The sequence below is a fragment of the Lampris incognitus genome, chromosome 13 (assembly GCF_029633865.1).
Source record: "Lampris incognitus isolate fLamInc1 chromosome 13, fLamInc1.hap2, whole genome shotgun sequence".
NCBI classification, from domain to species: Eukaryota; Metazoa; Chordata; class Actinopteri; order Lampriformes; family Lampridae; genus Lampris; species Lampris incognitus.
Window position 1 is genome coordinate 26,119,102 of NC_079223.1, and position 264,421 is coordinate 26,383,522.

The 264,421-nt window shown below is 43.8% G+C and overlaps 5 protein-coding genes across 7 annotated transcripts; 3 read left to right on the forward strand and 2 right to left on the reverse strand.

Annotated features, from left to right (window-relative positions):
• Positions 1–19,174: 19,174 nt before the first annotated feature.
• Positions 19,175–25,143, reverse strand: gins1 (GINS complex subunit 1 (Psf1 homolog)). Its single transcript, XM_056292152.1, has 7 exons — positions 24,981–25,143; positions 22,526–22,590; positions 22,285–22,383; positions 21,794–21,884; positions 21,380–21,496; positions 20,395–20,469; positions 19,175–20,258 (listed from the first exon to the last, which is right to left on the reverse strand). The coding sequence occupies exons 1-7, from the start codon at positions 25,053–25,055 to the stop codon at positions 20,190–20,192; spliced, it is 591 nt and encodes a 196-aa protein (XP_056148127.1). The 5' UTR covers positions 25,056–25,143; the 3' UTR covers positions 19,175–20,189.
• Positions 25,144–25,238: 95 nt separating this feature from the next.
• abhd12 (abhydrolase domain containing 12, lysophospholipase) lies at positions 25,239–107,716 on the forward strand. The gene is made up of 14 exons (XM_056291893.1): positions 25,239–25,337; positions 26,828–26,978; positions 61,892–62,013; positions 71,666–71,771; positions 72,118–72,237; positions 72,440–72,470; positions 88,463–88,508; positions 88,678–88,807; positions 88,905–88,942; positions 89,072–89,151; positions 95,695–95,777; positions 97,280–97,358; positions 100,041–100,168; positions 106,639–107,716. Exons 2-14 carry the CDS (start codon positions 26,830–26,832, stop codon positions 106,688–106,690), a joined length of 1,164 nt encoding a protein of 387 aa, XP_056147868.1. The 5' UTR covers positions 25,239–25,337; positions 26,828–26,829; the 3' UTR covers positions 106,691–107,716.
• Positions 107,717–126,943: 19,227 nt separating this feature from the next.
• LOC130122599 (barrier-to-autointegration factor-like) lies at positions 126,944–129,717 on the forward strand. 3 transcript variants are annotated; one of them, XM_056291528.1, is made up of 4 exons: positions 126,952–126,966; positions 127,148–127,203; positions 127,645–127,772; positions 128,724–129,690. In XM_056291528.1, exons 3-4 carry the CDS (start codon positions 127,647–127,649, stop codon positions 128,868–128,870), a joined length of 273 nt encoding a protein of 90 aa, XP_056147503.1. In that variant the 5' UTR covers positions 126,952–126,966; positions 127,148–127,203; positions 127,645–127,646; the 3' UTR covers positions 128,871–129,690. The 3 variants fall into 3 exon arrangements, with proteins under 3 accessions (XP_056147502.1, XP_056147503.1, XP_056147501.1); XM_056291527.1 differs by having other exon boundaries at positions 126,944–127,203; positions 128,724–129,689; XM_056291526.1 differs by lacking the exon at positions 126,952–126,966 and having other exon boundaries at positions 127,197–127,330; positions 128,724–129,717.
• Positions 129,718–130,226: 509 nt separating this feature from the next.
• entpd6 (ectonucleoside triphosphate diphosphohydrolase 6) lies at positions 130,227–165,805 on the reverse strand. The gene is made up of 14 exons (XM_056291524.1): positions 165,756–165,805; positions 163,411–163,747; positions 162,163–162,239; positions 161,618–161,761; positions 155,986–156,061; positions 153,564–153,599; positions 152,693–152,781; positions 150,905–150,984; positions 147,824–147,888; positions 147,152–147,253; positions 145,803–145,943; positions 144,689–144,745; positions 140,649–140,761; positions 130,227–130,676 (listed from the first exon to the last, which is right to left on the reverse strand). Exons 2-14 carry the CDS (start codon positions 163,676–163,678, stop codon positions 130,488–130,490), a joined length of 1,437 nt encoding a protein of 478 aa, XP_056147499.1. The 5' UTR covers positions 163,679–163,747; positions 165,756–165,805; the 3' UTR covers positions 130,227–130,487.
• An 80,256-nt stretch (positions 165,806–246,061) lies between these two features.
• On the forward strand, positions 246,062–249,308 carry vsx1 (visual system homeobox 1 homolog, chx10-like). The gene is made up of 5 exons (XM_056291421.1): positions 246,062–246,443; positions 246,612–246,687; positions 247,339–247,462; positions 248,402–248,582; positions 249,052–249,308. The coding sequence occupies exons 1-5, from the start codon at positions 246,062–246,064 to the stop codon at positions 249,306–249,308; spliced, it is 1,020 nt and encodes a 339-aa protein (XP_056147396.1).
• Positions 249,309–264,421: the final 15,113 nt, after the last annotated feature.

Genomic DNA, 264,421 nt, shown 5'->3' on the forward strand with positions numbered 1-264,421 from the left:
AAGTTAATGACTGATGCCAAACAATGAAATGGTAAAATAGAGAATTGTGTCTTTTTTTTCATTTGATGAGCGCTACCTTACATCCTTTGATGTTCTTCTTTAATAATAATAATGATAATAGTAATAGTAATAATATCAATAATAATAATAATAAATAATAATAACAACAGCCTAATAATAATAATAATAGTGATAATAATAGTGATAATAATAATAATAATAATAGTAGCCTAATTATAAAAGAGGCCTAATAACAAATAACGTTTACAGGCATAATACTATCAATAGTAACACTGATAATAGGCTATTAATAACAAAATGCTTCTAGTAAAAGCTTGGCTGAAAAAGGGTTGGTCTATGGCAGAAGCCCCCCAGAAAAGGCATGGTCTAAAACAAAAATCTCCAAGGCCTAACTAGCCTAACGTTAAAGCTTTTTTCTTCTTCAAAAAAGCAAAATGAGTAGTCCTAGTCCATTAGGCTACTCAACAAAGAGGGGCTAAAACCTCTACTCAGCCTATCTGAAAATGTGGTGGCGAAGTTCTCATGTACCAACACTTTGCCCCCTCGATCACCATCCATAACTATCGCCATTGTTTGTCTTCTTGTAGGCTAGTAAGCACATGACAGTGAGTCCACGAGTTATCACCGATAACAACCGATTGTTGCAAATTGTTGCAAGTTGGCGGGCGGTTTAGACGTTGGTGAATTTTGATCATGTGGTTTAGAACGCCAGGAAACTTGCGTGCAGATGACCACACATCCACGACAAGTTTTAAATATTTCCAAACTCGAAATCATGTGTGCATTTGGCTATTTATAAATTATTTTTCGAGCAATATGTGTTTTGTGATTCAGCTTTAGCGTTGTTGATTAGCCTTTCATTCATATTTTGTCAAATAGGCGTATTCATTAGCCTAGGCCTATGTCCCGTTATTTCTGTAGTGTAACGGGGGCAGTCCTATGCTGTTCTATGCTGGTCAGCCTGCTGCATGCCCGTCACTCTCATCAGTAGCTCTGCGTTGTGTTCTAGTTGTGTGGGGCCCCAGGTGTTGTGGGGGGCCCTCAGTCTCTCATCATCATCATCATGATCAAGGAAGGAGCGGGGACACACAGGACTCTATTTGGCCCACCTTGCCATTTATTTTGGATTCAAACCCTTCGACAACCGTCCAGTCCTCCAGCGGGAGCGGTGTTTCTTACGGACGTGGGGGTCGAAGTTCAACCACTGCCCGGACTCCACTCGTGTGCGTTGGAAGGAGAAACCGTCCACGGGACTCCGATGTGAGAAAGGATAAACAAGTATTTTATCCCACAGCTTGCAGTATCTTCTTACAGGGATACTCAAGGTTACGTTCTCCTCAACCAGCAAAACTGTCCCACGGTAAGAAACACGTGTGGCTCGGCTCGATTGCTGCTTGAGACTCCTCCCACAAAACAAAAATGGCCTCTCCCGCGTTCCGTCTTCCGTGTACCCATAAGACCTCTCTCTTAAAGCGACAGTACACGTATATGACGGTCGTTGTAAAACACATAAAGGTAAATAATGACATAAAATAAAATGTAGTAAACACAAATAACAGCACACAGACAGGATTTGGTGATATTTCATACTCAAACAAAATAAAATAAAAACATTAATTTTAACCTGGTTACATTCACCCCTCCTGAAATTCACCAACATCCTGACAGCAGGATAAAAAGAGAAAGAGGAAAGGAAAAGCCCATCACTGACTACTGGCACAAGTGAAAAGAAGGACCTAGTCCTCCAGTCAACTTAGGAGCTACCTCGGTTACGAGGTCCAGAAAATAATGAGGTTGATCAAGTCTCAGAATTCCCTTAGATCAATGTGACGCCTGATACGCCACACCATGCACTTGGCCCAAAACAACCCTGTCTGATAGACACCTAATAACTCACATTAAACTAGTTTGAATGACTCCAACCTCCATCAAAGTTCAAACCCTCACACTCCGTAGAAATGGCATCTGAGCCATAGATTCTATTAACCTGTTCACTGACCTCACCACCCTCCCTGTGCGTGTCCTAACCCGACCATCGCTCTCTACTTGTGTGCGTGAGACAGTGCGAGCTGCAACATCTGTATCGAGTGAGGGTGGTGCCCCTGTGTGCGAATCAGTGTGAGATATAACACCTACATCGAGTGAGTGTGATGCCTCTATGTGTGGTGCATGTGTGTTGTGTGGTGCGTGTGTGTTGGGTGGAGTCTGAGCAGTGGCCCCCACAGGACTGACTACCAGACTAGACGGAATGAACTCTTCCGCTTCTGCCCACTCAGATCTAGGTGAGTCTCCGCGTGATGAGACTGCTAGCCCCACTGCATCCCCTGAGACCGTCAGGCCATCTGCACTGTCCTCCTCATTGGACCCTGCGCAGTCAAGCAACTGACTGGTTGTACTGGACTCCTCACCCTGATCTAACTCAGGAAGGGGCAAGAAGTTGACCTCCAACAAACGGTTCCTGTGCACCACCCTGGTGTGCCCCTCTGCATCCTGAATCTTGTAGACGTGGATATTGGGGTTGACACCGACAACCGTGTACACTCCGTTCTCCCATTTGTCAGCCAACTTTCTCTTCCCTCGCTCACTCTGGTTCGCAACCAAAACACGATCCCCGACAGACAGGACAGTGCCCTTGGCATGTCTGTTGTACTGTCGCGCCTGATGCTGCTGCTCAGCCGTGGAGTGCTTCTGAGCGATCTCCATTGCACTCCTTAGACAGGAAAGCAGAGACTGAGCATAAGAGTCATAATCAACAACGTGAGGGTCATGCAAAACCTGCCTGAACATAACATCCACCGGCAGTCTTGGGACACGCCCATACATCAGGAAGAAAGGCGCGTAACCCGTGGTCTCGTGAACAGTGGCATTGTACGCGAGCGTCAGAGAATGGATCTGCTGAGGCCACTGTTGCTTCTGCTGAAGCGGAAGGGAACGGAGCATATTCCCCATCGTGCGATTAAACCGCTCTGTCCCGCCATTACCCATAGGATGGTAGGCCGTCGTGTGGGACTTCGCTACACCCGCCAACCTGAGAAGCTCTGCAATCAGGTTGCTCTCAAAGTTTGTGCCCTGGTCAGAATGTATTCTCTCCGGAAACCCGTAAACACAGAATACATGATCCCAGAGTTCCTTGGCGACCTGCTTCGCTGTCTGATTGGCGCAGGGGAACGCGTGAGCAAGCTTAGTGAAGTGGTCAGTAACCACTAGGACATCGACCGACCGCTGCTTACTGTCCTCAGCGGACCAGAAATCCATACACACAAGCTGCATCGGTGCGGAGGTTTTAATGCTCTCCAGGGGCGCGCAAGCAGCTGGCTCTGGGGTCTTCCCAAACACACATCTCCGACAGCATCTGACATATGCTCTGATATCCCTCTCCATGTCAGGCCAATAAAAACGCTGCCTTGCAAGAGAGAGAGTACGGTCCTGGCCCTGATGACCAGCGTGATCGTGGATGCCAGACAGTGCCTTGTCTTTCAGACTCAGAGGTAAAACATACTGAGACCTCCTCTGCTTGGACACTGGGTCCTTTGTCACCCTGTACAAGACACCATCATTGACTTCCAACTTCTCCCACTGTTTCAGCAGCCTGAGGACCTTCTGGTCAGCACCATGCCTCTCACGTCTCGATGGCCGCTTCCGAACAGCGACAAAGGGCAACACCTTGGAGATGCAGGGGTCCTGCTCCTGACTCAACCTGAGCTCCTCGGTGGATAACATTGGCAGTGTATCCTGACCACCCGACAGATGCTGAACGTGCTGGACCAAACTGAGTGCTGTGAATACTGATGCATCAGGCCAGTCACATTTGGCTTGACAAAAAGCCCTGACCTCAGCTGCATCACAAGCAAACCCAGATCGCGCACTACTCACTGTTTGGGACTGGCAACTGAGTCTGAAAACATCCTGCACAGAGTCCCTCTCAACCCCGTCGGCTTCCTGAACAAGGGCCGGGTAGGGCTCCCTAAGTAGCCTCTGACTGACGGGCTTGGAAAAAGGGTCGCGACTCAAGGCATCCGCCACCACGTTTTTCTTCCCTGGCAGGTGTTTGAGATCGAAAGTGTAAGACGCCAACTTAGACACCCAGCGGATCTCACACGCGTCAAGCTTCGGCTTCGTTAGGAGATAAGTCAGCGGATTATTATCTGTCCAAACGGTGAAGCTTTGACCCTTCAGCCAGTGGCTGAACTTTTAACAAACACTCCACTTCAGCGCCATGAACTCCAGTCTATGAGCTGGATACTTCCACTGTGAGGCACTGAGGGACTTGCTTGCAAAACCAACAGGTCTGGCCTTGGACTCTCCTCGGGGCACTTGAGACAGCACCGCGCCGAGTCCGTCCAAAGACGCATCGACCGACAAAATGAAAGGCACCTCAAAGTCTGGATGGGCAAGCACCTCACACTCCAGTAACATCGTCTTCAACAGATCAAATGCTTCCCCACATTCCACCGTCCAGTCTGCGGAGGTAAGCTTACGGAAGCTGCCATGGGGCTTCTTATCCTTAGCTGACCTCCCCCTCCTCTTTTGTCCAGCTGTAAGGGCGAACAGGGGCTTAGCCACGGAGGAGCAGTTCGGGAGGAAATGCTGGTAGTAAAATACCATACCAAGGAAAGATTTGATCCTACGAACAGAAGGCGTGCACCCATCACCTTCCATGAGATCCTGCACTGTCATGTTGGAGATGACCTCTACTTTGGAGGGATCGACAGACACACCTCCGCCATCAACCACGTGGCCCAAAAACCGCACCCGCTTCTGCAGCAGATGACACTTTTTCGGAGCCAGTTTCAAGTTGTTCTCCCTCAACCTCTGAAACACAGTGCGGAGCCTCGACAGAGCCTCAACCTCTGACGGCGCGAAGACAAGAAGATCATCAAGATAGCACAAAAGCTTCGTGAAGTTCAGATCCCCAAAGATCCCAATCATCATTCTCATGAAGGCTGCAGGGCTATTACAAAGGCCCTGTGGCATGCGATTGTATTCATGCAACCCGAGTCGTGAAAGCAGTGTACTTCTTGTCATCTTCATGCATTGGGATGTTGAAGAAGCCAGAGGTGAGGTCCATCGTACTAAAGAGGCAGTTACCACCCAGCGCGGCAAGACAGTCCGACTGGTGTGGCAAGGGATGAGCGTCTTTCAAGGTCCGAGCATTCAGCCATCTGAAATCAGTGCAGATCCGAAGCCCGCCATCCTTCTTCCACACCATAACCAGCGGTGAAGCGTATGCACTCGAGGACTTCCGGATAATCCCTTTCTCCTCCATATCAGTGAGAACCTGTCTCAACTTCTGATAGTGGGCTGGGGGAACCCTCCTGTAGGGCAAGCGAAAGGGGTGCTCATCCACCAGATGGATGCGATGTGTGTATCCTTTGACCTCGCCACAGTCCAGAGAGTCCCTGGAGAAGATGTCATGGTACTCGGTGAGCAGCTGAGTGAGCTGGGACTTGCATGCCTCACTAACCTGACAGGAGCTGAGGTCAATGTCACTGAGTCCGAGCTCTGACAAACTCCTAGCCGGCTGGACAGGGGGACAGGCACTATCTGTGGCGTTGGACTCATGCCTCCCTGCAACTGATTGCAGTCCCTGGAAAACATTAAAGTCCTCAATCGCCAAGCATGGAAACACATCAGCCAACTTGCAGTTCCTTTTCAGTGTGATGGCTTTGTCAGATGGATTGACAACAGTCATGGGTACCCACCTATCACCCCAGAGCGGTGTGACAAGTCGACCTACGAGGACACTGCGTGGCATGGCCTTGGAGTCTGTCGGCTCCACAACAACAGTGCTTCCAGCTGACATAGGCACCTTAGCAGGAAGTCTGCCCCAGACTAAGTGCTCGTGCCTCGGTAAGAGTGTCACGGCCTGGGTGAGCTTAACAGTACCTATCTTCTCAGGAACTGCACCACCCCTCCAGCCTTCTACATTCGTGAACATGGACAAGAACTGTTCAACGTCAGGACTAGACGGATGTTCCTGTCTGGACGCGATGTCCCAGTACTCAGTACCACTCTTGAGTACATGGGCCACATGTTTAATGACGTTTGTGCCGACTATCAGATCATCATGCTGACCGGGCACGACCAGAGTGGGTATGACAAAGGAAACACCATAAAGCTGCATGTTGAGGTCATAAAAACCATCAGGCCTAGTCTCCAGACCACCGCAGCCAATCAAGACAATGTTCTCTTCAGGCTGCTGCTTCTCAGGTAAAACACCCCCAGAGCGGAGCTTCTCTACTGCATTTTCACTGATACTGCATGACATAGAGCCAGTATCCAACATGCCATTAAGCTGCACACTCTGGTTGACAAGAACAGGAGCATAGAACAAGTCACTGAAAGCCTGAATCCTCTGTGTCGCCTGAATGACCATACGCGAACCCTGAGGTGCTTTGGCACACTTGTCTTCATACAAGTGAGCCAGGTCGGAGACATCAGTGAGGGATACATCTACATTACCCACACCATCCCTCTCTAGGTGTGGGTTTAGTAGTTTAACGGACGAGACTGATGACCAGCTCTTCCACCAGGCTGAGAACGGAGCTGGTTGGGCGGCTGAGGGTGAGGACAGTCCCTCTTCCAATGACCAGGAGACAAACAGTTTATACATCGGTTCTCCCGGCTGCAGTGGGAAAATGTGGAGTGATCCGGAGACTTACAAATCCTGCACAACCTCTGTGGTGTGTCTGGCACCCGCCCTACGGCGTTAGCTGGCGGTTGAGTCAGCGTCGGTGTCCGGACTGCAGCGCTAACTGGAACCTGAGTCTGCATTGTGACCAAACGGTCTAGCAAGCTCACCAAACTCCTCATATAGTCATCACCGCCAGAGACAGGTGCGGGAGACGGTGCGGGAGACGGTGTAGGAGACCTTGCACAAAATGGTATAGGAGATGACGCATGAGCCGGGACGGGAGATGGCACCACCGACACGGTCGTGTTCAAGTCGGGAGCCATGTCGACTACAGGGACATGAACCTGTGAATGGAACCTACGCTCTACCGCGCCTGCTTCACGTTGTCCACCTGCAGCAACACGGGACTTCCTCTCCAGCATGTGCTCATCAAGCCTCTCCTGGATCTCGCTAGCAGACCATTTCCCTGCGGACTTGAACTTAAAAACATTGGCAAGAGACTGATCTGGACAGTGTTTGATAAACATCATGCTTACCTCGTGGCTTGGCTCTTCAATACTACGGCCCTGCCACTTCAAGCATTCGTCAGCCACCTCCACTGTCTTATTAAGCCTAATCCAATACTCCATAGCGTCCTCACCTGGCTTGGGCAGCGTACTGTAAAAGTCCGCCAGGGGCATACTCGAGTATGTGAAGTCACTAAAGTGTTGCTTCAGTACATCAAAAATAATGTGGGGGTTCGTTATGTGGTCGACAGATGTGTTGCGCAGCTTTATCCTCACCACGTCCCCTGCTTTCCCCATAAGCTTAGCTAGAATCTCATGTGACTGCTCACTAACTGGAATGGCTCGCTTCCTCAAATACAAAGTCATAAGGCTCTCCCACTCATGAACTGTAAACTTATCAGAGCTATCGCCCCTGAAAATAGGAGGCTCCCTAGCGTCTGTTTGCATTACTACTCTAACACTAGGAGCTGTCTCCAAACGCTGTTCAGCAGACCTAGCACTGTCTGTGTGTGTGTTTCTAAGCACTTGTGTTTCCTGCAGCTTAGCAGTGATTGACTCTCCTATCTTCTCTGCTAACCGAGTAATGAGCATGGCTAACTCGCCCACTGGCTGCTCGCTGTTACCTAGCACAGCCCCTTCGCTGATACCTGGCCTGGCCCGTTCTACGTAGCGTGTGGAGGTGAACTGAGGAGTGCCAAATGTGGTCGGGTCTCTAGGTCCTGGTGCTCTGGTGTCTGGTTCCCCGCCCTCTAAGAGCTGCCCGAAACTCCTACCTACACCTAGCCGTAAACCCCCACCCACATCTAACTGGTACCCCCTCTCCATAGCACACTGGCGATCCAAAAGATCCTGATCAGCAATGTTACCCCCACCTACGTACGAACCACCCTCTGCCATGTTCCTACCTCTAACACTCAGATAAAATAAAAAATAAAATAAAAAAGTGAAAAGCTCAATTCATTTGAATAATTGAATCTAGAAATCACTAAGAGATTGAAACAATCACACACAATCAACAAATTCACCAATAGATTATTCACATATGCACATATCCAGTAGTTTAGATCAATAGAGTCCTTCAATCACATCAACATTAACCTTTTTTCCTTTTTTTTTCGTGTGTTTTTCTTCCTTCAGTATATACAAATGTCCTGTTCACAAGCCCAGTCCATGGTAACCACAGCTATGACTGTCCAGTGTCCACACAGCTCAACTCCAGTCCACTGTAACATGAGTGTACAGTCTGTAGAAATACCTGAGGACGTCTGGGGCTTGATGACGACAGCAGCCTCCCGCGGCGAGCAACTGATGTCACTCTCAGGATCCAGGAGGGTCACGGCACCAATGTAACGGGGGCAGTCCTATGCTGTTCTATGCTGGTCAGCCTGCTGCATGCCCGTCACTCTCATCAGTAGCTCTGCGTTGTGTTCTAGTTGTGTGGGGCCCCAGGTGTTGTGGGGGGCCCTCAGTCTCTCATCATCATCATCATGATCAAGGAAGGAGCGGGGACACACAGGACTCTATTTGGCCCACCTTGCCATTTATTTTGGATTCAAACCCTTCGACAACCGTCCAGTCCTCCAGCGGGAGCGGTGTTTCTTACGGACGTGGGGGTCGAAGTTCAACCACTGCCCGGACTCCACTCGTGTGCGTTGGAAGGAGAAACCGTCCACGGGACTCCGATGTGAGAAAGGATAAACAAGTATTTTATCCCACAGCTTGCAGTATCTTCTTACAGGGATACTCAAGGTTACGTTCTCCTCAACCAGCAAAACTGTCCCACGGTAAGAAACACGTGTGGCTCGGCTCGATTGCTGCTTGAGACTCCTCCCACAAAACAAAAATGGCCTCTCCCGCGTTCCGTCTTCCGTGTACCCATAAGACCTCTCTCTTAAAGCGACAGTACACGTATATGACGGTCGTTGTAAAACACATAAAGGTAAATAATGACATAAAATAAAATGTAGTAAACACAAATAACAGCACACAGACAGGATTTGGTGATATTTCATACTCAAACAAAATAAAATAAAAACATTAATTTTAACCTGGTTACAGTAGCATACAGCATCTTAGAATCTTAAGAGACCAGGCAGATATTGTTATTATTTTATTGTTATTACCATGCTATATTAGCCTACTTTATAATTATAAATATTTCAATTATCCAATTTTTAGCATTTCTAATATAAGGCTATATATTGTTATTATTATCATCATCATCATCATCATCATCATTGTTATTAGGCTATTATTATTATCATTATTATTGTCATTATTATTATTATTATCATTACAATTATTATGCTTAAAGGGCCTTACTGAGCAGATGGTTTCTATCTAGTAGATGTCAGATGCTTTTCCCAATAAGCTGGTGTGGTTATGATGGGAACGACGGCTTTCTAGGGAACATAGAAGAAGTGGGTCGGAATCGGCCTATTGTCGGTATCAGCCAGCTTACGCAGGAGTCTATCCCTGGTACAATGCGCTAGACCTCTGGGAGATGGACTGCTGAGGACGGAACACAACACCTACCCTCAGCTCCCAGCACTTCTCGCACAATGTGCTACTCATACGCTGAGTTGGCGGCACCCGGGATCGAACTCACGACCTTGCGATCCATAGGCGAGAGCTCTACCGACTGAGCTATGTGGTGTATTGGATCGAGCACTCGGTGCTCGATTGTGTTGGACTGTCACCACTACTGAGTTCTGTAATACACTGGTCGAGCCTAGTAGTGTGTGACGTCTCCGTCAGTCAGACTTGTGCCGCATCCTCGTCTCCGTGTACTTATATATAATAGTGATTAAGTTAGTAACCCACGAATAGTAACACTACAATAGTGTGCATAAGAGAAGTCACAACATGGTGTCAGAAGACGGAGTTACGGTATAATTCGAGGGCGGTACTTCAACGAGTTCGCTGGTAGCTGAGGCAGCTAGCTAACACGTGCTAGCCTGAGCACAAATATGGAACAGTTCAAGCCGCCACCACCGCTGATACTTACCGGGAATGTCGCAGAAAACTGGAGAAGATGGGAGCAGCGTTTCCAGCAGTACATGACCGCTTCAGGTGCGTTGGATAAGGAAGAGACGGTTAAAATAGCCATTCTGCTTCACACCATCGGCGAGGAGGCGCTGGAAGTGTATAACACACTCACCGTCATCCCAGAAGGAGACGACGAATCGATGGAGGACGTTCTGAAAGCCTTCAAGGACTACTGCAGCCCTCGGAAGAACGTCGTGTTCGAACGCCATCAATTCTGGTCGCACACGATGTCAGCAGGAATATCGGTGGACAGATTCATCACAGAGCTGCGCCAGAAGAGCAAAGACTGTGAGTTTGGCAGACATGAAGATGACATGATAAGGGATAAATTAGTGTTCAGCATAAATGATGCCCGTTTGAAAGAAAGACTGTTACGTGATAATGAGCTTACTTTGCGCAGGGCCGTAGAGATATGTAGATCAGCCGAGCTCGCTAAGTCACAAATACAAGCGATGCAGACGTCACATGTTGTCCAAGACGCCTCAGTGGAGGCATTGAAGAAAGCAACAGGGCAAACGCGCACGGGCAGCTGGAACAAGAACAAAACGAGCAGCAAGAGGCATGTAGCAACAACTCTCTGCCACAAGTGTGGAAATAAACAAAAGCCCCGTCAATGCCCAGCTTATGGTGCAGTGTGCCACAAATGTGGTAAGAACAATCATTTTTCCAAGGTGTGTAAATCAAGCACTGAAAAAAGCGGCAATTACAAGACAAAGACAGTGCATAATCTAGAAAGTGAAATTGATTCCTTATGTATAGGCATGATTGGAAAATACAAAAACAAAGCAGCCCACCAAGCTAAAGGCACTGTATGGCGTGAAACAGCCACGGTCAGAGGCGTAGCAATTAACTTCAAGTTGGACACAGGCGCCGATGCAAATGTGCTTCCTATGCACGTATTCCGGCAGCTACCAGGTCCCGTTCAGTTACGGCCCACAAAGACTGTGCTGATTGCTTTTTGTGGTGCACGACTACCCTCAGATGGTGTTGCATCTCTAGATTGCTGCACATCTAAGCATACGGCTATATTGGACTTCCATGTGTCTAGCCGAGCTGACAAGCCAATCCTGGGTGGAGATGCATGTGAAGAGCTGCAGCTGGTGAGAAGAGTCGAGGTGCTTGCAGTGGAGTCCCCACAACCAGCAAAACCTCCGGCCACCAAAGAGGAGCTGCTGCAGAGGTATGCGGAGGTCTTCACAGGATTAGGCGAATTTCCTGGAGTTCATCACATACACATTGACCCCAGCGTCACGCCTGTGATTCACGCGTGCAGGAACGTACCACTCTCCATCATGGACTCACTAAGAGAGACACTCACAGACTTGCAGAACAGGAAAGTCATAACTCCTGTCAATGAACCTACAGAATGGGTGAACAGTCTTGTTGCCACAAAGAAAAAAAATGGTGCGCTAAGGGTATGTTTGGATCCTTGCAACCTGAATGAGGCAGTCAAGCGTCAACACTACTCCATTCCTACACCGGAAGACGTGCGCAGCAGGCTAACAGGAAAATCCATCTTCTCCATCCTAGATGAAAAGGATGGATACTGGCAGATCAAGCTAGATGAGCCGTCGTCTAAGCTATGCACCTTCAACACGCCGTGGGGCCGGTTCCGCTTCCTCAGACTCCCATTCGGGATCAAATCGGCCAGCGAAGTGTTTCAACAAAAGAACTGTGTGACCTTCGGCGATATCCCAGGTGTGTACATTATAGCAGACGACATGATCATCGCAGCGTCATCAGAGCGGGAACACGATGAAATCCTGCAGAAAGTAATGGAGAGAGCCAAGACCGCACATGTGAAATTTAACAGGGACAAGATCCAGTTTAAAGTTGATACTGTAAAGTACATGGGACACGTCATCACGGCAGCAGGACAGAGAGCTGACGACACACAGATCAAAGTGATTGTCGACATGCCAACCCCGGAAGACAAACAAAGTCTCCAACGTCTGCTGGGAATGACAAAATTCCTAATGCAATACATACCAAACGAAGCCTCACTCACGGCACCCCTCAGACAGCTGCTCAAGAAGGATGTAGCGTGGCAATGGTGCCCGCACCACAGCTCAGCGCTAAAGGCACTAAAGACCATCCTCACACAAGCCCCTGTGCTGAGATACTACGATCACAAGCAGCCTCTCACTCTACAAGCAGACTCCTCAAAGGATGGACTGGGAGCCTGTCTGATGCAGGACGACCGCCCAGTGTGCTATGCCTCACGAGTGCTCACCGACACAGAAAAGAGGTACGCACAGATAGAGAAAGAGTTGCTCGCTATAGTGTTTGCTGCTAAGAGATTCCACCAGTATGTCTACGGCAGACCAGTAACTGTCCAGTCCAATCATAAGCCTCTGGAGGTCATCATGCGCAAGCCGCTGAGCAAAGCACCTGCGCGGCTGCAAGGTATGCTTTTACAACTGCAGAGGTATGATCTGAGTGTAACATACACACCAGGCAAGCACATGTACATTGCCGACACACTCTCACGCGCTACAGCTAGCAGAGAAGGTGACCATATTGATGAAAACCCTTGTGATGAGAGAGTTGTGTATGCCTTGAATGCCACAGATGCCTTGAGCGAGGAAACACTCAGCCAATTAAAGAAAGCAACGGCAGCAGATAGCGTGCTGCAAGCTGTGTGTGAGAAACACAAGAAAGGCTGGCCCATGAAAAAGAAAAGTTTGGACAGAAAACTACACGCCTACTGGGCAGTAAAGGACATTATAAGCATGGAAGATGACATTGTCTTGGTCGGAGACAAAATCATCATACCCCAGAGCTTCAGGAGCACGATTTTGGAGAAGCTGCATCTTGCACACCAAGGAGTGCAGCGCACAAAAGCCAGAGCAAGAAAGTCTCTCTACTGGCCTGGCATGGCACGAGATATAGAGGCAATGGTGGAAAAGTGCGTGCAATGCCAGCAGCTACAGCCCAAACAGCAGGCTGAGCCACTTATGCCGCATCAGGTCCCAGAACTGCCACGGATGAAAGTCGGAGCTGACATCTTCGAGCTACACGGTCAGTCATACCTGTTAGTTGATTACCTAACCAAATATCCTGAAGTGCTCAACATATCTGACAAAACAGCATACACAGTAATCCAGAAGATGAAGTCTGTGTTTGCCAGACACGGGATTCCTAGGGAGATAGTGAGTGACCATGTCCCATTTGCCAGCTATGAGATGAAGTCATTTGCAGCTTCATGGGAGTTCAAGCTCACACACTCCAGCCCAGGTTTTCCCTCTTCAAATGGCATGGCTGAGAGAGCCATAAAGACAGTGAAACATGCGCTGAAGAAGGCAATGCAGACCGGCACTGACCCACATCTGGTGCTGCTGTCACTGAGGAACACACCGGTGACAGGACTGGATGTATCACCTGCACAAATGTTGATGGGGAGAGTTCTACGAAGCACACTTCTGTGCTCCAGTGCTGTGCTGACACAATCAGTCCCACAGCACATTCACAGCAAGATCTAGAACCTGCAGTAACGCCAAAAACAACGTTACGACCAGTGTGCAAAGCCCCTGCCAGTGTTGACCCCAGGAGACACCGTACACATGCAAACGCGGCGCGGCTGGGAGCCTGCCGTTGTCATCCGACAGCGAGATGAACCACGGTCCTACACTGTGCAGACACCGGCTGGGAGGATGCAGAGAAGGAACAGGCGACATCTGAGGAAGATACATCCGAGCCTATTCAGAGACACGGACAGTGAGGAACATTTTGACTCAGAGGTACAACCCTCACCCTCACAAGCGCCTGTGCCAGTCGACTCACCACCACATGACCTGCCACCACACGACCCTCCTCCGGTGACTACAGGCAGTACACCCACATGCTACACAAAGTGCGGCAGAGCAGTTAGGCGCCCTGCCAGATACAATGACTAACCTCAGGGTTCTTTTGTGTGATCATTCAAGTGTTTATTAAGAAAAAAAAAGAAAAAAAGAAGGTGAAACAAAGAGTACAAGGTGTGTTTAACCTGAAATGTTGCAAGATTGCTGAATGTTCAAAATGTTTACATGCTAACCACCAGAATGTGAAAAGGAAATGGTTTATGTTGTTTAATGAGAGTCATCTGTCATTTAAAAAAATGCTGTATTAATAATTGAAGTATGCAAGTAGAAAAGACTTGTTCAGTGTTAATGCCATAGTGTTAATGGTTCGGTAAAGGGTCTACTGTTGAAGCAACTGATGAGTAGGCCACATCTCATTTGGAAAAGAGGGATGTGGTGTATTGGATCGAGCACTCGGTGCTCGATTGTGTTGGACTGTCACCACTACTGAGTTCTGTAATACACTGGTCGAGCCTAGTAGTGTGTGACGTCTCCGTCAGTAAAGATCAGACTTGTGCCGCATCCTCGTCTCCGTGTACTTATATATAATAGTGATTAAGTTAGTAACCCACGAATAGTAACACTACAATAGTGTGCATAAGAGAAGTCACAACAAGCTATGCCCGGGTACAATTGCCCAAGGAGCATAGGCTTACTATATTACATTCAGACACAGACGAGCCGGCTCACCTACTCGGTGAGGCGCATTTTCCTCGATAAGTGACACATTTCACACATAAATATCAGAGAACTACCGGGGTGGGTTATGCGCCCAAATATAGGCTATAGCCTAATAAGTTGAAATTGGTTTAGTGTCGAAAGTTTCCACATACTTTAGCCAACCTGGACTTTGTGAATTCGTTTTTGTGATATAAAAATAGAAATCGTATGATTAATTGTCTTCTTAATAATCTGCCCTAAATAATGCATTATTGAAAATGCACTTTTTGCGCCAAACAGCGTCAAACCTGCTGACCGGGGAGCATAAGACCTTTCTTTATAAATAGGGTCCTATGTTCCCCGGGTGCCCTAGGGCAGTGTTTCTCAACCGGGGGTCCGCGGACCCCTAGTGGTCAGTGGTGTAATTGCAAGGGGTCCGTGAAAATAAAATATCTTTAAAAAAAAGATCCTATGACATTTATAGAAATAGGATTATTTTACTCAAATGTGACTGAGACCTTTATCTACCTAAACTATAAAGGGTAACAGGACTTTTTTTCTCTAATTACATCTGTTTCACAAGTGTAATTTATTGTATTTTAATAAGAGATCTCGCTCCCGTTTGCATTGTTAAAAGTTACTGCATAAAAATTCTGTTGTTACATATATCTGAAAGTTACTGAATACATATTCTGTTTTGTTACATATATCTGAAAGTTACTGCATAAGAATTCTGTTTTGTTAACTATATCTAAGTTACAACTGAAAGCTCTTATTTTTGCCCCAAAGAGTGAATAAATGCTATAATGCAATTTAAAATGCAATTTCTACTGTTTCTATCAAATTGCAACCCCCCTCCCCCAAGATCAGGTGGAGGGGTCCTCAGGGTAGATCAAAAATACGCAGGGGGTCCAGGACCCCAAAAAGGTTGAGAACCACTGCCCTAGGGGAACATAGGACCCTTTTTATAAAGAAAGGTCCCATGTTTCCCTGCACATACAAAACGGGGAACATAGGACCCTTTTGGGGAAAAGTGGGGAATATAGGGCCCTCTGTATACAAAAAGGTCCGATATTCCCCGGTCTCATACAAAGCGGGGAACATAGGACCCGGGGACTATAGGGAGGACCCCAAATGATCCTATTCAGGGAAGGTTGAAGAAAGCATTAACGAGGTTTATGCTCTCAGAAGTTGGACACCTGGAGACTTTGTTTTGCTTTGGGAAAAAGCCCCCCCCCCCCCGTTCTCCCTCCACTGAATGCACCAGCTGTGCCACACACTCAGCCACAAAATCACAGAGCTTGACAAAAGAATATCTATGCTCGACCGAATGCATGTAAGTAACCTGCTAACATCTATTTCAGCATCTCTGATATATTCTCTGCACCACTGCACTTTATCACCTCTTATTTCGCCTGTATAAGTCAATCCTTGTGTGTGTGTGTGTGTGTGTGTGTGTGTGTGTGTGTGTGTGTGTGTGTGTGTGTGTGTGTGTGTGTGTGTGTGTGTGTGTGTGTGTGTGTGTGTGTGTGTGTGTGTATACGCGTATGAAGGTTGTAGTGTTATTCTATGTTAAGTACACAGAGAGCCACGAAACCAGAGTCAAATTCCATGTATGTGCAAACCTACACAGCCACTAAACTTGATTCTGATTCCATTAGCTTAAAGTACGATCTGACGAAGAGCTTGCATTATGGTTAACAGCCAGTGGGAAGCGCTTGAGAGGTGGCTCCAACCATTTGGTGCCGCAGTGAGCGCCACTGTTCCAAGCTTTCGCCATTTGGAGACAATGAGTCTTACTGTAGTTCGCTGGAGTCCATAAGCCTCAGAAATGGCTTTGTAACCCTCTCCAGACAGATATATCTCAACAACTTTTGTTCTCATCTCTTCTTGATTTCTTTTGATGGTGGCATGTTGTGCTGCTTGTAGCCTATATATCACATTGATGGTAAGGTTCTGTAAGTCATGTTTAGATTCAACAGGGCTAGCAGTAATCAAGATTGGGTGTGTCTGCTCCAATTGAATCCAATGATCAATTAAAATTGGTTAATTGAGTAACTAAGGGGGCAATTTCTTTTTCACACAGGGTCAGTTGGTGTTGAATAATTCAACCTGTGGTCGGCCTGCCTCAGCGGAGGGTGGGCCTGCCTCAGCAGAGGGTGTCTTGTGATAAAAGGCCAAAACACCCCGTGATGCTGAGGTACACAACTGACGATGTGTCCTGGAGGTGGCAATGTCACCTTGGCAGCCATCTCCAGTTTATTTCCCACCGACACTGTTGCAGTGCAAATACTAGGGATTTTAACAACCAGTCCTTTATTGAATCTTGTTCCTTAAATAAATAAAATTACTTAAAAACTGAATTTTGTTTTTACCGTCATCTTACTACATTTTGTATGAAGATCTGAAACAATTAAGTGTGACAAATATGTAAAAACAGAGGAAATCATTAAGGGGGCAAATACTTTTGCACAGCACTGTAAAAGTTAAGCAGGTCATAATAGTCACCATTCAAATGAAAGCCAAGGTAAACATTGCACTAAACTAGTTAACATAAGGTCTGAGCTTAACCAGAGCTAGACCAGTCGCCTGACTCAACCATAATGGAGAAACACTGAACCCCACCAGAACAGAACTGGACCATAACGAGTTAAATGCCTTTAAAATGCTTCTATACAAATCCTTAATGACAACCTGAGTGTTATAACACAGTAAGTACTAATATAGTACATTTGTTTGTTTTTACTTTAAAGGTTGTAGAGGTGAAGTTTTTGTTTGTAGAAGAGTCTTAAGTGAACTGTATCTGAACCAGTGTAGCATGACAGATTTTCTAGGTTATATTTGGTTCATGTCCAGTGAGTTTTGGTTCAACTAAACTACAGCAAGACCCCCAAACACATACCGAAGAAGGTTGAATCAGTTCATCTGGACACAACGTTTATTGAAAGATACGTTTCATCACTCATCTAAGTGACCTCTTCAGGCTCAACTGACTGCAGGTATCCCCACCCTTACAAACAATACAGTTGCATAACGACCGAAACCAACGACCAGTTTCATATGCCGATATGGGCGTGACCATTAACGACAGTTTCAATGGCCATGTGTACGATTCAGAGGATTTGGGAATGTTTGCAATCACAGCATTGTAAGATGATGACCGATGACCCCCCCCCTCCCCGTTCAGGGATGGTCGTTCCTTCTTCACATAGATGACCTCTTTGACTCCCCGTTCAAACCAGTGTTCCTCCCTATCAAGGATGTACACATCCTCATCCTTTCAAGAGTGGCCACTGGCCCGTAGACGGGTGTAGACTGCGGAGTCCTGGCCTGATGCATTTGCTCTCCTGTGTTGTGCCGTTCTCTTGGCCAGTGTCTGTTTAGTTTCCTCAATGTACAAGTCACAGCAATCCGCCTGGCACTTAACAGCGTACTTAAGAGCGTATTACTCTGTGCTGGGGGACCCGATCCTTGGGGTGGACCAACTTCTGGTGCAGCATGTTTTGGGGTTTGAAAGCAATGAGATGCAGTGTTTGGAAAATACACATCTCACACTTAGGCAGCTGTTGTCCTTCTCCTCTCTTCGATCAGCTGATGCACTGTTTGGGCATCTCCCTGGCTTTGAAACATGTACAATTAGGATAATCAGTGATTATCCTAAGTGTAATTATTAATCACACTAAACCAAGGCCTGCTTAATGCGGGATTTCTCCCCTTCCCCAGCCACTGTGTCGGTGGGGACGTTGTCAGCTTGGTACAGTGTCCTGATGACTCCCAGTTTGGGCTCCAGTGGATGATGAGAGTCAAACCTTCAGTACTGATCAGTATATGTTGGTTTATGGTAAACATCAACAATCAAATGTCCCCCATCACCAATTGCAATTTCAGTCTGAAGGCTAACCTGTCATTTTTCAGATCCTCCCTGGTGAACTTGATGTGGTTGTCGACAGAGTTAATGTGGTTGGTGAAATCTGGTATGTCCTGAGATTTAATTTTAACCCAGGTGTTGTCCACAAATCTGGACCAATGGCTAGGTGGTGTCCCTGGACAGGACATCAGAGCCCTCTTTCCCACTTCCTCCATATACAAGTTGGCTACTACAGGTGAGACTGAGGAACCTATAGCACACCCATGCCTCTGCCAATGTACTGTCCCCTGTATGTGAAGTATGTGGCCAACTCAATAAAAGTTGTATCCAGATGATCTGATTCAATCTTCTTTGATTTTCTTACCTGGATTATTGAGCATGCATAAAGAGACCACCAAACACATTTCCAGCCCCGCTGCCATTACATCATCTCGTGAATGATCTACCAGCAAAATGTCAATGGACACCAAAGGGTACCACAATAGTCCAGTATGGGAACAGCATGGTACTGTATGATATACACACAGGTCCAGTATGGGTTCACATGGTATTGATGCATATAGCCACAGAATGAGTCAATGAGCATGTTGTTTTTTTAATCAGGTTTTTCATTAAGATGTAAACCAGAAGCACAGTATTAATAAGAACAAATGTAACGTCTTGATACATTCATTCTGTAATGCACTGCTGTTAAGTCTTCTGTCTTTGTCTAAATGACTGGAATAATGAAGGACTTGATGATGTTGGTTATCATGCGAGTTTCTGATTGTACTTTGTTGTAAAAGGCAGTGAGCTGTAGATTTGTGCTGGACTCTACAAACACACCATGTCTGTGGATGTGAAAGTGAATTAACAAACAATTAACGTTCTGGAAACACAACGGTAGTCTTCTTTCAAATAAAAATGACACCATAATGAAGATGAAGCTGAGCAGGGAGTTTAGTTAAACTACTGGTTCTGATTTGAATCCCTGCAGTTTTAGTCTGTTTTCTCTGATATCTTTGTCTTTGTCTCACTGGTGAAAACATCCCCCGGTAGGACTGGAACAAGTTGAGCGAGCTTCTTTTACAGATTTGTAAGATGCTAATGTATGTTTCTAGAGAACTCTTAAAAAAGCCAAACTCTTCAGATTTTCTTTTGTGGTTTCAAAAAGTCAACGATTATTTTATCAGGGTTTTTTCAGGCTAACATTTCACCCAAATCACTCTTAATCCCTTCAGGTATGAAGAAACTGATCAAAGAAAAGCCGTTTTAAACACTTGACGGCCATGACGCCATGAGGTGAGTTTGGTTCACCCGAATAGATGGTGGATGTGTTTTAACCTTTGACAGGCTGGAGGATAGATGAGGAGGAGATGCTGACATCACAGTCTGGACTTCTTTAAATCTTGAAAAAAGGTTTCTGAAAATGTACTTTTTAAAAACTTGAGCTTTAAATTAGATTTAATTTCTTGACTAGTAGTTCTGAAAATGTAAGTTTGCCACTTTTTCCAGGAGCTGAAAAGTTGAATGTTTCTTGCATTCATTCCCAGATGCCCAGACGTGTGAAGCAATGCCAATGACATCACAGTCTCATCCTTGTCTCAGTTCATCATGGAGGTCAGTTATACTCAAGTAACAATGTGCTCCAAGATGCCCTGACGAATCAGCTGCTCACATTTCCATCTTGGCAGGAAGTGCTGGAGAGAGAGAGGGGGGGAGATTGAGTTGTGACAGAAGTTGACCGCAGAGCAAGGTGTTTTTCAGGAAGACACTAGATTAAATGACTGAGTGGTTTATTGAGTGAACAGACAGTAGATGTGACTGTAGTGATACCTGACTGTTTTTCTTCAGAAGGATGATGGTTCCGTCATCAATTTCCAGCTCGCCGTGGTCTTTTAAACACCTCACCTGGAACATAAAATAATCAGATCAACTGACAATCAGATTTTTTGTGTCTGTTTTCACAGTTTTTAGCATTATTGTGAATGACTTGAGTTAGCAACTGAAAAACCTAAATGGTGTCTTGTGAGCATGTGCAGACATTTTTACAGTAAGAAATGTGCTGTCTGGTTTGGTTTTAAACAGATATGGAAGTGTTGACTTCTGTTTTTCCATTGACTTTCATCCAATTCTGTTCAGACCACTGAGCTTTGCATTAAACTGTTCAACAGTGTGCTATGAGGACAGAGACCAGTGTCATGGAGAAAAAACGCAAAACCCATATTAATTTAGATTTTACCATTCAGACTCAAGTGACATATCAAGGACAAAGAGGAGGTTTATGGATGTGGTGAGGGAGAACATGTAGGTGGCTGGTGTGACAGAGGAAGATGCAGAAGACAGGAAGAAATTGAAACGGATGATCCACTGTGGTGACCCCTAACGGGAGCAGCCGAAAGCAGTAGTACTAGTAGACTCAAGTCACATATCAGACATGGGTCTGATCCAGGATATGAAAGCATCTCCAGTCAGATTTGAAAAGATGTGTTTCCATGTAGCTTTCTGTTTTGTCATCAACATCTGAGTGTGTCACATTTGAGGAGAGTCAAGTCAATTTTATTTGTATAGCCCAATATCACAAATGTCCAATTAATGGAGTGTGAGTGTGTGTGTGTGTGTCCGTGAGTGTGTGTCTTGCCCCACGCTCTTACCCAGAACAATTTCCAAACAACCTCAGGACTCAGAGCCACATCATCATGAACAAATATTCTCTCAAATGAGATTTGGTAGTTATAGTTTTATGTAAACCCAACATAGAAGATGTTAAAAAGTTTCTTCTTTTATATAAATGACAAAGAGAATAATTTTTTTTTCTCACCTGTATGAAGAGACTTTTAGGAGGTTTCATGTCCTGCGTGATGTCCAGTCCTTCCTCTCCTCCCAGTGACCTCATGAAGGTCGCCAGAGACTTCTTGTACAGGTGAAACCAATCCAGCTGTACAGAAGAGGAACAGACTCACATCCAAACCCAGAGGCTTAGTTTAGTGCTGATACTAGTTCAGCTAGTTTAGTAAATGATGCTGGTTTGGCTAATTTAGTATTGATACTGGTTTAGATAGTTTAGCAAACAATTCTGGTTTAGGTGGCTAATATGTCCTCTATGTTAAACAATGGGTGGGGATATGGATTAATACATTAGTTTATCTGAGTTGCTCTACAGAGTGAATGTTGTCTCTGGAGTCTGGAAGAGGAAACGTGACATCACATCTTGTGGAGAGAGAACATGGCTCACCTCCTCTGCACACATGTGGAAGCGGATGTTTGGGGGCAGGACACTGCCGTATGCCCACCTCAAAGCCCGGATACGAAGAAGTCTGTCGTAGCTGAGGAGAAAAACCAGGACCAGTCAACCCTCATTTAATTAAAGCTAGCTATCTGTTAATCTAAAAACTGATGGTTATATCAGACTATTAGTTTTTTAATACATCACTATACTCATCATTATTATATTTATGCAATTCTACTTAGCTTAGCCAATTTATTTACACATTCAATAAGAAAACACAGTGTATATGATGAATTTTTTTGTTCTTTTCTTGCATAGTGGAGTTTATTTTATGAAGGAGAAATATAGTCAATGATGTCCATCAATTTTTCATGACAGAATCAAACTCGCCTCTGGAAAGAAAAACCAGGAGACAGACAGTTAATGACAGGTTTAGTTACAGATAATCTGACAGACAGACAGACAGACAAGACAGACGGTTCATAACATTTACTGACAGATAAGCAGTGACACAGCGCTGGTTTCGGAGGAGGCAGCAGTGACGAAACTTGATGGATGGAATCAGTTCGGTTCGCCCTTCTGATTTGGCATCGTTCCTTTAAGAGAAATAAAAAAATATCACAACTGTTTCAGCTGCTCGCATATCGAACAGATTCATCAATGATTACAATGCACCAGCTACAACAACAGACATGTTGAGCACCAGATTGAGGTGAATAATGCTGATTTCTTACTCACACATCACTTTGATTCTGTTCATACAGCGACTTCATCTCCTCCAGCACCTGACGAACTCCATCTTCCTGTTAAAGCAATGGAGGAGAAGGTGAAAAAGATGTTTTAATTAGAGAGAGTGTGTGTGAAGAAGATGACTAGCATCCCTGGTTAAGATGACGGCCAAGTGCATGTGTGTATGTTTATGTGTGAGCGTTGGATAAGAGATAACATCTCCTTACACAGATCCAGTTCAAATAATGCTAACCATGTGTTTCATGGTGGTTTAAAAGAAGACACAGCTGGTGAATTAGGTAGTGAAGGCTCCTGATGGAGAAAATTTCACCTCAGAACAACCAGAAAATCTCCATCAAAAGATCTCTGGCAGGTTGAAAGCTAGGAGTAATAATCACATAAAGCAGAATCAGTTCATCTGGACACGTTTATTGAGAGAAACATTTCATCACTCATCTAAGTGACCTCTTCAGTCTCAACTGACTGCAGGTATCCCCACCCTTATATAAAATACAGTGGCATAACGACCGAAACCAACAATCAGTTTCATATGCAAATAGGCATGGCCATTAACTAGAGTTACGATGGCCATGTGTAATTGATTGTCACGGCAATTAACTGATTCAGTGAACTGATTCAACGTTCTGGGACTTCCTTGCCTGGATTATTGAGCATGTATCAAGAGATTAAAGAGGCAATAATACACAACAATATATTCAGTATTTGTTTAGTTGTAGTAGATATTCTATTTCCTATATATTTATCTTTTTTTCTCTTTTTCATCTACTGTTTTACTGCCTTATATTGTGTTTAATTATTTCTTATTATGTCTTTAACAAGTAAACAAGCAAACACCAAGCTGAATTCCTTGTATGTGCAAATATACTTGGCCAATAAAGGGATTCTGATTCTAAAGAGATTTAATTTGGTTCTACTTCAGAAGAGAAATATTTAAATCAGTCCTCTGCTGCCAGGTGGTTACTGAGGTACAGTTAAAGACTGATTCGTGTGATGTCTCTCTGTGGGCTCTCCTGGAGTCTTTCTGAACAATCTGTAAAATGGCTTTACTCATCTGACTGAGACAAGTGTACTGAGAGGAACAATCATTCAAAATCAAATGAAAGCAAGCACCACGCTCAGGATTATCATAAAACAGATATGGACATGCAAGAGGCGACATGCAGATTTTGGATTTAAGAATGAATGGAAAGATCTCTTCAAATTAACTTCAAATTTCATCCCTCTGTGAGAATGAAACAGTACTTCACACCCATAAAGGAAATCATGTAAGACGTAAAAGTAATAAGTCATGAAAGCTGGCTGAATGTTTCAAACCTGTTTACACTCATCCACTATACTATCGATAGTATACTAATAACAATATACTAACAGCAGTACATAATATCTGCATCGAGTATGACAGACAGTTACAGTATAATAACAGCTACACTTGTAAAAGTATACCTCTAACAGTATAAAAGTAGTAGTAAACAGTTTAATAGTTAGTGTACCAGTAAGCGTTTATAATTCAAGTAAAATCGTTACAGTATGCAAAAACAGTATGCTAGTAGCAGTACTAGGTACACTATTATACAACAGGTAGTTCCGACCAAGCAATCTGATTGGTCAACTAGACATTTAGAACTAAATTCAGCAGGACAGCACACCTAGCCGTGGTCAAATGACAAATGTTTCGTCACTATACATTTACTCCGCCATCGGCACTACTAGTTTAAAAATACATGTGAACTTTGCGGAAGTAGTAGCTAAATCTGTCCATGGAAAAATATTTTCGGCAGCATGACGTCAAGTGACGTGGCTGGTTGTTTTCCAGGTATTAGTCAGGCCCCATCTACTTCTAGGGATACGGAGATAACACTAGCAAAACGTTTTTTATTTTGAGAACAAATTGCCACCTTTTATTTTGTTGGCAACCGTCGTATAATCGCAATATTACTCCTGACCGCATGCATCGCTGTCGTGCCAATGACGGTAAAGCTCTCCCTCTCGTGTGATATGCATATGTAGCAGTACACAGCACGCTGGTAATTAGCCAGCAGTGTATTGCTCCACTCTCCACAGCAAAACAGTTACGCTAAACCCGTTTTCGATGTCTCTCGAGGAATAAAGTCGGAATTCATAAATCAGATATCTTAGACGTCCCTTCATGTTAGCTTTGTAATTAGGGGGGAACAGGAGAGTTTGCACTTCGCTCAGTACGCCCGACTAAACGTATAGTAGTAGTAGATGTATATACATGCATGTAAGTATGTATTGTAGTAAAAATACGTTTTAAAACTTTTTTCCTTTACGCGTCTTAATCGTAAAACTATCATGTCACCATAAATTTCGACTTTTTCTTCTCGACAGACAAGTCTAAGACGTTTTTCTTCTCGACAGACAATTCTAAGATATCCCTGACTGTCCACGGTGGGATTCGATCCTGCGCTTATTTGAGTCTCACATTGAAAGCGGGCAGCTGTCCGTCACCCATCCGCTGCAGCTCTCTGATCAGCTCCATCGCTTTCTCACAGAACATCTTGGGTTTCTGCTCCAGATTCAACCAAACATGAATTCTAGTTTAACCATCAGATACGAGGAGTCGATTTGATCCGTTTCGCGGGAAATATCAGAAGGTGTTCCGGTTGGTTTGTTGTGACATGTGACCGGAAACTACGGAAACTCGCCGACAACAAAAAAGGCCAACTAAACGCGTTATTACCGCCACCTCCTCTTTCTCCTACTACACCACCACCTACTACTCCAATGTGGAATAAACGATGAGTTATGTGGACAAAGCAAAACAAAAACGTAAACTAAGGTAAGTGCACACTTTCACTATGATAACATCAACTCGTTAAGTCCAATGAATGAATCAGAAACCCGCTGAAGCTGCATTTTTAACCGCTCACTCCGATTTCCTTATCAGAAACTGGTTTTACTGCCGAGTGACAAATCCATCCGCGCTATAAAACGGCAAAAATGTATCTGACAGACTTAATTCACTGTGAACAAGTTAACTAAGATGCTTTTACTAAGCTTATTGAGTAATTGAAAGCAACATTTAACAGGGAAGGAGGGTCATAACTACATACATTATATATATAAACTACTTTTATATTACTGCTTATATAAAACGAATATAAGGTAAACAACTAAAGCTATTTTCTTTCTCTTAAAGAATCCATTATCCAAGCCGCTTAACCTAATTAGGGTCGCGGGATGCTGGAGCCTATCCCAGCTGTCATTGGGCGGCAGACGGGGAGACACCCTGGACAGGCCGCCAGTCCATCACAGGGCTGACAAATTCAAACCTAGGAACAATTTAGTATGGACAGTTCACCTGACCCACATGTCTTTGTACTGTGGGAGGAGCACCTGGAAGAAACCCACGCAGACACGGGGAGAACATTCAAACTCCACACAGAGGACGCCCTGGGGATGACCCCCAAGGTTGGACAGTCCCGGGGTACGAACCCAGGACCTTCTTATGTGAGGCGACCGCGCTAACCACTGTGCCACCCCAACACAAAAACAATCACAAGTAGGTCAGGTGAATCGGCCGTACTAAATTGTCTCTAGATGCGTGTGTGTGTGTGTGGGGGGGGGGGGTCGGGGGGGGTCGGCCCTGTGGTAGCTGCTGGGATAGGCTCCAGCAGCAGGGATGGATGGAAAAGCATTTCAAAAGTTCTTTAGAATCAGTCAAGAACAGGAAATGGAAATCAAAAACAAAGTTCTGCATATGAAAGAAGCCACTACTGGTAAGTAGAACCATGCTACAAACAGTATATTTTAATCACAGGGACAGAGTGCCTTGGCCCTCTACCGATAACCTCTTTACCAATGAGCTCTTTTCTATCATTTGATTTTCTGGGCACGCTTCCTTTTCTTTTTTCCGTTGAAAGTAAAATTCTCCATATATTTAAGTCGTATATAAATAGCTATAATCTAACTAAGGCTACTATTTTAATTGACCTTCCATTCACAGTCGGCACATCTTCACTCTCCTCTGATTGGCTGAAATGGGAGACCAATGGAAAAAGTTGCTACCGTGACTTTCCTCTGATTGGCGGGAACAAGGGACCAATGGGAAAGGTCGATTCAACCAGCTGGTCTCTGCAGATCTCGGACTTCTGCAAATAAACAGAGGCAACATTTCCGTCTCTGTCTCTGCCGGCATCTATTCGGTAAACCGGTTTCTACCGACTGAGCCGCGGCCTCTGTCCACTGCAGAGCATCGACCAGCAGGACAGGCCGATTCTGTCGTGTGTCGTTACTCGGTAACGGGAGACGTTTTCTTTTATATTTCAGTGATGCGAAATCGGAATAAGTGTGTGACGGCAGACTGTGATGACAGCGAGCCGGATCTGAAGTTTTGTCCCCAGACCGGAGCAGGAGAGCCGGACAGCTCCGCCTCGTTCGGTTCGGAGTCGGAAGAGAAAATGGGCCGACTGTTTGGAAGGTAAGACGGAACCGTAATCTTATTAAACCATTGTTCATACTCCAGTGTCCCAGCAGCGCGGGAGAGAAGGGAGCCGCGTTGGCCCAAAACAGTGAGCCTGCAGCCTGGATGTCTTTTTATCCACTGTCACTGCTGCGGCATCAAAACGTTATAAAGATGCTGTATCGTGACAAAAAATAGCTCTTAGTCTATTTATCTTAATCCGAGAGGGAGAATTGAGAAATTAAGACTTGTAGTTTAGTGTCAGAGGTGAGAAGAGCTCTGCTGAGATTTGCTTATGTAAACCTGAAGAATTAAATTGGTTTTACTTGCGAGACTTGACAGGAAAACCGGAGTGACCTGTCCTCCCTTCGTTCGCTCAGTTACAAATACCCCGACTGGCCCCACTGGTTCTCCTGTACACCGCCTGGTTTCACTGGAGAAGGGAGCAGGGTTTTTTTTCCAAGAGGGGAGGTTGGGAAGTGTGTGTGTGTGTGTGTGTGTGTGTGTGTGTGTGTGTGTGTGTGTGCGCGCGCGCGCGCGTTTTTCAAATAGGAGATTTGTTTTGACTTTGAATAATAATGAGAGTACGTAGCTTGCAGATGAATATAGTTTTTATTGTGTATTTTTTTTTCATTTTTGAGTTGAAACAGTGCAAAGACACAACATAAAGGTATACAAACTGAATAAAATATGTAAAATTAGATAAGAAAATATATTTCAAATACTGTGGAATGTAAATTGTTAATATTGCATAAAATTTTTCCTCCAAAATGGTAAAAGAATGGCTCTTACAGCGAGAAATGTTGGCTTATAGCAAATTAAAAACAGAAGCTTAAAGGGGCAATATGTAATTATTGTAGTTTAAAAGATTAAAAAATTAACTACAATGATCAACAATTTGGAAAAAAACAAGTTATGACATTATGTCAAAGACGTCCATATTGTGGCGAGCCGGCGTGGAAGAACGAGAGATAGAAATCTCTTTATCTCAACTCTTGTGTCCCATGCACCGCATGACCCCGAGAGTGCTCCTTTATTCTGCTCCTCCCCAATGTTTGCCGAACAATGGCTTCCCGTAACAAGGTCATTATAAAACATACAAGTTTTAATCACAGCCCTTCAGTCAGTAAAGTGGTCTTCTACCCAGTCCGAGTCGAACATACAAACAGCAATGCAATAATCAGACCATGACCACAACATTAATAAAACAATGATCTTAACGTGATCGTAACAGTCCCATAATCCCTTGCGCTTCCCCAGTGTGTAGCCGTTAGCCCAGTCTCCTCCGGTCGCTACAATATATTGTGATACTAACTACTGAAGTTAGCAAGCTGACCAGCTAGCCCCAGCCCGGCCCATCTTGTAATACGACGTTGTACTTCAAGAAGCAATTGTGAGTCACTGTAGTGTCCAGTCTGCCCTCAGTCCAACATGAGGATGACTGGGGATGCGCGCGCAGCTTGGCTGCAGGAAGCACATTACCCGACCGTTGATCACCGTCTCGGCTTGGTATGAAGACGGCTAGCGAACTTCCGATACGTTACAACGGCTTGATTTTAGTTTGAAAATGTTTTCCGCCTACTACAACAGCTTGTCACCTAGTGATAAGACCAGTTATGCTTCGAAATTAACCTTGGTGAATGGGATACGTCTTGGAGACCCATATGCTTTAGGCGCAGGTCAGTGGATTAATGACGAGACAAAATGGCCCAGTCTTCAGTGGTCAAATATTCACGAAGAGTGAATAGTTGGCCATTTAGTGGACTTTGCAAGAACCATTTCCACAACGAATGTGCAAAAATCAAAAGAAAGTTTGTGGATTGGTATTGTGAACAGTGCAAAAAAAATGAAGTCAAAAAGATGTACTGTGAAACAAGTCATTTAATGCAGTAATAAATTGGCATTACCTGTAGTGGTATCTTATGTCAAAACAATTGAATGTTGAATTAATCTCAATCATAATTTTTTTTTTACAATAAGTGTGCATCTTGTAAAAAAAAAGATTATTACCTCATGTCACTGGCACATAAACGTATGACTAATAAAAACCTTGAACCTTGAAATTTATCTTTGACTCTCCATAATGGAAAATGTTGATTATAATTTCATGGATCATTTATCAAAACATTGACAAGTTATTTTCAAGGGACTATACATTTACAAAGGTTTGTTAATGCTGCACACACAATTCCCCCTGTACACGACATCCCTGGGTTCTCTTATTCGCTCGCATGACTTCTCTTACCATTGTTATGCTGATGACACCCAGCTGATCTTGTCCTTCCCTCCTTCTGACACACAAGTAGAGACACGCATTGCTGCGTGCTTGACTGGCATCTCGGAGAAGCTCAATCTGGACAAGACAGAGCTGATGTTCCTCCGGAGAAAGGTTGCCCGCACCGAGACCTGGCCATCACCATTGACAACACTGTGGTGATGCCAACTTGGACTGCGAGGAATCTGGGTGTGATCCTGGACGACCAACTGTCGTTTGCTGCAAACGTTGCATCGGTTGCTTGCTCCTGCAGATTTCTCCTCTATAACATCAGGATGATTCGCCCATTCCTCACCGACGAGACGACACAGGGGCTCATCTAGGCTCTGGTCATCTCCCGGCTGGAATACGGCAACTCCCTCCTTGCTGGCGCCCTGGTGTTGGCCATCAGATCTCTGGAGCTTGTTCAGAAAGCTGCAGCTCATCTGGTGTTCAACCACCCTAAGTTCTCCCACACAACTCCCATTCTCATGTCCCTATACTGGCTCACAGTAGCTGCTCGCATCCAGTTTAAGACTCTGGTGCTAGCCTACAGGGCGGTGAAAGGAACAGCTCCTTCCTATCTCCAGGCCATGGTCAAGCCCTACACCCCCGCCCAACCACTTCGCTCTGATGCCTCGGGACGCCTGGTTGCCCCGTCACTCAGAGACCCCTGCTGCCGATTGACCTGGTCACGGCTCTTTTCTGTCCTGGCCCCACAGTGGTGGAATGAACTCCCCACTGATGTCAGGACAGCGGAGTCGCTGCCCATCTTTTGGCGCAAGTTGAAAACTCACCTCTTCAAGAACTACTACCCTGTTACTTGCTCTTGTATTAACTCATTTAAAAAAAAAATCTCTTTCTTGCACTTTTACTTTAGCACTGGTTTTGTTCTTAGATGCTTGTTTAGATGCACTTCTGGCCTCTGATGACTAGTAGTTACCCTGATGTCCTACGTTAAATGCGCTTATTGTAAGTCACTTTGGATAAAAGCGTCGACTAAATGACTGTAATGTAATGTAATCACCATGTCATCTAAGAGGTCTACCTGTGTGAGTGGAATAACAGTTGTCAGAATTTTTAAACTCTTCCATCTACCTATTACTCTTTCAATGTGTATTTTCACGTTAGACAAACGCCTTGATGTTTCCACGTCTTGAGCAGAGAGCTGCTTTTTACCTTTGGTAAAGTGAGGGATTCTAAGGGTGGTACTGCGTACAGCAAGCTCATCTCTGATGGTAAAACCATGATCTGCTAGTATCTCATCATTTACTTCTAGGTCATAAAGTCCAGACTCAGCTGTAAGTTGTTTATCAGAAACACGCCCACCCCAACCTGTGGACAGAAAAGTAATGGCTCCTGCAGGTGACATGCCAACCAAATACTTAACTGTGGTGTGGCTCATATAATTCGAAGAAATTTGGGCTCTGGAGGTTAGATTCATGGATTTGTTAATAAAAATTTCAGTGCAGTCAATAATGCATCTGCAGCGTGTGTATTTAGCTTTAAAACATTTTGGCATATTCCTTAACATTGCATGCTTGCTTGGCCACTTGAGAGGTTTCAAAACCTGAGACATAACAGGGAGCCAACTTCTCATAATTTTAGAGATGTCACATTCGGTAACATTAAATCTGAATGTAATATCCTTGTTGCTGAGCCCTAATCAGAGTTTCATTAGGATAGCCAATAGATGGTCCTCCAGGGTCAGAGAGTCACGCACAACCTCTACACTGTCTTTAACTGTTTGGAGCAACCACTCAAAAATGACACTGGTCAGACCTGTGAAAAACAGAACCTGTGCTGCTTTGCATTTGATAGAGCTAAAGGAAAACTGTGTATTCCTGAGTGTTGCTTTTAGTTGTTCATTCTCGGCTTTGAGTTTGTTGATGTCCACACGCAGGTTGTCACATTCGGTAGAAAGTTGGCTGTTTGTGGTCATCACGGAGAGCCTTCGGGACCGTGGCTTCTGAAAAAGAGATTAGATATAAAGATAAATAGAAATTTCACAGTCCTATTTTTCATATCTGGGAAACGGCTACACTCTGGGTGATCATTCAGACTGTGCCAAACAGAATCATGGCCAAATACTTTATCACAACAAATATAGTAGTGACTGTCCTACTGTACAATAGTTAAGATGTTAGAAGTTCTTACCAGTGCAAGGACCAGCACCAGGCTCCATTCCGCAATCATTTGGGGGAAGGGAAGCGTGTGTGGATTCTGATGCAGCCTCATCAACAACTTCTGTGGACTGATGTCCATTGTCTGGCCATCTGTGGGGGGTTTCATCCCTTCTTCTTTTTCGCTCATATCTAATACACACAGAAGAGAGCAAGCAGTTAGTACAAAACAGTTACTTTACTCATTTGACCACAGGTTTATCACATCCTCAATTCAAGTCAGCGGAAATCACATAGCATGCCTCAAAGGGCTTCATGAGAAAATGTAGACATAACAGAAACTAACTGGCCTAACAGATAATCCTGACAAAAATATAGCTACATTAAATTACTCACCATTTCTTCTCTGCACTTCGAGTCATGCTATGTCGAGTCATGCTGGGTGATCACAGTGAACAACAAATCACAAGGAAGTGACCATATTTACTTCTCATGTTGTGCATCGCCTTTGCTGGACTGGATTGAGTAGGAGAAGACAAATGGGACAAAGTCAGGACTGTCGAAGTCCTCAGATGCCTCTCCTGTACAAAGAAAGTGTATCCCAGTGACTTACAGTAACGTTAACACACCAAAACAGGTCATTGGCCTACCATTACTACGTTAACAGTTACTAGCAACACAACTTTAGCAAAACTGAACTAAGGTACATTAGCTTCTGAGCTAGTTCAACTCAAACTTGAACATAATTACTCTGTTGCTTTCAAACATTGTTAGTTATATATGCATAGGACTCAATTATTACATTATTTAACGTTTGTTGTTCTAAATTAAAACGAGCGAACAGCTCCTTCCTATCTCCAGGCCACGATCAAGCCCTACACCCCCACCCGACCACTTCGCTCTGCTGCCTCGGGACGCCTGGTTGCCTCGTCGCTCAGAGACCCCTGCTGCCGATCGACCCGGTCACGGCTCTTTTCTGTCCTGGCCCCACAGTGGTGGAATGAACTCCCCACTGATGTCAGGACAGCGGAGTCGCTGCCCATCTTTTGGCGCAGGTTGAAAACTCACCTCTTCAAGAAGTACTACCCTGTTACTTGCTCTTAGCATTTATTGTATTCACTCATTTAAAAAAAAAATCTCTTTCTTGCACTTTTACTTTAGCACTGGTTTTGCTCTTAGATGCTTGTTTAGATGCACTTATGGCCTCTGATGACTAGTAGTTCTGATTTCCTATGTTAAATGCACTTATTGTAAGTTGCGTTGGATAAAAGCATCGGCTAAATGACTGTAATGTAATGTAATTCTTCTTACTCGACCACTGAAGGATTATGTAACTCAATGGAAAGTTTACATGACATACTGGTCAGTAGACAACAGAATCACTGCGACTTTTAGAAAACAGCTTGACTGAATGGAGATGAGTGTCAGAATCACTCTATTCACCAAGGACAATAAAACCGCAGAGATATGGTTTTATCAGCAACAACATTAACAACATTTACACTAATATGTACTGACATACAGACAACAGTACCTCTAACCGACTAAGATAGTACCATAGTACATACTGATACACATGGTATACAGACAACAGTACCTCTAACAGACTAACATAGTACCACAGTATATACTGATACACATGGTACACAGACAGTAGTACTTTTAACAGACAATGTTGGGAAGGTTACTTTTGAAATGTAATGTGTTACATATTACTAGTTACCTTGTTAAAAATGTAAGTAATGTAACAATTTAATTACTTAATCAAAGTAATGTAACTTTTGTGCATTATATTACTTTTTGGTTACTTTTGGCGCCAGTGTGCGGCGAGCCGTCTGTCAGGTCTGTTTGGCGTATGTTTGCTATTGTTCTGTTTTACCCCATATGCTGTCATGATGTCTTTACTCGTATATGATCGTCAAGCACCTCTTAATATCTGAGCATCTCATGAGTTGCTGTTAAAGCATGATTTAGGAGATCCATTCTCAAACCTTCCTCCATTGCTGTTGGCTATACCGGCATACCTGTGCCGCCCACCTTGTGTCATTCCCTGTAGGAAGCACCCTGGAAGACGGGGAAAGTGGGGTGGTGTTCGGGTGAGAATCAAGGCTTACCTAACGTCCTCCGGTGGAAATGATCCTCGCCTCCTTTGCAGTGAATGTCACTTTTTTTCTGATTTGGTGGATCCTGGCATTGCTGTGGGCCAACTTCCCCTCCTCTTCCCAGGCGGACGCGGGCCTGCAGAGGTGGTGTGGATTACAAGAACCTTCGCCCGCTGGATCACGCATCAGCATCAGACAAAGAGGAGCTTACTGTCTGTCTGGCTCTCATTAACGCTAGATCGCTAGCTAATACAACATTCCTGCTTAATGACTTCTTTACTTCTCGGGAATTGGATTTTATGGATGGATGGATGGATGAAGACATGGCTTCAAGTCAAAGTCCAAGTATCTTTATTGTCCCTTGCAGGGAAATTAGTTTGCAGCCAGTATAAAAACTCTCACACAAAGACAAAACATACAAACACCAAGGAGGAATTGACAACAGGACATAGTGGGCAAGAAGAACCAAAGTAGTTCAAATATAAAATATAAAATATACAGACCAAGGAAACAAGCGAACTGCAGACAGTAGATGCATACTATTTAACAATTGGATGGCAGTGGTCGGGACAAAGGAAGCCCTGTATCTCTTAGTCCTAATACAGGGCATCTTCAACTGATGACCTGAAGGTAACAGCTCAAACTCTGGCTGAAGGGGGTGACCTTGGCACTCCAGAAGGGAAGTAGCCTTTCTGAACACCCTCCTATTATAAAGGTAAATGAGCTGGGCTTGGCTTCTCCCTGAAATCTTACTAGCCCATTTGATAAGTCTATCAAGCCGTTTTTTATTGGCCGGAGTCAAGTTACCAAACCAAGCCACAATACAATACATTAAAACTGTTTCAATAAACTTCTATAAAAGAGAGTCATCATCTGGGAGGAGACATTAAATGTACGCATTTTCCTCAGGAAAAAAGTCTTTGTTGGACCTTTGATGTGGAAGCAATGTGAGTTTCAAAGCATACTTTTTTTGTCAAGAACAACCCTCAGATATTTGTAGCGTCCACAAGCTCAATGTCAGCACCTTTAATGCTGGTTAGTACAGGACTAGGAGGAGTCTTTCTAAAACGGATTATCATATCTGTAGTTTTAGACACATTTAAGTGGAGAAAGGACTCATCACACCAAGATACAAAATCCTGGACCACAGGTCCGTGTTGTTCCTCCTCCCCTTCAAGAAGACTTACAATCTCTGAATCATCCGCAAATTTGAATGTGTCTATTGGTGTGGTTGCTGCGACAGTCATTAGTGTACAAGATGTAGAGTAACGGGGAGAGGCAACAGCCCTGAGGGCTGAACTTCTTCCCCCTGACTGTTCATTCATCAGCTTGACTCGGACCACTGGCAAAGGCGGAGGTCTAGCTTCTATCTTTAAATCCAGCTACCACTGCTAACAGACTCCATCTGACAGCTTCTCCAGCTTCGAGCTGCAACTTTTTGAAATAAAGTGTAATTGTCCTGTGCTGTGCGCAGTGGTCTACTGTGCACCAAAATTCAATAAGGACTTCATTCAAGAACTCATAGACTTTGTGGTGGGGACTATAGTGAACTACGACAGTTTCTTAATTGTTGGTGATTTTAATATCCATGTCTGTTGTGAATCTAGACCTCTGGTCAAAGACTTTTTGAATCTTATTGACTCTTTTAATTTCACTTAATTGGTGACTTGCCTGACGCATGAGAAGAGTCACACACTGGACCTTGTGTGGGCCTTTGGTTTAAGTGTATGCATCAGTGAAATATGTGATACACATATATCAGACCATTTGCCTGTGTTATTTACTGTGATGCTGCGTTTTCAGGTTAAATCGTGTGCACAAGCACACTGCCTGTGCATGATTAACCCTTTGACGGTGTCTCAGTTTTCTGTTGCTTTTAAAGACTCTATGTTTCACACCATGGATGACGCTTGTAATCTCAGTGCTGATGACATTACCACTCTTTTTAACTCTACCTGCACTGACATACTGGACTTGGTTGCTGCTGTCGCAACCAAACGCCCTAAACCAGTGACAGAGCCATGCGCTGAGAGAAAGTGGAAGAAAGACAAACTTTATGTCTCCTTAGGAATTCTAAGAGACTGCTTATCAGAGTACCAGAGAGCTGTTAAATCTGCAAAAACACAGTTTCTATCAAACCTTGTGTCCAACAATTGTCATAGGCCTCAGATTCTTTTTAATACTATTAACTCTCTTATAAAACCGTGTGATTCTCTTTGCATTGTGCCAACACCCATGCTCTGTGTAGAATTTCTTAAAGTTTTTCCAGATAAGGTCTCTGCTATTAGGGCCTTACTATCTTCTTTGGCCTCAGATCCTGCTATTTATTCTATGTGCCCAGCTGTCTTAGAGCAGTTTGAGCCCATGTCCCTCTCCTTTATATCTGAGGTAGTTAACCATTTGAGGCCTTCACATTGCCCCCTTGACAGTATTCCACCCAGACTGTTAAAGGATGAAAAGACATTAATATGTCTTTTCATTGTTTTGCTGATGATTTGCAAATCTATCTGCCTATAAAAACAAACAGCAGAGATTCTATACAGGCTTTGCTGAGTTGTTTAAAGGATGTAAAAACATGCATGGAATTAAACTTCATGAAACTAAATCAAAATAAGACTGAAATAATTGTATATGTACAACCTGATCTTCTGGATGGTTATGATAGCGCTCTTGGCCCTTTAGCTTCCTACAGTTGCTCTTCTGTTGGGAGTCCTGGTGTGATTTTTTTTTTTGACAGCTCTTTTAACTTTGATAAACAAATAAGCTGTCATCAAAACAAGTTTTTTTCAATTACGACTTCTTGGAAAAGTAAAGGCCTAGCTCCCTCCAAATTATATTGAAAAGGTAATTCCTGCATTTAGTACCTCTCATTTGGATTATTGTAATTTGTTGTATGTTGGTGAAGCTCAGTCATTGCTTCGTCGCCTGCAGCTTGTACAAAATGCAGCTGCTTGCCTTCTAACAGGAAAGAAACAACATGATCACATAATGCCCCTACTGGCCTCCCTTCATTGGCTTCCTGTCTGTTTTAGGATCCAGTTTAAGATTTTATGACTTGTTTTTAAGTCTTTAAATGGGCTGGCACCCCCTTAGTTATCTGAGATAATACATCATCATACACCAGTCAGAGCACTCAGGTCGACAAACCAGATGCTCTTACATGTTCCGAGATCCAGGCTTAAGAATAGGGGTGACAGAGCCTTTGCATTGGCTGCCCCTGATCTCTGGAACAATCTACCAGTACACATAAAATCTGCTCAGACTTAGCAGTCTAAGCATCGGCTTGGTGTCGATGCAGTTGCCCACTGGGGACTGGGGTTCGCGCCCCGGTCTCGTCAGATCCGACTATGGCCGGACTCGATGAAGCAGCAATCATTGGCAACGCTGTCTTCGGGAGGGGGGCGGAGTCGGCTTGTGTTCGTCATGTGAATGCGTCTCTGTGTGTGTCGGAAAAACAGTGGTTCGGCTTGGATTCGCCTTGTCACGAAAGTGGGGAGGCGTCTCCTTCGAGACTGCCGGCCGGAGAGATGCAGTTGGCGAACGCATGCAATACGAGGGTGGGTGTTTGAATTAAAATAGGGATCAATTGGCCACTAAATTGGGAGAAAAAAGGGAAAAATCAGAAATAAATTTAAAAAAAAAAATCCGCTCAGACCCTAGAGACTTTTAAATCTTTATTAAAGACCTACCTTTTCTCGTTGGGATTCAATTCAAGTTGAGCTTGACACCATTATTTTATTGTGTAAATATACTTTTACTCTTAAGTTTTATGTTCTTTATTTTATTGTTTATTGTTTTAAAGCACACCATCAAAACAAATAAGAGTTTTAATGGAAAAGAACATATTCGGATGTAAATCCGTAAATCCTTTGTTTACTACTACTACTTTCGGCTGCTCCCATTAGGGATCGCCACAGCGGATCATCCCATTTCTTCCTGTCTTCTGCATCTTCCCGTCACACCAGCCACCTGCATGTCTTCCCTCACCACATCCATAAACATCTTCTTTGGCCTTCCTCTTTTCCCCTTCCCTGGCAGCTCCATATTCAGCATCCTTCTCCCAATATACCCAGCATCTCTCCTCCACACATGTCCAAGCCATCTTAATCTTGCTTCTCTTGCTTTGTCTCCAAACCATCCAACCTGAGCTGTCCCTCTAATATACTCGTTCCTAATCCTGTCCTTCTTCGTCACTCCCAATGAAAATCTTAGCATCTTCAACTCTGCCACCTCCAGCTCCGCCTCCTGTCTTTTCGTCAGTGCCACTGTCTCCAAACCATCTAACATAGCTGGTCTCACAACCATCTTGTAAACCTTCACTTTAACTCTTGCTGGTACCCTTCTGTCACAAATCACTCCTGACACTCTTCTCCACCCTGCCTGCACTCTCTTCTTCACCTCTCTTCTGCACTCCCCGTTACTTTGGACAGTTGACCCCAAGTATTTAAACTCGTATGCCTTCGTCACCTCTACTCGCATCCTCACCATTCCGCTGTCCTCCTTCTCATTCACATGTAGGTATTGTGTCTTGCTCCTACTGACTTTCATTCCTTTTCTTTCCAGTGCATACCTCCACCTCTCCAGGCTCTCCTCAACCTGCACCCTACTCTCGCTACAGATCACAATGTCATCCGCAAACCTCATAGTCCACAGAGACTCCTGCCTGATCTCGTCCGTCAACCTGTCCATCACCATTGCAAACAAGAAAGGGCTCAGAGCTGATGCTTGATGTAATCCCACCTCCACCTTGAACCCATCTGTCATTCCAACCGCACACCTCACCATTGTCACACTTCCCTCATACATATCCTGCACTACTACATACTTCTCTGCAGCTCCCGATTTCCTCATACAATATCACACCTCCTCTCTCGGCACCCTGTCATATGCTTTCTCTAAATCTACAAAGACACAATGTAACTCCTTCTGGTCGTCTCTATACTTCTTGATCAACATTCTCAAAGCAAACATCGCATCTGTGGTGCTCTTTCGTGACATGAAACCATACTATTGCTCGCTAATCATCGCCTCTCCTCTTAACCTAGCTTCTATTACTCTTTCCCATATCTTCATGCTGTGGCTGGTCAACTTTATACCTCTGTAGTTGCTACAGTTCTCTACTTCGCCCTTGTTCTTGAAAATTGGTACCAGTATGCTTCTTCTCCACTCCTCAGGTATCCTCTCCCTTTCCAAAATTGTGTTAAACAATCTAGTTAAAAACCCCACTGCCATCTCTCTTAAACATCTCCTGCCTCCACAGGTATGTCATCAGGACCAACTGCCTTTCCACTCTTCATCCTCTTCATAGCTTCCCTCACTTCCTCCTTGCTAATCCACTGTACTTCCTGATTCACTATCCCCACATCATCCAACCTTCTCTCTCTCATTTTCTTCATTCAGCAGCCCCCAAAGTACTCCGTCCACCTTCTCAGCACACTCTCCTTGCTTGTCAGCACATTTCCATCTCTATCCTTGATCGCCCTAACTTGCTGAACATCTTTCCTAGCTCGGTCCCTCTGTTTAGCCAATCGGTACAAGTCCTTTTCTCCTTCCTTAGTGTCTAACCTGTCATACAACTCACCATACACCTTTTCCTTGGCCTTTCCCACCTCTCTCTTCACTTTACGCTGCATCTCCTTGTACTCCTGTCTACTTTCTTCATCTCTCTGACTAGCCCACTTCTTCTTTGCCAACCTCTTCCTCTGTATAATTTGTTGTACTTCCTTATTCCACCACCAAGTCTCCTTGTCTTCCTTCCTCTGTCCTGATGACACACCAAGTACCTTCCTAGCTTACTCCCTCACTATTTCTGCAGTGCCTGCCCAGCCATAAGGCAATTCTTCATTACCACCCAGCACCTGCTTTAACTCCTCCCTGAACTCCACACAACAGTCTTCCTTCTTCAACTTCCACCATTTGATCTTCGGCTCTGCCTTCACTAGCTTCCTCTTCTTGGTCTCCAAAGTCGTCCTAAAGACCACCATCCAATGCTGCCTAGCTACATTCTCCCCTGTCACCACCTTGCAGTCTTCAATCCCTTTTAGATCACACCTTCTACATAAGATATAGTCCACCTGTGTGCACTTTCCTCCACTCTTGTACGTCACCATGTGTACCTCCCTCTTCTTGAAATATGTATTAACCACAGCCATTTCCATCCTTTTTGCAAAATCCACCACCATCTCTCCTTCCACAATTCTCTCCTTGACACCATACCTACCCATCACCTCCTCATCACCTCTGTTCCCTTCACCAACATGTCCATCGAAATGTGCTCCAATCGCCACTCTCTCCTCCTTGGGTACACTCTCCACCACGTCATCTAACTCACTCCAGAATTCTTCTTTCTCTTCCATCTCACACCCAACTTGCGGGGCATATGCGCTGATTACATTCAGCAATACACCTTCGATTTCCAGCTTCATACTCATCACTCTGTCTGACTCGCTCTTCACCTCCAGCACACTCTTGACATACGCTTCTTTCAGAATTACCCCTACCCCATTTTTCCTCCCATTCGCACCGTGGTAGAAAAGGTTGAACCCACCTCTGATACTCTTGGCCTTACTCCCCTTCCACCTTGTCTCCTGCACACACAGTATGCCTACCTTTCCTCTTTCCATCATATTAGCCAGCACTCTCCCTCTACCAGTCATAGTGCCAACATTCAAAGTTCTGACTCTCACCTCCACACTCCTATCCTTCCTCCTGTCTCGCTGCCTCTGGACATGCCTTCTGCCTCTCCTTCTCCTTTGCCCAACAGTAGTGTAGGTTCCACCAGCACCCTGCTGGTTAACAGTGCCGGTGGCGGTCATTGGTAACCTGGGCCTCGACCGATCCGGTATGTAAATCTTATTTATGATCCGCATATTTGATTTGGCAAAGATTTTACGCCGGATGCCCTTCCTGACACAACCCTCCCCATTTATCCGGGCTTGGGACCGGCACTGGCTTGTGCATCCTCAGTGGCAGGGTTAAATCCGTAAATCCTTTGTAATCACCAAAACTTTGATTAGTAACTGTAATTTGATATTTCTTCTCTTTAACTTTAAGGGATTACAATGACATTTATTTTGTAATTTAATTACATAATGCTGTTACATATAACTAGTTACTCCCCAACACTGCTAACAGACTAACATAGTACCACAGCATATACTCATACACGTGGTACACAGACAACAGTACCTCTAACATAGTACCCCACAAATCTTGGCATTTTAATAGACTCATATCTCACGTTCACCAGCCATATCAAAGCAATCCCTAAAACAGCCTTCTATCATCTTAAAAATATAGCCAGAATCCCAAAATGACCAAGCGAAGTTCATCCATGCTTTTATTTCCAGTAGAATTGATTACTGTAATGGCATCTTAAGTGGTCTTCCCAAAAAGACCATTAAACAGCTGCAGCTTATTCAGAATGCTGCTGCTAGAGTTTTTAACCTGGACCAAGGGAACAGAGCACATTACTCCAGTCCTGAAATCTTTTCACTGGCTTCCAGTTAGTTACAAAATAGATTTTAAAGTGCTGCTACTTGTCTACAAATCACTGAATGGTGTAGGCCCAGAATACATCACTGACATGCTTGAAGAGTATAAACTGGGTAGGGCTCTAAGATCCATGGACTCAGGTCAGTTAGTTCAGCCCAGAGTCCAAACCAAACATGGTGAGGCAGCATTTAGCTGTAATGCTGCATGCAACTGGAACAAACTACCAGAAGATTTTAGATGTACCCCAAATATAGCAATTTTTAAATCTAGGTTAAAAACATTTTTTCTTGTGCCTATGATTGAGCATTAAACCTTGCACCTTATTCCTACTGCACTTTAATTCTGGAAGTAGATCTTTAGTCACTCCCGGTGGGGAAGTGACAATGTATTTATCCTAGTTTTTTTTTCTTCGTTGTATTTTCTTTTTATAGTACCTGCCTTTTAATTATATTACTTTTTTAATTACTATTTCAAAGTACATTTTATGTACTTTGTACTCTTTTATTTATATTTTATATATGATCCTTTTTGTTTTTATTTACTGTCTTTTAATTATATTTTTTATGGTTGTTCCTTTTCTGTTTTTATTTGTGTAAAGCACACTGAATTGCCCTGTGTATGAAATGTGCTATATAGATAAACTTGCTTGCTTGCACAGCCCACAGTACATACTGGATTGTACACAGACAACAGGACCTCTCACAGACTAACATAGTACCACAGTACATACTGATACACATGGTACACAGACAACAGTACCTCTAACATAGTACCACAGTACCTACTGATATGATACACATGGTACACAGACAACAGGATATTAATTACAGTGCAACTGGATTGTCAGAGGCATACAATTAGACCATTCATATCAGATAGTAGGCTATACACTTGTACACTGTAGTCTACAGCTCAGGTCAACTACTTACTTATGTTCTTTATAACTCCTTTGGTCCCGTCTGAAAACTGCCATACCTACTTTACGCAGCGTTTCTGTTCTCCATTTCTTCAAATGGTTTCTGTCATTTTCTCACATGTCTCCTGACTAGCCTTTGTAAAGAGCTCCGTCCTCATCAAGGTCAAATTCCTCCTCTGTGCTGAAGGAATATTCATCTGAAACTTGGTTTAGGCTATAATTTGTGAATTACATAACAGAATATAGTTCAGTAATGCACAACAGGTAGCTCAGACAGAAATGTTTGGGATTTTCTCTACTGTGTAATGCTGATTAAAATGATCTAACCCTTTTATCAGGCTCTGTTTGGGATATAATGAGTTATACATTGGGTTGTCTTGGCATTCAGTATTAAGCCAACAATAACATCAATATAATATTTTGTTTTTACAATATGAAATCTTGTGTCACTACCTCATGGTAACGTTTGCTGATCGGAATGAATAAATTAATGCACACCACAGCACGGCTCACTATTCAGAAACAGTATGGAGACTTGGTGTCTCTTTCCAGCCGCCTGGTGTTTTACTGCTGGTATCAAAATACAACCTGACCTCGGATCAGTTCCAGTCTCAAAGTTCTAGACATTTTCAGACTGCGATTCATTATACAACATGATGGAGGAGCACTTGGAATATACTATAAGGCAGTGGTTCCCAACCTGGGGCCTGCCCACCTCTTGGGGGGGAGGGGGTCGCCTGAGAGTCCAAGAAGTGCGCAAGGCTTTGTTTATGTTTATATTTATGTTTATTTATCGGGATCCCCATTAGCTGTGCCCTAAAGCACCGCTAGTCTTACTGGGGTCCACATAAAAACAATACATTTAATACATACATACATTTAATACATACATTTAAAAACAAGACAGAGACAAACAAAAATAGCAAAAACCTACATTAAACTTTACAGTACACAAAAGTCATCATCCAACAGCAAAGAGACATACATAAATGTTTGTTATGTTTAAAAAAGACATACATAAAAGCTTTGTCTGCTCTGGTGGGGGGGGGGTTAGGGTTAGGGTTAGATCACAGGGAGGCTTTTCTGCCAAAGATCACAGCGAGGCTTTTCTGCTCTGGGGTTGTCAAAGTGCACATGTTAAATAAAAGTATAATAACTCACTGGATATTATATTAAAAAGATACATTTTTGCCCCCCCCCCCCTGCTAAAATGTAGTTGGGCTACACCTAGTAACCACACCTCAGTGACCCGTCAATCTGCGCTATCAAACTGAGCGGGCAGTGTTGTCAGGTAGCTACTCAGCTAGCAGCTAATGTTAGCTCATCTTGGTTTTTTCCTGCAGTCAGCAGCAGCACTTTATGAATGAAACAACATGGCTGAGAAACGTAAAAGTGTGGATGACTCGGTGTCAAGGAAGAAAGTAAGGCTTTAGTTCGAGAGCTACCCTAACTTTGGTTTTATGGAAGGACAGGGCAAGTCTCGGCCAGAATATGTCATGTGTGCTTAGAAACTAGCTGATGACAGCATGAAGCCAAGCAAAATGAAATGACACCAAGAGACAAAACATCGAGACTATTGGTGAAAGTCAGGAATTTTTTAGAGGAGAAAGCAGGTGGCGCTATCAAGAAGATCCGCCGACATCAGAAAAGCATTTGAACGAGCAGGCAGTGATTTGCAGAGCCACGGAGGCGTCATTTGAGTTTTTGCTATTAATTGCCAAGGCCAAAAAGCCACACTACTGGAGAGCAGCTTATCAAACCCGCCTGTCTGAACACTCTAGAGAGGCTGTGTGGCCCACATGCGGTTGATAATGTGAAAACCGTCTCACTGTCTGGCAACACTGTCAAGAACAGAATTGATAAAATGGCTGCAGCCTCAGAACCAGCTGCACAAGAAGCTTAGGAATGTTCCCTTTGCCATTCAGTTGGATGAAATGACAACAGTGTCAGACGAGTCCGTGCTCATCGTTTATGTTCAATATGTTGACGGTGATGACTTCAAACAAGACATTCTTATGTCTACCAATCTAATCACAACAACAACAGGCCAGGATATTTTTATGGCTATGGACTCCTATCTCTCATCCAACAATCTGCTCTACGAGAACCTTGTTGCATGCTGCACAGATGGGACTGCAGCTATAATGAGCTTGCTGACCTTCAAGCCGACTTGGTGTCAAAAGAAATATTTCCAGGAGAACGGATACAAAAAGTTTTAGATAGTCAAAGGACACGCTGTTGTACCCAGACTGGCCAAACATGCAGTTACAATGGTTATTCTCCTATTCACCACTACATACCTGTCTGAGACAGCCTTCAGTGCCGTTGTAACAATAAAAACAAAAGCCCGATACAGACTCGATGTACACCAGGACTTTAGGCTGGCTGTCACAAGCACCGCACCTGACATTCCATCCCTGCTGAAAGGCATGCGAGCCCAAGGTGGCCATTACTTTCTGAATGAACTGGATGGCACAGACAAAATGTAAGGAAGAAGTTACTGTTATTGTGTGTGCCAAAATAACACACACTGCCTATCAAAAAACAAACAAACAGTGTTATTAGTTTATGAATGAACAGAGTGGTACAGACTCAGTAAAAAATGTAAAGAAAAAGTTATTGTTATTGTGACTGTGAGCCAAATAACACATACTGCCTAACAAAAAACAAAAACAGTTATTAGTTTATGAATGAACAGGATGGTACAGACTCTGTAAAAATGTTACTGTTAGAGCCAAAATAACACATAGGCCTACTGTCTGTCAAAAAACAGTGTTCACAACTTTACATGATGTGCATGTGGATGTCAGATGTCAGATTACAACAGTACTAATATGTTGTTGTTTCAATGAGCCTGAGTCAGATGATAACAGTACAGATATGATGTTTCAATAAGCCTGAGTCAGATGTCAACAGGCCTACTCTGTTGGGTTGTTAAAAGAAAAAAATGTTAAGCTTATACAAGACAAGAGACATTTAAACACAGCTGTTCTGTGGTTGGAAACGAGACATTTATTGAAGATAAAGGTGGAAAAAACTAATTTTTAATTTTTGCAAATAAATATTTGGAATGAATAAATTTTCTCTTGGTGTGTGTGCGGGGGGGGGGGGGGGGGCTCAACTTTTCTTAGAAACAAGGGGGGGGGGGGCTCCAAGGAAAAAAGGTTAGGAACCAATGCTATAAGAAATACCAACAGCCCCCCTCTTGAGGTAACAGGTCAATTAATTGACAAGGTTCTGGTGTAATTTGATAACAAAATATTGTAAATTACCATCTGCTTGAGCCAATATCAATATTACATGAGTATCATGACATTCAAATGGATATAGTCGGGGTTTTGGGATTTGTAATATCGCGATATATTTTTAAGCCATTGTAGGTAATTTGCTGACTAATCATTATTTCTCAGATTTTCTAGTGTGTAAATATCTTGAAAACGCACAAATAATCGCCGCCAAAACAGCCTCACATATCGAGGTATTCAGTCACAATTGTAGTAATATTTGATTTTGTCATTATCGTGCAGCTCTAGTTACACTTCGATTTTGGATAAGCTTCCAGTTTGCAAGTTTTGAATTTCTTATAATTAAAGATATTCTGTAAAACACTTAATATTCTGGAGGAAAAATATTTAGCTTCCATGTAGCAGTAATAGTTTTAATTTTCTTTACTCCTGAATATTTAAAATATTTTCTTACCTAATTTTACAGTGTGTTTCATCCACTTCATATACCTTTATTTATTTTGTGTCTTTGTGCCATTTCACCTTACAAATTAATAAAAAAGGTTCACAATAAAAATAATTTTCATCGTCATTGTTGAGGTGTTTTTCTTCAGCGGATTATACTTTGCGTACTTACAAATAAACAGACTTGTTTTCAACAACGACGGTGAATTTATATTCTTTCTTCACAATGTATTTGTATTCACTTTTATACAGAGTTCACATTAGATGTGACCACCGCGCATTTTTGTTTTTGATCTCATGCACACACTGTACAAATGCACACGCCGGACTGCGTGATTACATCACCGCTGAACCTACGGTGGCTCATAAGGTACGAACAGTACAATATACAAAACACCCGTAAGGGAAATTCGCACCACAGAGTACACAGTTTTTATACATGTTAACACCCCCACTCGAATTTGGCTTACTGGGGTTCACCTGGAAATAAACAACAAAAATAAGGTCCCTTCTTTACCTTAATAATGTAAACAAAAACACCGTGCTCTGTGCACTAACCGCACTCTAAGTGCCAAATATGTCCTGACTAAACTTTCTCAGTTTCAGCTTGGTTGCTGGTTTAGTCATCAGATCTGCCACCATCAGCTCTGTGGGGCAGTACTCCAAAATCACTCTACCACTGTTCACAATTTCTCTGATGAAGTGGTATTTAATATCGATATGTTTACACTTTTGTCAATGTAGAGGGTTTTTAGCGATTGCTATAGTGCCGATTGTCTTCGTAGATTTTGATCTGACCATATTTGTAGTTGTCCAGGTTCTCTAGTAACTGCTCCAAATAAAGGCACTCCTGCATCGCAGCTGCTAGAGACATATATTCCGCTTCGCAAGTGGACAGAGCTACTGTTTGTTGTTTTCTGGTTTTCCATTAAATTAAACCACCTCCCTCACTTAGATTGACACAAAACCCTGTAGTGCTGCGTCTGTCGGAGGCATCTGATGCCCAGTCAGCATCAGTGAACACTCTTAGTCTTAAGACTATTTTTGTCATCCCTTTTAAAGGTCAGTTCCTGATTGGTTGTACTTTTAAGATATCTGAAAACATGTCTTACAGTTTTCCAATGTTCTTCAGTAGGTTCTGCGAAACGTCTAGATAGGCTACTGACAACATAGCTCAGGTCAGGCCTGGTGCACGTGGATAAGTAAAGCAAACTACCCACAGCTTCTCTGTATTCTTTTGGATTTTGCATCTTTTCAGAATTTTCTGAAAATTCAAGTTTTGGTTCGCAAGGAGTTTCTCTGACTCTACACTCCTGCATTCCAAACCTCTCCAAAATTTTGTTGGCATATCTCTTTTGAGACATTTTGACTTGCCCTTCTGTCTGGGTGAACTCTATGCCCAAGAAATGCTTTAATTTACCCAGATCCTTCATTTCAAGCCTCTCTGTGAGCATTTTCTTTACATTTTGCAATATGGCCTCATTGCTAGCTGCTATAATGAGGTCATCAACCCAGATCATTAAGATCACTTTTTCATTTTGGCTCACTTTTGAATACACACAGTGATCTGTGGGATTTTGTTTGAAACCATTGTCACATAGACAAGCATGTAATAGTACATTCCAGTTTCTACCAGATTGCTTAAGACCATAAAGTGACTTGTTAAGTTTGCATACAAGTGTTTCACCTGAGGTCGACTTTTTCACAAACCCTTCGCCTTCGGCTGCTCTATATGCAATTCACAATCAATCGGCGCGTGTAAATACGCTGTTTTTACATCCATTTGCTGCAAAATTAAACTTTCTTGTGCAGCCTTCTGCATAATGACCCTTACACTGGACATATCAGCAGTTGGTGAGAATGTTTCATCATAATCAGTCCCTTGTTTTTGACTGTAGCCTTTAGCTACGTACCTCGCTTTGTATTTTTCAGAACCATCAATGTCCCTTTTCAAAGCAAAAACCCATTTTCCCCCCACTGCACTTTTACTTGGGGGCAATGCTGTGAGGCTGTACGTTTCATTTGCCTCCAGTGATTTCATTTCCTCCCTCATTGTGTTTTTCCATCGTTTGGATTTTGTGGACGCAATGGAATCCTGGTAGGACTGAGGGGTATTGCATACCGCTCTGTAACAAGAGTCAATGCAAATGTTCAAACTTTCCTCAGCGTCCTCCATTTCGAATTCCTGGAAATGAGCAGGTTTCCTCCTGTCTCTAGGTGGGTACCTTTTGTTAACAGTTTCATCAACAGTCTGTTCAGGTAACGATTCAGTACCACCACAATTCATATCAGTTACATTTTCATCATTGACATCGCGGTCACCAGTTGTAACCTCTGGTACCCCTACTGGTACCAGCACACTGTAGTCAACTCCTGTGTGTGACTCTGATGTCTGAGTTCCCTTCTCTCTATCTGCTTTGTTTGAGAACTTCGCTAGTCTGTGTTTTTGGACCTTTTCCGTTTTAGGGTAATAGACCTGGTAGGCTGGACTATTTTTGTCGTAGCCGATGGAAAATTCCCTGTTCACATCGGAACTCAAATTTTCCCTTTTCCTGTTTATATCGAAAACACACAGATCCAAACTTTTGTAACTTTGATACATTTGGTACTTTTCCAGTGAACATTTCATATGGCATTTTCTTAGTTCTCCTATTGTAACACCTGTTTCTTATGTATGCTGCCTTCTGCATAGCATAATTCCATAAGTAATTTGGCAAACCACTTTCAATAAGTAGGCATCTGCTCATATCACCTAGGGTTCTCCACCCTCGCTCTGCTGTGCCGTTCTGGTGAGGGGAGTACGGCGCGGATGTTTCGTGCCTGATCTTATTTTTGGTCATTAACCCTCTGAATTCCTTACTGGTAAATTCATTCAATACATTTAATTTCACCGTAAGGTGCTATATCAACCAGAAACCGTTCTGTAGCTTGTACAGTGTCACATTTTGACTTCAGAAAGTACACCATCATTGTACCAGAATAATTATCAGTAAAAGATTGGGCATATTTAAATCCTTCAATGCTTGGTGTTTGCATTGGGCCAGTTAGGTCAGTATGAACCAATTCTAATGGCTTTTTAGCTCTAGTGTCAGGTTCCCGATTTCTTGTCTGCACAAATTTTCCTTTTATGCATACTTCGCACACCTGTTTTGGCCCTGCAGTACCACCCTTTATCTCCATACCTTTTACCACACTTTGCAATTTTTGCACATCGTCATGATTACAATGACCCAATATCTCAGGCCATGTTTGTACATCATAACATGCTTTACAATGGTCTGCATTTTCATCAAAGGTAGGTAAGTAGTACAGGTTACCATTTTCATATATGTTGAAAGTGTTACCGTTTTTGGTGACCATGTAGCTGTCCCCCTTTTTGAATGTGATCGTCGCTCCTCCATTTGTAGCCCTGGCGACAGAAAAGATGTCAGAGGGGTAATGCTACGTTCAGACCAAAGGCGGCGAGAATTTTTTGGGCGGCGCGAATGCATTCAAAGTCAATGGAAGGAGGCGAATGGGCGGAATAATTCGCGGCGAAATTACGGGCGGCGCGAATTGGGCGAATCGAGCGACGAACGCGCCTTCGCGGGAGTTCAAAAATGTCCAACTCGGGCGAAGATTCGCCAGGCGATAGCCAATCACCTTCAAGTAGGGTTAGAACCCGCCTTCATGTTGGGAAACCGGGCGCCGTCCAAAAACAACTCCCGAACGAGCCGGTGAAATTTGCCAAGCTGGGCACGTCTCCGGTTTATGCTATGAACCCAAACCGATCGCTGACGCCGGTTTCGGCGGCGCAAGTTGATATAAAGCAGAGCCACTGTTACGGGTCTAGATAGATCGATGCCATCGGCTATCCACTAGTTTACCTTAGATACACATGACCCGCGCTCAGGAACATGTTACATCACTTTGAATATACTTGGCTGCACTGAGCAACTCGTGTGTGTGTCATTCTTTATAAGATAGCCTACTGAAACATGGTGCCAGAAGTCGGAGAACTTATTTCTTATTTTACTAGCTCGCATGTTTAAGTTTGTAGGCCTGAGTAGGTCACATGTCGGAGGATTCCGATTCAGAGCAAAGTACTTCTGCTGAAGACGTTGTCACAGAGGAGCTAACGCTAGCATTACCGGCGCCGATAGCATCACATACAATGGCAGCTAACGTGAATATTCCACCACCGTCCCCGATGAGCTTCACAGGCGATTGGAGTGTCAATTGGGACATTTTTCGGGCCGAATATGAAGACTACGTCCTCGTCACGGGCATACTTGGCAAGGACAAGAAAATACAAGCGGCTACTCTAAGAAGTGTGATGGGAAGTGAATGCAGGCATATTTACCGCCACAATCTGAACCTCTCAGAAGATGATCAAGGGGATCCTGACGCCATACTGAGAGAGTTGGGGAAATACTTCAAGCCAGCAAAAAACACAATATACGAGAGGTACATTTTCGGGAGTTGCAAGCAGGAGGAAGGAGAATCGTTTGATACCTTTGTGACGAGACTGAGAGAGAGGGCAGCAACCTGTGAGTATGGACAGCTGAAAGATGAAATGATCCGTGATAAGATAGTCCTGGGAGTTGCAAGCGAGGCCGTTAGGCGCAGGCTGTTGAGAGAGAAGGATTTGAACATGGTCACAGCTATTGACATGTGTCGCGCAGCAGAGCAAACTGACATCCGTATGAGAGCAATGGAGTTTGCAACAACACCGCAGCCGGAGGCAGTGCATGCCGTTGCTAGGCAACCCAGACAAAACCAATGGAAACAGAGCAATCCACCCAGAACAGCAGGAGATGCAGGCAATTGCAAATATTGTGGCAGCTCGCATTCAAGGGGCAGAGAGCATTGCCCGGCCTTCGGGAAACAATGTAGGTCATGTGGGACACTTAATCACTTTTCTAAAGTGTGCTTAAAGAGCAAAAAGGGGCATGCTGAGGGCAAGGTAAACTGTGTGGAATACACAGAAGAACCCCCAGAGCATAGTAATGATGGAGATGATCTGTACATGTTTGAGTCAATCGGCGCAGTGCACACCAAAGGAAAGAAGTGGTTTGTGACTCTGAAACTCCACGACAAGCCACAACAATGTCAGCTGGACTCTGGAGCCACCTGCAATGTAATGGGCTTTCAAGACAAGAAAAGGCTGGCCCCAAACACACCTCTCCGCCCGAGTGACACCAGACTGAAGCTGTATTCGGGGGAAACACTGAGCTCTATGGGCACCTTTGAGACTGACTGTACTGTGAGAGGCCAAACACACAAGCTCTCATTCGAAATAGTGAGGACCAGCCAACATCCTCTTCTGTCAGGCTCCACCTGTGAACGCTTAGGGCTCATGCATTTCACAATTCCAGAGGGTGTGCTCAAAATGGAACACACACAACCAGGAGTCCTAACTAAAGAACAGCTTATCAACAGATACAGTGACGTGTTCAACTCCCCTGTGGAATCCGTGCCTGGGGAGGTTCATTTTGACCTTGATCCTAGTGTTGCTGCAGTACAGAGTGCCCCTCGCAATGTCCCAATCGCAATGAAAGCAGCAGTCAAAGCCCAGCTGGACAAGTACGAGGCTGACGGCCACCTTGCGCCTGTCACAGATCCTACAGATTGGATCAGCAACATGGTGATTGTTAAAAAACCGGAGAAGCTGAGAATATGCATTGACCCTAAACCATTGAACAAAGCCCTAAAGCGCTCTCACTACATCATGCCTACCTTGGAGGACATTTTGTATAAATTGCCCAAGGCCAGAGTCTTCACGTTAGTGGACGCTCGGGATGCATTCCTGCAATGCAAACTGGACTATGAGAGTAGCCTCATGACCACGTTCTGGACCCCCTGGGGGAGGAAGCGGTGGCTCAAGCTACCATTTGGAGTATCGGTGGCGCCCGAGGTATATCAGCGCAAGCAGCATGAGCTCCTCGCCGGTCTGAAGGGCGTTGAGCCCATTGCAGACGATATCCTGGTCGTCGGCTGCGGGGACACAGACAAGGAGGCTGGGGACGACCACGACGTCAAGCTTGCGGCGTTGATGGAACGCTGCCGCGAGGTCAAGCTTCGCCTCGGCCTGAAGAAGTTGCAGTTCATCTGCTGGACTGAAGCCCGATCCAGAGAAGGTGAGAGCCATTATTGACATGCCGAACCCAACAGATGCCAAGGGCGTGCAGCGTCTCATTGGCTTCGCTAACTATTTAGCCAAGTTCATGCCTCATCTATCTACTGTCTGCAAGCCGTTGCGACGCCTGTTGGACAAGGACACACCCTGGCACTGGCTGCCTAAGCACGAGGCGGCGGTTCATGAGCTTAAGGCGCTGGCGACAGCCATGCCCGTCCTGCGCTACTATGATGTAACTAAGCCAATCGCAATCCAGAGCGACGCCAGCCAGAGCGGTCTCGGTTGTTGTCTCATGCAGGAAGGTCAGCCCATCGCATTTGCCTCGAGGGCTCTTACCCCCACCGAAAAAAACTATGCACAAATTGAGAAGGAGTGTCTCAGTATCGTCTTCGCCTGTCAGAGGTTTCACCATTACCTATATGGCCGCGACCCAATCACAGCAGAGACGGACCATAAGCCTCTGATCTCTATTTTCAGCAAGCCACTTCTCAATGCGCCCAAGAGACTCCAGAGCATGCTCATGACTCTGCAGAACTACGACCTGAGGGTAATCTACAAACCAGGCCCAGAGATGTTCATAAGCGACACGCTCAGCAGAGCTACGGCTGGATGCTCCGGCAGAGGGACTGCATATCAGCGACACGCTATCTGCTCTCTGCAACAAGAGCAGGAAGACATAAAGCACGTGAACCAGGCAGAGTACCTGAATGTGACTAACCAGCGGCTGGAACAGATCAGACGACACACCGACAGAGATGAATGCTTACAGGCACTGAAGAACACTGTTCTCGTGGGCTGGCCAGATGTAAAGGAGGAAGCGCCCCTCATCGCTAGGGAGTACTGGCCCTTCAGGGATGAAATCAGTGTGCAGAACGGAGTTCTGTTCCGGGGGCAAAAAGTCATCATCCCAAAGTCACTCCGCCCAGAAATGTTGACGCGCATACATTCAAGTCACATAGGGGGTGATGCATGCTACCGACACGCTCAAGAGACATTGTACTGGCCCAACATGCAGTCAGAGATAAAGGACTTTGTAAGCAGCTGCTCGACCTGCAATGTGTATGCCCACAATCAGCAAAAGGAGACCATGCTCTCTCACGAAGTACCAACCAGGCCATGGCAGGTCTTGAGCATGGACCTATTCAGCTTCAGACAGAAAGACTATCTCCTAATAGTCGACCACTATTCCGATTTTTGGGAGATTGAGCTTCTACCCGACATGTCTGTAGAGACAGTCATCAAGCGATGTAAGGCACAGTTCGCCTGACATGGTCAGCCAGAGAAGGTTATTACAGACAACGGCCCTCAGTTCACAGCTCAGTTCACACGGTTCGCTTCTGAGTGGGAATTTGAGCACGTGACCTCCTCTCCCAGACACCCGAAAGCGAATGGCAAGGCCGAGTCGGCCGTGAAGATTGTAAAAAATCTTCTGCGTAAGGCCGCGCATGATGGTGAAGACCCCTGGAAAGCCGTGCTTCACTGGAGGAATACACCTACGGAAAACATGGGCAGCAGCCCAGCACAACGCCTCATGTCCCGCCGGTTGAAGACGTCCATCCCGGCGGCAAGCAAGCTCCTGGAACCAGCTGTTGTCGTGGGCGTCACTGAAAAGCTGCGCCACAGGAAGCAACTCGCCAAATCCTTCTATGACAGATCTGCCCGTGAATTGCCGGCACTTGAAATTGGGGAAGTCGTACGGATGAAGCCCCTGCCAGGTGATAACACTGGCCGCTGGAGAGTCGGAACTTGTCTCCGCAGGGTTGCGCCGAGGTCTTATCTTGTGGACATTGATGGCTCCCTGTACCGTCGTAACAGGATCGATCTCAGAGTGGCTGAGCCAGCTGCACGAGCCGCGCACGATCCTGTTGAACCCGCTGCGGCACACACACCGGACGGGGATCCAGCTACAGAAACTGTCATTGAGACCCCTCAGGCTGTGTTCGAGCCGAGCCCCATCAGGTCCATGCCCAAGGCGCCATCTACTCCTGTTGGCGCTCCGCGTTCGGATGGACACACTTACACAAGGGTTGGACGGCTGTCTAAACCTCCACTGAAACTCACTATGTAATCTGAATAATGTTGATGGTTGCTATGTGGGAGAGAGGGGGAAAAGAGGAGAAATGTTATCATACGCTACTGTGGTTATTACACTGGTATGGGATATGAAGAGCTTTACTGCTGTTGCACTGTTATTGGTTGTTCGTATATGAAAGTAATTTTATTTTGCACTAACTTCATGTGTATGTGTTTATACTTGGAAAAGGAGGATGTTGCGGGTCTAGATAGATCGATGCCATCGGCTATCCACTAGTTTACCTTAGATACACATGACCCGCGCTCAGGAACATGTTACATCACTTTGAATATACTTGGCTGCACTGAGCAACTCGTGTGTGTGTCATTCTTTATAAGATAGCCTACTGAAACAGCCACCGCAACTGATCTCTGTCGCTCATCCATGATGATCACAAGTAAACACAAACTGCTCGTGTGTGTGTTGTGTGCGGTCTAGCAAACTTGCTAGCAGCGTCGGTGTAACTAGACTGCTTGTTGTGACGTCAGCACAGCGAATTCGCGTTCTGTTCGAACACACCTGGCGGCCAAACAAAGCAGCGCCAACTCTCTCGCCGCCTTTGGTCTGAACGTAGCATAAGACGGCATGTACAGAGCGTCTCGCAGCTGCGCTGTGTTGTTTCCCCTCGCTGCCTCGTAGGTAGATCAACGCCGTTCCTCTGCGTTGGGCCATCCCGCTGCATTTCGTTCTATCAGCTAACTCGGCCGAATGGCTGCCCGGCTTGAATGAGCTGTCGAAGCTGATGAACTTCTTTGTCGTTAATAATGTGCGACGTTGCGCCGCCGTCCACCATGATGCCTTTCATCTTCACCTTGTTCGGGGGCTTCCGTTGTGGGATGTCGTTTCTCTCCTCTTTGCGATGCTTTGCTTTAAAGACGTGGTCCTGGTCGTCGACCTCCTCATCCTCGTCGAACACTTTTTTGGCATCGTCTTGTCCTTTTCTTCTGCACATGGACTCGGCGTGGTTGTCCCTCTTGCAGTAATTGCACCAAACTTTTGCTTTGCAGCCCTTCGCTTTGTGTCCTTTTCTTCCGCATCTGTAACATGTGACGCTCGCTGTTTCTTCCCTTTTGTTAGTACCTGGACCTTTGGTAGAAGGCCGGCATTGTCGTGTCGCCGTCTTCATCACGTTGTCCGTGCTGTCAGCTGCGCTCCTTCTTTCAGCCTCTTCGTAGTTTCTCAGCCTTCTCTTGAAATCTGTGAAGGTTACGCTGTCTTCATTCTGCGTGACATGAACTACAAGCGGCTTGAAAAAGTCAGGGAGCCCCTCTAGGATCATGGCTATGCACAGTCCCTCACTCATGGCTTCTCCCGCGTCCCTTAAAGCTGAAATAGCGTCCTCTGCCCTTATAAGGTAATCGGTAACCGTTTCGTTGTCACCCATGCGGAGTCTCGACAGCGTAGCATACAAGCTAATTATCCGCGGTTTGCTTCTACCCGAATAATGTTCTTTTAATATTTTTAAGGCTTTTCTGCCATCATCTGGCGCGTCACGACGGATCAGGGAAAGGCTTTATCATCTATGCATCTCACTAATTCAGCATAGCAGTCCTCATTCCTTTTTAAATCTTCAGCTAACTTAACTGCGTCTCCCTCTGCGCCAGGCTCATGTAAGATATTGTCTTTTAATTTTAACGAATGCAAATAACTAAGTAATCTTATTTCCCAAATGTCATACTTATCTTCCTTTCCACCGAAGATGAGTTGCGATGACACGCTTTGAGATGCTCTGTTAGCCATCTTGCTAGCGTGTCGTCTCCACCGTTAGTCACCGCCGGTAGCCCGCTTGCTGCATGCACTTGTTAGCCGACCTTTTTCCTGCTAAACTAGGTGCCGTACTGTATGGTGTCGAGGATTCGTTTGCTATCCCCTCATCCGAGTCCGTTAATGTGAAAAAAAGACAGTCGAGACGTTTCTGGAGATAATTCCGCAGTTTATTATTTTGACAGATATCTGGAGACACAAACAGCCAATCCTCCCTATGTGTCTGTCTTTCTTTGTGTGTGAGATTCTTTATATGCTAAACCTCCCTTGTTCATGCGTCACAGACGACCTTGAGTTTTCTTACCGACTTGTTTTACTTCTCTACACTATCCCTTCTGTCTGAATAACCTCCCCTCTCTGTTAGCTATCCCCCGTTTGGGTAGGGAGGGTTCATATTGTTTTGACTTGTCGTGCCTGCCTCAAGGGTCTCTCTGGTCCAGACTTCTAACCTCCTCTCGCTGGCCTTGGTTACACAAGCATTACTATCTACATGTAGCAAGTAATATAATTCACATAATGACATTTAGTTAACCCACCATCGTTTGATATATATGGTTTATGGTTCCAATAATATTTTAAGTATTACAATGGCTATTAGCTGAATTTTCCCCGCTAATATAGCCACCGTGCTATTTTGCGAACCCGTGTACTTTTCCGGAAATGACGCTAGCCTTTTAGCACCGTCCATTCATTTAAGCTACGCGGTAAACTTCTTCCGAATTTAGTCTGCTTACTTGAAATCCCTGGGCCCATAACCGGTTGAGGTGTTTTTCTTCAGCGGATTACACTTTGCGTACTTACAAATAAACAGACTTGTTTTCAAGAACGATGGTGAATTTATATTCTTTCTTCACAATGTATTTGCATTCACTTTTATACAGAACTCACATTAGATGTGACCACCGCGCATTTTTTTTGGATCTCATGCGCACACTGTACAAGTGCACACGCCAGACTGCGTGATTACATCGCCGCTGAACCTACGGTGGCTCATAAGGTACAAACAGTACAATATACAAAACACCCGTAAGGGAAATTCGCGCCACAGAGTACACAGTTTTTATACATGTTAATACTCATATTATGTACTTTCTGGTTATTTAAGATTAAAATATCTTTTGTCATTTATTATTTTAAAAAGGCACATAAAATGTAGCTCAGAAGTCTACATTGAGCAAAATATCGTAACGCTAATTTCAGTTGATATCGGCCATCTCTACTGTCCACTAATCTCCAGCAACTGTCCTCATGTTGAACCTGCAGTGCGGACGATTTGTCTCTCCCTTCTGGCAGTGAGAGTCATTACTTCTCTTCTTTCAGCGCGCTCCGAGGAAAAGCTACGCCGATGGTTATCCGTGTTTGTCCTCGCCATCCATCCCTTTTTTTTTCTTTTTACTTTAATCCTACCTCTGAACGCCGGGTTTCTTTTTTCTCTGGAGCATCAGAAACTTTTCTTGGGCGCTACTTATGTTCTTCTACCACAGTTTCCAAACCCGGAGCCTTCTGGCACAAAGCCCTGAAGTCAAGCCAATCAGGCATGCGAACGCTTTCATCACACAGAATGTCACCTCTGTCTGGCAAAGAACTCATTGCTGGTTGGTGGAAAACGCATCACCACACCGCTTCCGGTGTGCCAGCGCGGGAATGTAGCGCTGGAATGTCGCCCCAGACACCAAATTTAAATCTCCAGTATACTGCGAAATAGAGATTTACCTGGCGGTGATAGGCTTAATCATCACTGTGTGAACTCATTTTGCAAGGACTTGAATGTCATGGACATTCATATGTAAGAGTCACATTCTAGCTATAACTATACCCAGATTCTGAAAGAGTTGAATTTACTCTCTGAAGGTCAACTTTTTATAACATATTCACCTCATTCAGCTATTTTTAGCCATTATTTTATTCAGCCATTATACTCAATATTTGTCAAAATTAGCCAATATTTGGTGCTTGACTTCAATGTCAACAAAACTATTACACCCCTGGCTATCATATGCTTGTGATATGGATCTGATGTCCGATAGCGGGCACTATAATACCATTACTGAAAGGATTTTTAATGCTGAAATTGCAGTCAGAACAAACCAAATAGAATTTATTTTTATTTTAGCAGTTCTATTTAATTCCATATCCTTGAGACTGTATCTGAGTGTTTGACTTCTAACCTTCATCCTGTCTGCTTACGTGCAGTGACCCAGTAAATGAAGATACAAACCATTAGGGAATGAAAGAAGTTGGCTGTATGGTGTTGTACCAGTATGAAATGTATCAACTTTATCAAGACAACAGTAGTACACATAATATAGAGTGGGGATTAGATTAAGACTCACTGAGAGAGAGAGAGACTTTGAGTTTTATTGCACAATAGTATTTTAAGCAGTAAAAGTTTATCAGAAGAAGACATTTGATGTCACTCCTTTTTATGCTTTTAAGTTAGTTTAACCATTTTTAGGGATGGCAGTGTCTCAGGAAGTAGAGCAGGTTGTCTGGTATCTGAAGGGTTGCTGGTTCAATCCTCAGCTCCTTGCACAAATATGGCTGTGTCCTTGAGCAAGATATCTAAACCCTAATTGTAACTGCTCCAGACAAGCTGGTTGTTACTGTGCATGGTTGACACCGCCATCAGTGTGTCAGTGTGTGTGTGGGTGGTAAGGTTGCCAACCGTTCCTTAAAAAAACATATATATATATATGTGTGTGTGTGTGTGTGTGTGTGTGTGTGTGTGTGTGTGTGTGTGTGTGTGTATGTGTATAGTGTAAGGCACATTATGTTTGTTATGCCCGCACTGCCCCGTCCATCCAACCCCCGTCCCTGTTCCTTATTTCCATTTCAAGGAGTTGGCAACCCTAGTGGGTGGGTAAATGTGCAGCATTGATTAATTGTATAGCCCTTTCATTGGTTGTTACAGCTAGAAAAGTGCTATATAAAATGAAGTCCATTTACGATTTTAGCTTCATGCTAAGCGAACTGTCCACTGACTTTGAGCCAGCCCAAACAGAGAGAGACCAGAGAGAAACTATTTGGTTGGTTAGAGTTTAATAAGCCTTGTGGTGAGGGAAGACATGCAGGTGGCTGGTGTGACAGAGGAAGACGCAGAAGACAGGAAGAAATGGAAACGGATGATCCGCTGTGGCGACCCCTAACGGGAGCAGCCGAAAGTAGTAGTAGAGAGTTTAATAAGCCTAAATTCACTGATGGATTACCATTGCAAATGACAATGACTTGTGTTTTATGAATGGTTTTGAAAAATAAAACTGAAAAGTTGGTAAACACCCAACAAAGAGCTTCTTCTTGGATGACTGTAGCTCTTACCCTTGACCTTTTCCTGTTGGTTGCTTGTAATGTTGGTGGTTCCTCACTCACTGTAAGTCACTATGGATCTGAATAAGTCTTGTTTATCAGTGTGGCAGGATGCCTGGCTCAGGTCTCTTGTGTGTTAATGCAGACTGGGTTTAATTTACAGATATTGTTTTCTACTGTTGGGGCCAATGGCTCTTTACTGCTGCACTGCAGAACTGGCTTGGACTTGATGGACTGGCATCCTCTGCATCTGTAAAGAAATATAAGACTAGCTGCTGTTGGCTGTGCCCCAAGTAGCGTCCTTCATCATATTCATGTGTATATAGACCTAGGTGTCAGGGTTAGGGGCTCTGTTCCCAATGACATACAGTTGCATACTGTTCAGGAGACAATGTCACTGACCACTGAGGTAGCATAATCTGTAGAAAAGACCAGAGGATTGTAAAGTGGATTTAATCAAATCAGATTAGATCAGATTAAACTATCAGATTAGATTAGATAAGGCTAGATTGGATCAGATGTTGGTGATGGGTTTGATAAACAGAATCATGAAGGATGCTGTGTTTCTTTGAACTCTGATGATGGTGATGATGATGACCGCAGAGCTGAGTTTAGGTCAAATCTTTCAGATGTCAGACAATCACTAAAACTAAGGCTCTATGAAATCCATTTAATTTCTCCCCCAAATTCCATTATTATTTTTAATTATTTTTCCCAATTTCAGTGTTTCTTTTATTTATAGAGTTTTGTCTTTTTACCTATTTTTACTGTAAGAAAGTCTGTTTAGTTAACTAGAATAATAAAAACATGGCAGTGTTTCTTCGTTTTTTGACGTTGTATTCCATGTGATGCTAGTCACTTCGATATTCTTTTCTTTCTCATAAGAAACTCGTGTGTTTACTGACACATGCATGCTCACATGCACAAAGACACAGAACCATGAAAGGGTTTCTATGAAGGAGAGGGATGATCATAGTCAACTTTATTGGCCAAGTGTGTCTATGCACATGAGGAATTTTGACTCCAGTTCACAGCAGCTTCTAGCATTTAACATGTATATCACTCACACGAAAAAAGAAAACTAAACAAAAAAATAAATAAATAAATGGAACAACAAACAGGACATTGGAGGCAAGCATGTATGCACAACAAGTATGTCACCGCTATAATGTCAGAATCAGGTAATCATTGCCATGTGAGGACAAATATCTTCACACATGATAACCTCCTCCAAATCCCAAATTCTGTTTGCTTCTGTGTTAATCTCTGAAATCCATTTTTTTTGTTAACAATTTGTGATTCCCTCCATGTTTTCCTCATGATGGTAAAGCTATGGTCCTATCCAAAGCTCCTACACCAGACATCAACCCTGTCTCTTCTCTGTCTGTCTTCTATCATGTTGTTAAGTCTCTGGTGGAGCAGCAGTCAAACCTTAGTAGGTTGTCACTTCCCATCATCCTCTGCTGTAATCTGAGGCCTAACATCTAATCTTAGCTCCTCACACAAAGTTCAGACTGAAAATAAAGAAGCTCAGAAAGACAAAAGGGCACCAAAGGAGGCAGAGGACAATGTTAATAATGGAAAAGGGATTACAGACACCAGCGTTGAACCTCATTATGAATGGAGACCAGCTCCAGACTGGCCACTGTCCTGCTCCCAGTTTGGCTGGTTGTTGAATGGAAGTTTATTTAGCTGATAACTTGGCTTGAAACAGAAACTATTGTTTCATTACAGTTTGCGGTTCTGAGGGCCAAGTATCAGCCATCTTTTCTCCTCTGTATAGTATTTAAAAAAAAAAAAAACTACATTACCCAGCCTGCTCTGACTCTGTTCACTCATCTTCTTACTCATCAGCTACCTGGGAGGCAGGCTTCATTACCTGTGCAGACCAGTGTCACCGAGTGGTGATGGTGTTGGTGTTGGTTTAGTTTTTTTAACAGGAACTTAAAGCGACTTATGCTGATGTACGCGACTCCACACGAGTGTCAGTGTCCCAAAACAAAACTGTTGTTTTCCCAGGTCTTAACGGGCTAAACTGACTTCTTTTTTTTTTGGACCATATCAAATGGAGGTAAATTTCAAGAGTTTGAGTTATAGATGAAAAATAATCATTATGTATCTCTCTCAATGGAGGGTAATTGAAAATATACAATACAAACATTTTGATGTAGTGGTCAAAAAATTGATACTATATAGTGTATTGTACCGCCGTACACAGCCATCGACTGAACTGGTAGAAAATGTCTGTCTGTTGCTTTAAAGAGGAAGTAGAAAAGAAAGGCTGCAGATCAGGATGGAGATGTTGAAGTGTTTACATACAGTTAGTAAGTCACAGTTCAAAGGTCTGAGTCTAGACAAGCGTTTCTGTGAATGGAGGTCTTGATCAAGACACTTCTCTTCCATTTACCCTATCAGACGTTAGTGTAAGAAAACAGAGTTTCAAAAATGAGGGCCATAGTTCTTGGAATTGCATCACAGGATGTTATTTAGCAAGTAAGACTCCTGGGAGCTGAGTCAGCAGGAAGATGCGTGTCAAAGATCAGACAGCAAAATGGGGTCATTCAGTCTCTCCCAGGCATTTACTTCAATGTAATGGCCATTGATTGTACAGATTATTGATTTTACTTTAGTGTCCATTAAACATTCTGTGCTGCTCCACAAAGCTCTTTGAGACCAGGTTATTTTGTGAAAGTCACTGACTTTGTTTAGACTGCACAAACATTTTTCTTGAATTAAGCTTCTGTGGTCCATCACTGCCCAGGTGCCCTTCACCAAGGCAGCAATCCCCAAAAAACATCCCAGAATGCTACACTGCAGGCGATCCTGCACTCTGACTTGCTTGAAATGGTGTGTGTGTGTGTGTGTGTGTGTGTGTGTGTGTGTGTGTGTGTGTGTGTGTGTGTGTGTGTGTGTGTGTGTGTGTGTGAGTGAGTGAGCTGGCCTTCTGGTACAATGTCTACATTATTCATCCAAAGCTGTCTATGAGGAAACGCACACCTAAGCTGCTGTGTGTGTGTGTGTGTGTGTGTGTGTGTGTGTGTGTGTGTGTGTGTGTGTGTGTGTGTGTGTGTGTGTGTGTGTGTGTGTCTTGCAGGATGAGCCTGGTCAGCCGGATGAAGAAGGTTTTGCTGTGGCTCTTTTTCGTCTACATCACCATCCCTTTGCTGATCAAACTGTGTCCCTCCATTCAGGCCAAGCTAGTTTTCTTAAACTTCGGTGAGTTCTTTTTTTAAGTGCTAGTCACCCTCCTTCATATTGCTCCCAAACTCCTCAAGAAGTTGTACATTATTAAAACTACAACCCTGAAGATCATGGTTTTTACCATATTGGGGATGGTTGAACATAGAAAAAACCTGGTTGAACCTGAGTTTTACTTATTGATGTTGTACCAGCTTGTTCTCTCATATCTGCTTGTTAGACACAACAACTTCACTTCTTGCTCAAACTCAACACTACCTGCCTTCTTCTTCCTCATTTGGCTGCTATGATGAAGATGGAAAACACTACGCACCCTATAATTTTTCCTGGCAAAGTCCTACCAGACACCAACCATTCACATCACATACTACTAAAGTCTGCAGGGTTTGTTATTAATATGAGATCTTCTTAGTTTTATGTTGGCTTAATGTTGAACATCTCAGTTCACTTACGGTTGAAGTCAAAGTTTACATACACTTGTAAAGGACATGTATGTTAATAGTCTTGAGATTTCAGTGATTTCTACAACTGTTTTTTTTCTGTGACAGAATGATTAGCGCACATACTTGTTTGTCATAAAATACATTCCCTAATTTTGGTTGTTTTAGAAATGTATTGTGGGTTTTCTGCAAGTATGACAAAATCTGCAGGGTGAAACATATACATATAGCAACTTAGATTATTAATTTGGTGATGTAGAGAGTTCTATAATGCCACCCTAACTTTGTGGCATGGCCTGTTCGCTTCTTGTTAGTGATTATGACTGACTACAGCTGGTGACTTCTCTGTGCCTGTACAGTTATGGCTAGTTTGACTGTACCTGTTAGACTGAGCTACAGCCATTACAACTGGAAAGGTTTTTTGTTTGTTTGTTTGTTTTGGGTTTTTTTTTATTTCCCCCCCATGTTTCTCCCAATTATACTTGGCCAATTACCCCACTCTTCCGAGCTGTCCCGGTCTCTGCTCCACCCCCTCTGCTGATCCGGGGAGGGCTTGAAGACTACCACATGCCTCCTCCGATACATGTGAAGTCGCCAGCCACTTCTTTTTACCTGACAGTGAGGAGTTTTGCCAGGGGGATGTAACGCGTAGAAGGATCATGCTATTCTCCCCAGCCCCCCTCCCCCCCCCGAACAGGTGCCCCAACCAACCAGAGGAGGCGCTAGTGCAGCGACCAGGACACTTACCCACATCTGGCTTCCCACCCGCAGACACAGTCAATTGTGTCCGTTGGGACGCCCGACCAATCCGGAGGTAACACGGGGATTCGAACCGAGGATCCTCGTGTTGGTAGGCAACGGAATAGACTGCTACGCTACCCGGATGGCCCGACAATGGGAAAGTTTAAGGAGCTATGTACAGATCTGCAAAAGCAGATCATAGAGTCACATAAGACAGGAATATCATTTGGAGCCATTTTAAAGCAACTTCAGGTCTCCAGATCATCTGTACAAACAACTGTTCACAAGTACAAAGTACTGGTCTCTTTGCAAAGGTCACCTTCTGCTGAGAGAAAACTGATCCAGATGGTCAGATGTCATCCAAAAATCAGGTTTGCCATGAACTGGATGCTGCTGGAACACAGGTGTCATAGTCCACAGTCTCAAGCATGTTTTACATCACTATGGGCTGAGAGGCTGCCATGCAAGAAAGAAGCCCCTGTTCCAACACTGGCATCTTCGAGCTCGACTGAACTTTGCAGCTAATCACATGGACAAAGAAAAGGCCTCCTGGAACAAAGTTTTGTGGTCAGATGAAACAAAGATTGAGCTTTTTGGCCACAATGACCAGAAATATGTTTGAAGGAGAAAAGGTGAGGCATTCAACCCCATAAACACTGTACCCACTGCTAAGCATGGTGGTGGTAGCATCAGGCTCTGAGGCTGTTTTGCTGCCAGTTGAGCTGGTGCATTGCAGAAGGTGGATCGAACAGTGAAGAAGGAAGATTACCTCAGAATTCTTCTGCACAACCTCAATCTATCAGCCAGAAGGTTGAAGCTTGGACATTATTGGGTGTTTCAACGGGACAATGACCTCAAACACATGCCAAAAATTGTTTTGGAATGGCTAAATCAAGCTAAAATTAAGGGTTTAGAATGGCCTTCCCTAAGTCCTGGCCTCAACTCTATTGAGAATATGTGGAATATACTGAAAAGACAAGTCTGTGCCAGAAAGCTAACGAATTTAGTTCAACTACACTAATTCTTCCAAGAAGAGTGGTCAAATATTCAACCAGAGTTTTTGTTTGTGGCTATCAAGAGCGGCTGATCAAGGTGAAAATGGCCACCAAATGTTAGGTATGCTGTACGTATACTTTTGACCCAGCAGATTTTGCCTCATTTTCAGAAAACCTACAATAAATTTATAAAATAACTAAATAAGTGAATGCTTTTTTGTCTTCCACAGAAAAAGAACATTTGTAGAAATCACTGAAATTCCAAGGCTGCCATGACATACATGTCCTTTTAAAGGTATATGTTAACTTTTGACTTCAGCTGTATAAACCTGTCGACAAGTCACTCTGAAATGACTCACATATATGTAACCACATTACTCTGGTCAGGGAACATCCAGGGTTTGTAGTGATGAAACAGAAAAAGGAGAACTGAGGTTGAAGCAACTGATGTGGTGTAGACAGTTTAGTTTCAGTTGCCTCTTTCATTACCTTGCCTCAGAACTTTAATTCACAAAGAGTTTTAATTTCTTTATTTTTTCTTTTCTTTGTTTCTTTCTTTTTTTTTTTGTCTGGCCATTTATGAACTTCCATCGTGGCTTTTGTAAGACAAATGAACATGTTGGTTGGTCTTTATCAAACCCCTGTTAAAAGTAAAGGAATTTTATTTATTGATGGACTTTTTTTTTTATTCCCCCCCCCCTTTTTTTTTTTCCTCCCCAATCGTACTTGCACAATTACCTTATTTTCCAAGCCATCCTGGTCGCTGCTCCACCCCCTCTGCTGATCCGGGGAGGTGCAGACTACCACATGCCTCCTCCGATACATGTGGAGTCACCAGCTGCTTCTTTTCACCTGACAGTGAGGAGTTTCGCCAGGGGGACGTAGCGCATGGGAGGATAACGCTTTCCCCCCCAGTTCCCCCTCCCCCCTGAACAGTTGCCGCGACCGACCAGAGGAGGCGCTAGTGCAGCGATCAAGAGACATACCCACATCTGGCTTCCCACCCGCAGACACGGCCAATTGTGTCTGTAGGGGCACCCGACCAAGCCGGAGGTAACATGGGGATTCGAACCAGCGATCCCCGTGTTGGTAGGCAACAGAATAGACCGCTATACTACCTGGACACAACAGACTTATTTTTACTGTTGGGGAGAAAAAAATCATAAACAATTATTCTTCATCACAGTTTTCAACAGGAAATTAATACTGGCTTCATCCTACCATCTCTCCCAGGTCAGGGACATTGATTCAGGTGCTCTGGTTCTCTCTAAACACACACACACACACACACACAAAATGGGACTGTGTCTCTGGTTGTGACTTGTATCTGGAAGCGAGTCAACGTCCCATCTGAAATATAGATGAGTTAGTATTACTGGAGGAGGATGGAGGTGATGGAGTATCATGTAATTTATTTTATCTCAGCGGATGCAGGGTTATGTTTCCATTTCAGGCTGTTTTAATGTCTGAGTCAATGAATGAAGCGCACCTAAAGTAATTTGTAGAGCTGACAGTGTATATAAAATACAATTCTTCCGCAGCCTTTGGACAGATAAGGATTAGATTCATATCTTAACCAGTTAACCAGAATTTGGTGAAGAATTACTACTCAAAATTCACATTTCTAGGGGCAGCTTTGAAAGTACACTGTTTAGGATTAACACTTGTTCACACAGAAGAAATCTTAATCAAACCAGAGTCCAAACAGAGTCCATCTACCCCCCCCTTCTATCAAAAACACACTTTAATTACACTACATGTATATAAAGTGGTTACTTCGTTAGCGACATTATTCATGTACTTACTTGCCTGTATACTTTTTGTCTGACTGTCACGTTTGTATTATCAAAGCTACTTTAGCCTAAATGAAAGGTATGGCACTCTAAAAATGGCCATTAGGGGAACTTGTAGCGGAGTAAGTGTAAAATGATTGGGGGGCAATGGGTGCATTTCACAAAATCACAAACCATCACAATTTTAGGGAATTATCTTTCTATATTTATCACATTATATTAATTTACTATACATTATATTTATATAGCTATATCTTCTTCTCTATTTACTGTATTTTATAATTATCTTTCTATATTTACACAATCTTGGAAAGGGAGAGGATGCCTGAGGAGTGGCGAAGAAGCATACTAGTACTGATTTTCAAGAATAAGGGTGATGTGCAGAGCTGTAGTAACTACAGAGGTATAAAGTTGATCAGCCACAGCATTAAGATATGGGAAAGAGTAGTGGAAGCTGCGATAAGAGGAGAGGTGATGATTAGCGAGCAGCAGTATGGTTTTCTGCCACGAAAGGGCACTAGAGATGCAATGTTTGCTTTGAGAATGTTGATGGAGAAGTATAGAGAAAGTCAGAGGGAATTACATTGTGTCTTTGTGGATTTGGAGAAAGCATATGACGGTGCTGAGAGAGGAGGTGTGGTATTGTATGAGGAAGTTGGGAGTGGCAGAGAAGTATGTAAGAGCTTTGCAGGATATGTATGAGAGCAGTGTGACAGTGGTGAGGTATGTGGTAGAAATGACAGATGGGTTCAAGGTGGAAGTGGGATTACATCAAGGTTCAGCTCTGAGCCCTTTTTTGTTTGCAAAGGTGATGGACAGGTTGACGAATGAGATCAAGCAGGAGTAGATGACTCCAGCTGGAAGGCAATGGCCCTGGACAGACAGAGATGGCGCTCCACAGTAAGGCAATCGAGAATAGTTGTTGAACAAAAGAGACAAGAAGCCTATAAGGCTTACCATGCAAGACATAACAGACCAGCTCAAACAACATTCGTCTGACAAATGTGGATGATATTGTCACTCTAATGCGGGCCTGATGGCCCACAGTCATCATCGTTTCAATGGACTGCCGAAGAAGATGTTTGCAGCTGACCTTGTGATCTGTAGGGAGAGTAGGGAGCAAGTTGAGGAGAGCCCGGAGAAGTGAAGGTATGCACTGGAGAGAAGAGGAATGAAAGTCAGTAGAAGCAAGACGGAATACATACTATGCGTGAATGAGAGGGAGGACAGCGGAATGATGAGGATGCAAGGAGTAGAGATGACGAACGTGAATGAGTTTAAATACTTGGATTCAACTGTTCAAAGTAATGTGGGGTGTGGAAGAGAGATGAGGAAGGGAGTGCAGGCTGGGTGGAGGAGAGTGTCAGGAGTGACTTAAGACAAAAGGGTACCAGCAAGAGTGAAAGGGAAGGTTTACAAAATGGTAGTGAGACCAGCTGTGTAGTATGGTTTGGAGACCGTGGCACTGACGAAAAGACAGACAGTGCTGGAGGTGACAGATTTGAAGATGCTGAGATTTTCATTAGGAGTGACAAAGAAGGACAGGATTAGGCACGAGTATATATATATAGCTCAGGTTGGACTGTTTGGAGACAAAGCAAGAGAGGCAAGATTGTGATGGTTTGGGCATGTATGGAGGAGAGATGCTGGGTATTGGGAGAAGGATGCTGAATATGGAGCTGCCAGGGAAGGAGAAAATAGGAAGGCCAAAGAGGAGGTTTATGGATGTGGTGAGGGAGGACATGCAGGTGTCTTGCGTGACAGAGGACGATGCAGAGGACAGGAAGAGATGCAAACGGATGATCCGCTGTGGTGACCCCTAAAGGGAGCAGCAAGAAGAAGAAGAAGAAAAAGGTTTCTTTTTTTAAGTCAAGTCAAGTCAATTTTATTTGTATAGCCCAATATCACAAATTACGAATTTGCCTCAGTGGGCTTTCTATAAGGACTGTCCATATTAGATATAAACGTATAAAATACAACTGACATATGAGCTATATTTTTAGAAAATGGAACTTTGTTTTCTTATTCTATGAGTGACGTCATTGCATCACACATGTACGTGTTGAAAGGTTGATTTTGATCGTGTCCTGTTCAACCATCATGGCAAATCAGCAGTGTTTAGCATCATGGCTACATTAGCTAGCTTTTAAAAAATGCCTATGGTTGAGACTCGAATGTCTTTATTGATTAATGGAATTTGAGAGTATTCGGACATAACACCTTCCAGAAGCTAATGTACAGAAGCAGACTGACGGTTGTAGAAGCAAATTGACTGTTGTAGAGTCACATAAAGTTCACTTTTAGCCATGTAGCCATGTCTCAGACCTATCTCACCCATTCAGTTTAGAGGTTTATTTACTCTTACTAGTGTTAGAGGATGCACACAAATGAAGAAACAATGGATGACATAGTCATGGATTTCATTTGGGTAAACCATTATTTATATTCTGTCACTGGATATAAACTGCATAGTTGAGGTGGCAGAGTTGAAGATGCTAGATTTTCACTGGGAGTGATGAAGAAGGACAGGATTAGGAACGAGTATATTAGAGGGACAGCTCAGGTTGGATGGTTTGGAGACAAAGCAAGAGAGACAAGGTTGAGATGGTTTGGATGTATGGGGGAGGATGCTGGGTATATTGGGAGAAGGATGCTGAATATGGAGCTGCCAGGTAAGAGGAAAAGAGGAAGGCCAAAGAGGAGGTTTATGGATGTGGTGAGAGAAGACATGCAGGTGGCTGGTGTGACAGAAGAAGAGGCAGAGGACAGGAAGAGATGGAAATGGATGATCGGCTGTGGTGACCCCTAAAGGGAACAGCCAAAAGTAGTAGTAGTAGTAGTAGTAGTAGTCGCTGGATATAAACTAGTGGTTGCTGTCTGTATACTGCCCCCATGGTGTATGTGGTCATTGCACTTTTCTGACGCGTAATGTTAATTTTTGAGCATGTGCTCAAACAATTCTCTGAACAACCACAGGATAGCTGTGACGGCCATTTTGCCTATGTGTAATTAAAGTAAAATTGTTATTGGCCTTTCCCTCTTTAAACAGTTCTGTGTACACACTTCTCAGTAAGTCAATCAGAATGTGCCTGAATAAAAACTAGAGGCAGAAAAGGTAAAGGAGAAAGCCACTTTATTTTTGTCATTGTACAGGTTACAATGAAATTTGTTCTCTGCATTTAACTCATCCTGTATAAGACCATTGGGCAGCTGCAGCACCTGGGGGCCAACCCCACTTCTTCTGTCCATTGCCTCGGTCAGGGGCACAGGTGGGAGTATTAACCCTAACATGCATGTCTTTTTGATAGTGGGAGGAAACTGGAGCACCTGGAAGAAACCCACATAGACATGGGGAGAACATTCAAACTCTGTAAACACACTGTTATTACGCAGAGAGAGAGAAATTAAAAAACCTAAACTGAAAGTACTTTGACTTTGGAGGAGGTGGGTCTTGACTATATTGATTACTGTATTGATTACAGACAGTATAATTAGATATCTGATGTTCATAGCAGGCAGCAGCAGCAGACTTTGACAGGTTAACAGCTTATAAGTAGTTAGCTAGCAGTGAACTGGTAATTACATGTTGGTCGTAGACAAAAGAGAAATCCTTATTTCTGCCTCTCCTAGTCTTGTCCCTAAGAAAAGGGATGTCTTCCTCTCTTGCCTTGTCAGTTAAATCCTACATAAGACATCTCAGTGTCACTATGGATCAGGCTCTGACTCTGGACCAACATGTCGTGTCTGATTCGCTCTTGTTTTTTCCAAACATTGCAAAGCTCAGGCTCATTGTGTCTCGAGTGGAGATGGAAATGTTAAATCACGCTTTTATATAATCCCATTTTGACTACTGCAACTCCCTTTTCACCTGCCTCAGCAAAACATCCCTGGATTGTTTACAAGTGGTCCAAAATGCTGCTGCTAAACTCTTGACCAGGTCCTCCAAAAGGTCTCATATGACACCGATTCTGATTGCTCTTCACTGGCTCCCCATCAAATTCTGAATCCAATTCAAAGTTCTTGTGATCGCCTATAGAGCTCTGCATGGTCAGGCTCCTAACTACATTAGAGATCTACTGCAGCCCTATGTCATCAGCAGGGCTCAAAGGTCCTCTGATCAGGATTTGCTGGTTGTTCCTTGATCTAGGCTTAAAACTAAAGGAGACTGTGCTTTTGAGTTTGTAGCTCTTGACTAAACTTTGGAACTCTCCCTTTGAACTTAAGATCTGTGGACACCTTTAGAAAGCAGCTGGAGACCCATTTGTTTAAACTTGTCTTTATGTAATTTTTTGAATTTGTGACGTGTCTGCTTTTGAAAGGTGCTATATAAATAAAGTTACTTACTTCTCTTTGGTCTCAACTCACTCTCTTTCGCTCAACACGGTGAGCCTGAACTTGAGGAGAGCAGGTCGGACTTGAGGAGAGCAGCTCATTTACAGTCTGATATTCCAGACGAGAGCCTAATACAGACCATAATAACAAACCACAAACACACAACGACACCCACCCACTCAGATATACTAGATTGAGGTGAAAGTCCTACTTCTTTAATAGGTGAAAACGGAGTAGAGTACGGTCCAACACACTGCAGAAGAGGAGGTCTGCGGGAGCCAGAGGTTTATCACAGTAACACAGCTGGCCATCATGACTGACCCATGAACTCCAGTGACCTCTGACCTCTTCCTCAGTAAGACTCTCAGAGGAAATGTAATCGCAGATGTGTGAGAGAACAGGAAGTGAGAGGAGACTACGAAAGAGACTGATGAGGGTTTTTTTTCATGTGAGATCAGAAGAGAGAAGCTCTATGTCTGAACAGCTAAATTACTAAACTGATTGGACTGAGCAGAGCTAGCTGTCTTTCTGTCTCTATCTTTCTAGCTGTATCTGTCTGCCTCTGTCTCTCTCTTCACCTGTCTGCATCTCTCTCTCTCTGATTCTTATGTTAGACTGCTTTATTTTCTGTTCACAGGTTACTATCAACTCTCCCCTACACTCATCTGACCCACACATTTTCTCAGGAAATTCACTTTTATTTTTTGCCCCTTTTCTCCCAGTTGTATCTGACCAATTACTCCACTCTTTCGAGCCATCCCGGTCGCTGCTCCACCCAATCCGCCGATCCGGGGAGGGCTGCAGACTACCACATGTCTCCCCCAATACATGTGGAGTTGCCAGCTGCTTCTTTTCACCTGACAGTGAGGAGTTTCGCCAGGGGGAATAGCGCGTGGGAGGATCACACTATTCCCCCCAGTTCCCCCTCCCCCTCAAACAGGTCTCCCGACCAACCAGAGGAGGCACTAGTGCAGCGACCAGGACACATACCCACGTCCGGCTTCCCACCCGCAGAGACGGCCAATTGTATCTGTAGGAATTCCTGATCAAGCCGGAGACAACACGGAGATTCAAACCGGGATCCCCATGTTGGTGGACAACAGAATAGACTGCTTCGCTACCTGGACGCCCCAGGAAATTCACTTTTTAATTTCATTCTTTTTTCCAATGTGAAGTTTGTTGTTGTTTTAAAATAACTTCAAACCACACACAAACATCAGCAGCAGGACTCATTTTCATCTCTATTTTTAGTGTCTGCTGGAGATGACTCATGTTAAACTAGCAGTTTTTCAACATGAACCATTGGAGTTTAATTCTTTACAGTACCGGCATGTTTATCCAGACATTCCCATCTGTCTGTCTGTCTCAGTGAGGATGCCCTACTTCATAGACCTCAAGAGACCTCAGGACCAGGGCCTCAATCACACCCTCAACTTCTACCTGGAGCCTGAGAGCGGCTTTAAAATAGGAGTGTGGTGAGACACACACACACACACGCACACATGCACACAAAGACATAGACACGCACACAAACATACACTTAGACACAATCATACACACGCACACAAAGATACCTAATATGCATCAGGTACTGATCAAGCAAGTAAAGAGTTAATTCTGTCTGTCTGTCTGTCTCTTGGGTCTATGGGGACAAACAGCAGTGAAGCAGGTTTACTATTACACACTACACTTGACCCTGTGTGTGTGTGTTCAGGTGTATTCAGTTACATGGTTCTGTGTGTATGTGTGTGTGTGTGTGTGTGTGTGTGTGTGTGTGTGTGTGTGTGTGTGTGTGTGTGTGTGTGTGTGTGTGTGTGTCAGGCATACAGTCCCAGCTCAGATGTGGCAGGAGGCTCAGGGGAAAGACAGAACATGGTACGAGATGACACTCCGTTCCACACATCCTGTTATACTCTATCTCCATGGCAATGCAGGGACCAGGTACACACACACACACACACAGTACATATAACACTGATCTATATCCTTATTGAAACTGTAATAGTAGCTTGACCTTTGAACTATCTAAAATGACATATTATGAGATTTCTGTGTTCCTAGAGGAAATAGGTGTTTTTATGAATGTGTCCTCATTTTTTACCTTTGACCGATGTGATGGTGATGATTATTTTATTCTTTCCAGAGGAGGAGACCACAGAGTTCAGCTCTACAAGGTACACCACACACACACACACACACACACACACACACACACACACACACAACCACCATTTTGTAAAATATTTAATGGAACACAGTTGCATAGTTTTTGAAATGATGAAATAGGTCTTCCACCATCCACCAGACCTGATCCTGTTTAAAACCAAATACTGAAGGTCTGTCTGTACTAATACTGCCATGGTTGCTGGCCAGGTTGTCCATTCTTTTCTAAGCTGTTAGCCTCACAAATCTAACCCATAAATGTATCTTCTCTCATTGTAGTTCAAGGTTCAAAAGACCTTTTTCAAATACATGGCTGACATACTTCAGCTTTGTCGTAGCAGGGTAAAGATCGGTTCTTCCTGCTGCCCGCAATGTTAAAAAGCCAACTTTCTATCACCTTCGATTTGGTCTCTGATGACGAAACTGCCACACCATGCATTTTGCACATTGTGCGATTATGATTTTGACATTAGCCACCAAGGTGCTTCAGGTAATAATGTAGCTAAACCTCTAGTTACAAAGGCCTACATTCCCAGATAATTTTTCACTTAAATAGGCTACATTTTTTTCATTGGGCCTATATGATGTGTGCCTATATAAGCTGATTCAGTTATTTAATTGTCAAATAAAATGGAAATCCCGAACAGAAACCTGGGTTTTATTCATAATTGACTGTTTTACATTGCAACATATTTTTTTCTACATTACAACATATGTTTTTGTAAATACTTGAAAATGAAAACATGTTACAATATTGTAACGTGCATGGATAAGAAGACACGCTGGCCGCTGGCTGGCGGGTCTGACCCTTTAGTCGAGCGGTTAGTGATGTCTCCTGCGGTACGGGTGATAGGGGTTCGCTTCCCGGCCGCGGCAGTTCCTGTGGTTGCATTGTCCCCCGAATTCGCTACAATATACAAGATAAATTATTTCCAGTTTTATTAAATAACTGAATGCATTTCACTTATGGTTATCAGTTTGTATAAGCACACATACAATGAAATACTAATCATGAAAAAAAATGGTTTTAAGCAGGTGCACTCAAACTTTTGACTTTTGCTATATGTCATAATACAGCCCAGTGTAGTGCAAGTGATATTTTAGAATCAGGACAAATTATACAATTTTGCCTGATCACTTCAACACTCAAAACCAGAATTATGAAGGAAGACGTGTGTGTGTGTGTGTGTGTGTGTGTGTGTGTGTGTGTGTGTGTGTGCGTGCGTGCGTGCGTGCGTGCGTGCGTGCGTGCGTGCGTGCGTGCGTGCGTGTGTGTGTGTGTTGCAGACTGTCGATTCCACATGGAGGGGGGAAAAATCATTTAAAAACTATGGCTGTTACAGATTCAGTCCCTCGAATGAACTCATTCTTCTTACAAGCACATGATTTGATACCAATTTCGGGCAGAAACCTTTTTCACTACATACATTGTAGAACACAACTTTGCTGTTAGCTGCTGCAGACCATGCTGGACCAGTATTTAGGAAGATGTTCCCCAATAGTGAGCTAGCCAAACAGTAAGGCTGTGCCAGAACCAAGACGGCCTCCATAGTAAAAACTCTGACCAGGAAGGATGATGAGTGCATTACAGAGCAATGAAGTGATCTCCCTTCAACCTTGCCACAGATGGGACCACAGATATGGAGGACATAAAAATGTACTCCATTGTGGTTAGGTTTTTTGATGCCAGTCTTGGGAGGGTAGTTGTGATATTGTTCAAGATTTGTGAATCAAGAGAGTCTACTGGAAGAGCAATATTTGACTTGCTTCATGGTGAACTGAAGAAGAGGCATACCACAGTCAAATTGTGTCAGCTTTTCAGCTGATAATGCGGCAGTTATGCAAGGTTTAGGGAAAGGCGTAGCAGCTTTTTTGAAGGCACAAAATCCACACATCTACCTAGTTGGTTGTGCCTGCCACCTGATACACTTAGCTGCTGAGAAGGCATCCAGGCAGCTTAGTGTGAACATTGAGGACTTCCTTATCACCATTTATTAATATCTGGACAAAACCAGCAAGAGGAAGTCAAGTCTACATGACATACAGATCATGTGTGATGCAGAGGTGAGGAAGATCCTCAAGCTGGTCTCCACAAGATGTCAGTCTTTGGGGCAGTGTGTGAATTATCTGCTGCAACAGTGGGATCCTCTTACTGTTTTTTTTTTTTTTGTTTTAAATGAGGTGGCTGCAGGAAAGAAAAAGAAGACAGAACCCAGGTTCCTCCAAGTTGCCAAAGCCTCCATCTGGCCCTTCCCAAAAGCCTAAAGCCACACCCTCCACCAACATATCATCTACAGGTGCATCTCAAACAATTAGAATATTGTGGAAAAGTTCATTATTTTCCATAATTTAATTTTGAATTAAATTATGGAAAATAATGAACTTGAATGAAAAGTTCATTATTTTCCATAATTTAATTTTGAATTAAATTATGGAAAATAATGAACTTTTCTACAATATTCTAATTGTTTGAGATGCACCTGTACAATGCAGCCTAAGCTCCCTTCCTCTGTGCCACAAAAGCTGCCCACACCTCCATCTGGTCCTACCCAGAAACATAAAGCCACACCACTTACCAGTACACCTGAAGTTAAAGCTCCTGTACACCTTGCTGCAGAGTTTGACTTAACCAGATTCCTCTTCTAGCAAAATGAAATTCGAAGGAGAGCTGCAAAAGAAAAACAAAAAAAACAAAACCCGAAAGAACCAAGAAAGAAGAGAAAAAGGATCTGACAAAACCCGAGAAGGTACTTCAGTTCCTCACCAACCCCATGTCAAAGTTGTATTCACACTTTCTGAAGAGAGCCATATTTATTTTTGACGTCAGCAACCAAATACTTCAAGAAGAGAAGCCACGCATATATATCCCGCTTTCAACTTGGGAGCTGCAACCGCAAAAGTATTGCTTTCTTTCTGTAAGCTTGAGTATGTGATTACTATGATGAATGAAATTAGTAAAGGTATCAAGCCAACAAGCACAAGGTAAAATCAGCTACCTGATGAGGGACTCACAGTTGGCCAGGACACCCAAACCTTTATTCAAAGCCTGGGTAACCTAGAGCTAGAGCCATTCTACAGAGATGCGAGGAAGTTCTTTTCATCTACAGCTGACTACATGGTTTTCAAATTTCCATTTGGGGATGAGCTGCTCATGCATGCTGTTGTGGCACTCAGCGCATGAGGCAATCTGTGAAATTCTATTCTCTCCGGTTCTTTATAAACCACTTTCCTTGTATTCTGCCTGAAAAGGTCACTGTGAATCAAGTGGAAGATGAGTTCTGGATGTATCAGATCACCAGCTTTGAGGACAGCATCCTCAGCACCGCACTGATGAGGCCTGGCAAGACATTGGCCTGTTGAAGAGGGGAGGCAAGGAGATCTTCTCCAGCCTTTCAGCAGTCATGCTGTCATGGAATATTAGTTGTTTTCCATAGCAATGCTGATTGCGAGAGGGTTTTCAGTCTCGTTACCAAAAACAAGACCCAATACAGAGCCAGCCTGAGCATTGACATGAGAAGCGCCTTGGTGACAAGAACAGTGATCATGGCAGCAAAGGGGACTTTCTGTCACATGGAAGGCTTCAGTGATGCTCTGCTCAGAAAGGCCAAGTCAGCAAGCTATTAGGCAAAGTGGTCAAAGCAGTCAAGTAAAAATGCTTTCTGCAAGTCAAAACCCAGGGCTTCAGCCTGCTCTGAACTGACTATATAAAAAGAGTTAACTTACTTGGTTATTCATTTATACAACACTTTTACATGTTCAGCTCTGTATGTTCTGCTGAATGGCTTTCACTGGTACAGCCAGATACATGTGCTTAAAGGGGACATAATGTGCCTTTTTGTAATTTTCTGTTATTTATATACAGTTATTATCAGAGGTGCACATAACTGGTGTGCATGCATGGTCAAAATAAACGACGCACGGCAGATAATATGAAATGAGGCGCTTTTGCATACCAACATTTTTGGGACACAATTACTAAAACAACAGGATTTTCTCCATATATCACTGGTAAGAAAGTCATTATAACAAATGTGTCAATTTTAATAATCAGTTGTTAAATGTACAACTTTTAGCCTTCGTTCTTGATGAAGTGGATGCATATTTTTTCCAAGTTAGCAAGGTTAACTGTTAAACCTTGAGCTCCAGCTAATAGTTAGCTTATGTTACAACTAGTGTAAAGTTACATTTTTTTCTCTGGTTTTAGGATTTTCGTCCATTCATCAAAATGTTCAAGAAGCAAGCTACATTAAGTAATTACTTTGGTGTTTCACCACCTCCAAAAAAATGCCAGACTGAACCTGTATGTAAAAAATGTGTATTCGCAGAAAAGTGGCTGCAGGAAGTAGCCTGGCTCCAAACAGATGATGACCGCACAGAGATGTGGTGCAAAATATGCTGTGAAAATCTCAATCTTGGGGATAAAAGCAGTGCCTTTTATATAGGGACAAAAAAATTCAGTCATCCAGCTTTGAAAGTAAAAGAAGAAAGAGCACAAGAACATAGTGCAAACTATTGATAACAGGTGCAGCCGGGATCTGAAATCCACTCGCCTTCTTGACACGTGGCAGGGCAAACTGCAAGAGGAACAGCGTCAAGCGCTGTGTAATATTTTTCTGTTGGCCTTTAACAAAGCAAAACATGCACATCCGATACGTTCATATGAGGAGGATATTGCACTTTTCAAGAGGCTTGGAGTTAATGTCGGAAGTGCATACCACTCACAAGAAGGAGGGACCTGCATCACGCAGAGCATCGCACAGACATTCAGTTTAGAATTGAGTGAAAAATTTAAGGCAGCTGAATTTTGGGGTGTGCTCTTTGGTGGATCAAAACATAACACAAGTGGAGCAGGAAATTGTGTACATTGTGTCTGTGTCTAGCTACAGAGAGTTTACCTCAGATTTCCTTGGATTAATTAATTTGGGTGTGAACCGAGCAGCACAGGACGTAGTGAACAGACTGGAGCAGCTCTTCCATACTTGTGGTTTAGGGGATCAGTGGAAGACAAAGTTGGTCTCGGTGTGTACAGACAGAGCAGCAGTCAACGTTGGAGTTTACAGGGAGGTCGTTCCCAAATTGCATCAGATGGTGGCGATTAGGGATTCCCTTGTGCATTCTGTGTACCGCCCACAACCTCGAGAACTGCACAAAGTCGGCTGATCACATGGTATGATACTGTGAAACATTTAATTGCTGCGTTCCCAAGTTGCTGAGCTTTTATTTACAGAGAGTAGGCGCAGAAAGGAACAGAACAACTAAAGAAGATGTGTGATGAGAATGGCATTGCCTTTGTGAAACTAGGAAAGTTTCACAATATCAGATGGTCTGCATGGAGGCAAAAGACTGTTGAAAATATGGAGGCTATTACCTGCCATTCAAATTCAAGTGGCTACAAGTGATGACAGTGACCCAAAAACATATCTGCACAGAGTGTTTTCAGTGTTTCCTAGCCAACATGCTTGACACTGGAAACATTTTGCAGTTCACCTCCCTCAGGTTCCAGCAAGATAAATTGACTACTGGTAAATGCAAAGATGAGCTCATGGTAGCTGCTGACACTATTGCTTGACAGTGAAGGCAAGTACAGGAAAGAGTGTTTCAAATGCTGCTGCTGACAGGGACAAGGCTGATGTACCGAGAGGTCTAATTCATGAGTTTGAAAGTAGATATGAATCCCTTAAGTCATGTAATCAATTTTTGATCCTTCAACTTGGCCTCAAGAAATGTAACACCTCCACAGTTTTGGCAACACAGCACTTACTAACATCCTCCAGAAATGAGGCCAGCTTGTCTGTTGACAGAGACTCCACTGTAAGAGAATGGATGCATTCAAAGGAAGCAGGAAAACGTTTGGCAGCCTCCTCTCTATGACTTGGTCAACACAGTGAAGATAAGTAATCCAGATAGTTACTCCAACATTCATAAAGTCCTTCTCTTGTCCCTTACACTGCCCTTGAGCACTGTTGCATGTGAGAGGGGATTTTCACATCTCAATATAATAAAAAGCAAGTACAGATCCCACCTGTCAGACTCTCTCCTCTCATCCCTGATGCACATCCACTTATCTAAGATTACAACAGAGACTTTTGACCCAAAGCCAGCTGTTGACTTATGGATGTAAACAGCTAATTGCAGACTCAACCAGGGAGAAAAAAAGTAGGCCTACATCTTCATCTGCCATGTTTGAAAGAGAGGAAGACAGCGAGGAGAGCAGTCAGGAGGGTAGTGATGACGACAGTGTGTAGGATAACCGTGCCGCGTAAAGACTTAGTACCAAGCAACATCTCTAGGTGCTCCCTTGAGAACCAGAGCAAAAAAGTTATGTGCACCCCTGGTTATTATGTTGGATGTCTATGTTAAAACTTGGACAAAGTTCCAAAACTTGAGGTGAGCATATGTAAAAATGCTCCCTGCAAGTCAAAACCCAAGAGTTCACCCTGCTCTTAACTGACATCAGATTGGTCACACATCCCCACAAATGGCCGTCTATTCCAAAATGTAAATATCTGTCTTTTCATTAAAGGAATTCTTCTCAAGAATATATGATTGTATTGTTTTCTTCATAGCCAATGTATCTGTTGAATATTTTGATGATATGGCAGTGAGTGGGGAAATGACCGTGTGCAAAGCGAAGTGGTGCGAAAGCATGTGAACTAAGCATTACACTATTGTAGTACTCAAAATATTTCCCAAGGTTGGCAGGTCTGCCATTCTTTTTTTTCCTTTTTTTTTAATTTAATTTAATTTTTTTATTTTTTTGGCGGGGGGGTGCATTTTCTGCCTTTATTTGATAGTGATAGTAGAGAGAGACAGGAAAGGCAAGGGACGGGGGGGGGGGTGACAGAGGGGATGATACTGAATCCAGGGCACTGCGGTAAGGACTCAGCCTTAAGTGATACACGCTCTACCAGATGAGCCACCGGGGGCGCCCTGTCTGTACACCATTCTTACTGTCTTTATAAATGTCTTTGATAAAACTAATTTTATGGCAGCGGCTCTGAGCCCTTTCTTGTTTGCAAAGGTGATGGACAGGTTGACGGACGAGATCAGGCAGGAGTCTCATTGGACTATGATGTTCACAGATGACATTGTGATCTATAGCGAAAGTAGGGTGCAGGTTGAGGAGAGCCTGGAGAGGTGGAGGTATGCACTGGAGAGAAGAGCAATGAAAGTTAGTAGAAGCAAGATGGAAGACACATGCATGAACGAGAGGGAAGACAGCAGAACGGTGAGGATGCAAGGAGTAGAGGTGATGAAGGCATATGAGTTTAAATACTTGGAGTCAACTATTCAAGGTAATGGGGAGTGTGCAAGAGAGGTGAAGAAGAGAGTGCAGGCAGGGTGGAGTGGTTGGAGAAGAGTCAGGAATGATTTGCGACAGAAGGGTACCAGCAAGAGTTAAAGGGAAGGTTTACAAGATGATTGTGAGACCAGCCATGTTATATGGTTTGGAGACCGTGGCACTGATGAAAAGACGGGATGTGGAGCCGGAGGGGGCAGAGTTGAAGCTGCTAAGATTTTCACTGGGAGTGACTTAAGAAGGACAGGATTAGGAATGAGTACCTTAGAGGGACAGCTCAGGTTGGACGGTTTGGAGAAAAAGCACGAGAGGCAAGATTGAGATGGTTTGAACATGTGTGGAGGAGAGCTAGATGCTGGGTATATTGGGAGAAGGATGCTGAATATGGAGCTGCCAGGGTAGAGGAAAAAAGGAAGGCCAAAGAGGAGATTTATGGATGGATTATTACTGCTTTTTTATTTTTATTGATATTGTTGCTGTAATGTTGAGGAGCCGAAACACAAAGATTTTACCCTTATACTTGTATATGGGATGTAACAACAAAGGATCTTGAATCTTGAAATCTTGATTTTCTAAAACATAAATGAATAGATCACAAAAAGTTGAATCAGTTCATCTGGATACAACGTTTATTGAGAGAAACGTCTCATCACTCATCTAAGTGACCTCTTCAGTCTCAACTGACTGCAGGTATCCCTACCCTTATAAACAATACAGTGGTATAACAACCAAAAACGATTGGTTTCATATGCAAATTGGCATGACCATTGACTAGAGTTATGATGGCCATGTTTACTATTCACAAAGGGTTGGGAAATAGTAGCAATCACAGAATTGTAAGATGGCAACAGATCTGAATCAGTATCATGTTTATTGGCCATGTAGTTTGCACGTACATGGAATTTGACTCCGGTTTCGTGGCTCTCTCAGTGTACTTAACATAGAATAACAACACTGCAACACAACAATCTTCAGGTATATATAGACAAAGATTGACTTATACAGGCTTATGAAGGCATCTTTATTCAGAAACGTCAGTCTCAGCCCAAATACAATGGCAGAACGGATCAGCGAGTTGTCAGGTGACATTTACAGACAGTTGTGCACTAAAGCAAACAATGTCACGCACTATCCTTTGGCACTTGATGAAAGCACAGATGTAGACAATGCCCATTTCGTTATATTTGTAAGGGGTATCAATGACTGTTTTGAGTTAACAGAAGAACTGCTAACTTTATGTCCAATGTAGGGAAAGACTACAGCCAAAGATGTAGTATTTCAGGTGCTGTGCAATGCAGTTGAGGGTGTTGGTCTACCCTGGGATAAATTGACTGGAATCATCACTGATGGTGCCCCATCAATGATGGGAGGAAAAATGGGCTTGTAGGGGTGTCCGGGTGGCGTAGCAGTCTATGCTGTTGCTTACCAACACGGGGATCGCCGGTTCGAATACACGTGTTACCTCCAGCTTTGTCGGGCATCCGTACAGGCACAATTGGCCATGTCTGCGGGTGGGAAGCCGGATGTGGGTATGTGTCCTGGTCCCTGCACTAGCGCCTCCTCTGGTTGGTCGGGGTGCCTGTTCGTGGGGGAGGGGGAACGGGGGGGAATAGCGTGATCCTCCCACACGCTGCGTCCCCCTGGCGAAACTCCCCACTGTCAGGTGAAAAGAAGCGGCTGGCGACTCCACATGTATCGGAGGAGGCATGTGGTAGTCTGCAGCCCTCCCCGGATCGGCAGAGAGGGTGGAGCAGTGACCAGGACAGCTCAGAAGAGGTGGGTAATTGGCCAGATACAATGGGGAGAAAAAAAATGGGCTTGTAGCACTGATTCAAAGAAAGCTGCAGGAAAAGAATGTAGATCCCACGATGGCATTGCACTGCATCATTCACCAGCAGGCACTCTGCAGCAAATGCTTGAAATTTGACAGTATTATGACTGTTGTGTAGAAATGCATTAATTACATCACATCAGATCAAGAGGTTTACAATACAATCAGTTCTGTGAATTTCTGGAGGAAACGGATGCAACATATGGAGATGTGTTGTACTTGTCAGAAGTGTACAGGTTGAGCAGGGGCAGTGTCCTGAAAAGGTTTTTTGAATGGAGGGAGGCAAACAGAGAGTAGAAAACAGAGAATTCATGAAAGAAGCCTTTCATGATCCCAAATGGCTCATAAATTTAGCTCTCTTAGTTGCTGTCACACATGCACTTAACACTCTTAATTTAAAATTGCAGAGGCCAGACCAACTTTTGTCACTGTAGCATTTGATAGTGTGAAAGCCTTCTCTGAAACTCAGATTATGGAAAATACAGCTCACAGAGAAAAGATTTGTCCACCTCCCAACATGCCAGTCAATTATTGATGATGGTGCCAGAGTTGATGCTGATGGGTATGTGACTGCCATTGACAATCTGCAGCAGGAGTTTGAGCATCACTTTTCTGAATTTAAGACTCACACCTTCAGCTCCAGTTATTTGCAGACCCCTTCTCTTTTGACGTGGACAGTGCTCAAAGCACATTTCAAATGGTGCTCAGACTTGCAGTGCAACACTGAGCTCAAGGCGAAGCTCAGAGAGGCACAAGGAAAGCAGGAGATGCTTGGACAGTTTCTCAGAGAGCTTCCCAAAACATTCCCACAGTTGTCCAAACTGTTCAGACAGGTCATGTGTCTTTTCGGCAGCACTTATCTGTGTGAGAAACTTTTCTCAACTATGCAAAGGAGTTGAATCAAGTGCAACTGGACTTGGTATATATCCGTGAAGACGTTTCGCCTCTCATCCAAGAGGCTTCCTCAATTCGAAACTAACACCCCCAACGACGTCGCTGCTAAACAAATGCAAATCAATAGCTCTGATGGCGACAGGCGCAGCTGGACATCGGAGCAAAGGAGAGCCACGCATATCAATAGCTCCGATAACGACGGGCGAGGCCAAACATCGGTACACAAAAGAGCCACTCATCTCTATGGCTCTGTTAGCGACAGGCGTTGGTAAACATCGGGACACAAAGAGCCACGCATATCTATAGCTCTGACAACGACTCCTAGAGGATAAATTCTGAGTCTCATCACCAGCCAGTCAGACTAGCTTGGTCTAGTCAGAAAGGCACGAACTGAGAAAGCCTCTTGGATGAGAGGTGAAACGTCTTCACGGATATATACCAAGTCCAGTTGCACTTGATTCAACTCCTTTGGATAACCATGACCTGGATGAATGAGAACATTCACAGACACTTTTCTCAACTATGAACTTTGATAAATCAAAGCACAGGTCCAGACTGACCAATGAATGAACATCTCCAGGCTGTCCTCAGGGTGCCCATTGCCCAGTCTTTGAAAGCAAATGTGCCTCACCTGTGTCAGCAGATGAAGTGCCAGGTTACAGTAGGCTAAATATGTAGGCTTAAGCCAGGCTTCACTATGTATATAGTTACCTATTCATGTGAAAATTTGAAATAATAATAAAAAATGATGTGAAGGTTAGTAAAAAAAATGTCTTCATCCCTATTGCACCGGCCCTCTCCATAAGAACACCTGTCAAGTGGCGCCCAGGTAATTTGAGTTTGAGACCCCTGGTGTAGAGAGAGAAGAGTAGAGAGGAGAGTACACATTCCTGGGGGGTGCCAGTGCTGATTATCTGGGTGCTGATTGTGATTTTTCCCCAGCCTCACCAGCTGCCTCCTGTCTGTCAGGAAGATTTTAAACCACTGGGAGATGGGGGCTGGTACAGTGAGCCGGGTGAGTTTTGAGTGGAGGATATCTGGGACGATGGTGTTGAACACTGAGCTGAAGTCCACAAACAGGACCCTTGCGTATGTTTCTGGGGAGTCGAGGTGTTGGAAGATGTAGTGCAATCACATGTTGACTACATCATCCACTGACCTATTTGCTCGGTAGGTAATCTGCAGGGGGTCAAGCATGGGGCCTGTGATTTCCTTCAGGTGGGCCAACACCAGTCTCTCGAAGGATTTCATGACCACAGACTTTAGGCAATGGGCCTGTAGTCATTTAATCCTGTGATACGGGGTTTCTTGGGGACCAGGATGATAGTGAAGCTCTTGAAGCAGGAGTTGACTTCACACAGCTCCAGTGATCTATTGAAGATCAGTGTGAAAATGGGGGCCAGCTAGTCAGTACAGACTTTAAGACAGGAGGGTGACACGCCATCTGGGCCCAGTGCCTTCCCAGTCTTCTGTCTCTGGAAGAGCTGGCACACATCCTCATCATAGATCCTGAGTGTGGGTAGAGGTTCAGTGGGGAGGGGAGAGTGGCTGGCAGGGAATGCAGTTGGTTGTGTATTGTGGCTGGAGAGGGTGAGGGGTGTGAACGTTTGCTTTTCAAACCTGCAGTAAAACCCATTTAGGTCATCAGCCAGTTGGTGGTCTCCTGTACTTGGTAATGTCTTTCAAACCACTCCAGACTGATGAGGGGTCGTTGAATGAAAACCTGTTTTTCAACTTTTCAGAGTAGCATCTTTTTGCCACTCTGATCTCCTTTGTGAGAGTATTTCTGGCTTTGTTATACCAGATCCTATCTCCACTCCCATAGGCTTCCTCTTTGGTCTAGCGAAGTTGCCTGAATTTAGCTGAAAACCAGGGCTTATTTGTTGTTAAGGTACAGAAGGTTTTGGTGGGCACACACATGTCCTCACAAAAGCCGATGTAAGATATCACAGTGTCAGTAAGTTTGTCCACGTCTTGTTTTTGTCTCTGGTGGGACATTTAACACACTGTCTTTATTTTGGCAGTTCGTGGCTGAGGTTTGCTTTGTTAAAAATCCCCAAGGATACTGAGTAGAGAGTCTGGATATTTGCACTCAATGTTTGTAATTTGATCAGCCAGGTGTTTTAACGCCTCTTTAACACAGGCCTTGGGTAGGATATAGACACCAACCAGAATAAATGATGAAAATTCCTGCAGTGAATAGAATGGTTTACAATCAAGGAAAAAGTCTTTAAGTGAGGGCTGCATGATTTCTTCAGTACTGCAGAACAGGCTTATAAAAACTCTTTGTTCCAATCAGATTATAATAACATTCTTAAATTAAAACATGAACACAATTCCATTCTAATGGAACAAATTGGTAACATACTACTTAAAGAGACACTTTGAGCTTGGTGACAAACCACAGAAGTTATTGATAAGGCATTTAAAAGGAGAACAAGCAAAACAAGCCATTTACAAGATAAAATCCAAATCTGGCCTGATGATTATGGACTTGAAGGATATTAACATTAGGATATTAGGATTTAGTGAGTTCTATTCAGAAATGTACACCTCCAAATCAACAGCTGCACAGGAAGATTTTGATCAGTTTTTTGATTCACTTCACGTCCCACAACTGGATGCAGCTTTCAGAGAAAAATATGACTTTGGTTTTTCACTGTCTGAACTACAGGAAGTCATCAAGGTATTTCCCACCAGAGACCTGGACCAGATGGTTTCGGGCCAGAGTTCTATAAAGCCTTCCGAGAGGTCCTTGCACCTACATTGCTGAGAATGATTTGAGATACCTTTAAAAACAAGAAGCTCCCATCCTCTCTTAGCGAAGCAAATATCTGTGTTTTATTAATAAAAGGTGAAGACGAAATGGATCCTGGCAGTTACAGGTCCATTGCTCTTCTAATCTATGATTTGAAAATAACTAAAAATCGGCCTGGCAAGCATATAGCAAATATCACCCACCTGGACCAAATGGGATTTATCCTGGGCAGGTACTCCTTCTGTAATGTCCGCAAAATTCTCAAAACTTGGGTCCGCGGTGGTGTAGCGGTCTAAGCGTCGGCTTTGTGTCGACGCAATTGCCCAGTGGGGACCGGGGTTCGCGCCCCGGTCTCGTCAGATCCGACTATGGCCGGACTCGACGAAGCAGCAGTAATTGGCAGCGCTGTCTTCGGGAGGGGGGCGGAGTCGGCTTGTGTTCGTCACATGAATGCGTCTCTGTGTGTGTCGGAATAGCAGTTGTTCAACCTGGAGTCGCCTTGTCACGAAAGTGGGGAGGCGTCTCCTTCGAGACTGCCGGCTGGAGATGCAGTTGACGAACGCATGCAGTACGAGGGTGGGTGTTTGAATTAAAATAGGGACCGATTGGCCACTAAATTGGGAGAAAAAAGGGAAAAATCAGAAATAAATTTGTAAAAAAAAAAAATTCTCAAAACTTTGTATGCCAACAATGGCAAAGATGACATAGCTGCTATATTGTCTTTATATGCTTATAAGTCATTAGACGTGATAGAGTGGCCCTATCTAATTACGACACTCAAGAAGTTTAGATTCAGCGACACATTCATAGAACGGGTCAGTTCTCACAAATAGGGATAAATCCAGTCTGTTCTCCTTCCAATGTGGCATTTGCCAAGGGGACCCATTGTCCCCCCTGCTGTTTAACATTGCACTGGGGCCCCCGGCAATTGGCATTAGGGGGCATCCAGATATTAAAGGTATCAAGCTGGGCAGTATTGAGACTCGCATGGCTTTGTACATTGACGACTTCCTTGTCTGACTTGCTGACCCAGCAGTCTCTATTCTCATCCTACAAGAATATCTAAATTTCTTTGGGAGTATTTCTGACTAGGTGGCACGGTGGCGCAGTGGTTAGCACGGTCGCCTCACAGCAAGAAGGTCCTGGGGTTGAGCCCCGGGGTAGTCCAACCTTGGTGGGTCATCCCGGGTCGTCCTCTGTGTGGAGTTTGCATGTTCTCCCTGTGTCTGCATGGATTTCTTCCGGGGGCTCCGGTTTCCTCCCACCATCCAAAGACATGTAAGTCGGGTGAATTGGCCGTACTAAATTGTCCCTAGGAATGAATGTGTGTGTGAATGTGTGTATATCGGCCCCGTGATGGCCTGGCGGCCTGTCCAGGGTGTCTCCCCACCTGCCGCCCAATGGCTGCTGGAATAGGCTCCCGCGATCCTGAGAGCAGGATAAGCGGTTAAGATAATGGATGGATATTTCTGACCATACCATAAATTGGAGGAAGAGCGAATTAGTTTACTGAAGACTTCCTGTAAAAATAGCCTTTTAGAGTAATGAAGGACTGTTTCACCTATCTGGGGCTTAAATTGACCAAGAACCCAAAGCATCTTTTCAGAATTAACTTTACAGAATCAGAAAAAACGTAGAGCTAATATTGAGTCCTGGAAGATACTGCCCTTATCCATGATTGGATGGGTAAATGCAATCAAAATGGTTAGTCTACCCAGGTTACTATATATTTTTCAAAACCTGCCCATATGCTTAAATGCATCCTTTTTTTAAGAAGCTTGATTCAATTGTATTGCGCTTTATATGGTTAAGAATCACACAGGATATTCAAGGCTCACCCACTCCAGCCCTTGAAGGGTGGTCTTAGTCTGATGATTTTTAAACACTACTACTGGGCAGCTAATTCCATGGCTCTTACCTACTGGAAATGCAGAGGTGCAGAGAGGTACAGATAAAAGTGCCCCGCCAAACTCCTAGTGTTTCCATACACGCTCCCATATGCCAAAATCCCTCATTCAAGCCAGGACAGTTAGATGGGGTGTTTACAGTCTGGAGAGAAGGGTATCAGAACTTTTTTTTTAGATCTGTATATTGATGGCCAATTTGCGTTATTTATTCAATTAAGTACTAAGTCCAGTATTCTCAATTCACATTTTTTTATATCATAAGTCAGACACTATGTTAAGGAAAAGTGCTCACATTCTGAGTCCACCCCCACCACCTATCCTTTTCTGGAAAACCTCTTGCTTCCTCCAGATTCCAAGCAGCTAGTATCAGAATTTGTGAATTGCTTTACTACTTGGGTTTCTTCAGATTTTATAAGCGAAGCCTGGGCCAGGGATTTGAACTCAGAGATATCAGCAGAGTTCTGGGAAGATTCATTGTCCCAGGTCCATCATTCTATTAACTCACACTATAGGTTAATCCAGTACAAGGTGATGCATAGGTTGCGTTACTCAAAAACAAAACTGAACCGCATCTTCCCATCAGTGTCTCCTAAATGCAACAAGTCTTGCTCTGCTGAAGGATCACTAGCACATCTTCTCTGTTTTTGCCCTACACTGTACAACTTTTGGACTGAAATTTTGAGTGGCTCTCAAAAACCTATACCAGAGACATTCAGCCCACCTGGCCATCTTTGGATACTCTGCAGAGACTTTTGAGGGGCTGTACAACATGCAGATTGCTGCATCTAGGAATGGTGGTTGCTAAGAAACTTATTCTCCTGACCTGGAAGTCTACCACTCCACTCAGAACAGCGCATTGGCTCAAGGAGATGTCTGTTATACAAAAGGAAAGACTGCGTCTGCACAAACCCAATACACAATAGATTTGAGAGAATATGGGGGCCGTTTTTGGTCATATTACCCCGCATCCATAGGGACTTTGACCTAGCTGGCTTCAAGAGTGGGGTATGGTGTTTAACTTGATTCATATTCATGTTACTTTACCTTGCCCCCAAGATGTTACTATTATGATAGTATTTTTGAAAGACTATTTATGTATTGTTGTAAACTGTCTGGCAGCCTTTTTTTTCTGCTTGTGTTCCACTTGGTGTTGTATTTTCTTTGCATTGTCTTGAATGTCTTTTCAATATATTTTATCATTGTAAAATTGAAAACTGTAAATAAAGTACATTTACTTTAACACACTGCTTAAACAGAGACAAATCCACTTGTTTGAATATAAACTTAATGAATCTCTCCCTGTTCCCTCTCAGGTCCTCAGTTCTTTAGGCTACCATGTAGTCACGTTTGATTATAGAGGTGAGTGGGCACAGGACTGTATCGCACTGGTTACCCTGTGTGTGTGTGTGTGTGTGTGTGTGTGTGTGTGTGTGTGTGTGTGTGTGTGAGTGACGATGAAAACTTTTTTGTAAAGGATGTCATACACAACAAATATATAATAATTCAGTGTGTGTGTGTGTGTGTGTAGGTTGGGGGGACTCTGATGGCAGTCCGTCAGAGAGGGTGATGACTTCAGATGCTCTCTTCTTGTATTCCTGGATGAAGGATCAAGTGCGAGACAAACCTCTCTATGTCTGGGGTCACTCTCTGGGAACAGGGTACAGATGCACTGACACTTTTCTTTGTTATTCTGGGTTTGAAAATAGATTTTAATTTGATTCTTTATCTGAAGATTATTTTATCTTTATTTTTTAGTGTGGCCACAAACCTGGTCAGAGTTCTATGTGACAGAGGTACTGACACACACACACACACACACACACACAAATTAATTGACAGTCATATTGTGATATTAGTTATGAAATAATGTTCAGTTATAGAGTGATATGGTCTAGTTGAGTCATATTGTGTTTGTGTTTCAGGTTCACCTCCTGATGCCTTGATCTTAGAGTCGCCTTTCACCAACATCAGGGATGAGGCCAGGAGCCATCCATTCTCTATGGTACACACACACACACACACACACACACACACAACTATCATGTGTATGGTACACAGACCGCTATAATAAGCTTGTATGAAAACTGTAATACACTCATATACAAACACGGGGCCGTTTTTGAACATTTCGGGGCCCTAAGCAACATCTTAGCCCCCCCCCCCCCAAAAAAAACAAACCACTGTCATTTTAATATCCCTGAATGAAAATGAATGACTAGGCATACTTTATTATCAATAAAGCTTTTAATTAACAAATAAACCACAGGGCGTCCAGGTAGCGTATCGGTCTGTTCCGTTGCCCGCCAACATGGGGATCGCCGGTTCGAATCCCCGTGTTACCTCCGGCTTGGTCGGGCGTCCTTACAGAGACAATTGGCCGTGTCTGCGGGTGGGAAGCCGGATGTGGGTATGTGTCCTGGTCACTTCACTAGTGCCTCCTCTGGTCGGTCGGGGCGCCTGTTCAGGGGGTAGGGGGAACTGGGGGGAATAGCATGATCCTCCCACGTGCTACGTCCCCCTGGCAAAAGTCCTCACTGTCGGTTGAAAAGAAGCAACTGTTGACTCCACATGTATCGGAGGAGACATGTGGTAGTCTGCAGCCCTCCCGGCTCGGCAGAGGGGGTGGAGGAGCGACCGGGACAGCTCAGAAGAGCGGGGTAATTGGCCAAGTAGATTTGGGGAGAAAAATGGAAAAATAGAAAAAATAAAGCACAATGTGAAAGCGCTAAATAACTATGTACAATAATTTTTTTAGACAGTGAAATTGTATATAGCGTGGCGTCTTTGTGGAAGTGATGAACGGTGTCACTACAATATTAATGTTAATATTGGCGGCATCCATCCATTATCCAAACTGCTTATCCTACTGTCAGGGTCATGGGGATGCTGGAGCCTATCCCAGCAGTCATTGTGCGGCAGGCAGAGAGACACCCTGGTCACAGGGCAGTAACAACAAAATAACAACAACAACACTAGTTATCATCATCAAACTTGTCACTCATTGTAACATGATAATGGGCAACAGTGCTCACTTAATTCAAACATGACTTGAAAGAACCTATCCCATTATAGCAGAGGTGGGGGACTCAAGTCAGATGACTTGACTCGAGTCAGACTTGAGTCGCAAATTTGAAGACTTGAGACTTGCTTGACTAACATTGATATAAGACTCAACTTGACTTTGACTTGGTATTCATGACTTGAGTCTTGACTTAGACTTGACAGATGACTCAAAAGGACTTGACTTTTTTAGCAAATATTTGGAATTTTCTAGATATTGAGAAGTTATGTTTTGTTTTTGAAACATGATTGGGGGATTTCTAGTACTACCACTACTACTACTTTCAGCTGCTCCCGTTAGGGGTCACTACAGCGGATCATCCATTTCCATCTCTTCCTGTTTTCTGCGTCTTCCTCTGTCACACCCACCACCTGCATGTCCTCTCTCACCACATCCATAAACCTCCTCTTTGGCCTTCCTCTTTTCCTCTTCCCTGGCAGCTCCATATTCGGCATCCTTCTCCCAATATACCCAGCATCTCTCCTCCACACATGTTGCCTCTTTTGCTTTGTCTCCAAACCATCCAATCTGAGCTGTCCCTCTAATATACTCGTCCCTAATCCTGTCCTTCTTAGTCACTCCCAATGAAAATCTTAGCAGCTTCAACTCAGCCACCTCCAGCTCCGCCTCCTGTCTTTTCATCAGTGCCACTGTCTCCAAACCATATAACATAGCTGGTTTCACAACCATTTTGTAAACCTTCCCTTTAACTCTTGTTGGTACTAGCTCTTGGTACTTCCCTTTAACTCTTGCTGGATTAGGCCCCTTAGTTCCAGTGAAGGGAAATCTTAATGCTTCAGCATACCAAGACATTTTGGACAATTCTATGCTTCCAGCTTTGTGGGAACCGTTTGGGGAGGGCCCTTTTCTGTTCCAGCATGACTGTGCCCCAGTGCAGAAAGCACGGTCCATTAAAACATGGTTGGGTGAGTTTGGTGTGGAAGAACTTGACCGGCCCGCACAGAGCCCTGACCTCAACCCCATCAAACATCTTTGGGATGAACTAGAACGGAGATTGCGAGCCAGGTCTTCTCGTCCAACATCAGTGCCTGACCTCATAAATGCTCTTCTGGATGAATGGGTAAAAATTCCCACAGACACTCCAAAATCTTGTGGAAAGCCTTCCCAGAAGAGTGGAAGCTGTTATATCTGTAAAGGGGGGACCAACTCCATATTGATGCCTATGGATGTCATAAAAGCTCCTGTAGGTGTAATGGCCAGGTGCCCCAATACTTTTGTCCATATAGTGTATATATGCTATCGTTTGAGATCATATCATCCATTTTTAGATTTCAGGAGACAATTAGCTTACATTAAACAAGGTAGACTAAGCAAATAAGAAAAAGTAAAAGTGAGTGTCAAAGGTTCAACATGAATTACAACTAATTGCTCAGGCATATGAGTCAAAATTCAGCTGATGCTGTTAGATATTGCATTGTGGAGAATTGTAGCAGTAAATAATAGGGCTGAACGATTTGGAAAAATAATCCAATTGCAATTTTTAGACCAATATCGCGATTGCAATTTAGTATGCAATTTTTTTCAAGCGTCATTATCTTCTGTTATCCACTAAACAGCAGTAAATCATTCTATAGTATGACCAAAACAACGGTCAACCTACGTGTTATGATGAAATGAGATGAACTGATGGATGAATTGATATGAATAACATATTTTTATTTAACTACTGAACTGTAAAAAGAAAAACCTTCAATCACAGAATACTGACTGATTTTACTTCAAGCCTTGTAAACAGGCAATATAATTATCATGACTTTTTAATAAAATCTGAAAGAACAACAAAACACTGTACACAGGCCTGGTGTGAACATTAATATGAAAAATAAATACGAATCTTGCTGATCTCCAGTCAGTAAGAGTAACAAATCACACAAACTAAAGTGCATAAACATAAGAAAATAGCCTGGGATAAAGTAATTTCAAGGTTTATATGGCAAAGTCAAAGGCCAAGAGTGAAATCTGAAACATTACAGATTAGGAAACATAAAGGGGGTATGGCGTTGCCGAACTTTAGAGAGTATTTCCACGCTGTGCAAATTAGACCAGTAATTTATTGGTTTGCTAAGGACTATGAAGCCAAATGGAAAAATCTAGCGATTACAAGGAAAAGAAATTCAAAGCTTCATTGGAGACAGAGAAGTAGCAAAGGATTTACTCGAACAGGTAGATGCTGTCACCCAATTTACATTAGAATTGTGGTTTATTCTTGTATGAACACAGATTAGAGAAAGAACTCAGACTACTTAGATGGATAGCCTATGACTGACATTTTATTCCAGGCACTCTTGACCAGAGGTTCAAACAATGGATTTCAAGTGGTATAACAGCATTATATAAAGGATGGGAATGTTATGAGTTTCCAGGAGCTGAAACAAAACTATATATTAAACAACCAAGACTTCTTCAGATATTTACAATTAAGGGACGTTTATGACAGAGAAATAAAGCTCAATGTAAATTTAGATAAAAATGGAATAATTATTCAGATTCAGACTTAGACAACTTTATTTATCCCAGAAGGGCAATTCAGTTTTATTTATAACCATATTTCATTAATATTTTTAATTAGAACCATAATCAGTGTTTACAATTCAAAGAAATGTGGAATAATATCTACATTATATCAACACCTAATGGAGAGAAGAGGGAACACAACATTATATGTAAAGCTGAAATGGGAAAAAGAACTAGATGTGAATATCACAGAAGATGAATGGTTACATATTTCGAGGACACAACGGTCTGCAACATCCTCTCGTGCCTAGAGAGAACTTTGTTGGAAGAATGTAATTAGATTCTTTATTACACCTAAAATTAAGATAAATACTTGTGTATAACACAACAATATGCTTCTACATAAACAATGGTTGGTGTACGGATGTCACAGTGTTGAAGAAGTCAAGCAGCCCTCACTTAAAGACCTTTTTCATTGACTGGAAACCATTCTATTCACCACAGGAATTTTCACCATTTGTTCTGGTCGGTGTCTATATTACACCCTAGGCCTGTGTTAAGAGGCGTAAAAACACCTGGCTGATCAAATTATAAACATGGAGCACAAATACTCAGACTCCCTACTCATTGTCCTTGGGGGATTTTAACAGAGCAAACCTCAGCCACGAACTGCCAAAATACAGTGAGCATGTTAAATGTCTCACCAGAGACAAAAACACTCTGGATCATTGCTATCCAATATTAAAGGACACCTATCACTCTGTCCCCCATGCAGCCCTGGGCCTCTCTGATCACTGTCTGATTCATCGTATCCCAGCCTACAGGCAGAAACTAAAATCTGCAAAGCCTGTGGTTAAAACTGTGAGGAAATGGACCAATGAGTCAAAACTGGAGCTCCAGGCCTGTCTCGACTGCACTGACTGACGTGTTTTTGAGGCTGCATCTGCAGACCTGGACGATCTTACTGACACTGATATCTTACATCAGCTTTTGAGGACGTGTGTACCCACCAAAACCTTCGGAACTTTTAACAACAATAAGCCCTGATTTTCAGCTAAACTCTGGCGGCTTCGTCAGCCCAAAGAGGAAGCCGATGGGAGTGGAGATAGGATCTGGTATAACAAAGCCAGAAATACACACACAAAAGAGTTCAGAGTGGCAAAAAGGTGCTACTCTGAAAAGTTGAAAAACAGGTTGTCTGGCAACGACCCAGCATCAGTCTGGAGCGGTTTGAAAGACATTACCAAGTACAGGAGACCATTCCCCCACACTGTGGGGAACCATCAATTGGCTGACGACCTAAATGGGTTTTACTGCAGGTTTGAAAAGTAAGCTTTCACACCCCTCACCCTTTCCAGCCACAATACACAACCAAACTGCACACCCTGCCAGCCACTCTCCGCTCCCCACCGAATCCCCACCCGCACTCAGGATCTGTGTTGAGGACGTGTGCCAGCTCTTCCAGACACAGAAGACCAGAAAGGAATCGGGCCCAGATGAAGTGTCACCCTCCTGTCTTAAAATCTGTGCTGACCAACTTTTCCCCATTTTCACACTGATCTTCAGCAGATCACTGGAGCTGTGTGAAGTCCACTCCTGCTTCAAGAGCGCCACTATGATCTTGGTCCCCATGAAACCCCATATCACAGGATTAAATTACTACAGGCCCATTGCGCTAACATCTGTGGTCATGAAATCCTTCGAGAGACTGGTGTTGGCCCACCTGAAGGAAATCACAGGCTCCCTGCTCGACTCTCTGCAGTTTGTCAGCTGAGCAAACAGGTCAGTCAGTGGATGATGCAGTCAACATGTGCTTGCACTACATCTTCCAACACCTCTACTCCCCAGGGACATATGCAAGGGTTCTGTTTGTGGACTCAGCATTCAACACCATCGTACCAGATATCCTCCACTCCAAACTCACCCAGCTCACTGTACCAGCCCCCATTTGCTAGTGGAATAAAAACGTCCCGACAGACAGGAGGCAGCTGGTGAGGCTGGGGAAAATCACAATCAGCACCTGGACAATCAGCACTGGCGCCCCCCAGGGATGTGTGTTCTCCCCTCTACTCTTCTTCCTCTGCATAAATGACTGCACCTCAGCTGACCCGTGTGTTAAACTCCTGAAGTTTGCGGATGACACAGTTATCATTGGCCTTATCCGGGATGGTGACGAATCTGCATATAGACAGGAGGTTGATCAGCTGGCTCTCTGGTGCGGTCATAACAACCTGGAACTGAACATGCTCAAAACAGTGGAAATGACAGTGGACTTCAGGTGGAGCCCCCCCCAACACTGCCTACCCAACAGCATGGTGTCTATGATGAAAACCTACAGATTTCTGGGTTCCACAATATCCCAGGACCTAAGGTGGGGATCCAACATAGACACAATCATCAAAAAGGCCAAGCAGAGGATATAGTTTCTCCTCCAGCTCAAGAAATTCAACCTGCCTCAGTAACTGTTGATTCAGTTCTACACTGAAATAATCCAGTCTGTCCTCTGCACATCCATTACTGTCTGGTTTGGTTCGGCCACCAAACAGGACAGGGACAGACTACAATAGACAGTTAGGTCTGCAGAGAAAGTAATTGGTGCCAACCTGCCCTCCATTCAGGGCATATACACCTCCAGACTCAGGAAATGGGCAGGCAACACCTCAAGTGCATGTATCAAAGTGTCTGTATGGTAGCTCGCCATTATCGGTGTGTACGTGTGTGCGTTAATGGGTGAATGAACAGCAAAAACCTTGTAAGACACATTGGATTAAAATGCTATATAAAACATAGACATTTAGCCATTTAAGTGGGCTTCCTGTCTGTGGAAAAAGAAAAAAAAACATCTCAAGGGGCCCATTGCGGTTGCTTATAATGCAAATAGGTGAAAACAGCTCTACATACACACATCTCATCGTCACTCATCCCTGCTCTTTCTCTCTCTCTCTCTCCCTCTCTCTCTCTCTGGTAGAGAGACAGAGGTCTAACCTGGTGTTTGTTGTGTTTTTATAGATTTACAGATACCTGCCGGGGTTTGATTGGTTCTTTCTGGACGCCATCACAGTCAATGACATTCACTTCCCCAGTGATGAGAAGTATGTTCTCTCTCTTTTTCTATATCCCACCATGTCACTATCCCAGAGAGTTGAATCAGTTCATAACGTTTAGTGGGAGAAATATAAATAAACTCAATCATCTAAGTAACTTGATCAGTCTCAGCTGACTGCAAGTATCCCCAACTTTAAACGGCACAGTTGCATATTGACCGAAACCAACAACTGGTTTCGGTCACTGTGATCACAATGCTGTGATCATTAATGAAAGTTACAATGGCCCCTAAACATTACAAAACTGGGATTGCAGCTATTCCCAAATGGTCTGTGAATAGTACACTTGGCCATTGTAACTCTAATTAATGGTCATGGCATTTGCACAAGAAACCGATCACCGGTTTTGGCCTTTACGCAACTGTGCTGTTTATAAGGGTGGGAATACCTGCAGTCAGCTGAGACTTGACCAAGTTACTTAGATGAGTAATGAAACATTTCTCCCACTAAACTTTGTATCCAGATGAACTCATTCAACTCTCGGATTTCCTTACCTAGATTATTGAACATACATCAAGACATGTCGGCATCAGGGGGCGTCCTGGTAGCGTAGTGGTCTATTCCGTTGCCCACCAACATGGGGCTCGCTGGATCGCATCCCTGTGTTGCCTCCGGCTTGGTCAGGCGTCCCTACAGACATAATTGCCTGTGTCTGCGAGTGGGAAGCCGGATGTGGGTATGTGTCCTGGTCGCTGCACTAATGCCTCCTCTGGTTGGTCAGGGCACCTGTTCGGGGTGGGGTGGGGGGACTGGGGGGAATAGCATGATCCTCCCACACGCTATGTCCCCCTGGCGAAACTCCTCGCTGTCAGGTGGAAAGATGCGGCTGGTGATGCCACATGTACCGGAGGAAGCATGTGGTAGTCTGCAGCCCTCCCTGGATCAGAGGGGGTGGAGCAACGACCGATACAGCTCGGACGAGTGGGGTAATTGGCCGGATACATTTGGGAGAAAAAGAGAGACGGAAAAAAAAGACACGTCGCTATCTCTCTCCTTCTCTATATCTTTATATAGCTCTGATGATGATGATGATGATGATGAATTAATTGTCCCCTAGGGTAATTTTCTTTTAGCATATGGCTATCAGATAATGCTTGACACAGCAGACCAAAATCCTATCCCATCAAACAGCCAACATGACACCAACCCTCAGCCCAATTTGGAGACGTCGATCCATCAGAGCGTTCTCTTAAGTAAAAAGTGGCTGAAGTGCCATATTGGTCCAACATGTTGGTAATCCTACTAGACAGCAGTAGTTAATATCTGCTGTTTAAAGGATTTGTTAAAATCCAGCAAACGAATCCAAAGACTTGTCATCACCACAGAACGCCATGGAATCAAGATAGAGCCCAGCAGTCTTCCTGTTAATGACGACCATTTTATTTTGATTCTGTTATAGCATGAAACACTACAACACTGTTTTCCAATGGTTATTTAATAGAACATAAAATATGAGTCATCTGTCTGTCTGCCTGTCTGTCTGTCTCCAGTGTAAACCATATCTCCTGTCCCATGTTGATCCTCCATGCTGAAGATGATGGTGTTGTTCCTTTTCCTCTAGGGAAGAAGGTGAGCACACTTGTTTTTTTTTTCATATAAAACTTCCAGGTTCTACTTCTTTAGGTCAAAAATAGTCAAATTGTGGACATTAATGTTGTAAATATTTTACAAACTGGAGTATTTATTCGGCTGTATGACCTCTGGACACCCCCCCTCCCCCCATTGGTTGTCTTTAATGCTGGTGTTTTTGGAACTGAATCTTCTTCCTCTTTTGAAGTCATTGTCTAGTTAAGACTTCAGATCAGCGACTGACATTGGACCAGTCTGATTTGATAAAACAGATTAATCGGTTTGAATTGAACTTGTTAATTTGTCGTAGGGTGAACAGAGCTCCATTTGTTCCAACAGACACTGGTTTATGTCTTTTCTATCAGGTCAGATAGATATATAACGGTATTGTTGTCAGCAGAAAATATCAGAATTTATATAACAGTTCATACTGGATGTAAATACTGAAATTACAACTACTCAGATGATAAAGAGGTTGGAGTCAAACAAACATGTATGTGATGGAATTTGAGGTTTTATGTTGGTGAAAGAGATTTAAAAAACATGTTGTTGCGAGGAAACTAAGTCACTTTGGTGTATGTCCCATTTATATGGTGGTACAATACTTTCAACTGAGTCACAAAGTTAAACAGTGCTATCTAGTGGCCTCAGTTGAAATGCAGTGTATTCGTCCGACAAAATTACATTAAGTCACTTTGGAATACAAGGCGCAGGACCAGCCAAACAAGTAAAAAAAACATTGACTTAAGAGTTCAGGAATTACAGAACTGATCCTGCAAATATTTCTTATTAATGTTAAAGTTGTGTAGAGGATACCAGTACTACTGTTACTATTAACTTGGTCACACATTAGATACACTGATGGACCAAAACATTGTGACCACATGCCTAATAATAATGATGGATTACATTTATATAGTGCTTTATCTAGATACCCAAAGCGCTTCACAGTGAAGGGGCGAAACTCACCTCAACCACCACCAATATTTAGCACCCACCTGGGTGATGCATGGCAGCCATTTTGTGCCAGAACGCCATCACACATCAACTTGAGGTGGAGAGGGAGGAAATCATTGAGCCAACGGAGAGAGAAAGGTTGGAAATTTTTTTGGCAGGACAAACCGGGGGCCCCCTACTCTTTGCGATAAGTGCCATGGAATCTTTAATGACCACAGTGAGTCAGGACCTTGGTTTAACGTCTCATCTGAAGGACGGCATCTCCTACAGCACAGTGTCCCTGTCACTGCACTGGGGCATTGGGATTTTTGTTGTTTATTAGGACCAGCCACCTGCATGTCCTCCCTCACCACATCCATAAACCTCCTCTTTGGCCTTCCTCTTCCCTGGCAGCTCCATATTCAGCATCCTTCTCCCAATATACCCAGCATCTCTCCTCCACACATGTCCAAGCCGCCTCAATCTTGCCTCTCTTGCTTTGTCTCCAAACTGTCCAACTTGAGCGGTCCCTCTTATATAATCGTTTCTAATCTTGTCCTTCTTCGTTACTCCCAGTGAAAATCTTAACATCGTCAACTCTGCCACCTCCAGCTCCGCCTCCTGTCTTTTCGTCAGTGCCACTGTCTCCAAACTGTACAACAAAGCTGGTCTCACAAACGTCTTGTAAACTTTCCCTTTAACTCTTGCTGGTACCCTTCTGTCGCAAATCACTCCTGACACTCTTCTCCACCCACTCCACCCTGCCTGCACTCTCTTCTTCACCTCTCCCCTGCACTCCCCGTTACTTTGGACAGTTGACCCCAAGTATTTAAACTCATATGCCTTCGTCACCTCCATTCCTTGCATCCTGACCATTCCACTGTCCTCCCTCTCATTCATGCATAGGTATTCCGTCTTGCTCCTACTGACTTTCATTCCTCTTCTCTCCAGTGCATACCTCCACCTCTCCAGGCTCTCCTCAACCTGCACCCTACTATCGCTACAGAGCACAATGTCTCTCCAGTGCATACCTCCACCTCTCCAGGCTCTCCTCAACCTGCACCCTACTATCGCTACAGAGCACAATGTCTCTCCAGTGCATACCTCCACCTCTCCTGGCTCTCAACCTGCACCCTACTATCGCTACAGAGCACAATGTCTCTCAAGTGCATACCTCCACCTCTCCTGGCTCTCAACCTATACCCTCCTATCACTACAGAGCACAATGTCAAAAAAAAAACATTAACAATAAACGGTGTTAATATTATTGATAATTCAGAAGAGGATAAGATATTTGGGGTATTTTTATATACGTTTTACATTTGTAAACCAATTTGTAAACTATGAAATCCCAAGTTGGCCTTGGCCAATGAGACAGAGAAGCAGTAGATTCATTTCTAATGAGAGTACAGCGTTGTTAAACATTTTTCATGCCCTGACTCATCTGTGAAGGCAGTTTTTGACCCGGGTCACCAATTTTTTGCTCAGTATCATATTAAATTCTCATTACCTATTTAAAAAGTGAGGTCATTAGCAATCCTGTCTATATTGTTCATTAATGCAGTATTCCTCTTTTCAGAGGGGATGGGGTAGTTAATCTAAAAATTTTAATGTGTTTAATTTAAATATTTTTGTCATTGTACTGTGATGTGTCTCCAGACAAGAAAGATCTCTGGTGTACAATGGTACTTTTCTTACTGTATCAGAATTGAAGCTCACTCTTCTTCTTCCTGTTTGTGACCTCAGCTTTACAACATGGCCGCCCAGTCCAAGAGTCTGAGTGGCCATAAGGTCCAGTTCATCCCGTTTCCTTCATCTCTGGCCTACAAACACAAATATATCTACAGGAGCCCAGAACTGCCACACATTCTCAGGTAGGAAGAGCTCATTAACACAAAGACGTTCACCATCTAACAAATCAAACAGCTTTTATAAGAAGCTCAGTGAACAGAGCGAAGTGTTTTATATATACAGTTAAACCTTTAAATATCACACACTCCTATATTTATCCTGACACTCCTATTTTTATCAACATCAAAATACACATAAAATCCTCTTTCAGTCTTTTTTCCTCAAAATATCTTAAAAAAATAAGTGCTGCAGTGTACAGCACACATGTGACTTAAGATGGCTCAGACTGCAAAGTTTAAATTTTTTTTAAAGGATTATTTATGCCGATAAATAAAACAAATAGACAAAGAAATCTTAATTCTGGTCAGCAGCATGTCACACCCTTTTTACAGATAGTTTAAAACGTTTTGTAAATAACCGCCTTTATGCCGTTTGAAGGCATTTGCTCTGAAGATTCCAGTCTTTGTCTAAAAAGTTAATAGTGAGGCTCATATAAGGCTCAGATGTGCGACTAAAACACATATCAGAAGTAGTGCTGAAGGATGAGACAGTTTGCAGCTATCCCTCCACCATCTCCCTACAGTTTGCATACAGCAGGGGAAGTGCAGTCAGTGAAAAATATTTCCGGCCAGGTAGCTCATACCTGCCATCAAGGACTCTGATAAGCTTCTCGAATCCCTCATTTCAATAGTGCTAATGGGAAGCATGTCTTTTGCAATACAGTGTGGTACTGCATTTGGGATGTCTTTGTGTGTTTTTGTTTTTTTTGTCTTAAGGCACAGTGCTGGAAAAGGCTGATATGATAGTTTGCTGCTAGGTAGTCGCACTTACTAGCTTGGTGTCTGTCGAGGGACCACTAACAACATTCATTTGGGACTGTAATTTCTTACTTTCTGCATGTTCAAACAGGTGATGTTGTTTCAAATGATGAAACAAGTTTTTGGTGTTGCCCATCTTAGCTGGCATGTGTCTTTGGCACAGTTTGCAGTGCACACTGCTCTTTTATTTTTCAGATGGTAAATAGCCAAAATATCTCCAAATTACTGAAGTTGAATGACCTTTCTTTTCAACGATGGCTTCTTCTTCCTTTTGAGCTGGTCACGAGCATTGTGTTTTCGTAGGTGTCGCTCATTTCGCTTACTGGTATTTTGCTTATTCTGCTCCAACTACAAGCCTGTCAGCCAATGTGTCTGTTAAGCCCCTTACAGACTGTGCGATTTTAGCAATCCTGTAAATTTATTGCAACCCACTCTGTGTGATATGGATCTAATAAACTTGGGTACGGCATCAAGTTTGATGTATGTAGACTGTACGGTAATGCCTACCGAATCGCAGGCTATGACACAAGTCCATAAAAACATCATCAGCGTGTGTGCTGCATCAGCGCGCATAATTAATCTACGCTGCTGGTAGAGCAACATGATGCCAAGCAGGAATCGAGTCCTTTCAATAGTCGCTGCAGCTTGTTTTGCTCGTTTTAGCTCATTTTGTTGAATCCATCACATTTGGGTCACAGATGCTAACAGTCTGTTTGTGTTTAGTGCCAGCAAAGATTCTGCGTAGCGTTGATCAGTGCATCATTTTGTGCTGCATTTCTATTGGTTGGTTAGTAGACCTAGGTCATAGCAGCAGTCACATTGTGAGATGGTCATCCTAAATTTCTGACACTGTCAGACCAGGTTATCTGCGGTCACAAGACCGTAATAACAGCCATCTTTGAACCTGTCTCACAGCGTGACGTAGGACCACCGTTTTGGAGCCATGACCAAAGATATCGCCACGTTTAGTCATCTTTCGTCTGAGACGGCCCAAATCGCACAGTCTGTAGGAGGCTTACGACATGATTGGTGGTGGTTGTGGTTGTTGTTCTTCTTCTTTTTCTTCTTCATCTTCATCTTTTTCTTCTTTTTCTTCTGTTAATGACGGGTGGCAACTAGTGTTTAAGGTGCATTATCACCCAGTCCCACTGCCCAGTGAAGCTAGATCTCAAAGCAGTGAGCTTTGGCTTTCTCAGGAATGCTCTGACCTCCAGGAACCCACCATGGGCTTGCACTGGTTACGGAACACCCTAGGGGACAAGAGTCAAACCCTGGAATCTTCCCTGCCCACCTTGAGACACATATACAAGGTGCTTGCATCCCAATATGATCCACTGGGTTACCTACTTCCATACACTGCCTGCACCAAGCTTTCGGTACAAGATCTTTGGAAGACTGAACGTGATTGGGATGACCCTATTCAGCAGCAGGACCTACTGGAACGATGGCAAATATGGGAAGTCGAGCTACGTGACCTGAACAAAGTGGAGATTTCTCGGTGCTACGACCCACCATGTGCCGACCCTGCTGCAGTAACTAGGGACCTCCACATATTCTGTGATGCATTGGAGAGAGCTTACGAGGCAGTTGCATACTTGCGGTCCACTGATGAACAAGGGCATGTCCATACAACCTTTGCCATGCCAAGATCTCGTGTGATGCCTAAAAACAACTTTCCATGTAAACTGAGTGCAGAACTCAGATTCTCAGCTGACTAAAGTCCTGTTGTCCCAGTTGACATTGTCAATTTGATCAGTTACCCTGTGGTCTGACTCCACAGCCATCCTGTACTGGTTGATGTTTGAGTCCTGCAATTACAAAGTATTAGTCAGTACCGAGACTGCAGAAATCCAGGAACTTAACGGTTCAGCTAAATGGCGATATGTGAACACCACAGGCAATCCAGCAGATGATGTTACTTGAGGACGGACTCTGGCTCTATTGCAGTCTCGCCAGTGGAACCAGGGACCACACTTCCTGCAGCGGAAAGAGGAGGATTGACCAGTACGTACTTCTGTGGAGGGAAAGCCAGAAGACCAGGAGCTGAGGAAATCCACTTTCTGTAACAACGTAAGCGTGAGTTAAAGTCCACAGATCCCTGACCCAAGTCAGTTCTCCACATGAAAAGACCTGCTGCAAGCAGCCCATCCGTCCCTCCATGGGGCAGCAGAGGGCTTTGTAGGGGAAGATCGAGCCTCAAAATATAATGATGCCGAGATGCACCACTCATGAAGGCTCAAGCTAATTATTTTACAGATGAGATTAAGTCATTGACCTCAGACAAAGCTGTAACTGCCTCCAGTCGTTTGTCCTGCCTTTCTCCTATCTATGAGAATGCCACAGGGCTTATCAGAGTGGGAGGGAGGCTCCGCAAGGCTGTAGACCTGGAACCTGAGATAATTCATCTCATTGTGTTGGATTTCCACCATGCAATCACAAAGCTACTCATAAAGGAATGTGGCAATAACCTATTCCACACTAGTCCAGAACGCCTGTTTCCTGAGCTGAGATGCACCCACTAGATCCTCAGGGGAAGAGATGTCATCTGTAGGCACCAGTTCAGTTGCCTTTGGTGTCGCAAGTGTCGAGCCAATCCCGAAGTTCCCACAATGGTGGACTTGCCAGCAGTCTGTCTCCGGCTTGATAAGCCACCATTCTACTCAACTGGAGAAGACTGTTTCGAGCTGTATACCATCCAGATTGGACGTCACCACGAGAAGCACTGGAGGATTGTATACAAGTGTCTCACCACACGGTGTGTTCATTTGGATCTGTTGGAAAGTATGGATACTGACACGTTTCTCATGACTCTTAGACATTTCATCTCATGACGTGGGAAACCGATTGAGCTTCTGTCCAACAGAGGGACAAACTTACATGGAGGTGACAGAGTTATGTGAGGCATTTGAGGTAATGGGTGACTCTCCAAAGGCAGTTGGCAGAGAAGCAGATTGCTTTCCATTTCAACCTGCCTACCTCACTGTACTTTGGAGGAGTGTGGGAAAGAGATGTAAAGGCTGTGAAAGGTGTTCTGCAAGTACTTCTGGAAGACCAAGTAGTCACAGAAGCCATTTTACGCACAGTCCTAATCGAGGTGGAAGGCTTGCTCAATTTGAAGCCGCTAGGATATGTGTCATCTGACCTGACAGATCCGAATCCAATCATGTTTAATATCTTGCTGATGGGTCGTTGCAACACATCACTTCCGCAGGTCATATATGCTGCAAGTAATGTACTTGAAGACCGCCAATGGAGGCAGAGCCAAATCCTCACAGATCATTTCTCGGTCAACTTCGTCAGGAATTACTTACCTGATCTGCATCTTCGAAAGAAATGGAAGAAGGATGAGGAGGACCTGACAGTCGGTCAAGTGGTTCTTATCATTGAGCCTCAGCATCCTCACACTCTGGCCTGTAAGAAGAGCATTGAAGACCTTTCCTGGAGATGATGGATGCATTCAATCCGCAGCCATCCAGGTCCATAACAAAAAAATGTGCAACCTGTTGCCCAGTTGATTAGACTCCCTGCTGTAAAGGAGGATGGTGATGATGTATCTACTTAGTCCATATGCTGATGGACTCTCTGTTTTGTGTACATAGTTACAACTGGTGTAACTTTGAGCGGCTGTGTGAAAGTCCCAGCAAGGAAAATGAGGCGCTTTTGCTAGGTCGTTTCTGAGATACAATCCCTGTAGCCCTGACTAGGAAACCCCACCTATTCACTGAAAGGCACATGTCACACCAGATACTGAAAGCAAAGGTTCACATACTTTTGCCATGCACAGATATGTAATATTGGTTCATTTTCCTCAATAAATAAATGACCAAGTATAATATTTTATCTCATTTGTTTAATTGGGTTCTCTATCTACTTTTAGGACTTGTGTGAAAATCTGATGATGTTTTAGGTCATATTAATGCAGAAATATAGAAAATTTTAAAGGGTTCACAAACTTTCAAGCACCACCGTAGAAGGTGGCGACACAAGGGCAGACATGCATCCATACATACATAGAAACTCCTTCCATTATAGTTAGATAGGTAGCCAATGGTCATAATAACGTAAGCTAATGTTGAGTCTCAGAGCTAACTTGAGTACGCTAGCGAATGTCAACAAGTTCATTTGTTGATCCATAATTTAGCCAGCTGACTAGCAAAAAAATTGATAGGCTACAGTGATATTTCTTGCTGCTGGGTGTTATCTGTACTTTTTGTTTTAAAATTATGAAAAGTTCTCTTTTAATTAAACGTGCTTAAGGCATTTCAACAAAGTTTTGTGTTGGAGTTTGTGTTATTTTAAATTTTGACACCAAGATTTTCATTTACTGCAAATGTATATCGCTTCCAAATATCAGTTATGGGTCTACTTGATTACTAATAATTGGTATCGGCTCTGAGAAAAATGGTATCGGTCCATCCCTACTCTCGGTGACACTCCATCAGGTCCTGCTGCCTTGCGGGGATTTACAAGCTTCAAACCCCTAAGAACCTCTGTGTGTGTCACCTGGAGTGCAGTCTCCTCAGGGTGGGGATTTTGAGGGGATATCCCAGTTCAGTCTGTTGAATCTGGCATAGAATCTGTTGGTCTTGTGTCTCGGTCTTATTCGTGCTTCTCCTGTAGTTAGTGACAGATTGGAGTCCCTGCCACTTACTACATGTGTTGTTATTTAGCTAGCAGCTTCCAAGTTTTTGGGAGTATGCCCTTTAAGCAGCTCTGATGAGGTTTTGCAGCTAATATCGAGCCCGCTTATACACCATGATATCCCGACTTAAAAGCTGCACACCGTTTCTTGATCTTCATACATATATCTGCATTGAACCAGGGCTTTTGATTGGGGGAAAAAACGAATCATTCCCAAGGGGACACAAATGAAAGTGCACCAGTTAATGTAGCTACTAAAAGTCTGTGTAATCATGAATATTATTTGTGGCCTCCTTAAAAATTTGCATGTCTGTAGCCTCTAGGCAGCACTGCAAGTCTGCCAGTGTACTGTCAGTACATATCTTAACAATTCTAACTGGGACTGCATTAGCTTTCAGCCTTGTGATGTAGGTGGGCTGTAATAGGATTGCCAGATGGTCACTTACCGAAATGGGGTTTGGTCAATATGAACTAGTTATGTTGCAATAGCAGTGGTCCAAAGTGCTGTTTCCTCTGGTGGGGAAATTCACAAACTGATGGAGTTTGGGTATGTTTTTCTGAAGATTACAGTGATTAAAATCCCCCAAAACAACAAGAGCGGCATCTGGATAGATATTCTCATGTCCACTGATCATGTCATGCAGTTTTCTGAGTGTGTTGTCCGCATTGGCAGAGGGGAGGATGTACACAACACTCAGTATACTTTTAAGTGAAGCTGTTGTGCCTAACAAGCATATATGACAGAACAAGCTGGTAGAAGATCTTTACCAACAGATAAGCGTCAATAAGTAATTTAATAATAAGTAATTTACCATCAGTAAGTAAAACTCAGGTTCAACCAGGTTTTTTGGTTTGTTTGACACAACCGCACTGCTGACTCTCATTCATTTGGAATGGAGCTCAGACAACACTCACCTTACCAACACCTACATAGGAGACACACTGGTACAGTAAAACCAGGATATTCAGGACTGTAGCTTTAAAGTTCTGATAGAGACATTTTAACAGTTCTTCCTCTCTTTGTTCTGTTTTAGCGACTTCTTCGGCACAAGTCACCCTGCTGACAGACCTGCTGCTAGGATCTGAACTGTTATCACAAACACGTGCACACACATGCACACGTGCACACGTGCACACACACACACACACACACACACACACACACACACACACACACACACTGTATTCCCACATGGTACACATAGAGGACCTTGGGCTCTGAACTGACGTGTGATTGGAGCAGAACATGGCGTTCTGTTATTACCTGCAGGAGAAGCTCGCACACGCCAGGTCACATGACACGATGTCATCATGACAACAGGTCAGTCTGAGTGTGTGTTATTCTCCAGATGTAACACGGAGACGGCAGCATGGACTGCAATGCACCCTGGGAGATTCACAGCCAAATTGCAGGAAGAGTGAAAACCTGTTTTAAATGTTTATCATGGAAGCCTGACACACCTGATCTTTTTTTCTCCTTCACTTTGTTCTCTTATTTAATTGGTTCTGATTTGACTGATTTTAAATGTCTTCCCTGTTTGAAGACTCTATTATGACTTGAATCAAATCTGGCATGTTTTGTGGAACTTTGAAATTGATTTGGAGGTTTCTGGTCTCATCTCTACTCCGTTCGGGGAAACAGAGCCAGTCCACGTCCGGCCCAGAGATGGAAAACTTCAGAAAGTCCAGTTTAAAGAGACCAGTACCACAAAATAAAGGTTTTACCAAGAATCTGACTGGTCTCATAATTGTACTCATAATTATGAAATGCTCCATTATACAGGGGCATTATTAAAGTCTATTAACCTGTTTGAAGGATTATTAATAAACCATAATACTCATCAAATCTGAGAAAAACCCAAACTAACAGAGTACGCATTTAACCTAAAGTACAAACATTATACTGCTTTATTACACATTTCTAACATGTCTTAATGAAACATCTGTATTCTGTGTACACACAAACAGAAGTGAACGTTGTTGAGCGTTAATCTACCTGCAGGTTAAATGAAGACAACAAACCAGTTCAAATATCATGTCTCTCATTTCTGTTTTTTTTTCCAGTCTACAGGATCTGATGATGAGCAATAAAATCATGTGGCTGTGTCGTGATTTACTATTTTTACAAACTGATCAATTTTTCTTTGGGGTGGAGAAAGAAAAAGGTTAAGAATTGATTCTGATTATCGTTAATTTTATTTTCCAAGTACTCAACATTACCATTACCATTATTACCATTATCTCACCATCTCTCTTAGTGACACAGATGTGAACACAAACTAACAACTACACATGGTGCAAACTGATATACATGGTACACAGACAACAGGAACTCTAACAGACTAACATAGTACCATAGTACATACTGATACACATGGTACACAGACAACAGTACCTCTAACAGATTAACATAGTATCATAGTACATACTGATACACATGGTACACAGACAACAGTACCTCTAACAGACTAACATAGTACCACAGTACATACTGATACACATGATACATGGACAACAGGAACTCTTAACAGACTAACATAGTACCATAGTACATACTGATACACATGGTACAAAGACAACACTACCTCTAACAGATTAACATAGTACCATAGTACATACTGATACACAGACAGCACTACCTCTAACAGTTTTAACATAGTACCATAGTACATACTGATACACATGGTACACAGACAACAGTACCTGTAACAGACCAACATAGTACCATAGTACATACTGATACACATGGTACACAGACAACACTACCTCTAACAGACTAACATAGTACCACAGTACATACTCAAAGAAGGTTGAATCAGTTCATCTGGATACGTTTATTGACAGATACGTTTCATCACTCAACTAAATGACCTCTTCCATCTAAACTAACTGCAGGTATCGCCACCCTCATAAACAATACAGTACAATACAGCTGCCTAACGACCGAAACCAACTACCAGTTTCATATGCAAATATGGGTGTGACCTTAAACTAGAGTTTCAAAGGCCATGTGTACTATTCACAGAGGATTAGGGATTGTGCAGTCACAGCATTGTAAAATATATAACGACCGAAACCAACAACCAGTTTCATATACAAATATGGGTGTGACCATTAACTAGAGTTTCGACTGCCATGTGTACTATTCACAAAGGATTGGAGAATAGTTGCAATCACAGATGGCGACAGATGTACTCGTAGCCCCCCCCCCCCCCCCCCAAGTTCAGAGATGGTCGTTCCCTCTTCACTTATGCCCCTTTTTCACTACATGGTACCGGCTCAATTCAACTCGACTTTTTTGTTTTCCATTACTGGAAAGTATAGGCATTTTGGTAACTGTTACCACTTTTCTGACACCACCTTTGTCGAAGTTCCAAAAAAACTGTACCGGGTACCAAAATCAATGCAGACCAGCTACACTGGGGTTACTGTTACGGTAATGGAAAACGACACTCTGTGAGTCGAGTCGAGTCGAGTTGAGCCGGTACCATGTAGTGGAAAAGGGACATTAGATGGCCTCCTTGACTCCCCGTTCAAACCATCGTTTCTCCCTATCAAGGATGTGCACATCCTCATCCCTGAAAGAGTGGCCACTTGCCTGTAGATGGGTATGGGCTTCGGTGTCCTGGCTTGACATGTTAGCTCTCCTGTGTTTTCCCATTCGGAGGAAAGGAGCCAGATGACACCGACCGTCCAGACTGCCAAAAATGAGGAGAAGTGGTCTCCATTGACCACACAGCAACTGAGGCAGCAGCAGGAGGCAGACGTGACCCTGGCACTGGTGAGGTGCTGGCTGGAGAGGGTGGTGCCCCAAGTGGACAGAGGTGTCAGCGCTGAGGCCTACCTTTACCTCGGGCCAGCTCCACATCGGCAAACGAAATCTTGGCCATCTTTCAGTGCAAACAAGAAAGGGCTCAGAGCCGATCTTTTATGTAATCCCACGTCCACCTTGAACCCATCTGTCATTCCAACCACACACCTCACCACTGTCACACTGTCCTCATACATATCCTGCACCACTCCTACATACTTCCCTGCAACTCCCAACTTCCTCATACAATACCACACCTCCTCTCTTGGCACCCTGTCATATGCTTTCTCTAAATCCACAAAGACACAATATAACTCCTTCTGGCCTTCTCTATACTTCTCAGTCAACATTCTCAAGGCAAACACTGCATCTGCAGTGCTCTTTTGTGGCATGAAACCATACTGCTGCTCGCTAATTTTCACCTCTCCTCTTTAACCTAGCTTCTATTACTCTTTCCCATATTGTCATGCTGTGGTTGATCAAAACTTATAACCATCTGTTCAATTAACTGCAGAAAATAAGTTAGCATTGCCCGGGGCGTCAGTAGAGATTTATGGATTAGGGGGCTAAGCCTTTACTAGGGGGTCCTGGGGAGGAGGAATTTTTTTTAAATAGCCCAAAAAATCAGTTTGTCATGAATTTTTAGCGTAGCAATAGGTGTAAAATCAATCCAAAAATATGGTTATTTAGTCAAGTTGGCACACAGTAGATCTGTAGCTTCATAGTTTGTATTATGCATGGATCTAATTATTGTATTTAGAAATCACGTCAGGACACACCACTGTCGCTCGACACAACCTCTCCGTGGCATTCTTTATTTCGACTGACACAGCATCAAAGGCAGACCCGATCAAACAACCCAGAGCCCGCAGGCATCACCAATCGATCCCAGCACAATAGAACAGCACCAAATCAAATGCAGCACCTTCGATGTGTGCAGACATAACATTCCCCCCCGGCAGGATTTCAAACATGAAAGGTTGACACAAAGTCCTCTAGGTGGCCAGGGCGTAAACGTGTGCGAACAGATCGCGGGGCGGCCTGAGGCTGGGCAGGCCGAGGTGGGGAGGGAGAAGGCAGGGGAAGCTGAGGCCCAGGAATGTCTGGGGCCCGTGTAGAAGCTGCATGAAGCCCCGGGGCGTCTCGCCATGCTGAGGGAATGGCTAAGGTTGTGTCACCAGCTGTGTGTGGCGGAGCTGACACCTTCCGTAGACGACTGGAGTGCCACCGAGTGCCATCGCTGAGGAGGTAAGTGGCTGGGCCCAGCTGATGGGTGACTTGGAGAGGAGAGGACCAGTATGAAGCCATTTTATTGTCCCTGTGGGGCCTGCGGACCCTGACCCAGTCTGACACATTGATGTCTGGCACCCTGGTTCGTTTTGACTGGTCAAACCGTTGCTTCATCCGCGTCTGCTGACGAGTGACTGAGGCTCTGACCCCAGAGGGAGGTGCCTGGGGTGTGGAGGGGCGGAGCCTGTCAAGGGGCATGCACAGTTCCCGGCCTAGCATGAGAGAGGCTGGGGAGACGCCTGTGGTCGAGTGCTGCGTGGCCCGATAGTGCAGCAGAGTGTGACGTTGGCCTGCGTGAAAGAGCACCCTTGGGCCATGTGTGCTCTGAGGCCGTTCTTCAGTGACTGGTGAAAACGTTCAACGCCGCCATTGGCCTGGGGGTGGTAGTACGCAGTGCGTATATGACGGATGCCCTTGCTTTCGAGATAAGCAGTGAACTCAGAGACCAGCTGAGGGCCGTTGTCAGTGGTGATGGCCTTTGGGAGGCCCCAGCGAGAGAAAAGAGAGTCCAGGAAGTCGATGATGATCTGTGAGGTCACAGTGCCGGAAGTGGTGAGTTCAGGCCATTTTGAGTGTAGATCGTAGGCGACCACCATGAAGCGTTGGTGGTGGGGAACTCCATGGATCTCACCACAAATGTCCAACTGCAGGTGTTCCCAGGCCTGAGAGGGCCAGGCGAGAGGTTGCAGGGGTGAGGGAGCCTGGTGGCCAGTCTTGCCACTCACAAGGCAGGCAGAACAGTCCTTCACCAGAGCCTCAATATCTCTGTCTATCCCCGGCCACCACACCAGGTCTCGGCAGCGCTGTTTCAGTTTCACAATGCCCAGGTGGCCTTCATGCGCCGTATTCAAAACATGTGCACGGAGAGCAGCTGGGACCACTGTGCAAAACCCACGTGCCACGCAGGTGTCGTTCCATCAGGAGAGCTCCTGTCTGACTCGGGCGAATGCAGCCAGCTCCTCTGGGACCTTGTGAGGCCAGCCGTTCTGGATGTAGGTGCGGAGCTGGGAGAGGACAGGGTCCTGTTCGGAGGCTGCCCTCAGCTCCTGCAGAGAGACAGTGGCCTGGAGGGGTGTGTGTAGCCTTTGGACAATGTCCTTTTCCACACAGTCAGTGTCCGTCTGTGGAGCTGGGATGGAGACAGAGCGAGAGAGCAGGTCGGCGACAACATTGTCTTTGCCTGGGGTGAACTGCAGGCTGAAGTTGTACTGGCGGAGGCGGTCAGACCAGCGGTGCAGCCTCAGGGGTTTGTGGCCTGTCCCAGATGTGGACAGCAGCGCTGTCAGGGCCTGGTGATCTGTCCTGAGGGTGAAGGAGCGGCCATAGAGGTAGAGGTGCCAACTTTCACAAGCCCAGATACAGGCTAATGCCTCACGCTCACCCACGGAGTACCGCTGCTCAGTCAGGTTGAGGGCACGGGAGGCGAAGGCAATGGGCTTCTCCACACCGTTCTGGGTTTGAGACAGCACAGCCCCTATCGCTGTGGCTGATGCGTCACAGGTCCCAAAGGTGGAGCTGGAGATGTCAAAGTGAGCCAACACTGGTGGTGAAGTCAGTTGAGTCTTGAGATCACGCACAGCGTCACTGCATGCCTTTGACCACACCCATGGCTCGTCCTTACGCAGCAGCTGGCGCAGGGGGGCTGTGGTCGCAGAGTACTGGGGAAAAAACCTCAGGTAGTAACTTGTCATACCCAGGAAGGAGGCGACCTGGGCGGCCGAGCTGGGCTCAGGGATGGCCTGAATGGCGTCCACGTTGGATTGTAGTAGAGTTACACCGCTCGCTGACAGCCGGAACCCCACGAAGTCGATGGCTGGCACAGAGAGGACACATTTCTCAGCATTGAGAGTTAGCTTGTGCTTGGACAGGGCTGCGAAGACCACGTTGAGGCACTTGTCGTGGATTTCACTGGTGGGCCCGTGTACCACTATATCGTCCAGATAAATGGCCACGCCCAGTATGCCAGCCAGCACGGAGACCATGATTTTCTGAAAGCAGCTAGGGGCGGAGCTGAGACCGAAAGGTATCCTGGTGTAGCGAAACACTCCTGCATGCGTCACAAAGGCTGTGAGGTTTCGGCTGCTGGGGTGGAGGAGCACCTGTAAGTACCCCTGTCTGAGGTCGAGCTTGGAGAACACCTCAGAGCCATAGAACTGAGCAGTGAGTTCTTCTGAGGTGGGCAGTGGATACTTATCAGGGACCACTGCCTTATTTACTGCACGTAGATCGACGCAGACACGCAGGCCCCCCGACTTCTTCTTAGCCACCACGAAGTTTGAGACCCAAGGTGACGCATCCACCGGTTCAATGATGCCAGCTTCCAGCAGTTGTTGCAGCTCGGCGGAGACCCCATCACGGAGAGCCAACGGGATGCAGCGCAGTGGTTGGATGACAGATTTCACAGCAGGGTTGAGGAGAGGTTGATGGGCGAAGGCGGAGAGGCAGCCCAGCCCCATAAACAGCGATGGCCACTTCTGCTGCCAAGGTGTGGCAACAGTCAGGATTGCTGCCCCCCTTGTGTCTAAGAGGGAGAACAGGTCCAGGCCCATCAGGTTGGCCCCACGGCGTGCCACATGAAAAACTGCATTGGGCACCAGCTTGGTTCCATAGCGGACAGTCACTTGGAGAGAGCCAACCAGATCGATTTTGGAGTCACCATACCCACAGAGGACAGCTGAGGGTGCGGACAGTGGCAGTGAACCGAAAAATTGACTGTAGGTATCAACATTCAGGGGAGACACACCTGCACCGGTGTCCAACAGCAGGGGGATGCACACATCATTAATGTTGACTGTGCATGATTTGAATGATACTCGCCCAGAGCTCACCTTGTGAATGACGGCGGTTGAAGACTGGGGGGTGTGGCCCTCTGACCCAGCCGGGGAAGATCGACAGACGTTGGTAAAGTGATTGTGCTTACCGCAGCTACGGCATGTCTGGCCACGGGCAGGGCAGTTCTGAGCCCTTGAAACATGAGACCGAGACCCACAGTTACCACAGGACTGTTGAGGGCGGGGCCGAGAACGCCGTCGTTGCAGTTGCAAGACGTCCCCAGTGGAGTCGGCGCCCGCCTCGCTCTGGCTGGGTTGCGTCCCGAGGGGCAGCCGTGAGTAGAGGGAGGAGTCGTTGGCAGCTTGACTGGAGGTGGCCACTTGCTGTGTATTTAGCACAGCAGCACACTCAGCTGCTCGCTCAACCTGTAGTGCGATGGTAATTGCTCTGGACAGCAGCAGATCGTCTTTTTCCAGCAGGAGAGTCTCACGCACCTTTGCGTTGTTGGTGTGTTCGATTAGCTGGTCGCGAACCATCTCGTCCTGAAGCGCGCCAAACTTGCATGAGCTAGCTAGCCCTCGCAAATTAGCTACGTACTGCCGCACAGACTCACCAGGCAGTTGGTGTCGCTGACGGAATATAAATCGCCGAAGGAGGGCACTCTGTGGAGCAGCGAAATGGGTGCTCATAAGTCCCACAGCCTCGTCAAAGCTTGTGACGTTCCCCAGAGTCCCGAGCACACGATGACCCTCTGCTCCCAAGCAGTGTAGCAACAAAGCAGTCTTCCTAGCCTGGCTCACGTCGTCGAGCCCTGAGGCGATGATGTAATTTTCAAAACTATGTAGCCAGCGAGTCCATGGTACCGGAGGCTCGCCAGGTAATGCCAGGAAGGGGGCAGGTGGTGGGAGAGAGATATCAGCCATCCTCGTCGCCAATATTGTATTTAGAAATCACGTCAGGACACAGCGCTGTCGCTCGACACAACCTCTCCGTGGCATTCTTTATTTCGACTGACACAGCATCAAAGGCAGACCCGATCAAACAACCCAGAGCCCGCAGGCATCACCAATCGATCCCAGCACAATAGAACAGCACCAAATCAAATGCAGCACTGTCGATGTGTGCAGACATAACACTAATATTACTTAAATGCTATCCATCCACTTACAAAAGGCACAGATCAAGCAAAGGTATTGAAGTCAAGGAACGCTATCTCCTCTTTCTTAGATAAGTTTCAGGTCCTAAGTATGTTATTCATACACAGATTGTATACAGATTGGTGCCATCACAGTTTGTGCAATCAGAAAGTGTGATTTTCCTCTGTACAGGTCACCTAGGGTTATCAAACATGCTTACATGTTTAATAACCTAGGTGACAGAATTTCAAGGTCATAGTGACATTTGACAGCACAAATATTAACTTTGCTTAATAAATGTTTATTTATTCTTACAAATGAGGATATATTAAGGGAATAACATCTCTACAAATATGGAAGAAATCAAAATCCAGTCCATCCCCAGCCAAAGGACAATTGGGCTGTTAGTCAAAAAGCACCAACAAAAAGGCACATGCATAAGATGGCAGTATACATTCTGGGTTGTATTGAAATCAACATCTTTCAACTTGCTGATTTCACTTCCGTGTAGTATGGTTTAAATTGGTCCACATTATTGGCCCCTACAGTGTTAAGATTATGTAACATTTTTATGTTTTGTATGGAAATGGTTATTACGATATAATTAGCGTGTTGGGCTTAATGTACAGCCCAACAGCCCGCTGCAGTATGTCCATAGAGAAAGCACCCACCCACCCTCCATCTTGAAGAACGTCCCAGAAAGCATTACTAGAAGACCCTCAAAATGATCATCGAACGAGTCCATATTCAATGAAGCTACACTGTTATGCTCGCGCACCAGAAACCGACCCGTGGGGCGAAACCCAAGGCAGACAGACACAGGATGACTTCGAAATCCAAAAAGGGCGGTTTTATTGGGGGAGGGGAATGTATGGTGCAAAAGGCGTTCTGTTAGTGGGATGTGTGAATAAACGGTGTGGTGTCCAGTGGTTTGTGTGTATAACTATGTGTGAGTGTTCTTAGCCTATGTGTGGTGCGGTATGTAAATGACAAGGAGGTGTTGAAATAATGTGCGTGCACCTGGCAAGAAAGTCCAGTCCGTGATCCAAGAGGGGTTGTCCGAGGAAGTCCGGGTCCGAGATCCGGGAAGTCGAGTCCAAAAGGATGGGTCCAGGTAGGGGGACACGGGGGGAAATCGCTGGAGAGGTCCAGGGAAAAAAACGTGAAGGTCGCGGGGAGCCGCGGAAGTCGCGGAGGGAGAGTCGCAGGGTTCAGTACGTCGAAGCACGGAGTGGTGTTCTGGGAGACTTCTTGTAGAGGGCTGCCTGATTGCCGCAGGTGTGCCTGATGGATGATGGCAAACACCTGGTGCAGTGCAGCGCTCGTCTCCTCAGAGCGCGAGCCGAGCGCTCGGATGTTTCCGGCCCGTCCGAGTTGGGGGAGTGGCTTGAACGTGCCGGGGAGGCAGCTCGGGGCAGTGTAACCACAACTTACACCCCCATACCAAGATGCATTACAAAAGAGCAGTTACAATTTTAAGCTCAAATACAACCCACCATTAAATACTGGCTGCCAGGAAATCAACAAACGTTGCAGAAAACGAAATATCACCTAGTGCAACCCACCCTACAGTGATATCATGGCCACAAACATCGATAAGCAGTTTTTTAAACTTTTGGACAAGTGCTTCACCCCGGACCATCAACTCAACAGGAACACCATCAAAATTGGTAACGGCTGCATGCCTAACATTCAGCAAATAATATCATCTCACAACACAGGAATCATGAACAAATCAATGACAACTTCATCACAACCGGACTCCCCCAACTGCAACTGCCGTGTGAACAACTCATGTCCCCTCGAAAGAAAATGCCAGACGAAAGGGGTTGTCTACCAAGCTACTGTGACGAAATGACAACGGCAAAATAGAAACATACGTCAGTCTAACAGAGGAAAAATTCAAAAAGAGGTTTAATGCACACATGTGTAGCTTTAGAAACAACCATTTAAAGAATGTAATGTAGTGGTTATGGGGCTACATAATTCCCCTTATTGAGCTAGTAGGAACGTTAGTTTACAGCTGCTGTTTTCTCGGTTCGGGTTTACAGTGGTGCACTTCCGCTGCGCGGGTTGTTGTTGTAATGGTGGAAGGAATAAATGGTGCACGTTGTGTAGCCGAAAGAGAAAGTTGTCACGACTCCTGCTTGAGCTCCTCTACACTAGTGACCCCGACGTTTGTCTCTTGGTAGTTATCAGAGACAATCTTTCGAACGAACATGGTTGACGAAATCAACGCGGTTTCTCTCAAATTGCCAGAGTTCTGGGAGTCATCGGCAACGACATGGTTCGCCCAGGCGGAAGCGCAGTTTGCTATCCGCAAAATAACGGATGATGCTACTAAATACTACTACGTGGTATCGGCGCTCGGGTGTTCGACTGTAACTAGAGTGGTGAGTCTCCTTACAAATCCTCCGGCGGCAGACAAATACAAGGGGCTCAAAGATCACCTCTTGAAGATTTTTGAACTTTCTGACGCCGAGAGGGCCCACCGTCTCTTTTCTCTGCAAGGCTTGGGGGACAGCAAGCCATCCGAGCTCATGGACAAAATGCTGAATCTGCTGGGACCGGCGCACACACCTGATTTCCTCTTTGTCCAACTGTTTCTGCGACAACTGCCTGCTCAGGTGCGGACCGCTTTGGCTAAAACCAGCATTACCGATTGCCGCAAGCTAGCTGAAGAAGCTGACAAGTTCTTCCTGGCCAGCCAACAGTAGCACTGCGCGTCCGCGCTCACCCCTGCCCACCCCCACACGCCACCACCTGGTGACTCAATGGTGGTCGCCGCGGCAACCCCCGGTCGGCGACAGGAGCCCGGCCTGTGCTTTTACCATGCAAAGTTCGGGGCCAAGGCGAAAAAGTGCAACTCCCCGTGCAATTTCAGCTCGTCGGGAAACGCCAAGGCCGGCGCTCACTAGTGGCCATGGGCGTCGGCGTGGAGGACAACAGGCTACTTTTCCTGCAAGACTCCATCTCGGGGCGGCGTTTCCTATGCGACACTGGGGCGCAGAGGAGTGTCGTACCTACATCGAGGGTGGACGCCCAGTCGGGCGCTCACGGCCCTCCATGGAAGCGACTAACGGCAGCTCTATCCGTACGTACGGCACGAGGCACATTGTCATTTGTTTTAATGGACAGCGGTTCAGCCTGGATTTTGTCACCGCCGACGTGGCATTTCCCCTCCTCGGTGCAGATTTTCTTTGTGCTCATGGGCTGCTAGTGGACGTCAGGAATCGATGCCTGATTGACGCCGTCACCTTCGCTTCACACGCGTGTGCACTCAGCGGTACAGGCTCCGTCAGGCTGTCCAGCATGCTCTCCAACGAGGACGTGTTTCTCCATCTTCTCTCTGAGTTCCCTGACCTCACTCAGCCCACATTCTCATCATCTACGACCAAACATGGGGTTGAGCACCACATTGTCACCACTGGCCCGCCGGTGCACGCCCGAGCTCGGCGCCTCAACCCGACCAAGCTCTCTGTCGCCAAGGCGGAGTTTGAGAACATTGAGCGCCTCGGCATCATCCGTCGCTCCAGCAGCCCATGGGCTTCACCCCTCCACAATAGTGCCTAAGCCTGGCGGTGGGTGGCGTCCATGTAGTGACTACCATCGGCTCAATGAAGCAACAACACCGGACCGCTACCCGGTCCCTCACATCCAAGATTTCTCCGCCCACCTGGCTGGGAAAGTGATCTTTTCCAAGGTGGATCTCGTCCGTGGCTATCACCAGGTGCCCGTCCATCCCGCTGATGTGCCCAGAACGGCTGTGACAACTCCGTTCGGGCTGTTCGAGTTCCTGCGCATGCCGTTTGGGCAGTCCTTCCAACGCCTCATGGACTCAGTGTTGCGGGACCTGCCTTTCCTCTTTGTGTACCTGGATGACATCCTGGTCGCTAGCACCTCCGTATCCGAGCACTTGTCCCACCTCAGAGCCCTTTTCGAGAGGCTCAGCCTGCATGGGTTGATAGTTAACCCGGCCAAATGCCAGTTTGGTCTGAGCACCATCGACTTCCTGGGCCACCGGGTCACCAAGGACGGGGCGGCCCCCCTTCCATCTAAGGTAGAGGCCGTCGCAGACTTTCCACGCCCACACACGGCCCAGTCCCTCCGGGAGTTCATTAACATGATGTCCTTCTACCACCGGTTCATCCCCCGGGCTGCCAATCTCCTCCGCCCCCTATATGAGACTCTGAAGGGCACAGCCCCCAAACACGTCGTGGACTGGTCTGCAGAGACGGACAAGGCTTTTAAGGATGTGAAAGCCGCCCTGGCTGACGCGGTGATGCTGGCACACCCTGTGTCTGGAGCGCCCATCGCCATCACGACGGATGCTTTGGACTACGCTGTCGGCGCGGTTTACGAGCAGTGGATGAGCGGCGCGTGGCAGCCGCTTGCCTTCTTCAGCCGACAGTTGAACCTGAGAGAGCGCAAATACAGCACCTTTGATCGTGAGCTGCTTGGCCTTTTCCTCGCTGTTAGGCACTTTCGTTTCCTACTGGAGGGACGTCAGTTCACGGCTTTCGTCGATCACAAACCGCTGGTGTTCGCGATGGCCAAGGTGGCAGAGCCGTGGTCAGCCCGCCAGCAGCGACAGTTGGCCTACATCTCAGAGTTTACCACCGACGTGAGGCATGTCGCTGGGAAGTCCAACCCGGTCGCCGACTGTCTCTCCCGGGCCATCGCTGGTGCCGCCCATTTGGGACTCGACTACAGCCAGATGGCGGCTGATCAGGCCGCCGACCCAGGAGTGCAGGACCGCCGTCAAAGGGCTGCAGTTGGAGGATGTGGCTTTCAACGACGCTGGCGCCACGCTCCTGTGCGACGTCTCTACAGGTCAGCCCCGACCCGTCGTTCCGACTGCTTGGAGGCGGTGGGTCTTCGACGCAGTCCATGGGCTGTCTCACCCTGGCAGAAAGCCTTCGCAGAGGTTGGTGGCGGCAAAGTTTGTCTGGCATGGACTCAAAAAGGATGTGAGGGACTGGGCTGACACCTGTGTGGAGTGCCAACGCTCCAAAGTCCTCCGGCACGTTAAAGCGCCCCTGATACCTTTCACGGTACCTGAGAGGAGGTTTGACCACGTGAATGTGGACCTGGTAGGCCCCCTACCCACCTCCCGTGGTTTCACATACCTGCTCACCATGGTCGACAGGACCACACGATGGCCAGAGGCCATCCCGCTTTTGTCCACGACAGCGCCTGAGGTTGCCCGAGCGTTCATCGGAAACTGGGTCGCCCTCTTTGGCACCCCATCTGACCTCTCCTCGGACAGAGGGCCGCAATTCACGTCAGCGCTCTGGGAGGAGATCGCCGCGGGTTTAGGGGTGAGGCTCCATCGCACCACAGTGTATCACTCTCAAGCGAATGGATTGGTCGAGAGGTTCCATCGCTCGATGAAGGCCGCATTGCGGGCTACCCTCAAGGACGACCGCTGGGTCGACAAACTGCCTTGGGTCATGCTTGGTCTCAGGACGGCCCCCAAGGAGGACCTCCAGTCCTCATCCGCCAAACTAGTCTACGGACAGCCACTTCGGGTCCCGGGGGATTTCCTTCCCACCGCCACAGCTCCCTGGTCAGCCAGCTGCCAAAGGACTGCGCTGCAGGAGGAAGCCAGGGCTTTTGCACCGGTCCCCACTTCTCAGCATGGCGGCTCTCAGTCCTATGTCCCCACGGAGCTGCGGTCGGCGGAGTATGTTTTTATCCGTCACGACGCGCACCGCGGTCCCGTTCAGCCACCCTACGACGGCCCATTTCGGGTACGGGACACTGGAGATGAGCACTTTGTGGTGGAGGTTGGCAGCAGGCTGGAGCGGGTTTCTGTGGACGGCCTCAAGCCTGCTCACCTGGACTTAGACCGCCCTGTTGGTCTTGCCCTGCCCCCACGGCGGGGGTGCCCCCCGGCCCTGCCCCCCTCCCCCGGCGAGCCGCCCCCTGCTTCCCCAGCCCCTCCCTTTCCCCGGTCCAGCTGTGAGGACTCTGCTGCTTTGCCTGCGGTTAACCAGCCCCCAGCTCCTGTTCAGCGGAGCCGTTGGGGCAGAGAGATCCGCCCCCCTCGCCACACTGACTTTTCGTATTAAGGCGAATTCTGGGGGGACGTGTGTAGTGGTTATGGGGATACTTAATTCCCCTTATTGAGCTTGTAGGAACGTTACTATACAGCTGCTGTTTTCTCGGTTCGGGTTTACAGTGGTGCACTTCCGCTGCGCGGGTTGTTGTTGTAATGCTGGAAGGGATAAATGGTGCACGTTGTGCAGCCGAAAGAGAAAGTTGTCACGACTCCTGCTTGAGCTCCTCTACAGTAACATCTTTAAGCCATTATATTTGATCATTGGCGGACAGAAACATTAATTATTCAACCACCTGGAAAATCCTCTCAAAGAACAAAGCATATTCAACCAGTAGTAAAATTTGCAATCTATGTCTAACTGAAAAATATTTTATCATTTGCAAACCAGAAATGTCCACATTGAACAACAGGAATGAATTGGCCAGCAGTTGCAGACATAGATATAAGCACCTATTTTGTAATTATAAATCATGACAATAGACAAATACCACCCCCCATTGGACTGTTAGCAATCACGTTTTCGAATTTTTGTATGTTGTACCTCTACCATCCACATTGGACATTGTGCACGTAATGTGCATGACGAGGCAGTAAATGGTATGTCCTTTCCTTGAGTAGCTTTATTGACAGCTGATGACTGCTTATGGCATGAAACAGGCTTGTATTGTCTCATAAAGAATTTACTTGACTCACTGGATTATTTTGCTCCTTATTTGTTGAGAACTTTCCCTACCATTGAGCGTTTCTTTTTAACAAAGTTTTATATATATATACACTACCGTTCAAAAGTTTGGGATCACATTGAAATGTCCATATTTTTGAAGGAAAAGCACTGTACTTTTCAATGAAGATAACTTTAAACTAGTCTTAACTTTAAAGAAATACACTCTATACATTGCTAATGTGGTAAATGACTATTCCAGCTGCAAATGTCTGGTTTTTGGTGCAATATCTACATAGGTGTATAGAGGCCCATTTCAAGCAACTATCACTCCAGTGTTCTAATGGTACAATGTGTTTGCTCATTGGCTCAGAAGGCTAATTGATGATTAGAAAACCCTTGTGCAATCATGTTCACACATCTGAAAACAGTTTAGCTCGTTACAGAAGCTACAAAACTGACCTTCCTTTGAGCAGATTGAGTTTCTGGAGCATCACATTTGTGGGGTCAATTAAACGCTGAAAATGGCCAGAAAAAGAGAACTTTCATCTGAAACTCGACAGTCTATTCTTGTTCTTAGAAATGAAGGCTATTCCATGCGAGAAATTGCTAAGAAATTGAAGATTTCCTACACCGGTGTGTACTACTCCCTTCAGAGGACAGCACAAACAGGCTCTAACCAGAGTAGAAAAAGAAGTGGGAGGCCGCGTTGCACAACTGAGCAAGAAGATAAGTACATTAGAGTCTCTAGTTTGAGAAACAGACGCCTCACAGGTCCCCAACTGGCATCTTCATTAAATAGTACCCGCAAAACACCAGTGTCAACATCTACAGTGAAGAGGCGGCTGCGGGATTCTGGGCTTCAGGGCAGAGTGGCAAAGAAAAAGCCATATCTGAGACTGACCAATAAAAGAAAAAGATTAAGATGGGCAAAAGAACACAGACATTGGACAGAGGAAGACTGGAAAAAAGTGTTGTGGACGGATGAATCCAAGTTTGAGGTGTTTGGATCACAAAGAAGAACGTTTGTGAGACGCAGAACAAATGAAAAGATGCTGGAAGAATGCCTGACGCCATCTGTTAAGCATGGTGGAGGTAATGTGATGGTCTGGGGTTGCTTTGGTGCTGGTAAGGTGGGAGATTTGTACAGGGTAAAAGGGATTCTGAATAAGGAAGGCTATCACTCCATTTTGCAACGCCATGCCATACCCAGTGGACAGCGCTTGATTGGAGCCAATTTCATCCTACAACAGGACAATGACCCTAAACACACCTCCAAATTGTGCAAGAACTATTTAGAGCAGAAGCAGGCAGCTGGTATTCTATCGGTAATGGAGTGGCCAGCGCAGTCACCAGATCTGAACCCCATTGAGCTGTTGTGGGAGCAGCTTGACCGTATGGTACGCAAGAAGTGCCCATCCAACCAATCCAACTTGTGGGAGCTGCTTCTGGAAGCGTGGGGTGCAATTTCTCCAGATTACCTCAACAAATTAACAGCTAGAATGCCAAAGGTCTGCAATGCTGTAATTGCTGCAAATGGAGGATTCTTTGACGAAAGCAAAGTTTGATGTAAAAAAAATCTTATTTCAAATACAAATCATTATTTCTAACCTTGTCAATGTCTTGACTCTATTTTCTATTCATTTCACAACATATGGTGGTGAATAAGTGTGACTTTTCATGGAAAACACAAAATTGTTTGGGTGATCCCAAACTTTTGAACGGTAGTGTATATAGAGCGTTTTTTACTAATAAGGAGCATGTGTGTGTATATATATATACACACACACACACACACACACACATGCTCAATCAATCGTGTGTATATACATACGTTTTATATATATAAAACGTTGTTAAAGGAAAAGTTTCTTATTAACACTCACAAGGGGTTATTCCAGTACTCCCTTCTCCCTTTTGGGTTTCACCAGCCTGTGCAATTTTTCAGAGGACAATGGAGAACTTACTGGCTGGGAACCCACACACAACGGTATTACCTGGATGACATGCTCACCACAGGAGCAACAGATGAAGATCACCTTCGAAATCTTGACCTGGTCTTAACACAACTAGACAAAGCAGGACTCAGGCTGAAAAAGTCCAAATGTGAGTTCATGGCTCCAGCAGTTGAATATCTTGGGCACAGGGTATCTGCCGCTGGTCTCCAGCCCTGGAGAAGAAAGTAAGAGCCATCAAAGAGGCCCCAGAGCCCAAAAATGTGACAGAGCTGCAGGCTTACTAAGGAATGATTAATTACTATGGGTGGTTTCTTCAGGATTTGACATGTCTTAGCCCCACTTCGTTATCTCCTCAAGACAGGTGTAAAATGGGTGTGGGGGGTCTCAACAGCATCTAGCATTCCAGCAGTCCAAGGACCTACTGTCACCATCGACACTGCTGGCACATTATGACCGATAGTTGCCCTTGATCATAACATGTGACGGCTCCCCGTACGGAGTTGGAGCAGTTTTGTGACAAAGGATGAAGGACAACTCTGAGAGGCCCATCTGCTTTGCATCCTGCTCTTTGTCACCAGCAGAAAAGAACTACTCTTAGCTGGAGAGAGAAGCGCTAGCTGTAATTTTTTTCTGTGAAGAAGTTCCACCAATATATATGGCTGTAACTGCACCATCCAAACTAACCACAAGCTCCTACTGGGTCTACTAGGTGAGCTTAAAAACATTCAGCCAGCTGCGTTATGGCACCGTCAACACCGGGCACCACTGCTGGCTCAATATCAGTAAATCCTCAGATACAGGCCAGGGCCCTCCATTGCAAACACTGATGGCCTCAGCAGGCTTCCCCTCCCAGAAATGGCCAAGGAAACACACAGGCCAACTGAGCTGATGTGGACGGTCAGTGAGCAGTCGTGTTGTTTCTGCTGTATAATATGTGGATAAATAACATATGCTTATGGCGTGAAACAGGCTTGTACTGTCTCATAGAGAATGTACTTGAATCACTGGATATACTTGACTAATGGGATTATATATAATCCCATTAGTCAAGTACATTTTCTGTGAGACAGTACAAGCCTGTTTCATGCTATAAGCAATCATCAGCTGTCCATATAGATTGTGTGTGTAAATATATACACTACCGTTCAAAAGTTTGGGATCACCCAAACAATTTTGTGTTTTCCATGAAAAGTCACACTTATTCACCACCATATGTTGTGAAATGAATAGAAAATAGAGTCAAGACATTGACAAGGTTAGAAATAATGATTTGTATTTGAAATAAGATTTTTTTTACATCAAACTTTGCTTTCGTCAAAGAATCCTCCATTTGCAGCAATTACAGCATTGCAGACCTTTGGCATTCTAGCTGTTAATTTGTTGAGGTAATCTGGAGAAATTGCACCCCACGCTTCCAGAAGCAGCTCCCACAAGTTGGATTGGTTGGATGGGCACTTCTTGCGTACCATACGGTCAAGCTGCTCCCACAACAGCTCAATGGGGTTCAGATCTGGTGACTGCGCTGGCCACTCCATTACCGATAGAATACCAGCTGCCTGCTTCTGCTCTAAATAGTTCTTGCACAATTTGGAGGTGTGTTTAGGGTCATTGTCCTGTTGTAGGATGAAATTGGCTCCAATCAAGCGCTGTCCACTGGGTATGGCATGGCGTTGCAAAATGGAGTGATAGCCTTCCTTATTCAGAATCCCTTTTACCCTGTACAAATCTCCCACCTTACCAGCACCAAAGCAACCCCAGACCATCACATTACCTCCACCATGCTTAACAGATGGCGTCAGGCATTCTTCCAGCATCTTTTCATTTGTTCTGCGTCTCACAAACGTTCTTCTTTGTGATCCAAACACCTCAAACTTGGATTCATCCGTCCACAACACTTTTTTTCCAGTCTTCCTCTGTCCAATGTCTGTGTTCTTTTGCCCATCTTAATCTTTTTCTTTTATTGGTCAGTCTCAGATATGGCTTTTTCTTTGCCACTCTGCCCTGAAGCCCAGAATCCCGCAGCCGCCTCTTCACTGTAGATGTTGACACTGGTGTTTTGCGGGTACTATTTAATGAAGATGCCAGTTGGGGACCTGTGAGGCGTCTGTTTCTCAAACTAGAGACTCTAATGTACTTATCTTCTTGCTCAGTTGTGCAACGCGGCCTCCCACTTCTTTTTCTACTCTGGTTAGAGCCTGTTTGTGCTGTCCTCTGAAGGGAGTAGTACACACCGGTGTAGGAATCTTCAATTTCTTAGCAATTTCTCGCATGGAATAGCCTTCATTTCTAAGAACAAGAATAGACTGTCGAGTTTCAGATGAAAGTTCTCTTTTTCTGGCCATTTTGAGCGTTTAATTGACCCCACAAATGTGATGCTCCAGAAACTCAATCTGCTCAAAGGAAGGTCAGTTTTGTAGCTTCTGTAACGAGCTAAACTGTTTTCAGATGTGTGAACATGATTGCACAAGGGTTTTCTAATCATCAATTAGCCTTCTGAGCCAATGAGCAAACACATTGTACCATTAGAACACTGGAGTGATAGTTGCTTGAAATGGGCCTCTATACACCTATGTAGATATTGCACCAAAAACCAGACATTTGCAGCTGGAATAGTCATTTACCACATTAGCAATGTATAGAGTGTATTTCTTTAAAGTTAAGACTAGTTTAAAGTTATCTTCATTGAAAAGTACAGTGCTTTTCCTTCAAAAATATGGACATTTCAATGTGATCCCAAACTTTTGAACGGTAGTGTATATATGCACACTATATGGGCAAAAGTATTGGGGTACCTGGCCATTACACCTACAGGAGCTTTTATGATATCCCATTCTAAATCCATAGGCATTAATATGGAGTTGGTCCCCCCCCCCTTGAGAGGAGGGGGGAGGAGGGACCAACTACTACTGGGAAGGCTTTCCACAAGATTTTGGCATGTGTCTGGGAATTTTTGCCCATTCATCCAGAAGAGCATTTGTGAGGTCAGGCACTGATGTTGGACGAGAAGACCTGGCTCGCAATCTCCGTTCTAGTTCATCCCAAAGGTGTTCGATGGGGTTGAGGTCAGGGCCTTGTGCACTGGGGCACAGTCATGCTGGAACAGAAAAGGGTCCTCCCCAAACTGTTCCCACAAATTTGGAAGCATAGAATTGCCCAAAATGCCTGGGTATGCTGAAGCATTAAGATTTCCCTTCACTGGAACTAAGGGGCCTAGCCCAACCCCTGAAAAACAACCCAAGTTCAAGCCTGTAATGATCATGCCGTAAGCAATCTGATGATTGCTTACGGCATGATCATTACAGGCTTGAGAACAAAATGTTTGTTTTGGTCCTGTTCAATTCCTGGACAAAACACAACACAGTCCAAATGTAAATGAATCAGACGTTAACTAAAGTTCTTTTCATTCCATCCTTCATATACTGAGTGCAGTTCTTCAGAGCACAGACTGGTGGCAGCACTCAGAACCTCCACTCTCATCGACACTTCGCGCCCTCATCCTGGGATGTTTCAGTACGTTTCAGAGATAATGTAAATCTGTGGAATGTTAACGATATCGAGTTTTGACCTTGCCTTTAACGCTCTTTGATTTTGTGCGTCATGACGTCAGAACGTCCTCGTCATTCCAACTTCCGGCCACGTAAAGTGGCGACTCGGGTCTCTTCCATGGATGGTATATAGGTCTTTTTTTATTATTATTTGTTGTAGGTAAATGTGTCATTCTGCTCCTTCCGTCATTTTTTAACACAAAGTTTCGCCGTAATTTTAATCTGCAAAATCGTGTTTGGTAGTTTAAATCAGTTTGGTGTTTTTATTCCTGATGTTCGGATGTGATCTGAACTCACGTGGTTCAGCAGAATCCGGTTTAAAACAGATGAGTTGAATGAAGACGGTTCGTCGCGTCTTGCAGGTAAATCCACGCGCTCCTCTTTTCTCAGCTGTCTATCACAAAGCGCTCCCCGGTTGTGTAAAGCGGCTGTTTTCACAAAGAATGGAGAGATGAGCTGGTTGAATGAGAGTTTTTGAGAATTTACCAGGTTTGTTTTCAGATAAAATAATCCGAGACACTTGGAGACACGCCGATTTAGCAGCTGATCAGACCTCTATCATGTCACCAAATATGAGACGAATAAATGAGTTTGAATTGTTAAATAAATTTAACCGTGAGGCAACTTTTCAAATGTTAGCTTCATGAATGTTTAATTTGGCTGACAAGTTTTGAATCTGGTATGTGGATAGTGTTGTTAGACCGCTTCTTTATTTTGAATGCTATATATGGAGGATGTACCAAGCTTGGTGTGTGTGTGTGTGTGTGTGTGTGTGTGTGTGTGTGTGTGTGTGTGCGACACAGGGATGTCGACCACCTCTCAGAAACACAGGGATTTCGTGGCTGAGCCGATGGGGGACAAACCCGTCACTGCTCTCTCAGGGATCGGAGAGGTGCTGGGCAGAAAACTGGACCAACAAGGCTTTGATAAAGTCAGTAAAACTGTCACTTCTATCATCCACCATCATGCTATGGTCATAGGAATATTGTCGAGGGGCTGGGACCTTTAATCTCTTGTTTGTGATCTTAGTGGATTTTCCATCAGGTCCTGAGGAATCAGCAGTACTGCTAGTTTTAGTTCATCACCAGCTGTAGCAGTTATTCAGCCTCCAGTCAGGGAGGTTTTACCCCTGGAACAAGAAGCGGATGTATTGAACCACCTAATGGAGTAGAACCTGGGACTGTGTCCAAATAATCTGCTACGTAGTACATACTATAGAACAGGGGATGGGCAACATGATCCAAAAAGGGCCAGTGTGGGTGCAGGTCTTTGTTCGAACCAAGCAGTTACACACCTGATTCTATTAGTCAACCAATAGTCTTTGCTAAGGACCTTGATTTGTAGACTCAGGTGTGTAACTGCTTGGTTGGAACAAAGACCTGCACCCACACTGGCCCTTTCTGGATCATGTTGCTCATCCCCGCGAATACGCTGCATACCAACAGTACTAGATAGTTTAGCACTCATCCGTTTAAAATGTTTAACACGCATTTTAAATCTATTATGCCATCCTCCGTGAAACCAGTAGAAGCGATGGCAAGTGGATACAACTAACACAACCTATGTTTTCATGATAACCACACACAGACACCTTTTTTCTTCTGGAAGTGTCCAGTTGATTCATGTCAGATTTTTCCACATAATTTTATATCCTGGCATTTTAGTATACTTTATTTTTCCATACTACAAAACATTGTAGTGTAGTTGGTTATTATTTAGTGTACTTCAGCCATAGTGTTGGTATTCAAACAGAGCAGCAGTATTGGTTGGACATGAGGACCTGATTGAGAGCCACCAGACTAAGAAACTGAATGTTCAGCATGTGTGTCCTGCAGAGTTTTTCTGGCTGGAGCGTTTGTGAATCGCACTGTTTTTTCTTTAGGCGTATGTGGTCCTGGGTCAGTTCCTACTGTTGAGGAAAGATGGAGAGTTGTTCTCCGAGTGGCTGAAAGACGCCAGCGGTGCCAACACTCGCCAGGCGTCGTCCTGTGCCCAGTGCCTCAGAGAGTGGTGCGACGCCTTCCTGTGAAACCAGCCGACCATCCTCAACACACCAATATGAAAAAAAAAAAACCCAACTCCACCACTCTGTTTCCACTGTCGGGCTGGTCGTCTACTGACACATAAAATGTTGAAAAAGTGCTCTTTGTGTTTTATATAATACCATTTTATTGGAGAAAGTTTAAATAAAAGGGTTGTATATTAACAGCAGTAAACTGCTTCACAGATCTACCTCGTCTGCTGAGTTTAAACCTTTTCAGGCCACATTTATATAACAAATACATTCACTTCAGTTTTAAAAAGTCAATGGTCCTCCCAACTCCACTGGTACCGTTTTACAATCGCTTAAACAAACCATCTGGAGAAAAACAACAACCTTGAGGTCAATGCACAATAAGGGTGTTCACGGAGGACAAAATGGCTGCAGATGGCAGGTACACTTACATGGCTATCGAATAATGTGAAGCTAGCTAAGGTAATACTGAGACATAAACTGTCTTGGGTTATCCCAGTCCGAATAGTCTCAGGTTTGTCTTCAATACAATCACACTTTCTCATTCAGACATGAAAAAATAACGTTTCATGGGTTGCCGTGCATGTAAGGAAAGTTTATGCTTCTGTTTTCGAACTAAAATATCTCAAAACGCCACATGAAACATTTAAAAGAAAAACGCTTCATTCATGTTGGTCTTTTTCTGTGTGAAGACACCAAATCTGTTTGTTAAACACCTTTTCTTTGGAAACCAAAGTTCCTGTTTGACACACAAACCCAGACAAGCTATTGCCACATCCAGTCATAGAAAAGTGATTCAGTGACCTGAAGTCTGGAGCTTTTACAAAAATACATGAAATCTTTGAACAAGGCTTTACAATGTGTGGAAATAAAGTGATTCTGAGTTTTAGACTGTGATCATAATTGTGCTGCGTGTGGATGAAGCTTCAGTAAAAATCTTACTTGTGTTCACATGTTGTCCAGGATGCTGATAATGTACAAGTACTTTGGGTTTGTTCATTTCTATAAAAGATTTCCTCTACAGCACCAAAAACCTTTAAGAATTAACCCTGTCCTCAAAGAGGAAAACTGCCTCTTATTGGGCATTTAAATCTGCTGAGGTTAAAGGTCACAATCTTTTAACATTTCCATGCAAACAAATGGCCTCTTTGACGCCATCTCTGGTGTGTTTAAGACAATATATAATCTATGAACATCAGATCCTGCAGACGTTAGTAGTATGTGATGTGAATGGTTGGTGTCTGATAGGACTTTGCCAGGAAAAATGATAGGGTGCATAGTGTTTTCCATCTTCATCATAGCAGCCAAATGAGGAAGAAGAAGGCAGGTAGTGTCAAGTTTGAAGAAGTGAAGTTGTTGGTCTAACAAGCAGATATGACAGAACAAGCTGGTAGAAGACCTTCACCAACAGATAGTACAACATAAATAAGTAAAACTCAGGTTCAACCAGGTTTTTTGGTTTGTTTCTGACACAACAGCATTACAGACTGATCATTCATTGGAATGGAGCTCAGACAACACTCACCTTACCAACACCTACATAGGAGACACACTGGTACAATAAACCAGCAGATTCTGGACCGTAATCTCAAAGTTAACTTTTTTTCATGTGCATCTCTTCTTTAAAGTTTTTTATGTTGTCGTGCTATCATCAGCTGATTTAGATTTAAGCCCACCGTCTGGTGGTTGTTTGTCAGTCTGTACAGTCAGGATGGAAACCTGTTGGAGGTTAAAGGTCGCGGGGTTGTGGAGAGACTCCATGTAGAGGAACGTGGCTCCCAGAGCCCAGCTGGTCTCCACCTCATTGATGGTCCTCGCCAACTGGAAAAAAAAAACAAAAAAAACACGTGCGCACAAACACACACACACACACACACACACAAGTGGTTGATAAATTGGGAACTATAAAACAATGAGGATAAGGTTTCTTTCTTGACTGTGATGAAATTTCAGTCAAACATCTTCACTTTAGTAATAAAAAACATAATGGACAAGTTTTGAAAGAAGTAAAAGCTGCTCTTTTGTCCATTTTGGTTTCTGTTTCTGTCGTGCTGCTATATGTCTGGTTTGTTCCCGCAGCCATGTCCTTCTACATTATTAATGAGCCTAAATAGCCTTTCCCATAATTATTTTAGGATGTGCCAGATGTTTAAAAGCCTGTGTTTGCTGATTGCTTAGGCACTATCTTTGAAACTGTAGGCTATTTTTGCATTACTCACACACTAACTACAAAACCGTACACCAAACCAGCAAAACATTATACATCTCTTGCAAAAGCAAACAATTTTTGCAAAACTCTTCAAACGCTTCTAACAAATTGTGTTTTTGCATCAATACAGTGCGCATAGACCATCATTTGAATAAGCACATGAAACACCAACTACACACTGATAGCATAAATGAAAAACACCTGTGGCTTTTGCTTTCTCTTCTTGCAGGGCATAGCAGTTTGCAAGAAAGATTTTTTATACATGTAGTAAAAAACATACAACCCAATCACTGGGGATGCACAAGCCAGTGCATTCTTAGTGCCAGTCCCAAGCCTGGATAAATGGGGAGGGTTGCATCAGGAACTGCTTCCGGCGTAAAACCTTTGCCAAATCAAACATGTGAACCATAAAAATCAAATTTCCATACCAGATCGGTTGAGCCCTGGGTGATGATGAACATTATCAGTGCATATGCCCCGGAAATTGGGTGTGAGATGGAAGAGAAAGAATAATTCTGGAGTGAGTTGGATAAAGTGGTGGAGAGTGTAGCCAAGGAGGAGAGACTGATGATTGGAGTGGCCATCAATGGGCATGTTGGTGAAGGAAATGAAGGTGATGAGGAGGTGATGGATAGGTATGGTGTCTAGGAGAGGTATGTGGAAGGACAGATGGTGGTGGATTTTGCGAAAAGGACAGAAATGGCTGTGGTGAATACAGATTTCAAGAAGAGGGAGGATCAGAGGGTGACATATTAAGAGTGGAGGAAAGTGCACACAAGTGAACTATCTCTCATGTAGGAGGCGCGATCTGAAAGGGATTGGAGGCTGCAAGGTGGTGTCAGGGGAGAACATAGCCAAGCAGCATCGGATGGTGGTCTGTAGGATGACTTTGGAGATCAAGAAGAGGAAGAGAGTGAAGGCAGAGCCAAGGATCAAATGGTGGAAGTTGAAGAAGGAAGACTGTTATATGGAGTTCAGGGAGGAGTTAAAACAGGCAGTGGTAGTGGTAGTGAAAAGTTGGTTGGTGGTAGTGAAAAGCTGCCGGATGGCTGGGCAACCACTGCAGAAATAGTGAGGGTGACAGCTAGGAAGGTACTTGGTGTGTCATCTGGACATAGGAAGGAGGACAATGATACTTGGTGGTGGAATGAGGAAATACAGTAAAGTATATGTAACCCAGAGTTCTTTCTCTCTCGGCCCTCCTAGTCTATAGGGATCTCTCCTACACGCCCTGGTTAAGATTGGTGTCTCTGCATTGTGTTAAGGGTGGGTGTGTCTGGCAGGAGAGAAATGCAGCCAGGTTCTCTTATTGCAGTAGAGAGTTTTATTTCCATCCACACAGGTATCACAGGTACGGAACCTTGCAAAATAATGCAATATGTCTGCAATTACTAGTGCACAATAAAATGATTCTTTCAATATGTGTTTTTTTAACATGAGGTTAACTGAGATTCAATCCTTTGGAACATGTAATACAGGTGAAAATAAGCAAGCCAAGAACAAGCAAGTAGCAACTAAGCTATTGCCCGTAGTGATAGCCAAAACCACGGCAAGAACACTATTTTTTCAACAAAAATAAGACAATCTGCTTCTCAAACCCACAATCTGTATTTAAAACATCTCAATAAATTAACACGACCAACAAATTAGGTGTATGGGTAGTTTTAGTTCTCATATTTTTAATAAATGCTACAGACTGCTGCTTAGCACAGCTTACCTTGCAAAACAACACAATACATCTGAAAGTACAGTCTCTTGTACAGACAGGACTTTCGTACGTATTGCCAGATATAAAGGAACCAAAAAACGGCAAGAGCACCGCCCAGCGGCCAACTCCAGACAACTGCCTTACATATACAGAGGAAAAAGTTGGTGAATAAGAAGTGGGATAGTCAGAGAGATGAAGAAAGTCCACAGGAGTACAAGGAGATAGGGTGTCAAGTGAAGAAAGCGGTGGTGAAGGCAAAGGAAAAGGCATACGAGAGGTTAGAGATTAGAAAAGGACTTGTACCGACTGATTAGACAGGGGACCGAGCTGGAAAGGATGTGCAGCAGGTTAGGGTGAGGAAGGATAGAGATGGAAATGTGCTGACAAGTGAGAAGAGTGTGTTGAGAAGGTGAAAGAAGTACTTTGAGGGGCTGATGAATGAAGAAAATGAGAGAGAGAGAAGGTTGGATGATGTGGGGATACGGAATCAGGAAGTGTGGTAGATTAGCAAGGAGGAAGTGAGGGCAGCTATGAAGAGGATGAAGAGTGGAAAGGTGGTTGGCCCAGATGACATACCTATTGAGGCATGGAGATGTTTAGGAGAGATGGCAGTAGAGTTTTTAACCAGATTGTTTAACACAATCTTAGAAAGTGAGAGGATGCCCGGTTGAGTGGAGAAGAAGTGTACTGGTATCGACAAGATAAGGGTGATGTGCAGAACTGTAGTAACTACAGAGGTATAAAGTTGATCAGCTACAGCATGAAGATATGGAAAACTTAAAACACATACTGATCATTACTTTAGATTTGACTCTCATCATCCACTGAAGCACAAATTAGGAGTCATAAGGACGCTGTACCACTGAGCTGACAACATCCCCACCGACACAGTGACCAGGAAAGGAGAGAAATCCCACATTAAAAAGGCCCTGGTGTGGTTATCTTAGCTGGGTGTTTTTCAAAGCCAGTAAGACGCCCTAACTTGCAGCATGGTGGCGCAGTGGTTAGCACTGTCGCCTCACAGCAAGAAGGTCTTGAGTTCAAACCCTGGTGTTGTCCAACCTTGGGAGTCATCCCAGGGCGTCCTCTGTGTGGAGTTTGTATGTTCTCCCCGTGTCTGCAGTGGGTTTTCTCCAGGTGCTCTGGTTTCTCCCACCATCAAAAAAGACATGCATGTTAGGGTTAATGCTCCTGTCTGTGCCCTTGACCGAGGCATGGCAAGACGAACTGGAGTTGGTCCCTGGGTGCTACACGGTGGCTGCCCACTGCTCCTAGCTAAACAGCTAGGATGGGTTAAATGCAGAGTGTAATTTCCCCATGGGGCTCAATAAAGTATCCCAACATAAAAAATTAAAAAAAAAATCAAAATCAAACAGGGCATCAGCTGATCAAAGGGAGGAGAAGGACGACAGCTGCCTAAGCATAAACCAGTGAGGATTCCGTATGTGGTGGGAGTGTCAGAAAAGTCGATATCCGTGTTTTCAAAACACGGTGTCTCGGTTGCTTTCAAACCCCAGAACACGCCGTGCCAGAAATTGGCCCACCACAAGGATCAGGTCCCCCGGCACAAACTGAGCAATATACACTCACCGGCCACTTTATTAGGCACACCCGTCCAACTGCTAGTTAACGCAAATTTCTAATCAGCCAATCACATGGCAGCAACTCAATGCATTTAGGCATGTAGACATGGTCAAGATGATCTGCTGCAGTTCAAACCGAGCATCAGAATGGGGAAGAAAGGGGATTTAAGTGACTTTGAACGTGGCATGGTTGTTGGTGCCAGACGGGCTGGTCTGAGTATTTCAGAGACTGCTGATCTACTGGGATTTTCACGCACAACCATCTCTAGGGTTTACAGAGAACGGTCTGAAAAAGAGAAAATATCCAGTGAGCGGCAGTTCTGTGGGCGAAAATGCCTTGTTGATGCCAGAGGTCAGAGGAGAATGGCCAGACTGGTTGGAGCTGATAGAAAGGCAACAGTAACTCAAATAACCACTCATTACAACCAAGGTATGCAGAAGAGCATCTCTGAACGCACAACACGTCGAACCTTGAGGCAGATGGGCTACAGCAGCAGAAGACCACACCGGGTGCCACTCCTGTCAGGTAAGAACAGGAAACTGAGGCTACAATTCACACAGGCTCACCAAAATTGGACAATAGAAGATTGGAAAAATGTTGCCTGGTCTGATGAGTCTCGATTTCTGCTGCGACATTCGGATGGTAGGGTCAGAATTTGGCGTCAACAACATGAAAGCATGGATCCATCCTGCCTTGTATCAACGGTTCAGGCTGGTGGTGGTGGTGTAATGGTGTGGGGGATATTTTCTTGGCCCACTTTGGGCCCCTTAGTACCAATTGAGCATCGTGTCAACGCCACAGCCTACCTGAGTATTGTTGCTGACCATGTCCATCCCTTTATGACCACAGTTTTCCCATCTTCTGATGGCTACTTCCAGCAGGATAACGCGCCATGTCATAAAGCTCGAATCATCTCCGACTGGTTTCTTGAACATGACAATGAGTTCACTGTACTCAAATGGCCTCCACAGTCACCAGATCTCAATCCAATAGAGCACCTTTGGGATGTGGTGGACCGGGAGATTCGCATCATGGATGTGCAGCCGACAAATCTGCAGCAACTGCGTGATGCTATCATGTCAATATGGACCAAACTCTCTGAGGAATGTTTCCAGTACCTTGTTGAATCTATGCCACGAAGGATTAAGGCAGTTCTGAAGGCAAAAGGGGGTCCAACCCGGTACTAGCAAGGTGTACCTAATAAAGTGGCCAGTGAGTGTAGTGTACACTGTTAAATGCTGGGAGGATTGCAGTGACTTATACATTGGGGAAACTAAACAGACACTGGCCAAGAGGATGGCACAACACAGAAGAGCTAACACGTCATGCCAGGACCCCGCAGTTTACACCCACCTACAGGCCAGTGGCCACTCTTTCAAGGATGAGGATGTGCACATCCTTGATAGGGGGGAACACTGGTTTGAACAGGGAAAGAGATCTAAGAGGTCATCAATGTGAAGAGGGGACAATGGGGGCTAAGAGTATATCTGTCGCCATCCTACAATACTGTGACTGCAACTATTCCCAAATCCTCTGTGAATAGTACACATGGCCACTGAAACTCTATTTAATGGTCACGCCGATTTGCATATGAAACTGATTGTTGGTTTCAGTCGTTATGTAACTGCATTGTTTATAAGGGTGGGGATACCTGCAGTCAGTTTAGACTGAAGAGGTCATTTGTTGTTATGTTATTCGTCCGTCGCAAGTGACAAGGACCATTGCGCAATGATTAAAGTGAGGAAGAGCTGCGCATCATCAACCCCACTCTCTCGTCCGAGACCACCTACTACCAGTGGCAAGACTAAGTGAGACAACTGGCAATGGAGACGGATTTAGATTTTTCCTCAGGGTTTCTTCCCAAAGCCTTTCGCATAGACAAGTATACCCGCAAGGCAGTGGTTTTAAATCAGTTTTCCTTCTCCTAGATGAACTGCCTGACAAGGCTAACGAGCTTCATCTACCCAGGAGAGGTCATTTAGATGAGTGTTGAATTATTCTCTCAATAAACGTTGTGTCCAGAAGAATTGACTCAAACTTTTTGAAGATATGGCTGAGAAGTATGTAAGAGTGGTGCAGAATATATACAGTGCATCCGGAAAGTATTCACACCCCTTCACTTTCCCCACATTTTGTTATGTTACAGCCTTATTCCAAAATTGATTAAATTCCTTTTTTTTCCCTCATCAATCTACACACAATACCCCATAATGACAAAGCAAAAAAGGTTTTGTAGAAATTTTTGCAAATTTATTAAAGATAAAAAACTGAAATATTGCATGTGCATAAGTATTCACACCCTTTACTCAGTACTTGGTTGAGGCACCCTTGGCAGCAATTACAGCCTCAAGTCTTCTTGGGTATGAAGCTACAAGCTCGGCACACCTATATTTGGGGTATTTCTCCCATCCTTCTCTGCAGATCCTCTCGAGCTCTGTAAGGTTAGATGGGGAGCGTCGCTGCACAGCTATTTTCAGGTCTTTCCAGAGATGTTCAATGGGGTTCAAGTCTGGGCTCTGGCTGGGCCACTCAAGGACATTCAGAGACTTGTCCTGAAGCCATTCCTTCGTTGTTTTGGCTGTGTGCTTAGGGTCGTAGTCATGTTGAAAGGTAAAACTTCGCCCCAGTCTGAGTTCCTGAGTACTCTGGAGCAGGTTTTCATCAAGGATCTGTCTGTACTTTGCTCCATTCATCTTTCCTTCGATCCTGACTAGTCTCCCAGTTCCTGCCGCTGAAAAACATCCCCACAGCATGATGCTGCCACCACCATGCTTCACTGTAGGGATGGTATTAGCAAGGTGATGAGAGGTGCCTGGTTTCCTCCAGATGTGATGTTTGGCATTCAGGCCAAAGAGTTCAATCTTGGTTTCATCAGACCAGAGAATCTTGTTTCTCATGGTCTGAGAGTCCTTTAGGTGCTTTCTGGCAAACTCCAAGCGGGCTGTCATGTGCCTTTTACTTAGCAGAGGCTTCCGTCTGGCCACTCTACCATAAAGGCCTGATTGGTGGAGTGCTGCAGAGATGGTTGTCCTGCTGGAAGGTTCTCCCATCTCCACAGAGAAACGCTGGAGCTCTGTCAGAGTGACCATCGGGTTCTTGGTCACCTCCCTGACCAAGGCCCTTCTCCCCTGATTGCTCAGTTTGGCTGGGCAGCCAGCTCTAGGAAGAGTCCTGGTGGATCCAAACTTCTTCCATTTACGAATGATGGAGACCACTGTGCTCTTTGGGACCTTCAAAGCTGTAGAAATTTTTTGTACCCTTCCCCAGATCTGTGCCTCGATACAATCCTGTCTCGGAGGTACACAGACAATTCCTTTGACTTCATGGCTTGGTTTCTGCTCTGACATGCACTGTCAACAGTGGGACCTTATATAGACAGGTGTGTGCCTTTCCAAATCATGTCCACTCAATTGAATTTACTACGGGAGGACTCCAATCAAGATGTAGAAACATCTCAAGGATGATCAGTGGAAACAGGATGAACCTGAGCTCAATTTTGAGTGTCATAGCAAAGGGTGTGAATACTTATGTACATGCAATATTTCAGTTTTTTATTTTTAATAAATTTTCAAAAATTTCTACAAAACCTTTTTCACTTTGTCATTATGGGGTATTGTGTGTAGATTGATGAGAAAAAAAAGGAATTTAATCCATTTTGGAATAAGGCTGTAACATAACAAAATGTGGGGAAAGTAAAGGGGTGTGAATACTTTCCGGATGCACTGTATATATGGGCAGTGTGACAGTGGTGAGGTGTGCGATAGGGGTGACAGATGCGTTCAAGGTGGAGGTGAGATTACATCAAGGATTGGCTCTGAGCCCTCTCTTGTTTGAAATGGTGATGGACAGGTTGGTGGACAAGATCAGGCAGGAGTCTCTGTGGACTATGATGTTCGCGGATGACATTGTGATCTGTAGTGAGATTAGGGTGCAGGTTGAGGAGAGCCTGGCGAGGTGGAGGTATGCACTGGAGAAAAGAGGAATGAAAGTCAGTAGGAGCAAGACAGAATACATAAGCTTGAACGAGAAGGAGGGCAGCGAAATGGTGAGGATGCAAGGAGTAGAGGTGATGAAGGTGGATGAGTTTAAATACTTGGGGTCAACTGTTGAAAGCAACCGTGAGTGCGGAAGAGAGTGCAGGCAGAGTAGGGTGGGTGGAGAAGAGTGTCAGGAATAATTTGAGACAGAAGGGTACCAGCAAGAGTTAAAGGGAATGTTTACAAGATGGTAGGGAGACCAGCTTTGTTGTATGGTTTGGAGACAGTGATACTGATGAAAAGGCAGGAGGCGGAGCTGGAGGTGGCAGATTTGAAGATGGTAAGATTTTTGTTGGGAGTGATGAAGGACAGGATTAGGAATGAGAATATTAGAGGGCCAGCTCAGGTTGGACGGTTAGGACACAAAGCAAGAAAGGCAAGATTGAGATGGTTTGGACTTGTGCGGAGGAGAGATGCCGGGTACTATATTGGGAGAAGGATGCTGAATATGGAGCTGCCAGGGAACAGGAAGAGGAATGTCAAAGAGTTTATTTATGGATGTGGTGAGGGAGAACTTGCAGGTGGCTGGCCTGACAGTGCTCAATTTTTTTTCCTTTTTTGTCTACATGGCGATGGTGGTCATGTGGCTCGGGTCCTGGGCTGTTCCGGTGGCGTCTGGACACTGCTTGGCATCCTCCTCATATTCTTCATATATTTTATAATTCCATTATAATTCTGTTATCCTCTTTCAATGTTGTATTCTGTAAATTAATTAATTATGTTCCCTTTATTAATTTCCTCAGGGAGATTCAGTTACTGCGAATTAACCCATTCTAGCTGTGATCTGTGTCGCTAGGAGCAGTGGGCTGCCGCCTTCATGCGGCGCCCGGGGACCAACTCCAGTTCTTTTCCCATTGCCTTGGTCAGGGGCACAGACAGGAGTATAAACTCTAACAAGCATATTCCCTTTGATGGTGAGGGAAACTGGAGCACCCGGAAAAAACTCAGAGAAATTGTGTACACACAACATCCATTGCATGTCTGTCCATCTTGGGAGAGAGATTTCTCCTCTTTTGCTCTCCCTGAGGTTTCTCCCAGTTAAAGGTTTTTTTTTTTTAGGGAGCTGTTCCTTATCCAATGCGAGGGTCTACGGACAGGATGTTGCGTTGCTGTAAAGCCCACTGAGGCAAATTTGTAATTTGTGATATTGGGCTAAAAAAACAAAATCGACTTGACTGGACAGAGGAAGGTCCAGAGGACAGGAAGAAATGGAAACAGATGGTCCGCTGTGGTGACCGGGGCAGCCGAAAGAAGAAGACGTAAACACACATACACACAGGTATCCCAATGTATAAAGTATGATGTGTATTCCAAACATAACACACTATCAATGCAAATAAGGGGGAAAAGTTATACATAGTTTTTCTCATAATGTTGTAACACTCCTCAAATAACAAAAGCTCAGTAGAAGAAAATGAAAAGATTAATGTTAGGGGAAAAAAAAGAACAGAAAAAAATGAGGGTAAATCTTGCCTTCTTTCTGGGTCTGGCCATATTGTAAACTGAGTGTAAATCAGTGAGCTAAGTTTACAGTTTTTCAAAAAGTGGGTTATAAAATTACAAACTGAGTGTAAAGCAAAGGACATGCATTCAGTTTGGCACACTTGGTAAATGCATTGGCTACAAGTGTTAATGGCTTCAGAGATAGTGCTTCAAGAAACACTGTTAGTGTTTAAGCATTCAGAAAAACTGTAATTACCTGAAAATAAAGCCACTGAGATCAAGTCAGTATTTTAGTTTGGATTTCATGTATGTAATCAGCAGCACTTACATTTTCTTTAAAACTAATTTCTTCATTTGACTATGACCACTTGATCTGCACTTCCAACCAATGCATTGTTAGTCTTATAGTCTACAGTATGGACCACATCGAAATCCCTTCCCAAGTGTTTCAGGATCCCATCTGATCCAATCTTCTGAGTTTTGAAATGAAGAATTCATTGACACAGACCAGCCACTTGTCAGCCAATCACTGTAGGCATAGTGAGCTTCTTCATTAAACATGACATCTCCATGGCAACGGGGTCAACCCCTCCCACTCCTGTTAGCTTAAAACTTCACCCAGTTCCTCAGTAAAAGTTGGTCTCATTAGCTTTTGGGATTGGTTTTCAACTTCAACTTCAGTTTATTTTAAGAAGGAACTTTTAATGTCATTTGGGAAGTACTCTTAGTGATAAGATAGAATACTTCATTAATACGGCTGGACTTTTTTTGGTTTGATAAAGGATTTGATGAAGAGGAGCTTTTGGCCTTACCTTGAGGACTTTGTCTTCGGGGAAGCCAAGCTCCTGTAGGAGGACTGATATGAAGGTGAGATCCAGACAGAGGAATGGACTCTCCGCCGGAAGGACCAACATGCGGTTGCAGACTGGAGGACAAAACCAGAGAGTAAAGTTAAAAAACACTCGGACTTTAACAAGGCTCCCATTCTGCTTTAGGAAATCAGTTAGCAAGAGCAAGCCTGCCCACAGAAATGCCTGCGCCCCTGAAAAGGTCCAGTGCTCCCCCCTTCAAATCTGCTTTACTCATATCATTGCGTGCTCTTTCTCTCCTGCTAAACACATAGTGCATGGAAAACTGACAGAGACTTACTCAGTAACGGGGGGGGGGGGGGGGGTACATAGGCATAGGTGTGTGTGCGCACCACACACACACAACAAAACTCTTTCACACACTTAAACACACCAAGGTCAACACAGATCTACTACACTTACAACACACTTTTCTTAGCAGAAAATGCAATTTCTTAAGTCAAATTTATTCATATAGTCCATTATCACAAATGACAAATTTGCTTCAGTGGGCTTTACAGCAATACAACGTCCTGTCCTTAGACCCTCACATCGGATAAGGAACAACTCTAAAAAAATGTACAAAAAAAATCACCTTTTAAACAGGGAGAAAAAATAGGAAGAAACCTCCAGGAGAGCAATAGAGGAGGGCTATCTCTTCCAAGATGGACAGATGTACAACGGATGTTGTGTTTACACAATTTACAGAATACAGTATTGAAAGAGGACAACAGAAGTATAATAGAATTATAAGATATATGAAGAATATGATGAGGAGGATGCCCAACAGTGTCCAGACGCCACCAGAAGAGACCAGGACCTGAGCCACGTGACAACCATCACCATGTAGACCTGACAGAAGGACAGACTACACATGCACACAAGGGAGATTCACATCACACCATTCACATATGCAGGAGAAGAGACAAGAAAAAATATTAGTCACATCGGAGTGAGCGAAGGACATAACATTGAAACAGGATATGGGTTTATAAGATATATATTAAAAAAAAGTGATGGGGAGGATTGCCAAGCAGTGTTCAGGTGGCGACCACCATCACAATGGAGACCTGGGAGGAGGACAGACTACTTGTGCACAGAGGGGAGACTCACATCACACCATTCATATATACAGAAGATGAGAAAGGAGAAGACATCATTCAGAGAGAGAGAGAAAAGACATGAGAAAAGAGAACAGTCTGCAATAGTCAATAATCTATACTCTATAATCCCATCGACAGAACAGTGCTTGGTAAATTCATTGAGAGAGAAACTGACCCACCATGCAGTACAGGTTGTGAAGCACTCAATTTAAAGGCAATTAATTGTAGGTTACGGTAAAAAGATGGGTCTTAAGTTTGGATTTAAAGGACTAAACAGACTCTGATTGTCTGATGGCAGCAGGCAGGTTATTCCACAAGAACAGGACCGGAAAGGAAAAGGCCCTGCCACCAGCTGACTTCTTTTTAAATTTGGGTACACACAGGAAACTCTGTATTTTGAGAGCGAAGAGCCTGGGATGGAATGTATGGTTTAAGGCGATCAGACAGGTAAGATGGGGCAAGTCCATTTAGGATTTTATAAGTCAGCAGAAGCACCTTGAAGTCTGATCTAACATGGATAGGAAGCCAATGAAGGGAGGTAAAAACTGGTGTAATGTCAAATTTTCTAGTTTTAGTTAGGATTCTAGCTGCAGCATTTTGAACCATCTGACGACTTTTAGTACTAGCATGTGGCAGACCTGAAAACAGAACAATACAGTAATTAAGTCTGGATGAAACAAATGCATGTATTAGAGTCTCTGCATTAGCCATGGACAGGAAAGACCGAATTTTAGCTGTTACGTAAGTGAAAAAAGCCAGTCTTGGTGATTTCTTTAATGTGATTATAAAAGGAAAGTCTGGGATCAAATGTAAAAACAAGATTTTTGGCTGCCACACTGTGAAATCACAGAGTTGTTGATTGTTATTGTTACTTGATCAAATTGGTGTCTGTGTCTAGCCGGGCCAATGACCAGCATTTCAGTTTTATCCAAATTTAAAAGCAGGAAATTTAGTGACATCCAATTTTCCACAGCAGCCAAGCAGGCCTCTAAATTAGTCATTAGAGTATGATCATCAGCACTTATAGGCACATACAGCTGAGTATTTTCTGCATAGTAATGGAAATTCATTCAATGACTTCATATAATTTGCCCAAGAGGTGAAATATAAAAAGAGAAAAGTAGAGGGCCAAAAACCGAACTGTGAGGTACACCATATTTAACGTCTGATAATTTCGATGTAATATTATTATAGCAGACACAATGTGTTCTCCCTGTTAAGTAAGACTTAAGCCAAGTGAGAACTGAGACAGATGCACCAATATTACAAGTTATTCTGTCTAATAGTATACAGTGATCAATGGTGTCAAAGGCTGCACGGAGATCCAGTAGTAGAAGCCCAGACGTGATATCAGAATCCATAGATAGTAGAAGATCGTTTGCCACTTTGGTTAGAGCAGTTTTAGTGGAGTGACAGGCCTTGAAAACCGATAGAAAAGGTTCATATATATAGTTTTCATCTATATGGGGGCAAAAGTTGTTGATACACAACTCTCTCTAGTACTTAAGGAAAAAAAAAGGAAGATTGTAGACTGTCGATAGTCCCTTAGTACCTTATGGCTTTATCTGTGCCTCTTATACAGCCATCTTCCTTGTCTTACTGGATGCAAAGTCCTTTATAAAGTCTTTAAATTCCATCTGTTTAGCCAGATCGCACTCAATGGCAAGTATTGCCATTATCATTGTTTATATTTAGGATGAACATGATTATTGCTGCCCTCCATGTCCCCCCCTAGCAGCTGGGCCCCAGAAAGCTTTAGGCTTTCCCCCCCCTTATGGGTGGCCCTGTGCAGGAGCTTGGATACACGAGAGGCATTGCTGACAGGGGTTCATATCATTCAGTACTAATAATAATCACTATTACTAATAATAATAATACTACTTGGAACAGCCCACATATTACAACGAGTACTGTCAATCAAGTGACATCTGCCCTATAGTGCCTCAGGTCCATAGTTTGGACCCGGCTCTACAGGATGTAAAACAGAAACATGAAAGAAATAATAATAATAATAATAATAATAATAATAATACTGAATAATACAACAGCAGATCATATTATTCAGCATTAATAATAATCAGCATTGACAAATACAATAATACTGAATAATATGACAGAACATCATATCATTCGGTATTGATAATCAATATTTTCAATAATAATAATAGTAATAATAATAATAATATGACCAGTCAGTGGAGATGTCAACAGTCTCAAAGGGGACTGTGTGACTTTTATCTGCTCACTGGAATCATATTTTAAGATATCTGACCAGTTTGATCATTTTTCGGTTGTTTTCCATGACTGGAAAACTTGTCTATGAATTTCAAGGTTTTCCGGGAATGTAGTTTTAATCCGCCCGTGTTTCATCAGATCTGCTTCTCTTCAGAAAGAGGTTTTCAGATATGAGCTTTACATATGTGACACACACGGTAGTCACGCTGAACAGTAAGTTGATCAATGATTCACTATGTTCAATTGAGGGATAATGACATGAATTTAATCGATGAATCATTTGTTTTTTAAACAAAACATTTGTTGAAGTTATTGTGAGCGCTAGTGCTTCAAACATACAAGACCTGGTTTGATAAGGAGAGCCCTGTTATTGGAAAAATTGACAATTTGTACAAAACTGAAAAAGAAGGTTCAAAGGTTCTTTTTTTTGCACATCAGGCTCATGTGAACATAAGGTTCACATTGTCTACCATCGTCCTGGTAGTGTTGGTTATTGACCAGAATCATGACTGTGACCCGTTTCAGCCACGAAACTGGAGAAACACCGATAAAAACATTCCCCACCCCCTGGCGGATTTACATTTTTCTCCGTTCGCACAAGCACTTTCCCAAAGTCTGTGTGGAGGTGCAGTTCATAACAACTTCCACATGAGAGCGCTATCTCACCTCCTTCAGCAGCGCGGCTGAAGTCTGAGACCCGGACGCTGCCTCCTCTCCTCCCATCTGAAACAAACAGAGCCACCGGTCAACACCTGGTCTAATCCTTCTATGTGAAAACAAACAAGTCGCTTTGGTCTGAACATGAGAAACAACAGAAGAGCACAATGGGTTTGTTCAACCTTATCTGTTAAAGGTTTGTGTCATCTGAAACTCTCAGTCCAACACAACACAATCCAAAAACAACTGATTCCAGTTTTTTTGGTGAAATCTGTTTTAAGATATTTAATCATTTTGTAATAGAAAAAAAATCCTGCACAGCAATAAATTGTGGAATATTTAGAGCGTCCTCTACTTGAACGGACTGACAATGCACAGTTTAATTTCCGGCTTCTTGCTTATTTCAGATATTTTCCAAACTTGGCGGTTCAGTAAATTTCCTTAACAGCTATAATGAACATTACTTATTTCTTAGATTAGCAGTTGAGGCCTGTAGTATTAATTGTGTTGTATGCTGGTTTAATAACTAATACTGCAGTGTAATTCTGTTTTCACCTCGTTGTTACTTGGTTAAGAAAGTAATTTACAAGTTATTATTACTGATATCTAATAAGACTGTGAAGTGCTGGGAACTTACTCTTATCAGACTACAAGACAAATGATTCAATCATGAAACTATAAAAGGACTTCCTTAAGAATAACGATTTTTCTCTAAAAAATTTCAGCCAACCTGTCTAATAAGTAAATTAACCTCATGACATCAGATGGAAGAGATGCCCTGCTTCAGAAACATGCACAAGCTTAAAGTTAAAGGAAGAACACCTTCCATGGTCTTGGTTGCCCACCAATCATATTTTTTGCAAAAATAATGATAACAGCATTTCGTTTTTTTTTCCTCCAAACTACTTCTTTTAACTTTTAGACCTTTTTCTGGTAATTTCCAAACCTTTTAAAACTGAAAATTGGGAAAAATAATTTTCCATAATTCCCAGACCTGTGCAAGACCCCTGTGATAAAACCAGTGGAACCACCTTCTGCAGCAGATGGGGGCTCTCTGGTGTCAGTCTGGATGTGTTTGTGGAAAAATGTTCAAATTTGCTGGAGGTCTGTGTCTGATTGGTACCTATCAAACCCAGCTCCATGGCCCGGTCGTAGTAATAGGAGAAGGCATAAAAGTCCATGTTTTTGGCCTCTGCTGCTTTCATCACCTTCCTGTACAGAACCTTCTGGACTTTGCTCAGGCACGACTCATAAATCGGCTCTCCTGAAACACAAACACATGAACTCTGCTCCTCCATCTTAAATGGCTCCTACATACGCTCTATTTGAAGAAAAAAAAATCAATTTATTGACTGGATTTTAAGATTCGAATCATTCTTCAATATCATGTGTGCTAATTGTGCTTGGCCAATATGACTGTCAATATCACTATATATCTAGACCACATCACCCTATTCTAGACTATATCACCCTATATCTAGACCATATCGCCTTGTACCTAGACCATATCATCCTATACCCAGACCATATTATCCTATATCTAGAACATATCACCCTATTCCTAGACTATATCACCCTATACCTAGACCATATCACCCTATACCTAGACCATATCAAACTATACGTAGACCACATCACCCTATACCCTCTATACCTAGACCATACCAACCTATACTTAGACCAGTCGCCAACCCTGCTCCTGGAGAGCTACCTTCCTGCCAGTTTTCACTCCAACCCTAATTTAACACACATGATTCAATTAATCAAGTTCTTGTTAGGTAGGTAATCGGTAGAATCAGGTGTGTTAAATTAGGGTTGGAGTGAAAACCAGCAGGACGGTAGCTCTCCAGGAGCAGGGTTGGCGACCACTGACTTAGACCACATCACCCTAAATAATATCATCCTATATCTAGACCATATCACCTATATCTAGACCATATTACCATATACCTAGACCACACCACCCTATACCTAGACCACACCACCCTATATCTAGACCATATGAGCCTATATCTAGACAATATCGGCCTATATCTAGACCACATCATCCTTTATCTAGACCATATCACCCTATACCTAGACCATATCACCCTATATCTAGACATATCACCCTATACCTAGACCATATCACCCTATACCGAGACCACGCCACCCTATATCTAGACCATATCAGCCTATATCTACACCACATCACCCTATCTCTAGACCATATCACCCTATACATAGACCATATCACCCTATACCTAGACCATTTCAGCCTATATCTTGATCATATCACCCCATATCTAGACATATCACCCTATACCGAGTCCATATTACCCTATATCTAGACTGGTATATCACTGGTAAAATTGTTGAAATCTTGATTGGTAGAGATATGCCTGTTGATCCATGCTGGTAAATGACTGTTTCAGTCTAACAATGTGCTTAGTAAAACGAAGTTTATCTTTGTCATCATAGTCAGAACTTTACCTGCTTTCTGTCCTTTTACATTATAGACAACCTCAGCATGTTCCCATGAACCGGAGTACTCAGGAGCAAGGCAGGGACTGATGAGCTCTGTGCTTCCCTCTACTGCTCAACACACACACGCGCACGCACAGACACGGGCCTGAAAACAGGTCGACTGACAACTAGAACAGTGAACTGATAGAGGAGGATTTTTTTAAAGAGAAAATGGTTTCCTTCCTCACAATGTTAAAACAGTTTTAAAATGATGAAAATATGACAAGATGTTATGAATCAAAACACTGATTAAATGAAGAGGGATGAATGCCTTAGAGAACAAACATGACACCAAATAAAGAGACTGATTCAAAAACAAGTGTAGAAAATACATATCAGAGAGAGAGAGATAGATGATAGCGAGAGCGAGAGCAAGAGAGAGAGAGAGAGAGAGAGAGATGAGTGTATGTGGACCACCGAGGTTCTTAAAGCTGGTCTGCTGTTAAATCACAGTGACAGCTGGACAGCAAGGAATTAATCTTGGTGTGTTATTAAAAGATTAGATAATGGCTTATTTATCAGGGAGGAAGGCTCTGGAAAAGGCAAAGATGAAAGCAAATTGAAAAGAGAGAGAGAAAGAGAGAGAGAGAGAGAGGGAGACACAGAGACAGAGAGAGAGTGGGGATTTAAAACACATACATGGCTGTCCCTCCACGCCTCCTAAGATGGCCAGCCTGGCAGACATGAGGCCGAGGCCCAGGTAACTACAGAGGAGAGAGAGAGAGACACCACCTTAAAATGAATGTTAAAAGACTTCAACATCTTTAACATGACATCTTTGTCTACACACCAAAGAACAAGTTTACTAAAATACAGCTGACTGTCATCTGATGGTGTTGAGAAAAACACAATCTTAAAGTTACACAACAGATTCTACTGCACAAGGCAAATGTATTTATATAGCACATTTCAGCATCAAGGCAATTCAAAGTGCTTTACATAAAACATAAAAGGCATTAAGAGAAGCAACATAAGCCAACAAAAGACATTTAAAAACAAATAAAACAAGAGTAAAAGTACAGTGTAAGATGAAAATCAAAAGCTTCAAGATTTATTTAATAAAAGGCAGCAGCAAAGAGGCAAAAGTCTTCAGCCTTGATTTAAAAATATAGAGTTGCAGCAGACCTGCAGTTTTCAGGGAGTTTGTTCCAAATATGTGGTGCATGAAAACTGAAAGCTGCCTCTCCCTGTTTAGTTTTGACTCTGGGACAGAAAGCAGACCTGTCCCGGATGATCTGAGCAGTCTGGAAGGTTCATAGTGTAGCAGTAGATCAGAAATGTATTTTGGCCCTAAACTATTCAGTGCTTTATAAACCAACAGCAGAGTTTTAAAATCAATTATTTGATGGACAGGAAGCCATCCTCAGCGACCTCAGGACTGGATTGATATGCTCCTATTTTTTGGTCTTAGTAAGGACTCGAGCAGCAGTGTTCTGAATCAGCTGCTGCTGTTTGATCAATTTTTTTAGAGACGTGTAAAGACACCGTTACAGTAGTCAAGTCGACTGAAGATAGATGCATGGACAAGTTTTTACAAATCCTGCTGAGACATAAATCCTTTAATTCTCGATATATTCTTCAGGTGATAGTTGGCGGACTTTACAATTGTCTTAATGTGGCTATCTAAATTCAGGTCTGAGTCCATGACTACACCAAGATTTATGGTTTGGTGCGTGATTTTTAACATTACCGATTGTAGCTGAGCGCTGACTTTTAGTCATTCTTTCTTCGCTCCAAGGATGATTACTTCAGTGTTATCTTTGTTTAATTGAAGAAAATTCTGAAACATCAAATTATTGATTTGTTCAATGCACTTACTCAGTGCTTGTATGGGATTATAGTCCCCTGGTGATATGGTTATGTAAATCTGCATGTCGTCTGCATAATTATGTTAACATACACTACCGTTCAAAAGTTTGGGATCACCCAAACAATTTCGTGTTTTCCATGAAAAGTCACACTTATTCACCACCATATGTTGTGAAATGAATAGAAAATAGAGTCAAGACATTGACAAGGTTAGAAATAATGATTTGTATTTGAAATAAGATTTTTTTTACATCAAACTTTGCTTTCGTCAAAGAATCCTCCATTTGCAGCAATTACAGCATTGCAGACCTTTGGCATTCTAGCTGTTAATTTGTTGAGGTAATCTGGAGAAATTGCACCCCACGCTTCCAGAAGCAGCTCCCACAAGTTGGATTGGTTGGATGGGCACTTCTTTGAGCAGATTGAGTTTCTGGAGCATCACATTTGTGGGGTCAATTAAACGCTCAAAATGGCCAGAAAAAGAGAACTTTCATCTGAAACTCGACAGTCTATTCTTGTTCTTAGAAATGAAGGCTATTCCATGCGAGAAATTGCTAAGAAATTGAAGATTTCCTACACCGCTGTGTACTACTCCCTTCAGAGGACAGCACAAACAGGCTCTAACAGGTACTATTTAATGAAGATGCCAGTTGGGGACCTGTGAGGCGTCTGTTTCTCAAACTAGAGACTCTAATGTACTTATCTTCTTGCTCAGTTGTGCAACGCGGCCTCCCACTTCTTTTTCTACTCTGGTTAGAGCCTGTTTGTGCTGTCCTCTGAAGGGAGTAGTACACACCGGTGTAGGAAATCTTCAATTTCTTAGCAATTTCTCGCATGGAATAGCCTTCATTTCTAAGAACAAGAATAGACTGTTGAGTTTCAGATGAAAGTTCTCTTTTTCTGGCCATTTTGAGCGTTTAATTGACCCCACAAATGTGATGCTCCAGAAACTCAATCTGCTCAAAGAAGTGCCCATCCAACCAATCCAACTTGTGGGAGCTGCTTCTGGAAGCGTGGGGTGCAATTTCTCCAGATTACCTCAACAAATTAACAGCTAGAATGCCAAAGGTCTGCAATGCTGTAATTGCTGCAAATGGAGGATTCTTTGACGAAAGCAAAGTTTGATGTAAAAAAAATCTTATTTCAAATACAAATCATTATTTCTAACCTTGTCAATGTCTTGACTCTATTTTCTATTCATTTCACAACATATGGTGGTGAATAAGTGTGACTTTTCATGGAAAACACAAAATTGTTTGGGTGATCCCAAACTTTTGAACGGTAGTGTATTTGCACACAGAAAGTAATCTATACGCACACATATACAGTATATAAGTGACACAATGTAGATATTGTGATTTATATGTTGTGTATGTAGAGCTACCCTTTGTGAGTTGTACCTGCATGTGTAGAGAGAGACTTTACAACTACACACTAAAACACACACATGCATGCAGTGAGTGGTGGCTGAAGAAATGTTACTTCTGCATTCTCCCATCCTACTGCCCTTCCTCCAGAGGCAAGCAGGAGCAGTGGGCAGCCCTTTCCTTCAGTGCCCGGGGACCAATTCCAGGTGGACATCCATGGCATGGTCAGAGACAGGACAGGAGAGTGTTTTGCATGTTTTTATTGGGGTTCTTTTGATTTTGGAGGAAACCCATGGGAGCATGGGCAGAACATGCGAACTCCACACAGAAAGTTCCCTCGTCAAGAGATAAGCCACCTGATACCTGAGCATGGGGAGAACATGCAAACTCCCCCAGTGCCAACCCCATCCCAGGAGGGAATTGAACCCTGGACCTTCTTGATGTGAGGCAGCAGTGCAAAGCACCATGCCACCAAGCCGCAAGTGTGTGGGTGTGTGTGTGTGTGTGTGTGGGGGGGGGGGGGTACAGTGTGTGTGTGTTGTACCTGTGTGCGTAGAGTGTGTGTGTGCTGTTGAACATCTTGAAGGAGTTGATGTAGTCGATGGGTGAGGTCTGAATGGTTTTCTAAACAGAAAAAAAAAGAGAACAAATGTTTCATTCTTTTACCAACATTTACATGTAACCTGATTGGAAGTGATGATCCTAAGCGCCCCCCCCCCCCTTTTTTTTTTTACTGATGCTCCAATCACATATGAGCAACCGCTCATTTGACAACTGATGGACTTTTCCATTTTCTGAGTGGAATGACTTGACCTCCATTCTCTTTTTAGTGATTCTTTCATTTGTTCTCACATCCTGTATGTTTCCTTCAACGTCATACTGAAAGCTTTGCTGTCGGCTTCATGAAAAAAAGTTTCCTGACCTCCACTAACTATACGTTATAACTTGTGGTAACCGGATAATTAGTGTGAGCATCGCCTCAGTGGAGAAGAGTAAAAAGACAGAGACTGGGACAGTATCTACTGGTGAACGGACGATAGGGTGGCTCAGTTCAGATGATGATCTAAATCAGACTGACTAAAAGAAAAACAAAAAGCTTTGATTGCTATCGTTAAGACTTTGATGTTCTCTGTTCAAATATATTATCATCGAAATGCCTCCACTCCCTGGTCTGCTTGGTTCTCCTCATATACAGAGACTCTTAGACATGGCCTAAGAGTCTTTGCAAGGTCTTCTCAGACATGTTAACCGGCTAGGCTGTAATCATCCGGTAAACAGCAGGCGTCTGTCTGTGTGTGAACTGCTTCTCGTTTCAGTAAAAAACTCAGATGAACAGAAGAAATCATGGAGGTTTTGATAACTGAAGGTCTACCTTAGTCATCTGTAGAAACACAGTACACCCTGTTCTTCTTCTTCCTCACGCACTTCATCTTTTGTCATTATAATGTATTGATAAAGTAATGGTTTAATGCACCGCATTTACACATGTACTAACTTTAAAAACAGGCCAAACAGGTTGCAGTGACTCATGTAGGACACAGTAGAATTGGACTTTAAGCCGTGTCTTTTTACAGGAGCATTACAGCAAGTCAGATTTCTATTTTGTGCAAAGTCCCATGGCAATTAATAACATTTAATATTTCTCCATGGACAGCTGTAATTAAACCGAAATATAAAACCACATTTCCCAAGCAAACACAGGCAAAAATATATGCAACCAGCTCTACCACCAAAATGTTGATAAATTTCACTTTACCATCTATTCTATTCTATTCTATTCTAGACTTCAGATGAAACAGTGGAAGTGACTGGTGGAGGAGGTGTGTTCCTGTCTTGGAATACATTTCTCTAATAGTCTCTCTCCTCGACGCCTTCTGGACTGAAAATGATCTGCTTTAGACAAGACAGAGGGAAAAAAACAGCAGATCTTCTCACAATCTTCAAAACCAATTTCCCTCCTGAGGTGTGAAGCGCTGGCCAGGGATCAGTGTTTAAACTCTCTGAAGAGTGGTGTAAAGATTCGTTAAACTGCTCGTCAAGCCTTCATGTAGTAAGCCTGACCTAGTTAACATACAAGCCCCCCCCCTCCCATCATTCCTCTCTAGCTCTCTCTCTCGTTTATTTACCAAGATATCTGGGATTAGCAGGGCATTTGCAGATTAAGCCTGTAAGATTGGAGACCATCCTGGGAGTTGGTGTCTATTAAGAGGAGAGAGCTGAAGAGAGCAGGAGATAAGGGCAAGTGAGCTTGATGTAAACTAAAGACCGATAATTTTCTCTCTCTACAACACTGTTTCCATGTCATCTCTCGCTCTTTCTCCCTCTCTCTCACCTCATCCTGAGGAGAGAAGGTGATCTGGGTGGAGCCACCTCCCAAATCCAAAATACCCACAGTGGGCGAGTCAGCACTATGAAGAGCACCTAGAGAGAGAGAGAGAGCGAGAGAGAGCGTGAGCGAGAGAGAGAGAGAGAGAGAGAGAAACCAGTGTCAGGCTCTGGGACAGTAACTACAGTAATCCAATAACAGGTAATCACTATTTCATGTCCCGATTAATCTGTTTTTTTCCCTGGTATTCTGTTTATGTCCCTCCACATCTCTCTCTCTCTCACACACACACACACACAAAGCAGAATCAAATCTGTTTTCAACATTTGACTCTGGATGGAAAGTCAATACAGAAAAAACAGCCATACCAGGCCAATCTAACGGGTAGAGACAGAGGAGATACCATGTTTGACAGAGCATGAGGGGGAGGCATTTGTGTGTGATTGTACATGCAAATGAGCCTGTTTGTGTGTGTGTGTGTGTGTGTGTGTGTGTGTGTGTGTGTGTGTGTTTAGACCATGACTTGTGGTTACTAGTTTTGCTATGGCGAGGGTTTAAGGACAGAATGTTGTGTTGCTGTAAAGCCCCTTGAGGCACATTTGTAATTTGTGATATTGGGCCATACAAATAAAATTGACTTGACTTGACCTGACTATGGCTGTAGTTTCCATGTATCACTGAGTCATGTCTACGGGCTGCTGTCTCGTCAGTCCTGATGTTAGTAATGTATTTATAAAATGACATAGAGTCATATTGGTGCTTAGTAAGTGATATAGAGAGGTTAGGATTGATAAAGTGATATAGGATGATGTTATAATTTATTAAATGATATAGGATAATGCTAACTGTGAATGTAAAAAATGATAAAGGATCTCACCAATCAAGGAATTGACGGTGATCCAAGCAGAAATCCCTGCGTTGAGAAGACATTTTGAAAATACAGTTATGAAAATACTTCAAATATGTCTATTACACACAGCAAAATAAATCTGGAATGTTATGAAGGCTCATACAATACCAGTATTCTGTCATATTAAAGCCTAACAATGTGCTTATTCAGGTCAACGCAAAGACAACATTAGTATCTGTGGCTAAATTATTTTTTTTTCTCACTCAGTCCGATATCTTTGCAGCATGCATTAGTGCCTTTTACCAGTGTGTATTAGTCCTAACCTTTGACCTCCTACACATATAGGAGTGGATGATTTAGGAGCTTGACACAAACTATATCATTGGAGCTTTGCCATAAAACTCTTATGGCAAGAAGCTAAGAAGCCATTTACAAACAAACAAACAAGTAGAGAGCTTCTTTAGGTTTTAGTGTAGGACGCTACCACCTCTTTCTCCAGCACCAAACACCACTTAGAGTTCTGCATTAACAATAAGTCGCTTTCAATCAGAGAGGCGGGCGGAGGGTAATCTCACCCAGGGATAAACTATCTGCCACTCATAACAAGGTTGCAGAATCCCTTCAGAGTTTAGCATTCACTCAGGAACCGCGGACAAGGAACATGTCCATTAGTCACTTAGTACAGTTAGAAGAGGCAAATTTAGCAGAAGACATTTACTGGGAACTGGATTCTACTCTAACAAGCTGATCCACTCAAGGAAAGAAGACAAGCTTTTTGAGCCTCAGAAACCAATGGCAGATAATCGCTTTCTGCCCAAGATTAAGCAGAACATTATCCTACATGACCATAATTGCTTGTATGAACTACTTTAAAACGATTGGATTATATCTGCTGGTTTGCTTTGTCCCTGAACTGAACGTGCACTTAAAATACAAAATCTACATCTGATATATGTCCAACAATAGTATTAGTGCATTAAGGTCTATTGTGATGGCAGAGAGGCAAGGTCAACACAGTGTCAATGCAGACACAGGGAGGAGGACATAATGGACCTTAATGGTCTGGTTTCATTTAAAAAACAAGGAGACCACTGGCGGCTGAAAGACTCAAACAGACCTTAATGTTTCTAGAGGGAGAAACACTTCTATAGTGTTTCATAAAGCTATAGTCCTGAATATCATAGTTTTAGTTTAACACTGTCTCCCATGTAGACATCGGTAAGGTGAGTATTGTTTCAGAGGCATTCAAAATAAATCAGATTTGTGTAACAGCAAAGGAAAATTTACCCAAAGGTTTTGTACTTATGTTATCAGTACTGGTGGGTAATATAGTGGATTGAAGTAATAAAGTCCTCACTGTGTACTATATTGATGGAGAAATCAGTGTTGTCCTGCTCACAGAGTCTTTCTCACAGTGCCTACACATACCAGAATGCATTGCTGCATAAAATTCTCTGTGCCAATTTTGTGGGATGTAATTTCCACCACTGGAAATGTAGCTTAGCTGAAAGAACAAGGATATTTTTTTAAAATGGCATCTTTACAGTAGATTAGGGCAGAGATTAGAAGCCCAAACTAAACTAGACTGTAGTTTGTGAACTGACGTCACCATACAAAAAAAACAAAAACAAAAACAACTCTTTTGCTTCTGGCCTAGAGATACAGAAACAATTGGGAAAAAAGTAGGTGTTTTTCATATGCTATCCCTGTTGTAGATAAACAGACTAAGGTTGAAAATTTGGCAATTTTCACTTCAAAGAACAGTATCTAAGAGGTTGATGGAAGTACCACTAGCATTCCAGCAGGCTTTACGAAGAAGTTCTTTGAACCTTTTGGGACTTCCAGTAGAGTTCTGAAACTTCAGAGAATGTAAGATGGACTAAAGAGATGAAATCTGCTCCATACTGTTCTATTATTTCAGCAGTCATTCATTCTGCAAGAACAATGGTAGGAGGTTGTATTCGACATTTATACAGGTAGATGTCAGTGATTTGTGGCCATATTGTTAAGAAATCTTCACCCCCATTAAAACACCATGAGAACAGAAGGAGCTATGGATACAAGTAATCTGTCAAGATTACACCTTTTAATGAGCCGTTTTTTCATATTTACATGCTCATTTACTTTTCCATCATTTCACAAGGGAAGAATTTTACTGAGCAAGCATCTTCATCTTCATACTGTTCAACAAATTCATACCTGGACTGGACTAGTACAACTACGGTCTTCTACTGTGGGTCACTGGGAACTGACCAATACAACAACAATCTACTACTATAGGATACTGGTCAGCGCTGAGGGGAATTTAATCTCCATACTTCGAGAGAACACCGTCAGCACCTTAAGACCCCTCCAAGTGTTCCTGATGTCAGATCCTTGTGTCCTCATCTCCCTCTGCTCGCTGTTTCATCTCTCAATGGCTAGAAGACCACAAAAAGATATACTGTACCTTCATCTGCACCATCCATGATGGACACACCATCAACTCTTGACAGGAAGGGAGACTCCGAAAACACTGCTCTCACCTGGAGAAAACAGAACAGTACATCTCAGAAACACAGCAAAAATAAACCTGAAAGAGAGACAAGCAGATAGACACAGACAGGATAGATGGATGGATGGATGGATGGATGATGGCTGAAACCTTTTTAACAAACCCTGTCTGACAATTTCTCTTCCTCACCCGGAATCAAACTCAATAAATGTCAGTTTGTTTTATTGTCAGCAGATGTGTGACCTGTCAAGAGTGTCTCACAGCCCAGATCAACCAATCAGAAATCAGTGTCAACAGCGTCTACAGAGTTGGTGTGCCTATACAGAGATAGGGGCGGAGCATACGGAGCAGGTAATCAAACACACAAACAACAGGTCTCTTATGTAATCAACTGATATCAAGACTATATTTCAGCTGCTGTCATGACAGTATCAGCAGCTAACAGTTGCCCCAGCATGCAATCCTGCTACATTATGCAATTGAATTTTTTTAGCTAATATCCTAGCAGCTAGCTAATGCTCCAACATCCCCAATGATGATTTTGGGAGGAAAAAGTCGATTAAATCTTTTAAGTAATCAGGAATAACAGGACTAGTCCAGTCAGCCAAAATGGGAATTAATCTGAGGCTTTCATCTTATTATACTACTCTTCCTGATTTGGCTTACGACAGGGAGGGGGGGGGGCATTTCCAAATACTGGCAAATAAAATGTAATTCACCTCATGTGGCGAACACTACTCCTTCAAACATTCATCTTCTATCCAAATCTCTAGGACAGACTAAATAATACCTAAACAGCAAAAAGATGTAATATCAATTGGATAATATTCTATTAATGTCTATTAAAGTTATGTGAGACTGGACTGGAATTCTATCTGCTGGCTATTGATAAATATTGATGAGTGTTCAAAAATCAATCATTTTTTAATGTTGTTTCCTTCAAGGCTGAACATAAAAGGCTGAGGTGCCATGGAAGAGGCCCCATTTTTACTTATATTTAGTACAGATTGTATCAGGGATGGTTGATCCACATTGCATCAATACACACTATTAAAGATATTATGTCTCCAGGTCCGGGTAGCGTAGCAGTCTATTCTGTTGCCTACCAACACAGGGGTCGCCTGTTCGAATCCCTGTGTTACCTCCGGCTTGGTCGGGCGTCCCTACAGACACAATTGGCCATGTCTGTGGGTGGGAAGCCGGATGTGGGTATGTGTCCTGGTTGCTGCACTAGCACCACCTCCTCTGGTCAGCTGAGGCGACTGTGGGGAGGGGGAACTGGGGGGAATAGTGCGATCCTCCCACGCGCTACGTCCCCCTGGCGAAACTCCTCACTGTCAGGTGAAAAGAAGTGGCTGGAAACTCCACATGTATCGGAGGAGGCATGTGGTAGTCTGCAGCCCTCCCTGAATCGGCAGAGGGGGTGGAGCAGCAGCCGGGATGGCTCGGAAAATAGGGTAATTGGCCAAGTACAATTGAGAAGAAAAAGGTGGAAAGATCAAAAGAAGAAAAAGAAAAAAAAAGATGTCTCCAGGACAGAGAAATTTAATTGCAAGCCCTGAGCATGATATGAATATTCTTGAACATAGTGTAAAGTAGTAGTTTAATGTTTAGTCTACTGTTTAATGTGTCCCATCTACAGTTAAACCATCTGGAGGGAATCGAGAAATAGTTTAGAGCAGCAGTTGTATTTACTCTTTGGCAGCTTTAAGCCACAAACCTCCTCAGGCTGTTTTAGCAATCACATTATAGTTTGATCACAAATTGTCTCACGTGCATTCACACACCTGCCTTGCTTTTTATCGGCTTCACGGACAGATCGTTGTTCAATTGTTGAAACACCTTAATAACCAGGTGTCTGTACAGGTGTACAGGGGGAACATACCATATACACCAAACCACTGTGGCTCTGTGCCATATCTTTCCCTTTAACCCCCCCCCCTCCCGTTGTTTAAGAGTGCCCGCCATTGAATAAAAGCTACAAGGGTTCAGGGGAAAACTACTTAACTACAAAATGGGACACCGCTCATTTACGTTATTATTAGCCAAGTAACAAGCAAAATGTTGCAAGAAGAACATGTGATCACCAGCGTTATCCACTTATAACCGAACCATTGTAGCTGGATATCATCGGTAACCAGTTTCTATTAACATAAAATGTCTGCTGTACCACTGATAGCCTCCTTTACACAGACAGTTTGACAGTATGCAATTCTGATTTAATCAACTTGATAATTTTATTGGGTAAATATCATATTCAAATTTGCAAATGGAAAGGGATCAAACATAATTTTACTCGTTTTTTTTTTAAAATAACTATCTTTTTTAAATGAATATGGAGCTGCCAGGGAAGAGGAAAAGAGGAAGGTCAAAGACGAGGTATATGGATGTGGCGAGGGAGGACACGCAGGTGGCTAGTGTGACAGAGGAAGATGCAGAGGGCAGGAAGAGATGGAAACAGATGATCCGCTGCGGCGACCCCTAACGGGAGCAGCCAAAAGTAGTAGTAGTATCTTTTTTAAATCCATGAAAATTGTTAAGAACATGAACAAAAAGAACAAGAAAATATATGAATGTACAGTGGCTTGCAAAAGTATTCATACCCCTTGAACTTTTCCGCATTTTGTCATGTTACGACCACAAACATAAATATATTTTAATGGAATTTTATGTGAAAGACCAACACAAAGTGGCACACAATTGTGAAGTACAAAGAAAATTACACATGATTTAAAAAAAATTTTACAAATAAAAAACTGAAAAGTGCAGTGCGCAAAAGTATTCAGCCCCCTTTTCTCTGAGTGCAACCAATTGCCTTCAGAAGTTGCCTGATGATTGCTGAATGATCGAATGTTGACCTAATGATTAAATAGAGTCAACCTGTGTGTAATCTAATCTCAGTACAAATACAGCTGTTCTGTGACGGCCTCAGAGGTTTGTTAAGAGAATATTGGGGAGCAAACAGCATCATGAAGTCCAAGGAACACACCAGACAGGTCAGGGATAAAGTTTTGGAGAAGTTTAAAGCAGGGTTAGGCTATAAAAAGATTTCCCAAGCTTTGAACATCTCACGGAGCACTGTTCAATCCATCATCCGGAAATGGAAAGAGTATGGCACAACTGCAAACCTACCAAGACACGGCCGTCCACCTAAACTTACAGGCCGAACAATGAGAGCACTGATCAGAGATGCAGCCAAGAGGCCTGTGGTGACTCTGGACAAACTGCAGAGATCCACAGCTCAGGTGGGGGAATCTGTCCACAGGACAACTATTGGTCATGCACTGCACAAATCTGGCCTTTATGGAAGAGTGGCAAGAAGAAAGCCATTGTTAAAAGAAAACCGTAAGAAGTCCCATTTGCAGTTTGCCAGAAGCCATGTGGGGGACACAGCAAACATGTGGAAGAAGGTGCTCTGGTCAGATGAGACCAAAATTGAACTTTTTGGCCTAAATGCAAAACGCTATGTGTGGCGGAAAACTAACACTGCACATCACTCTGAACACACCACCCCCACTGTCAAACATGGTGGTGGCAGCATCATGCTCTGGGGGTGCTTCTCTTCAGCAGGGACAGGGAAGATGGTCAGAGGTGATGGGAAGATTGATGGAGCCAAATACAGGGCAATCTTGGAAGAAAACCTGTTGGAGTCTGCAAAAGACTTGAGACTGGGGCGGAGGTTCACCTTCCAGCAGGACAACGACCCTAAACATAAAGCCAGGGCTACAATGGACTGGTTTAAAACAAAACATATTCATGTGTTAGAATGGCCTAGTCAAAGTCCAGACCTAAATCCAATTGAGAATCTGTGGCAAGATCTGAAAACGGCCGTTCACAAACGCTCTCCATCTAATCTGACTGAGCTTGAGCTGTTTTGCAAAGAAGAATGGGCAAAAATTTCAGTCTCTAGATGTGCAAAGCTGGTAGAGACATATCCCAAAAGACTTGCAGCTGTAATTGCAGCAAAAGGCGGATCCACAAAGTATTGACTCAGGGGGCTGAATACTTTTGCACACCGCACTTTTCAGTTTTTTATTTGTAAAACATTTTTAAAATCATATATAATTTTCTTTGTACTTCACAATTGTGTGCCACTTTGTGTTGGTCTTTCACATAAAATTCCAATAAAATATATTTATGTTTGTGGTCGAAACGTGACAAAATGTGGAAAAGTTCAAGGGGTATGAATACTTTTGCAAGCCACTGTACTTCTCAATGTCTTTTATTCTAATTCATTTTCATGATGCTTTGATCTGATTTGATTCCATTTTTCTTGAATGATGTCTTTGGTTTCTTGACATATTTATTTTCTGTGACATGTCCTATACCTCATTTTTTATGTGTAGTGTTCACCATAGCGTCATTTGTTCCACGATTGGTCATGTGACTGTAATTGTTAAAAAAAAAAAATCCTATGGACATCCATTGGACATAGCAATTTTCGTAAGATGTTTGTCATGAAGAATCAATTAGATAATCTATGCGCATTCGACTAAGATATCCCAACTGAGTTTATATTTTATGCATAATTATTTACAAAGAAATAACTCACACATGTATGTCTTTACCGGCACTGTCAGTCATTTTCAACTTGCTTCAGCGGAAACACTTTATAATAACTACACACTATGAAGCATTAGTTAAGTATTAGTAACTACTGAATTCATCATTTGTAAAGCATTTGTAAAGCAAGACATGCACCAATGGTTAATGAGTGTGTTAATAGATGTTTTATAAATACTTATTAATACTGCAATTCATGATTAATTCATGCACAAATGTACATCTAAATAGTTTGTTAATCATGTACAAACACTTTCTAAAGGATCTTATGATCCTTTAGACTTTTGTGAGTCTCAAGGTACTGCTGGCCTTTCAGTCTCATTTGTAAATGCTTTGTAAGGCATAGATGGTCCTCATTTAGATGAGGTCATACAAAATACTTAACTAACAACTAGTAACTACCTGAATTAATCATGAATTGCAGTATTAATAAGTATTTATAAAACATCTATTAACACACTCACTAATCATTGGTGCATGTCTTGCTTTACAAATGACGAATTCAGTAGTTACTAATACTTAACTAATGCTTCATAGTGTGTAGTTATTATAGTGTTACCGCTTCAGCCACAGTTCAAAATGCATTCATTCAACCACTCATTATCAAATCTCTATCTGGAAATGCTCCGTCTGGAGGGCTAGATGAACACTACTCCTCCATCCCAAATAAAATACCCTACACTATGCAGGAGCGCATAAAACGGAGGGGGAGGGCCAGGTGCTAGGGTGAAGGGAAAGTACTGGGACAGGGTCTGTGAGTCTGAATCCAGCTCTTCATTGCACATTGTTACCTTCCTGTATGCTCTGTTCAACAAAATAGAGTGACGTGCTAACACTGCTAGAGATATGGGTTCAGTAGCAAGGCACTAAAACCGCAGGGGTGTGGTGTTATGTTCCTTGTGTGTGTAATTCAGTGGGATGAACAAAGCACTGCTAAAACTAGAACCCTTTGCACTCACACATACCATACACCTTAACAGCAGAGGAAACAGCTGAAAATCAATAAGGTAAAGTAAGCAGTTACCTTGTCCAAGAGGAGAAGAGCTTTCTCCCCGGACAGGAAACGCAGGCCGGCCGTGGCCTTCAGCACCAGAGGAGTGGTTCTCCACAGCTGGGAGGGGACACTGGCCTCCGCCACCTCCAGCAGTTCCAGAATCCCTGCTTTACACTTGGAGATAGGACAGGATGTACTGTCACCGTGCTAATGAGGGACCTGGACCACCGCCCAGTCTATGGCTAATCTCTGAAAGCAGACTTTATAATATGACAGGGATAGCAAATATGCAGGCCTAATGTATCTGCACAGGTCTAAACTGGGCACTGCCACTGCTAACCACTAGTGACTACTAGCATGACTACTACTACTATCTTTTATACAACTATTAAAGCAACTACCTAAATATACAAACACGTATACTGTAAAAATTATGATTAATATTACTGCTCCTAGCATCATTACTCTTACAAACAACTATGATACTCATACCACTTACAGTAAAAATAACAATAATAAAGTTGTTTTTTTATTCAAGATTGTGAAATGTTTCATCTCAGTGTGTGACAGGGTACCTCATCAGGGTGGTCAGCATATGCAGACAGACCAGGTTTTATGGCTTTGAAGGTTTCATGGACTAATTTAGGAGCCTCTGTAAGACAGAGATAACCCACATCAGTTTAACTTGAACCATTTCTCCACATTAATAACAATGCTATTTATGATTTGCTATTTAAAAGAACTGTTGTGGCAATGCTATATAATCTAATTTTTGCAAATTTTCATTTCTGCCCAAGTGACCCCTGACCTCTACCTACATTTGAGCTGTCATTAAGCTCTTAATGACGTCAACATCTGCATAACTAACAGGTGCTGCAGGGCGACCATTAGGGTTCAGTGCCACAGGCTAGCTCCGAGGCTAAGAATGAAGCCAAAACTGCACTTAGCTTGCCTGCTTTAGCTTAGCTTTGAAATGCGCTAACTAAGCCATTTGGCAAAGCTTTGCAAAAAACTTTGCCCTGGCACAAGCCTAATAAAAACCCCTTAAATGCAGTAATGAGTTTGTGTGTTTTAACCCCCCCCCCCTTTCCCCCATCATCAAAGCACACCACAGAAATTAAGCCCAAAAGCCTCACTTGTTTCACAGGGACTCAAATCCTGTAACTAAGGAAAGCAACACAGGACACCTTTTAAATGTCAAACTTGACAACTTAATCTATATGCATTCCTCATACAAATCTAATTTGTATGATAGGTTGCATTTAAAATACAAGTGTAAAATAGTTAAATATATCTTTTTATGCCTTTTCAAAACTTGTTTGGTGTTTCCCCTGGATTAACCACAGTAATATTCCTGCTATCCTGGAGTACGACTATCAAATATCATGACAATAAAATACAATGTGACAAGTAAATATCATAATACGACTAGTTAATATCAGTAGGCGTTGCTGATTAAAACAAAGTAAATAGTCAAAAGTCAGATTTCTCCATTTAAAAACACTGAAGCTGGACTGGCTGACTGGTTCTGTTGTTGCTCGTCTCGAAAAACTATACAGCCATCACAGTAAAGTTATTTCTACTGAAGGACTGTCTATCCACAACCTTTCTATTTGAATGATTTTGTCTTGTCTGGTTTGATTTGCTATTTTTATTTACATCTCTGAATGCCAGAGGTCAGCACTCAGGTAGAATTTACTAACAGCACCTTTAATGTTTTTTTAATCAGCAACTTAACAATGACTTTTAGCCCTGCAAACTGCACTAAAACAAGACCTGTGACCATATCAGACAAAGCTCTAGAATCCTGTTCTCCACTGTACCATTTTGCTCCACTTGAAACTTGAAGATGTGGATTCTTGTCCCAGTGCTCCCAGCATCGAACATGATGGTATACTGGAAATTTCCATCAACCACCTGGACAGAGGTTGGCCTATGGGGGCCATCAGACAGGTCTGTTCTGGGCTGATAATGAGGGGGGGGTCTGTACAGCTCTGGTTTCAAGCCGGTGTAGTGAGACCTGACAAACAACAAGTAGGCCAGGAGACAAACCACGAAGACAAAAGCAGAGGCCAGCTTTGGAGTTCTCATGGTGTCTCATGGTGCGTTTCCAAGGAGACCGAGGTTTTCACACATCCATTCTGATCTCCGCTGTCCTTCCTTAGGAAAAGACAGGAAAATACTCTCAAAAAAATACCATCAAAGCCAGGAGAGAAACCACTGCATACCATGTGTTTGTTGAACAGAGAATACCAGCAGGGTTAGAATTCACTCTGGGATGCAACCCTCTTTGTGTGTGCATTTCAAACACAGTGCTTTAGGGTTTCTTTTTGTAAATGCCATTATGAAGTAGTTTGCTCCTGAGGTTTGCATGTTAGCTGGTAAAAACCTCCAGTTAATCCACAACAGGAAATTCACTAGCCATTTCCACTATTTTACCAGTCAATGAGATCGCTTCAACAGAAGGCTTGGTTACTTTCTCATATGAATAGCAGTGCAGACTAGTTTGCAAATCTGATAAAGATTTTACTAGCGTTTGGCTGGTGATCAGTTCCTATCCTCAGTCAGACTAAAGCCGGGATCAGACTACACAGTATTTTTGTCTTTCATGATGGCCACCGTGTCAGATTAGGCAATCAAAGTGCCATAAATTATTGCCGCGTCTTGGCCAGCAGACTGACAACACTACAAGTATGACCCCAAACAATCACTGTATACTGCTATACTGCCTATCACAATCTTGCGCAAGTTCATAGGTCGTCGTGGAGGAGGGTCAAGAAATTGTCAGTCATGACTACATTAACTCTATGTGTGATGCTGGGGGTCTTGTGTTCAGAAAAGAAAGAAATAAACGACTGTGGACGCTGTTGCGGCTAGTGCTACTGGGGTATAGCTTAACCAGCAGCTCCCCGGGTTGCTGAAGTTCCTCCGCTGTTTCTTGCCAACATTTTGCCTATCTTTTTTTTTACTCTGTCATGGTCCTCCCCCGAGGAAACATCAAAAAGGCCTGAAGGGGTAATGTTGCCACTGCTCAACGAACCTTTCCTCAGTTTCGTTGTTCACTTGACAGCAGCAACAGCAGCATCGCTTTCTCTTTGCCATGCAGAGTGCACCAGAGAGCGCTCTGTCATCCTATTGGTCAACATTAAGGACCAAGTCGTAGGAGATGTTAGACTAGGCAGGAAAATACAAAAAATTCTGACATACTAGACTTTTCGTCGGGGTGTCATGGGGCGTCCCAGACGCCACATCACTGTTCTTCGATTTTGTCACACTACACGGGGAAAAGACACCTGTTTGTTGTTCCCAACGTTCATAATCAGGCCCGACAATGGAAATTTGTCGGTGACGACAAAATCGTGTCAAAATCTGGCTGAAATCGTGTAGTCTGATCCCGGCACAAGTTGTAATTTAGGAAATACTGTGCATGCAAAGAGTCTTGGACTTTAAACAGGCACTGTCCACATAGTTTTGCAAGTATGGACTCAGGAATTTCCCAATACTGAGGGGAGCCAACCACAGCACTCCCTGTTAAGGACTGGTTTGAGTCCACTGATTTTTGAGGACACTACGATTTATGACTTATTACATTTTGTATAACTCTGAAAATGGTAGAACACAAACGGATCACTTCTCTATGAAATATGTGGTTGGCTCCACCATCTCTGGCATCAGGTGGTTTTTACTAGGAGCCAAGCTGCAGCTCTAAAATCATTTGTCCATTTTACCTGTTTTTTACCCATGCACATTTATCACATTACTAATGATTAGTTATGATTATTAAGGGTACTTACTGGCTTTTTGCGGAACTGCACTTCCTATTCATCACATAATAGCAATATGCAACAAACTTGCCTGTTAATCAGACTAGTATTGTTTGGGTTATTGTTTTTTTTCTATAAGGACTTTTCATATTTACACGAGTATTTACTATTTCCACTGCAACATCTTACTATATTTAGTACTCTTGCCCTGCCACGGTGTATTGTCCTATTACAGTGCAAACAACCATCCCATCAACTAAGATTCGTTCATTCATTCTTTCCATCTGTCTACATACTTCTGTGAGTTCTACTCCGTGTCGGAAGACAGCAGTAGGTTTAACACACTCCTCCGTTAAAACTGAAATGGTTTTAGAAAAAACTACGGATGAAATGATGATACATACCAGTTTCAATGAACTAATGTTAATTATTCATTAAGTTTTCCCTTTTATTCCCCTATCTGTCCTCGTTCAGACAAGCGACTATCGCCGGTCGCCTTCTGTTGACGTCATGACGTTTACTGGTGACGTAAGGAAAAGACGCGTTCACCTTTTTTCTCTTCTCTGCTCTTAGAAACTGATTTCAAACCAGTTTCTTCATTCTGCATATTTCGAGCTTTTATTTTCATAGAAGGCTCAAACATCTCTAATAACCGTCTAATAATGATAAGGTGGCTGTAATAATGATTTATTATCGGTTTCAAAGTGTTGAAGAAAAACATTTTACAGGTATTTGACTTGTGGCTGGTCCTTTTTCCCCCCTGCTCAGTAGGAATCAATGGACTATTTCTGTTATGAGGAACTGATTAATTATCTCATTAATTATCTTATTATTATCCATTCAGTTACTCTAGAGAAGTAACATATATAACTCATTTTAAAATTAGACTTTCCTCAATTTAAAACATCTGTTGAGAGGAAAGAAAAACTGAATCACTTTATGATAGACAAACACAACAGTGTTTTCTAGTTTCCTCAGATTTACCAAATTGAAGTTCGCTATACGTGTTGTATGGCTGAACAACAAAAAGCTGGTCGCATTATTTGTCACAATTACAATTGTGAAATATTTAGCATTTCACAATGTTGTATCAAACATTGTGTCAATTCACAGCACATGTTGTATTGATTTATTTATTTATTTCCCCCCCTCATTTGAGTTTCCCTCCATTTTTTGAAAGGCACACGCAGAAGCCAATTATGTTCACATTGTCCTTGCTGACAATATGGCAGCAGCTGGTCGGTCCAGCCTGCTCGTGTCAGGAAGACATGTAGCACCACCGCGCCACACTGCTGTTAAGTTTACCAGCCGGTGGCGACAGGCCAGCCTCTATTCATTGCCTCAATTAATGACCATTAGGGCTGATATATGGGCCAATCTGGACGCTTCTGGAGAACCCCATGAGGGCTCCTGGGATCACCCCCAAACACACATACACTCCAAACACTCATACACAAACACTCACACATATATCAGCAGATGAATGAGCTTGACTGGGGGGTTTTGGGGAGGGGGGTGTTCGTGATGAAAAGACCATATGCCTCACAGGCCTTTCTCTGTTAACTCTGATCAATGGACTGGAATGGACTGTGTGTGTGTGTGTGTGTGTGTGTGTGTGTGTGTGTGTGTGTGTGTGTGTGTGTGTGTGTGTGTGTGTGTGTGTGTGTGTGTGTGTGTGTGTGTGTGTGTGTGTGTGTACGTCAGTGTGCACGTAGGGCTCTCTCACTCTCTCTGTCTATTTTTTCCATAGCTATCCTTCTTTCCCCCCTTATTCTCTCTCTCTCTCTCTCTCTCTCTCACTCTCTTTCCACACACATGAGTACATCTATTGTATCTCTGCCAGTCATTTAAGACGCCTGTCAACAGATGCATTCTCCATCAGCATTCATTTGTTCAGTGTTGGTTTGTCTTCTGCTTTGTCTCTGGTGGGACTCAGAGGTCCTGAGTGAACAGAGTCAGTTTAAAAATCAATGAAAAGTTACAGATGGAACAGAAACATCAAGAAAACAGGATTTCTGCAACTCCCTCAGTCTATTCTCTGTCATCCATCATCATTCGATCTCTCTGTCACTTCTCTGGCCCCGTCTTTGTTTTTATGAACATATGCTCCAGTTTTAGGTCCTGATAAGGTACAGTTTGTAAACAAAGCCACCAGGTTTTTAGAAAATTATAACCCAAAGACGTTTGAATTGGGGGGGGGGGTTAATTATACAGAGAATCTGGTTTTAGATCAAAACCATCTAGAGCTACACGCAGCATCCCATCGTGTGATGGTACGCATGAGCCACACACTTGATCTGGTGGACGTTTGGAGGAGATGCCAGGGCCACACCAGACAATATTCATGGACTCACACAAAAGATGTCTTTATTTCGTTTACCAGACTAGACAGGTTTTATTTTTTTGGACATAATTTTAACGTTTTAAAATGTGCAAAATGAAATCTGTTGGTTTAGAGCCTCCTATGCGATTTTAGCAATCCTGTAAATTTATTGCAAGCCACACTGTGCGATATGGATTTAATAAGCTTGGGTACAACATCAAGTTTGATGTATGTAGACCTACGATAACACCTACTGAATCGCAGGCTACGACTGAAGTCCATAAAAACGTCTTCGGCGTGTGCATGCCGCATCAGCGCGCATAATCAATCTACGCTGCTGGTAGAGCAACATGACGCCAAGCAGGAATCGAGTCCTTTCAATAGTCACCGCAGCTCGTTTTAGCTCGTTTTGGTGAATCCCTCGCATTTGGGTCACAGATGCTAACAGTCTCCAACGCCAACCTGGATGTTCCGCTGGAGGAGCTCAGTACGGCTCTGCAGGCCATGACGGGGCTGGAATCGGCGGACTCACTGTCAAGTTCAGTAAAGCCTTTTGGGCTGAGCTCAGTGAAGATAAGATGTACTTTATCAATCCCCATGGGGAAATTCATCGTCTGCATTTAACCCATCCCAACACACGCTGTAACAAAGAGCAGTGGGCAGCTGCCGGGCAGCTCCTGGGGACCAACTCTAGTTCTTCTCGCCATGCCTTGTTCAGGGGCACAGACAGGAGTATTAATTAACCTATGCATGGCTTTTGATGGTCGGAGGAAACCCTCACAGACACGGGGAGAACATGCAAACTCCACACAGAAGGCCCTGGGACAGCCGGTGGCTCAAACCCAGGACCTTCTTGCTTTGAGGCAACAGTGCTAACCACTGGGCCACCTTGCTGTCTTTTAATGGCTTTAAACAACAGTTTTAAACACATGATTTTACCTCTAAGCTGCAGGAGGGCAGCAGTAATCCTGCTTTCAAAATAGGAGATCTCCAACACCTTAAGAACTGGCTCCCCGTGTCACTCCTGTGCACAGATTATAAAATCTTATTTAAAACCCTGGCCAACCAACTGCAGGTGGTGATGGACCAGGTCATTCACCAGGACCAAAGTTACTGTGTGCCTGGTAGGTTTGGCTTAGACAATGTGTCTCTAATTTGTGATATTTTAGACTTCTCTAACTCTTTAGGTGTAGACATTGGGTTCATTTCAATAGACCAGGAAAAGGCATTTGACCAGGTGAAACATTGCTACCTTTAGAGGATTCTGGAGGAGTTTGGATTCAACCTAGGTTTTATTGCTGAGATGAAGGTGTGGAAGCACACACACACACACACACACACACACACACACACACACACACACACATATATATATATTTTTTTTTTCTTCTTATAATCAAAGGCTTTTCTCCTGACAAGAAGGCCCAGATTTTCTGAGTGCCCACTTTACATTTAATTTGAGCCTTATTGAGCTATCTGTCACTTCAGAATTAAAATCGGAATCAGAATCAAATTTATTGGCCAAGTGTGCATGCACACGAGGAATTTGATTCCGATACACAGCAGCTTCTAGCACTTGCAGACATCACTCACATGGGGGGGGGGGGGGGCAGAAGAAATAAATGGAACAACAGCAGGACATTGGAGGCATGCATGTATGCACAACAGGCCCATCACCACTATACAGAGTTTTTAACAACCTATGCCCATATATTATACCATATTGCTTATATACCCTATTGCCCATACACTATACTATACTATATACCATACCACAACTCCACAACCCATCATACCTACATACAATGCTATATACTCCCACTATATTACATAATAAGTGTTTATTATTGCACCATGCAAGTGTTCATGACAGAGATGATCTGTGGGAAAAAAACTGTTCCAGTGTCTGGTGGGTAATTACTCCCTGGAGGATTCTTCCTCTCTCACCCTATGAGACAATCTCCCTTTCTACATATATTTCTGCTAACTAATCTTGTTTATGCAAAGAACACTAGTCCATGTCTCAGGCCAAACCCAGTAGTAGTCAATGCTGATTCATTTACATTGTTCTCACCTTGCTGTTAGAGCCAGGAAGTCTATCATGCTATTGCAAATGAAATCGATACAACTCTGTGATTTTAAACTACATCCTATGTGTATTGCTATTCACTGTATAAAAGAATTGCTTCTCTACATTCGGGGAGCCAGTCCATCGGACCACTATAGCCACGCCGCTGGTCTCCCTTGCCCGCAACTGCAAGATTAAAGCGGACTGAATGTTCATTCTACAAGTGCCGACTTTGAGAACTTATTTTACTGTAGGAAAATTCTTCCACAAAAGTTTTGTACCAGGACATTGGGAGTTTACTTAAAATCGACAGGAGGTCCCTAACAGCAACGACCCCTTCCCAGAGCTGCGTTTTTATGAACATGTCACAGTAGAGATTAATGCATTGATTTGTACACAGCAACTGGGAAGACACTATACAAAAGCTGTGTTAAGACTCTAAACAGGTCAAAACTGGAGGGGAGGAAGGACACAGTCTGGAGGAAGAAGCTGGGGCCCAGCAGCATGGTGACACCGGTGTGGAGGGTCCTCTACAAGCCTCCACTGAACAAGAGGTCAGAGGACCTGCAGTGGAGGATCCTCCACAGTGCCATTGCTGTTAGTGCTTTTTTTAGTTTAATAAATCCAAACGTATCCAATGAATGCCCCTTCTGTGGCATTTTAAAGTCTGTTTTTCAGTGTTTTTTAAATGCAAGAGACTTGCACAACTTTTTAAAGTTTTAAGCCTTTTATTCTAAGAGTTTGTAGTTTTTACTGAGACTGATTTTTGGTATGGGGTACAATGGGCTTAACCCAAAAAAGTGGAACCTTTTAAACTTCTTAGTTGGGGAAGCAAAGCTTGCTATTTATAAAAGCAAAAACTAAAATAGAAAATGATTCTAATCAAGAGGTGACCTCCTTGTTTGTGGGTCTGGTGAGGACCAGGGAGTGGGCTGACTTTAGATTCTCCAAATTGATGGATGACATGTATGATTTTGAGCAGCAATGGTGTTACAACATCTCCATCAGATGCCTTTAGCTCTGTGTTTGGTTGATCATTTTGGCGGTGCAATAAAAATGGGTAGCTTGTTTTCCTTTTTCTTTTTTGTGTTTGCTGATTGTTTTCTAGTAATTTTTGTTATTGCTATTTATTTATGTTTGTTTATTTGTTAGTTTTAATATTAATATTTAATTATGATCTATTAATATTTGAGTATTATTCATTTTCTATGATTTACTTATTTGTGCATTATTTTTTTCAGCTGATTTTGCTTGTGTCATTGGAATAGTGAGCACAAGTCAAATGAAGGTAAAATTAAAACTTTCTTCTCCATAATCCATTCTCGTTCTATCTTTCTCTATATCACTCATACGTGTTTAACAAGCTTGTTTGATGAGGACAGTAAATGTTCATCCTAAAAAAAACCCTGATTGAATCCTTCTCTCGTTATCCTGTTCTTCATATATTGGACATCAATCTAAAGACCCATTCGAAGACAGAGGAGTGTGGTGTTTTGCTCAGAGACACTGTAACAGGTGAAGATTGACTCTGACCTCTGGGTCGAACTGACAGCTGAGGTTTTCCTCGTCTTTAAACACCTCTCATCTCCGCCCAGCCTCCATCTTCTCATAGTGAGAAGCAAAGCGTCATTACCCACTGGTCCATATATGTAATTTAATCTATAAGCCCCTAATAGCTTTTTATCAGTAAATGGGTCGGACAACACGCTTAATGGTTCTGTAATCTTTTGCGTTCCACCAGCAAACATTTTCATCATAATGATGGTAACAACAGGAGCTGAGTGGATCCTAATCGCCCCACAGATTTACATACAAAATGACATTTAGAACAATTACGTCAGATCGGCAAGGGGGTGCTTTCAACAAATAATCCAACTAAATTGTTAGGAGAGAGAGAGAGAGAGAGAGAGAGAGAGAGAGAGAGAGAGAGAGAGAGAGAGAGAGAGAGAGAGAGAGAGAGAGAGAGAGAGATTTGATTTTTAAAAGTAACTTTTATTTTAGAAAAATACAATCACATTCAAAACACAAGCAAATAAACAGATACTTAAAAATAAAATAAATCACATCAATTCTCCAGAAAAAAACAAGTTGGTTGTCTTTTACTGAGCACAACACATCCCCATGGGCCCAGAGAGAGAGAGAGAAATTAAAGCTCTTTAATTTACATAAAACAAAAAACCAACAAAGACACATCCATTTCACAACATCAACACGAGCAACTCCTTCACATTAAGACGTCCAGAAAAGTCTTCCTTTTTTTTCTTTCTTTTTTTTGGGACAGTGGTCCAAGTCACATACTCCCAAAGGGCCAAAAGAAATATTATGCAAAAACAGAATGAAATACTAGTTGCCTCTCAATGACTGAACAAATGGCTTTATTGAAACACCACCGAGAAATAAATTCATCCAAGTTGTTCATTAAGGTGAAGAAGCTGAAGTCCACTCGGACTCTCGCCTTCACCCTTGCAACGAACAACGGAAGTAAATCTTTCTCCGAACCATTATTAATCAGACTTTTCCTGCTCCTATAAATCGCAAACTTAGCCTGCCCCCATTACAAAGTTTAGCAGCTGCCACTTTTCCGCATCCTTCCTCTTGTACCCAGCACCAAAGATAAAAACAGTTTCATTCCATCTTTCATCACAGTGTGAGAATATGATCTGTAGAGCTTCAAAGAGCACCTGAAGTCTTTCACATTCCATGAAACAATGAAAAATTGTCTCTGGCGACTGACAGAAAGGACATTTAACAGAAACAGTTGGGTTAATCTTAGAGATGAAACTGTTGACTGTCAGCGCTCCCTGCAGGATCCTCTACTGCAAGTCACCTGACCTTTTGTTCAGCAGGGCTTTATACAGCACCCTCCACACTGGTTTACAATCATCTTCCACTTTTAGCCTTGTTCTCCATATAGTGCCCTTTCTCTCATTCAGTGTTTTCTTGTTCATGGCAACAACACAACATTTGTACAAGACCTTACTATCTAACATATAAAGGTCCATTTTAGTAGCCAAATTTGGCACCGGCAAAGGTCTTGTTAGACCAGTTTGGTCCATTTGGAGGCCCAACTCGGGGAACGGATCACGATTATCAGGAGCCTCGGTTCCAATGGCGTAGTCATGCAGCATGACCAGTTCCTCCCTGGTGAGTCTTCTAAGCCATGCATTCAGAATGTCTCTGGTGTGTCTGCTTGACCTCAAGCCCAGCAGTGAAGCCGTTGCCTCTGTGTCAAGAAGCATTGGCCTGCAGCATCCACAATGTGCTTCAACTTAACAGTTCCAGCTGAGCATAGTCTCCGGTTGAGACCTGGTTTGCTGTCATCCTGAACGTCCAGTCTGGCCCCATGGATCAGGGGTTCTTCCAGAAGCCAAAACAGAGATGCTGTAGGCTCCAGTCTGCACCACTTGAATAGAGTCCAAGCTTTAAACAATCCTTGATAGAAGGGTGACAGGTCATGCATGGTCTTAAAAACACAGTCTGTTAGAAAAAAAGAAGCACCTAGACCCAAACCCTGTACCTTCTTTAAAATAACACTCATGAGAGGTCTCCACAGCACATCATCAGTCCCTGTGAGGTAGCGCTGTATAATTTGCAGTCTAAAGGCTGCTGCTCTGCTCTCCAGATGCACCAAACCCTGCCCTCCCATCTCTTTTGGTAGGTATAGTACACTCTGTGGTACGCAATGCAGGCTATCCCAAAAAAGTTCACAAAGATGGACTGTAGTTTTTTTTAGCAATCCGACAGGGGGCTCCAGAACGGTTAGCTTGTGCCAGAGGGTGGAGGCTGCCAAGTTATTAACAACCAAAACCCTTCCCCTATAAGACATCTGTGGTAACAGCCATCTTCACTTCTGTAATCTCCCCTCCACCTTTTCCACCACCCCCTCCCAGTTTTTCCAAACCGTCTGGTCATCACCCAGAGACACTCCTAGGTACTTGAACCCCCCCCTTCCAATTTAGCCCCCCTGGCAGCTGAGGGAGACCTGCAGACCACTTTCCAACTGCTAAGGCTTCACTTTTTGCCCAGTTTACTTTAGCAGCTGAAAGATTCCCAAACCTTTCCACAAGTTTCTCAATCAGATCAGCATCATCTTGACTTTTTATGGTGATAACTATATCATCTGCATACAAAGATAAGACAACTCTTGTGCCAAGATCAGGCAAACACAGACCACCAATAGAAGAGCGAAAATTGTGTAATAACGGTTCAATCGAAAGCGTATAGAGCATGCCCGACAGTGAGCAGCCTTGTCTTATACCTCTACATGCTTTGAAAGGTTTACACAAAACACCATTAATTTTCAGTACACTCTCAAAATCTTTGTACAAAAACCTTAATCTTGGCAACAAGTCCAGGGCTGAGGCCAAACCTTTCTAACACCTCCCAAAGGTATTGGTGCTCAACCCGCTCAAATGCCTTTTCCTGATCCAAGGAAACCAGACCAGTATCAATGCCCAATGGACCAGAGACTTCCAAAACATCCCGAATTAATGACACATTGTCAACAATGGACCTGCCGGGCACACAGTAGGTTTGGGTCTGATGGATGACTTGGTCTATCACCTTCTTCAGTCTGTTGGACAGGACTCTGAAGAGCAGTTTGTAGTCTGCACACAGAAGAGAGACTGGGCGCCAGTTCTTCATATCTTGCAGGTCGCCTTTTTTGGCAACAATGTCAGAACAGCTCTCCTGCAGCACTGGGGCAAGAAAGTGTCATTAAAACATTAAGTGAAGACCTCAATGATGTCGTCACACAGCTCGGACCAAAAAGCTTTGTAGAATTCCGGCGGGAGTCCATCAATCCCAGGGGCCTTCCCCCCCTGCATGCTCTGCAACACTGTAGACAGCTCCTCTGCAGTCAGAGGACCCGCCAACTCCTCGTCACTCTCTTCTGAAATTCTGGGCGGCCCACTGCAGAAGGAGTCAAATGCCCCTTCATTTTCGGTGTACTCACTGCTGTACAGAAGAGAGTAAAAATCCACAGCTCTCTTCTGGATCTCATTGGCCGTAGTCAGCAGGTGCCCTGTTGTTGACTTTAGGGCGTGAATGAACCTGCTTTGTCCATTCTTCTTTTCCAGGCTGAAGAAAAACTTTGAAGGTGAGTCCATCAGGGTGGCACTCTGAAAACGAGACCGGACCAATGCCCCCTGTGCCTCAACACCTAGCAAGTCAGCCAGCGAGGCTTTTTTGGACTTGAGGTCTTCAATACAGCCTCGGTTTCCTTTGGACCTTGCAGAAGTCTGCAGTTCCACTATTTCGGTCTCTAGATCCCTCATAGATCCGGTAATGTTACGAGAGACATTGAGAGTGTACTGTTGACAAAGCTGCTTGATCTGCACTTTCCCATAATCCCACCACTGTTTCAAAGATGTAAACTCCCCCTTCCTAGTTTTGAAAATATCCCAAACAAATTTAAAGGTTTCTTTAAAGTGTGCATCTAGTAGCAGAGCAGTCTTAAAATGCCAACAAGCAGACTTTTGCTTTACGTTTGCAATGAAAACATTGCATGTCACCGTTGAATGATCTGAAAAACCTACGGGCATAATCCTGCATTCTTTAAAAATACTGAGATTATGCCTAAAAGAATAGAAATGATCCAGCCGTGCCATAATAAGAGATGCTTCCCTACTATGAACCCAGGTGTACTGCCTGGCATCCTCATGCATCTCTCTCCACACATCAACCAAACTATGAGTTACTATCAACTGCTTGATTGCACGTCTGGAGGCAGCATGGGGTTCAATATGATTCCTGTCCATGTTGTCATTTTCTGTGCAGTTAAAATCCCCTCCCAGAAACAGAAACTCTTCAAGTCCACACTGACTCAAAACTGCACTGAGGTCAGTTAAAAACTGAACTCTGTCAGGCCCTGCATTCAGAGCATACACATTTACAAACACCAAAGTGAAGGAGTCATATTTGGCTCTAACTACCATCAGTCTACCCTCCACTGTTTCCCTAACCACATAAGATTGTGGTAACGAGTTCTTAGAAAAGAGGAGAGCCACCCCTCCACTACATTTACTCAAGTGGCTTAGGACAACACCACCATCCCACTCCTTCTTCCAGTCAGTGGCAATCATTATATCGCTGTGTGTTTCTTGGACAAACATGACGTCAACGAGCCTTAGTTTTACAAATTCAAAGAGACATGCTCTCTTTCTCACGTCTCTTGCTCCATTCAGGTTAAATGTTGAGACTTTGAAGTTGGCCATCGAGACCGATGAGAGAAAAAACAACACATGATAAAAGAACAACAATGAGCAGAACGGGAAATGACTTGTCTTATACTGCTTCTGACTCTCCATGCTGTAATTCCTGTTTGAGCTTCTGAACCATTTTCCTCAACCTGTACACCTCCTGCTCAGTGTAGCCCCCATTCTTCTTTTTTTCTCATCTGAGATTGAACAGAGTGCATAAACAATTCTTTGTCGGCAAAAAAATCCTCAATTTTGACATTCCTCAATTTTTTTTGTTTTTTGGAAGAAACTCTTGATTCGGCGGGCATCATAGTATTCTTGATTCGTCGCCCCTGACAACTGGGAGGAAGTGTGAGGCTGGCTGTCTACACCACCACCGTCCTCCTTAGACTCATCTCCCGACATTTGTACCTCGTACTGTTTTTCCTTTAATACAGGCACCTGGCTGTCTATACCACAATCCCCGTCCTCCTCCTCTTTCTCCATACCAAACTCACCCTCAGACAGTTGCTCCTCATACTGCCTGCTTCCCTCCCTTATCAATGCTCCTCTTTTGACTTGAGAGCCACTCGTTTTAGCCAACTGCTTTCTCTTTAGTGCAGGAGAACTACAGACTTTTTCGTCCTCCACCAAATCTTCATTGTTGCTCAACACTACACCTTCTGCTACTCCACCTGTAGTGTTTGATGCCACTGCCTGCTCACTTCGTGATTCCTTCTCAACATTTACGTTTTCCTTTGTAGACTTTCCACTCTGTTTGGGAGGTTCCGTTTTGGTTATTCTATGGCATAGCAAAAGGGAAAGGTCCATTAACAGGACATTAACATTTACATTTACAAAGATTGCAATGTAAATTTAATTTCAACACATCTTTGTAAACAACCCACAATAAGAAACACAGACAAATGTATCATTGCCATTATTACATTTGCATCACATGATATGCTAAATTATATGCCAAATAAGCACATTTTACTAACAACTTGCTAGAAGACAGTCAATTGGATTGTTTTGAGTGGCAATCTCAGGTTAATCTGATGTTTCCAGATGACCCAGCCTTCTCACACAAGTCTTCATTCCATTCATTTCAGGTCGCATTCAAGTAAGCATGCTCAGATTTCAGATTTTTATTGACTAACTGGACTGATTCCCAGAGGCTTGGTGGATAGTTTTGACAGCATCTCCTAGGATAAGAGGCATGGCACCAAAGCAGAAGACACTTCCTGTCATGGTCACTTCCAGTCATTATGGGGTCATCTTATTGCAACAATACTAAACTTGCATTTAGTAAACACACAGACATTGACAAATCTGTCATTGACAAAATTATTATTTAATATTATTTATCAACTCACCAAATTTTAACAGTTTAAACAGCAGAATTAAAATAAAAAAACAGACAGTGGGCATTTTTCTTCTCCGTAAATTATTTCATTTTAAAAAATCTCCATTTCACAGAGACCCATAAGAAATCACACATGTTAAAGCAGAATACAATTTTGCAAACAAATTAACAACTTCAAATATTATTAAAATATATTTTAAAATACCAATTTAAATATTTCTTTTTGTGTTACTGTTGGCATATTGACCTCATCACTAAATTGACTCGAGTGCTTTGCCTAATGACAGACAATCCCACACTTCTCAACATTAAAATGTCCCATGTTTGTCCTTTGTTTAAACTACCTATACTATGATTAATATAATTAGCCTTTTCACAACATTATGCACCTCTTTTAAACATTACCTAGGACTTACCTTGCAGTGCAATAACTTTAAAATAACAGTGCAATAACAGAACTTTGCAAATAAAATGTAAAAGAAAAAATTGAGCCACAAATAAGTTAGAGAGACCCAATATCGAGGTATTAAGGCATAGCATAGGAGTGAAATCCACAGTGAAAAGATGAAGCGCGCGACACTGCAGACTCTTCAAAATAAAGCATTTATTTCTGCTAACGTGACATGTTTCGAGACCAGCTCTTCATTGACAGCTTCATCTTTTCACTTTGGATTTTGCTCTTAGCTCAGCACCTGCCCTGGCCGTGGCCGTTCCTCACCTTCCATAGCAGAAGAGTGAGCCCAATTATTTCCTCTTTTCCAGTTCCTCATCTACAACACTTTTAAAGTGCTCATAGCTCGTGTACACAACACCTTCAAAACCAGTAGTAGTGGATTTCCTAGTTACTGGGCAATAGGTGAATATCTTCTGGCTACTCCCAGCCAGCAGCTTTCTCCTTGGAGGGTGTGTACCGCTTCCGCTGCCCACCACACTGAGGTACTTGGCAAGCACTGCATGGCCTCCTCGACTTGTTGGGCATGACTGGTTTGGTTGTTGGTGCGGCGGGCCGGGTGGTGCTACCACTGTGAAACTCTGACTGCATGATGGTCCATGAAAACTTATGTTTGGAGCCTGAGGCTGTGCAGGAACCACCAGGAGCACAGATGCCCCCGACACCGCAGCTCAAATGAAGGTGGCCATGGCAGGCTTTGGCTGAAGGGGTCGGTGTAGCTCCGCTGGCTGTGGCAGGCTTTGGCTGAATGGGTGGGTTCGCAGGCTCAGTAGTGGCAGACTCTTGATGAATGGGTCGGCTCACAGGCTGCGGCTCTTCAAAATCCAACCTGCAAATATAAAGCATACGATAAGATTAATGTGCATTTACTTTCATTACCACTTAAAAAACTACTCACATCATTTAAAGGTGTACTTGGCTGTTTGAAGCATTAAAAATTAGATATATAGTGATGACACAGAAAATCACACTACATGATCACTTAGACCCCACTAGATATATGGTCTATTCAAAACATAACTTAACTAATTAGATTGTCTGATATTCTGCGGAGGTTCCTTTCTGTTTACGTATCTGTTGTGGTTTGAGTGAAACCATAAATAAAACACAAACAGAATGGTAATTCTGCAGAAATTTGGACAATCTAGCTTTGTTCTTTTCAATAGACCGTTTATCTAGTGGGGCCTAAGTGATCTTTAAGTATAATTATCTGTGTAATCGCTTAACATTTTAGTTTTAATCGAGCAAACAGCCTACTCACATCATTTAATCTCTGTAAAGATGTAAACATCTTACCTTCTCTTCTTACAACGCCTTTTCCCAGCGACGTGGCGAGGCTGCTGATACTGCACACTGGTTCTCCTTCGGTGCATGGATTTTCATGTGGCGTGTAAGGTTGGACTTCTCAGTGAAGACCTTGTCACACACGCTGCACTGATTTACACTGTCCGTGTTGTTGTTCAACTGGTGGAGTGAAACATGAAGAAATATAAGTAATTTGTCTAAAAGCCCATTAGTATTCTAATAGCCTATTTTGCTATCCAAAACCATGTGTATCCTAGTCCTATGAGTTAAACTCATTTTATTTTGTAGGCTACTCTCAAATGGCTTACCCTTTAATTGTTAACACTCAAACAGATTCTATAGATTGCCCGATATCACACAACACTGTGTTGATACAAAAATATTAGAAAGTGCAATTTAATTTACGTGACACTGCACACACACAATATTTCTACAGCAGTTACCGTAAAGAAACCCTTTCTCAAATACAGTTGAAATGAAACTTCAAGAGAATTATTGGGAGACAATATAGAATAGAGGGTAACGTTAGCCTACAAGCCACTCGTTCCTCAGAGGTTGTTTTGTATCGGCTGAGGGGCTGAGAAACATAGGCCTACAGCCCGAATTGAGCTGCCGGTAACTTCAGTGGTACACATCAAGTTAGATAAGACAATAATATTGTAAGCTGGACTGTTGTTGGACTGAATAAAGCTAATGAAAGTGTGTGATTTCATGTTTTCTGGCGAGGCTAACAACGCTAGCCTCCCGACACTTAGCCAAGTCGCGCATCTCGAGTAACGTTAGACTGACTGACGCTGTTGTCCGATTTCCTAATAATCTCTTAGTAAAACGAAAACCGCTTAATCCATAACAAGAATTTATGTCAAGTATGAAAAAGATTGCTATTAAATTTACCTGGAGTCCCGAAAAATGGCAGGGAGATGGACATCAGTTGATTGGTGGTTGGGGACGGGTGTGCTCCTCGCTCAACCATTGGTCCAGTTGAGGGAAAACCTCGCTCAACCATTGGTCCAGTTGAGGGCAGCTCGCTCAACCATTGGTCCAGTTGAGGGAACCGCGCTCAACCATTGGTCCGGTCGAGGGCCGATAAAGACTTGGAGGCGCTTTCGCTTGGCGACTGCAGGTGGTGTTGGTGAGCCAGTAGGGGGCAATCTTCCCTCTGGTCCCAATAAACAACAAAAAGCCCAGTGCAGTGACAGGGACACTGTGCTGTAGTGTAGGAGATGCCATCCTTCGGATAAGACATTAAAACCGAGATCCTGACTCACTGCGGTCATTAAAAATCCCATGGCACTTATCGCAAAAAGTAGAGGGTCCCCCGGTGTCTTGACAAATTTCCCAACTTGGCTCTCTGCATCTGGCCACCTAATCATCCCCCTGTGTAATTCGCTTAATGATTCCTCTCTCTTCACCTCAAGCTGATGTGTGGTGAGCATCCTTGTGAAAAATGGCTGCTGTGAATCACCCAGATGGGTGCTACACATTGATGGTGGTTGAAGTGAGTTTCCCTCCTTCTCTGTAAAGCACTTTGGCGCTATCTATCCATCTATCCATTATCCGAACCGTTTATCCTGCTCTCAGGGTCACGGGATGCTGGAGCCTATCCCAGCGGTCATTGGGTGGCAGGCGGGAGACACCCTGGACAGGCCACCAGGCCATCACACAGGGCCAACATACACACACACACATACTTTGAATTTAGTATGGCCGATTCACCTGACCTACTAGATAAAGCGCTATATAAATGTAATCCATTGTAATTCCTTATTACCTGGTGGAGACACCTGCAGGCACCCTGCAGAGAAACAAATTTCATCTCTCCCCAACTCCAGTGGCTCATGAGACCCCAACCAACCTACCTGAGACATCGACAGGACAGAGGTGGTCACCACTCCAGATGCAGCAAGGACACTTGTCACACCAGAGGCCTACGGTCAATCTGAGCAGCAGCCGGGCCCAGTGGTTGAGAGCAGATACCCGTCCAGAGTGAGAAGTCCTCCAGGTACCCAAAGAACTTTGTTTGCACACGTAGGTAGAGGTACCTTTGGAGAACACTGAATGAGCTATGGTGCAGAACAATCCTCACACTCAGTAGAGGGGTTTGGGCAGTCTACCCCACCCTTCTAGGTAGAAAAATGTTGAAACTTAAAGGACTTTATTGTGTTGAAAAGTTTGAAATACATTTATCTCAGAAAGAGGGATGTAGTATTAGGTCATATACATAGGTAGGAACCTTACTTATGTGTGGACTGTTGTATGGGGGACAACTAGGGGAATTGACCAGAAGTGGATGAAGCACACCTCGTGATTATCAGCCAACATAAAGGCTGTCGTTGTACCTATAAACAACTAGACAATAATCACCTAAAAGTAAGTGACGTCATGGTTGTGTGATCTGGGTCATCGGGGCTCGCCTGTTCCCCATCCCGATTGGTATTTCGGCTCACCTGCGCACCATTTACATGAGTGACCCTGATTGCCTATGCGGTACTCACCTGACCCCCAGCCCCCTATTTGGCTTGCGGTTCCGTTTCCTGCCCTGTCCTGCGCCCCTGTGCCCAATCTCCCTGATTGGCTCTCCTACCTATATATTCCCCCTGGTGGCCCTGGCTCCTTGTCCGATCGTCACACGCGCGCTGACTCTTGGTTGCTTGATGCCTTGTCCCGGGTCTTCATGCTCCTGGCGTGACAAGTGACTCCGACACGCTCCATAAGTCCTCGCCTACAGAGATACTCTAGAGCAGGGGTGGGCAATCTTATCCAGAAAGGGCCAGTGTGGGTGAAGGTTTTTGATCCGACCAAGCAGTTGCACACCTGATCCCACTAATCAACCAGTAGTCTTCGCCGAGGAACTTGATTAGGAGACACAGGTGTGTAATTGCTTGGTTGGAACAAAAACCTTCACCCACACTGGCCCCTCCTGGATAAGAGTTCCCATCTCCGCTCTAGAGAGGAGCCCCCTCAGTCAACTGGTTCTGGGACTCGGCTCACAAAAACAAGCACAGCCCACAGACAGTAACCCAATTGGACTAAACCAAATTGGAAGAAAAAACATGAATAGTAGTTCCTTATTATAATGTAAAACTTGTTACTGGTTGTTCCAGTCTGTAGCTTTTCTACTTCAGTCATTTCTCTGTGTGATGTGTTGGATTTCATCTCAAAGTCAGTCTGAATCCCCGTTGAAATTGCCTCCGTATTAAGGATGAAAATAAAGTGAGTGCAGTGTTGCAAATCTTTAAATGTTTGGTTCTGAGATTTCGACAAAGAGCACTTTTCCTTTTAAAAGCCCCCCCCCCAAAAAAACAACTCAAAACCCCTCATTGACGAATCAGCCCAACATACAGGATGAGATCAAGATTTGTCCCCAAAGCTAAAAGACATATGATCCATCCTTATGAAGGATCGGAGTATTACCAGAGTACTATGATCCAACATAACCAAAGTATTTCAGTGGTAAAAGGACTTGATTTTTAAAAGCTTTTCTTCTTCAGTCCAAAGCTGTCTTTCAACAGCATCAATGATAATGAAACTGATCTGTTCATCTTCATTTTTTTTTTACTTGGACTGACTGTTTCTCTGTTCACTTCTGGAATATTCTCCAAGCCATTTCTGTGTTGAGAAAGTTTGGTCACAATTCGACATCATGATGTGACTTCACTGATAACTTTTTTTAAAAACTTGTTTCCTTTAAAACACAATAATAGACATACTCTGATCCAGAACTTTTCCTGGAACTTAAACAATTAAACTTTAAAAGTACAAGAAAGTGAAAATAAAGATATGTTATATAACGAGGTAAATAAATGTAAATACTCAGGTTATACTCAACATGTATCAATTACAGTACAAAAACATTTGTAGAAACCAGAGGAAAAAATAATCTAAATACAAATGGAGATATAGACAACAAATGCAATTAAATTACAAGCAAGAGGGGGCGTCCGGGTGGCATAGCGGTCTATTCCGTTGCCTACCAATACGGCTTGGTCGGGCGTCCCTACCCTATTGGCCGTGTCTGAGGGGGGAAAGCCGGATGTGGGTGTGTGTCCTCAACTCGGTATCACGCCAAAACGGGTAATACACCTGTCATGTACCGGTTTGGCATGTAAGGGCACCCGTATGTATGTGACGTCACCTGCTGATGTGGGGAGAAGCGCGAGGAATATTGTTCGGGCAGTCTTGCAATACGGTGGAATAAAGCAAGCCACGTTAGGCATTGTGTAATAACGGTGTGCCTAATCATTTATAATTAATGACACCTAAATAAGCATATAGGTGGGAATAACAGATCAGAACAATGGCGACGAGTGATGTACCGAGCCTAAGCTAAGTGATGAGCTAAAGTTCGTAACGTTTAGTTAGATCTGAAGTGTAGCTAACAGTTGTAGCTAGTTAGCGCGGCAGCATGGAAAAGACAGCATGCATACCGGCGTTTGATTGCTACTCCGACCCGGCGACTTTGGGGCCGCGGTGGACAAGATGGCTAATGTCATTTGAACTGTTTGCTGATGGGAAAGGTCTGATCATCGATGATAACACCGAGGATGCAGTGAAGCAGCGCCGGAGAGCACTTCTTTTGCATCACGCAGGTCCAGACACACAGGACATCTTTTCAACTTTGGACGGCACCGGAGAGGTGACTGATTATGATGCCGCTGTTGCAGCTTTGAACAGATATTTCGTGCCTCAAGTAAATGCTACATTCGCCCGCCAGACATTTCAGAAAATCTCCCAGAATCAGGGGGAGACAGTACAACAATTCGCTACACGCTTGAGACGTGCGGCAAAAGACTGCGGTTTTGGTGGAGACACAGACGATCAGATTAGAGATGCAATTGTAAGCAAATGCACGTCAAGTTATATTCGCCGTAGACTCCTTGAGGCGCGTGGTTTGGTGCTTGCTCGCGCTCTCGAGCTGGCGGCACAGTGTGAACAAATTGAAGAACAAATGGCGGAGATGTCTGTGAGGGAGGGGAAAGCAGAGGCGACTGTGAGTCGTGTCTCACAGAAAGGAGGGAAATACCAGGAGAGAGGACAAGGGAGACCGGGCGCGGATAGAGGAAAAACGGACAAAATGGACAAAACGTGTTTTAGATGTGGACATTCAGACCACTTTGGGAAAGACCCCAATTGTCCCGCGCGCGGCCAAACGTGTCGCAAATGCAATGGTAGAGACCATTTCGCAAAGCAATGCAAAACAAAAGGTGCAACAGGAAAGGAAAAAGTGCATAAAATAGAGATAGAAGAACATGATTATGCCTTTGTATTGAGTGATACAAACAACTCAGATAGGCTCAACATAAATGTGGGAGGAGTTAGCTTGAAGATGCTTGTCGACTCCGGGGCTACTTGCAATGTGATAGACGAAAAGACCTGGGAGGGTTTAAAGTCAGAGAAAATTAGGTGCCACTCATATGTCCCAAAGCCGGAAAGGAAACTATTTTCCTATTCATCTAACCAACCTCTACCCATTAAAGGGGCGTTCACATGCAAAGTAAAAATAGGAGAACGCTGTGAACAAGCAGAATTCATAGTAATCAGAGGTGATGGAGAACCACTACTAGGAAAAGAGTTGGCCATGAAACTAGGTGTACTGAAAATAGGTGCCAACATATCAGCCGTCAGAGACATGAACCGATCACTTCAGCAGCAGTACCCGACTGTATTTCAGGGGGTAGGGAAGCTGAAAACAAAACAGATAAAGCTACACATAGACCCAGAGGTGACACCAGTAGCACAGCCACTCAGGCGTATACCCTTCAACCTACGGGCGCCTGTGGAGGCCAAGATAAAAGAGCTCCTAGATCTAGACATAATAGAACCGGTCGATGGACCAACACCATGGGTAAATCCAGTGGTCATCGTGCCCAAGGCAAACTCAGAAATAAGACTGTGTTTAGACATGCGACAGGCAAACCTTGCCATCATCAGAGAGAGGTATCCAATACCCACTGTGGATGAGCTACTACAAGGGATGAATGGATCGGTGGTGTTTAGTAAACTGGACTTAAAGTGGGGCTACCCCCAACTTGAAATGACCCCAGAATCACGTGGAATCACCACATTCGCCATCCACAACAAGAGACTCATCTTCGGCGTGTCTTCCGCCAGCGAACAGTACCAGCATGAAATCGCCGCTGCACTGGCTGGTATAGAAGGTGTGGAGAACATCTCAGATGATGTCATAGTCCACGCTAAGGATGAGGAGACACACAACAAGCGACTACACACAGTCATGAGGAGACTGGAGGAGTGTGGACTGACGCTAAACCCTGCCAAGTGTCAGTTCAACATGGATCGACTGATTTTCATGGGAATCCTGCTGTCTGAAAAAGGAATCGGTCCTACAGAGGAGAGAGTGAGAGCCGTGAGCGAGGCGAGAGAGCCGGAAAACACATCGGAGGTGAGAAGCTTCCTCGGGCTCGTAAATTACAGCAGCAGATTCATTCCACAGTTTGCAACAGTGTCAGAGCCGCTGCGACGCCTGACAAGAAAAGACACTCCGTTTAAATTCGGTCCAGAACAGAAACAAGCGTTTGAGGCGCTGAAAGAGGGCTTAGCCAAAGCAGGGACACTAGCCTACTTTAACAAAGATGCACCGACCAAAATCATTGCAGATGCTAGTCCAGTGGGATTAGGAGCAGTGTTAGTACAGACCCAGAATGGAGAAAATGTTCCCATTTGTTATGTCAGTCGTGGTCTAACCGACTGTGAACGCAGGTATTCTCAGACAGAGAAAGAGGCCTTAGGTCTGGTATGGGCGTGTGAAAGGTTACACCCATACATCTATGGTAGACGATTTGACTTGGTTACAGACCACAAACCTCTTGAATCTATCTACAGCCCACGCTCGAAACCATGCGCTCGTATAGAGCGATGGGTCCTAGGGTTACAGCCTTATAATTTTAAAGTAGTACATATCTCGGGCAAAAAGAACATAGCAGACACACTATCACGTCTGCTGGGGAACAGCGCACTGAAACAGAAACATGCACACGGATCCGACGAGTACGTGAGATTCGTTGCAGAGAGTGCCACACCCAGAGCATTGACAACCCGCGAGGTGGAGGAGGCATCAGCCCACGACGAGGAGCTGATCGAGGTGCGTAAAGCTATTGAGAGTGGACACTTTGAGAAGTGCGCAGCATATGCCGCGGTGGCTAGTGAGTTATGTGTAATAGGACAGTTGGTTCTACGTGGAACGCGTATTGTGCTGCCACAAATACTGCGGGCACACGCTCTCTCACTAGCACACGAAGGACACTTAGGAGCAAAGTCTGGTGGCCGACAATGGACAGAGCAGCCGAGAGACATTGTAGGTCATGCCACGGATGCCAAGTTGTTGCTCGGCCAGACGCACCGGAACCGTTAAGACCAACAGTTACCAGAGGGGCCCTGGCAAGATATTGCCATTGACTTACTCGGACCCCTGCCGACAGGTGACTCGATTCTAGTTGTAGTTGATTACTACAGCCGCTACTATGAGTATGACGTGTTAAAGTCCACAACCACGTCAAAAGTGATAGACAGTCTAGAGACAATCTTCAGTCGACATGGACTTCCCGTCACACTGAGGTCGGAACAGGGTCCTCAGTTCAAATCAGAGGAGTTCAGTGAGTACTGTGACACCAACGGAATCAAGCATGTGAAAACAACGCCACGATGGGCGCAGGCGAACGGCGAGGAAGAACGTCAAAACGCCTCGCTGATGAAGAGGATTCGCATCGCTGTTTCAGATGGACTCAATTGGAAGCGAGAACTTAGAAAGTATGTGACAGTATACCGGAGCATCGATCACGCGACCACAGGGAAGAGTCCCGCGGAGCTGCTGTTCAAAAGAAAGATGAGGGGGGAGCTGCCAAACATCACAGCAGCACACGCTGATCTGGAGGTAAGAGACAGAGATGCAGAACAGAAAGGACAATCAAGGATCTATGCAGACAAACGGCGTCACACCAGGTACTCGGATGTCGGTGTCGGTGACACGGTCCTGGTGAGACAAGAAAAGACTGATAAACTGACAACACTATTCAGCGCAGCGCCGCACGGGGTGGTGAGCAAATCAGGAAACCAAGTTGTCGTCGAATCTCCAACCGGAGCCAGATACACACGGAACACAACATTCGTGAAGCGATACACCAGTACTCAGGAGACACCTGCTGGAGCAGAAGCATCACAGGATGCCGAGGACTGCACATCAAACAGAGAGACACTGGGTGCTCAAAACGCAGAGCGGAGCAACACCAGCAATGACACCCCGGGGGCAGACAGGCCTCCAAGAGAGAGACGCTTGCCATCCAGGCTGGCAGATTATGATAAGACATAGACTGGAGAAATGAAAAAAAAAAACTGTTGGGTCAAGTTCAGTGACGATTGTTGTTTGATGATGCAAATGTGAAATTAAAATGTTAAAAGGTCTTATATGTTTACAGACTGTTCATAAGTGAATGTGTGTTAATGGAGAATTAATACATGGTTCTAATTAAGGTGAAAGCATACAGAATATGCGGTATGTGTTTTGGTTAGGAATGTTTTGATACTGTCATTATATGGGTTCATATTTTTGAATTGAAAAAACCTGAAGTTTATTTCCCAGAAAAGGAGTGATGTCATGTACCGGTTTGGCATGTAAGGGCACCCGTATGTATGTGACGTCACCTGCTGATGTGGGGAGAAGCGCGAGGAATATTGTTCGGGCAGTCTTGCAATACGGTGGAATAAAGCAAGCCACGTTAAGCATTGTGTAATAACGGTGTGCCTAATCATTTATAATTAATGACACCTAAATAAGCATATAGGTGGGAATAACAGATCAGAACAACACCCGTTGGTCTAACGTGTCAGAGTCACGGTTTGCCTCCGCTCAGGCGTGAAAAGTACACGCGTACATGAAGGTGCAGTGCCAGCAGGGGGCGATGATTAAGAGGTGAAGCCAGGTTAGTTAGGGTTAGGGGAGGGATTTTGAAAAATGCTGTATGCTTCTTTTCCTCCGTGGGGAGTTACTGGCATTGAGTTAATCATCGCCCCCTGCTCGCACTGTACCTTCATACACGCGTGTGCTTTTCACGCCTGGAGGCAAACCGTGACACTGACACGTTGGACCGGCGGGTGTAATCCACGCTTTGACGTGATACTGGTGTCCTGGTCGCTGGACTAGTGCCTCCTCTGGTCGGTCAGGGCGCCTGTTCGTGTGACCCTCCCACGTGCTACGTCCCCCTGGCGAAACTCCTCACTGTCAGGTGAAAAGAAGCGGCTGGCGACTCCACATGTATCGGAGGAGGCATGCGGTAGTCTGCAGCCCTCCCCAGATCGGCGGAGGGGGTGGAGCAGCGACCGGGACGGCTCGGAAGAGTGGGGTAATTGGCCGGACAAAATTTAAAAATAAATAAATAAATACAAGCAAGAACAATTTGAATTTGGATACACAGTGAGTCTATTTTATGAAGGAGATTTATCAGGACTGAGTGAACATCATCTGGCAAAATCTTTCTCGAGGAAAACATGTTCTATGTCATCTTTAAAAAGTTCTAAAAATTCAATTCTAAGGAATGTTGTCTTGGCTGATTTTATTCTTGTTTTCCTCTTCCATCTCTTCTTTCATTGTGTCTTCTGTTGCATTAAATCCATTCCTTTTTGTAAATCACTCTGGATTTGACTGTTTCGTAAATACAGTTTATCATGTGTTTTTCTCTATTGGCTTGTTTGGCGGTGCTAAATAGCAAGGGTTAAATCCTCTGAACAAACACACGCCGAATAACAAGAAAAAAGCTTTAATCTGTCCCTTCATGTACCAACCCCTCATCTAATCCACATCTTATTTGGTGTTCTAAGTACACATAACCTTCCGGAAAAGTCCCAGCATCCTTTTCACGAGGACAGTCAGAGGAATGAGATGGCATTCAATCGACTTTGTGAGAATTAGTTATTCCTTATTACCGGAGTGGTTCTGCAGCAGTATAACAGGGCTTTCCTGGAAAATCCCATTGAACACACATTTTAATTTCATTTCTACAGCTCAATCATGTTGAGGGCAACATAAATAATCCAATAAGATTAATCATCCTTTCTTTTTTTCACTCCAAAAATAGACTGAAGTCAGATTGGACAGACTGTAGTCCTCTGCTGTGTTTTATTGGTTCTGAAGGTGTTTAGATATTGTTATCATGACCCCAATTACAGCAACCAAGGCGGAAATCTTCCGTCGTCCTCACGTCCTCTTGGATGGAGAGACTTCCACGTCTACAGCTCCTGGATTCATGAATGTTTCTCTTTGGGAGATGAACAGTATCTGCCTTTCTGCACATTTGAAAACCCATCTATAAGATGCTAAGTAACACTTCTATGTTAATATTTGAGGCTTTTATGTTGATGTTTTGCTGCAGAATGTCTGACAGTGAAGTCAACATGGTCCCATTGATTGCTCTGATGTAATGTTCTGATTCTAATCTGACTCTACTGGATTCTATTCTGGTCCTTTACTCTGTAGAATATCACTGAGATCTGGAAAAGTGTGATAAGATAGATCGATAGATAGATAGCTAGATGAGAGATGAGAAGACACGGTCTAATAACGGAGAGGAAATAAGGCAGCTCAGTCCAGATGTTCAGCCTCAATCTTGTAATCCACAGAGACGTCGTGTCTTCTAAGATGAAAGTGGAATCTTCTATTAATTATTATTCTAATATACTTACCCTGAGTTAGATCCACATAAATCCTTCAAATTATTCTCTAATAATCCTCCTTATGGAGTCACATGACCCAGATATGGCCCATAGAGAAGCAGGAGTCACATGGTTCCTCCTGACCGCCTTCATTTCCTTCAGATGAAGGAAGGATTTCTTCCAACAGCAGTTTAACAGACTGAACGCTGAAAAATTGTCAGGTGTTTATTCCGTACAGTTTAGCAGACCAAGAGTCGCAGTAACTTTACTTTTTTTTCCAGAAATGATTTGACTCATGACTGTTTTTTGTTTGTTTGTTTTTTCTTCTTTTTTACCCTTATTGTTCACAGTAGTTGAGTTTGTATTGTGCAGCACAACTTGCATTGAATTTGAATTATACAGTACAGTGGGAATTGAGTTTGAAATGTATAGTAGCTGAATTAATTTAAGAGTAGGTGAGAAGGGGTAGGAAAAAATAAGTGTATACTTCCTCTTACTCCTTTTCAAACATGTAACAAATAATCTGATACAGTCGGAGATTTGTTATTGACAATGGCTTATCTGTATGTTATATCCTGCTTATTTATGTTTGAAATAAATCATCATTCATTCATTCATCCCTCTAAACGATCACCCATGTACTCAAAACAACTAAAAGGTACTATGCACTACATATAAACTGCATAGACATCCAGTATACATTCCATGTACACTTTAAAGAAGCAGCAATACAAACCTTCATGCGTATCGTAACCAAGTGTCCTTCCTGTTAGAGACTACTCATTATGTGTCAGCTGAACAGTTTATAACTAACCATTCTCTCTCTGGAGTGAATGTTTTGAATTCACTGAGAAGAATAAGGTCCACTGCTGAAGGATCAGATGGAGTTTCTGGTCTTTATAAATACAATTATTTAAACTCATCCTCCACCATCACCTGTGCTTCTTGCATCCTCACTAGTCTGCAGTCCTCTCTCTCATTCATGCACCTATATTCTGTCTTGCTCCTACTGATTTTCATTCCTCTTCTCTCTAGTGTATACTCCACCTCTCCAGGCTCTCCTCAACCTGCTCCCTGCTCTCACTACATATCACAATATCATCCACGAACATCATAGTCCACGGAGGCTACTGTTTGATCTCGTCCATCCATCTGTCTATCACCACCGCAAACAAAGGGCTCAGAGCTGCTCCTTGATGGAATCCCACCTTTACCTTGAACCCAGCCATCATTCCTACCGCATACCTCACCACTGTCACACTGCCCTCATACATATCCTGCACCCCTCTTACATACTTCTCTGCCACTCCCGACTTCCTCATACAATACCACACCTCCGCTCTCAGCACCCTCTCATATGCTTTCTCTAAATCCACAAAGACACAATGTAACTCCTTCTGACCTTCTCTATACTTCTCAATAAACAATCTCAAAGCAAACATCGCATCTGTAGTGCTCTTTCATGGCATAAAACCGTACTGCTGCTCACTAATCATCACCTCTCCTCTTAACCTAGCTTCTATTACTCTTTCCCCATAGCGTCATACTGTGGCCTAATCAACTTTATACCTCTCTAGTTGCTACAGCTCTGCACATCACCCTTATTCTTGAAAATCAGTACCAGTATGCTTCTTCTCCACTCAGGCATCACCTCACTTTCCAAGATTGTGTTAAACAAGCTAGTTAAAAACTCCACTGCCATCTCCTAAACACCTTCATGCCTCCACAGGTATGTCATCTGGACCAACCGTATGTCCACTCTTCATCCTCTTCATAGCTGCCCTCGCTTCCTCCTTGCTAATCCACTGCACTTCCTGATTCACTATCCCTACATCATCCAACCTTCTCTCTCTCTTTTTCTTCATTAATCAGCCCCTCAAAGTACTCCTTCCACCTTCCACTCTCCTCGCTTGTCAGCACATTTCCATCTCTATCCTTGATCACCCTATCCTGTTGCACATATTTCCCGTCTTGGTCCCTCTTTCTAGCCAATCTGTTCAAAGTCCTTTTCTCCTTCCTTAGTGTCCAATCTCTCATACAACTCACCATACGCTATGGAGGAGGTCTATGGCGATATGGAGGTGAATTCAACATTCACACTGATTTTTCTCCTCGGTGCCTCGAGAAAATACAAGATGTGATGTTGATGAACTGAGAGATTGAATCAATAAACTCAGCTGTTAAAACAAATGTTTATGGGGTTTTTTCACACGACAAGAAATTATTTTGTATAAGAATATTTTTGAACAGAAAGCAGAAACTCATTTTGCTCTGAGTTTGGCTTGTTTAGGAAAATAAGAGTCAGTTTAGAATTCTGTGTTGTTCTGAGAGCATTGACATGAGTCTGGGGAAACAGTATGCCAAATCTGAAGAAAACTATAAACTGGGAGTTCTGGCATAATGTTGGTTCTGGTACACTTGGAGTTGTGTTAAACTGGGAGTTGTGGGTCCAGCAACTAAAATACTCCTGGTGTTCCTCAGGTAGGTGTTGATGTGGTTCTGTCTGGACTTCAGTGAGACACATCTGTGTCCTCTCACCTGACGCGACATAACGTCATGGTGGTTTTGCTTTATGGAGCCACCAGGATGATAAAAATAATTCCTGAACTCTTGTCTGCTGTGCGGTCTTTGTCCTGCCTGGAGGATTTCATTTTGGAGCGACTGCATTATAACAGGCCAATTCAATTTTCATCAGCGGCCCTGTTCTCCTCCCTCCATGAGGAGCAGGAGGGATAAGTGAGTAATACCACTTTGTTTCATTATATGATGTCAGAGCCCACAGTGAATATAATAATAATAATGGGATAAATTAATGCTATTTTCTTTATTTGATGCACTCTGATTCCGCTGGCTAATCTGAAGGCATTGTTTAAAATAGATTGAAAAATGAAAGAAGTCTATACAACAGCTAATCCCTCATTCAGGACCAAACAGAATGAGGGGGTTCAACCTCTGGGGGCAGACACAGGACCAGCCTTTTTCCAGCCCCATACAGTCTTCTACTGGAGTCAACTGGGAGCTGACCAGTACAACCAGTATAATGTAGTCTATTTGATTGCATATTAAATTAAGGTATTTTATATTTAAAGTCTCAGGAAACATTGACTCAATAAGAAGACAGAAAAAAACGGTGGTGTTGCAGAGATGTGACGAAGTGAACTGAGGTGACCACTGTCTCCAAATTATCTTTGTCCATTCTAAATACATCTGCTGCCAGCAACATGGAAGATTTTCAGAGAGAGAAGATGTAATAGAAAAGATGGATAAATGTAAAGTGCTACATGAGAGCATGGGTCTTCCATCTCAGTCTGTTTGTTTTGCTGGTGTTCAGTTGATGATCGACCATCTGCTCAGAAATGGACTCCTCCTTCCATTCATTGCCTCTATTTCCATAAACATTAACTAACATCTGTAAATACCTGTAAACATACAAAAACATCTATAAATAACCGTAAAAATCCATAAATATACATAAACATCCTAAGACTAAAGGACTTAATCCCCTCTACACATGCACACACAGACAAACACCAAACGCGAACCTAACCGTAACACTGAGCCTACTTCTAAACTTACTTAGGTCTTTGTATTCCCTAAGGAACACCGTTCATCGATGAATTCCCTGCATCCTCTCCAGCCTTGTGCCCTCCTTTCCAGTTGTTGCCATGTCTGTTTATTTGTTTAAACAAATAAACAAACATGGCAACATGATGGAGATGAAGACAGAGAGGCCATGACAGCCTCTTTGTCTTCATCTCCTGTTCTATGCTTCTTCTCCAGGTGGTTCTAGGTCTTCCTCTCTCTCTCCTCCCTTGTGGGTTCCATGTTAGAGCCTGCTTTGTTTTTTATTTATTGTGTCTTCTAAGTGTGTGACCTATCCAGCCCCATTTTCTCCTCCTGATTTTGGATTTCTATCGTTTCTTGTTTTGTGAATTCCCACAGGTTGGCGTTGATGATTTTGCTGGGCTAGTAAATCCCCAGGTGGTGTCAGAGGCAGCAGTTAATGAATTTCTGTTGTTTGTTGAGTAGGTTGGTGGTTGTTTTCCAGGTATCAGATCCGTAAAGCAGTATGGTTTTGAGATTTGAGCTGAAGATTTTTAGTTTAACCTTGAGTGATAGGTTCTTTATTTTCCAGATTTTGTTTAAGAGATTAATTGCTGTCCTTGCTTTTCTGATCCTGGCTTTGACATGATGAGATGAATGGCTGATGATGAGATGAGATGAATCTGTCAATATTGAGATTGGGTGTGAAACAAATTCTATTCAATAATTTCAGAAATGTTCCATTGTAGTGACCTACTTGCAGGTTACATTTTCATCCTGCGGGTGAGAGATGGTCCCTTTAAGACAGTGGGCGGGGGTTAGCAAAGGGTATTGTGGGTAGACACGAGGCTGAGGTTTAGCAGAATGAACTGCTGATTTAGTTTGAGTTGGAGGAAAGAAACAACCCCACGGCTGTGTGGTCAAAAGGAGAAGTGGTCTCGTCTCCTTTCTTTCATCCTCCACACCATCTTCCTTTTAATTAATAAGCTTAGCTGCTTTGTCCCAGTAAAGTGCGCAAAATGTAGGCTATATTTTGCCTACCTGACATTTTATTTTTTTTTTAAATTTATTTCTGATTTTTCCCTTTTTTCTCCCAATTTAGTGGCCAATTGATCCCTATTTTAATTCAGACACCCACCCTCGTATTGCATGCGTTCGCCAACTGCATCTCTCCGGCCAGCAGTCTCGAAGGAAAGCGCCTCCCCACTTTCGTGACAAGGCGAATCCAAGCCGAACCACTGTTTTTCCGACACACACAGAGACGCATTCACATGACGAACACAAGCCGACTCCGCCCCCCTCCCGAAGACAGCGTTGCCAATGATTGCTGCTTCATCGAGTCCGGCCATAGTCGGATCTGACGAGACCGGGGCGCGAACCCCAGTCCCCAGTGGGCAACTGCATCGACACCAAGCCGATGCTTAGACCGCTACGCCACCGCGGACCCTTACCTGACATTTTATTTAATGACATCGACATCCAATCTCAGCTTTTTTTAGGGAGTTGTTCCTTATCCAGGTGGACTATATCTTATGTAGAAGGCGCGATCTAAAAGGGATTGGAGACTGCAAGGTGGTGACAGGGGAGAACGTAGCTAGGCAGCATCAGATGGTGGTCTATAGGATGACTTTGGAGACCAAGAAGATGAGGCGAGTGAAGACACAGCCGAAGATCAAATGGTGGAAGTTGATGAAGGAAGACTGTTGTGTGGAGTTCAGGCAGGAGTTAAGACAGTTGGTAGTGAAGAGTTGCCAGATGGCTGGGCAACCACTGCAGAAATAGTGAGGGAGACAGCTAGGAAGGTACTTGGTGTGTCATCTGGACAGTGGAAGAAAGACAAGGAGACTTGGTGGTGGAATGAGGAAATACAGCAAAGTATACTGAGGAAGAGGATGGCAAAGAAGAAGTGGGATAGTCAGAGAGATGAAGAAAGTAGACCGGAGTACAAGGAGATGCAGCATAAAGCAAAGAGAGAGGTGGCAAAGGCAAAGGAAAAGTCGTATGGTGAGTTGTATGACAGGTTAGACACTAAGGAAGGAGAAAAGGACTTGTACCGATTGGCTAGACAGAGGGACCGAGCTGCGAAGGATGTGCAGCAAGTTAGGGCGATCAAGGATAGAGAGGGAAATGTGTTGACAAGCGAGAAGAGTGTGCTGAGAAGGTGGAAGGAGTACTTTGAGGGGCTGATGAATGAAGAAAATGAGAGAGAGAGAAGGTTGGATGATGTAGGGATAGTGAATCAGGAAGTTAGGAAGTTCACTGGATTAGCAAGGAGGAAGTGCTAGGCAGCTATGAAGAGGATGAAGAGTGGAAAGGCAGTTGGCCCTGATGACATACCTGTGGAGACATGGAGATGTTTAGGAGAGATGGCAGTGGGGTTTTTAACTAGATTGTTTGACACAATCATGGAAAGTGAAAGGATGCCTGAGGCGGGGAGAAGAAGCATAATGGTACCAGTTTTCAAGAATAAGGGTGATGTGCAGAACTGTAGGAACTACAGAGGTATAAAGTTGATCATCCACAGCATGAAGATTTGGGAAAGAGTAACAGAAGCTAGGTTAAGAGGAGAGGTGATGATTAGCGAGCAGCAGTATGGTTTCATGCCACGAAAGAGCACCACAGATGCGATGTTTGCTTTGAGAATGTTGATTGAGAAGTATAGAGAAGGCCAGAAAGAGTTGCATTGTGTCTTTGTAGATTTAGAGAAAGCATACGACAGGGTGCCAAGAGAGGAGGTGTGGTATTGTATGAGGAAGTCATGAGTTGCAGAGAAGTATGTAGGAGTGGTGCAGGATATGTATGAGGAAAGTGTGACAATGGTGAGGTGTGTGGTTGGAATGCAAGGTGCAAGGTGGAGGTGGGATTACATCAAGGATCGGCTCTGAGCCCTTTCTTGTTTGCAATGGTGATGGACAGGTTGACGGACAAGATCAGGCAGGAGTCTCCATGGACGATGATGTTCGCGGATGTCATTGTGATCTGTAGCAAGAGTAGGGTGCAGGTTGAGGAGAGCCTGGAGAGGTGGAGGTATGCACTGGAGAGAAGAGGAAGGAAACTCAGTAGGAGCAAGACAGAATACCTATGCGTGAATGAGAGGGAGGACAGTGGAATGGTCAGGATGCAGGGAGTGGAGGTGACGAAGGCATATGAGTTTAAATACTTGGGGTCAACTGTCCAAAGTAGCGGGGAGTGCAGTAGAGAGGTGAAGAAGAGAGTGCAGGCAGGGTGGAGTGGATGGAGAAGAGTGTCAGGAGTGATTTGCGACAGAAGGGTACCAGCAAGAGTTAAAGGGAAGGTTTACAGGATGGTTGTGAGACCAGCTATGTTATATGGTTTGGAGACAGTGGCACTGACGAAAAGACAGGAGGCGGAACTGGAGGTGGCAGAGTTGAAGATTCTAAGATTTTCGTTGGGAGTGACAAAGATGGACAGAATTAGGAATGATTATATTAGAGGGACCGCTCAAGTTGGACGGTTTGGAGACAAAGCAAATGAGGCAAGATTGAGATGGCTTGGACATGTGTGGGGGAGAGATGCTGGGTATATTGGGAGAAGGATGCTGAATATGGAGCTGCCAGGAAAGAGGAAAAGAGGAAGGCCAAAGAGGAGGTTTATGGATGTAGTGAGGGAGGACATGCAGGTGGCTGGTGTGACAGAGGAAGATGCAGAAGTCAGGAAGAAATGGAAACGGATGATCCGCTGTGGCGACCCCTAATTGGAGCAGCTGAAAGTAGTAGTAGTTCCTTATCCGTTCCTTAAATGTTGTGTTGCTGTAAAGCTCCTTGAGACAAATTTGTAATTTGTGATATTGGGCTATGGAAATAAAACTGACTTGACTTCCATCCATTTTCCGAACCTCTTATCTTGCTCTCAGGGTCGCGGGGATGCTGGAGCCTATCCCAGCAGTCATTGAGCGGCAGCCGGGGAGACACTCTGGACAGGCCACCAGACTGTCACACAGGACCGACATACACACACACACACACACACACACACACACACACACACACACACACACACACACACACACACACACACACACACACACACACACACACACACACACACACACACACACACACACACACATTTATACCTAGGGACAATTTAGTATAGCTGATTCACCTGACCTACATGTATTTGGACTGTGGGCAGAAACTGGAGCCCCCGGAGGAAACCCACGCAGACATGGGGAGAACATGCAAACTCCACACAGGACGACCCGGGACGACCCCCAAGGTTGGACTACCCTGGGGCTCGAACGCAGGACCTTCTTACTTTAACGCAACCGCTATAATCACTGCGCCACCGTGCTGCTCTTGACTTGACATCTTCCATCCACAGTAATTATGCTCCGGGGGGCTTCTGCTCCCACCCACACTATAGTGCAGACGCTTTTGCTCTTGCTCTCCGCTTTGCACTTTGACTTTCTGAGTTTTCCTACGTTTTTGTTAGTTTTTGTTACTTCTCCATGAGCAGTACTTAACAACTAGATCAGGGGTGCCCACAATTTTTTGACTCGTGAGCTACTTTTAAAATGACCAGGTCAAAATGATCTACTCATATTAAAAATAATAATAAAAATACTCAATACATGTTTTACATATATATGAACATTTATATGCAGTGTGTGTATTTATATACATGTTGTGTTACATATACAGTATTGCAATGGATTTGCATTTATATTGAACCTTATACAGGCAATAATCATACCAAGCATTTGCTACTACACTATGTTGAAATTGCATCACTGCATGAACCTTTACAGCTGTGGTAAATAGATTTGTGATCTCTACCTCTCTACTCTGAGGATGACCTGCACTGGAGGGAGTCAGACAGGGTTGCATAGTTCGGACAGTAGCTGCTGGTAGCCAGCCTCAAGCAGGCCTCCAAATGATCATCTGTCATGGTGGAACGGTATTTGGACTTGATAATCTTCATGTCAGAAAAGGCTGACTCACACAAATAAGTAGAGCCGAATAATGCCGTCAAGGAGGTTGCGCATTTCCTCATGTTTAGGTACTTGTCCTCTGTAAGTAAGTTCCAAAACTCTCCATGCGCCCTGGACTTAAGCTGAATGTCAGCCTGTACTGTCAGCATCTCATCCTCCACTGCAGATGAGTTCAGGTGAAACAGTGTTGCCATTTTTGAGGCGAGGGAATCCACCTCTGTATCTTTCCCAAAGGGTAGCACATAAATGTAGCGATTGGCTCAAGCAAAGCAAAGTCTTGAAACCGTTTGTCAAAGTCTGACCGGACATTTTCAATCTGCTCTGTGTAGCGTGCACTGTCAAGTTGTGCACACGCCCTCCCTTGCTTCTCCAGCTCTGCTGGGAGGTTTCAGAAGTTTCCCAAATCACGGCGCTGCAACTTTGAGGACAGAAGTTGCATTTTCCGTTTGAAAGCGTTAACTGAGCTGATCATGTTTACCACGCTGTTGTCTTTTCCTTGCAGCTCTAAATTAAGCTCATTCAACATGTTGGTTAAATCAGTTAAAAACGCCAAGTCTAGCAGCCACTGATTGTCATTAAGTTGCTTGTGTTCCGCATGTTTAGTGATAAGGAGAAACTCCTTAATCTCCAGACAGAGCTCTCGAAATCTCTGCAAGAATCTCCCTCTACTAAGCCAGAGGTCAGAGTAGTTACAGTCAGCCTCTTCCAAATGTGTACCAAACAACCGTCTTTGAAGAGACCTCGCTCGAATAGAACAGGTGGGTTTGGTTGCCACATCCATGATCTCTTTCATGTTTAGCATTTTTGCGCATAATGCTTGTTGGTGTATTATGCAATGGTAATTAAGGAAGTCAGGGAAAGCATCGTCCTCCCTGCACTTGGCAATAAATCCATTCGAGCGGCCCACCATAGCAGGCGCACCGTCCGTGGTGATTGACACCAGTTTACACACTGGGAGCTGGATTTTATCCACAAAGTTTTTGAAGATCTGAAAAATGTCCTCTCCCCGCGTGTCTTCCTTCATGGGTAGTATTGTTAACAACTCCTCTTTTGTGGTCATATCTTGAAACACCATGCGAATGAAAATGCACAATTGGGCCGTATCACTTATGTCCATAGACTCGTCCAATTGTAGTGAGAAACACTCGCAGTCCAAGATGTCCCTCCAAAGCTGCTGTGTCAAATCATCGCCCATCACTTCACAGCGCCTTGTGACGGAATTTCTTGATAACTGGAGAGCTTTGATTGAAGATATTATTTCTGATTTGTTTTTAAAGTCCCGAAACAACGAATCTGCTGCCTCAAGGAAGGCCTCTTTCATCATCTCTCCATCTTGGAAGGCTTTCTTATGCTTAATGATGGAGTGACTCACCCGTAAAGATGCTTCGGTGGCTGCCTTTGCCTTTGAATGCGGCTGCGGGAAAAGTGACTGCTGGGCGATTAACTGCGACTTTAGTTCCCTCGCCTTTCTCTTTCTCAGCTTGCTTTTCGGAGGGAAGTCATTGTCATAGTTTTTATGAACAGTTCGAAAGTGCCTCTCCACATTTCCTTTCTTTGGGATAGCAATGCTAGACTGACAGATGAGACAAACGCATTTGGAATAAGACATGGTGAAAAAAAAGTCCTCCTCCCATTCCACATGGAAAGGGTACGTTTTTTGTTTCTTGCTAGGTCCGGCTCCCCCACGCATTTTTGTTTTGTTTCACTTTTTAGTAGAATTTGTTTTTAGAGAGTTGAACTAGCTAGCTCGATACAGTTCTGCATTAGCTCACGTTGTGGGCATGTGGACTGCAAGGTACGTTCGAGAAGGGCTCTGGTTGTTATGGTAACCTAATGTAACAAAGTTTTAGGTTCCGCTCTAGAATCTTTGGTTTTAGGCAACAGCAGTCTGGCCGTCCTTTATGTCAATCAAACGGCAAATGCCAAATGGAGGACAGATGATAGGCTAATTAATGTCTTGAAAAAAAAACGTTTTTTTTGGAACGTCATGGAGATCTACCAGCACTGCCTTCGCGATCGACGTAGTGGGCACCCATGAACTAGATTATCTGTAAAAGTCACCACGGTTTTCATGGAGTTTTCAGATTTCATCTCTTTGAAGAGAAGACTGTCTCTCCACGGCACTGATGCTGAAACACGAGTCCCGCTGCCCTTGGGAACCAGACTGCCTTTTCTTTGTGGAGATTGTTTTACAGCTGGAGGTTTTTTTGTTTTTTTTTGTTTACTTTGGGGAAAATGCATCCCCTCTCTTCTCCCGCCACTGAATGCACCAGCTGTGCCACGATCAGCCAGAAAATCACAGAGCTTGAAAAAATAATCTCTCAGCTCTACCAAATACAAGAGGACGAAAAATTTATTGACACTGCTGCTTCGCAACTGATGTCCCAGAACTGGCTGATGATCAGAACCAGGGACATGAAGCACGTTGCGAAGTGGCTTTTGGATATAATGAGCACCACGCTGATGACTATGTGGACACTATTCCCTGGTCCGGCCCGAACCCGCTTGAGACCAACACCACAATGGGTGTGCTATTGGCTAAACCGGGGAGCAAGACCAAAGAACTGTTCTACCCCCACAGTGTCAAACCCTGAGCTAAGAACTAATGTCTTACCAGACGTTTGGCTGGGGAACAGGTTTATTATTCTGGACAAGCTGCCTGTCAGTGAGCACAATGGTAATAACACAGCTAGCATTAGCACCGCTGGCTCAGAAGCTAACGCCGAGACCCGTGCAGCCATGGCCCATGATACAGCTAAACCCTTGAGCAGCGTCTCTCAATAGCAGCTAAAGCTAACGTCACATCATCAAAAAAGACAGTGTCACAGCAGAACATGCACCGGACATTTGAAAAAGAAGTTAACCAAGCCTGACAAGAGATCAAACCAAAGACAGCTCTGCTGGTAGGTGACCATATAAAGAGATGTCAAAAGCAACGTTTTGAAAACTGTCTGTGCACCCAATGCTACAGTTAGTGACATGGTCCAAACAGCTACAAGTTTTATTCAACCAACGGAGCACAGACACACATATTGTGCATGTTGGAACAAATGACACTCGTCCTGGAATGATACATTGCTCAGAGCTGTTAAAAGGGACTTCTTACACCTAATGGACATTCTACAAGTCCCAGCTCAGATATTTGTGTCAGGTTCAATCCCAACTATAGGGAAAGGAATTGAACATTTCAGCTGCTTGCTGGCGTTAAATACCTGGCTTTCCTCTGCTCAAAAATGGAGCTTCATTATAATAATAATAATAAGGTCTGTAGAAGTTAAACCCCTCCTCCACGTGGCACGGACCGGGCAACGCAAGTATAGCAAGCCAGCAATATAAGCGGCCAAAGCGGCTCTGACAAAAACAAAAGCCCCGAGGCTCTAAAGTACCGGGTCGGCATCCGGCGGGGGTTAGCCTGCAGGAGAGGCTCTTTAACCTTGGTCGGTAACTCTCCTAGAGCTGGTATCTCGAAAAAATACTGGTGGTTGTGCAACCTAAAAATCACTAAAACTTGTATTATGGAAACTCGTATTACCAGATATTCTACCGCATCGGTCGTCGCGCAGGTTACCAAGGACCGTGATCTTCAGTGAGGAACCAGGCTGAGATCGAAAAGTGTGCTACTGGAACAAACTCTACCCAAAATGCACCCGAGGATCACCACACTGAGGACATTCCTCAGCAGGCCCTCATGTTGCACCATCTCACAATCCCACTAAAGCCAGTCGACAGAAATGGTTTAGGGAAGATATATAAAGAAGTCATGGAAGCCTTCTACACTGCTTCCTTCAACCCAAAAACATCGGTAATTCAAAGCACCTATGACATCTGGCGTGCCAATAACCCCACAAACATGCTAAATCTAGATGCCAACAAACTTGCAAATGTCCGCCATGATATCGTCAATAAGAAAAGACTAACCGCTGAATGGATTGGCCAAATAGAAAGAGAGAACATCCAAACCAACCAACAAGAATGGCCACAAATAACCCTAGAGGAAACAAAAACAGGAACACAGAAGTCCAGTAACTGGAAAGCCCCTGGTAATGACGGGATAGCAAATTTCTGGATCAAGAACTTACCATCTTTACACCAAGATCTGACAAACGCCTACAATGAATGTACCAGCAACCCAAAAACCTGCCTTGAATGGCTCACAACTGGTACCACCTACCTTCTTTCAAAAACAGAAGACACCAAAAACCCTAAAAACTATCATCCCATCACATATCTCCCTACAACCAACAAGATCTTAACATCCATCATCACCAGGAGAGTTTACAAACACCTGGAAGAAAACAACCTACTTCCCATAGAACAAAAAGGGTGTTGAAAAGGGAGCTATGGCTGCAAAGACCAGCTTTTAATAAACAAGGCCATCATTAAGGAAGTAAAAGGGAGGAAGAAAAATCTGACAACAGCCTGGATAGACAATAAGAAGGCATTCGACTCTGTACCCCATGACTGTATACTAAAATGTCTTGACATCTACAAAATACCACCAATCCTTATCCAGTTCCTAACAGCAAATATGGACCAGTGGAAAACAACCCTTGTTCTAAAATACACAAGACAGGATGCTACATTCAAGGCAGATCAACTTCAATAGCGGCATATTTCAAGGCGACTCTCTTTCTCCTCTCCTCTTTTGCATAGCTCTTACACCACTATCCTCCCTCCTGAACAACACCAGCTGTGGTTATACTACAGGTTCATGCACTATTAACCATCTAGTCTACATGGATGACCTGAAAACCTTTACCAAGAATGATCAAGAACAAACTGGCCTTTTGACCATCGTAAAAGGCTTCAATGATGACATCAAAATGGAGTTCGGACTAGACAAATGTGCCAAAGCTACATTCAAAAAAGGAAAACTTACCACCACCAAAAACATCCAACTTGACCTAGACACCACCATCCAAGACCTAGAACAAGAAGGCACATACAAATACCTGGGAGTGAATGAAGGGGACGGGATACAACATGCCAAAATGAAAGAAAAGAACAGAAAGGAGTACTACTGAAGAATACGAATGGTAACAAAATCTGAACTCAATGCATCTAACCGAATGAAAGCCATCAACACCCTGGCTACACCAGTGGTAACTTACAGCTTCAACATCATCGACTGGAAACTAGAAGAGATCAGGAAACTAGATAGAAAAACAAGAAAAATACTCACCTTAGAAAGGATGCACCACCCAAAATCAGATGTGCATAGATTGTACCGCCCCAAAAACAAGGGTGGCAGGGGTCTAATCCAACTGGAAACTGCCTACAAAACAACAACAATAGGCCTAGATACTTACCTTAACACCAATAATGACCCCCTTCTCATGATTGCTAGAGAGCATGAAAAACAAAACAAAAAGTACTCTGTAGCTAACCAAGCCGTAATGTTCAGAAGAGAGCTCAACCTACCTGAAACACCGCAACCTGAAAATGAAGTTCCAACCATCCACGCCCAAAAAGTCAAACAAAAAGCAAAGTGTCACGCCCAAGAACAAATGAAACAAAAATGGGAAGAGAAACAAATGCACGGGCAATACCCAAAAAGAGTAGGTGAGAAAGATGTAGACCAACATATGACCAACCAATGGCTCAAAACATCTGGGCTGAAATCTGAAACAGAGGGCGTTATCATCGCTGCCCAAGACCAGGCCATCAAGACCAATTACTACCAGAGCAAAATCCTCAAAGATGGCACAGACCCAGCGTGCAGGATATGTGGTCAATTCCAGGAAACCATTGACCATATCATGGCAGGGTGCCCTGAGCTGGCCAAAACTGAATACCTACAAAGACAAAACAAGGCCGCCACATACCTGCACTGGAACATCTGCAAAGAATTCAACATCAACACAAAATAAAAATGGTATGAGCACGAGCCCCAAACAGTAACAGAAAAAGATGACATCACAATCTTATGGGGCATGCCAATACAGACAGATCATGAGATAAAGGCCAACAGACCAGACATCATCATCCACAACAAAAAAGAAAAAAGCTGCCTACTCATCGACATGTCCACCCCAACTGAAAGGAACACCTCAGTAAAAGTTACTGAAAAACTGTCGAAATATAAAGACCTTGAAATCGAGATTGAATGAATGTGGGGAATGAAAACCACAACAATACCAGTAGTGATAGGAGCCCTGGGACTTGTAAAAAAGGATGGAGAAATACACCCAATGGATCCCGGGTAACATCAGAATACAAGAACTACAGAAGATCGCACTACTTGGAACATCTCATATCCTAAGAAAGGCACTATCCATCAAATAGACTTCTACCTCATTCTAGCCCTAGGCCCAAGGAATGGGCCCAGTTATTATGTTGTATTATGACATGAAGTTAAAGGAAATTTGCATAATAATAATAGTAACAATAATAATAACTGCTCTTCTGCCTTGCACTAGCGCCACTCAGCAATCTACTGAACAACAGCAGCTATGAGCACAAATCACAGAAGGGAAACTGACCCACCTGTTCTACATTGACGACCTCAAGACATTTACCAAGGACAGCAATCAGCAGACGGGTCTACTCACCATTGTCAAGACCTTCAGCGATGACATCAAGAGGGAATTCGGAATTGACAAGCGTGCCAAAGCCACTTTCAAGAAAGGAAGACTTACCAAGACTGCAGACTTAGACCTTGACACTGACACCATAATCAAAGAGCTAGACCAAGATGGCACATACAAGTACGAATGAAGGAGGGGATACAACACTCAACCATGAAGGAGAAGATCCAGAAACAGTACCACAGGAGAGTACATATGGCACTGAAGAGCAAATTCAATGCAGCTAACAGAATTGAAGCTATGAACACCCTAGTGATATCTGTAGTGACGTACAGCTTCAACGTCAATTGGAGACTGAATGATATCAAGAGAATAGACACCAAGACAAGAAAGATGCTGACCATGGAGAAGATGCACCACCTAAAAGCAGATGTTGACAGGCTGTACCTACCAAGTGCTTCAGGAGGACGAGGTCTGGTCCAACTCAAACTGACCTTCAAGATGACCACTATCGGGCTGGATGCATACCTGACAAAAACGGATGACCCACTCCTCTGAATAGTAAAACATCAGATCTACTCCATCAATAAAGAAACTGCACAATTCAAGAAAGAGCTTGATGTCCCAAAAAACCCACCGACATAAAATGAGGCAACTACCATCTACACCAGACGAGTGAAGCAGAAGGCAAAACATCATGGCCAGCAGCAACTGAAAAAAACCTGGGAGGACAAAGCAATGCATGGGAAGTATCCAAAAAGAATGAAAGACGCAGGCGTGGACCAACAAAAGATACACCAGTAGCTGAGGAGCACCGGATTGAAAGCAGAGACAGAGGGCCTGATAATTGCAGCACAAGACCAGAGCCTGGCAACCAGATCCTATCACCATCGTATCATCAAATGTGAAACAAACCCAAAATGCAGAATCTGTGGACTGTACAAAGAAACCATCGACCTCATTGTCTCAGGCTGCCCAGAACTGGCAAAGACCAAGTACATATACAGGCACAACAAGGTAGCAGCATACCTGCACTGGAAGATCTGCAGGAGTTACAAGATCAAGACAACTGAGAAGTGGTATGAACATCAGCCAAAAACAGTCACTGAGAACAATGATGTTACCATCCTCTGGGACATGCCCATCCACACTGACAGAGAGATAAAAGCCAACAAGTCCGACATCATTATCAAGGACAGGAAGGAAAACAGGTGCATGCTCATCGACATGGCAATACCATCCGGAAAAAAAACACCTCAGTGAAAGTCACAGAGAAGCTGACCAAGTACAAAGACCTGGAGATTGAAATCAACAGGATGTGGGGTATGAAGACCGAAACAACACCAGTGGTTATCGGAGCTCTAGGACTCATGAAGAAAGGAATGGAAAAGTTCACCAACCATATCCCAGGCAAAATCAACATTCATGCAGTCCAGAAAATTGCCCTACTCGGAACAGCCCACATATTACGATGAATACTGTCAATCAAGTGACATCTGCTCTATAGTGCCTCAGATCCATAGTTTGGACCCGGCTCTACAGGATGTAAAAAAGGAAACACGAAAGAAATAATAATGATAATAACATTAATAATAATAATAATCATCATTATCATTACATTTATATAGCTGTTTTCTAGACACCCAAAGCGCTTCACATTGAATATTAGCAACTTCAACCTGTTCTGGGAGCAACAAAACTGTTTAAGAATGGATGGGGTTCATTTAAACAGAGTGGGGGTCCATATGCTTACTGCCAACTTAACCTATGGCCTCCAGCACCCCAGTGCTGGTATTTGGAAAGGGTCACGAAAATCTGGGAAAAGTAGAGCAATCTCTCCTACCGAGGAAACAAGATCAACGCCATGGATCATTCCCAGCCCCCCCACCCCACTTCCTCACCTCTAAGAGATATCTCACACAAGCTAAGGAGGCACATAAAAGGGATTGATGAGATATTACTGTGTGGCACCAAAAGTTCCCGCTTATGCAAACAAACCAAGGGCATCTCCCTGGAGTCAGAATTACAGGGCATGCTGACTACTATGACTGACTGGGTCCTTACCCCCCCCCCCAGCTCATGTCTCTCTCTGCTTGCTGGGTATGGACCCACTGCTGCCGATACAGCCCACCCCAGACAACGAGGAGCAACTCCAACGTTTGCAATTCCTGTTTTGACCAGAACAAAGTGTACTCACTCACTGAAGTTGCATTTTAGATAGCACTTTCAAAGCACACAGCTACTTTATCTAATCTATCATTTATCATCAAGGACAATCTCAATTTTATGTTTTTAACTGAAACTTGGTTAGACAAAGATAACAGCGCAACTGTTCTTATTGAGTCAACCCCTACCAACTTCAGTTTTGTGAGCGAAACCAGAAAGCATAAGAAAGGAGGTGGAGTTGCCATTTTATTTTATGATTTGCTCCAATGCAAGAAGATATCTTATGGAATTTTGCTTCTTTTGAATATGTGGCTCTTCGGTTGAATTCCACTTCTTGAGTTATATTTCTAAATATCCTTAGGCCACCTAAATTCAATGCAACATTTTTTGATGACTTAACTGAACTGCAGTCGATAATCTGTATTGAATTTGACAGTGTAGTTATTGTTGATGATTTAAACATCCACGCTGTTGTCAGCATGGATATTTAAATCACTCCAGGGCAAAGGAACTAAAAAACTGTGTTGTGTTCTTGATAATCATGGACTGACTCAGCATGTGACGGAGCCCACACACAACAAGGGGCACATGGTGGACTTAATTATCTCCAAGGGTCCAAACATTTCTAAGGTTGTGGTGACTGATGTTGCTCTCTCTAATCATTCCTGTGTTTTCTTTGAGAGTACCATCACCGTGCAAACAAATGCTCAAACAGAGGTAATCAAAAAACAGCATATCACTGAAAGCCTCAGTGAAATATTTATTCACGCTTTCTCTTCCACACCCGCCCTCTCCTGGGTCTCAGTCAATGAGCTTGTAGATAATTTTAATTCTAAAATTACAGACGTTATCGATGCCATTGCACCCACTAAGAAGAAGATGGTCTCTGGTAAGAAAAGATCTCCATGGAGATGTGCCAAGCTGGTCAGAATAGGAAAGAAAAAAAAGTGTCATAAAGCTAAACACAGGTGGCGAAAAACAAATCTTATTGTTCATTGTGACACCTATAAAGACAGACTACACATTTATAATTTGGAACTGAGAAATGCGAGGCAATCCTACTTCTCTGACATCATTGCCAAAAACAATTATAATTTACATGCCTTGTTTAGCACTTTGGACAGGCTAACAAACTCTCCTGTGGTAGTAGTCTCTGAATTTCTAAATTTCTGAATAAAGTGGCTCTTTCTTTCTTTCTTTCTTTCTTTCTTTCTTTCTTTCTTTCTTTCTTTCTTTCTTTCTTTCTTTCTACCAGGCCCTGCAAGGGATATCAGGAATCAGGAACACTTTATTTGTAATTTTATTTCATGTACTTGTGTACATGAAATGAAATGAAATATTGTTTCCCCAGCCCATAGCAGTAGAACACAAAGACATATCCAAAAACTACAAGAACTACAAGAACACACATATCCAAAGTAATACGTATATCTAAACTAAACAAAAAAAAAAATCACTGTCCAAGGGAACAAATGCCAGACAGGATGACTGTCGGAACTGTCGGTCTGCAGGGGCTAGCAGTTAGCTTAGCCTGCCCCATTTCCACGTTCTGTCAGACCGCCCTCGGTGTTACCTCCTCGGGTGTAGCTCCGGTCAGGGCCGTGGTCCCTAGGCCCACAGGACACAGCAGATCAAGCTCTCCCAGCCATCAAATGAAGACAAAACTTAGATGCAGACATGGACAAAGACCCTGCATGGACAATACTGGGAGAGGCTGCCACAAACGTAAAATCGCGCCGCCATCTTCCCACACCAGTACTGGGTGAGGCAGCTGCAAATGTGAATTTGCGCCGCCATCTTCCCACACTGGATGCAGAATTTGCCTCCTGATTCAATGACCAAATTCAGAAAATTAGACTAGCAGTCAGTGCCTCCGTATTAGGTACAGGGTATTTGTTGTCCCTGTGTCCAGCTAAAATCATTTCAAATAGTGTTGACATAATTTGATCCTATCATCCATCCCTGAGGTCCCATTTCTTGGCAATCTTCACAGTGTTGCCATCTCCCTAATCCAATGGGACATTTTCTTCCCCCCAGAGGACTCGCCTGGGATGGTGAAGCATGTTGGTGGAGGTTTTGATGTCTGCCTTGAGGGCTTCAGCTGCTATCTCTTCTGGCCACTCTGCCTTGCCTCCTCTCAAAGCCTTAATGACCTTTCTAATTTCTGTCTTGGTGGGGGTTTGCTGTGGCGTTTAAATAGTTTCAAAATCAGCGCGAGCAGAAAAGCCTCATCACGAGTGCACAGAACAGTATCTGTGAGCAGAAAAGCCTCATCGCGAGCGCACAGAACAGTATCCATGCAGAGTCCGCGTGCACAGCCTCTGCTCGCTCGACAAGTTTGGGGCTGGTCAGATCCCTGTTAGTCTGTTGAGCAGTTCTCTAAAGTGTTGCGTCGACCTCTGGAATTGATCTCCCTTGGCTGTGAGGAGTGTACACTGTGCGTTTTTTATGTGTACTTGTGCTTTTTTGAATTTGCTTGCAAGCTTCTTTGTAGTTACTTAAAATTCCTTCAGATTGTTCTTTCCTGCTGCTTCCTCTGTCTGCTGTGCTAAATCCTCAGTGAACTTCTTTTTTGTCCCTTCTGACACTTTTCTTAACTTCCTTGTTTTCTATTCAATGTTCTGTCTGTGCTGCTACTTTTCTTAGCTCTAGTTTTACTTCTGTTTAGTAACTCCTTTTCCCCCTTCTCACTCACTTTTTTGAATGTTTCCCTGGATAGCCTGCATTTGCTATTTGTCCTCTTCCTTCCTACTACTTTTTTGCATGTCTCCTTCCATATAGTTTTCAGGCCTTTCCATATATCCTCCACTGATTTTGGGGTTTCTGTTTCCTGGTTTTATATTATTGTTAGTGGTTGGAACTGGTTGTGTAATATGACTTAGTAAAGTTATGATGTGCTTATATCCTGAAATTGCTGTATGTTAAATTTGACTCTTCAGTCTCTAGGATTAATGGGAATCAGATTCAGCTGAATCCTTGCTTTTACTAGGGGATGATTCGATCCAGCATCAGCTCTCCTTTTAACTCTGGCATCCAGCAGTAAATGCCTAAACTTCTGGCTAATGCAGATGTGGCCTATCTGATCACTGGACAACGAAGATTTTACTTCCTGAACACTTTTGGGTGTATTTTATGGATTTTGGGCTCCTGATCACGAAAATCGCTTTAAAAATTTTCCATCTCATACTGTTTTGCAGATATAACCTATTTTTGTGATTTCCCATCATATTTTAGGTCTACGAGTATATTGCTCACAAAGCAAGCTGTTTTGGTCAGCCCAAGCATGCCTGGGCATGCATTCAGTGTAGGTGCTATGCAAATGATGTCTTAGGCATGCCTGGGCATGCTTAGTCAGGTTAGATGATGGCAGACAGGCTATAAAAGCTACTCACATTTACAGATGCTGTTTGGATGCATATTGATGCACATGTTTTTCAGGAAATAACATAGTGAGTATACTTATCACTTAGATTTATTGTCTTCCAGAAGATTTAATACAACAGAAATGTCTCATCAATGTTGCAACAGCTACAATACATTCTGTTACATCTGTGGCGACTATACGCTCAAGGCTGAAAGACAAACCTGTTATGTCTGCACACATCGACAGTGCTGCATTTGATTTGGTGCTGTTCTATTGTGCTGGGATCGATTGGTGATGCCTGCGGGCTCTGGGTTGTTTGATCGGATCTGCCTGTGATGCTGTGTCAGTCTAAATAAAAACCACGGAGAGGTTGTGTCGAGCGACAGCGCTGTGTCCTGACGTGATTTCTAAATACAATATTGGCGACGAGGATGGCTGATATCTCTCTCCCACCACCTGCCCCCTTCCTGGCATTACCTGGAAAGCCTCCGGTACCATGGACTCGCTGGCTACATAGTTTTGAAAATTACATCATCGCCTCAGGGCTCGACGACGTGAGCCAGGCTAGGAAGACGGCTCTGTTGCTACACTGCTTGGGAGCAGAGGGTCATCGTGTGCTCGGGACTCTGGGGAACGTCACAAACTTTGACGAAGCTGTGGGACTTATGAGCACCCATTTCGCTGCTCCACAGAGTGCCCTCCTTCAGCGATTTATATTCCGTGAGCGACACCAACTGCCTGGTGAGTCTGTGCAGCAGTACGTAGCTAATTTGCGAGGGCTAGTTAGCTCATGCGAGTTTGGCGCGCTTCAGGACGAGATGGTTCGCGACCAGCTAATCGAACACACCAACAACGCAAAGGTGCGTGAGACTCTCCTGCTGGAAAAAGACGATCTGCTGCTGTCCAGAGCAATTACCATCGCACTACAGGTTGAGGGAGCAGCTGAGTGTGCTGCTATGCTAAATACACAACAAGTGGCCACCTCCAGTCAAGCTGCCAACGACTCCTCCCTCTACTCACGGCTGCCCCTCGGGACGCAACCCAGCCAGAGCGAGGTGGGCGCCGACTCCACTGGGGACGTCTTGCAACTGCAACGACGGCGTTCTCGGCCCCGCCCTCAACAGTCCTGTGGTAACTGTGGATCTCGGTCTCATGTTTCAAGGGCTCAGAACTGCCCTGCCCGTGGCCAGACATGCCGTAGCTGCGGTAAGCACAATCACTTTGCCAACGTCTGTCGATCTTCCCCGGCTGGGTCAGAGGGCCACACCCCCCAGTCTTCAACCGCCGTCATTCACAAGGTGAGCTCTGGGCCAGTGTCATTCAAATCATGCACAGTCAACATTAATGATGTGTGCATCCCCCTGCTGTTGGACACAGGTGCAGGTGTGTCTCTCCTGAATGTTGATACCTACAGTCAATTTTTCGGTTCACTGCCACTGTCCGCACCCTCAGCTGTCCTCTGTGGGTATGGTGACTCCAAAATCGATCTGGTTGGCTCTCTCCAAGTGACTGTCCACTATGGAACCAAGCTGGTGCCCAATGCAGTTTTTCATGTGGCACGCCATGGGGCCAACCTGATGGGCCTGGACCTGTTCTCTGCTCTGGGGTTCTCCCTCTTAGACACAAGGGGGGCAGCAATCCTGACTGTTGCCACACCTTGGCAGCAGAAGTGGCCATCGCTGTTTATGAGGCTGGGCTGCCTCTCCGCCTTCGCCCATCAACCTCTCCTCAACCCTGCTGTGAAATCTCTCATCCAACCACTGCGCCGCATCCCGTTGGCTCTCCGTGATGGGGTCTCCGCCAAGCTGCAACAACTGCTGGAAGTTGGCATCATTGAACCGGTGGACGCGTCACCTTGGGTCTCAAACCTCGTGGTGGCTAAGAAGAAGTCGGGGGGCCTGCGTGTCTGTATCGATCTACGTGCAGTAAATAAGGCAGTGGTCCCTGATAAGTATCCACTGCCCACCTCAGAAGAACTCACTGCTCAGTTCTATGGCTCTGAGGTGTTCTCCAAGCTTGACCTCAGACAGGGGTACTTACAGGTGCCCCTCCACCCCAGCAGCCGAAACCTCACAGCCTTTGTGACACATGCAGGAGTGTTTCGCTACACCAGGATGCCTTTCGGTCTCAGCTCCGCCCCTAGCTGCTTCCAGAAAATCATGGTCTCCGTGCTGGCTGGCATACTGGGCGTGGCCATTTATCTGGACGATATAGTGGTACACGGGCCCACCAGTGAAATCCACGATAAGCGCCTCAACATGGTCTTCGCAGCCCTGTCCAAGCACAAGCTAACTCTCAATGCTGAGAAATGTGTCCTCTCTGTGCCAGCCATCGAGTTCGTGGGGTTCCGGCTGTCAGCGAGCGGTTTAACTCCACTACAATCCAACGTGGACGCCATTCAGGCCATCCCTGAGCCCAGCTCGGCCGCCCAGGTCGCCTCCTTCCTGGGAATGACAAGTTACTACCTGAGGTTTCTTCCCCAGTACTCTGCGACCACAGCCCCCCTGCGCCAGCTGCTGCGTAAGGACGAGCCATGGGTGTGGTCAAAGGCATGCAGTGACGCTGTGCGTGATCTCAAGACTCAACTGACTTCACCACCAGTGTTGGCTCACTTCGACATCTCCAGCTCCACCTTTGTGACCTGTGACGCATCAGCCACAGCGATAGGGGCTGTGCTGTCTCAAACCCAGAACGGTGTGGAGAAGCCCATCGCCTTCGCCTCCCGTGCCCTCAACCTGACCGAGCAGCGGTACTCCGTGGGTGAGCGTGAGGCGTTAGCCTGTATCTGGGCTTGTGAAAGGTGGCACCTCTACCTCTATGGCCGCTCCTTCACCCTCAGGACAGATCACCAGGCCCTGACAGCGCTGCTGTTCACATCTGGGACAGGCCACAAACCCCTGAGGCTGCACCGCTGGTCTGACCGCCTCCGCCAGTACAACTTCAGCCTGCAGTTCACCCCAGGCAGAGACAATGTTGTCGCCGACCTGCTCTCTCGCTCTGTCTCCACCCCAGCTCCACAGACGGACACTGACTGTGTGGAAAAGGACATTGTCCAAAGGCTACACACACCCCTCCAGGCCACTGTCTCTCTGCAGGAGCTGAGGGCAGCCTCCGAACAGGACCCTGTCCTCTCCCAGCTCCGCACCTACATCCAGAACGGCTGGCCTCACAAGGTCCCAGAGGAGCTGGCTGCGTTCGCCCGAGTCAGACAGGAGCTCTCCTGCTGGTACGACACCTGCGTGGCACGTGGGTTTTGCACAGTGGTCCCAGCTGCTCTCCATGCACATGTTTTGAATATGGCGCATGAAGGCCACCTGGGCATTGTGAAACTGAAACAGCGCTGCCAAGACCTGGTGTGGTGGCCGGGGATAGACAGAGATATTGAGGCTCTGCTGAAGGACTGTTCTGCCTGCCTTGTGAGTGGCAAGACTGGCCACCAGGCTCCCCCATCCCTGCAATCTCTCGCCTGGCCCTCTCAGCCCTGGGAACACCTGCAGTTGGACATTTGTGGTGAGATCCATGGAGTTCCCCACCACCAACGCTTCATGGTGGTCGCCTACAATCTACACTCAAAATGGCCTGAACTCACCACTTCCGGCACTGTGACCTCACAGATCATCATCGACTTCCTGGACTCTCTTTTCTCTCGCTGGGGCCTCCCAAAGACCATCACCACTGACAACGGCCCTCAGCTGGTCTCTGCTGAGTTCACTGCTTATCTCGAAAGCAAGGGCATCTGTCATATACGCACTGCGTACTACCACCCCCAGGCCAATGGCGGCGTTGAACGTTTTCACCAGTCACTGAAGAACGGCCTCAGAGCACACATGGCCCAAGGGTGCTCTTTCACGCAGGCCATCCGTCACACTCTGCTGCACTATCGGGCCACACAGCACTGGACCAGAGGCGTCTCCCCAGCCTCTCTCATGCTAGGCCGGGAACTGTGCATGCCCCTTGACAGGCTCCGCCCCTCCACACCTCAGGCACCTCCCTCTGGGGTCAGAGCCTCAGTCACTCGTCAGCAGACGCGGATGAAGCAACGATTTGACCAGTCAAAACGAACCAGGGTGCCAGACATCAATGTGTCAGACTGGGTCAGGGTCCGCAGGCCCCACAGGGACAATAAAATGGCTTCATACTGGTCCTCTCTTCTCCAAGTCACCCGTCAGCTGGGCCCAGCCACTTACCTCCTCAGCGATGGCACTCGGTGGCACTCCAGTCGTCTACGGAAGGTGTCAGCTCCGCCACACACAGCTGGTGACACAACCTTAGCCATTCCCTCAGCATGACGAGACGCCCCGGGGCTTCATGCAGCTCCTACACGGGCCCCAGACATTCCTGGGCCTCAGCTTCCCCTGCCTTCTCCCTCCCCACCTCGGCCTGCCCAGCCTCAGGCCGCCCCGCAACCTGTTCGCACACGTTTACGCCCTGGCCACCTAGAGGACTTTGTGTCAACCTTTCATGTTTGAAATCCTGCCGGGGGGGGGGATGTTATGTCTGCACACATCGACAGTGCTGCATTTGATTTGGTGCTGTTCTATTGTGCTGGGATCGATTGGTGATGCCTGCGGGCTCTGGGTTGTTTGATCGGGTCTGCCTTTGATGCTGTGTCAGTCTAAATAAAGAATGCCACGGAGAGGTTGTGTCGAGCGACAGCGCTGTGTCCTGACGTGATTTCTAAATACAATAAAACCATGACTGCACTTATCAAGAAAGCCTATGAACGATGGTCCGCGGTGGTGTAGAAGTCTAAGCATCGGCTTTGTGTCGATGCAGTTGCCCACTGGGGACCGGGGTTCGCGCCCCGGTCTCGTCAGATCCGACTATGGACGGACTCGATGAAGCAGCAATAATTGGCAACGCTGTGTCCGGGAGGGAGGCGGAGTCGGCTTGTGTTCGTCACATGAATGCGTCTCTGTGTGTGTCGGAAAAAGCAGTGGTTCGGCCTGGATTTGCCTTATTACGAAAGTGGGGAGGCGTGTCCTTCGAGACTGCCGGCCGGAGAGATGCAGTTGGCGAACGCATGCATGGATGTTTGAACTAAAATAGGGATCGACTAGCCACTAAATTGGGAGAAAAAAGGGAAAAATCAGAAATAAATTAAAAAAGAAAAAAGCCTATGAGCTCTACTTCGGATGTAAAATTGGTGACCAAGAGAAACCCTCGGCTCCTGACATTTGTTGCACAACATGTGCAGTCAACCTGAGAGCTTGTCTCAGAGGTACTTGGAAGTCAATGCCATTTGCAGTCCCAATGATATGGCAAGAACAGTAGGATACGTGACAGACTGTTACTTCTGTCTGACCAATGTATCTGGCTTCTCTCCTAAAAATAAGAAATCTATTGAATACCCCAATCTGCCTTCAGCCAATAGACCAGTGCCTCATGATGACAGTTTGCCAGTACTGAAGCCACCAGAGACATAGAGCCTAGATGAGGCAATGAAGATGCCACAACACATGAACCAGATGTGGAAAACAACACTGATCCAGATGTTTGGACCATTTATGCCTGGTTATCCTCATCTGATAACACAGCCAGGATTAAATGACCTGGTCAGGGACTTATATTTGTCAAAAGCTAAAGCAGAACTACTTGGTACAAGATTCCAAGGATGGGGTTTGCTGTCACCAGGTACAAAAACTATATCTTTCGGAACCGTCTAAAACATTTGACAGACTTCTTTTTGCAGGCTGACGACCTCTGTTTCTGCACTGACACTGATGAATTGTTTATGGCTTTGGGTGGCGTCTTTTTATAGAATTGTCAACGTTGCCGTGACCACAGAGGTTTGCGGTCACGGCTCTTTTCTGTCCTGGCCCCACAGTGGTGGAATGAACTCCCCACTGATGTCAGGACAGCGGAGTCGCTGCCCATCTTTCGGCGCAGGTTGAAAACTCACCTCCACAGTGGCGCCCCCAAGGGGTGGCCAGGGCCACCCTGATACTATCCCTGGCCCCCCCGCTGCCCCCCCCAGCCACGAGTCGAATATGCAGAATATGCTTCTGATTATGCATACTATGCTTCTATCTGATATTTTACATTCGGTGCTGTTCATTTAAATCAATAATGTATATTTTTCATAATAATTCATGTCAAAGAAAATAACAAATGCTTAGCCAGGCAGCCAGACGCTTTTGATCGTCCGTCACTGCATCACCCATATACAATATAACAATGAATCGTCTAACACGTTACAATATTTTCAGATACATAACACATTAAAACAGAATTGTTGTGGAATTCAAAATGTTAACTGTACCGGTATTAGTCTATGCACATCAGATATTTAGTAACATTAACTGTAAAAAAAAAGAAAGAAACCAAAGTATTTCAGTATGCGATTCCTTAACTCTCATATTGACAGTTTTCAACTAGCCTATACAGTATACTACAACAGCATAATAGAATTTCTGAAATTCAGTCATGGCTTTTGGTTTTGGTGTGCCACCCCAAGATTTTCAGTGGCCCGATTTGTCCACCCCTATGAAAAATTTCTGGGGGCGCCACTGACCTCTTGAAGAACTACTACCCTGTTACTTGCTCGTAGCACTTATTGTATTCATTCATTTAAAAAAAAATCTCTTTCTTACGCTTTTACTTTAGCACTGGTTTTGCTTTTCGATGCTTGTTTAGATGCACTTATGACATCTGATGACTAGTAGTTCTCCTGATTTCCTACGTTAAATGCACTTATTGTAAGTTGCTTTGGACAAAAGCGTAGGCTAAATGACTGTAATGTAATAATGTAATGTTAAGCCTGAACGCTGTCCTATTACACAATGGCAATGTCCACTCTTCATGACCCATTGGCTATGCGTAGTGCACTTGAAAGAAACCTACAATAACGCGGAACTGTTGTTGAAACACATACAGTACAACAATTATGACTGGAACATCTGTGGTGATCTAAAAGTATTGGCACTGCTACTAGGAATGCAGCTTGGATGTACAAATTACTGTTGTTTCCTTTGTGAATAAGATAGCCGTGCTAAAGAATCACATTACATTAAAAAGAACTGGCCGCTCCCTAAGCATTTCATTCCGGGGCAGAAAATATGGCACATAAACCACTTGTCGACCCAACATAGATATTTCTGCCTCCTCTTCATATAAAACTCGTATTGATGAACATTTTGTAAAAGCAATGAACAAAGAAGGTGATGGATTTTGCTATTTAAGACAGATGTTTCCAAAAATAACTGATGCCTGGATTAAGGAAGGTATTTTTGTTGGTCCACAAATCAGACAGGTCATCAATCACAGGGAGTTTGAAGATCTGCTAGTGGGGCCAGAGAAAATAGCATGGAAGGCATTTAAGGATGTTGTTGAGAATTGTCTTGGCAACTACAGAGCACTAAACTACATTGAGCTGCTTGACAACATGCTTAAAGCATACAAAACCATGAAGTGTAACATGTCATTGAAAATCCATTTTCTGCATTCACACTTGGACTTCTTCCTTGCTGATCTTGCTGCAGTCAGTGACGAACATGGTGAAAGGTTTCACCAGGACATTGCAACCATGGAAAAGAGGTATCAGGGCAACTGGAATCCATCAATGCTGGCCGACTTATTGTTGGACACTGACAGGAGAGGCACCAGATGCTGAGTACAAACAAAAATCAGCTGCAAAACATTTTAAACTCAGTTGAACTAACATAATGTATCAGCATCATCATGGGATTAAACATGTTAAATTCAATAAAAGTTATTTTAATGTTTCTCCAAATTCCTACGTGATACAGCAAATATGAAATTAATTTTGGTGTTCAGCTTGACATTGTCCATCATAATCTCCTTTTTTTTTTCAGGGAGCTAAATGTCTGAATTTTTTTTTTTTTTGTCCAGTGATTTTATGGTTGGCGGAAACCCACGTTGCTTTAAGAACAACCTTGTGTGGAAAACCAACCCTCCAATGACCAAGTTGTTGTCTGCACAAGCCACTGAAAATCTTTCTCCATTTTCATTCAGGATTCCAAGTCATTGCCTTCCCATTATCAATTTGTAGCCATTTCTGTTTCCTCCTGTCTTAGTGTTCATGTCTCCCATCAAATCATGGTGTCCTTTAGTCCCCTTTAATTTCATTGTGTCCATTGTTGGTGGGGATGTAACATTGTACTACTTGAAGATTTGTTTTCTTAGTTGTAGTATAGAATTTGGCTGTGATGATCCTTGAGTTGATGATGGGTTCCCAGCTAATAAGGAACCTCTGAGCTTCTTTGGATGGAATGCTACTCCCTCTGCATGTGGTGCAGTGTCTTCTGGGTGCCCAGAGTACAGTATAGACTCACCACTCCCCAGTGTGACTTGCCCTGACTCAGCCAAATGGTTTCATACAGACCAAGGAGAGCTATTCTGTACCTCCTCATCACCTCAGCTGTTACTGCTGTCTTTACTCTTGGATACATGGTCCTAACATTCCATGTTGCAATATTGGTGGTTCATCTAGGGGTCAGAAGCTTCGAACGCACTGTCTCCTTATGGTTTTATGTGGATGTGGTTGTTTTCCTTCTAGCTTGGGACACTGAAGAATGCCCTTTTCCAAGACTTTGGGATTTTTTGGTTTTCATCAACGTTTCTGTAGCATGGATGTTTTTATGGGTTGGGGTTGCTAACTCCAAGTCCAGCCTTCAACTATTTCTGGCTTCTGGTGTGTTTTGGAGGTGACTTGTTAGTCCTCTCACCTAACCTATTGTCTTGCGGGGAATGCATTACAGTCTCATACCACATGAGACCAGACAAGCTGTCTTGGCATGTCAAGCCCAACCAGCTCCTGCTACTGTGAAGTGAAAACTGCATTTCATACCAGCAGCTTGAGACAGTAATTCTAAAGCCTAAATTTAATACTAGAGCAAAGCCTAACCACTGTTTCCTTCATGGGGACCTAAATATGTCCCTACAAGTTGGGTGGACTCTGATTTTACGGCTTTTATGAGTACGTTGGGTACCCATGAAGATAGAAAAACATGCACACACACATACACACACCTGCTCTCTATATATGTTTCAGTTCAAGTGTTCATGGCTCTCATGCTGAAGTTTGCATGTTGCAGAGATTTGAATATTGTATGTCCACATGTGGCTGTCAGGATTTATCTCTGGATAAAGCCTATAAGAGACAATGCAAACACTTTAGCAAGCAGGGCTAAGCCTTCACTTTAAAATGCTTTAATGGACCCAAAGGCCGCATTTCTGATTCATGGAGGATTTTACATTTGTTTTCATTCATTTTTCACAGACTATGCCATACTCCTAAGTTTGGGCTCAGATTCCTGTAATGCACCAAAGTAAAACCAGCTGTGTCAAATGAGGCTGTACGTCATGTTGTAGCATCACAACATTGGTTATGTTGATCAATGAAATGTATTAACTACTTAGTGTTTTTTTGTTTTGGGTTTTTTTTTCTTTTGGATTCTTCCCCTTTTTCTCCCCAATTGTATCCGGTCAATTACCTCACTCTTCCGAGCAATCCCGATCACTGCCCCACCCCCTCTGCCGATCCGGGCAGGTTTGCAGACTACTACATGCCTCCTCCGATACATGTGGAGTCGCCAGCCACTTCTTTTCACCTGGCAGTTAGGAGTTTCGCCAGGGGGTGTAGCGCGTGGAAGGATCACGCTATTCCCCCAAGTTCCCCCTACCCCCCAAACAGGCCGACCAGAGAGGCACTAGTGTAGCGACCAGGACACATACCCACATCCGGCTTCCCACCCGCAGACACGGCCAATTCACGCCCCCCTTAGTTACTGTTGCTAAATCCTTCAAGCGTTAACATTATTTTACGGTTAATAAAAGTAATTACTTACCTTGGAGCAGAAGCTGTGCTTGTTGATCTTTGAGGGGTTCAACTGGATTTGAGTGCGTCCGCATAGCTTCATCCACACAGCCTACATTTTCAGGGTTTGAGTTTGCTAAGGGAAAAAAACGCACATCTCCTTCCAACCTCTCCGGGTAATGAGTGTCACTGTTACAAGTGGCCCCAAGCACAACGTTTAACCATAACTAGCTAAAAGTCCATAAAACCAGCTCAAAAATGAAGAAAATCTGAAACTTGTGTATCGGAGTCAACGGAGCGCCGCCATGAAAGTGTCGGATCTCAGTCGGCGCCTGTCCTATGCGGCGCTGTGACTGGCCAGTCTGCGTTTCGTGGGCGTGGCTTAGCGAAGGGCGACTTGTGTCTGTAGGGATACCCGACCAAGCTGGGGTAACACGGGGATTCGAACCGCCGATCGCCGCGTTGGTAAGCAACAGAATAGATCGCTATGCTACCCAGACGCCCTTCTTTTGGTGTTTTTGTTACATTAAAAAGCCAGCAGTATCTTCAGTATTATATTCATATTTACTGTAATGACAGCATCTCATTTCATGGTTTATTATTTACTTACCGATAATCAGTCTCAGAAATACTACAGAGACCACAGAAACCTTTTAAAGTTCGCCTTTAAAATCTTTCGGCTTTACATAGACTGGGACTCTATTTATTCTAGAAATAAAGACATCCTCCACATCCTTGACCTTCAACCTCTGACACAATTTTTAATGCTGTCTACATCCAACGGCTCCATGTGGTTTTCTATCAGTTTTTAATGTTGTGAAGTGATTACTAATTTAATTCCATTCACCTGGTCGGTATTGTTGCAGAATACCAGACCAGATTACAATCACAGTTTGAACTGATTTAATGATCTGTGAACATTGTACCGGTATGGGTTGGTCTTGTGGCCGTGTGTCTGACACACGGGTTACGATGAATAGATTTCCCATCTCCCACCGGATCAATTACAAAATCCTGGTTCTTACTTATACGGCCCTTCACAAACTGGCTCCCCCATATCTCACCGACCTCCTCTCCCCCTACCATCTCGGTCCCTCAGATCCACCTCAGCCTCCCTTCTCTCTCTGAAAATGTTGATAACAAGGTAAGAGTCAAGAACACATTTATGAAAAGTCAACTTATTCAACTTTATTGTTGGTGACAATGGTGCAAGTGTAACCGGTTATTTTCTTGCCCGGTGCGGGATTCGATACGGGGTGTACTGCACCATAAGGCGACATCAGTAACCGCTCAGCTAAAGGATTGGACTCGTTAGCTAGGGGCTAACGTGTGTTATTAGTAGCTTACAGTCGTCACTCTCCCCGGAAGCGCGCCCTCGCGCTTTGTTATTCCCGCGCTCCGAAGAGACTTCTGAGGATCTGCACACTTCCGGATCCCACCGCTGCCACCAATATAACCGATTATTTTCTTGCCCGGTGCGGGATTCGATACGAGGTGTACTGCACCACAAGGCGACATCACTAACAGCTCGGCTAAAGGGTCAGACCCATTAGCTAGGGGCTAACGTGTTTTATTAGTAGTTTACACAAGTATTCAGATCCTTTACTTGAATATGTACATGTTTGATTGATATTACAGCTGCATTCATTTGAATGGTGCAGTTAAAGGCCAAGCTTAACATCAGCACACATAACATTTTTAAACTATAGCTGGACGGTGGTTTGTCAGCGCACAACAGACGGTGACAATTTTATCTAAAAATGTGACTGGCTCACCTTCACACGGAAGTATCACGTTGATGGGTATGGTTCCTGTTAAGATTGTATACTTCTGACAAACATTCCCGGTTACCCTTTCAACGTGGATACTGAGATGTGTGTGTCTGTTGTGTGTCTTCTTTCATTACCATTTTAGCGATAAAAAAGAAAGCGAATGAAAAGAAAATGCTCCGAGTAGAGTACAGCGTTTACCACCGAAATACCAGAACAGCGTTTACCACAGAAATACCAGAAACATGGCGGCTGGCTCAGAGCGCGCTTGTGTGTGACGTCATCTGTCAAAGACCTATAGGGCCCGCTTTGAACAGCTTGCATTAGGGCCCGGTGCTGATTCATTACGCCCCTGCTAATTTCTGTCATTTCATGTCTTAAAGTAATAACTTAAGTCACTTTGCCTTTTTTAAGAGTTTTTGAAATTTGTGGAAAGTGAGTCAAAACAGCTTTAAAAATCTGAAAGCAGTCTCATTACTATTGCGCCTAAACTATACATCACAACTCTAGTTTAGTTTAGTTTAGTACCTCCAATGTTCACGCTCAGCAAGCACTATAAAACTATTGAAAATAGTTTGGGTAAAGTTCTTCAAGCTAAGGAGGCGGCGCTACACACCAAGTCTTTTTCTAACAAATGAAATTTCTTTGAAAATGGAGGTTCATGTTTTAAAACCAGAGATGTCTAAATCTTTGAAACAATCATTTAACAAAAGACAAATGTGTCTCTGGTGCTTAGAAGAGAATCTGATGACAGTTACATGGAGGAAGCAGGAACTTTAATCAAATCCACTAAATTTAATCATATGGTTGACTTGGCTGCTGAATGAGGGAAAACATTTCTGCAACATATTTCCATTTGGATTGCAAGCAATTGTGACAAGTTAGATTACAGATTTTCTTACAAAGGCAGTGACAGTTCTGTCAGCTTTAATATGAACACAATAAAATGCTAAAAGCTGCAGTAAATCTGATCCAGGCAGATTAGAGTAGCCTTAAAGCTGATTAAGTAGCAGAAACTTACTTAAATCAAATCTAAAGTTCACATCACGCCCTCTCAGAGATCAAGGGTCAAGTGCCTGCATCACATCACAGGATAATGTAGATGCTGAAAGTTCAGGTTTTGTACAGTGAGTTTATAAATTATTGTGCTTTTGGCAGTGAGACAGGAGGAGAGACAGGATAACTTCATTAGTTCGCCAAACAACAGTAAATAGCAGAGTTGGAGATACAAATAGATTCAGAGATAAATGGCTATCTATAGAAGAAATAGAGATGAACCAAGTTAAGTAGACATAAAATGAGAGCGATAAATAAAAAGTAACGGACATCAGAGAACAGTGGAAAGGGTGAATGACAACCACACACAAGTTAGGAAGGGAGAGAGCGAGAGAGAGAGAGAGTTGTTTTTTTCTTTTAAGTTTAAAACAGACCTAAAACAGACCACCTCCGTTATCAAAAATGACAACAAAACAAATTCATTCAAAAACCCAAAACAAAAATACCAAAGAAAAAAAAATCTCAGATATTCAGAACCAAAGAATTCCCTCTGACTGAACACAACACATGCTGCACACCCCAAGTGTTCACAAAAACTTCTTTTTTGTCAGTCTGTAAAACTCAAAACTCACTCTGAGCCTAGCTGCCAGCAGCTCAGTCAGTCAGCATCAGAACCACGTCTTCTGACTCCTTGACCCTCACATGGTTTTTTCTTGTTTTCCAAATAGCTAATTTGGCCAGTCCTGAAATGAATTAATGTGTGTACAGATTTTTTTTATTTGTAGTTTAGTTGTGGACTAAAGATAAAAAGACAATATTTCTCCTAAGACTTGAAACCATGACTAGAACACTGAATATACAGGTGGTATATTATTTCTGTCTGCAAGCAGAAAGGACAGCCGTCCCCTGTGCAAGGTTTGAGGTGCACCAGAGACCTGTTCGTAGCTATGGCCCCATGTACAATCCTCCACCGGGGGTCACCTGTCCGTTTGTTAAGGGTTAGGTTTGACAGGGACTGCCAACAGCTCCTCGGGGACGATCCCACATCACATCTATTCCGTTGCCTACCAACACGGGGATCGCTAGTTCGAATCCCTGTGTTACCTCCGGCTTGGTCAGGCGTCCCTACAGACACAATTGGCCGTGTCTGCGGGTGGGAAGACGGATGTGGGTATGTGTCCTGGTTGCTGCATTAGCGCCTCCTCTGGTCGGTGGGGATGCCTGCTTGGGGGGGGGGGTGACTGGGGGAATAGCGTGATCCTCCCACGTGCTACGCCCCCCCTGTCAGGTGAAATGAAGCAGCTGGCAACTCCACATGTATCGGAGGAAGCTTGTGGTAGTCTGCAGCCCTCCCCGGATCGGCAGAGGGGGTGGAGCAGCGACCGGGATGGCTCGCAAGAGTGGGGAAGTTGGTCATATTCAATTGGGGAGAAAAGGGGGGGGGGCAAAATAAATAAATAAATATCAAGATATCGATGAGATTTTCTTAAGAAACTATCTGCTAACTAGGCGAGTGGGCCTATACACATAACCCTATCTATACAGACCCATGAGATATATTAGAAAATCTGAAACCGAAAAACATGTCAGATAGTGACATTTTGTGAACTGGAGTTAATTCAAGTCATGTTCTGCCTGCCAACTGTACATTAAAAACATTGTAAACTACAGATAAATCAGCAGCATAACAATCAAGACGTGTCTTTGAAACCCAGTCATATGCGATACAGTAATAGAAATGAAAAGTCACGATCAGGCCGGTGTTCAGGCATTGTGCTTCCCTGTGAAGAGACTCATTACTTCTCAACCCTGGAACAACACGAAAACAATCATGGCTATTAAACTGTTTCGTCAACCCACACAACATCAACACAGGCATAGCAGATGAGTCCATGCAAATGTAAAGTTTGTGGGTAACGTGAGATAAATAGGCTACATAGGGCTATAAAAGTTTTACTTTATGGTGATGTTCTGGCTGCTCATATGAAATCAGAGAGGGATGCTTTAGAAATATAATAGTGGGTTGGTTAATTGTTTGCTTCACCAAAAATGTTGGTTAGCAGCTGCCACTGAGTACACGCGTTGTTTCTTGGCCATGGTTTGCCACACGTTCTGCGTGCACATCTTGTTTACAACGCAGCTTTTACGTCACGCGATAAGGGGTTTATATTACAATCAATCAGTCAACTTTAGTTCACACAAATATGAAAAAAATACAATTTATACATAATATATAATGCACAAAATGGTGTGAAAAGGGACACCCTAAGGAAGCTCAGCAGAGCTTATGAGCAGGGGCCCATACTTTAAGCAAAGTAATTTACATAAAGAGTAAAAGATACTATAAAAGGATAGAAAAATAAAAGAAATAAAACCAATAAAAAAATAAAATCCTAGCCTTATAGTTAGCAAGTTTTTAGTATATCAGTCATCAGTATTTCTGAATTAATTTATGTTTTAATTTCTTTTTAAAGATATGTATGGATGATGACATTTTCAAATCGTCACTTAACTCATGCCACACCTGTGGGCCTTTACATGCCACACCAAGGCTCGTGCATCTAAGCCTGTGCCACTTTCCCGCTATAAGGCTCTTATTCCTGGTGCTAAATACATGCGGAAAGAGGCAAATTTGAATGAGGTCACAAAATCTGTCATTGATCCCATGGATAACATGGTACGTCAAACAATCATTATGAAAAACATTACATTCAGCAAGCCTTAAAAGACCAAAATTGTGGAAAAGAGGGTCCGTGGGAGCACAGACCCCAGACCACAATATGGCACGTACAACTTTCTTTTGCAGAATCTGTAGTTATTTTAGTTGACTGGGAAAAGTGTTGCACCAAATAACATTGCAGTAGTTGATATGGGGCTCAAATAAAGACTTGTACAAAGTAAGAAGTGCTGCACATGGGAGAAAATGTCTTATCTTGAAAAACAGACCAACATATTTAGATAATCTTTTTGTTAAACCATTAGTATACTACTACTAATACTACTTTCTGCTGCTCCTGTTAGGTGTCACCACAGCAGATCATCCGTTTCCATTTCTTCCCGTCTTCTGCATCTTCCTCTGTCACACCAGTCACCTGCATGTCCTCCTTCACCACATCCATAAACCTCTTTGGCCTTCCTCTTTCCTCTTTCCTGGCAGCTCCATATTCAGCATCCTTCTCCCAATATACCCAGCATCTCTCCACCACACATGCCCAAGCCATCTCAATCTTGCCTCTCTTGCTTTGTCTTCAAACTGTCCAATCTGAGCTGTCCCTCTAATATAATCGTTCCTAATCCTGTCCTTCTTCATCACTCGCAATGAAAATCTTAGCATCTTCAACTCTGCACCCTCCACCTCTGCCTTCTGTCTTTTCATCAGTGCCATTGCTTCCAAACCATATAACATAGCTGGTCTCACAACCATCTTGTAAACCTTCCCTTTAACGCTTGCAGGTACCCTTCTGTCACAAATCACTCCTGACACTCTTTTCCACCCACTCCACCCTGACTGCATGCTCTTCTTCACCTCTCTTCTGCACTCCCTGTTACTTTGGACAGTTCACCCCAAGTATTTAAACTCATACACCTTCGTCACCTCTACCCCTTGCATCCTCACCATTCCACTGTCCTCCCTCTCATTCACACATAGGTATTCTATATTGCTCCTACTGACTTTCATTCCTCTTCTCTCCAGTGCATACCTCCACCTCTCCAGGCTCTCCTCAACCTGCAACCTACTCTCACTACAGATCACAATGTCATCTGTAAACATCATAGTCCATGGAGACTCCTGCCTGATCTCGTCCGTCAACCTGTCCATCACCATTGCAAACAAGAAAGGGCTCAGAGCCGATCCTTGATGTAATCCCACCTCCACCTTGAACCGATCTGTCATTCCAACTGCACACCTCACCATTGTCACACTTCCCTCATACATATGCTGTACCACTCTTACATATTTCTCTGCAACTCCCGACTTCCACATACAATACCACACCTCCTCTCTCGGCACCCTGTCATATGCTTTCTCTAAAAAAGACGCAATGTAACTCCTTCGGGCCTTCTCTATATACCTCAATCAACATTCTCAAAGCAAACATCACATCTGTGGTGCTCTTTCATTGCATGAAACCATACTGTCCCTTAAAATTTAAGGATTCATCAATATGGACCCCTGAGCTTTACTCTTTCAATATCCTGACCATTAATTTTGAGACAAACATGCTCAACATTATTTCGATTTTGTTGGAACGAAACACAATGTAGTTTGTCTTGCTGATATTTAGGGATAATTTATTACATCTGAACCAAGTGTCCACCTTCACCAGCTTCTCATTTAGAATTTTTTGAATATCATTTAGTGTCTTATGTGACAGGAACAAATTTGTATCATCAGCAAACAATATTTCATGTAAAATGTAAGAGGAATTTACAAAGTCATTTATATACAGGATAAAGAGGAGCGGCCCTAAAATGGAACCTCGGGAACCCCATTCTTGATGGATTTACATAAAGAATTGTGACCATTTATAAGTACATATTGCTTTCTACCATAGATATAGCGTCTAAACCAGTTAAGCACTATACCTCTGACCCCATAATGATCTTCTTCTTCGGCAGTCCATCGAAACGATGATGACTGTGATGCAGTTTAAGCTTGGCAAGCATGCCTGTGGGCCACCAGGCCCGAATTAGAGCAACAATATTGTCCACATTTGTCACAGACGAATGTTGTTTAAGTTGGTCTGTTATGTCTTGCACGGTGGACCTTATCATAGGCTTCTTGTCTCTTTTATTCAACAGCTGTTCTCGATTACCTTACTGTGGACCGCCATCTCTGTCTGTCCAGGGCCACTGTCTCCCAGCTGGAGTCATCTATGCCGCAGATCTTCATGTGGCGCTTGAGCACATCTTTAAAGCATAGCTTCTGGCCTCCCTGCTTCCTTTTTCCCTGGCACAGCTCCCCATAGAAAACCTCTTCTGGTTGGCAGTTGTCTGGCATTCTTCTCACATGGCTGGCCCATCTGAGCTGGGAGGCTGTTATTAGGGTTTCAACACTGACAGTACCAGCACGTCTCAGTACTTCCACGTTGGGCATTTTATCTTCCCATCTGATTCGCAGCAGCTTTTGCAGATGACGAAGCTGTATGCTGGTGAGCTTCTTGATGTGCTTGCAATACAGGGTCATGCATTCAGTGGAGTATAGTAGAGACGGGAGAACAGCTGTGTTGTTGACCTTGATCTTTGTTGTCAGCCTGATGTCATGGTGGGACGAAAGTCGTTTGTGGAGGAAACCAAAGGCTTTTGTGGCCGCTTGGATTCTTCTATCCACTTCTAAGTCAGAGTTTGCATCTATCACAGCACTGTCCAAATAGGTAAAGCACTCAGTGGTCTTCAGATTTGCTCCATTAGCCAAAATATTGGGCTGACCTTCTTCGGGGCTTTTCGGGGGGGGGGGGCCTGGTACAGAAGCTCTGTTTTGAAGACGTTGATCTTCATAGTTTTCTCCATCATTCATATCAGTTATGAACTCATTTTACTCACTGGCTTCATTTAGTAGATTTTGGACAGGAACCACCGCTGGACTCAGCTTCACAATGGTGTCTTATGCGACAACTGAACAGGAGGGTCAGACATGTTTCAACAAGTCCATTTTAGCCCAATTATCTAAACCATGTATTTGGAAGTGAAAACCAAAGTAAACGTTTGAAATTATTACTTATTTACATATTAAAATGTATGACTCTGCCCTTGTCTGCTGTCAACACAACACATGTACTTGTCCTATCCAAACACAGTGTTCTTGTGTGTTCGGGACGACACAAATTTTATATATATAGATAGATATATAGATAGATAGATAGATAGATAGATAGATAGATAGATAGATAGATAGATAGATAGATAGATAGATAGATAGATAGATAGATAGATAGATAGATAGATAGATAGATAGATAGATAGATAGATAGTTTGTTAGCCATCAGAAAATTATCTCCTGCATTAGTTTGGCTTCCTCCCTCCTCTCATTTCACAGACAGCAATAAAATTGGTAAGATTAGCATTAGCAATAGCATGATGTTAAAACAGTACAGTAAACTTCAAACAGGTTTTCCATCCATCCATTATCCAAGCCACTTATCCCAATCGGGGTTGCGGGATGCTGGAGCCTATCCCAGTAGTCACTGGGCAGCAGGCAGGGAGAGACACCCTTGACAGGCTGCCAGTCCATCACAGGGCCGACACATTCACACCTAGGGACAATTTAGTATGGCCGATTCACCTGACCTACATGTCTTTGGAAAACGAAACAGGTTTTAACCCACAGATATCAGACAGAAAGACAAGTTAACTGGTTAAGGACTGGTAACTTACTGGTTACAAGACATACGTGTATTCTTCCAAGGTTACAATGAAATGTGTCTTCTGCATTTAACCCATCCTATTGTATAGGAGCAGTGGGCAGCTGCACCGTCCGAGGACCAACTCCAGTTCTATCCATTGCATTGGTCAGGGACACAGACAGTAGTATTAACCCTAACATGCATGTGTTTTTTGATGGTGGATGTATATTGATTTATACACTCTCTATAGGTTTGCATTAAAAGTGATATAACTGACTCTCTGTATAACAGTTATTCCAAAACCTTAAGGCTGCTCCCATGATTTTTCTAAATGCTTATGTTCTCCTTGTGTATGATGGAGTCAGGCTCCATGATACTACCAGTCATCTTTCCCATGGTTGGAGACACTCTCCAGTCTCTGCATACCACTGTTGAAACGTTTTGACCAGGTAGGACGAACACTGGTGTAGCGGCAAATACGGATGTGTTGGAAAAAAGACTGAAACATGATGCTGATGTGTCCATGACAATCAACATGACTGTGCAACAGTGTTCCCATATAGTGTGATGTAGTATGTAACACATGTGGTTTGTTTACTGCTGAGCTGGTGGCACACCAGCCACAATGGCTGCTACACTTTGTTTGTAGTCCCAGAAAATCATTGTCAAAAGGTCTGTTTCTCTGCCTCCTCCATCAACTATATCACAACACTGCTCTACTGGAAGACTGACTGTCTGTCCAACACCACCACCACATCACCTCCACCTCTCACATGGAGGAAAAAATTTGCCGGCAGCCGTACCACCATGTACCCTGGCTCTGCCAAATGATGGAAGCTAAGCAGGTATGGGCTTGGCTAGTACTTGGATGGGAGATCTCCCGGGAAAACAGAGTTGCTGCTGGAAGTGATGTTGGTGAGGCAGTCTTCCCTCTGGTCCTAATGAAAAAACAACAGCAAATATCCAATCCCAATACCCCAGTGCAGTGAAGGGGACACTGTGCTGTAGGAGATGCCATTCATTAACGCAAGGTCCTGACTCACTGTGGTCATTAAAGATCCCATGGCACTTATCGCAAAGAGTAGGAGGTTCACCAGTGTCCTGGCAAAATTCCCAACCTGGCTCTCTCCATCTGGCCACCCCCCCCCCCCCGGAATTGGGTCAATGATTCCTCCCTCTCCACCTCAAGCTGATGTGGGGTGAGCGTTTTGGAGCAAAAAAGCTGCCGTGCATCACCCAGGTGGGTGATACACATTGGTGGTGGAACTGAGTTACCCCCTTCAATGTGAAGCACTTTGGGTGTCTAGAAAAGTGCTATATAAATGTAATGTTCATTATTATTATTATTATTATTATAAAAACTTGTTAATTGAGAAAAGTCATGGATTGCAGTTTTAAGGATGTTCGTGTATCATGACACTGTAGCAACATGGTGTCTGAGATGTTTAATGATCCAGCATGGCCTTTGGTGTTAGACTCTAACTGCTAACTCTAACAGTTAGATGATCTACAGATGATAAGAGGGACAGGTCATAGTTTGGAGGACTGAGGCAGATGATGGAGGTGAACCATCCACCGACTCCTGACACCAAGAATCAACTTTCGTTCCTCCAGCAAACCTTTAATCCTGGCAAACTCCCCTCCGCTCCTAATCTGGTGTAAATACAAAGGGAGCCATAGGTATTATCAGAAACAAATGGAATGACTAAAGCAATCTGTTCCACAGTAAATCCTCTAACCTGCCATCATGAGTATGCTCAATTTGTTTTTTTTTTTTTTTTTTTTTTTGAGGAGACGGCCTGTAATTTTATCTTGATTATAATGTTAGACATAAAGACATATGGTTTAGCCTTTGCATGCAAATGGTTGCTGAACAAAATCCAGATTTTTCAGCACCAGAGAGCAGAATATTAGATAATCCGTAAATAAAGGAGCAATCTATCCCAGAATTCTCGCTCTTCCTCTTCATTCCCAGCAATTGCCATATGTCTCCTCCCATATGTAATCCCTTCGTCAAGACACAGCATGGCCAGCGTTATTAATTTTTTCATGTAATAATCCATCACTTTTTAATATTGTGGTTATTACTGTTGGATTTACTTTGTATTTTATGTTTAATATCCTTAAAGTTCACCCTCAGTGACACTTGCCTCACTTTCACACCGTTTACAACAACTTAAAGACCCAAGACCAAAGACAGGATTTACAACCACCTGCCTGCCTGTCTGTCTGTCTGTCTGTCTGCCTGTCTGTTGATGGGTGTTATGCAGACACAATGCATTATAGGACATTATGGGACATCTGTGTCAACCCAGTATTAATGGCTGCATACTCAGAAATTCTTGCATGTGTCGTTTACATCAAGACATGTCTCACGTCCATGTCATAAAAGCTGCTCAGAAACCAGCAGAAACACAGTAGAGCGGCTTTTTGTCACAGATGGAAGACGTTCCTCCACAGGAAGTGTCTGTCTCAACACAGCAAACACAGAGGGCTTCACTTCCTCTTTGTGTTGGAAAATTGTTGTTGGCAACAGCTGGTCCGTCCGTCCTTCTATCTGTCTTTCTATCAATCTGTCTGTCTATCCGTCTGTATGAGCCCAACATTCCCTTGCTGAGGCCACTAAACAGTTCACTTCGTACTTGACTTGATAATTCCTGACTAATTACCATGGAGGGGGGTGACAGAGGAGAGGGGGGTGACAGAGGAAGGGAGAGCGATCACTCCATTCAGGGTTAAATTAAAGTGACAGGTCTGCACAGAGGAGAGAATGGCAGCTAACTGTCGACAGTCAGAGCAACTGTGTGTGCGTGTGTGTGTGTGTGTGTGTGTGTGTGTGTGTGTGTGTGTGTGTGTGTGTGTGTGTGTGTGTGTGTGTGTTCTCTGCTCTCCGTTGTCCATGGCGAGATCAGACACCTTAACTCTCTATCTTCTTTCTGCTTTTCAGGGTCCGTCCATGAGATTTATTCTCACCTCCCTCCATCTGTCAGCAGCGTGCTGTGTCTCTGACCTATGACCTCCTGTAGTTTGATTTTAAAGTTGATCTGGAAACATCCGTTTCTGTGCTCACTGTGAGTCAGCTCCCTTCAACGGGTCACATTAAACAATGTCAACCTGAGACTAATTCTGATTCTGTCATGATGGAAGAGTCATGATGTGTGCCATGAAGAAGGGTTTTAAATGTGTTTTCTGTCTCTCTGTTGTCACAGGGAGGAGAGACAGTGGAGTAAATAATCATAAATCCTTCAAGATAAAAAATAGACCATATAAAAATCTTTTGGAGAAGAAATTCTCCACAGACAGACCTGTCTAGTCTATCTTTTTTTTTCCATCTCCTGTCTGTACCTGTTTTTCTGTCATTTGCGCACTATAAGGGACTTGTGTATTGAAAACACTTATTAAAACTCTGTGACAGGTTGGAAATGAAAACTAAGTTGTTTAACATGTCCATGTTATGAGGTTAGCATCTTATTATGAGGTTAGCATCGTGTTATGAGGTTAGCATCGTGTTATGGGGTTAGCATTGTGTGAAGCACACAGGGTTAAAGTGCTCCTCATCTAGAAGGAGGAGGAGGAGGTGTAGAAAGTGATTTGAGACTTGAGGTGAAAGATCAAAGAACATTTTACTAAATTGGAAGAACATACGTGATCACTGTAAAATCATCAAAACTTTGAAAAACAAGTTTGGCCATGGTGGTTTTTGTCCAGACAATTATTTCATAGATGAATATTGGTCAGATTCGGTTTTCTGTAGATAAAAATTATGATAAGCATTCTTTCTCTTTCTCTTTCTCTCTCTCTCTCTCTCTCTCTCTCTCTCTCTCTCTCTCTCTCTCTCTCTCTCTCTCTCTCTCTCTCTCTCTCTCTCTCTCTCTCTCTCTCTCTCTCTCTCTCTCTCTCTCTATAGATAGATAGATAGATAGATAGATAGATAGATAGATAGATAGATAGATAGATAGATAGATAGATAGATAGCATTTATCATTTATTGCTTTTTTGCTATTACTAATAGTTTAGCTGGGATGGAAGATGTCTGAAGGAAAAGTAACATGGAAGTTTCCAGCAGAACATCGAAGCATCATCTAACCCAAATGAGGAAAGGCGTAAGTGTGGTTAGCACTGTAAATTAGCATAATGCAGATAGCTTATCGGCACGCGTTGCAATTATGTTTCATGCAAACCCACATGGCCACCCGTAAGCGTGGCGTGGCAGTTGATGTCCCAGCATTTAAGAAATGGCCCAGACACAATCTCTGTACAGTATTAACATTTAATCATTAGCCATTACAGCTAATGCTACCAGACAGTAGGTATCCCTGTATGCTGCTTGTTTGGCTTGGCCTCACTTTAAGTGAGATTACAAAATGTAAATGAGGACCTGGTGTTTGGGGGGGGATTGTATAGTCCAGACTTCCAGACACAGACTCTCGTCTAATTGATAAAAACTTTAATCCGGACCCAATCCAAGAGTTGTTTACATCACTGAATTAGGTTAATCTGACCTGGGCTATTTGCATAAATGTGCATTTTTGAATAATTACTGGGCCAAAGGGGGTCTCGGGTGGCTGGTGTATGGGTGAGCGACGCGTGGCCAGACTATCCTCCGTGTGCCGTTGTCCTCCGTAAACAATAGAACAGAAAACAATTAACAACACAAATGGGAGGGCCAGCCGCCCTTTGTGCCGGTGACCCGCGGCATTACTGCCGTCTGGAGAGAGAATTATATAACTGCAATTACTGCTATCGCTTACAGTCCCCCTCTGCTTCAATTAGTTCAGGTATGTATACAGTAATGAAAGATTTGTTTAATTGATCCAGTTAACAGAGGAGTTGAACATGTGCTTCCGAATGAAAACTGTCTTGATAACCAGCATTTCTTTTACTAATTTCTTTGGTTTTGAAGTTTTCTCATATTTCAGGTGAGCTGATCCTTTCGAAAGCCATCACACATGTTTATCATTCTTTAAACTTGGGGATGGATGATTATCTGGTTCATAAAGTTACATTTTTGTATTCTTAGATGAAATTATAACAGCCAAATGCTCCTATTGACCCACTTCACGTTAAGATGTCTCCATCCTGTCTGTGGTGTTGATCCATCCCAATGAAAGACAGCTAACTCCAAATACATTTCATTTTATTCCAGCCAGTTAAACAGAGCATTTACATTCAAACCAAATTCACATTGTTTCACAAACGCCTGTCTGTCGAGAAATTGCTGGAAATAATAATAATAATAGGATAAACTTTCTGTCAAAGACAGATTTATGGCTTTGACCTTTGACTCCTTTAACACACCATAAAAATGACCATCTTGAAAAAAGGAACACACTATACATTGGTTTTGGAAAGAGGTCTGATATAGGTAAAGGTTATTGTTGTATGCAATCTGGTAAAACACCACAATTTTGCAATTGACGTTCTTCTCAAACTGCTCGACATCACTTAAAGGGAGTGGCTGATGATATGTGAAACTCCAAACCGATGCATGCATCTGATCATCTCTCAATTGTTCATGTAGGAGATGTACTAGGTTGGAGAAACGGTATATTGACCACAAATAATTGACCGGCTTTTTTCTTTACAATTTCAGATGTACGTGAGGTTTGAAGTTTTCATTTACCTCTACCTGATGGTAGTCTGACTATTTGAATGACAACTTCCAAACTTTAATCAGGTGAAAGTTCTGCATTGGACTGAACCAGACGATTGAGGAATTATTGAAACTGCTACATCATCTCGGCCAAACTAAAGACCATGGAAACAACATCGTTTAGCCAGTAAGCCCTTAGAGAGGCTTGGATGACATCTTGCCTGACTCAGTGCTTGGCCTATGACATTTTGAAGTTCTCCCACAAGTCCTTCATAACATTCTCTTAAAAGATCCTTATCGCAGTATTATTGAAACAGAAAGTAGATCTGATATTTTCACAATTCTCAATTTTTTGAGCAGCAGCAATACAACCTTGATGGGAAATGCCTTCCCAATAACCTGTCCCTGCTTCCTCTTCAGTTTGTACAAGTGATTCTCCATCTGAAGGAGACCATTGATATTCAAGATCCTTTACTGACTCTGCAGGGCTTAAAGCTAAACCTCATTAGCATCATCTAGCTGGTCGTTTTGCAAAATGCATTCCAAGTTATTGGGTGATGGAAGCCAATATTGATTATTATCTACCGGTTCTATGTGTGGGTCATTTGGGTAGGCAGTAAATGAGGGGCTAAAATATGTTGCTCTGGATGATGAATTTCATCAAGTTGTTCAACACAGCATGAATTAGATTTGTTGGTGTATGATGTTGGTCAGGGTGGTGACTACGCATATCTAATAGTCAGTATCCCTAGTGCAATGCCAGCTTTGGATAGCGGGATAAATGTTTTTCTGTAGAGCTAAAAAATTCTTAAAAGTATCAAATCCCTCCTCTATTAATTCCAAAGACCGTTGCAGTATGAGACTCTCAGTTATCAGCTGTTCAGAACTGCTCACCATGGATTCTATCTGCTTCCCCACACTCTGAAGGTTCAGCTGTCTCCCTCCTCCATTTCCTCCTCCTCCTCCTCCTCCTCTTCTTCTTCTTCTTCTTGTAAGTCCTTTGGACAAAGAATCAAAATCTGGAAAAAAAAGCTTGGGTTATGTAAAATACACTGGGGTTTTTGTTTTTTGTTTGTTTAAATAGCATATATAATTCAATCATAACTTGCATCTCTACAAGATCCTCTTTTCATTTTTCTTTCTTTCTTCTAGTTGTTCGTTATTCGATGCAAGGGTCTAAGGACAGGATGTTGTATTGCTGTAAAGCCCACTGAGGCAAATTTGTAATTTGTGATAATGGGCTATACAAATAAAATTGACTTGACTCTTCAGCATCTGAAGACTCTTGCGTACAACCCCTGTATCATCATGGACAGCTCTCTCTCTCTCTCTCTCTCTCTCTCTCTCTCTCTCTCTCTCTCTCTCTCTCTCTCTCTCTCTCTCTCTCTCTCTCTCTCTCTCTCTCTCTCTCTCTCTCTGACACACACACAAACAACAACAAAAGCAACTTTTCTCTCTTGTCTACAGTGAAATCAGTATGGTGTAGCCTACTATATGCGCTACATCAATACATTTTGGTACCCATTCACTGCATTCTATGTTTGAAACAAGGCCTTGTACGCTGTCCTGTGACATTTTACATGTTGTTTGATTGGTCTACACAGGATTGAGGGTTGAGAACGTCAAGGGGGAAGGGGCCCCATATTCTCAGAGGAACAAGAGAGCGATATTGCAAACATGGCTTTGGCCAATACGCCCTAGAGAAATTCAAACAAACATCCTCAATGACCACACAGTTTTCAATAATAATAATGTCCATCATGTCTCTTGGTCAACACTGGGGCAGATCCTTGAAAAACATCCCATACAGATGACACAACTCTACCAAGTGCCATTTGAAAGAAATTCTGAGAGAGTAAAAGATCTGTGGCATGAAGATGTGGAGGTAAGTAATGTACACTTCAATATTGTGTACTACACACAGAACCTGTTTACATGTACATTTATAGTTGGCCTACATAATGAACTACATAATGTTGTCCTTTTTCAGAGTTTTCAAATGGATGCTGCTGATGCAATCCCACATGAATTTATCTTCATAGATGAGGCTGGGTTTAACCTGACAAAAGTAAGAAGAAGAGGAATAAATATTATTGGCCACAAAGCTCTTTTGAATGTCCTGGTCCAACGTGTTGGTAACATCACAACCGCCATACTTAGGTCCTTACAACACAGCCCATATACTCACATCTTTAGACAGACTACACAACATGCTTACAGCAGAAGACCAAATGGATGCAGTAGAGCAGATGAGATACATTATATCTTTCCACCAATCTGCTCTGGTCCAAACCTGGTCCCATCAGCATCCACAGTGTTCCCTCCAATACCTCCCACCATACTCTGCCTTCCTTCATGCTTCCTCCTGCAAATTCAGATGATGTACTTTCCTCTTGCCGTTCCCCTTTGTGATGCTGGATTTTCAAATGCAGAATCCCTGACCTGCAATGCCCAGCTTTCTTTGTAACACCCAGAATGATCAAGGGTAAATCTCTTTCTAGTTTGTGTGGTATTTTGTGACTCACTGTTTGAGAGAAAGTATATCCTGATATTACACCTGGCTTTTCTCTGTCTTCCAATTTAGGACAAACTGGCAGAAATCACTCTGATTCATTAAACAGCCCCTCTCCATCGCATAAAGAAAAAACAAAAACAAGCCCAAACTGGATTTAATGCTAACTGTTTCTGTACCCATCAAATGTTATTTTGATATTGAATGTGTTCAAAGAACATCACAGAGAAATCCTGTCTGGCTAAACATGGCAGAGGGACACAACCTGTGTAACCAATCAGTGATAAACGGTCCTGTTAGTCCCGCCCCTCAAGCAGACAGGTGGAAAGAGTACTGAAAACGCCTATTGAAGTAAAAGTACTGCTACTTTACATTTCATATACTTGAGTACAAGCAAAAGAATTGATGAGGAAAAGTAGTCAAGTCAGAGTAAACGAGCTCCTCAGGGAAAAGCTCCTTTAATAATTAAATACTTTGTTCTTGGTTGACAGTCCATATCATTAGAAACAAGCTGGACCAACACACTGGGTGAACAAACCACATTTATACTCACAATGGAAATCTCCAGAAACAGCCAGTATCACCAACACTTAACACTTATTCACACTGGTTCTGCATTTAGACTTTATTTTTTACCCATTAACAGTTATTAACATAAAAATAGTGAAGTAGAACACTCTATTATGTAAAAGTAGAAGTATGATGGTATTACATATTATACTCAAAAAGTACTGTGATTTGAGTAGTTGTAATTTATTATTTTCCACTTCTGCAAACAGGAACCAAAACCAACAAGACCTCTGCAGAATGGTCCCAGTGGAGGAGAAACATCAATATGTTGTTCAATGCCAGAAAGTTTCTCTGTCATCTTGACACTCATATGTTATAAACAGCGGATTTACGTCTGTTTTTTAAATGATTGACAATTATGCGAGAAATCAAAAAGACAAATAAGGTTCAACGGTTCAACATTATGTCTGTTTTTAAGGGCTTTCTATGAGCTCTAGAGAGTTCAGTCTCTGAACAGACCTTTACTATCACGCATCTACAGAAATAAAATGATTTTATCATTCTCAGAGTTGGTCCATCCTCTGATTAACAATAAAGCCTTGTTCAGGTTGAACTATGTGTGCCGGTCTAAACTGTACAAATCAGGCCGCTGTCCATTTGCGTGGCTGTTCATAACTTCATATGAGCATTACAGATGTTTGACTTGGCAATGAGGGTCCATTAAAACATGAAACTATGTGAGGCTAAAAAATGACCCTGGTGTGTGTTTTCATGGCGACATGATTGCTGACCCCCGGCACCGAGCTGCTGTGATTTGTGATGATTACATTTCAGGGGGCGGGGTTTAGGTTAACATGCCATGCATGCCTCCTAATCCTTCAAGTCCTTTATTCTGAGGATTCTGTATTTACCAACCACACACAATTAATGACCAAAGAACTCACATGGTCACTCAACACCTCCCACCTGGTGAAGAAAGCACAACAGAGGTTTTTCTTCCTCAGGAAACTTAAACAAGCTGGTCTCCCCTCTCAGCTGCTGGTCAACTTTTACAGAAGCACAATAGAAAGCATCCTCTGTCAATGTGTCACAATGTGGTATGCCAGCTGCACAGCAGAGAATAGGAAGGACTTGGCCCCGGTGGTAAAGACAGCACAGAGGATTGTGGGAGCTGTGCTTCCGGACCTGGATGCTGTGTATGCTGGCCGCCTACAGAGGAAAATCAGCAACACACAACACACACAGGTCACTGTCTGTTTGTTCTCTTGTCATCAGGGAAAAGATACCATACCATCAAAACCCGAACTAACAGGCTGAGGAACACTTCTTCCCCACAGCTGTAGCCTCCACCCCCCCCCCGACACACACACACACACACACATGCACACACATGCACGCACGCACGCACGCACGCACGCACACACACACACACACACACACACACACACACACACACACACACACACACACACACACACACACACACACCTGCCTATAGCTGCTGAGGACTAACTGGTACAATATGGACAGTGATGTAATTTTTTACCATGTCTCCCGTGCATTGTTTTGCACTTTCCTTTCGTAGCACTATTCTGCACTTTAAAGCCACTGCTATATGGACAACTATGTGCAATAACCCCATGCACTATTTTGAACTTTTAAAAGCCGCTGCTATCTTTTATTGTCTCGTCATCATTTTTGCTACCTCACTTATTTATACAAAATGTTGTTTGTCCTTGTTTTTATCTTGTTTTTAAACATTAACCTTGTCTAGTGCTGCTGGTCTGAGAGTCACCAAATGAAATTTCGTTGTGTGCACACAATGACAATAAAATATCTTATCTTGTATTATCTTATCTTATCTTAAAAGCCAGAAATAAAATGATAAATACATGAAGATAAACAGAGGATGAAGATAAAATGAGAAAGAATAAAAGGGGGTTTTAATCTGAAGATTACTCCTCATCATCAATCAATCTGCTCCTCATGTTACCGTAATCCAGGACGCAAGTTCAACCCAACATACATTTTAGTGGGCAAAAAATACACACACACACACACACACACACACACACACACACACACACACACACACACACATACACACACACAAATCAGCCCTGACCAGCAGATTGGCTCAGAAATAGCAGAAGCTGTCATTTGTTTGATGCTGATCCATGTCTTTGTATGCTGCCACATGACAATTCAACTTAGTGTGAGTGACAAATGTGTGTGTGTGTGTGTGTGTGTGTGTGTGTGTGTGTGTGTGTGTGTGTGTGTGTGTGTGTGAGAGAGAGAGAGAGAGACCTTCAGACTCGTAGTCAACCATGTATGTATCTGAATCTGAGTGTCGGTGGGCGGGACTTCCTGGATGAAGCCTGTGGGAGGTCAAGGGTCGTCCAGCGGGTGTGAATGGAAAGCACAACACATCTTGTCAGTTTAAAAAGCAGGAGATTATTAATGGAAATGCTCTGATGGAGCAGAGTCACACCAACAGCAGGACATCCTCAGAGACAGATAAATACAGATAGAGACAGACAGCATCATTAAGTGTCATAAAATGTCATAAAGGGCGCTATCACACTAGGGACCCGGGCCCAGATTGGAGCACACTTGACTCCAAAGTCGAGTTCATTTGAACAAGATGGACTGCATTTATGTTGCACTTTTCTAGTCTGGCCAGAAGTGTTGTACCACCAGAACCACTGCCAGCAGCTCGCGTCGGGTGATGCAGTGGTTATTTCCTGAAGTAGGCTATGACACGCTCCCTGTTTCCTCCCCGCTGGGAGAGGACTGCTCTGACCCCCACATTATGGCATCAGTGTCTACGATGAAGGACTGTTGGGCGTTGGGGTAGGCCAGGACTGGGGATTCGGTGAGCGTTGCCTTGAGTCAGGTAAAGGCAGCAGCACAGGCATCGTCCCAGTCGAATGACTGGCCCTTGTCGATCAAGCAGTGGAGTGGACTGGAGATAGTGGTGAAGTCCCGGACGAAACGGCGGTAGTAGGATGCCAGGTCCAGAAAACCTCTCAGCTCACTGACATTAGCAGGGGTTGGCCAATCTTGGACAGCAACCACCTTCGCTGGGTCGGTAGCCACACCATGCTCACTGACTACATGGCCCAGGAACTTAGTCTCTCTCTTCAGCAGGTGACACTTGGCAGGTTCCAGCTGCAGCCTGGCCCAACGGATGGCAGCAAGGACCTCACGTAGGTTGGGCCTCCATTGAAGTTGTTGGCATATACTAGGAAGTCATCGAGGTACACGATGCAATGGGTCCAGGGCACGTCCATCAACACTCTCTCCATCAGCCGTTCAAATGTAGCCGATGCATTACAGAACCTGGACGGCGTGATGTGGAACTGCCACAGATCCTGCCCAATGGTGAAGGTGGTCTTCAATGTAGCATCGGGGGCCAGCTCCACCTGCCAGTAGGCGCTGCATAGTTAGAGGGAGATGAACCAGTTGAACTCTGTCATGTGGTTGAATAAGTAGTCAATTCGAGGGAGTGAGTAAGAGTCCTTTTTTGTGAAGGCATTAAAGCGTCGGTAGTCCACACAGAACCACCAGTCACCATCTTTCTTCCTCACCCAGACGACTGGAGCATTAGAACATTAGGACATTATAATATTAGAAAATTATGACATCAGGACATTAGAACATTAGGACATTATAAAGTTAGAACATTAGCACATTTGGAAATTAGAACATTAGCACATTATAATATGAAGACTTTAGAACATTAAGACATTAGAACGTTGGGACATTAGAACATTAGGATATTAGGACATTAGAACATTAGGACATTAGTACATTAGGACATTAGGATATTAGAACATTGGCACATTAGGACATTAGAACATTAGAACGTTAGGACATTAGAATGTTAGGACATTAGAATGTTAGAACGTTAGGACATTAGAACATTAGGACATTATAATATTAGAAAATTATGACATCAGGACATTAGAACATTAGGACATTATAAAGTCAGAACATTAGCACATTTGGAAATTAGAACATTAGCACATTATAATATGAAGACTTTAGAACATTAGGACTTTAGAACATTAGGACATTAGAACATTAGGACATTAGAACATTAGGACATTAGGATATTAGAACATTAGCACATTAGGACATTAGAACATTAGGATATTAGGACATTAGAACATTAGGACATTAGTACATTAGGACATTAGAACATTAGCAAATTAGGACATTAGAACATTAGAACGTTTGGACATTAGAACATTAGGACATTAGAACATTGGGACATTAGAACATTAGTACATTAGGATATTAGAACATTAGCACATTAGGACATTAGAACATTAGAACGTTAGGACATTAGAATGTTAGGACATTAGAACGTTAGAACGTTAGGACATTAGAACATTAGGACATTATAATATTAGAAAATTATGACATCAGGACATTAGAACATTAGGACATTATAAAGTTAGAACATTAGCACATTTGGAAATTAGAACATTAGCACATTATAATATGAAGACTTTAGAACATTAGGACATTAGAACGTTAGGACATTAGAACATTAGGATATTAGGACATTAGAACATTAGGATATTAGAACATTAGCACATTAGGACATAAGCATGTTTGAACATTAGTAAATTAGAACATTAGGACATTAGGATATCAGAACATTAGAACACTAGAACATTAAGATTTTTTTTTTTTTTTAATATGGTGATGCTGGTCACTTGGCTTGGGTCCTGGGCTGTTCCGGTGGTGTCTGGACACTGCTTGGCATCCTGCTCATCATATTCTTCATTAATTTTATAAATCCGTTATAATTCTGTTATCCTCTTTCAATGTTGTAGTCTGTAAATTGTGTAAACACAACATCCATTGCATGTTGTCTGTCTTGGGAGAGAGATCCCTCCTCTGTTGCTCTCTCTGAGGATTTTTCCCATTTTTTCTCTTTGTTAAAGTTTTTTTTTTTAGGGAGTTGTTCCTTATCTGATGCGAGGGTCTAACGACAGGATGCTATGTTGTTGTAAAGCCCCTTGAGGCAAATTTGTAATTTGTGATATTGGGCTATACAAATAAAATTGACTTGACTTGACTTGACTTGACATTGGAACATTAGCACATTAGAACATTAGGAAATTAGGACATTAACACATTAGAACATTAGGACATTAGAAGGTTAGCACAATAGGCTATTAGTACATTAGAACATTGGAACGTTAGAACACAAGGACACTAGAACATTAGAACATTAGGACATTAGAATGTTAGGACATAAGTACATTGGTACATTAGAACATTAGCACATTATCACGTTAGCACATTAGGACATCAGAACATTAGCACATTGGAACATTAGAACATTAGGACATTAGGACATTAGAACATTGATTGTTGTTGTTGTTATTATTATTGTTATTATTGTTATTATTATTATGACACTAGACCATTAGAATAATTTCTCTAGTAGGATGACGTAGGATTTGAAAATAAACATGATATCATTATTGTTCCTCATATTGAACTGTCACTTTCTAAAAGCTTTACTGCAATTTAAATAAGGAGTCATACAACAACATTACTAATAGCAATGAAATAATAATGAAATGATCAAACAGTAAAATGATATCAGTTTAAATCCAGATGACTGCTGTTTAATTAAGAGTTTATGTTTAAGTGGTTTTCCACTGTGAAGACAGAAACAAATGCCTGATGAAAACATGGTTATCTGTTCCAAAAAACATGAATTCAGATTTATCATTCTTAATCAAATCAAATTTCAATTTTCAAAGTGGCAATGAAATAAAAAGTTAAAAAGAGAATAGAGGAGGAAATTCACAGTGTCCATCAAAGGTTTGGTTCATTCTGTTTTATTAGATCAACCAGAAAATCTACAGTGAAAAGACAGTTTTAAGGCTATGAATTATGATTTTTTATGATTTATAATCTTGACGGTTGACAATCGAGTGTAAATCTTCTCTGGAAAATACTGAGCAGAGAAACGTTTACTGATTAGATTAAATCCAGATAATCCCATCAGATGACACCATGAAATGCTGTGTGATAATCTGTCGCTTCTCCTCCTCTGCTCCTTAGCAAACGACTCAGATCATCATTTAATACAACAACAACAACAACAGCAGCAGCAGCAACAACAGCAACAACAACATCAACAACAACAGACAAATGACTGGCTGCAAAATCCATAGGCTGCTGCAACACTCGTTGCATATAATTATAATAATAATAACAATTATGGTGATAATAATTATAAAAACAATAATATTAATACTACTAATGATAGCAATAATAATAATAACAACCGTAGTTATAATAATAATAATAATAGTTATTATTATTAAAATAATTGTAATAATAATAATAACAACAACTAAGTCTCTGTTGAAGATTATAGCATTTTACCATTATCATGATACATTTCTAATCTTACCGGATGATCTACAATCCTCATTTTATTTTACTTACATTATAATTAACAGTAAAACACTGGATTATCCCAAATCAACATGCAAGCTGTTTTTTGTTTTTTTGGGGTTTTTTTTATCATCTTGATTATTTCATAAAGCTGAAACCACTTCACCGTATCGGAAGAGAGGAGCCTTTAGGAGCTTTAGGAGCTGCTATGGAGCCACAGTGAACCACACACACACACACACACACACACACACACACACACACACACACACACACACGTGTGTGTGTGTGTGTGTGACGGACGCTCTGCCTGCAGTTTGGAGCCTGTGGGGCCCACAGGACCTAGATTAAACGAATTTAATGCATTTGGTTTAATTATCTTGCATAAGACGATTTCTCTAATTGCTTTTAAAGCCACTATGCCATTTTACCTACTTAGATGAGAAGTCACTGGCCAGCTACGTGTTTATTCACTGTCAAAGAGCCTTCGGAATAAATAAATTATACAGCAGTCAATCTCACCGGATTATAACTTGGCCCTAATTTCCAAATTACTTTCCACATAAGAAGCTTCATTTTCTAGCGAGACATGAAGAATTAAATTCAAGCAGACCGAAAATAAAGCTGATTTTAAAACAATCACATTTTTTGTCCTTATATCTCCTCAGGCGGCAGTTTGGTGGATTACATAGATTCTAATTACAGTGTCAGATTTGGACCAAGCGGCTCCTCACTCCTCACCAGAGTGAAAGTGTGACCTCCTCTTCCTCTTCCTCTTCACAATGAAATCACACACGACTCCACACGTCGAAGATCATATACAACAAATGCGTCTAATTATGAGGTTGATGGTTTGTTAAACCGAGAGAAAATAATACTATATATGTATGTATGTATGTATGTATGTATGTATGTATGTATGTATGTATGTATGTATGTATGTATGTATGTATGTATGTATATATATATATATATATATATATATATATATATATATATATATATATATATATATATAGCTTTTTTCCCCGAAACCGTCAATGGTGTTATAAGTGCTCAGCTAATGAGGAGCAGAATATCAACACAGATACAGGGGGAAAAAAGTTTTGATGCATTGCAATACGGGCCTGTTTCGTGTTTCGTACATCGCGCACTCATCAGCAGCTATATATATATATATATATATATATATATATATATATATATATATATATATATATATATATATATGTGGTGTGTGTAATATACATATGTGTAATATATAATAGCTGTATATGTATTATAATATAATAATAATAATAATGAGTATGAGTGAATTAGGTCTACATCTATATGAAATTCCCCCTTACAATATTATTTTCTTTATGATTTACATGACCAAAATCTATTTAAACAATTTATAATTTTTCCGTTTTTTAATTCTGTGAAACATGATCAAGGCCCCAAAGCAAATAAATGACTCAGATTGCAGACGAGTATTTTCAAACTCTTTTACAAATTGCAGGTTAAATTTATTAAGTAAAATATAAACATCTGTAATGATGGCGGCCTACAAAGCTCTGTGATTGGTACCAGTTTAACCTGACAACAAACATCCGTCTTCTGCTGTGTCTAATGTTTCATGACACATTTGTCATGGAGAGAAAAAAAGAAAACCGCTGCGGAGCACTTCTGAGGGAAAATCCTCGTCGGATTGAAGGAAAATTGGTGCAATTAATCCAGTGGGACGGAGAAAGGACACGCCCCCAGAACCTTTCACTTCTGATTGGACGTCCCTGTTGCTGCGCGGTAATAAATCGAGGTGTGTCACGGCGCGCCCCGGTGTGTCCCGAGCACTGAGTGTGGATTCTGGTTTTAAGATGAACAGCATGGCGGGACGGGAGGACGCGGACGAGAAGCCCAAAGTCAAACTCTTGTCTCCGGGATTCGGGATCGATAAATCACGACTTCACGGATCGGGATTCAGGTCGAAGGGTTTTGCCATCACCGACCTGTTGGGTCTAGAAACGGACCTTCAGAGCCGTCCGTCCGGCCCGGGACTTGGCGCGACCGGAGAGGTCCACAGCGGGATCGGATCTTTCCCGTTCGCTGGCGGCTCCCTGCCGCTGGGCCTGGGCTTCCTGTGTAGCCTGGCGGCGCAGCAACCCGCCGGGACGCCCTGTTTCCTGCCGGGACACCTGCCGCTGATCCAGAGCCGCGCCGAGAGCCCCTACGCGCGGGCGGCGGAGCCGCCGAGAGACGCCTACTCCGGTACGGAGAGCTGAGAGCATGTAGGCTTCTCACTGTTCTGTGTTGGTCCCCTTCATACCAAGAGGACGTTTAAAGTTAAACAAACCAAAAGCAGCTCGTTAAAACCAATCCACTGTTTGAAATTAAGGATGTCTTTCTGATGTGTTAAATTGTATTCTCGTTTTTCAGATGAGGAATGTCTTTCCGATCGAAACGACTGTAAAAGTTCAGCAAACTCACAGAAGAGAAAGAAACGGAGACACAGGTAAAGGAATGAGATAAAATACAGTAATAATAACGATAATAATAAGATATCCATCCATCCATTACCGCTTATCCTACTCAGGGTCGCGGGGATGCTGGAGCCTATCTCAGCAGTCATTGGGCGGCATTTAAATAATAAAGATATACAAAAAGAAAAAAATAATATGTCTGTATGCATGCTCAATAATCCAGGTATGAAAAATCAAATAAAGTTGAATCTGTTCATCTGGACAATCAATAAACTTTGTGTCCAGATGAACTGATTCAACTTTCTGTGAACGATAATAATAGTAATAATAATAAAATAATAATCATAATAATAACAGTAATAATAACGATAATCATAATAACAGTAATAATAACAACAATATTAATAACGGTAATATAGTAATAATAATTATCGTAATAAAAATGACATTAATAATAATAATAATTACACAATAATGATAGTAATAGTAATGACGATAATAATGATAATCATTTATGATTGTCTTGCCACACCGTTATGTACATCATTGTTTCTTATTTTATTTTTTGTGTAGCAATAATTGGTGTGTAATGTTAATTTGTGTGTAACATTTATTGGTGTGTAACATTAATTAGTGTGTAACATGAGGTGGTGTGTAATGTTAATTGGTGTCTTTCTGGGCAGAACCGTGTTCACGTCTCACCAACTGGAGGAGCTGGAGAAGGCCTTCCATGAGGCTCATTATCCAGATGTGTACGCCAGAGAAATGCTGGCCATGAAGACAGAACTACCGGAGGACAGAATACAGGTACATCCTCCAATTAGTCACTCTGGCTTTAAATCACAAACAACAACAATGTCCCCTTGTTTTTAGTCAAGCTGTACCTGTTCCCAGTTTCAAAAGTCTCCACGTGGTGACTTCGTATGAGCCGTGGTTGTTGGGGGGGGGGGGGTGAGACGAACAGCCCTGTAGAATCAGCAGGGTCACAGGCAGCATCAGGAGCCCAACAGCCTCCTGAAATGACTTTGACCAAATTGTTCATGTGTGAACCTCCAGCACACCATGAACACCGACCGCCAACCAATTTGACCTGCAGTCATGTCACTTCCCTACACTTCATTCATCCAGACGGGAATTCAGCAAATAACACAATACATCAAACAATACAAACAGTATCATGTTACACAATACAATACAACGCAACACAACACAACACCATACATCACGACACAACCACATACAACACAACACAACACCATACAACACTAACATAACATACAACACAACACCATACAACACGACTCAGCACTGACGCAACACCATACAATACAACACGACACAACACCATACAACAAAACACTAACACAACATCCTACAACATGACACAACACTCACACAACACCGTACAACACGACACAACACTAATACAACACAACACGAACACACCATACAACACGACACACCTCAACACTAATGTAGATCAGTATAAACCAGGTTATGAATACTAACCCTGCGTCATTCATGAGAACACGAAACAACTAACACAACACAATACGACACAACTCCACACTAACACAACACGACACTATACAACACGTGATTAGTTCACACGGCGCTGCTTACAACGAGACTTTTCTGAAAGCGCTTTTTACATCATTTTCTAACCGTCTTTTTTCCGGCTCTCTGCCTACTCCGGCATTCGCCAAACAGGAAGTCTCTAAACGTCTTTTTAATCGTCTTTTCCAGGTGTGGTTCCAGAACCGTCGAGCAAAGTGGCGGAAGCGGGAGAAGTGCTGGGGCCGCAGCAGCGTGATGGCGGAGTACGGCTTGTACGGCGCCATGGTGCGGCACTCCATCCCGCTGCCGGAGTCAATCATCAACTCCGCCAAGAGCGGCATGATGGGCTCGTGCGCTCCCTGGCTGCTAGGTGAGCCCGCTGCAGGTTGTTACGTCACTTCCTTTATATTGCAATAAGAAACTGGGGGAGGAGTCAATCTTATAATAATAATAGTATGTTGACTTTTAGGCAGATGCTAAACTCTTGTGTTGAAATTTCATTTCTGTTGGAGATTCTTTAAATCAGGTTGTCTAGATTATCATAATGGTTCAATGGATTGCATGACATTATTGTTGAATTAGAATCGTAAAGTAAAGTGAATATATACATGGTCATGCAATCATTTGAATAGCGAGGAGAACGGTTTTCCTGTCGTTTTATGCGGATTGTTTTAAGATAAATGACAATTTTTACAAATACAGCTGGACTGTTCCCCATAGAGCATGTCAAATAAAGTCAGACATATGTGACGTCATGTCTGGGGAACGGTGTGTTTTCTTGTTTCTAACTTGAATGGGCTATTCCTCACAACACTCATCTGTCTGTCTCCCGGGAACAGGGATGCATAAGAAGTCTTTAGAGATGTCCAAGAAGTCTCCGGGGTCTCCGGACTCCTCCCACTCAGACTCTTTCTCCGGGGAGAGCAAGGGGAAGGAGGCCGCTGAGCTCTCCTGGTCCGGGCGGCTGGTTGCGTCCGACGACGCGGAGGAGGCGATGGATCTGTCCAGCACCTCCAAACAGGAGGCCGGCAGGAGTGCGTTGAGGAGCCCCCCTCCCCCCAAAACCACCAGCGACTCTGAGGGAGAGGAGAGCTAAACCCCCTTCCCTTCACCCGCGCGCGCGCGCGCACACACACACACACACACACACACACACACACACACACACACACACACACACACGCTTCATCTTTGGACGCTTCTTCTCCAGACATGTTCAAACCAGCCGCCCCGTTTTCATGTATGGATGTACTTTATATGATCGTCGTCGTATTTTGTTATTCTTACACTATTATTGTATTTGAAATTATGTTTTATATCTCTGATTTTTGGTTGAAATATAAGAGGCTATTTAATGTTTATTCCTATATGAAGTTTCTTTGATTTTGTGTGTTATAAGCTAGCATGACTGTCTGTCAGAAAGCGCAAATCAAGCGAAAAAAACATCATTTGTAATATTTACTTTGTTTTTGACTAAACAGTCTCGGATTTTTCTGACGTTTAAATTGAACCCAGAGGTACTCGAACAACGTTAGTGTGTTTGTGTGTGTGTGTGTGCGCGCGCGCGCGTGTGTATGTTTACCAATGTCAGCCTGACTGAAGCAGTGTTAACGAATGTAATTTAAATATATTTTAAAAAAATCCTGTTTATTACTACATTAATTTATAACATCAGCAAGCGAGTTGGTTAATAAAAACGATGTATTTTTGGAGTTATTTGTGACTCTTGACTGTTTGACACACCGATTAACATGCAAAACATACAAAAAAGAAGTTGGCATGGAGCTGCTGTAACTCACACATCTCTTTCTTTTCTGAGGCATTTATATTTTTATACGTTTTAAGTTGAATTCATTTCTCTTCGGGTGCACCTTCACTTCATTTTGTCGGGGTCTATAATGAGGTTCTTTCAGCCAATCAGATTTTTTTTTTTTTGGTCTTCGACTAAATCTGAGATCCTTTCCTCTGCTGTGTGACGGAATGGGGTTTTACGTGACTGGCATTTTCTCCAACCAGGCTTTGCCCTAAATCCACAAAGACACAATGAAACTCCTTCTGACCTTCTTTATACTTCTCCATCAACATTCTCAAATCAAACATTGCATCTGGAGTGCTCTTTCCTGGCATGAAACCATACTGCTGCTCTCTCATCATCACCTCTCCTCTTAACCAAGCTTCTATTACTCTTTCCCATATCTTCATGTTGTGGCTGACCAACGTTAAACCTCTGTAGTTATTACAGCTCTGCACATCATCCTTAGTCTTGAAAATCAGTACCAGTATGCTTCTTTTCCACTCATAGCCGCGGGAACATATTTTAAGCAGGAGGGGACTGAGAAAAAAAGAGGGGGGGGGGTCGAGTTTTGCCAGGATTGACGTGACTGTGCATAGCCTAGACGCTTAAGTAAAACATTGATAAATGACGAGAATGCGAGATCAGTTGCTGCTGAGGGACAAATAGTCTCTCTCTCTCTCTCTCTCTCTCTCTCTCTCTCTCTCTCTCTCTCTCTCTCTCTCTCTCTCTCTCTCTCTCTCTCTCTCTCTCTCTCTCTCTCACGCTCTCTCTCTCTCTCCTCTCTCACACACACACACACACACACACACACACACACACACACACACACACACACACACACACACACACACACACACACACACACACACACACACACACACACGGTGGTGCCAGGCCTAACATTATGGGCGCTGCTTTTCTATGCGGAGTGCTTGTACGGCTGACCATGATGCTGAACATCAACACTCATTTAAGTATGACACATAAAAGCACATCACCACACAAATGCAGACTGCTCGGCGGCAGCATAAAAAAAACAAACACATAAACACACGTACTATGCATGCCTATAGCCAAAGCACAATCTCCAAACACAACTGCAGGCTGCAAGGCGACAGCATATAAAAATCAATCCATACACATAGACCTATCAGCCACAATCTCCAATCAAGAAATTTATAATTGTCTTGCCTTACTACCGGCCTGCATGCAAAACTCCAAACGTGGCCTGTCTTTCCAGGTTGGCGCTGATAAAGTCTCTCATGAGGGCATCAATGTCCAAACTGTCCAATATATCGCCATGAACATCTATCAGAGAAAGGTGGGTTGGTCTTTTTTGCACCATAGTTGTGCATAACCATGTCTTCAGATGGGAGAGAGTGGAAAATGTCCTCTCTGATGAAGCAGCTGAGATGGGGAGACTTGGGCAGAGTTTGATGGGGTTTTCAACTTTGTTGAAAAGAGCCCTTGTTTGTGGATGGAGTTTAGACATCGTTGTTGCAATATCTTTTACTGTCTTGGGAGAATCACTGCAGAGGTCTCCCATCATTTTCAGCTGGATCTCCAGTCAGGCTTTGTCAAAGTGCAAGGGAAGGTGAAGGGAATCTATATCCAATATTTGTTCCTTGTTGGCTGCCTTAATAAGCACCTTTTCTCTGAGAGCTTCTGTTTTCATACCATCTTGATCAAATCTCCTCTTTACTTCTGCTGTGACCAAGTCCACAGCTTCATAGAACTCTCGTCTCCATGAGTGTTGTGCAACTTGTGCGTCTGCCTCTGGCTCTGCTGTGTATCGATAACGGGCTGGGGTTTTTGTCACCCTGTGCTCACCAGGCATTTTAAGTCCCGCTGTGGATACAGTTTGTTGTAGCATGTTATCCACCACTGTATCATCCCAAAGGGCCTCCATGCGCCTTCCAAGCAGTTCGGCATACTCAAGGGCACCCAGTGCGCTGGCTTTGGTATGCTGCAAATTCCTGGACACCGACTCGCACGGCTTGAATATAGCTTCACAACAGAGGAGGTCGTAGTAGGTTTTAGCCTTCATTGCTTGCTTGAGCAGGCCTCCCATCTTAGCTCTGGTCTCTTCCCTCACACTTTTGTGATCCTTAAGCTGCTCCAGTGTTTTGATAATTTCTCTGTAGGCACTACACACACGTTTGATAGCTATTGTTCGTATGCACCATCTTGTTGGACATATGGCAAGTATGATAACTATCTCATTGCAGCAAAAAATGGACTCATAGAGCTCCTTGTATTTTGCTGATTCACGGATTACCACAGCTATGCCCTGAAAAAAATTCATTGAATCAACGATGAGACCCACCTCACGCGCAGCCTCCTGAAGAACTAGGTCAAGTGAATGGTTGGCACAGTGGATGAAGAGGGACTCAGGGCATGTGTCCTTTAGCCGCACCTGAACACCCGAAAACAGTCCTGACATGTTAGAAGCTCCATCAAAACAATATCCATGGAGACGCTCAACTGGGAATGTTCAGCCTGAGAAATACATCTTTGATGCACTTGAACAGGGTCTCTCCACTGCTGTCGGGGGCATTGTAAAATCCAGTGAATTCAGAGTGAATCTCCAATTTCTCATCCACATACTGCAGCAACAACGAGAACTGCTCTATTGTACTGGAGTCGGTGGTACCATTAGCTGTGAGTCCATAGTACAGACTATTTCCGGCATGAGATACAATCTCACGTTGAATAGCGCAGGCATACTGTTGAATGACTTCATTCTGGATTGTGTTCGACAGCCAGTTATCTCTCCTCTCAATCCACTGTCTCTCTCCTGGGAGGCTGTAGGTACATTCAAGCATCAGTTCATACAAAATGCCATCACGGGTGCTGTCACCCCAAAAAGCCACCCCCTTCTTTCCAAGGAAGAGCACTGACCTGAACATCAGCTCCAAAACATGCCTTGCTGTGTCTTGAGTTCGGCGTCAGCGTCAGATAAAAGGGCAGATTTTCTTGAATGGCATCACTATGAAGTTTAGACTTTTCATGCTCGTTTAATTTTTCTATGGCTTTACACCAGTTTGTGAAGCCTTCCTTGACAAAACTGCTGTCAAACCTTATACTATCTTCATTGATTAAATGTTTCTCCGCTGCTTTCACACAGCTAAAACAGACAACGTGAGCACCTTCCTCAATATAATGCAGCCACCTCCATTTGTCGCACCAGTTTGCATTGAATGAACGAGAAAACAGCTCTTTTCCAAACCGCCTTCCAGGGAAACTGGAGTTGGTTGGTTGGTGTGGAGTGATTGCCTCAACTGAAACCACATTAACGCTAGCATTTTGTCCTGAATTAGCGCGGCTCCTGGGCCCGGGGCAGGTGTGGCGGTCGCTTCGAAGGTGCTGCAGCTGCTGCTGCTTAGGCTCCAAGTCTGCTTCCTCCTCCTCCACTTGAACGTTATTGCGGGACGTCCTTGTAACATTAGGGGAAGTCCTCTAGACGTCCCCGGGACATCAAAGGGACATCTTCCCCTAATGTCCCTGAAATGTCCTCAGGACGTTACAGGGATGTCCCGAAATAACGTCCCCGGGACGTACGGGGACGCCTAGAGGACTTCCCCCTACTCTCCCGGTAATGTCCTCGGGACGTTAGAAGGACGTCCCGCAATAACGTCCCCGTGACGTAATGAAAACCCTACACAATGACATTTACTGGACGTTCGGAGAGGACCTTTAGGGGACGTTCTGGGGACGTTTTTTGTTTTTTTGCTGGGTTGTTTTTCATCTCCGTCTGGAGACATTGCTGTTCAGCTCAGCTCGTCTTTGAGATACCTCGTCTTTGAGATACCCAGCAAACAAAACACGTCCCCAGAACGTCCCCTAAGGGTCCTCTCCGAACATCCGGTAAACGTCATTGTGTAGGGTTTTCATTTCCTCACAGAGATGTTATTGCGGGATGTCCTTGTAACATCCCAATGACATGACAGGGACATTATGGGAATTCCTCACGACGTCCCCGTGACGTCCCAGGGACGTTATTGCGGTATGTCATTGTAACGTCCCGAGGACATTACAGGGACATTGGAGGAGAACGTCCCCTTGACATCCTAGGGACGTCTAGAGGACTTCCCAAGGACATTACAGGGACGGAGAGGACCTTTAGGGGACGTGCTGGGGACGTTTGGTTTTTTTGGGGGGGGTTTTAAGAGTTGTTGAAACCAAGCAAGAGCACCTCCTCTCCGGGGCCACATGTGAACACCTGGGCCTCTTGAGCTTCACAACCCCAGATGAGCTGAATAAAGTAGAAGCAAGTCAGGCTGCACCCCTTACAAAAGAACAGCTGTTAAAAGACTACAATGATGTCTTTAATGACCCAACTGAGTCAGTCCCAGGCGAAACACACTTAGAGCTGGACCCTAATGTAACTCCAGTACAATGCGCACCTCAAAATGTTCCTGCAGCTTCGAGGGCAAGAATCAAGGAAGAACTAGACAGACACATCAGAGTTGGCGACATCACTGCGGTGAGCGAACCTACTGCGTGGATGAGTAATATGGTGACTGTTGCAAAACCAGAAAAAAATAAGACTCTGCATTGACACAAAAGCCCTAAATCGAGCAGTGCTGAGGTCTCACTGCCACATGGCAACATTGGAAGACGTGCTGTACAAGCTGCCCAACGCTCACTTATTCACACTGGTGGATGCTCGCGATGCCTTTCTACAGTGCAAGCTCAACAACGAAAGTAGCCGTCTGACGACCTTCTGGACACCGTGGATGAGATGGCTCAAACTCCCGTTCGGAGTCTCAGTAGCATCAGAGATCTGTCAACACAAGCAACACTAACTGCTATCAGACCTGGCTGGCATTGAACCAATCGCTGACGACATCCTGGTGGTCGAGTGTGGTAAAATGGACACAGAAGTGGAACTGGACCATGACAACAACTTGCGTGCTCTCATGGAGCGATGCAGGGCCGTGAAGCTGACTGAGAGAGCGCAAGCTGCAGACTCCAAACTGTCCACTTCCACGACCAAATATTCTCCTCGGAAGCACTGAAAATCGACCCAGAGAAAACACGGGCTGTGTTGGAGATGCCGACACCGCTTAACGCTTCATTGGATTTGTGAGGTAACTTGCCAAAGCTCTCAGAGGTCTGTGAGCCACTCCGCAGGCTCCTGGATAAGGATACTGAATGGCATTGGTTGCCGAAAAATAAGGACGCAGTGTGTGAAGAACAAGGCCGCCGATCTAGGTGGGATCCCAGCTGAGATCTTAAAAGAAGGTGGACCAGAGCTCCTATAGCACAGCCTCCTCAAGGTCTGGGAAAAAGAAATTCCCCCAGAGCTCAGGGATGCTCTATCCATCCATCCATTATCTCAACCACTTATCCTGCTCTCAGGGTCACAGGGATGCTGGAGCCTATTCCAGCAGTCATCGGGCGGAAACACCCTGGACAGGCTGCCAGGTCATCACAGGGCCCAAACACACACACACACACACACACACACACACACACACACACACACACACACACACACACACACACACACATTCATTCCTAGGGACAATTTAGTACGGCCAATTCACCTGACTTACATGTCTTTGGACTGTGGGAGGAAACCGGAGTCCCTGGAGGAAACCCATGCAGCCACGGGGAGAACATGCAAACTCCACACAGAGGACGACCCGGGATGACCCACTAAGTTTGGACTACCCCTTGGCTCGAACCCAGGACCTTCTTGCTGTGAGGCGACCGTGCTAACCACTGCGCCACTGTGCTGCCAAACTAGAGAGGAATGCTCTAATAGTGGCCATATTCAATAAAGGGGACAAGGCAGAATGTGGAAATTACAGGGGTATCTCACTCCAGTCAAAAAAAGGCAAAGTCCTCGCTCATGTCCTTGCAAACTGACTGCTACCACTGGCTGAGGAAGTATTCCCAGAATCTCAGTGTGGCTTCCGCCCATCCAGTGGTACAGCAGACATGATATGTACAGTGTGCCAACTGCAGGAAATATGCCGTGAAAAAAGGCAGCCTTTGTACATGGCTTTCACAGACCTGACAAAGGCCTTTGACTCAGTAGACCACCAGGCTCTGCTGAGCATACTATCAAGATATGGCTGCCCTGACAAATACATCAGAATATTGATGCTTCTACATGAGGGCATGTCAGTCACATTGCTCAGCAGCAGCAGCTCTGAGTCAGAGCCCTTCACTGTTCAATATAGAAACAGGGGTCAAACAGGGACGCATCATCGCAACCACCCTGCTTGCCATCTTCATTGCTGTCATACTCCACCTCATTGGCAAAGAGCTGCCATGGAGGATCCCAATCCTATACAGAACTGACAGCAGGCGCTTCAACCTTATCAGGCTCAAGACCAAGAGCAAAGTCTGTAATATCACCATCATGGCGCTTCAGTATGCAGACGACAATGCCATCGCAGCACACTGCAGAAAACCTCCAGGACATTCTGAATGCCTTTGCCAAGGCATACAGAGACCTGTATCTAACATTAAACATCAAGAAGACCCAGGTCCTATATCAACCTCCAACCAACCAGCCATCTACCCAGCCCACCATAAAAGTGGACAACAAAATTATTGAAAACGTTGATCACTTCGCCTGCTTCGGCAGCCTTCTCTCCTCAAAAGCTGACATTGACCCTGAGGTCAACCATCGCCTTAGTTGTGCCAGTGGCACTTACGCCAGACTCAGGAAAATAGTCTTTGAAGACCAAGACCTAAAGGCCCAAACAAAACTCCTGGTCAACAGAACTGTTGTTCTCCCCACCCTGCTGTATGGAGCAGAGTCATGGACCACCTACAGCAGGCATCTGAGAGCCCTGGAACAACACCACCAAAGATCCTTACAAAAGATCCTGAGGATCAGCTGGAAGGACAGATACACCAACATCCGTGTTCTGGAAGAAGCCAACATGACTAGCATCACCACCACAATAATGCAGCACCAACTCCGATGGACAGACCATGTCACCGGCATGTCCAACACACATCTCCCCAAACAGATCCTGTACTCCCAGCTGAAGGAAGGTCAGTGAGCTCCTGGCGGGCAAAAGAAATGTTTCACGGACAATATCAACACCAGTCTGAAGAAATTCAACATCACATCAAGCAACTAGGAACACATTGCACTGGATAGGCGCTCCTGGAAGAAATCTGTGCAGGAAGGAGCTGCACATCATGAAATTGAACTTCATACTGCATAGCATATGCATAGTGGTTTGCGCAGTTGCATCACAGCAAGAAGGTCCTGGGTTCGAACCCCGAGGTTGTCTAACCTTGGGGGGTCATCCCGGGTCATCCTCTGTGTAGAGTTTGCATGTTCTCTCCATGTCGTGTCTGCGTGGGTTTCCTCCGGGTGCTCCGGTTTCCTTCCACAGTCCAAAGACATGTAGGTCAGGTGAATCGGCCGTACTAAAGTGTGAATGTGGACTGGCGGCCTGTCCAGGGTGTTTCCCCGCCTGCTGCCCAATTACTGCTGGGATAGGCTCCAGCATCCCGTGACCCTGATTAGGATAAACGGCTTGGATAATGGATGGATGGATGGATGGATGCTATGTAGCGATCAGGGAAGATGGTCGCTGGACTGATGACGGATATGCGCTGAGGAAGCGCAAGGGATTTTGGGACTGTTACGTTCAATATTCAAATCGTTGTTTTATTAATGTTGCGTTCATGACAGAACTAGTGAAACGAACAAAAAGTTTACTTGTTAATAAATCTTGTTAATTTTTTTTTGCAAAATTTCATATCCACAAAAGAAAATGTTTAAATAAGAAACTTTTATTTAATTATTGAAAGTGAGAAATATATATCTACCATTTCCAGAAGCACAAACAGAGAAGCAGTCAAAACATATAATGCTTGATTACATTATAATATTTTCACTTAATGTGCACTTTAAACTTACCCCCTGACAAAAGTGCTTTATTTTTGTTCAGCATTATTATTATCATTATTATTGTTAATACTACTACAGTTTATTCATTTTCTTTATTTACTTTTTTTTATGACCATCGAATATGAAGGTATAAGGTTGTTTATAGCTGATTGGTCTGAGGACATATGTACAATGTTCCTGTATCATTTGTACTCTTTTCAATAAAAAAAATGTTGTGTTCATTGTATTGTTTGTTTGGGGGTTGACTCGGACTAGGTAGACGACTATGTTAATGACTGACTGACTGTATGACCGTAGATAAGATTGATGTGTTCAATAACGAACTAAATCTACTACTACTACTACAAACCCCAATTCCAGTGAAGTTGGGACGTTGTGTAAAACGTGAATAAAAACAGAATATAATGATTTGCAAATCCTTTTCGACCTATATTCAAATGAATACACTACAAAGACAAGATATTCAATGTTCAAACTAATAAACTTTATTGTTTTTTGTAAATATTCATTCATTTTGAATTTGATGCCTGCAACACGTTCCAAAGAACCTGGGACAGGGGCAACAAAAGACTGGGAAAGTTGAGGAATGCTCAGAAAACACCTGTTTGGAACATTCCACAGGTGAACAGGTTAATTGGAAACAGGTGAGTGTCATGATTGGGTATAAAAGGAGCATCCCTGAAAGGCTCAGTCGTTCACAAGCAAGGATGGGGCGAGGTTCACCACTTTGTGAACAACTGTGTGAGCAAATAGTTCAACAGTTTAAGAACAATGATTCTCAACGTACAGTTGCAAGGAATTTAGGGATTTCATCATCTACAGTCCATAATATCATCAAAAGATTCAGAGAATCCGGAGACATCTCTGCACGTAAGCGGCAAGGCCGAAAACCAGCATTGAATACCCGTGACCTTCGACCCCTCAGGGGGCACTGCATTAAAAACCGACATCATTCTGTAAAGGACCTTACCACGTGGGCTGAGGAGCACTTGGGAAAACCATCATCAGTTAACACAGTTCGTCGCTACAAGTGCAAGTTAAAACTCTACCATGCAAAGCAAAAGCCATATATCAACACCCAGAAACGCCACTGGCTTCTCTGGGCCCGAGCTCATCTGGGGTGGACTGACGCAAAGTGGAAAAGTGTGCTGTGGTCTGACGAGTCCACATTTCAAATTGTTTTTGGAAATCATGGACGTCATGTCCTTCGGGCTAAAGAGGATGAGGACCATCCAGATTGTTATCAGCACAAAGTTCAAAAGCCAACATCTGTGATGGTATGGGGGTGTGTTAGTGCCCATGGCATGGGTAGCTTGCACATCTGTGAAGGCACCATTAATGCTGAAAGGTACATACAGGTTATGGAGCAACGGATGCTGCCATCCAAGCGACGTCTTTTTCAGGGACGTCCCTGCTTATTTCAGCAAGACAATGCCAAGCCACATTCTGCACGTGTTACAACAGCGTGCCTTCGTAGTAAAAGAGTGCGGGTACTAGACTGGCCTGCCTGCAGTCCAGACCTGTCTCCCATTGAAAATGTGTGGCGCATTATGAAGCGCAAAATGCCACAACGGAGACCCCGGACTGTTGAGTACCTGAAGTCGTATATCAAGCAAGAATGGGAAAGAATTCCACCTACAAAGCTTCAGCAATTAATGTCCTCAGTTCCCAAACGCTTATTGAGTGTTGTTAAAAGGAAAGGTGACGTAACACAGTGGTGAACATGCCCCTGTCCCAGCTTTTTTTGGGACGTGTTGCAGGCATCAAATTCAAAATGAGCGAATATTTGCAAAAAAACAAAGTTCATCAGTTTGAACATTAAATATCTTCTCTTTGTAGTGTATTCAATTGAATATAGGTCGAAAAAGATTTGCAAATCATTGTGATCTGTTTTACACAACGTCCCTACTTCATTGGAATTGGGCTTTGTACTACTACTCTACTTTCGGCTGCTCCAGTTAGGGGTCGCCACAGCGGATCATCCGTCTCCATCTCTTCCTGTCCTCTGCATCTTCCTCTGTCACACCAACCACCTGCGTGTTCTCTCACTACGCCCATCGCCCAACAGTAGCATAGTTTCCAACGGCAACCTGCTGGCCAACAGTACTGGCGGCGGTCGTTGGTAACCCGGGCCTCGACCGGTCCGGTATGGAAATCTGACTTACGGTCCGCATATTTGATTTGGCAAAAGATTTTGCGCCGGAGGCCCTTCCTCGTGCAAACCTCCCCATTTATCCAGGCTGGGACTGGCACTAAGAATGCACTGGCGTGTGCATCCTCAGTGGCTAAATCTAAATTCCATTTTATTTTTCACCAGTTTATGTACCTTTGAAAGCTCAGTCTGCCTTAACTAAGTGGTTTACTGTAAGATGTTGTAAGCTTTGAATTCTGCTCAGAATAAATTTATTTACTAGCTTTTAATATTTGTTCGTAATCATGACCCGCCGTCCCGGTCGCTGCTTCACTCCCTCTGCCGATCCGGGGATCTCACCCCTTCCCACCCGCAGACACTGCCAATTGTGTCTGTAGGGACGCCCGATCAAGCCGAAGGTAACACGGGGATTCAAACTGGCGATCCCCGTGTTGGTAGGCAACGGAATGGACTGACTTTCTTAACATGGTAATTTTATTTTATTTATGGGTATGTTTATATGAATGTGTGTGTGTGTGCGTGTGCGTGTGTGTGTGTGTGTGATGGTTTGGCGGCCTGTCCAGGGTGTCTCCCCGCCTGCCGCCCAATGACTGCTGGGATAGGCTCCAGCGACCCTGAGAGCAGGATTAAGCGGTTCGGATAATGGCTGGAATAGAGTGGTACGCTACCCGAACGCACCAACGTGGAAGACGACACTGATCCGTACGTCCTGACGCCATATGCCCATCCAGCTAAACGTCATCACGTTGTGCACGGAAGTAGCGTACCATTGTTTTTTTCTCTCATGTCTGTTTAAGAAGCTAGTGTTTTTGATGATACAATGTGTAATTTGGACTGGTTTAATACACAGCTTGTCTCAGTAATGACTGCTCTCGCCAAGGCAGTCCTGGCAGAGATAAAGCTGAACAATTCGGTTCATTTCGACAGCGAGAATAACGGAGAAAACGAGGTAAGAACACAGATAACTGCGTTTCTTCAAGTATATCAGACAGGTTCTTATTTCCGGTTCGTCTTCAAAATGAAGGGTTCATCTTTTCGACGGCATTTACTGCAAATGTGATCTGAATCTGTTGCCTAATTTCTTAATAGGCACAAAAACAAAGTACGGCTTTGAAAAATGGGGCTAACCCCTCAACATTTGCTTTAATTGTTGGCACATTACTGTGCGTTAACAAGTCCTGCGACGGCTTATTAGAGGAGAAACGAATAGGCTTTCCAACTCAGTGCCACTTACCCGAATGTCAGTTTGGAAAAACACATTAGATGTTTCCACTGGATCATTTATTCGTAACCCGCTCAACATTAATGTCTTTTTACAATAATTGGATTGCAATTTGCAACCTAAATGTGAATAGGCTGAGAACAACCTCATTCATACCTCACTCTCATCTAGAAAGCAGCTTAGTCTTACATTTAAGGCAAATTCTACTGTTAAAGAATCAAGAGTTTTAAAGTTCTGTTTGCACTATTTCAAATATCTAGTTTTAGGGACAAATTACATGACTTGTTTCTCATACGTGCGTTTTTTGCGGCATAAGCCTGCATTTTGAAAACCGACCGGAAGTGCAAACTTTAAATGAGGTTTACGAGCTGCCTTACAAACTGATGTGTCCCGGAAGCGGTACTACCTTCTCTAGTGTTAATTCGTCGTTCTTCAATTCAACGATCGTTTAGACTGCAGTACAAACCACACATCACACTTCTGAACCGCTGATTCATTCTAAAAAAAATAAATAAAATAAATCCTGGTTTCTAATTCTCTATTAAATACAGTCTTGTGTTTATGAACCGCCAGCTTCGTGCTTTCCTCTCATTAATCTCCAAAGTTTATTGATTCTTTAAAGCCAAACTCCAAACTGCGTATCACTCACCCTTCCTCTCTTCTTTCAGAAATATGATTGACTTTATAAACCATTTATTAATTTTACTTCTCAATCACATTTAGAAGATACAACTTAGTGAAAATTATTGTGTATTAAGGTATTATGTATATTTATCTAACAGATTAAACGATTTATTTATGCTTAGAAGATCAAATTCATTTCCATGTTTCAGCCTTAAACTCCATGTCCAGAGTTGAGTCTATGTGCTGGCAAAGCAACGTTTGACCAATGAGATTTTCATGCTTCACTTGTTCAATAGGATGTGATGAATAATTTCCTCAATATTTGAATGCAAATTTTGGATGTGATATGAATTACTTAAGAAAGCTTATTCACTGGAAAAAGTACATCGAACTTGTTGACAGAGCATCTGTATTCTCCAGATATGATCTGAATACCAGCTGATGATGATTCACAAAGTGATTCTATGTCATTTCATCAGTTTCAGGGAACAACCTCGATGTCAGATTAACTTTCATCTAAAGCCAAATGAAATTGAAAATAGGCTTTTTGGTTGAGTGTATTAATGGATTAACGCTGACACAGACCTGTACAATACCTGCAACAACTGTTAATTGATTATCCATCCATCCAACCATTATCCAAACTGCTTATCCTGCTATCAGGGTCACGGGGGTGCTGGAGCCTATCCCAGCAGTCATTGGGCGGCAGGCGGGGAGACACCCTGGACAGGCTGCCAGGCCACCACAGGGCCCCTTTATATCATTTATACCATCAGGCCTCTTTGACTCCCCGTTCTAATAATAACCGTGTACACAATTCTTTGCTAGCATGACACAGTGTGCAGTGGCCTCATTACAACCTGTTTTACTCCTTTGTACAAACAAACATAGCTTGGCGTAGTTTACTGAAGTATACTCTCTGAGTGGCCTTTAACTTTTACTGTTTTGTTTTTCAAATGCTTATGGTGTGTGTGTGTGTGTGTGTGTGTGTGTGTGTGTGTGTGTGTGTGTGTGTGTGTGTGTGTGTGTGTGGAATCAGGTTCAGTAAAATAGGAGAGAGGAGGATGAAGGCTGATTCAGGTCCTCTATTGAACCGATTCAGATTTCTAATTTACATTAGAGTCTACTACTACTATTTCTGGCTGCTCCCGTTAGGGGTCGCCACAGCAGCTGATCCTTTTCCATCTCTTCTTATCCTCTGCATCTTCCTCTGTTATGCCAGCCACCTGCATGTCCTCCCTTCGCCACATCCATAAGTCTCTTCTTTGGCCTTCCTCTTTTCCTCTTCCCTGGCAGCTCCATATTCAGCATCATTCTCCCAATATACCCAGCATCTCTCCTCCACACATGTCCAAGCCACCTCAATCTTACCTCTCTTGCTTTGTCTCTAAACCGTCCAACCTGTGCTGTCCCTCTAATATTCTCATTCCTAATCCTGTCCTTCTTCATCATCCCCAACAAAAATTTTTGTATCTTCAACTCTGCCACCTCCAGCTCTGCCTCCTTTCTTTTCGTCAGTGCCAAAGTCTCTAAACCATACAACATAGTAGCTGGTCTCACAATCATCTTGTAAACCTTCCTTTTAACTCTTGCTGGTACCCTTCTGTCACAAATCGCTCCTGACAGTCGTCTCCACACATGCCACCCTGCCTGCACTCTCTTCTTCACCGCTCTTCCCCATTCCCTGTTACTTTGAACAGTTGACCCAAGTATTTAAACGCATATGCCTTCGCCACCTCAGCTCCTTGCATCCTCACCATTCCACTGTCAGTCCCTCTCGTTCACGCATATGTGTTCCGTCTTGCTCCTACTCACTTGAATTCCTCTTCTCTCCAGTGCCTACCATCACCTCTCCAGGCTCTCTTCAACCTGCACCCTCTTCTCACTATAGATCACAATGTCATCCACAAACATCATAGTCCATGGAGACTCCTGCCTGATCTCATCCGTAGACCTGTCCATCACCATTGCAAACATGAAAGGGCTCAGAGCCAATCCTTGATGTAATCCCACCTCCGCCTTGAACCCATCTGTCGTTCCAACCGCACACCTCACCACTGTCACACTCCCCTCATCCATACCCTGCACCACGCCTACATACTTCTCTGCCACTCCTGACTTCCTCATACAATACCACACCTCCTCTCTCGGCACCCTGACATATGTTTTCTCTAAATCCACAAAGACACAATGTAACTCCCTCTGACCTTCTTTATACTTCTCCATCAACGTTCTCAAAGCAAACATCGCATCTGTAGTGCTCTTTCATGGCATGAAACCATACTGCTGCTCGCTAATCATCACCTCTCCTCTTAACCAGGCTTCCACTACTCTTTCCCATATCTTCATGCTGTGGCTGATCAACTTTATACCTCTGTAGTTGCTACAGTTCTGCACATCACCGTTATTCTTGAAAATCAGTACCAGTATGTTTCTTCTCCACTCCTCAGACATCCTCTCACTTTCTACTGACATCAAAATCTGAAAATTCCTATTGATAGGCTATGTTCCGAGTTGGAATGTGA

Bases quoted from the DNA above. Each gene is read 5' to 3' on its own strand.
- gins1 (XM_056292152.1), bottom strand. From the start codon at position 25,055: ATGTTCTGTGAGAAAGCGATGGAGCTGATCAGAGAGCTGCAGCGGATG. The intron at 21,885-22,284 runs GTCAGTAAATGT...TTTTCTCCTCAG, and splicing joins CGCTGTGTCACTGCTTATCT to CTACGACAGACTTCTTCGTA. The intron at 20,470-21,379 runs GTGAGAAAAAAA...TTTATGTTCCAG, and splicing joins CTAAAAGTCTCTTCATACAG to GTGAGGTGTTTAAAAGACCA.
- abhd12 (XM_056291893.1), top strand. From the start codon at position 26,830: ATGCGAAATCGGAATAAGTGTGTGACGGCAGACTGTGATGACAGCGAG. The intron at 26,979-61,891 runs GTAAGACGGAAC...TGTGTCTTGCAG, and splicing joins ATGGGCCGACTGTTTGGAAG to GATGAGCCTGGTCAGCCGGA. The intron at 71,772-72,117 runs GTGAGACACACA...TGTGTGTGTCAG, and splicing joins GGCTTTAAAATAGGAGTGTG to GCATACAGTCCCAGCTCAGA.
- LOC130122599 (XM_056291526.1), top strand. From the start codon at position 127,306: ATGAGAGTTTTTGAGAATTTACCAG. The intron at 127,331-127,644 runs GTTTGTTTTCAG...TGTGCGACACAG, and splicing joins AGTTTTTGAGAATTTACCAG to GGATGTCGACCACCTCTCAG. The intron at 127,773-128,723 runs GTCAGTAAAACT...TTTTTTCTTTAG, and splicing joins ACCAACAAGGCTTTGATAAA to GCGTATGTGGTCCTGGGTCA.
- entpd6 (XM_056291524.1), bottom strand. From the start codon at position 163,678: ATGAGAACTCCAAAGCTGGCCTCTGCTTTTGTCTTCGTGGTTTGTCTC. The intron at 144,746-145,802 runs GTACCAATCAGA...TGTTTGTTTCAG, and splicing joins CATGGAGCTGGGTTTGATAG to ATGGGAGGAGAGGAGGCAGC. The intron at 130,677-140,648 runs GTAAGGCCAAAA...TTTTTTTTCCAG, and splicing joins CCGAAGACAAAGTCCTCAAG to TTGGCGAGGACCATCAATGA.
- vsx1 (XM_056291421.1), top strand. From the start codon at position 246,062: ATGGCGGGACGGGAGGACGCGGACGAGAAGCCCAAAGTCAAACTCTTG. The intron at 246,444-246,611 runs GTACGGAGAGCT...CTCGTTTTTCAG, and splicing joins GCCGAGAGACGCCTACTCCG to ATGAGGAATGTCTTTCCGAT. The intron at 246,688-247,338 runs GTAAAGGAATGA...CTTTCTGGGCAG, and splicing joins AGAAAGAAACGGAGACACAG to AACCGTGTTCACGTCTCACC.